The sequence below is a fragment of the Diorhabda sublineata genome, chromosome 8, assembly GCF_026230105.1.
Source record: "Diorhabda sublineata isolate icDioSubl1.1 chromosome 8, icDioSubl1.1, whole genome shotgun sequence".
Taxonomy (NCBI): domain Eukaryota; kingdom Metazoa; phylum Arthropoda; class Insecta; order Coleoptera; family Chrysomelidae; genus Diorhabda; species Diorhabda sublineata.
Genome location: NC_079481.1, coordinates 8242316 through 8485171, shown reverse-complemented (window position 1 = coordinate 8485171; position 242856 = coordinate 8242316). Strand labels below are relative to the sequence as shown.

Sequence of the window (242856 nt, the reverse complement as noted above, 5' to 3'; positions counted from 1 at the left end):
ATGTGGAGTTCTGGATTTTTGTAGGTTTTTGGCAATTTTTCTACATTCATCAAAGATATATATCTCAGGTTCTAATATAGCTACAGAGTTCGTTTTAGTTTAAGAACACTTGCTGAAACACCTTCTTTCTTTTGAGTTTTTGAACACTTAAATCGGTTGAGTTGGAGAGGAGCTAGGCGCGGACATTCAATGTGGAGTTCTGGATTTTTGTAGGTTTTTGGCAATTTTTCTACATTCATCAAAGATCTATATCTCAGGTTCTAATATAGCTACAGAGTTCGTTTTAGTTTAAGAACACTTGCTGAAATATCTTCTTTCTTTTGTGTTTTTGAACACTTAAATCGGTTGAGTTGGAGAGGAGCTAAGCGCGGACATTCAATGTGGAGTTATGGATTTTTGTAGGTTTTTGGCAATTTTTCTACATTCAAAGATCTATATCTCAGGTTCTAATATAGCTACAGAGTTGCGAGTGTAGCGAAGCCGAGTGTAAAAGCTAGTATTTTTATAAATTATGCGTTTTTTACTTTTTAAAAATGAAAATCTAATACCACTCGCCAAATTTCAGTACAGACTAGTCTCTATATAAACAAATAAACAATCCAACTTGAAATAATTGAGTTTATTGAAAATTTGTCCGATTAAATTAACATCATACTACGAAAAATTAATCAAATATTCAAAAATGTTTCAACTAAAAATATTTTATATAATATTCGTTTCCAAAAATGGAACAATCAAACCTACAGAAAACATTGATTATTATTTAATATTTATATTAATTTAAGATTATTATATTATAATTTTAATAGATGGCAGTGTACATGATAACAAATCTAAATAAATAGATCTCTTTATTCTAGTTGGCGCGTACAGAAAACATTCATATTTTAGACTGTAGCTTCGCAATCTCTGAAATAGATGGCGAGGTATGTATTATAAATTTTTTTAAGACAACACGTACATCGATTTCTGAAATAAATATAAGAATTTATTTATATTTTCCTATGACATTACAACTTCTAATAAAAATAATATTTATATTTGGATAGTTTTCTAAATGAGCTTCGTTATATGTATAATAGATGGCACAATAAAACAATGAGAGTGGCTTCTTAATCGTTGTAGTAGATGGCAGCATGTTTGATAATTTATATTTTTAATACATTCATTTCGAATTATATTAAAGCGAAAAATGCCGACGGAATATTTGAGAATACAGTTGGATCTTTTCTAAATTTTCACTTTGATTTATTTTTTCGTTTTCCTAACACAGAATATGCATGGATGTTAATCACGATTTATGAAATGTGATTCTAATCGTTGATCCGATCTCAATTATTATTATATTGTTCTTAGTTTATACTGCATTTTCCCATTTTTAAACATTCATTGATCGATATATTTTCGTGGGTAGCGAAAAAATGGGCAATTCATTGCAGATATGTAGTTACTTATATTCAATATTTATTGGAAGGCTTTTATAGATCATAGGAAATAAAGAAATAAAAATGTTAGACACGTACAAACGTAAGCTTTATTTATTGCTGGCAATGTTCCGTTTGTGCACTCTGCATCGCATCGTCCCAAAAAGAGAAACTATTTTTCACGATCGTCTCGAGCTTTTATTTGAATTCCTTTGGAGTGTATCATATAATTAATTTGTTAACAAACATTCTAAACATTAATATATTCTTTATAATAAAAATACCGAAATAAAAATATTCCAAAATTAATCTTGTTTTGAGGTATTGAAATGGCCTTAATTGACTGGAAAGCATAACCCGATTTTTATATCAGAAGAAGAGAAAAATGGAGTGTGTCAATTATAAAAAAAGCATTGTGTCTGTACCTTGCCACTTTCTCATATTTTCAACAAATAAAAAACAATTTTATGCAGGCCTTCCGCATACAGTGAAAAACGAGGGCATTAAAAACTAATGACCTCGTCACTTTTTGCCCCATAAACGATAAATTCAGACACTCTACGAGATCAGTGGCGTGGTTCAATAAAAAAATAATTATGTGTAAGCATTTTTTAAATAGATATATAGAAGGAAGGTTTTTTATTTCTAAAACCAAACATATTTATTTCAACATTACGTGCTGGTGTCTCTTTATATATTATGCAACCCCTACACACATTAGTTTTTAATTTGTATCAAATAATCGATTAAAAGGGTATAGCGTGCAATCAATCGTTTCTTCGATTAATCGATTTCTTTGAATTATTTATGGAGGGTGGAGACAAGGAGAAAAGTTGGTTTATACGATGAAAAAAACAGTTCAAAACCTCCCTGAATGACGTTAGTCTATAGAAAGGATATGGGGTAATTTTTTTTATATTTTCTGGCTTATAATGTTTGATGATTCCAATATACGTATAAATTCATCGATTCAATTGATTCATTTGAAGGGTATGGCGTTCAATCAATCGTTTCTTCGATTAATCGATTTCCTCGATTCCTTTATGGAGGGTGGAGAGAAGGAGGGAGGAAAGTTGATGTATACGATAAAAAAATAGTTCAAAATCCTCCAAATAGACGTTACTCCAGAGAAAAGACATGGGGTGAATTTTTTTCTGGTATTATCTCGGTAATAATGTTAGGTAATTCCAATATACATATAAATTCATCGATTCAATTGATTCATTTGAAGGGTATGGCGTTCAATCAATCGTTTCTTCGATTAATCGATTTCCTCGATTCCTTTATGGAGGGTGGAGAGAAGGAGGGAGGAAAGTTGATGTATACGATAAAAAAATAGTTCAAAATCCTCCAAATAGACGTTATTCCAGAGAAAAGGCATTGGGTGAATTTTTTTCTGGTATTATCTCGGTAATAATGTTAGGTAATTCCAATATACATATAAATTCATCGATTCAATTGATTCATTTGAAGGGTATGGCGTTCAATCAATCGTTTCTTCGATTAATCGATTTCCTCGATTCCTTTATGGAGGGTGGAGAGAAGGAGGGAGGAAAGTTGATGTATACGATAAAAAAATAGTTCAAAATCCTCCAAATAGACGTTATTCCAGAGAAAAGACATGGGGTGAATTTTTTTCTGGTATTATCTCGGTAATAATGTTAGGTAATTCCAATATACATATAAATTCATCGATTCAATTGATTCATTTGAAGGGTATGGCGTTCAATCAATCGTTTCTTCGATTAATCGATTTCCTCGATTCCTTTATGGAGGGTGGAGAGAAGGAGGGAGGAAAGTTGATGTATACGATAAAAAAATAGTTGAAAATCCTCCAAATAGACGTTATTCCAGAGAAAAGACATGGGGTGAATTTTTTTCTGGTATTATCTCGGTAATAATGTTAGGTAATTCCAATATACATATAAATTCATCGATTCAATTGATTCATTTGAAGGGTATGGCGTTCAATCAATCGTTTCTTCGATTAATCGATTTCCTCGATTCCTTTATGGAGGGTGGAGAGAAGGAGGGAGGAAAATTGATGTATACGATAAAAAATAGTTCAAAATCCTCCAAATAGACGTTATTCCAGAGAAAAGACATGGGGTGAATTTTTTTCTGGTATTATCTCGGTAATAATGTTAGGTAATTCCAATATACATATAAATTCATCGATTCAATTGATTCATTTGAAGGGTATGGCGTTCAATCAATCGTTTCTTCGATTAATCGATTTCCTCGATTCCTTTATGGAGGGTGGAGAGAAGGAGGGAGGAAAGTTGATGTATACGATAAAAAAATAGTTGAAAATCCTCCAAATAGACGTTATTCCAGAGAAAAGGCATGGGGTGAATTTTTTTCTGGTATTATCTCGGTAATAATGTTAGGTAATTCCAATATACATATAAATTCATCGATTCAATTGATTCATTTGAAGGGTATGGCGTTCAATCAATCGTTTCTTCGATTAATCGATTTCCTCGATTCCTTTATGGAGGGTGGAGAGAAGGAGGGAGGAAAGTTGATGTATACGATAAAAAAATAATTCAAAATCCTCCAAATAGACGTTATTCCAGAGAAAAGACATGGGGTGAATTTTTTTCTGGTATTATCTCGGTAATAATGTTAGGTAATTCCAATATACATATAAATTCATCGATTCAATTGATTCATTTGAAGGGTATGGCGTTCAATCAATCGTTTCTTCGATTAATCGATTTCCTCGATTCCTTTATGGAGGGTGGAGAGAAGGAGGGAGGAAAGTTGATGTATACGATAAAAAAATAGTTGAAAATCCTCCAAATAGACGTTATTCCAGAGAAAAGGCATTGGGTGAATTTTTTTCTGGTATTATCTCGGTAATAATGTTAGGTAATTCCAATATACATATAAATTCATCGATTCAATTGATTCATTTGAAGGGTATGGCGTTCAATCAATCGTTTCTTCGATTAATCGATTTCCTCGATTCCTTTATGGAGGGTGGAGAGAAGGAGGGAGGAAAGTTGATGTATACGATAAAAAAATAGTTCAAAATCCTCCAAATAGACGTTATTCCAGAGAAAAGGCATTGGGTGAATTTTTTTTCCGTATTTTCTCAGTAATAATGTTTGGTGATTGCAATATACAAATAAATTCATCGATTCATTTTATTCCTTTGATAATTTTTCTATACAAAATGAACGTTTATTAATATCTTTTATCTACACCACTGTCTACGTGAAAAAACTTTATGGCATTTAGGTCTGCATTTCGCCTTCTCGCTCGAGGGTGAGCAAGTTTTGATTTCTCATATTGGCAGTGCGTTAAAAAACAATTACAGAACGGAAACCGGATACTGGTAAACGGAAGCGATCACTGGGTCGTTTATTGGTTCTTGATTAAGATTTCGTTTTTCGAAATGGCTTACAGAGTTATATTTATTATATATATGATGGGTGTAAAAAATTTCACGTACATGATCGTGTCGTCGAAGAAATAAAGTAGCTATAAAAGCAAAAGCGATTCGATGATACGGTTGATTTCGCAGTTTAATAAATAATAATATAAATTTTACGAGGCGTCCAAGATAAATAATGTTTACGATGATTTATTTGCCGCAATAATAGAACCTTTTTTTATTGCTCACAGAAAAAGGACTATTTCTACAAAATATACTATCAAAATTATAGGAAAATGTCCACAATATTATTGAACAAAATCATTAACTGTAAACAAAACGTATTCAAAAGTATGTGACATTTGACAGGTGTTTTTGACAAGCGGTTTAGAGTGTCATTCTCTCTTTGGTTAGTTAGTTAGCTCCAATAGTATCCATTATCCAGTATCCATTTGGAACCCTGCATTATATATGCGCGAGTAGACTTATATAAACTTTTCTCAGTCCTGTATAAATAAACTTAATTAACTAGTTTCCCAAGAGAAATGATGGAAACGTTTTTGCAGACATCTTGACCTCTCTTAAAGACCTCTAATTTATAGTTTAATCGTTAAAATAACTTCTTTACCACAATCGATTTTCATTTAACGAAATTTTCCATTTGTATTATGAATTAATCAAGTAAAAACCTAAAATGAACGTAATATGGGTCGTTGGAGTTGAGTTAGCAAGCTCGGCGGAATTTGTTTGAGCAATTTCGCAAATTAAAAACAAGTCTCAATAAACGTGAAGTAAAGAAAAGCACAAAAATGAGGGTATTAGCTGAGTTATTCTGAGCTAACTGAAGATTTATATAATTTCGTTAAACTTCACGGAATATCTGTCATAATTAATGAGAAGGGCATAGTTTATTAATTTGTTGCTCGAATAGATTTATGATTTATCCAAATCAACACCTTTCCACTGAGTTAAACAACACCACATTGAAGAATTGGTAGTTTTAGAAGTAATTGAAAGTGCAATTCGTAAGAAACAACTTATTTTAATATTAATCTATGTTATAATTTATATTTCATGATTAATTATTTTAATATCACAGTTCCAATACTACGAAAAACAAAATGGAAAAAATTTATAGAAATTATTTTACGGAGTAATTTCTGCAGATGTCTCTGTTCGAATTTTGTGTAACATAACAGAGTCAATTTTGAAATTTTCTCTATTTTGCACATCGGGTCAAGATTACTAAAAGTTACGATAATGGAAATATCGATTTGGAATTCTAGACTGCAGTATCTACTAAAAATAGAAACGAATCTTAGGTAATAGTGTCATGATTACATTTCACGTCAGATAGATATAAACATAAAATAATAATAAACAAAAAACCCGCCTGCATGGATAACTACAATTAAAAATCAACTGAGAAGAATGAAACAAGATGAAAATTCAATGATAAGGTATTTTAAAAAAATAATGATTAGAAACATAAATTGAAACAATACCAAACCAATGTACCTGCATATTGTACACTTAGAAATATCAGCACGGTTGTTTTTTCACTTTTTTGCAACATTATAAACAGAATTACATTCGGAGGCATGCACAAAGAGATAATAATTTATCATAGCATCAATTTCATGCCTCTGACTGCAATTTTGTTTATAATGTTGCAAAAAAGTGAAAAAACTACTGTGCTGATATTTCTAAGTGTACAATATGCAGGTACATTGGTTTGGTACTTATGTTTCTGGTTTTAAGTACCTAATCATTATTTTTTTAAAATACCTTATCATTGAATTTTCATCTTGTTTCATTCTTCTCAGTTGATTTTTAATTGTAGTTATCCATGCAGGCGGATTTTTTGTTTTTCTTAATTATTATTTTATTTATGTCTTTTTAGTTAAGATTACGTAACCGGTTTAATTCCTTGAATGAGTTTATGTCATGCGGTTGATTAAGCAATTTGTTAGGATCAAGAGAACTAATAGCAAGTCCGGAGAGAGTCTTCACTCTGCTCAAAGCAACGTAAGCTTGACCTTTTGCAAATAAGTTTTTACTTAAATCTACAACTGCTCGGTCTAAAGTTGTGCCCTGTAATTTATGCACCGTCACTGCATATGCACAGCATAAAATTAAGGGAAGCATTCGTTGCTCGATCTTGACTTTACCACGTGAAGCATCAAATTCTGTAGCACAAGGCTCTATCTGGACTCCAATAGCAGGTCGGTTCCCTGTTATATTTGGGTTATCGAACTCCACAAATACTGCTTGTGGCAGTTCTCCCGGCTCCAGCTGCTCTCTGCGTAGTGCTGGCCAATCTATTCGTCAGATAACACCCATAGCACCGTTAACCAGCCCATGGTTAACATTGATGTTCCGTCTTAGTATGGCTCGAGAGCCTACACCTAATTTGAGTTGGTTTGGTATACCACCTGTTTTATTGGGATCTTCAGGTAAGTATTTCTCTCGTGGAATATGTTTTAGGATCCAATGAGATGTCTACAGCACTAACGGTGTATACTTTTGTGAGCTTTTCTAACTTTTCTGTCATAGTCGCGTTTTATGCATCAACCAGTCTGGTTATTGGGAAAATTCTGACAGCTTCTCCATCGTCAAATGGCCCTATCAACGGTACTCTGCGGTTTTCTATGATAGATAACTGCTGCATTGTAAGTTTTCCAACGCGAAGACTGTTTAATATGTCCACAAAAGTTGTATCTCCAGCTTGCCTCATATTTTGGGGAAATTCACAATAATGAAGATATTTAAATCGCACAAGACAATTATAATTATAGTAACAACGTAGGTCCGTCCTCGTAGTAAATATATTAGTCTTAGATAACAAGAAGTAACAACGATACCGCATTTTAAAAACCTAGTGTATTCGCACAGGTCTGAATTATTTTAATTAGCTATTTTTCATCGTTCCATTTAATATTAAAACTGCGAGTTATAAACATATTTACAATCAGTGTTAAAAATCCTTCATTTTGATACCCAACTCGATATGCTTGGTAGTAAAAAAAATTTTTTATCTCAAAATATGGCGTCCAAAATCCGCCATTTTGGTTTTTTTTTGATTGTCTCCTATCTAAGAACACTTGGGCTAATGAAACGAATCTAACGATACCTAAAATGTGAAAATATTACATACATACATACAAGATACGCGTTAAAAACATAACCCTTCCTGGCAGTCCCCTAAAAACGGGGCTCTTATTATTTTATATTACTAATAAATATGTTTTAAATATTTGTTAATAACACTTGAATGTTCACTTTTTAATAACAAAAATAATGCCATTATTCATTTCTTTGTTTTTTTTTTATTTTGCGTCAATGAATTTTCTTATATTGAGAATTTGAATAAAGATACATTATAAGTAGTCCACCCCTGTTTCAATGGGGCTGCCACATAGTGAAACATTGGATAAAATTCTCGTTCATCGACAGCGGAAATTAGAACAAGATTCTGTCTCCGATAACAGTCGGCAAATTTATTTCAAATCTTCCACTTGATTGCTGTTATACATTTCGAGAGTATTCGTGCAAATCCTCCGCGAGATTATGATTTCTGTGCCTCGATTTCCATAATTTTATTCTTTGCAAGAATCTCCGATGGTTCTGGTGAAAGGCGTCAACTATTCGGACACACATAATAGAAATAAGAAATTCGAATAATTTTTAAAAATTGATACTTATTCCCTACAACGAATGAATTCATTTGCGATTTGTAATTTTGTAATTTTGACATTAATAACCTTCAATAACGCAACTAACATTTCCAAAAGAAGGTAACTTGGATTTCCCCTGGGTCAGATATCGGTCAGTCAGGGGTTGAAGGATGATTGAAGGATGATTATTTTATTTGGGACGCGAGGGCACTTGACGTGGTTTTTGGTATATATTTTTTGTATTATTTTCGTGGAGTCCGTCGCTGCTTACATCAATATGTCAGTGGCAACATTCTATAGCCTTTTTTATTACGTCTATACGTTTTAGTAGACATGCCCTTCTTAAGTGATAATTTGTTAGGATTGACGCCTTTTAACCTTTTCATTTGAAATTGATAAAAGCTCCACATAAATTAGAAGTCAATTACTTAATCAGACGCTCATACTTGGGCGTGTTTTATTGAATTTTTTATATAATATAATTGACAGTATAGTAATTTATATAGCGAATCCAGTATGAAACAGTAGAAGCAAGTCAAATCGACCAAATTCTTTGTTTCTAAATACGTAATTGCTAATCTGGATATGAATTAAACAGAGTAATTATTTATCAAAAATTCATGATTCTCTTGGGTATTTTCAAATTGCCGCTTTCTTAATTTAAATTAATCTTACACTTTAAGAAAATTGAAAAATAACACCGACGGATATCTCTTAAATCTCTAAGCTATTAATCATCAATGCACACACTTTTGTTGTTTGTTTCACTTTAATTTTGTATTCGTGAAATGAATTAAAATTAGGAGAATCCCTTCGGAACTAGAAGGGAGATTATGAAAGGCGCAGTTTTTAAAATCCAGATGTTCCTGAATATCCAATGATAAGACGTTAAATTTTAATACGTGGAGGATAATATTTCATCAAAAATTTCATCGAAATATGAAAATTTGTAAGAAAGTAAACGATTGAGGGTAATAACGTCAATAAAATCAATTTTTGATTTTTTTGTCTTTTGTTACATCAATTTTCATAAATGAATTTCCCTATAGAAACATTTCTTTGTTTTTTTATTAAATTGAGTTTCGTTATTAAAAAAGAGGAGACTATTATGACCCTTTGTACGATCTGACCCCGTGACTGGAATTTTTACCCAAATCACGAAGCTGAGAGAAGTAATAGGTTGATAGTAATCTGCAGTATATTAGAGATGTTTTACACTAAGTAAATAATCCTCGAATAGGACAATCTAGAGCTGGTCATAACTTACAAAAGCCATTACAAAAGGAGCTTTTTCCATTAATGTTGATCTACAAATCATTTTCGTTCCTACCTTATTAAAACTCGCTACCGAATTCGCCGGCATATAATGTAGATGAAAATATCAGTTAAGGTCGAGTTTACCTCTAATTTGACGGTGTTTTGATACTCCCACTATTTTTGGGGATTACGAAGAATTATTAAAACATGTATTGAATTATCTTGTAGAAAATAGAAAGATTTTCATGTTTTTAGATTCGAAATATAACGAAGAATAATAGAGCCTTAATTAACTCATTTAAATTAATTACAAAAAACTGTCGTTTACGAAATAATCAAAAGTAACATATTTTGATAAAACACACTTAGAATTATTTAGCTCGGTATACGAGGACGGTGGGCCACAGAAAACACAACAATTTTGGAAAAAAAAATATTTTTATTTTTCAACGTAATCTCCATACACTTTTTCCAGCGATTTAAATGAGTTCAATACACTTTTTATAATAAGAATCGTTAAATAACCATTAAATGACAAAATCGTCATCATTTTTGGAAAATCTTTAACCACGAAGCAATTTTTTCAACTCTGGGAACAATAAATAATCCGAGAGAGCTAAATCTGGTGATTAGGATGCATGAGGTAGCAATTCAAAATCTAATTTATTAATTTAGGCCTTTGCGATAACGGATGTGTGAGCTGGTGTATTATCTTGATGAAACAACATCTTCTTAGCCGTTTTTGCTTGATTTCTTCTCTCAAATGTTGCAATAACAATCGCCGTTGATAGTTTTTTCCTTTTACAAGATATTTAATGAAAATTATCTCACGCGCATACCAAAAAACCGACGCAATCACCTTACTGGCAGATGGAACGGTCTTTACCTTCTTTGGAGCCGGTTCTCCCTATTGTTTTGTTGTTACGTTTCATCTACGGTTATGATACAACACACTCACTTCAGTCGACGATCATTAAGTACAGTTTTGTGGGTTTTCTTCGTCATTTTCGGAGTCACCACCTCATTTGGTCGATTACTGAGTTGTTGGTCTTCGCAGATCGTACGGTCTCGTTTAAACTGTGCTAACCAATATTTTACTGTTGATAACGAAGGAACAGTCTCATCCAGAGTAGAATCTAGTTCAGTTTTTATATTGGTGGGGCTTTTAAATAAAAGTATTGTATCATATAACGTTGTTTATAAATTCATTGTAAACGTTCAATTAAGATGGCTGCCAAACAAATATTAAACAAGGAGGCGTCTTCAAATTTTAAACATATACTGTATGTGGTATTTTTCGAACAACTATCGACATCTTTAGGTCAGTCCAGGTACTTCTGTGACCAATCTCATAGTTAGGTGGAATGATTTAACTTGAGATAACTCATTTTAACTAAGCACGACTTTTAATAACAAAAGCTCTAATATTTGCTTACATTGTGTATGTATATACAAGCTTTTTAAATTCAGGTGAATTTTTTAATATTCCATGAACCAAAGTGGCAGAACGGAGATTAATGAATTATGTATTTATTAAGGGAAAAATGTAATTTTTCGTGTTCATTAGGCACCTATATAAAAGTTGCTGTCGCTGTTATGAAGGATAAATAACAAAATTAATAATTCCCGGACAGTTGTTTTTCTTGCCAAAATTGTACTCATTACTCGTTTTCAGCGGAAAACTCTTGTCCTCGAGCGTACAACAGCTTTTCTTTAATAAATTTTTTAATTTACTTGAGTTTTGCAGAAAATGTTTTATGTATGTTGTAGAAACTTGACTCAAGTAATTGACCCGATGTTTGAAAACACGTTAAAGTTACATTAGGGAAATCAGAAATTAGAAAAATTTCTCGACCGGCTTTCGTAGCTACTTGATGTAATCAAAAGTTGTATTGCTTAATCAATTCGCCAAGAATTAAGCTCCCAAAAAAATTCTTTTAAGTAGTTTTTAATATTTTGCCAGTTACGGAAGATTTTTTATGAAAACTTTTTAATCAATTTAGACCAGAGGAAATAAGAGAAACTTTCCTATTACATAAAACTTTAATTAATACTCATGTCATATTTAATAAGTAAACTTTTCTCTGGTAGTAATTTTAGCTACAAAAAAGGAGATGAATAGATCTAGAAAGGCACTTGTTTTATTAGTTGTTGAACGAATGTACTTTGCTAATTGAAAGGATTATCCAGGAAAATAGGATACTTTCGAAATATACCGTATTATGTACAGCGAATTTAATAAATTCGCATTTAATTAAGAAGTCCCGACACAAAATTAAGCGAAAGAAGTAGTATATTTGCCTCCGACTTTATGCTAATATGTGTAATTCGAAGCCAGCGAATCTAATTAAACTCTATCCAGGCTATATTCGGAGTAAAAGCTGAAGTGGGTAATGATAATTATCACGACTCTTCACTCAATTACACTGTTAGACGAAAACACGAAATTGCCATCAACGTTGTTTCACAAAGACTATTCGAGAGTAATAAAAGTTGCAGTCGCCACTTCAAACTTTCGATGATATGTGATAATACTTATTAGAAATCAATTTCCGAACCACAATGTTAACTTCTATATAAAAATTTTTAATAGAGATGGTCTTAAATATCAACTTTTACTTTTTCGTGATTTTTCGTCCATTATTAGCGACAAATCGTATACATATTACTTTTCTTTCCTTATATTTACCTGTATCTAATCCAATTTTGAGGTTTTTTCTAATAGAAACATCTCTCGTGTATATCAGGGAGTTTAATCGATGGGAAATAACAATTATGAGACTCTTAAATCAACCGTGCAATTGAGACACTTGGATTTTGCGTAAAGATTTCTTGCTGTTTGTTGTAATAACAAAGTTTAAAATTTATAAAGTTTTCATTAGAGCAACGCTGATAATATTATCTTTTAATATATTCACGTTGTCTGCAATATAACGTGGCGTTGTCTGAAACAACAATTTAGAAGTTGAAAAGTACTATAACTTCCAATTAAATTAAAACTCCTTCTCATTCTTCATAACATCGACCCGAAACTAATCTCATCCCTTTGTTTACAAACTAAGTGTATAAGTCAAGTGTTAATTGGCAAAATATGGGGTGACAACTTAGTAGTATGTACCTAAGTCCTTTTGCTTAGAAGTACGTCGGTCCTGGTGGAGCAATTACCAACTTTGCACTCTCTAAACTTTCGGAGTATTTAATTATTTTAATTAGTCTGATGGTTAAGCTCGGACCCAAGACAACGCTTTGGACTATGGCGATTCCATGTTGAAGAGAGTAATTATTGTCATAGGAGAGTTTGTCTTCATAATATCAACGAACTTGAAAGTTTCAAGTTAAAAAACAAAGTTTTAAAAATAGGTAATGGAATAAAAATACGTATAAAAAATTCAGATGTTTATTGAAGCTACTTTATATTTACAACGCTCAACATACAATAAATTATTAGGAAATATTTCATACAACATGAATAGAATAGAATTTATCACAAATAGGTTTTATTATAAACATTAATTTCCATCATACATGACATATTTTTTATAAGAAATGATAAGATATTAATAATATTATTTACAATCATCAATCTCTATAAGGAAACAAATTTTTTTAGGTATATCTTTAAAAATATACATAATAAATTATGATCTGTGAATTAATTCAACAATTATTTTTAATTATCTACACAAAATATTCGTTCTGAAATATAAATAAATGATAATTACATTGGTAATTATACACTTTCACGGTCACCTGGTTTTTTGGCTCTAGAAAATCGAAAAATGGATGGATTTTAATGATCTTGGTCTCAAAAAATTAGTAGAAATAGCTGGAATGAAAATTTCTCATAGTTTTACTGTTTTAAATCGTAAAAAAACGGTTTTGCAAAATAATCCTTTACAAAAAATTATCTCATTATCAGATAAAGTTCTTATATTTTTTTTGTATTCTACATAAATTAATAAACAATTTAAAAAAAAATTCAAAAAGAATGAGTTTTTCAGTTTTTGTAGCTTAAAATGAAATCGATGAAAAACAATCAATTTTCGTGAATGGTTTCGTACTATATTCTTCAATGTTAATAGTTTTTGGTTAGATAGATGGATAAATTTTATAATTTTGGTTAGGTTAGGTTAGGTTAGGTTAGGTTAGGTTAGGTTAGGTTGTTTTCTATCACTGAATATTGGAAGTGCTTCAAATGTATTCAATTCACAATTGTTGCAACTCATTGTCAATATATTTCAATTTATTATTAACAAAATCCCACAACTCACAATTATTCAAAAAAATTAACTTTTTTGAATTTGTTTTTTTCAAAATATTCATTTTTTTATGTAAATTGCGAAAAAAAATATACGAACTTGATTCCACGACGTCAGAAACAGTTACGAAGGATTATATGTAGAAAGTCATTTTTTTTGCATTTAAAGTCATGAAACTGTGAAAAATATTTATTTTTTCTAATTTTCGTATTTTTTTTATAAATCCGCCGTAAAATGGAACATTTTGAGACCAAGATCATTAAAATTCATCCATTTTTCGATTTTCTAGAGCCAAAAAACCAGGTGACCGCGAAAGTGTATAATTACCATTACATTTCCAAAGGTTTTCAATAATAATAATAATAAATAGAGATTGTTGAATAAATTCTTTAATAATTTTAAAAATATAATTAAGAAGCTTTTACAGTATCAACAAAATATTGTTATAAAAATCTGTAATTTCATAATATATACACCCAAATATTTCAAAACTATTTTCAGTTCTGTGCTTTTTCGAACTATCGTATTACGTATATAGTGTTATTAAATAAACTTCCAGAAATAAAATTTGAAGTTGTGGAAGTTGAAGAGGATTTTTGAAACTTGTATACAGCACGAACATACTTATAATAACTAATAGGAAAAGTTTTCTTTAAGTAAATAACTTGTCGACGATCATTTCTACAATTAGTTATAAAGAAAAATTTTCATACTTCATTACAACTAGGAATACTCTAATTGAGGTATCGATCACTAATTTCCAAAAACTTTTTCTGTTTTTTCCGAAACCCAAATTATATGATAAAAATTATATTTTTTTATATTTTTTAATGCAGTCACCTCTTTAAAATAGTTATCTATATAACAAGTAGGTGAAGTAGGCTTTTTTCGACGAATCCGACAATTTATATGAGTCAAAAAAAGGCTTTACACACGAATTGCATACAATCTTTTTATTACGAATAATTAATCCACATAAAAAATTCTGGAATCGGAACTAATCGATTTTCTAAATGGTTTCAGACGAAACAAAAATGATTTTGAGCTCTAAGTGGTTTTCGGAAACTTTAAAACTACGATTATATTTGATAGCTTCGGGAGTTATTTAATAATGGGGTAATACAGATTCGAAAACTTGGAGCAATTTGTTATGAAGATGTTGTTCTTGTATACCTTTAGAAAATCATGTTTACCTGCTTGGAAAATTCGATATAATATCAGATAATAAATATTTAGTTACTACACTATATAGAATGGTAGAAAATTGATACAAAACGAGATAAAAAAAATCTTTTGAGCTAGGAATGGAATGAAATGAATATGAAATATGTTAATTGCAAATAGTAAGATTGTACTTCAAGATAAAACTTTTTTCTTCATATTTTTTGTTGAACTCACAATAATTAACATTCAGTTTATGCCCTGTATTTTTCAGTACTCTTTTTTGGAAATAAATGTATTTATTAGTTGATTTTTTACTACAACTTCAATTTTCCTTCGTGATCGTCAATCATGTTGAATTTGAATTATTTTTGATGAATTTCATCAGCATGGACATATCAGAAAGCCTCTTCAAATTTTTATAAAACTTTTGTACCTAATAAACATATGAGACATTTATTTCTATAAGTTTTTTTTGTCAATATGTGTCCCTTCAAAGATTGCACATTCAAATATTACGAAAATCCCATTGATTTAGTTATTGATCTAGTTTTAGCAGCCTGAAACAAAAGAAATTCATATTTAGAAACTCGACTTTGAATTTTTCTATCCTAATTATCCTAATAAACTTTTGACATTGATTCTTATCAAGTAAATACGACCTTTTACAATATTTGAACTTTAGAAATAATAAATGTCTGTTGATAATCGATATTTTCAATCGATTTCAACTGCGTTCATATTTAAATAATTTAAAAAAATCCTCAAAGTCAATTTTCTCTTGCATTATTTATTGGTAACATCGAAATACCATTAGCGTCGCGCTTAAAGTGTTTAAGAATTCATCAAGACATCTGTTGTTGGGGCGACAAATCTTCATTCGAGCTTCATTAATACCCCATGATTCGATAAACTAAATAAGTTAATATAAAGAAACAAAATTAATTGTGGAACCAAACTCTTAAGTATATTGATTTCTTCTTACGACTTTGAGTCATAATTTGAAGATATATTAAACATTCTATTTCTTTTTTCACAGGTGGCGTGAAAAATTTTCATTTTCGATGTTATTCGGACATAAATTTTAAGCCCGGATCCTCTTAAATAGCAGCTATGCCATTCTGTTCAATCAATAGATAAAATGAAATATAAAATGATTATAGACTTTGATTTAAATCAATAATTATTTTTAATACGAGGTTTGGCTATTAAATAACGAGACTAGTTACGAAGAAGGGTTTTATTATAAAAATTAGTCTAGATTCGAATGCTCCCCTTCAATATACGTACCTCCTCTCGTCACATACCTTTCCATACGTTTTTTCCATTGATCCAAGCAGTTCTGGAAGTCTTCTTTGGTTCCATCGACTCAAATCGAGTCCCTTTCAAAGCAGATCTTTTTCTAAACTTTCAAGGAAATCTGAACAGACCCTTTGACTTGAGCTTGTGGTTAGGAGTCAGATTTATTGGCGTCAACTTGGCAAAGACTTGTTTCAAGTGTAATTCTTCGTGGTAAATTTTTCTTTATCTGCCTTTTCAGCCCCGGTAATCATCCGGATGTTCATTTAAAGAGAAATTGGCATTGATACTGCTCATGTTTTCGTTTTATTTAATAGCCGGACCTCGTATATTCATAATTCGTTGTTCATGCCTCAAAAGCTCCATTCAATACCAAAATAGGTTTAAATACTAATAATAATAATTCCGAAATCTTTTTTTGTATTAAAATAAAATTATTCATCCTTTTTAAGCGGTTATAGAATAATTTTCACTTTATATTATAAATTAAATAGCTGTTTGAAGTCAAAATGATTATTGCAATTTTCAATTTGATGGAAATTTGTTAACAGCTTAATTAATTTGTGGCCATTCGGCGAAAGTATTATTAATTAGGTAAATTATGTTCCACCAAAATACAAATCGAACTAATATTTCATCAATTGCACATCGGCCGGATTTATAAATTTATTCAGGTTATTACTTGCTAAGTCCACACACGAATAATTTTAGTTGTTAATGCCATGAATATATACATTTATTGCTATGAATTTTAGTTATTTAGTTTTTCGTTATTATAATATTTGATATTATTTTTACTTTTAAACAAAAATTTATTAAACTAAGAATATTCGTACCCTTCTGAGATCTCAACTAACTCCTTGAATAATTCATATTTGAAGTGCCGCACTTAAACTCAAGAACGTACATCTCTTAATATAATTTCAAGGTGGATCTATCATAGATTAAGTAGTTCTGTATGTAAGTGTGCGTGTAAGGCAAAACTCGTATTGATTATGTAACGAAATAAGTTTCTAAAATTATTAAAAGGCATGTTCACTGATTACAATTACAAGACGTTTAAAAATTTACCTTTATAAATACAAAATATTTCGAGTTTTTCGAAATATTCGTCTTCAGACAACGGAAACAAACTAAAACTTCCTCAGTTTGTCCTATATTTCATATTTAATCTCGAAATAAACAATGAATTGTTCCATATTAACCTAACCAATTGTCGAAAAATTCCGATTGAGATACCTCCAAAAATGTGATTTGAATTAACCAACAGCTTCTTCAGGTATAAAAAAACGTTAACTTCGCAATTTATTTTCGATTTAGGTGAATAAGAACAAATCTTTGGATGCCTCGTGAGGATTGTATGGAGGAATAACCATCAATTCGATGTTTTGACTGTTCAAAGACGTCTTCGTTTGAACTGGTGTGTGAAAGCACTCATTTCGTGAAATATTCGTCTTCTGCGATTGGTTCATTGGTTCAGAATTGATCGTCCTTCATTGCCCCAATGGAACGGTGATGACATATTGAGTCATTCCAAAAAAACAGGGACCATTTGCTTGGAGATGCTCCGCGCGCGAAAAACTTTTGTTGGATTCGGTTTTTCTTGTTACAGGATGACTACGATTGAATTCGGAAAATAATCGAAACACTGTGTTCAATCACCAAAAATCATCAGCACGCTGCTATAGGTTAACAGACCTTTAAACTCTCTCAACATAAATTTTTTATAAATTTTTTTGTCGCAATTGAGATTGTCTTTTGGCTAAAAATGTTGAAATTATGTAACCAACTGACACAATATTGTTTATTTGATATCATAAATGATTGTGTTCGGCTATTTTGTATTCTGTATCCTTTAATATTCGCATGATTATAATGATAACAAGGTCGTGATTATGTTAATATATCATTAATCATTCGACTGCATATGATTCCGTAATTCCATGCATCCGGCAAAATGTATCAGTCATTTGTTATCTAATATAGGGCCGACAACAAGTAATGCACGTCTCGCTCCCGGTCAATTTAGCTCTAACATTAGAGATTAATAATCAATTACTGTATCTACTAACACATGCTTTACTAATGAGATGAACGTTGCATATGAAGACTGACTATGGGTCAGCTACTATTATTAAGCTTTGAATACAGGACGTACAACAAATCTATATATATATATATATATATATATATATATATATAATAATGAATTTCTGTTCGTTAGTCTCGCAACGGCTGGACCGATTTGGTTAATTTTGGTCTTGAAATATGTTTTTTCCTGATGTTTCGTCACAAATTAAATTTCTGAACGGCAATCATGATATTTGACATTTGACAACCAACTAATACCTCAGAAAAAGAGTGCATCTTCTATTTTTTCTTGTTGATCCTTTGCGATAGTGAAACTTCACTGCTAAAGTGCAACAAGATGAAATTGCAAACGTGTTTGTTAGATATAGTCGACCGGATTCATCACGTTACCTACAGATTTCTGTCACACTCAAAAGATGAGCTTATTCAGCGTATTTTCCCATATATAACAGTTCAATAACCATAATTGACCATTGACCGGGTGAACGAGGGTTTCAATATGACCTTTGGGAATTTTCGTAGTCAACTATCCCACGTTATACCACCTGACAATTTGCAGTTGAAAGTTGAACCAGTTGTCATCATGCTGCGTAACATTAATCAACCTCGACTGTGTAAAAAAATAAGATTTTAAACGTTTACAATTTCCGGTACGTCTGGCTTTTGCGATAACCATAAATAAATCGCAAGGCCAAAATAAAAATATGGGGTTTTCCAATAAGAGGTGTTATTTTGATATTCAAAGAAAAATGCCATTTTTTGAGATAAATGATCGGATGTTTATTTCATTATAAAGAGGAAGGTATGCCGTTAATAATAAACACAACATCAGCCAAATGGCTGTCACGACTGCGCTTACAGGACCATATCCTTTTCATGAAATTTTCCGTAACCAAATTGCAAAATTGATTTTCGTCTTTGAATTTTGTTCTTCCAACAGTTTGTAACACGTCTCCTTGCATATCGCCGAAATCGTAGCCGATAAAATTGTCATTAAGAGTTTCGCGTAATTTTAGTGAAAACATTTGAGTTATAAACGTAACCATTTCTTTTTTCTTGCTATCCACATTGCTGAAATGCTGAAAATACCGTTGAAGACAAAAAGATCCCAATTATTTTCATATAAGGATAAGATTCAAACAGGAAATAAGTAGAGCATCCGATACATGTAAGGGGTCTTCCAATAAGAGGTGTTATTTTGATATGTTGTTAATAATGAACACAACATCAGCCAAATGGCCGCCAGAACTGCGCTTACAGGACCATATCCTTTTCATGAAATTTTCCGTAACCAAATTGCAAAGCGGCTGCCCTATGTCTTCGATAGCCTCACGAATTCCATCTTTGAGGTCTTGAATCGATGCTGGACTGTTGGCGTAGACCTTATCTTTCACGTGGCCCCAAAGGAAAAAGTCGCAAGGTGTTAAATCACAAGATCTCGGTGGCCAATTGTGATCATCTCTTTTTTTCTCGTAAAAGATCGATGGTTTCGTTGCTTGTGTGGCACGTAGCGCCGTCTTGTTGAAAGTAAATGTTGTCCAAATTAATACCATCCAATTCCGGCCATAAAAAATCATTAATCATCTCTCGATAGCGCAATCCATTCACCGTAACTGTTGCTTCAGCCTCATTTTCGAAAAAGTAAGATCCAATGACACCGCCAGACCATAAACCGCACCAAACAGTCACGCGTTGAGGATGGAGACGATTTTCAACAATAGCTCTTGGGTTTTACGAGCTCCAGATTCGACAATTTTGTTTATTGACGTAACGGGCCTCATCAGTTAAGATGATTTTTCGATGAAATTCCGGATCATTTTCATGCATTTCAAGGACCCAATCAGCAAAGACACGACGTTGTTGATGATCGGCCGGCTTGAGTTTTTGTGTTAACTGAACTTTATAGGCCTTAAGACCCAAGTCATTATGCAAAATACGGTGTAATGACGTTAGAGGAATGGCTAATTCCAAAGAACGACGAGGAATGGGGTTTTCTTTAACACTTTGGGCTACAGCAGCAATATTCTCAGTTGTTTTTGAGCGACGTGCACGGGTTTTATTCTTCACATCACTTACTTGTCCCAACAGCTCAAATTTTTCCACCAATTTCTGTATTGCGGTCCGAGAAGGTGCTTCACGTCGACCCAAAAATGTTTTAGTTTTACGAACTTTCACCATTTTTATAGTGAATTTTAATAATTTCAATGCGTTGTTAAAGCGTGTATCGTTCCATTTTCATTAATGACGTAGTTTCTACTTGTCAAATGTCAAAAAATTACAGCTTCAAAAGTGACATTTACCGAAATAGCGGGCTGTTCAAAATAACACCTCTTATTGGAAAACCCTTTATATCGATTGAGACAGTATGAAGTCTGCAGGATAGTATTATTATAAAAGTATGTATAAATGATGTAGTGTAAGAATCTGTAGATGTAAATATAGTCGAAATGTATTAAATTGAATCATTAGAAGCTAAATTAAAGAAAGTTCCATTAAAAGAAAATTCTAGTCACCAAAAGTAGTCGAGAAATTGCAGTAGGATTAGAAATTGAAACAAATCCTTTCTGAAGTTCAGTTTTTTTTACAAAACAAAAGAATTTACGAATTTTTTTCATACATTTAAATATTATATCATTTAAATAATCGCTCCGAGGTGATCGACTCAACGTAATTGAATTATTTAAACGAATATATGATTTAAGTCGTTTGGGATCTGAATATTCCATTAATAAAACTCGGGGTAATTTTTTAAAAATGTTATGTACACATACCATCAATAGTACAATAGTGTGGTAATAGCCTCTATTACTTTGAAAACACCTACAATTTAATCCTCGACATAGATTGATGAGTGTGGAATAACTCAAAACGAACAACCCATTCGACGTGCATGTGCAAATTATGTGTAATATCATATTTCTACTAATAAACACCAGAGTATCGATTTGTAGCTGTTCAAGTCTATCACCAAGGGAATTGTTAACTAGGGCACTATTTAATATATACTGCGTATAGTCCTGCTGCAAATCGTGCATCGTTTTCTTTGTTTAGCACGTTTATATATGAAGGTTTTGTCAGTAAAGATGATTTAACCCACTTTTTCCTTAATATCTATCGAATAGAATTAAAAATATTGGAAAATTTTAATAAAATAAATCAAATCCTTTCATTGAATATTATTTTACTTTTGTCAAAAATTCAGCTGCTTTGTAAAATGTATTTTATCCACACATATTCCAATTCCACCTTATTCAGAAATTCTAATTAATAATCTGATTCTTTTTAAGAAATATCTTCAGTAAATTATATTGAAGAACATTTATTTAGGAGTCGGTAATTTTCTTTTGTACGAGCTCAAATAACAAACGTTCCCCATTCGCGTTTATTGTTTTAAATTGAAATTTATTTCGTTAATTAAACAATATTAAATATATTATTCCATCTGTTCTAATTATAGTTTGTTATTAAATTTATGTATATCAAAGAGAAGATTTTCATAATTCGTGACGTGAAAATCTGACTAATTCATGAAATGTTGGAAGACATCAAAAGTCTCCGATCTAAAATTGAATTTTATTGATGCCGCTAGAGACTTTCTAAGGTGAATCTAGACTTAATTGAGTTGTCCATTGCGGGGGTTCCCACCTGGGAATATTCATATCGTTCAATTAATGGGATTGGTTTCAGATATTATTAGAGAGCATTATTAATAGCCTTGTACAGAGATGGATTTTGTAATCGTGACAGCATTCGGTTCAGAAAGAAACTAAAATTTGTATCATAAAACTAAATTCAACATTACAAGAAGATTTACCATATTTTTTGTAAATTTATTGATGAATTATGAATATTTAGGGTGAAAAATTCCGAGATGCCAGTGGACTTTATAGGTTTGAGTCGTTTTTGATTATACAAAGACAAATACATTAACAGAGGCAATTTTTTAGTTCGAAACTATATCTATCAAAATATTTTATATGTAGTATTTAAGTCAGATATAAACAGGTCTTGATAATTTTAAAAATTCAGTGAAATTTAGATAACCAATTTATTGGAGTTACGTAAAAACTGAACCTCGAAAGGGTAGCTGTATCTTGCATTGAAGTTAATTGATAGAATGCGATCGAAATTGGATAAACGGTAAACATATCCAATAAATCCACTATTATTTTCCAAATTTGTATTCCCTTTGATCGAACACTCATACCGGACGTCGTAATCTATTCGTTTATATCACGTCGAATATTTTTGTTGGATATTGGCCAAACTCACAAAAAAATCCACGTCTCTCTTTCATCTATACCATTCGAATGAACAAGTGTGAGGTATAACAGGACGATAATTTGAATGCATGAAAATGTACGTTCGCAGTTCGATAAATTCCTGAAATGTCCTGAACATATCATCCCGGTTGTAAATAGAATTTAATATATCCTTCCATCAGAAAGATCGGTTTGCTTGCACCTAGATCCGATAATACATAGGAAATAATAAAACATATCTGAAAGAGTGACATGAGATTATTGTGAAAAATTGACGTCTCTTTGAAATTAGAACGTACGTAGTCATATATTTTTTAAATTAATCGATTTCCGTTCATCCAATGTTGTATTTTTATAGCCGATAATTCGACGTCGTTTCATTTAAAATCTGATTTTCTCGTTCAATATTTCCAGTACCTCCCTGCGTGATATTTATTAGTTATTTATAATAACCCAACATATAGTCCTTTCGGTATGGTAACCTTTGTTAAACTTAATAACGTTATAATCCCCCAGATGCAAATCAAACGTACGAATACATGCAATTCGAATTTCCCATAACCTAATCTTACCTATATAGGTGATGGTGAAACCGAGCGTTGTACTTATCAAATAGGCGGCTACGGTGAACCATACTCGATTTGAATTCAGATTGCCGCTGTTGCCTGCAACAAGAACAATTTCAATTAAATCTATGCAAGATTCAATTTGCGCCTCGGGGATGGGAGAACTGATGAAAGACGTTAGTTTGCAGGTGTACGTATTCTGTCTGGATATTTGGGAATTGGAAATTTAAATAGGACGTTTCCAAAGATTATATTTATACAGATGATTAACAATTTTTCATAGATATAGTTTAATATACATTTTCTTAAGCAGATATTATCATCACTGATGATATTATCACTGATATTTGCTTTAATTACTTACGAGGATGATCCCGGAACTACCCGACCTCATCTAGTGGTGGAGGTAGTTGCTTGCGTTAGAAAGTAAAAAAGTTGTTTAATATGTTGTTCGAGAATTATATTCTCGAACCGATGAATGATCATTCGATTTTAGAATCGATGATCTTTCAAAAATGATTAATAAATTTACGACTACCTGATCTCAAAAAAAATGGGAGGCAGTTGTCAGTGCATTTAAAAATGATAAGTAAAATTAATTTCTCTTGATGAATTAACATAGTTCTTTTATTCAATTTACGTTTCAATTATTATTTACTGTATTTGGGCGCAGGACAAGTTTTGTGTTTAACATTTTGTGTAGTGTAGTCATATTTTATTATAACTTTTTAACCTGAAAGTGTCTCAATTTATATCGACAGAAGTCAATAAGGCACCAACTACTGTAGCTTCACGACCTAAAGTGTTGCTAAATAAAAGATTACTCATTGTGCTACCAAAAATCAGCAACTGCTACAGTCTAAGTGCTGTACAGTTAACAAGTACGTGCAGCGCTCCTCACGCTTAGATATAAATAGGCGTGTGGGTAAAGTGGTTGAAGAACACGGTCATTTTCCAACCATATGTGCTTGGCAGCCTTTAATAGTGAACTTTACCAAAGGAAATGATGAATAAAATTCACGAAGCGGTACCGAATAATCGTCGACTGAAAAAATGCGGTATTAACTGTATGTTTCGATCAAGTTTTTGGTAAAGTTTTACAGAAATAAAGCCGTTTCATAACCATAGATGAAGCATGGATCACTTCACATCTGAAATAAGTCAAAACAATGGATTGAAAAAGTTCCAAAGAAGGCAAATACCATTCCATCTGTAGGCAAGGCCCTGGTGTCGGTTTTTTGGGATACACGTGGGATAATTTCACGGCGAGTATTATTGTAACGTTTGAGCGAAGAAATCGAGCCAAAACGATCGCATTTGGTTTAGAATATAGTGTTGTTTTATCAAGATAATACACCAGGTTACACATTCGTTAATGCAATGGCCAAAATCAATTAATTCAAGTTCAAATTGCTACCTCGTGCACCCTAATCGTCAAATTTGGTCTCCTTGGATTATTTTTTGTGTTTTCTTTGTTGGGTCAGGTACTTCAGGAAGCATTCTGGTGTAGTTTCTCGTTTTCGTTCATTTTATTTAGAAATCAAAAGAAATTTTGACAAAAATACGATACTGGATACTTCAAAAATATATTTCTAGATTTGATAGCTTCGAAGTGTATAGATCGCAATAAAAAAACTTTTTTCGACAAATTTTTTAGCGCTAATGTGTATAAAATCAAAATATCAGTTGATTGGCGTTTATAAATGATACAAATCATCCCGTACGGCTGTGTAAATAACCAAATTTTAATTATTCCGTAGAACTAAACGATGAATTTTGATTATAACGAACGCTACTTTCTAAAGCTTCGAGACTGTCAATAAAGCGAATTTTATTGGTTTCAGCTCTAAATAATTGAAAATTACTAATTTGCCGAACAAACCATTTCCACCAATAGGCGGATAGTACATCTTTTCTCTATAAATGTCATTCACGATTTCACGATATTCGTGAAAGCAAATTTCAAATAGACTAGCTAATTATTTTATAAAGCTACAGCAGCTTTAATATTGACAGTGTTGTTACTGAGGGTTGCCGACTAATTTCTATATGCCTGCGTACAGCTGATAACTGTCAAACATCAACACAAAGAGACACTAATAACACACAGAAGGGAAATTTAGAGATAACATACATGTTACTTATGTATTGAAACGATGACGATAATCGTGAGAAATACCATACCGGGTGTTTCATTAAAACAAAATCCAGTAAATCGAATGCGTATTTTTATATATCGATATCTGATTACAGAATCTTAATGATGAGAATTGATGATGAGAAATGAATTTTTGATTATAGGAGTCAACATTTTATAAGTTGGAATGCGAATAATTCCGATGAACGAATAGCTGAATGCAAATTTATGAAGAGAAAACAAAACGGCATATACATATCACCGAATACAAATACAAAACGAAATTTCCGGTTTTAATTATAATTGTCTGACAGGAGAGTACACATACAGACAGTGGCACACATGGAGTTCAGTTCTGTGCAATTTATCTCGAATAACATTAAAATAAATGAGCGAAATAACAAAGGAAGTAAACTAGTTAATTTAATAGTCTCCCGGATCGCATTCAACAATTGTTTTCTCAGTGCAACGACATGAACCGTTGTTTGAATTTTGGAATGCATGTTCTTCTCTCTATACTGACGAACTTTACTCTTAAAACCGAAGGCTTTACCGCAGTTTAAACGATTGTTTTTCCCTCTTAGAGAATTTGCATATATGTTGTTTATAAGTGAGAATTATTGTAATGGGTTGATTGAACGGAAAAAAACTCAAATATAATCATTTATTTATCATTCAGAATTAGTTGAGGGCTCGAGAGTTTACAAGGCAAAAAAATGCACAATCACTTGCCGATTGAAATCATATCGATATCATCTTTTCAAGCATTCCGCAATAATTTGAGGGGATATTTACTGGCAAGTGTCTTCAACTATTTAAACCACTTCTATTTTAATAATAATATCATGGAATGGACCCTTCATGGACCCTTGAAGATACCATGGACTGCCAAAGTGAGGAATGAGGATATTCTCAGGCGTATCAATAAAGACCGCGAACTCTTTAGCATCGTGAAGAAACGAAAAATTGCATATCTTGGCCATATAATGCGAGGCCATAAATATCGATTCCTTCAGCTGATAGTCGAGGGAAAGATTGAAGGTAAGAGAGGATTGGGACGGAAGAGGATGTCATGGTTGCGGAACGCGAGGCAGTGGACGGGTATACAAGATATTCAGACATTGATCCATACAGCTAGAGATAGAGAAGCCATGAAAAATGTGGATATGCATTAAAAGAAGAAGAATAATATTAAATTCCGGACATGTGTATTTTTATTTTGTTTGTTTTTTAATTTTTACAAACTTTTCTCTACAAATTGTAATAATTTTCCTCTGTCTCTCTGTTTCCAAATATTTTTTTTTTAATTGAATAGTATCGAAATATCAATTTTGCAAATTCTCCGTAGATTTCAATACAAAAATTGCGTTACATAAGATATATTTGGATATTTTTACGAGAACAAGATAGATATCGTGGAAGTTCCACTCTTCCTTCGGGTAAGCGAACCAAAAGCATATTTAAATATCCCTAAGGACGTGTCATATTTTGCTTGGAATCAGTAAGAGCGGGATAATATGCTTTGGGAGCCTTTTATATCAATGAATAAGTGAAAAAGTTTCGAGATGGAAATTTTGTATTTTTGTACCATCTAAATCCTATTACATCGACACACTTGAACGAAGATTTATATTGAATCGAAGATTGCAACAAAGCGTATACTGTATATCTGCTACGACATGATCATCTTAGGAGATATTAAACTTTTTTTCATTAAAAAAAAAATGATAATTTGTTCCAGAATCCGTTTCCTCATTTTTGATTCAAATGAAAATAAATTTGAAACAATATCCGAAATTATAACATCAAGTTCTTCGCTAGTGAGAAACCTCAAATTACTAGAATCAATCGATGTAAGAACTTCATAAATTAGAGTGCTTCGAGTGAATAAACTGAATAAATTCTATAAGTTATTGTTATGATCGAAGAGAACATGCTGGTCGGGTCCATTTATCTGTTAATAATGGTTTCGGGCCGACAGATGGTGTGCAAGAGAGAAGCGAAGTTATGTACTTTGAATAGACAGAAGCGGGTGCATGGAAATTGTCTTAGGCCGGTGGTTGTTCGACGTAAATGGTTAGTCAATAACTTTATTGTCTTTCACGAAGCGCACGATTCCCATTGTATGAGTATCGAAATTATTTCAAATAACCAACGAAAACTGATTAAGAAAATACGAAATATCTATCAATTATTGGTAGCAACTAGCCGCAGGAAAAATATATTGAATTCAATTTCAATTTTTTCTTTTGGTCTTGATTATCGGTGTTTTGATCTCAGCCTCGGAACCGCTTAAAAAGTAATTAGTTATCAAGTGGCTGTGCTAAAGCAATGACCAGGATGACATGGGATCCAGAACGTCCACATTCGAGTTAGAAACATTTTTAAACATTACCAATCGTGTGAGAAGGTCTAACATTCCAAAATTAAGAAGGGTAATATTATGGTCTTAATCTTATATCGCCAATAACATAAGAAAAATGGGATGAGTACTTGTCTAAATTGTTTACAGAAACAAGACCAGAGTTCAAAAATCAAAAACAGGACAATATAAACATCATCACATCTCCGCTTAGAATTACAATTAAAGAAGTAAAAGACGTTTGTCAGTCACTAAAGAATCGAAAATCTCCAGGCCCGGGTCAAATAGCACCAGAGTTAATTAAAAATGGCACTGAAAAACTTTTTTCTCATCTGCAAATGCTTTTCCAGAAGTGTATAAATGGCGAAGCGCTACCCCAAGAGTGGAAAACATCTTATATGACTACCGTATATAAAAAAGGGGACAGAGAAAATTGCGACAACTACCGGGGACTTATAGTGCTGTGTACAATATCCAGAATTTATGGAAAAATCGAACAGGAATATTGCAACATGGAGGCAGAAGAACAGGCAGGCTTCAGAGCGGGGAGGTCGACTATTGATCATTTATTTACGATTTCGCAAATAATTGATAAGAAAACCGCCAAAAATCAAGAACTCCACCTTTTGTATGTTGACCTTAAAAAAGCATATGACAGCGTACCGCAAACAAAACTATGGGATGCCTTGGAAAGAACAAATATAAATGCGGCCCTAATAAAAGCAGTACAAAAGCTTTATGAAAAGAGTAAATCATAAGTAAAAATAGGAAACAAGGTCTCAAAAGGATTCTCCATCAATAAGGGGTTAAAACAAGGATGCTGTCTGTCGCCCACACTCTTCAAGGTATACCTGGAACACGCACTAGCACACTGGAAAAGGAAATGTAAGAACATGGGCATTCCACTAATCGATTCCACACTATATACCCTGTGTTTTGCAGATGACCAAATAATCTTGGGACAGGACTACGAAGACTTAGAATATATGACAAGAAAGCTAGTAGAGGAATACAGGAAATGGGGTTTAGAAGTAAACTTTAGTAAAACGGAATATATGTGTATTGGAGGAGAACAACAAAATTTAATACTTGAAGAAACACAACAAAAAATAAGTCATTGTACAAAATACAAATACCTAGGCATGATCATCACTAATGATGGAAGATTAGATGAAGCAATAGCACAAAGAAATAACCAAGCAATAAGACAACTAAAGAGTGTATTGTGGGACAAACAAATATCCAAGGAAAACAAACATCGAATATACAATAGAATAATAAAAAGTATAACAACATATAGTAGCGAAGTCTGGCCTCTAAAAGAAAAAACAGTCAAAATGCTTGAAGCCACAGAAATGGATTATTGGAGACGCGCGGCAGGAATATCAAGGCTGGAAAAAATAAAAAACGACAGAATCAGGGAGATCATGAAGGTGCAACACACGATTACGGAAGACATTAGGGTGAATCAGTTAAGATGGTACGGACATGTCCAAAGAATGTCTGAAAACCGCATACCCAAACAAATTTTAAATTGGACACCACAAGGAAGAAGAAAGAGGGGAAGACCAAGATTAAGTTGGAGAGAAGGTATCGAGAAGGATATTCGAGAGAGAGAGGATTGAAAGAAGATCTTTGGGAAGATCGAGAAAAATGGAAACTGGGAAACGGAAGACGGCGAAGAACGTTTTAACCCGATTAATAAAAAAAAATATTATGGTGGTACATTTATTTTATATTTACGGAGATTATGAGGCTGGTTTTTCGCATAAATTAATGTCTTCGTCATTACAAACCTACGTTTGTATAATATAATTATTACCTTGTTACTGTCTATTTTCTTGATGAATTGGTTTGAATCCTAAATTCCATTTCTGCCGGATGACGTTGCTATTGATTACGTATCCATTTATCAAACTGGTAATCTACTCACGTGTACAACTCGCTACATACATTTTATAACTGTATTAGTGCCGAACTAGACGAGCGTCAGTGGGATATTCCGTTATATAACTCATAAATTTATTTATCTCGTTATCTTGACTGAATATTTTTTCCTTCAATTAATTAAAAATTCATTTCATTCATTTAGATCCTTAAAATCCTTGCCGTTGAATATTTCGAGCAACAAAGACGCACAACCTTTTTTTTTTAATAAAATCTAATTAGGTTGTGCTGGGAATGAAAAATATATTTTGCTTTATTGACGTGGTTGAACAGATCTTTTTATTAACGGTTTTCCGGAGGCGGTATCGTCATTGATACGGAAGTTTTTCGATAAATAACTCGAATAAGATTATAATTAAATATATACTGTTCAACCTCAACAATTGTTAATAATATAATTGAAATACGGAATCTAAATTAAATTGTCGTTGAAAATATAATTCAACTAACTACGCATTCCGAATTATCACTTGGAATTATTTATTGGAACGATTCATGGAAAGTTTCATCCCACAGCTGGATAGGTCCTTGGATAATACTAAAAAGTGAAATAATACGGGTTTGGCAGAAGTTATGCCTTAAAGAAGGAATCGCTGTAGAATTGAGTACGTGTTTAATAATTTAAAGGCTTCTGGTCGGACCCCAAGAGATTTCTGGCTGCTTTTTTTTCGATTCTTTTCCCCGGGATATTTATATCTTTTTCGTGGGATTCGAGAAAATTCCTTCTTCTTTATACCTAACAGAATGTGATGAATAAAATTTCAAAACTCACCTACAAAGAGTTTCACCTTTGGATTTTCGACTTTGTTTATATTTTCATTGGGGATTTTCTTCGGGAAAGTAAATGACAAAGGAAATTTGAACATTTTTATAAGTGACGATGTTTATTATTGTTTCAAGTAAATTAAAGTGAATAGAAAAACTTCACCTGTACTATACTCACGAGAAAAAATACCAAAACTTTTTCCATTAAAATCACATAAATTATATTTATAATACAAACTCAACGAAGATTTTGCAACGGTGGAGTGGATTTATACACACAGTATTTCTAAGTTACTTAATTTATTCATAAACTAAGGTCACTATTCGCTAAACTAAACACTAACACTTATTTCTAAACACTTAACATGATATACATATACCGATGTGTTCGGGTTGATATCAGATTATATACCGACTCCTCGTTGCTAAACAAGGACGTATTAATATCCAAAAGAGCTGTCGAATAGTTCCAGAAGGTAAACAAATAAATAAATATAGAGGCCTTCCTAGAAATTCCGATGATACAAACATGTTAAAAAAAACCGTCGCATTCGCCAAATTTTAGACTCTTCTATCATAACCGAACAGGAGCGGCTTCATGGTCCAGGTCGTGAACAGGTTCTTAACAATACTTTATACTTCAGAAGAATGAAATTGATATTATAATTATTTTAAGAGAAGCTATTCATTGAAAAATGAAATGAATGATTTCGGTTAGTCTAATATGAGTAATTTTGTTTGCTGTTGGATACGAGGCTAAAATAACGTGGAAAACCATGAAAAGAGAAAAGGAATTGCTTTGGAAACAATAAAATCTGCAACGAATTTCAATCAAGGGAAATAAGAAGTATCCGCAATCTGTCCTTTGGTGAATTCCCCAGCTTCAGGCGATCGGAGTTAAATCCCGAGATTTTCACGGATATTAAAAATGTTTGATCTGACAGGGGAATTTACTGGGAGAGTTCCGGGTTTTATGTTATAGAAAATATATTTGTTGTATGAATGAACGTGATTGGGGAAGTGGTTCTAAGAAGTATTGAAATCGATAAACGGAAAAACTGTGTACTAAAATGGAAACATTCATTATGAAAAGCGTTTCCTATCGAATTATATTAAACATAAAAACTCACAGCGTTGAAATAAATATTTAACAGTAATTCCCGAAAATTATTTCACGACATTACACACGATTATTGATGAAAAAGTTTTTGCCACAACTATTCAGACTAAAATTGATTTTCTATAGAAAATTTATTGATTCTTGAAGATCAATCATTTGACGTGCGTTATTTTTATGTTTTTATTTTTTTAGTTAGGAAGATTTATTTCATAATTTTAACACCGTGGAACATTTTTTTTATAAAAACCTTTCAATCACATCTTTTGATGTAACCTCTAATAGCTCATACTAGATCTATTAGCCAATTTTTCTCAATCTTTTCATGTTTCTTGGTCTTAAAAATGCACGATACAGCTAAGTTTACTTTTTTTTATAACTTATAACTCTAATTTTTAGCCACGACACATTATTAGTGACTTGGTCGTATTAAATAACTAATTTTTGACTTTGATTAATATTTTTATATAGTAAAATATCGTTTAAATGAGTTATTGTTGTGTATTTTGAACATCATGAGGTTACACATCAATTTATTGTTATGAAAAAGCTCGCGAAATGGCTCCTTAGACTGTCCCTGTCCAGATACAATGAAATTTCAAAATTCGGCGAATCCGCATGGCTCCTTTAATAATTTTTATAAATAGCCATCGCGCTTTTGAAGACTTTTTATTATAGAAGGCGGTTTATGTGTATTATTCCTTTTAAATAATTTTTAGTAAAGTTTATTTATGTATTTATTTTATTTCTTTTTGTTCTAGAACGAATTCTTCAAGTGATATTTATAAGTTGTGTGTAAATAAATTAAGAATATAAGAGACAGTGTTAATTAATTCACCTCACGAATAGAAAGAGGGCAAATAAATACGAAAAACGTTACATTAAATTATTTAATAGAGACACAGTTTTTGATATATTTCTTTTTGATTTCAATTGATACCCTGTACACGATAATCGATTAATTTAAAGTCGAAATATAACAGGTATTTTCCGTTTGAGTTAATTAAATCTAGAAAATTACTTAAATTAGTAAGTATTTTTTTCAAAAACCCTTTTTCAGAAGGGAAACTTTCGCTATTAATTTCGTTTGATTTCCGACCTTTACTCTACTTCATCTTCGGGGATTATATTACAGTCTTTAATTTACTTATACTTATAATTAACAACTTTCATCAAACTCCATAACCGTCAAATAAAGTTTGTAGCAAGATAAACGTAAATAAACTCCCGTAATCCAAAATACATTCCGAGCTGGTAGTAAATAAAATGCTGCGAATTATTAATTGCTGAAAACGATTTCGTTGCCATAATTTTCATCGGCGGATGAAAAGTTTGGTGAACTAAGTGACAATCTATAATATCGAAGGTATATTAAAGTTTTTCATCAAATTTCGATTCGAAAAATGAGATTTTTCTCAATTAAACTCAAAGTTATGTCACGAAAGATCAACACGTTCAATGATGTGTAGTTTTTGGCAACAAATTGGATTAATATTTGTTTATTTTGATGAAAAACAAAATAGAATCTGCTTATCTTCATTTTGAGTACTCTTGTTGAATTAAATTAACTGTTTGAAAATATAAATTAAACACAAACGTGCTACAAATAGCGAAGATATAATGTAAATTAGACTGTCCCTCGTCCAACTGTTGCAAAATCTAAACATAAATTCTTTATATTGATGAACAAAAAACATTTCGAAATTAAAAATATAAATACAACGGATTTCTATATAGAGTAATTTTTAAAAGCTCTTCGTATCCTAAATTACTTTTCATAATTCCCTAATTCTTTCGGTTTTTTCTTATGTTATTTCAGTGTGACTGATTTTACTGTTTCTTCTGTTTTTCTATGCTTATTAAAATCAGTTTGGATTTAATGTCTTCTTCTACGTATCTTCTAGATAAGAAATTGTGTTGTCGTTCTTGGAAAACAAAGCTATTTACCTTGTTCATTCTTCTATTTTGGAAAATGGAGAATCCTTATCCGTAGAAATAGTTTCGTCGCCGACAATCCCCATACGTAGCTTGCTGGTTTCTATAGTTAACGACATTATGTAATACGTATCGTAAGTAATATTATGTAAAACAGCTAATCCGTAAGCAAACTCCCTACTTAATTTTAAAGGCAATAAACACCGACACCGCAGGCTGGATAAACATGAAATTCATTATTGAATGTAAACATTGAATTAATCACAGATCTTCGCTGACTCCGCTGGAGTATCATAGGAATTTATAATTTAATATGCAGGAACAAACATAGGACGAGAATTAAGTATATTATCTTATTGATTATATACGGACGGTTTAGTCTAGGAGACAACAATCGCCGTACGAGAAAAGTTGTAATTGAATTTTGGAACATTCAGATGGATTTTCGAGTTTCCCCATCGACTAATCATAACCGCTGAACTGATGTCTAATTTATCTGCTAGGAAGAGATGTGGTGAATCTACATCCGACATATGGAAAATCCGACATTAATCATTAAAGGCACAGTTGTATTCAAAATTCGTTTAATTAAAAGTGATAAATCTTTTTCTCGTTAAATTTCATATTCACAAAGTAAGATGCAGTATTCTAAATGTCTGTTGTATATTTGTCTTGAGTAAAATCGTATGTAGTAATGAAGATAGAAGATTGAAATTTAAAGTAAGATAGATACGACGTGTTATGGAGATATGTAGAAACCATAAATAATACTAGAACGTATCACGGGTGATAGATTATAATATAGTGATTCTAAACTACGAAAGAGTGAAGACTAGATTCAATCAAATAATTTCTATTCACCTTCACCTTGTTATACGTATGTATTTTCGTTTAATATAGGAAGAAAATGAGGTCCTTATATCATTTTAGAGCGAACCGCTCTATCTGGGTATTAGAAGATAATACATTAATCCTCTTCAGGCCCTTTATGAAAATTCCTCGGTTTACGTGAAAACAAAATCCTTTTCACGTTCTCTTCGCAATTTCCTTTTTCAATATGAAGACGCATTCGCTAATCTTTCAGGAAATCATCATTTCACAGATATAAGAGTGTTATTTAAAATATGGAGTTGTCGTAAATTGAAAACCAATTTTCGGAAAGAGATTATACTAATTTGACGTTAGACGTAAACACATAGATTCGATAGGATTAGTCGTAATTAATTTTCGAAAAATTGATGAACATCGTTAAATCTATACGAAGTACCAACTCTCAAAAAACTAGGTGTAAAATTTCATTTCGATTAGTCAAAAAAAAGTCATTTAAGTGGAGCTACTTTTTTAATTTCGAAACAACGGATTCCTCACAATTTTGTATGTTAATTTATCATTTTTTCTTGATGTACAAGCTCAGAAATGTTATCCGAACTCTGCTGCATCGAAAAGAACCTTTTGTTAATCGGATTGCTGAATTTAAACGTGGTCGTAGAGACCAGATGATGATGAAGGTTCTGGTCGTCTAATTCAGGTGGTTACTCTAGAAAACATGAATATCTAATCGTAAATTGAAATTGCGAAAGATAACTGAGGCCTTAAAGATATCAGAAGACAGTATGTTTACAATAATGCATGAACATTTGACCACGAGATAACTTTTTTCAAAGTAGGTGCCGCGTTTAATCATAGTAGATCAAAACCAACGTGTTTATGATTCAAAGCAGATATTTACACAATTCATCATTTCACTCTGGAATCAAAGCGATTATGCTCTGAGTGTATTACAATCGGTGAATCACGTTTGAAGCTTTCAAACGCACAACCAAAACCACCAAGTTAATACTTTCTTATCCACCGTATAGTCTAGATCTGGCCTCCACTGATTACTAGTTAGTTAATTGAAGAAGAAATTGTTACAACTGAAGATTTTTTTGAGGAAAAAAACAAATCCGTCTACAAGTACGGCATCGAGAAGCTAGAGAATCCATGGAATGATTGTATTGCTCTCGAAGGAGATTACATTGATAAATAAAATCGATTTTAGTCCAAAAAAGTGTGATATGAGGTAATTTGGACTCGGAAAATTCAGGGTAGTGTTCAAGGATTGAGTTTGTTTCCAAGACTATAGAAAATTTTTAGAGATAATTTAACTTGTCGGATGATATACAGAGAAAACAACACGGAATTTCAGTTATTTTATTAGAATATTTTATCCTTTGCACAATGGTCCTATAAAAGTATTCCCGGTTCATATTTTATTCATATTAAACTCGACTTTTCACCTTTGGAATAAATGGAAAATATGTAGGCGAAACATTGGACATGGAATCTACATGAAAGTTCAAAAATTTTGTGAAAAAATTCCGAAATTGAGAATTGGGCGAAAACAATTTGCATACGACTAAATTTTGCTCAATAAAAAAGTAGCATATGAATTCTAGTCTTGATACACCCTGTATATCACAGAGGGTCAAAATATTTTTCTACTTATGGCGATGAATATCTATCTTTTCAATTTTTATTATGCTTAAGCCTCACTAATTAAAAAGGAGGAATGAGCAGAATGTCTCAAAGGGCATTTGCACCAATAGACTTGGTTTTTAAGATTGAAATATGTAAAGAATATCTCAAGGGGTAGAAAACTTAATATTCATAATGGAGTAGAGTCGTTTGAATACTTTTTGGTTTTGTTTTAGCGTTTCTTAGATGTAGTAGAATACAGACGAGAAAAGGTGGTCGTAAACTTTAGTTAAGGAGCTGGATGACGGCTTTTATAGCTTAAAACAAAAGTTGTGAAAAGGATTGGGTTCACTTCATAAATAAACGTTTCACAACATGAACAAAATGAAGGGAGAAATAATGTTTGCGACAACAATATAAAAAACACAAATCTAGTTCACATTATTTCTTTATTTGTAATAGTTTAAACAATTTTTTATACTGGAAATTTTTAGTTACTGGATAATGTCATGAATGGTTGTGTCCACCAATTTCTGTTTGTTCGTAGTGGATTTGAATAGTCGTTTTCGCACGTAGGGCTCCCGAACTAATCCGTAGGGATGAAAATTTAAGATGAAAGTGATCATTGCATTTCTTAACTGAGAGCAACATTTTGAGATTGGATGAAGGATGATGGGAAAAACTTAACATTTCATATAATAAGAAGTTGCGGTATAGAGAAAGCTTTGAGAATTTTCCATTATAACGAACTTTGAAATGATGAACTTTGAGGAAAGTCAGATAATATTTACTCTAGAAAAATTGTTTTACATACGAGACGTTATTATAAAAAAAATTATCATAGTTTTCATCATTTCAATTGAGTGAATAAAATATTATAAATTTTAAATATCAATCTCGATCGCAGAAAATGTATTAAAACAATATTCACGCACTTCTTACCTATTGAAACATTTGTTTTTGTTTTTAAATTATATTTTACTTCATATCACGGATTTTGACCTACGAAAATAATATAGTAGGTGACAAAAACCAATTGAAAAATGCCAGTAAATCAACTTCAATTGATAAAGATCAACAAATATTGTTTATTAATCGTAGTATCAATATATCCGATTAAAGAATGGAATTAAATAGATTTAATTTGTGATTATCGTCAAAATAGCTTCTCTTGTTATATACAATTGCGAGAATATTTCTAAGAATTTGTTTTTAATTGATAAGTGTATAAATACTCACATGAACAATAGATTGAATTAAAGTAACTGAGAAAATGAAGCTCTTAATATTAATAACAATTATTCTAGCTAAAAGCAGAGGCGACGAAGAAGGTGAAAAATTATTTTATCCATAAAATAATTATTAATTTAACTCGGGAATATCAGAAATAGTTATCACTGAATTGAAAGTTGTATTAACGGTAGAATAGAAAAAATAGTTGTTTATTTTTCATTATTTTATTAAGTTCATTATTTAAAAGTAATTTAATTTTCAGTTTATGAAGAAATTGATGATTATTCTGATGATTTGGATGCTCCTGCGATGCCGACACACCTGAGATCATCAACAGACATAATCTATCACTTCTATTGCCAGTTACATCCTAGTAACACTTTCGATATAAATATAAACAATGTGGATCTTTTAAAATATTCCAACTTTTCTGCAAAAAAAGATACATTATTTATAATCCACGGTAAGCTTTTTAACGTATATCATTGAATTAAGAACCTTAAAAATCCAAAAACGTAACTTTCAATTTAAAAAAATCGCGGGTTTCATATTAAGAAACGTATTTTTTTAATTTATAATTTTTAAGGGTGGAAAAATAACAATGAATCTAGTGTTAACCACAAAATTAGAGAAAAAATTTTGCATTATCACGACATTAACGTAATGGTAGTGGATTGGAGCAAGATGGCTGGCGGAAGTTATTTATCAGCTAAAAATTCAGTTACAAGAGTAGGAAAATACGTATCAGATTTCATACTCAAATTGAAGGAATTGTTTGGACTTAAATTGAGCAAAGTGAAATTTGTTGGACACTCTTTGGGTGCACATATATGTGGAAATGCAGGTAAGGCTAAATAAATTTATATTCATGATACCATACACGTTTTTTAAGCTCCACTTTACAAAAATTTTCTTACAAACTATTAATCAATTTGTTAACAAAGGGAATTGAAATTTAACCCAAAGTTTCAATTTCTTATGATCACATTCATAGGAGCTGCACTTGGTGGAAAAGTAGATAGAATCCTTGGTTTAGATCCTGCAGGACCTTTATTCACAATGAAAAATAAAGATAATAGATTGGATGCTAGTGATGCTCGTTTCGTACAAGTTATTCATACTAGTGAGTTATTATATTTTTCATCTCAATCTAACTTTTCTACAATTTGGTTTCGTCAACTAATACTTTTTCCAAATTATGTAACAGGCACTCCTTTGGGGTTCGGTGTGCCAATAGGGGATGCGGACTATTTTCCGAACGGTGGTTCTTCTCAACCCGGTTGTGGTTGGGATCTTATAGGTACGTGCGCTCATTCTAGAGCATATGCTTTGTACGCCGAAAGTCTGGGCTCCGAAGGATTCATTTCCAGAAGATGTAAAAACTTCGACGAATATAAAAAAGGTCGTTGTGAAAATACCCAGAAATCAGTAATGGGAGGTTTCGAGCTCGATTATAAGTAAGCACCTTTATGAATCATTTGATTATTAATTTTTCATTTCGTTTCAATGATTTTAGAGCGAATGGAACGTATTATCTCCGTACAAACGGGCATTCACCCTATGCTATGTGGTGAATATTGAAATTTATTATTATTATTCACGAAAATTATGATTTGTTACTAAATTTTCATGTTTTATCTAACGCTTTTGTAAAGTGTTGATCAGAACTAAAAGAAACGGCTTTTTATTTTACTTTACCCTTCAATGAATCCTTGTAATCAATTTATGAGTGAATTGAAAGCTATTTATATTGGAGATAATTGGAATTTCAGTAATAGGATAATAAAGAAAATATAACAAACTCTGGATTCCTTTTCAGTAAAGCAAAAAATCGAGTATCTTTTATAGATATTCCTTAAAAGAAAGTTGTTTTGTTTGTAAAAACAATTAAATATCAATAACTGAGTGTTTCAAATTTATACCTATTCATCGACCTTCGAATTCAATGATTACTGAAAGACGTATCATCAATATTCATCTCTTTTGATATAAAAAAATACCCCATATACTGAAAATTGACATTTGCCCCTTAGGGATTTTGTGGCTGCAATCTTGTTGTAATGGTATTGGAAGCTGAATTTAAAATCTCAATAGCCTTTCAAACTCCGATCTAAATGTCAGTGCTCGCGGGATTTTCGTACGGATATATAAAAATAAAATATAGGTAAGATGTAGCAACTTTTGAAAATGTGGTCAGATTCCGCATGTTTCCTTACAAAAGCTATTTGATAAACTTTCGATGTATATTTTTCATTTCAACGTTGATTAAAAACGTTAGCAAAAGAAGAAAAAACAAACATTTTCTATTAAATATTCCTTTATATAAGGAAAACAATGAAATATAGGAATTCAATACGTATTGTTTTATGAAAATTGACTTAACGGATGAGTAAACCTATTCAAATTTGACGAGATATGTACAATAAATGTGATTTTATGTCTGTTGATTGCTCAATAGATTCCTCATCAACCTTCAATGCCATAATTTCCACTTCAGAATGAACATTGATCATTCAAAATCCTAAATCAGCATTGTTTGGGTAAATTCAATTACACAGCTCTCCCTTTGTATATATATTTGGGAAAGATCTAGTTTAATGAATTCGCAAATTAGCGGGTTCCGCTCGAGAGGTGGTTACGCCTCTGTACGGCGAAAAAAAAAAAAACACACCAAGTCGTGCAGACCGTTCCGGAATTGTGGGCGTGCAAGGAATATTTGCATAAATAATTGGGTGGAAGGGACTGTTTGGGAAAAACCGCTACTTCGGTAGAGTCGTAGCAGAGTGTTTTAAATTCAAACTTGTAAAGTCACAAATTCTTGTGCAAAATGTGTAGTGATATCATGACTGTCAGTAATGCAAACGCTGAAATAGTATTCTGCTGAATGCATGAGAATCTCGAAGACAGTGATTTGTTACGACGCTATTTAAATAGAATATGTGACGATCCTTCTAGTATTTGACGAATGCGCATAAATTCAATTTTAGACAAATAAAACACAGAATTCCAATTTATTATTTCCTAAAAGTATGATGTGTCAGTGTATAGTAAAAATTCTTGTTATGAAATTTCGAACGGTATTGTCGTTTGAAGTATTTTCTTAAATACCAAAAGTTTATCTTCCTTCACCTTTGATTTATAACGTACCATATATTTTTAGCCTTGATAAAGATCGAATAAAGGATCGAAACAATTAAATTTAGAAAAACGTCGATATGAACCTTGTTTTAAGCCACTCTAAACAATTGGACGATGTTATGTTTACCTGTACATTCCAGAATGTTCCTTATTCGGGAGATTTTTTACATCCTACGCCCTCGGGGCCCTCTATTTTGACCTTTATTGTGAGTAGTAGAATCCTGTGAAGACATAACCAAGGTATCTTTGTTCGAGATTGATATTTCGGCATTGAACTGTTATAAAAAAAATCCTTTTACTCTATTTTATTTTTTGAAATTTGCATTTTAGTATTGGTCTATGTAACCACATTTCAAATTCTGCAATTGGATTGAATGTGGACGAATTGAGTGACCAGATTTCATGACTAATCCTTGGTGATGTGGCATTGTAGGAATTTAAAAGTAGGAACGTTTTTTCGTAGCTTTTCGTTGAGTTATGACAGTCCCATTTCTTGACCACTTTCTCTCTGATTATTTCTATCTATTGGAACCCCTCAATTTCAACACCTTTCTTTCTTATTTTTTGCATTATTGTTATTAATCAAAAAATTCTCGAAAATGATATTTTATTTCACCTAAAAGAGCAGCCATTTTAATTGAAAGTTTAAAAATAAACTGGACGGTAGAGGAATAGTACAAACTGTCTGTTGAGGTTTTCCCAGACGCCAGCTGTACAATTTTATTATACCGGGTAAACGGAGAGCTTTAGCAGGATTAACTAAAATTCGGTAACACAATGGATTAGAAGTAGAAATTACAAAAAAAAAATAAACAATCAACTCTATTCGCCCTCGTTGTATAGCTTCTCTTTAATGCCTTTAAATTGAGATGGAAGTTCCTAGAAGCAATCGTATTACTACTGATCACAGGATTTCGATGAGAAAATTAACAACGACCAGAACAGAATTTCACGATACAGGATAAAATAAATTCTGATAAATCGATAAAAAAATATTTAGAACCATTATCGGTTGTATAGAGAGCCGAAAAAACTGTTTATAAAAGCTCTAGTCAAGCTTAAGTGTTTTAAGAAGGGTTTGCTTATTTAAGCCTTTGTATATAATTAAAATGTATTATTACCAACGATAATTTTTACGGTGTTTATCGATACTGAAGTAAACGACGAAATACTTGAAGCAACTCCAAATATTTTTTCAAATATTTCAGTCTCCTAAGAGTTTCTGCCACCGCGGAGTTTCATATTTCATAAAGCTTTTTTTTTAAAACTCGTAGGTACGCCGACACACTCTTACTCGAACGATCTCGTTGTATTGCATAATGTTGAAACGGAGATAAGCTGGAAGTGAAGTTTTTAATGGCGCGGCAAAAGTTATATTTATGTTCAATAACGCCAACAGTTACTCAAGTTTGCTTTTAAAGTTACAAAAACCAAAGGAGATGAAAATAACCCCGTAATTTCCATATCCAATCAGTTTATTTTATCGTACCATTTTCAAATTGACTTTCAAGTTGCAGCTATTTGGAATATTTCTTTATTTTATTTGAATTTTTGAGGTCACGTGTCATTTCTATGGTTACAAGCTATTCATTATTTTAGATCTTACTCTTTGGTTTTAATTCTCACCGTTTTGTTCTTTAAAAATGACTCGGAAGCAAAAGTTGCACGAAATAGGGAATTTTCGGCTCACGCAGAGATGAGAAGACAACCTATAAGGCGGTAGGAAAGCTGGTCCTCATCATCCCAATTACTCCTGGCGAACCCTTGATGAAAATACAGGACCTAGTCCTAACGTAAGAAGAAGAAGTGAAACTCCTCTTCAGGCACGAGCTCGATCAGAAAGACAAGCCACGCCGCAGGCAGCTAGGAAAGCGACAGAAACGCCAGAACCAGAAACACAGGATTGCTGGGTATTTAATGGTACTGGATTTCTATATGATCCTTCAATTCAATATTATAATCATATTTTGATTGTTATTGTCTTTCGAACGAAAAGAAAAATAAGAAAGTATAACTGTTGCTTTCATTTATATGGATTCTTTTATTGGAAAAATCTCTTTACCTTCTCTTATGGCTTGAATGAATATATAATTGTTAGGAAAAACAAATTTAGCGTAATCGAGTCAATAGATTCAATTCAAAATAATTAAAATGTCAATACCATTGTAACTATGAATGGGTAGTTAGTAGAGGGACACTTCCAAAAACTGTCAGCAACTTCATTTATTGATATGTAATTGACAAAATATTTCACTCGTTGTTTTTAGAGAAGATAATAGGAGACATGAAAGTTGTTTTTTCATGATACAAAAGAGTTACATCGAATGATTTGACGTAGCTTCGACGCAGTTTTAATTTTCACATCTATTAGCGACTGCTGGTGACAAGTTGACATTTTTTTTCAAATAACTGCCGTTTAAATTGATTTTATTTGTAATAATAGAACTCCGGTAATAAAACACGTGAAGTCGAACACATTTCAAAGTTGCAACGCAAACAAACTGTTCAAAAACAAAACGATTTTTTTTTGTTCGGTATTACACAAGCACAATCTACCGTTAACAATATAAATTTAGCGAATAAATCGTGAATTAAATTCATTGTGTATCAATAGATAATAAATAATTACGTAATATACTGTTTATGACATAAGAGAAATTCGATTGGAAAAGACGCTGATTATGTGAACGGCTTTTAATTGTTGAAAATCAATCGTACACTAATAATATGACAGTGACAGAATGAATGAATGATTGATAAGATTGATTACAATCGGAAATGCCACAACAACAACGCGGTATACAGTACTTGCGACAATAACTGTTAATAATTGAAAAGTGTGTATTGAATCGAATACATTCAATTACGTATCAAATATGATTGCGATTTTGTGATCATCTCTTTTATTTTAATAAATCATCTAATTAAGAAAATTACGGCTCTTGTTAATTACGTACAGATTAATAAAAAAAAAAAAAACAAAAAAAGTTATTGAATCGAAAACGTGCGGATTTGACGAAAAATATTTTGTGTACAATGCTGATGCGACAACAACAGACACTAATGACTCGGTAGAGACGAAAATCGGACACATCGTCCATCAAATCCACTGGAACAGATCACCATTTTTCGAAAGAGATAAATGGCGAATGTGACGCCACCCACGGCGTTAATCAACAGGCCTTCATCCACGACACGAAAATATGTTTCTTCATTATACGTATGTGAAATCGGTGACGATACTTTAATCTACTTCATTAACAAAAACGATGGTTTTAAGTAATCGACAAAATTATCAAAAAAACTATCAAAGAATGGAGGTAATTTATACAAGAAATTTGAAATTGATTGTAGACTAACAACGAATTATGTAAAATATTCAAAATTTCATTGTGACAATATCTTCGTATTTCATTTAATTGTTTACGTGTTTCTTGTTGACGCGAACTGCCTACTTAGTTCCCAAGTTTCTTGTTAGTGGAATATGCTTTCATATTTTCCTTAATTGACAGCAACTCGCACAATTAGGTGTTTAGACGGAAATTACGCTCGCATCTTTGTCTCCTTTCGTTCGCTATTAGAAACGTCAAGGAATTTACAAAACCGCAATCAGTTTATAGCAAGATTTTTGGTTTATATTTTCAAAATAAAAAATTAATCGTACCTATACATATAACAACTTTGCAATGTATCGAAAATGTTCGATCTGTTGTTAAATTAAATTTTAACCGCATGTTCCGTTTAATGTGTCACTACTTGACGTTATTCAGAATCGAGTGAATTTTAAGGAAGTTTTAAAACGGTACAAAAGTCACGTAAGTCGTAAAAGATGCAGCGAATTGCTCAATACACTCCAGGTATACAGCGCCGTTTTAATTTTTAAAGGAAATTGTGAACAAATTGATAATAGTTGAGAACAAGAACCAATTTTTTATGTACACTAAAAGGTATAAAGATAAATCTTTGGTGTGACATATTTTTCAATTGTTTTGAATAAATTATACAGAAATATATAACCTTGAAGTTTCTCACCGTCCATCTTCATACTTCGTCGATTTTTTCGGTCTATTTCGACAGTTCTATAATCTTATTCAAATATATCTTTTGAGGACGAACCCATACGATACAAGTTGAGTCTTTAAGCTCTTGGCCAAATAACACTAATTAGAAAACAATGGAAATGAATCGTAACTTAAATCGTATTTTGTGAAGCTCAAACAAAAATGTGTTTATATATTAATTGGATTTTGAGATTACGGTTATTTATATGACAGATTTCGACACCTATTCGTCTTTATCTAGAATATTTTTGTCTTTCGAAATCGAATTAGCGAAAGAGGATTTATATTCTAACCACTAAATTATTTCGAAACGATTCCCAGTATTATAATTAAATCTATATAGACTTGAATAAGTACGGATCGAATTATAAAAATCGTCGATTCGGCAATGGAATTCTATTTAATCGAATTTATATTTCTTCGTTCTTTTAAATTCAAAAAACTGCAGTAGGTAAACACAAAATTTTCATTTCTGGAATTTCCACAATACGATCCACGATATTTTATCTATTTTCTTTTTAACTCAAATTATTTTCACAGCACTAAAACATTCATTAACTTTATTCTATTGATCTGTTTTCTACCTCCTGTTTCATCTCTTGTACAAATCTTCGTTTTCGTATTAATTACATATAATTAATTGCGATTTTTTAAACGTTTCTTTCCTAAATTTGTTTGTATCGTTCTTTCAGCATCAGCAGTTGTAGTTTCCAATCAGATTAATCTGATATAGGTAACATTCTTGATTGCGTTGTGTTCCAAACAACTAACTTGAAGTTGCCCCATGGGTTCACAAATCCCCCAACCCCGACTTTCAGTTTATTCAGTTTGCCATTCGGCTGTGTCCGCTTCTATTTACATTTTGTATGTGAATGTGCATGTGTGTATTTAAAATTATTTGCGAATGTGGTGACCGTACAACATCGCGGACAATAGGGAAAACCTTTAATTGTACGAGTGGATGAATCCTATTCCGGGATTCCACCGCATTTTCCGCGATTTCAAGTACGTACTTTGTTTGACACTAACGTTTTGTGGTGCTACAGAGCTGTTAGTATTCTTCAAATTCAAACACAACAAAGTGACTACAAATAAGGCTTTTCAGAGCAAAACTAGAAAATTTTACCGACAGAAGATAAATCCTAGTTGAAAGGGCGGTAGAGTTGTGATTTTTTGGCGACGACACAGCTCAAAACTCATCAATCCAGCAATGGTACATTGAAGTATGATATTTGAGGAATATTGTATTAAATTTTTATGAAGAAATATTAAAAATTACGGTAATAATAAAAAAGGAATCAAAAGGATTAGTGGAGTAGTTTTGGAATACCAACTTTGAAATGGTGAGATGTGGAAAAAACGTTTTACATGTCTAGTATGAAGATTAATAAAGCAAAAGAACATTTATTGAAGACTCTAGATACCACATAAGTTGCAATTTCAACAATAGGGGTTCCATTGAAGTGCATTGGTGACATTGCGTGTACCTCGACTCAAAAATAGCAAGCGGTTTGTCCTTGTATTGAAAAATACTCATTTCAATACGCATACCCCTCCTTAAGTCAAACAATTACCAAATTCTTGAACCAAAAATAATTTCCCTCCAGTTTCGTATTTGATATTCCCAATTTCTATCACATTCCAGTAATCGGGCATATATTAGTTTTTTTACTAACTGATGTTGAATATTTTTGTAAAATTCCGATTTTATTTTCATTATTATTCAATCGAAACTCTGGATATCGTGGTGGACTTTAATTGACTTCGAAACAATCATTGTTCTAAATAGAGTAACATTATTATGATTGCCCGGTCTGGTCAGAGTTTTAGTATTTAAGCCCTTCCGATGGGAACAAATTGCTTCGAGACTAACCGTCGAGATAAATGATAATGATTTTGTCAGCTAACGGAATTTATCTCGGCTGCTAGTGATGAATGACCATTACTTTAGATTGAAAGACTTATCAGACAGGATTATCTACAAACTGAAATCAATAAATTTGGAGATGTATGTAATATAATTCCATTACAACTCATCATTAGGGTGGACTGAAAAAATTTAGCGAAAATATCCTCTAAGATGACGATAAAACAAAACTTCTGGTCAAGTTTGTACTCTTAATATTAGTATTTAGAGGTGTCGCATCGTGATTTTTATTTCCCATCTAAATTACAGGAGATTTTTTTTTTAATTTTAACATTAATAGATACTAGCTTTTACCAGCGGCTTTGCTCGCATCGAATCCATTAAATAAGTGTCAGAAATCATTATAATAGAAAAGAACGAACTCTGTAGCTACATTAAAACTTGAGATATAGATCTTTGAATGTAGAAAAATTGCCAAAAACCTACAAAAATCCATAACTCCACATTGAAGTCAGCGCCTAGCTCCTCTTCAACTCAACCGATATAAGTGTTCAAAAACTCAAAAGAAAGAAGGTGTTTCAGTGAGTGTTTTCAAATCAAAACGAACTTTGTAGCTGTATTAGAACCTGAGATATAGATCTTTGAATGTAGAAAAATTGCCATAAACCTAAAAAAATCCATAACTCCACATTGAATGTCCGCGTCTAGCTCCTCTCTAACTCAACCGATATTAGTGTTCAAAAACTCAAAAGAAAGAAGGTATTTCAGCGAGTGCTCTCAAATCAAAACGAACACTGTAGCTATATTAGAACTTGAGATATAGATCTTTGAATGTAGAAAAATTGCCAAAAACCTACAAAAATCCATAACTCCACATTGAAGTCAGCGCCTAGCTCCTCTTCAACTCAACCGATATAAGTGTTCAAAAACTCAAAAGAAAGAAGGTGTTTCAGTGAGTGTTTTCAAATCAAAACGAACTTTGTAGCTGTATTAGAACCTGAGATATAGATCTTTGAATGTAGAAAAATTGCCAAAAACCTAAAAAAATCCATAACTCCACATTGAATGTCCGCGTCTAGCTCCTCTCTAACTCAACCGATATTAGTGTTCAAAAACTCAAAAGAAAGAAGGTATTTCAGCGAGTGCTCTCAAATCAAAACGAACACTGTAGCTATATTAGAACTTGAGATATAGATCTTTGAATGTAGAAAAATTGCCAAAAACCTACAAAAATCCATAACTCCACATTGAAGTCAGCGCCTAGCTCCTCTTCAACTCAACCGATATAAGTGTTCAAAAACTCAAAAGAAAGAAGGTGTTTCAGTGAGTGTTTTCAAATCAAAACGAACTTTGTAGCTGTATTAGAACCTGAGATATAGATCTTTGAATGTAGAAAAATTGCCAAAAACCTAAAAAAATCCATAACTCCACATTGAATGTCCGCGTCTAGCTCCTCTCTAACTCAACCGATATTAGTGTTCAAAAACTCAAAAGAAAGAAGGTATTTCAGCGAGTGCTCTCAAATCAAAACGAACACTGTAGCTATATTAGAACTTGAGATATAGATCTTTGAATGTAGAAAAATTGCCAAAAACCTACAAAAATCCATAACTCCACATTGAAGTCAGCGCCTAGCTCCTCTCTAACTCAACCGATTTAAGTGTTCAAAAACTCAAAAGAAAGAGGATGTTTCAGCGAGAGTTCTTAAATCAAAACGAACTCTGTAGCTATATTAGAACTTGAGATATAGATCTTTGAATGTAGAAAAATTGCCAAAAACCTAAAAAAATCCATAACTCCACATTGAATGTCCGCGCCTAGCTCCTCTCTAACTCAACCGATATAAGTGTTCAAAAACTCAAAAGAAAGAAGGTGTTTCAGCGAGTGCTCTCAAATCAAAACGAACTCTGTAGCTATATTAGAACTTGAGATATAGATCTTTGAATGTAGAAAAATTGCCAAAAACCTAAAAAAATCCATAACTCCACATTGAATGTCCGCGCCTAGCTCCTCTCCAACTCAACCGATTTAAGTGTTCAAAAACTCAAAAGAAAGAGGATGTTTCAGCGAGAGTTCTTAAATCAAAACGAAGTCTCTATCTTGAATAGAACCTGAGATATTGAGGATAGAACGTGTGTTTGTGAAAAACTCCCATAAGTAATGTACAGGGGGAAATCGCATTTAAGTATAACTTGAGAATGGTGAGAATTGGACGAAATGCGATGGTTGGTGGTTAATCTGTGCATCAATACCTTTCATTGAAAACAAAAATTAAGCAAATCGGTTGGATAGAACGCCTGAACGGACTCGGAATGGAAATCATCAATTTTTTTGATATATAAAATTTTTAAATTCAACGTGGTTAAGAGTTATTCGCAATTCAACCTGAAATAATATATGATGACTTTCACAATCTGTTATAGTTTTCTACAAAAAAATGTCTTAAAAACATAAAAAGTTTTTCGTGATTTATGTCATTTGTACTTTCCAAATTTATTGGGAAAAACTTATAGTTATATAGCGTTGAAAACTGATTTTAAATAACAAGTAATTAAACAAAAATCAAAAATTTTTACAGTACATCCATCTATATTGAAATCAATTTTTAACGTGCTATATAAAAATAAATTTGGAAAGAAAAAAATGAGAGAAATCACGAAAAATATGTTGTTTTATGTTTTTAAGACATTGTTTTTTGTAGAAAACTATAACAGATTGTGAAAGAGTTTACCAGAATTTTTTTTCTGCCATTTTTTCGAAGTAGCTAAAACGAAACAAAAATTAAAAGTTTTTTTTTGGCTCACCCTACTCATCATCTACCCAAGTCCGACAGTAACTTCGTTACCACTGACAATTATCGTTATTTATTATGATGACATACATTCTTTGCCAAATAGCGGGAATATTTTCTTGGTCCTTTGTGTTCATTTACCAAAACATATCTTGCCTAATGGTTTACTTTGTTTATTGTCCGGCAAACACGCAATAAAGAAAGTGAATAAAGGATGACAGTAGGGAGGGATGAATTTTAAAACGTGGTTAAATAACGGCGAGAATGTGGTAATCAGGGTAGGCTTTTGCGGAGAAATACAAAATACAGAGAAATTATGAAAAATAAAAATAATTAAGAAATATTAGATGTAGGGAATGGTAAAGTTTTTTGTGGTTTATGTTTCATAGAATTTCTAGAGTCATATTTATATTAAATACTTTGCTCTCTGAAAATAATCGAATCCAGTTTAATTGTATGATTTATATACTCCGTATTTTTTCCAAAAACTTGATCTTCTTCCTCTCTCATTTTGAACCAAACTAATTGTCATGTATTTGCGCATCAAAATTATAGAATTTGTTCTTGATTTAAGATTTAAATCAAATTTTGGCACGTTTGGATATTCATACACATTCTTACAACCCCTGAAAAACTGGTATTATTCAATTTCGATACATTTCTTTATTGTAATTACTGCCCACTTCTCATTCTTTCTTCTGCTTGCTTGTTTTTTCTTTTATAACTCCCTCGTTCATTTCGCTGTTAATATTCATAATGCTCGGTGAATTATTTATTACTTTAGTCTCTTTCTAAAATATTTATCGAAATAATAAGTTAGAGTGTATTTTCATACCGAGTCCAGTACTGTAGACAAATTTCCTCGTAGTTTGGGACCACCGTAAAAGATAATAAGGTCCCGAAAATTACCGAGTGTTAAAATGCGTATGTGGAGATCAAAGGGGATATGTGGTTTATGTGAATAACATTTTCGAAGGGTTAAAATCCAACGGAACTGTAAGACTTACAAAATTGTAACTTTTAAATTCAAAATATTGAAATTTTCTGCTTTGAAAATATGATAATATCTGAATTAATTACCAAACTAAATGGTAATCATATTTGTTCACAAGAGCACCGGTGTGAAAAATATATTCAAGAACAAAAACGTGAAATATGAATAATCGGAGAAGTAAAAACAGAATGAATAATAAGACAAAATGCCTACCGGAACAAGTATAAATGAAAGACTACCAAAATGACGGATAGTCAACAAAAAGACAACGGGTGATAATTTCTAATAATTCGTAAAGAAAAGTAGAAGATAATAAAAAAATAGATCAAGAACAATCGAAATATCCGTGTTTAATTAATGAAAACGTATGAATCTTCAATGACATGCAAGTTATTCTGAATATAAAACTAAACTGGTTGGTTTTAAAAATTAACTTCACTCAAATAGACATATGTCATGTTATACTACAAAACCGCCACAATTTCAACGAAAAAAAGACACATACGATGAATTATTCTACTAATTCACATTGTATCCACACCTCTAAATTCGTACTGACATCAACTGTCCTTCGTTCTTAACACGCAAAGTGAAATCATAGGCGTACGAAAAAAATCTGCAATATATTTATAATAAAAGTCTAAATAATCTACATCGACTTATATTTGTATGAATCCTGCGAAAAATGGTGTATTAAACAAAGAACTAGATATTTACCGTACAAAAATCGACGTAGAATTCCATTCCGAAAAGATATTCGAAAATTAACTGATTCCAACCGACGTATCTATGTCATAGTCACCGAAATGTATTTGAAACCTCGTTAGGGTTCGTTCCGATGTCCCTAGTTGTTTACAAGACCATCACTCCCCTTTTATATAATTCAAACGGACAGGATATCCTGCTGGTCGCTTCACACCTGACGACACATCCGTTGAATCTAGTCTCTCGCCGTGAACGCATATAATAATGAAGGAGGATTCCAACAACTGGCTACCGTAATCTCATTACGACCATGACTTTTGTGCAACAAATAAGACGGCGTGGACGGTGACATTTTCTGAATAAAATTCATTTCTGTGAGTTACGCCACGTGTGAATAAAGAATTGAGAAGAGTCGTTTCTATTGCTACGGCCGTCATTGGGAAGTAATGGTTATACTGAAAAGGACCCTTGGATACGAATAGGAGGATGGAAAGGACGTTTAAAATAGTCTACCGTGAAATGTTGTAATTAAAAATTCATTTTCGTACAAGGGAACGGATTTTATGAAATATTGATCAGTACAATTCTAGATTAATTATGAATTGATAGAACCCGTTTGTAGAGAGTTTTTCCATGATATTTATTTCAGAGGAAAATCGTTATATTATAAATGATTGCAGCAGACTAGACGATTTTCCGATTTCTTCCTTTTGCAATACTTAAAATTTGCAAAAAGTACTCACGATTCAAAGAAAACTCTTCATTGATACTTTCCCGAGATTTTCCGCAAGAAGTGTGTCCTGTCGCTGTTCTCTCATTTTTGTCCAGTTCGAAAAATAGTTCATCATCGATTATATCAACAAAACGATTCTAAAGGATAAATATTTATATGGAAATTTCATTGTTTGGTCCAAAATGATTAGAAACAATTTTAAACTCTTGGTAATTCGTCATTTTTTGTAAAGAAAATTTCATTTTTACATTAAAATATCAATGGAAACCCAAGGATTTTTACCAGGAATCGTAAGTACTTTTTTACATTTTCAATACTGAAAAAGAATACCTCTAGGACAGAAAATAAGCTTAGAAGAAGTTGGTGTGGATTTGAACATCTATTATCATAGGTTATACTGAACTGAAAAAACCATAAATGTAAAGGGTTATGATTAATTGAACAGTACAATTCTAGATTAATTATGAATTAATAGAACCCGTTTGTAGAGAGTTTTTCCATGATATTTATTTCAGAGGAAAATCGTCATATTATAAATGATTGCAGCAGACTAGACGATTTTCCGATTTCTCCCTTTTGCAATACTTAAAATTTGCAAAAAGTACTCACGATTCAAAGAAAACTCTTCATTGATACTTTCCCGAGATTTTCCGCATGAAGTGTGTCCTGTCGCGGTTCTCTAATTTCTGTCATGTTCGAAAAATAGTTCATCATCGATTATATCAACAAAACGATTCTAAAGGATAAATATTTATATGGAAATTTCATTGTTTGGTCCAAAATGATTAGAAACAATTTTAAACTCTTGGTAATTCGTTATTTTTTGTAAAGAAAATTTCATTTTTACATTAAAATATCAATGGAAACCCAAGGATTTTTACCAGGAATCGTAAGTACTTTTTTACATTTTCAATACTGAAAAAGAATACCTCTAGGAGAGGTCAATAAGCTTAGAAGCTTAGAAGAAGTTGGTGTGGATTTGAACATCTATTATCATAGGTTATACTGAACTGAAAAAACCATCAATGTAAAGGGTTATGATTAATTGATCAGTACAAATCTACATTAATTATGAACTAATAGAACCCGTTTGTAGAGAGTTTTTCCATGATATTTATTTCAGAGGAAAATCGTCATATTATAAATGATTGCAGCAGACTAGACGATTTTCCGATTTCTCCCTTTTGCAATACTTAAAATTTGCAAAAAGTACTCACGATTCAAAGAAAACTCTTCATTGATACTTTCCCGAGATTTTCCGCAAGAAGTGTGTCCTGTCGCTGTTCTCTGATTTTTGTCAAGTTCGAAAAATAGTTCATCATCGATTATATCAACAAAACGATTCTAAAGGATAAATATTTATATGGAAATTTCATTGTTTGGTCCAAAATGATTAGAAACAATTTTAAACTCTTGGTAATTCGTCATTTTTTGTAAAGAAAATTTCATTTTTACATTAAAATATCAATGGAAACCCAAGGATTTTTACCAGGAATCGTAAGTACTTTTTTACATTTTCAATACTGAAAAAGAATACCTCTAGGACAGAAAATAAGCTTAGAAGAAGTTGGTGTGGATTTGAACATCTATTATCATAGGTTATACTAAACTGAAAAAACCCATCAATGTAAAGGGTTATGATTAATTGATCAGTACAATTCTAGATTAATTATGAATTAATAGAACCCGTTTGTAGAGAGTTTTTCCATGATATTTATTTCAGAGGAAAATCGTTATATTATAAATGATTGCAGCAGACTAGACGATTTTCCGATTTCTTCCTTTTGCAATACTTAAAATTTGCAAAAAGTACTCACGATTCAAAGAAAACTCTTCATTGATACTTTCCCGAGATTTTCCGCAAGAAGTGTGTCCTGTCGCTGTTCTCTGATTTTTGTCAAGTTCGAAAAATAGTTCATCATCGATTATATCAACAAAACGATTCTAAAGGATAAATATTTATATGGAAATTTCATTGTTTGGTCCAAAATGATTAGAAACAATTTTAAACTCTTGGTAATTCGTCATTTTTTGTAAAGAAAATTCCATTTTTACAGTAAAATATCAATTGAAACCCAAGGATTTTTACTAGGAATCGTAAGTACTTTTTTACATTTTCAATACTGAAAAAGAATACCTCTAGGAGAGGTCAATAAGCTTAGAAGCTTAGAAGAAGTTGGTGTGGATTTGAACATCTATTATCATAGGTTATACTGAACTGAAAAAACCATCAATGTAAAGGGTTATGATTAATTGATCAGTACAATTCTAGATTAATTATGAATTAATAGAACCCGTTTGTAGAGAGTTTTTCCATGATATTTATTTCAGAGGAAAATCGTCATATTATAAATGATTGCAGCAGACTAGACGATTTTCCGATTTCTCCCTTTTGCAATACTTAAAATTTGCAAAAAGTACTCACGATTCAAAGAAAACTCTTCAACTTTCCATTGATACTTTCCCGAGATTTTCCGCAAGAAGTGTGTCCTGTCGCTGTTCTCTCATTTTTGTCAAGTTCGAAAAATAGTTCATCATCGATTATATCAACAAAACGATTCTAAAGGATAAATATTTATATGGAAATTTCATTGTTTGATCCAAAATGATTAGAAACAATTTTAAACTCTTGGTAATTCGTTATTTTTTGTAAAGAAAATTTCATTTTTACATTAAAATATCAATGGAAACCCAAGGATTTTTACCAAGAATCGTAAGTACTTTTTTACACTTTCAATACTCAAAACGAATACCTCTAGGATAGGTCAATAAGCTTAGAAGCTTAGAAGAAGTTGGTGTGGATTTGAACTGAAAAAACCATCAATGTAAAGGGTTATGATTAATTCAAATAACATCAGATTATTATCAAGAAAAAGCTTATTATCAAGAAAACAGTTACAAATATATAGAATATATCGGTCAATTTCAAATTCCTTTATTTATTTTGTCCTTTGGAGAGTTTATTATTTTGGAATTAAGATTCAAGAATTCCTCCGATTTCGATCGATTTGATAGAATGAATTGGTGCCAGTACGTTTTTGGTCATTTTGTGTTTTGTCTTGAGGTCGTGCAGCGCATTTTGCAATTTGGCGAGTTTGATATTCCACTCTGCCCATCTCTACTCTATTCTGTTTACTTTTTGTACGTGTCAGTTGGTCGTATACAACGAAAAGTTATCTATTAGTAGAGGTCGGGCTTTGGCAATACAAACAATACTCGTGATTAAGTTTACTGGGGGGCCCAAGTAACTCATTTAATTCCAATAATAATGAAAATTGATACGTGGATTTAGGTCGTAAAGTAAAAACGAGTCGGAAAGTATAATTATTTATGTTGAAATAGAATTTCTCTATAACTAAATACCTTCAATCTTTGAAACTTGTTATTTACCGCGTTACCTTTTATCGGATAGTATAACTATTAGTTAGTGAATGTGAAATCAATATGAAATCGCATCAGTCAGACAAATGACTACCTTCAACCCTTACAATTTCCACTTTGTCCCTATAACGTTATTCTGTACCACCATAAACTCGAGCAATAATTACAGAGTCATCCATTTTCCAACGTCTAATTATTAGTTACTGTATCAGAATTGTAATTGCTAAAATTTCAATTAAATAATTCTAATCTAGGTTTAATTAAACTTCGGTTTGGGTTTTGTTAAATGCAAGTCGAGAGCCTTGTCTCATGAATAATAAACTAAAACATAGCCTGTCCCGCAAAAACGATCCATGATTACGATTTCAACGCCAGTAATAATTTTAGAATTTAAAATGGCCGACTTCACTTGAATTCTAATTAAGATGAAGGCTGTGGTACAGTCTGCTGACAAGTATTCCAGGGACGACTATTAATATTCATAATTCTAGTTACATCTAATTTTAGATCGACACATTTTTCTTTTTTTTTTTTTTAATCTCGCTTTCCGTTAGATATTTCGAAATCTATTACAAATTCCCATTGAAACATTTCTATGTTACTTGAAACATTATGTCGAATTCCATTCAGTCCTTACATTTTCCAATATGACCGCATTATTTACACACCATTTTCTAACGAACATTTCAGTAATCTCTATGAATAAATATTTTACCAGACTTTTCCCATTTCATTCATCGATTTCCGCAGCATTGTCTCTCATTGTTGGAACGTTATCTCCTATTTCCCGTTGATGAACTCCCAATAAGGATTATATTCTTATATTATTGACTACGTATACGTCACATCATCAAACTGTCTGAAGAACTTATATTCAGTTCATCTACTTTGAAGAGCCAAAGATTGGAAAAATAAAGACTGGGAAACATGATGAGATAATCTTTTGGAATTTAACGAGTCTCTCAATTTGGTGGTTCGGAATTCTCGGTGATGTGACAGCAATTGTGCTTTGTTTTCACATCCCAATATAAATAATATTGTTCATGTATCTAAATCGTCTCGATTTTAGGTCTGTTCTATTTTTTTTTTTCAATAAAAATTTGACGTTTCGACTACTTTCAGTTTTTATCATGATTTAATACAATAAATAAAAATCTGTTTTGACTACTACTACTACCAAATTATTTAGGCATTTTTTATAACTTTTTCGTTATTATAAAAGTGAACTATTATTAAAAATTCTCGTGTATTAAATTCCGAGAAATTTTGAATCTTCATAACTGATTCTATATTTTATGGATATTTCGTGATATTGATGATCTTTTAGTCTATTATATGAATACTGAGTTGTCTGTCCTATATAGACTACGTCACAATCAGTAGTAATATATAACATTAAATATTCTGTTTCTTGGTGCTTAGATTTTAGTTTAGTGAAATATTTTTTGGAAGAATTGAAAAAACGTTTTATTTAATCCGTTTTACATCCACGGTTGCAGTTTCTTGAAGTTATGATTATTGATTTGCTTGATTATAACGCAGAAAATAATGTCATATTAGACAATAGTAAATTTTCTAATATTTCATCGGAAAAATGATTTTTCATAGTCGGCGTGGTGCGTCGATCGATGTTCAGAAAGTCCCTTTTGGATATGTCGATGTTTGCAAATCACAAATTATTATTTCTGTTGCGTGGAAATCAAACATTAAGAAATAACGGAGAATAACCTGAATTTCCACATATATAAGTGAAACGTAATCTATGATAAAACTCGCCGCGGTTTATTATTAAGAGACATTATGTTCATGAATAACCAAAGGTGGGAATATGTCGTAAAATTGTAAATGCATGGAAATTGTTAAATTATCGCTGGTGACTTTTGTAATAAAAAAATATGACACGAAATTGTACTAAATTGAAGTTAGAAGATAAATATTGGAATATTTATTTGAAGGAAACAAAGATCACGATTTCAGTAATTAGAAAGATGATTGGTAAAGTGAGATAAACATTTTTGTTGTTGAATATTTCGAGACAAATTTCGATTCATACTATAAGATAAGAAGCAATTAATCATCGACTAGATCCGAGAGCTTTTTGATCCATTTATACACTTACAAACCCTCATACATTTTACATGTGACATTTCCGTATATTAATATAAGTTTTCATAATTTTATTTTCGGTAAATTCGCTTACGTCTCTAAATATAATCTTTTATTTACGATTACAACAATTGCCAATTATGAGGTTCAAATAGACAGTGTTTTATATTATGAATCAAATATATGGAGTAATAAAAATCATATTTTCCTCGAAGTTTTATGTTTTCCTCGTTTAATCCTCACACAATTTATAGTTTCATATCAATTTCGACGCTATTCCAAGACGCCTTGATAATTGTTAAATAACGATCTTTTCTGCGGATTTAATAATAACGTTCCTCAATTATCCGTAGTTTTAGTCTCTTCATTTAAGGTCATCAAAATCTCAATAATCCTCATGAAAAACTCTTCATAAATTTTGAGGGTTTTATTACAATTTTATTTTGATCGTTCAATCAATTTTATAATGGATATGTTACAGGGAAAGTAGATTGTTAGGGAGAGTTGACTCTGCCTAGAAAGAGTTATCTCTTATTAAAAGTTTCAGTAAAAGTTGGATGAGAATAAACATATCAACTTTACCTAGGAAGAGTTAACAATACCTATTGTGGTTTAGTAAAAGTTTATTCCGAGATGTTGCTTTTGTCATATAATTGCGCACGCATATCTTTGTTTTGTTTATGTTTATTTCAGTTCTAGTTGTTTACTGTCTTTACCGTTGTCTTCCCGTTCACGTGTCTATTTGATGCTATTAACAACAGCGACCAAGGATTCAGTAAGTTCATAGTCATTTCAATAATTAGTTGCAGTTTGTTATAAAACTTCATTAATAGCCCAGTAAATGAAGTAGTTTAAAGTTGTAAAGTTATTTACTTAATGTGTGTCGTGGTTCTCGTAATATAAGGTTAGATAAGGTTAGGTTAGGTTAGTTTAGGTTAGGTTAGGTTAGAAGTTTTTACTTTTTTATTTGTTATTTATTTATTTTTTTTTATTTATTTATTAGGAAGACTGTTTTTCCTTACGGAAAGTTAACTTTTACTAACTCAAGGCAGTAAGAGTATACTTTCTCTAAGTCTAGTCAACTCTGTCTAGTGAATGTTGTTCAAAATTTATCACTGTTTCCATTTAATCAACTTTTCCTGCAAATATCAGTAAGACTCGATTTTACCATGGCCAAATCGGTCTTCCCCTTGCAAAAAGTCAACTTTTACTAACTCAAGGCAGTAAGAGTATACTTTCTCTAAGTCTAGTCAACTCTGTCTGGTGAATGTTGTTCAAAATTTATCACTTCTCCCTTTTAATCAACTTTTACTAAAAAGTCCAGCAAGACTAGACTTTATCAAGGCCAAATTGGTCTTCCCCTTGCAAAAAGTCAACTTTTACTAACTCAAGGCAGTAATTGTATACTTTCCCTAGGTATAGTCAACTCTGTCTAGTAAATGTTGTTCAAAATTTATCACTGTTTCCATTTAATCAACTTTTCCTGAAAATATCAGTAAGAGTCGATTTTACCATGGCCAAATCGGTCTTCCCCTTGCAAAAAGTCAACTTTTACTAACTCAAGGCAGTAAGAGTATACTTTCTTTAGGTCTAGTCAACTCTGTCTAGTGAATGTTGTTTAAAATTTATCACTTCTCCTTTTTAATCAACTTTTACTAAAAAGTCCAGCAAGACTCGACTTTACCAAGGCCTAATGGGTCTTCCACTTGCAAAAAGTCAACTTTTACTAACTCAAGGCAGTAAGAGTATACTTTCTTTAGGTCTAGTCAACTCTGTCTAGTGAATGTTGTTCAAAATTTATCACTTCTCCCTTTTAATCAACTTTTACTAAAAAGTCCAGCAAGACTCGACTTTACCAAGGCCTAATGGGTCTTCCACTTGCAAAAAGTCAACTTTTACTAACTCAAGGCAGTAAGAGTATACTTTCTTTAGGTCTAGTCAACTCTGTCTAGTGAATGTTGTTTAAAATTTATCACTTCTCCTTTTTAATCAACTTTTACTAAAAAGTCCAGCAAGACTAGACTTTATCAAGGCCAAATTGGTCTTCCCCTTGCAAAAAGTCAACTTTTACTAACTCAAGGCAGTAATTGTATACTTTCCCTAGGTATAGTCAACTCTGTCTAGTGAATGTTGTTCAAAATTTATCACTTCTCCCTTTTAATCAACTTTTACTAAAAAGTCCAGCAAGACTCGACTTTACCAAGGCCTAATGGGTCTTCCACTTGCAAAAAGTCAACTTTTACTAACTCAAGGCAGTAAGAGTATACTTTCTTTAGGTCTAGTCAACTCTGTCTAGTGAATGTTGTTCAAAATTTATCACTTCCCCCTTTTAATCAACTTTTACTAAAAAGTCCAGCAAGACTCGACTTTACCAAGGCCTAATGGGTCTTCCACTTGCAAAAAGTCAACTTTTACTAACTCAAGGCAGTAAGAGTATACTTTCTTTAGGTCTAGTCAACTCTGTCTAGTGAATGTTGTTTAAAATTTATCACTTCTCCTTTTTAATCAACTTTTACTAAAAAGTCCAGCAAGACTCGACTTTACCAAGGCCTAATCGGTCTTCCACTTGCAAAAAGTCAACTTTTACTAACTCAAGGCAGTAAGAGTATACTTTCTTTAGGTCTAGTCAACTCTGTCTAGTGAATGTTGTTCAAAATTTATCACTTCTCCCTTTTAATCAACTTTTACTAAAAAGTCCAGCAAGACTCGACTTTACCAAGGCCTAATCGGTCTTCCACTTGCAAAAAGTCAACTTTTACTAACTCAAGGCAGTAATAGTATACTTTCCCTAGGTATAGTCAACTCTGTCTAGTGAATGTTGTTCAAAATTTATTACTTCTCCCTTTTAATCAACTTTTACTAAAAAGTCCAGCAAGACTCGACTTTACCAAGGCCTAATGGGTCTTCCACTTGCAAAAAGTCAACTTTTACTAACTCAAGGCAGTAAGAGTATACTTTCTTTAGGTCTAGTCAACTCTGTCTAGTGAATGTTGTTCAAAATTTATCACTTCCCCCTTTTAATCAACTTTTACTAAAAAGTCCAGCAAGACTCGACTTTACCAAGGCCTAATGGGTCTTCCACTTGCAAAAAGTCAACTTTTACTAACTCAAGGCAGTAAGAGTATACTTTCTTTAGGTCTAGTCAACTCTGTCTAGTGAATGTTGTTCAAAATTTATCACTTCCCCCTTTTAATCAACTTTTACTAAAAAGTCCAGCAAGACTCGACTTTACCAAGGCCTAATGGGTCTTCCACTTGCAAAAAGTCAACTTTTACTAACTCAAGGCAGTAATAGTATACTTTCTTTAGGTCTAGTCAACTCTGTCTAGTGAATGTTGTTCAAAATTTATCACTTCCCCCTTTTAATCAACTTTTACTAAAAAGTCCACCAAGACTCGACTTTACCAAGGCCTAATGGGTCTTCCACTTGCAAAAAGTCAACTTTTACTAACTCAAGGCAGTAATAGTATACTTTCCCTAGGTATAGTCAACTCTGTCTAGTGAATGTTGTTCAAAATTTATCACTTCTCCCTTTTAATCAACTTTTACTAAAAAGTCCAGCAAGACTCGACTTTACCAAGGCCTAATGGGTCTTCCACTTGCAAAAAGTCAACTTTTACTAACTCAAGGCAGTAAGAGTATACTTTCTTTAGGTCTAGTCAACTCTGTCTAGTGAATGTTGTTCAAAATTTATCACTTCTCCCTTTTAATCAACTTTTACTAAAAAGTCCAGCAAGACTCGACTTTACCAAGGCCTAATGGGTCTTCCACTTGCAAAAAGTCAACTTTTACTAACTCAAGGCAGTAAGAGTATACTTTCTTTAGGTCTAGTCAACTCTGTCTAGTGAATGTTGTTCAAAATTTATCACTTCTCCCTTTTAATCAACTTTTACTAAAAAGTTCAGCAAGACTCGACTTTACCAAGGCCAAATCGGTCTTCCACTTGCAAAAAGTCAACTTTTACTAACTCAAGGCAGTAAGAGTATACTTTCTTTAGGTCTAGTCAACTCTGTCTAGTGAATGTTGTTTAAAATTTATCACTTCTCCTTTTTAATCAACTTTTACTAAAAAGTCCAGCAAGACTCGACTTTACCAAGGCCTAATCGGTCTTCCACTTGCAAAAAGTCAACTTTTACTAACTCAAGGCAGTAAGAGTATACTTTCTTTAGGTCTAGTCAACTCTGTCTAGTGAATGTTGTTTAAAATTTATCACTTCTCCTTTTTAATCAACTTTTACTAAAAAGTCCAGCAAGACTCGACTTTACCAAGGCCTAATCGGTCTTCCACTTGCAAAAAGTCAACTTTTACTAACTCAAGGCAGTAAGAGTATACTTTCTTTAGGTCTAGTCAACTCTGTCTAGTGAATGTTGTTTAAAATTTATCACTTCTCCTTTTTAATCAACTTTTACTAAAAAGTCCAGCAAGACTCGACTTTACCAAGGCCTAATCGGTCTTCCACTTGCAAAAAGTCAACTTTTACTAACTCAAGGCAGTAAGAGTATAATTTCCTTAGGTATAGTCAACTCTGTCTAGTGAATGTTGTTCAAAATTTATCACTTCTCCCTTTTAATCAACTTTTACTAAAAAGTTCAGCAAGACTCGACTTTACCAAGGCCTAATCGGTCTTCCACTTGCAAAAAGTCAACTTTTACTAACTCAAGGCAGTAAGAGTATACTTTCTTTAGGTCTAGTCAACTCTGTCTAGTGAATGTTGTTTAAAATTTATCACTTCTCCTTTTTAATCAACTTTTACTAAAAAGTCCAGCAAGACTCGACTTTACCAAGGCCTAATCGGTCTTCCACTTGCAAAAAGTCAACTTTTACTAACTCAAGGCAGTAATAGTATAATTTCCTTAGGTATAGTCAACTCTGTCTAGTGAATGTTGTTCAAAATTTATCACTTCTCCCTTTTAATCAACTTTTACTAAAAAGTTCAGCAAGACTCGACTTTACCAAGGCCAAATCGGTCTTCCACTTGCAAAAAGTCAACTTTTACTAACTCAAGGCAGTAAGAGTATACTTTCTTTAGGTCTAGTCAACTCTGTCTAGTGAATGTTGTTTAAAATTTATCACTTCTCCTTTTTAATCAACTTTTACTAAAAAGTCCAGCAAGACTCGACTTTACCAAGGCCTAATCGGTCTTCCACTTGCAAAAAGTCAACTTTTACTAACTCAAGGCAGTAAGAGTATACTTTCTTTAGGTCTAGTCAACTCTGTCTAGTGAATGTTGTTTAAAATTTATCACTTCTCCTTTTTAATCAACTTTTACTAAAAAGTCCAGCAAGACTCGACTTTACCAAGGCCTAATCGGTCTTCCACTTGCAAAAAGTCAACTTTTACTAACTCAAGGCAGTAAGAGTATACTTTCTTTAGGTCTAGTCAACTCTGTCTAGTGAATGTTGTTTAAAATTTATCACTTCTCCTTTTTAATCAACTTTTACTAAAAAGTCCAGCAAGACTCGACTTTACCAAGGCCTAATCGGTCTTCCACTTGCAAAAAGTCAACTTTTACTAACTCAAGGCAGTAAGAGTATACTTTCTTTAGGTCTAGTCAACTCTGTCTAGTGAATGTTGTTCAAAATTTATCACTTCTCCCTTTTAATCAACTGTTACTAAAAAGTCCAGCAAGACTCGACTTTACCAAGGCCAAATCGGTCTTCCACTTGCAAAAAGTCAACTTTTACTAACTCAAGGCAGTAAGAGTATACTTTCTTTAGGTCTAGTCAACTCTGTCTAGTGAATGTTGTTCAAAATTTATCACTTCTCCCTTTTAATCAACTTTTACTAAAAAGTCCAGCAAGACTCGACTTTACCAAGGCCTAATGGGTCTTCCACTTGCAAAAAGTCAACTTTTACTAACTCAAGGCAGTAATAGTATACTTTCTTTAGGTCTAGTCAACTCTGTCTAGTTGTTCATGTTGTTCAAAATTTATCACTGTTTCCATTTAATCAACTTTTCCTGAAAATATCAGTAAGAGTCGACTCTACCTAGGAAGAGTTAACTTTTACTGGAGAATCCACTTTTCCTATAACAGATATAATAAAATTGAATATATAATTTACAGTTAAATGATTCAATTATAGAACGAAATATGTGAAATTTCCCGAACATTTCCAATTAGTAAGTTTAATGAAGCTTAAGAGCTCGTTAAAACTTGTGCACAATTTACGAGGTATTCCAAGAAAAGTTACAACTAAATTAGAAAATTATAGTTTTATATAGTTTTTGCAATCGATGATTCGAAATATTGTCTGAAACATTAAAAAAGTTCATATGCCACATTGTTTTGAAGTGTATCTTTTCGGCTTCTATCTACACCTCATCTCCCAGTTTTGGTATATGAGACGGCTTCAAAGAGAACACGTCTCCGCTTCTACAAATTTCTAATTAAAATAATTTTCTATATTAGTTTATGATAACAGGATATAATATAACATGTTTTCATGCTTTCCAACTAGTCCTAGTCTAGTTGGGCAAGACAACAAGCTAGAAAATGTAGAGTATTCAGATAATAATTCTCAAATCTAATTATATTGAGATTTTTTCAAATGTAGGTACATTGTATGCTTTCTAATACCACAAAATAATGTCGAAAGGAAATTTCATTTCATCAAACTTTAATATAGAAACTAATTTAACAGTTTGACTAAACCAAATTCGAGCTTGGAATCACAAAAAAGAAATATGCTATTAAAGAATCGAACGAATTTTTTTTGCATACTAAGTAAAATCTCAAATCCATGACACAAACGATGGATACTCTCTTCGTAGGCAAAACCGACCGCAAAGTTGTAGCAGTTATAAATCTAAACGGTCCTCTCTTATTGCTCCTGGGAAACGGCTATTATTTCGAGTTTTGATAGATGGACTCTCACCATTTATTATATTATTATTTATACTAAAAGGGTACGTTGATTTTAGTATCAACTAGGAACGAAATGATGTAATATATTTACATAATTTTAGTATATGTTTACTAAAATTATGCGTAGTAAATTATGAAGGTGAGTACATCGACCACAAACGAAATATTGTGACAAGGGTATTTGACGTACCTCAACTGTCATTTGGACGAATTTTTCTGTCATTTTGTAATCGAGAATTCACCACAGAACATCAGAAATCAAACAGTATTTAAAATAATGAGTTACTTGTAAGAAATTGTCAGCAAACAAAGCCACGGTGGGTTTTAGGATGTTTTCTTATTCAAATATTGTCAAAAGGGTGTAAAAATAGATACCAATTTTGAAAAAAATATTTTTATTCCTTAAACAAATCTCATATTTAAAAAAAAGTGTAGAAACATAAGTCGCATTGTATCAAAGAGATTATTTTAGAAAATTTGCTTTTAAATACTTTGTGTAATCAAAAATTAATGACCCTGTACATTCTTCTTATGAATATCGCGCATATATCATTTTATAACAATCCGGTAATCGAACTGAACGTGGATTACTTGTCAAAATTGTCATTGTCAGATATAAATGACAGCGTCAATTATTCAGACAATGAGTGAAAAATCGAGTGCATCCGATATGGAAATGGAAAATGCTCAACTTGAAATTACGAATATCATAAAGGAAAATTTGACGCCAGAAAAATCGAGACGTGAATAGTATTATACACTATTAAGAGTAACTAAAATTGAATAAAAACGATAAATTTTTAGTTGCCTCATTAAAAAAAACTTTATAACACTTTATCTAAATTTCGTCATTTCCGCATTTATCAATTCCTTCTCCTAATGCGTTGATTTTTTTGTAACAGTATAATTTTCAACACCTAGTAACCCATTCTAAAATTATCCCTTAAAAACTCGAAGAAAAATATAAGTTACCATAGTGAGTATCGTTCTATTGCATCGTAAAAACATTATCTCGTTTTCATCAAAATCCGAGCAACTGTAAATTGCGGAAGATGATAAATACTAAAGTCAATTCAGGCAGTGACCTATTGTAGTCATTATGAAGAACATTTAATATGACATTTGCTCATAATATTCCCATTTAGGATGAATGGGTGTCCATGAATCTTAGCAGAATGTCAATTACTTTTTGTGACGGACCTCTTGACTACGAATTAAGTTTCGTACGAGGATAATCCCAGAAGTCCCCTGGTCGACAAAGAAATCACGAAAATTTTGATATTTCTCAACGTGATTTTAGCTACATATACTTTTCCCAGCGATGTTCAATAAGTTCGATACCCTTTTTATAATAAGAATCGTCAAGCATCTCAAAATAGCCATTAACTGACGAAATCATCTCTTTATTGTTGGAAAATTTTTGACCAATGAACCATTTTGTCAAGTCTGGAAACAGAGAATAATCCGAGGGGGTTAAATCTGCAGAATAGAGTGTACGAGATACTTTAATTCATTAATATACGATGTGCCACACTTTTTGAAATGTCTATTATGTCTGCTTTCAACATATATGGAATCGTCACCTCATTTGGAGGACCGGGACGATGCTGGTTTTCGTTTAAACTCTGTTACAATATTTTACTGTTGATAACGTAGGAGAAGTCTCATCCAGAGTAGAATCTAGTTCTAAAATACTGTATCGGCAATTTTTTCCATGTTTACAAATTCACTGAGAACGTTCACTACTGATGGCTGCACATATAAATTTTTCCAATGACTTTGTACTGAAAATATTATTTCTGTTGTCTTTTATATAATTTAATTAGTATTTGTATTATACCAACTCCATTCTCTTTGAAGTAAAATACATTAATTCATTAAAAATTCCAGAAATATGATTTTTTTTCAAATTTATTTTATGATTAAAAGAATAACATTAGACCTTGTGAAAATATAACAGACAAACGCGAGGTGTGTAAAATTTTGTTCCCTAATTACTTCAAAGAGAATATTCCATAGATACTTCTGTACTTAAACTTTGAGGTTTGAGAGTATTTAATACCAAAAAACATTCCTTTTTACTCTCTTTGAAATTATTAATATCTCCCGTAAAAGTAGAAATGACATTTGTGTCAGTTAAAAATATGAAATAGCAAATTGTTTTTAGACATGATTATTTAATGTATAATTAAATTTTTAAAAGAATTTGAAGCGTTCAAAATTGAACAAATTCAAGCAGAAAAATCTCATCACGAAGATGGTTAAAGCAAAAAATATCGAAAGCCGAAAATAACATTATTACCACATTTTATGTTATTTTTTTTTACCGAGTTTTGCCGTTGTGTATTCCGTGAACATACAAGTGATAATAGGAAATAAATTTGGTCGAATATCCATCGTATTTTGCGGTATTTTCGAAATCCATTTTAAACGAAATGATATCCGTTCGATTATAAATATAACAAATAAAGGATTCAACTGTATCGAATAGAATAACTACTGAAAGTAAATATCTAAATAATCAAGTATTTATTAAACGCTATTTTTTGAACACACTATATAACGGTATCTCAGTTTAAGATCGTATTTATGGGTCCAATTTTCAATATTTATAGTTTCCCTACTGTTCAGAACGAGCTATAATAAAGGTTGTTTCAGCTCTGCGACAGTCACAGTATGTGTTCCAGTTAACGAGAAATTGAGTCGCTCCACTTGGTCATTCTCTTTCTCACAATGTGTAGAGTTGAGCAGTTTTCTTAAATTAAAAATCGGGATACGGGGCAAAATGTTCTATGGGTCATTTTTATAATGAAAAAGATAAAAGTTAATACTCTGGAGATGTTATTAGAAAACATCATTCAATTTAATTGAAAATCTTAACAAGTACAAGAGTTTTCGTTTTATTTTTTTTGTAATACCTCTATGTATTCAATACTATGACTTATTTCTTTTCTTCATCCTTCAATTTCTTATTTTCATTTATTCAATTTCTTAATTATCGATATTTGCATTTATATTTGAATTTTGAATATTTTGAATTCGATTTTTAATTGGATATTAGATACACAAACAAAAGGATTTATCAAATTTCTGTAAACAGACGAAATAACGAGCTACGCTCACAAAACAACAAATATCGATATTTCTACTCATTTTATTTTCAAAAAACAAAATATTCCCAATCCCTCCTTCACCTCTATCTCTTCCGTCTTTTCGTGATCCTCGTGAAATTTGTTTGTTATCGGGCCTCAAAACACTGTCATCTGATATCGCATCTTTTTTAACCGTAAATAAAAAAGACAAATTTTTTCTTTCATTGAGAAGACGCATACATCAATAACTAATTCGACCGACGTGGCGGATACTTTTTTATTTTCGGGTCATTTGTCTCAGAGATACGTAATCCAAAAAGGACAAGGTTAAATAGATTATAGGGTTTAATCAAATCTGGATAGCAGCATCTTTTGGACGAAAATAAGATGGACTGCAAAGAAATCGTCCGAAAACAAATTCTAGATGAAGCGTTAGTAGGATGAAGCTCGATAGTTCAGGACAAAGTAGAGGAAAGTCTTAATTATATTACTTGGTGAATATAATATTTGGTTGTGTACAGAGTATTTGAATAATATTTTTCTCTATTACGCATAATTCGTTTCTGGAACATTAAGAAGTTACCGGAAAGTTTTTAGAATTTTGTACGCGTTACACTTAGGAAGAGTGTGAAAGTTTGAAATAAGCCATTAGGCTCACCTCGCCCAGGTATACATTTAACGTAACTTTTCGAGTATAAGAAGAAGACTGAAGTCGATCATTATAAATCATATTTTCTCTAAGCAACTGAAACTTAAATTGAATTAACTAATTTAGCGACAATGTTTCGCAAGTTTCTCGAAACTCCCCAACAAAAAGACAATGAAATAATAAACGGTGTTCTTATTTCAAAAGTTTTCAAGAGTAGATTTCAGAAAGTTTGTTATCATGGCGGTGCAGACATATTTTACGCAACTTTTGAAATGTCTTCATTTTCCACAAAAAAAACTTAAGAACTGACAATATCACCTTAATGCTATTTTGGCATCCTCTTTAGAATACTTGTGTAAAACTTTGTATTTTACTTTTGTTGGTATTTGACAAAGTTCAGATAACTTTCACGAGATTACAGATCACGAGCTTAAGTACTTCTGTCGACCGAGAAGGCTTACGAACTAATATCGAAAAAGAACTTCATCACATACAAAAATCTCAACTTCAGAAAACGAAAAACTTCGATTTTATCTCAACCAATTTTTGAATATATTTGAAACGTTACTCAACATTCAACATACTATATAATACATACACTGAAGCAAATAAAAGTTTGGAATCTGCATAATTACAACCAATTCTCCAACCAAAAGCTGGTTTCAACTTATCTTAAAGAGAAAAACTTTCAAAAGACTATGTGAAAAACTCAAAACATTTCGATTAGTCAGTCAGTGACAGCCATTTAAGTGAAGCTACTTTTGTTATTTTCGTATGTTAATTTATCATTGTTTCTTAATGAAAATAAATACTATACAAGCCCAGCAAAGGCTTCAAAAATGTTATCTGGTGCATCGAAAAGAACCATTCGTTATTGGTTGGCTGAATTTAAACGTAGTCGTACAGATACCGATGATGGCGAACGTTCTGGTCGTCCAATTGATGTGGTTACTCCAGAAAACATAGCTGAGGCCCTAAGGATATCAGAAGGCAGTATGTTTATGATTATCCATGAACATTGGACTATTAGAAAGCTTTTTTCGAAGCGGGTGCCGCGTTTAGTCACAGTCGATCAAAAACAACAACGTGTTGATGACTCAGAGCAATGTTTGGTCACGTTTACATGTATTAAATCAGATTTTTTGCATCAATAAGTGACAATGGATGAAATATGGATACATCACTTCACTTGGAAATCAAAACGATCATAATCTGAGTGAAATGCATCCGACGAACCACGTACGAAGCGTTCAAAAGCTCAACAATCAGCAGGGAAGGTTATGGCCTCAGTATTTTGGGATGCACATGAAATATTGTTCATAGACTATCTTCAAAAGAGAGAGATAATCGATAGCGAATGCTCCGCCAGGAAAAACGGACTCATTTATCCATGATAAAAGCACTATTTCACCAAGACAATAAAACGATTCACAAGTGGATTAAATTGAACGAATAATACATCAAAATGCTTTCTCATCCACCGTTTAGACAAGATCTGGTCTCTAGTGACTACTGGCTATTTGTTGATCTCAAAAAAATTCGCTGGTAAAAAATTGAGCTCAAATAAAGGAGCAATTGCTGAAACTGAAGCCTATTTTAAGGCAAAAGACAAATCATTCTACAACGTCATCTGGAAGTTATTGGAACGATTGTATTGATGAATAAATCCAATTTTTGGAAAACAAAATGTAATTTTTTTAGTTATGTATCATTTGAATAAAGTATATTATTTATTTAAGAGTTTTAAATCGTTTTCATTATTTTTATTCAAATTTAATTGCCATAGCTTCTACAGAAATATATTTTACAAAGTAAATTGCCCCAACAATTGAATAAAATGAATTATCATCATTTCGTTATATCATTATAATAACTAGGAATCACGAACTAGATTCAGAATTATGCGAAAAGCTCATAGGCGTATTCGAAAGGTTTTCAAAGTTATACTGTACATGTATTATATAAAAATGAGGAAATTTAATATCGATACAAATTTTCCCCGCTACTGATCATAATAAATTCAGTTAGATAACGTGACTGAAATGATTTGCTTCTAGGTCGTATCCATCACAAGTGAAGTAGTCTCCCAAACTCCATTGCCCTTAGTCAGCAAACAGTTAACAAAAAGGGGATGAAATTTTAGTATAAACTTTCCACTACGAATAATTTCCATACTTTATTTTTATAGTTTCTACAGTTTTCCGACTTGAGAGAAAATAATATTGACACAGGACAATTCTAAGGTTAAAATATCTTTTAGAGTTTTTCGAATTGAACTTTTTGTTATCATAAAATTTATCAGTAAAAACATGATAAAATAAACTAATAAAACGTGTATAAATAAATGTTTCCGCAATGATTAATGATATTACCGTTTCAGACAAATACATAGCGGCTGTTATCATCGAAAACAACAACTTAATTTTTGGAGTTTACTCCTTAAGAATCGATTTGCATATATAAGGGGCTGTCATTGTGAAGTTTTATTATCATTGTGTTCCGCTAAAGTGAACTGAAAGTATTTTCAAATAACTATGGCAGAAAGAGGTGTAGATGATATTGCCGGAACATCTAACAAACACGTGGTTGCAAGGTACGTTATAATTCAAGTATTATATGTATGAGCATGTGCAATTTGTATTTATTAAATATTTTATTAGTTATCAATGTAATTCATATAAATATATATTTGAAAACAACACATAAAATTAGATAATCAACCCAATATGAATTATCGAGCGCATCCACATAAAATAGAAAATTTCTAACCTAACCAAAAATTAATTTTTTTGTCGATGTCTATAAATTCTTCCACGTTATTATGATTTATATTATAAATAATTTTTAAATATTAACAACTGTAGTCAATAATTCGATAATATTATCAGAAAAATCGACAATATTTTTTCATTATAATAATGTTTTTATACGATTTTCTTTGGAAAAGTTATTTTTTTAGCTTATTTAAATAATTTTCATGTATTATTGGATGTAAAAGATTTAGTGACATAATTATCGTTTTATAACCATTTTTGTTAATTATTAAGATAATATTATATTTTAAATAAAAAATTAATTATAATAATTTAAAAAAATGTTTATAAAAACCTTTTTTTATCAATTTTCTTAAAGTCGGTTAAAATTTTTATAATAATTATGCATTTATAAATTTTCTAATTTTTTTTTATATTTTTTGACTAGAAAAAAATCTAAACCTCCAAAAACTCCAGCCGAGAGGCAGCGAGCTTACAGATTAAAAAAAAAATTAATGAAGGAAGCCCAAAATATTCTGGCAATCAACGAATCTTCTTTAAGTTAAATAAACTCGTTTTGCGTCTGGTTAGACTATCGAACTTAAGAAATAAACTCCAGTCGTGCGTCGGAGCTGACACACACACACACAATTTTTTTTTATTCACTTTTTATAGTTTGGTTTTTCGACAATGCGACATGCGTATACCAAATGTGTGTTGTGCTTTCGAAAAACAACAAAAAACTAATTTTTCAACGACCGTGCGTTTTAACCCACTTTCCCGCACGCATTTTAGTTTTGAAAGTGTCAATTTCCCGCACTAGTGCGGGAAAGTAAAATTATGGAAATTTTCACTTTATTAGATGGTTTATTACTTCTGAGATTATAACTACAGGTAAATAAATATTTACGAAATAGTCCATAAAATAAAATTTAAACCTTTCCTAGCTTTTTGTGGCATTTTTAAACGTCAAAGTTGTTCAAAACGTCTTGGAAACGACCGAATAAGTGCAATCTTCTTCTAAATTAAACCACATTAAACCGAATCCGATACAATAATATCAATGGATTCATCAGACGAAGAACTTCCCGAAGCCATTTTGAAAGCTGCAAATGAAACTAATTCCGAGCTTAAAACCGTTGCCGTCACCGTCATCGTCATCTTTATGCGACCTGCAACCGATGCCATCCTCATCGACGTCATCTACCTTCCAGTTGAAACCAAATAACTCCACTGGACTGGCAATTCTTACTAGTCTATTATTATGTTTATTGGAATAAATTAATCTTAGAAAAATGGGTTGGTAAACTCGGCGTCGCTCGGGACAACTGCAGTCGCGTGCGGGAAAGTATCACTTTCCGCACTTGTTAGGAAAATAACTATTTATTTAGTGACATTTGTTCAAATAGACCATAACTAAATGTCGTAAGTTGATATTTGATATAGATGGTACTCCATCCAGAGAATCAATCTGTTTAAATTCACTGTTAGAACTCGAACACTACAATTTGAAATTCCGATAATCAAAAACACCAAATTAAGATGTTGCTAGTAATTGAACAAACTTCATCAGTACTAAAATATATGATAATTAAGACATTATATAGGTAATCAAACCTATAATAATACGAGCGTGGTTCAAATATAAACGCGTGAAAAATTTCGTGGCTGCACTGTTCTGAAGCCGGGACCAAAAACCAAGTTCAATAAGAAGGTCAAATTGCATGTAAATTTCGGCAATTACTGTTAATTGTCAAGATAAATATTTTTTTCAATTTCTCTTTCCTGTTCTACGGCCACTCTTTGAAATCCTCAATTTCTGTTTAGTATACAAGAATAAAAAGCAAATTTCATGTTGAATGAGCAAGTGCTGTTCCAAATTAAATATACAACAAAGGGTAAACACAACACAAAGTTGTAGTTCAATGTTATCCAGTCAAAAGTTGGATAATGACGTCTAACTACAAAGACACTTTGTATTCACCGTACTCCAAAACGAGCATCACCAAAGGAAATAATCATACACAACAGTGACAACTCTACTGACAATTACCTGACACTTCGTTTCTCTAGAAATATTTCAATGTATCTAGTATATATTTTGTTTTTCAATTTATATGTTTACGTTAATTATTTTTCCCTTAAAACATTGAATCGATAGAATTAGCGTTTTGGTATAAAAAAATTATCTATCTATCTCTTTAATCTTTTCCCTCTGTAAATACAGTCCGGAATATATATAAAAGACACTGTATAGTTTATTCCGTTTAATAAAGGTTCGGATTCTTTGAATTTCCTTCATTCTGATGCCACGTTGAAAGGACATATGATTTTTTTAAGAATCCACGATCCCTCCTAACGTAATATGTTTCCTACAAAAATACCAGGCTCGGAATTTTTAGACCTGGACATTGTACAAGAGTTATTTACGTAAGGGCCAGGGAGTTTTGCAAATAGGTTTATTTTGGAAATTCAAATAGGCGTCGATTTTGTGGACTACATATTCAATGTTGAGATTTGAACTTATCGCAAAAATATCCAGTAGGATATCATGGGAAAAATTGGAGATTTTGACGAAGGAGTTACATTAATTTTACCAAAAAAGAACAATAACAAAACGATCAATTTTATATTATTTGGATTTATGTCTTTTTGCGGTTTTCATGAAAAGTGTTTCAATGGAATTTGGAGTTTCAAAACTACTATATTTCAATCATAATGTCTCAAAATCAAAAATTTAAGTGTGATATTTAAGGTTTTCTTATCATTTCGGTTTTTTCGACTGGCCTGTTTTTCAAATCTTGAACTATGTATTTGGTGTGTATTTGTAGGTCGACTTGCAATAAACATTTCCATGTAGAAACCACTAGAATCTCTCAAGAAAATATTGACTTTGCCAAAGTAAATAGTGTTTTCTTTAGAAACAGAAAAAAATCCATCGAATTTCTAGTCGTTTCTGAGGTCCTAAAGAAACATTCCAGCTTCCGTCGAAGTATGAAAATTATGCGGGACCAAAGTGACTATAGTTACTGATATTTTTAACGAAACGAAAATATTCAGAGCTTGTTCACAGGGTATGAAAAAAAGTTATTTTTTTCCGCATTATAATGATACATTAATTCATCTTCCTGATTAGAGAATTAACTTTGTTATTGGACTCGACAATTTCTGATTCAAAACAAAATTGATAAAACTCAGCGTTGATGGACGAAAATAATTTTATTAATTCCATCAAGAGTCCTGAAAACAAACCCGGCGTCCTTCGAAAACTCCACCACAAAACAATTTACATGAGAACAAATTTCGAATCAGCCGGGAATTTTCCACATCGAGTCTTTCTGTCGCCGTAATTATTTTCCACGGTTTACGTTTTCACGGTCGAAAAATAAATTAAATTTGACAAATGACTTGTCAACTTTCATACGCATTCTAAAAACCGAACAATTGGTAAATGTGACATTTCTTCAGCTAGTTCGGGATGATTTTAAAGCGATGAACTGAATAAGGGGTTGTTTTGAAAACAAGAGGAAATTAAATTATTTCCCTGAATAAATCTCTCGTTAATCTAATTCTCAGTTGAAATGAGGTTGGTAAGAAGTGTTTGGAATTCAATAGTTTTATTTTTTGATCAAAATGTTCGAAAAGAAACGACAATTTAGATTCGAAACGGCTCTTTCCAATTAAGTAGAAGAAAATCTATTTACCCCTAGAAATACTACACTTTTATATTATTGTTGATAGTAAAAAAACATTCCCTTACCAAACGAATCCATATAAATTGCACCCGAAAAGAAAGCTCGTAAATTATTTAGATACCTTTATATTGCACACCCCTCTCATTTACTGTGGGCATTTTCTCATTACGGTAGGATTTTCCGGCAGATCAAAGCGTTGCGTGTATTATTACGTTGTCTGTTAGAATGAAAAGCGTTTTTCGTCGACGTTTAGGTTCGCATAAATCCGAGATAGAAAATCTAGTTGGACTTTTATAAAATTTTGTTGCTTTTCAAGATTTTCACAAATTATTTAGTTAAAAGATACTGTTTAACTTTTTTCAATTGCTTTAGCTTTGAATGAGGCTTCAATTATGTGTTTATAGTATTCATAGGTTCGATCCAACCCATCAAAAAACCCTACTTGGTACTTGATACCGAGTATAATTACAAGAATCGTGCATTCCCGGAGATTACGCATAAAATATAATCTTGGACTTTTATAAAATTTTGTTGCTTTTCAAGATTTTCACAAATTATTTAGTTAAAAGATACTGTTTAACTTTTTTCAATTGCTTTAGCTTTGAATGAGGCTTCAATTATGTGTTTATAGTATTCATAAGTTCGATCCAACCAATCAAAAAACCCTACTTGGTACTTGGTACCAAGTATAATTACAAGAATCGTGCATTCCCGGAGATTACGCAGAAAATATAATCTTGGACTTTTATTAAATTTTGTTGCTTTTCAAGATTTTCACAAATTATTTAGTTAAAAGATACTGTGTAACTTTTTTCAATTGCTTTAGCTTTGAATGAGGCTTCAATTATGTGTTTATAGTATTCATAGGTTCGATCCAACTCATCAAAAAACCCTACTTGGTACTTGATACCAAGTATAATTACAAGAATCGTGCATTCCCGGAGATTACGCATAAAATATAATCTTGGACTTTTATAAAATTTTGTTGCTTTTCAAGATTTTCACAAATTATTTAGTTAAAAGATACTGTGTAACTTTTTTCAATTGCTTTAGCTTTGAATGAGGCTTCAATTATGTGTTTATAGTATTCATAGGTTCGATCCAACCCATAAAAAAACCCTACTTGGTACTTGATACCAATTATAATTACAAGAATCGTGCATTCCCGGAGATTACGCAGAAAATATAATCTTGGACTTTTATTAAATTTTGTTGCTTTTCAAGATTTTCACAAATTATTTAGTTAAAAGATACTGTGTAACTTTTTTCAATTGCTTTAGCTTTGAATGAGGCTTCAATTATGTGTTTATAGTATTCATAGGTTCGATCCAACTCATCAAAAAACCCTACTTGGTACTTGATACCGAGTATAATTACAAGAATCGTGCATACCCGGAGATTACCCAGAAAATATAATATAAATGCTTTAAAAAACCGTTACAGATTAGCAAATATGTTCTGAGAAATTACAGGTTTCATAAAAAAAGTTATCGATATAAAACTGGAACATATCCAAGTGATTCTCCTTTCCAGAAACATATGATGAGATGGTGGAAAACAAATACTAAACATAAGTTATTTTTTGGTTTCGTACATTTTCGAACAAACATAAATTTTGATTACAAAAATTTACACCTACATATTCATATTTCTAGAACTTTTATAGCTTCTTCAAGCTCGTTTAGGTATACGAAGACATTTACTAAATAATTCATCTCGGTTTACATTTTCGATAAAGGCACCCACCGATATTGCATTGAACAACTTGTTTTCCTTCACATATCGCATAAATTTTCCTTCTTTATTTCCTTTCGAAGAAAACCGATACCACATTTCTTACGATTTTATTTTCAATTCATTCTTATTCTTATTAATAATTTTGCAGTGGTTTTACCAAATCATGAGATCTCAATCTGAATATTATATCTCCAAACAAAATTTCATCAGCTCAAACTATTTCTATCTATATAACGAGACTCAATGAACGTCCACAATGGCCCTGGTTTCGTGAAATAATTTTAATCAGAAAATGGCTTATTGAAACTAAATCTAAAATCGATATTGTACTAAGTGGTTTTGAGCATAATTTTAACGCTATTCAATTCAATTCATATTCTATGTATTGTTTTTCTCGTTTTTTTTCTTAATAATGAATAAATACACTATTAACTTTCAACCTGGCTTTTCTATGGTTTCTTATTTATTTGTTCCAGATTCTTTCTTATGGTGGACCCCATGAAGAAATATTTGAATTCTTCTTATAGTTTTCACACTTTAATTGTTATTGTTATTTTCATGATGGTTTATGAACGTCTATTATACACTGTATATATTGACATTGACCCAATATACATTTATAAATCTCCCCCTGTTATATTTGTACACCTTCAGCCCCGTGACAGCTCGATATAAGGGGGAAATCGTAGATAAAATCGGTCAGGTATTAATGTAAAGAATAACGTGTATCAAGATAAAAAATAAAATATTTAAAATTCTGCATGAGAATATGAAATTCATTCATGTCATGTCGTGGCGACATTATCGGAATAGTTTGTTTTGACCTACTATCACCGCACCTTATCAATATTATAAAAAAAAAAATGTAATTGTTAGTCTCATCGTGCGATCATTCATTTCGAAATGCGAGTATCTAAACTTTGTTCAAAAATAATGAGAATTTTTGTTTAATCAAATAATTTGATTATTATTTTGTAACAATACGTTTACAAATCAATCATATTTTACATTTACTTTGTTGATTGTTTTATATTGATAATTTTCGATTTTTGAAACGTGTTTCCGAAGCTGAGTAACAGAATGAAGTTCTATTCATTTCTAGACGTTTTATTATTCTGAAATTACTCATTTAATTCTTAAGACTTGGTCTAATTTCTTCTACTATTCAGTCTTTTCAAAAATATATGTCGTGCCATCTCTTTGGGAAGTTGATGAGAAGGTCTCCTTGAAGATCTGCAACTAGCCCATAAATTTTCCAAAATTCTATCGACGTGGTCTTACCAATAGCGTCATTTCGATCTCGTGAATCGTACTAAACCATAGAGAAAAGTTCCAATGGCCCTAGCTCGGCCCAGGCTTGGCCCAATCATGTAGAACTCTGAAGTAATAACGATGGACCAAGCTTGGTCGTCAAGACTGGGTCAAGCTTGGTCACCAAGACTGGGCCAAGCTTAAATGCCAGTGCTGGGCCAAGATTAAATAGAAAGTCTTAAAAATAAGCACTCATTAGTTAAATAAAAATATTAAATGCTTGTAGATTGAACAAGTCTGTACCACTATCGTTAACCTCACTGACAAATCTGATGTTCACACTTAAATTATTTAAGCTTTACGCGTTCACAAGTTTTTTTCTCTATACAATGCACGCAATCTTTGAAGTCGAAGATACGTATCTGACATGGTTAGTTTTAGTAGTAATAAATAATAAAAAATGTTATAAGAAACACACACACTGAATAAACTAGAGATCGTATTGATCAGACCGACGGGCTAAAATACTCCACGCCATATGTGATCGAACATCCGAAGCTTGGGTCCCCAATGAATGGCCAAGGCTGGAATATTCAAGCTTGGCGCAAGCTTTGGTAATCATTGGTATGACCAAGGCTGGGTCAATCAACCTTGGCCCGAGACTGGATTGGCAATAAATAGCCAATGCTAGGATACCGAAGCTAGGCTTCCCAGGACTGGTCCGGGCTTGGCCCCTTTGTCAACTCTGGGGTTTCCTGCATGGGTAAATTTTCGCTGCCTATGTAAATATAATTCTTACTAATGGTGTTTTGCGATTCCGCCGCCGCAAACCAAAGTTCGTCGTTCTGCACAGCGCGCTGGTTACCTCCATCTCTTATCTACGCACTGACGCCATTTCAGTCTGATTCTTCATTATGTACGTTGTTTCCTGAGTGTTTAAGATGCCTCCGACAATCGTGAGTCCCGCCGATTGTGAAGTACGGACCGTTTTACAACAAACGAATTCGAATCAATCTGGATCACTCCGAATCAAGTTGAATATGATTCGTCATCTCCACTCTTTCACACCAGCTGAATCAACCTGAATCTATAAAAATCCTTTCACCTTCTTTTTGTTTTCCTTCTTTTTGTTGCTTTTGAGCTATCATCATGGACGCAGTTGTTTTAAATGTAATAGTGTTTCGTAGGCGGAAACAGAAAACAAGAAAAGTGTGGATACATCACATAAATAGGAAAAGGCCGGATTTTGGTATGTTTCATCATTTACATATCCTGACTTATAAAATGACGAGAAGAAATTCTATGACTTCTTCCGAATGAGTGAGGAATTGTTCGTAATACTGATGGATTTGGTGGGACGATAGGAAGATATGAGATTTCTGTTGCTGTGATTTTTATCACTGGCGTCATAAATCAAGACTGACCGGACGAGGAATCTGACAGGTTGAATCAAGTGCGACCTCGAATCAAACCTAATTGAACCAGATTCGTCCGGTCTGAAGGCGGGAAAAGAGTCCCTTCACGTTTAAACGGAGCGCTCGAAGCCGAATCTTGGTCAATCAGTTTCAACTTGATTCGGAGTGATTCTGATTGATTCGGATTCGTTTGGTGTGAAAGAGCTCATACGATTTCTTAGTGCTAAAGGCGTAAAACCTATCGGTATTCATCGTGAGATCTGTGAAGTTTGCGGACAAAACATTATGAGTGATGGAAATGAGGTGAGAGCATTTAAAGATGGCCGCACAAATGTGCATGACCAAAGATCTCATCAAATCTTTTTAATGGGAAACTCTAGATCATCCTCCCTACAGCACTGATCTGGCGCCCAGCGACTACCATTTGTTCCTGCACTTGAAGAAACACCTGGGCGGTCAGCATCTTCAAGGCGATAACGAAGTCAAAAAAGTTGCGATACAGTGGTTAACAAGTCAGGTGGCAGAATTTTATTCAAAAACTGTGCTTCAATATTCACGGAAACTATGTAGAAAAGTACTTTGTACAATTCCTGATAGTATTGGAGACCGTTAACGAAATTTTTAACTACGAATGACTTGATCTAATCGATCACAGCGATCACAAGAAGTACACACAAGAAAAACAACATAAAAATCCAAATATACAAAAAGAGATGGAAAGAAGGAAAAATTACTCATTTTTATCTATAAATATTTCATTATGTGTATAAATTTTTTTTTGATTCGCTCTGTATTAAACAAATAATTCTATAAATTTGACCCTGGTAAATCAGACTTGTACATGTTTAGGTAATTATGTTAATGGACAAATCAACATCCGACCCAAGTTGGAATGTTACACACGCATGAGATATCTTATGTATATATGTTTGAATCGAATACCTAGTTTGATGTGGACAGCATCACGTGCAACTTAATTTAATGAAAAGGACTACAACTTTTGATACAAGATCTTGTATATTGTGAATCAAAAATGTCGTATTTAAGTATTATTTCATACATTTTACATGATATCGATTGGATTGGAACAACCACAACTCATTATTTGAATTTTTTAATTATTAATTCGTATCCATATTTATTTATAGTTAAATTTTACAACGGCTCGTTGGTCTAGGGGTATGATTTCCGCTTAGGGTGCGGGAGGTCCCGGGTTCAAATCCCGGACGAGCCCAATTTATTTTACATTTTTTTTATATACATGTGAAAATTAATCTCCAAATTTAAATAAAAACACAAGCGATAGTAAATTTTTTTATATTTAATAGAGCCGTTAATCTCGTAAAACACTGACATAAAAGTTGATTGAAATTATTTTTTCTCTGAAAACGTCCATCGTTAAGTAGTAAATTCGATATTACTCTTAAAAAATAACTATTACACTGAGAAAAATGATTTTAAATAAATCAAAGAAGCGAAAGTTTCCATTAAAAAATTGATTAGTCTTTCCAACGGATCAAATAGAAAAGATTTTTGAAAACCAAGCAATTCGAATAATATCTACTAGATATTAATGATAGATCTAGAAAGCATCTAACAGGTTATTATGAAGAATTTTTCTCAACCCAGTTTCTCCGATGAATAAATATTTTGTGATTAAACGGAAAATTTAACGACTAATTAAATTGACGGACGCTTATAATGACGAACGCTGTACTAAAAATATATTATAATGGAAATAAGGGCACCTGTTTGTAACAGATAAGTGGAAACGTTGCTTGAGGCACTTCAGAACAGAGTTTTCCAAGTTAGATTAGAACTTCCATGCAGGTAATTTTAAAAGTGAATGTCTTTTTCGACCGTTACTTTTCTGTAGGGACTCACTTATTTTGTTAGGGCAAACTAGAACTTTTAGATAATAAAATTCGTCTTAAAAAGAAATTTTACGGAAAAATCCAATTTTTTTCAGTGAAACTGTATTTATCTACTTTTTTTTTGGAATATTTTATAAAATAATCGAGTTTTCGTGACTGAATAATAAAGTATTCTCGTTTACAGGAGTCTCGTCTTGTTTTCGAGACGAGAGAAGATTTAAAATTGAAATTTAACTGATTGTTTTATTTATAGCGGGTTTTCCAATAAGATGTTATTTTGATGTTTATTTCATTATTTCATTATAAAGAGGAAGGTATGCCGTTAATAATGGAACACAACATCAGCCAAATGGCCGCCACGACTGCGCTTACAGGACCATATCCTTTTCATGAAATTTTCCGTAACCAAATTGCAAAGCGGCTGCCCTATGTCCTCGATAGCCTCACGAATTCCATCTTTGAGGTCTTGAATCGATGCTGGACTGTTGGCGTAGACGTGGCTCCAAAGGAAAAAGTCGCAAGATGTTAAATCACAAGATCTCGGTGGCCAATTGTGATCACCTCTTCGAGAGATAACACGGTCCGGAAATTTTTCCCGTAAAAGATCGATGGTTTCGTTGCTTGTGTGGCACGTAGCGCCACAGTCTTGTTGTAAGTAAACATTGTCCAAATTAATACCATCCAATTCCGGCCATAAAAAATCATTAATCATCTCTCGATAGCGCAATCCATTCACCGTAACTGTTGCTCCAGCCTCATTTTCGAAGGTCCAATGACACCACCAGACCATAAACCGCACCAAACAGTCACGCGTTGAGGGTGGAGAGGAGTTTCAACAATAACTCTTGGATTTTCCGAGCCCCAGATTCGACAATTTTGTTTATTTTTATGCATTTCAAAGACCCAATCAGCAAAGACACGACGTTGTTGATGATCGACCGGCTTGAGCTCTTGTGTTAACTGAATTTTATAGGCTTTAAGACCCAAGTCTTTATGCAAAATACGGTGTGATGACGTTTGTGGAATGGCTAATTCCAAAGAATGACGAGAAATGGACAAACCTGGATTTTTTTCAACACTTTGGGCTACAGCAGCGATATTCTCAGTTGTTCTTGAGCGACGTTCATTGGTTTTATTCTTCACATCACTAAATTGTCCCAACAGCTCAAATTTTTCCACCAATTTCTGTATTGCGGTCCGAGAAGGTACTTCACGTCGACCCAACAATGTTTTAGTTTTACGAACCGTCTCTGCCAAACTTTCACCATTTTTATAGTGAATTTTACTAATTTCAATGCGTTGTTGAAGCGTGTATCGTTCCATTTTCATTAATGGCGTAGTTTCTATTTGTCAAATGTCAAAAAATGACAGCTTCAAAAGTGACATTTACCGAAATAGCGGGCTGTTCAAAATAACACATATTATTGGAAAGCCCTGAATATAAAAAATAGAACAAATACGAGACTTTTGCAAAATATCTGTTAGACTCTCGCGGAAACGTATCCTTTCGTTTTTTGATACTGAAATTCGATATCTAGGAATGGATCAGACAAAATGTGACTCGCAGAATCAGACGTTATAATCTATAATTATCTACAACTCTAATTATCTATCCTACATTTAGTATAACACTTACTCAATATAATTTGTTTTCACCAAAAAAACATTTTCTAATTAGAAAACTACGTGAGCTTCCCTGGAGTTTTACATACAACACGAATAGCAATTTTGACATCACGAGTATGTGTAAAAACTAGATACTAAATTAGATATGCTGAATGTATAAAGGTAATTTAATATTTTGAGAGATAGAGATCACTAATAAAATAAAAATACTATACCAGTACTAACTGTTAATTTTTAACTCGGTTAGTTGAATGGTTATCGTAAATAACCAGTCTACATTTTAATCTGCTTGTCAAGAACATTTATCTTCCGTTTTAAACAAATACACACACAGGAAACGATGAAAAAAAAATAATAAATAAATAGTCGTTACCTGGATAAAATACAATTTCCCTTCGGGTTGTATAATTCGCTTGGGGGATGAGAAGCTTACAGGAAAACACTTCGGGGACTTCTAGAGCGGGCAACGTTACTATTGCCGATACCTCGAACAACTGCCCTTTTCTTCTTGATATTATATCTGTTTCAGTAATATTCCTGCAATATAAATTCATTCTGATATAAAAGTGATCCGAAGAAATAGCAGTCAATTCAAAGTATAAATCAGAATCAATCTAAAGATCGATCTGAAGATGTTGAAGACAGGCGAAGATTTGATGTAGAATCGTCCAATTAAAAATGCGGATAGTCGAAGCAGACGATTTCAAACAATGTTTTAGATAGAATAGAATCAGGTACTATGAAAAAATTGGGTGTAGGAATTTACGAAATATAAATTTTTGTAACCATAAATTGCAGTTAGAGTAATTTCGTTCTTTTCACCGCAACTGCTATAATCGTCTCCGTGTTATTTCATCATACGAGTGGTCCACCAAGTCATAAAGCATTTTAAAATAAAAAAAAATCGAGTGTAAGCGAAGTTGTGAACACTAAATCGGATCAGCAGTTTTTATTCTTATCCTGTTATTACATTCCTCACCAAAACGTGAAGGAAAAGTAATAAAACTTAAATTCCACACACAATGGTGAGGAGTTTCAGTTTACTTTTTTTCGTCGGGATGACTTTGGAAGGTTTATTGTTATGACCTACGTTCATATAGGACACAAATAGAATAAACGTCAACCGGAATGGTTTCCCCTCAAAATAAATACGTAAAAAAATAATACATTCTATAGGATATAAACTTTTATAACCATTATTAACTTCTTATTTGATGGAGGGTGAGGAGTGTAAATTTTAAAGCAAGAAATTCAATAATCCACACGAAAGTTTTGTTTTCTTGGTAAGTGAATTATTTTAGAAGATATATACATAACCCCCCATCCCAATGGGGACAATAAGGACTATAGACTATATTTTGATAATTTTTTACATCGTTGAAGTTGATATTTATTCCCATAAGTGCCCAATGGGTCGTTGACGACTCACGATAAAAATCATAAACATTTTTTTAGGTCATACATTTAGTATAATCATTTCAAAACTATGGAAATGTTATGAACAATAATCAGATATTTCTGAGTGCAAAGTTTTATTCATACAAGTGTTTATTAGTTTTTGTTTGCTTGAAATAATACAAAAAACTCTAGTTCTATCAAATTCTAATGTTTTATTGATGAAAAAAGTAATTTATATGATTATGAACTAATTTCAGATGCGGAAAAAGATTAAATAGCATAAGGCGACAAATCTGTAGATCCGCCACTGTTGTTTATATCACACGTGTGATTTTTCGAATTCATCTTCGATATTATCCGAACGAAAATATTTATTAGAAACTTCTATCGGCGAATTTCGTAAAAAAATATGAAATCAGTGAAATATTACATTTGCTTTGTCTGCGCGCGGAAAAAAGATCTATTGTAAGCGCTTGATTTCATAAAAAAAACTATATTATATGCCTAAATATACCTTTTATTTCATGAATTCCAGTAAATCTATACCAGAACACACATATACAGCGAACAAAAGTTCCATAAAACGAATCGGTCCCGAGAATTTCTCCTCTGACATTTCAGTTAGAAAAGTACTCATAAAAACAGAACCGAACAAAGCTCCGCCGAGTTTGAAACCTCCCGAAAGTTATTTAATTTTTTCCATTCTATAAAGTCAGTAAATTGTGAAATTCTTCCTTCGTCAGTGGTAATATTTTTCTTGAGTGAGATTCTCTCTCGCTTTATGAAACTTCGAATCGGTGGTGTGTGAAAAGATAAGGGTTGCTGTTGGTCATCGAAAGTGCTCTTGCTTGCGTCACGTAATTTAGAGAAAAGGCCATGGGAAACAGGAATTGTTAGAAACACCCTACGACTCACCAAAATGTATTTCCTCGGATAAAAAGAATGATGTTTCTAATAGTATAGTAGCATAATGTATGCTCATCCGAATTTTCCACTAAAGTTATTGATAAGAGCCCAATTTTCAAAACTTAAGAAAGATTCTCTTACACAACATTTCTAAAAATGTTAAAAAATATCACATCACTCAAAAAGTCGTGTGACTAAATAAGAAAACAAACAATTCCATCATTTCAACTCCTCTCTTTTTTCTCGATACGTTCTTGTAGAAGGATAAGTCTTTTTCCTCAAAATCAAGAGTTCCTTCATTATTTGAGCTGAATTTCTTATGGACAAGCATTTTTTGAGATCAAAAATCAGCCATTATTCACTGGTGGTTAGATCTGGATTATACGATAGATGAGGCAGCAATTCTAATGGTAATTGGTTCAATTTAACCATCGTTGCCATAGAATTGTGAATTAGTGCATTGTTTTGGTGAAACAATAGTTTTTTCTTCGACGTTTTTCTTTGATTTTTGCATTCAAACGATCCAACAATAACCATAACCTTTCAAGTTGACTTGGACGCTTCGAACGTTTTCACCGGTTGCAGTTTTGATTCGGTAGTGATGTGATGGATCCATGTTTCATCCATTGTCACATATCGACGCAAAAAATGTTAATATGTCCATTCGAATCATCAAAACGTTGTTGTTTTCGATCGACTGTGTGATTAAACGCGGCACCCACTTTGAAAAAACCTTTCTCATGGTTAAATTTTGATGCATAATTGTGAATACACTGCCCTCTGATATACCTATGGTCTCAGATATGTCACGCAATATCAATTTACGATTAGAAACTACCTCGTTTGGACGACCAGAACGGTCACTATCATCGATGTCTGTACGACCACATTTTAATTCAGCAAATCAATAACAAATTGTCCTTTTCGATGAAACCATTGATAAGCTTGTACAGTATTTTTTTATCAAGGAGCACTGATAAATTATCCCATGAAATTGTTTTAAATCCATTATTTCAAAAATAACGAAAGTAAATTCACTTAAATGATTGTCACTTTTTTGTGAATAATCGAAAGTTGGTACTTGATAAATGTCAAATGGATTTGACACTAGCAGCGTCATCTGTGTGTCAGTCACAGGACTTATTGAGTGATTGTCCTATTCGATGAAGCGTATAACACTTTTGAAACTATTGATAAGCTTGTACAGTATTTTTTTATCAAGGAGCAATGATAAATTAACACATGAAATTGTTTCAAATCCATTATTTGAAAAATAACAAAAGTAAATTCACTTAAATGACTGTCACTATTTTGTGAATAATCGAAAGTTGGTACTTGATAAATGTCAAATGGATTTGACACTAGCAGCGTCATCTGTGTGTCAGTCACAGGACTTATTGAGTGATTGTCCTATTCGATGAAGCGTATAACACTTTTGAAACTATTGATAAGCTTGTACAGTATTTTTTTATCAAGGAGCAATGATAAATTAACACATGAAATTGTTTCAAATCCATTATTTGGAAAATAACAAAAGTAAATTCACTTAAATGACTGTCACTTTTTTGTGAATAATCGAAAGTTGGTACTTGATAAATGTCAAATGGATTTGACACTAGCAGCGTCATCTGTGTGTCAGTCACAGGACTTATTGAGTGATTGTCCTATTCGATGAAGCGTATAACACTTTTGAAACTATTGATAAGCTTGTACAGTATTTTTTTATCAAGGAGCAATGATAAATTAACACATGAAATTGTTTCCAATCCATTATTTGGAAAATAACAAAAGTAAATTCACTTAAATGACTGTCACTATTTTGTGAATAATCGAAAGTTGGTACTTGATAAACGTCAAATGGATTTGACACTAGCAGCGTCATCTGTGTGTCAGTCACAGGACTTATTGAGTGATTGTCCTTTTCGATGAAGCGTATAACACTTTTGAAACTATTGATAAGCTTGTACAGTATTTTTTTATCAAGGAGCAATGATAAATTAACACATGAAATTGTTTCAAATCCATTATTTGGAAAATAACAAAAGTAAATTCACTTAAATGACTGTCACTATTTTGTGAATAATCGAAAGTTGGTACTTGATAAATGTCAAATGGATTTGACACTAGCAGCGTCATCTGTGTGTCAGTCACAGGACTTATTGAGTGATTGTCCTTTTCGATGAAGCGTATAACACTTTTGAAACTATTGATAAGCTTGTACAGTATTTTTTTATCAAGGAGCAATGATAAATTAACACATGAAATTGTTTCAAATCCATTATTTGGAAAATAACAAAAGTAAATTCACTTAAATGACTGTCACTATTTTGTGAATAATCGAAAGTTGGTACTTAATAAACGTCAAATGGATTTGACACTAGCAGCGCCATCTGTGTGTCAGTCACAGGACTTATTGAGTAATCTAATACTCTGAAGTTGATTCATTTATTTTGAGACAAAAAATTGAATAATTTAATCAAGGAATAGTACTAAAAACTGCACAGAGTATAATATTATCATATTCTTTTCTTGATATTATCTATTAGTGGTGAAATTCTTGGGTATAGAGTCGTACTTCAAAGTCTATCTATCTATCTACTTAATCAAGCGTTGCTTTAAAAATGCAGACGTCTTCTGAAATGTATACTAAGTTAAAAACAATTTATGAACACTAGTCGCAGGTTTATGCCCATTTGTTAATGCAGAGATTTTTCAGTTTACAATTCAAGAAAGATAATGCTGTTCATTTTATCTAACTTTTTTTTATTTGTCTCTTAATAATCTGTTAGGTTTAGTGATCTAGTTGTTTTTCAAGTTTCTGGATTCTCATTTTATGTTTTCTCTCTAAATAATCATTCGAGTTGAGTCCCTTTCTAATTTTTTCTATATAAATTTCAATACGATTGTTTCAATTCAGTTAATCCTCAATATTTCGCATGAATACATTCAATGAATTCCTTGGTACTTTCCTGTCAGTTTTAGGAAAAGGAAGGGAACGTATTTTTCCGAAAATAAAGCGAAAGAGAATACCGATGAAGTTATCATAGTCTCTTATTCGAATTTAATCAGTCACTATACCACGCCCATCCAACCTCACTTCTGACATAAAATACCTGACCGACTTCCTGACGCGCGTATTGTTTCGGAAGGAATTAAAACTTCCTCGGACGCGCTCTAAGTAGGCGGTGGAAATGTTAGAGTCATAAATTAGTCGATCACGTGACCTCGACTGTGTATAGGCGAAGGACCATTGGAAGCTTTTTACCCTCCCGCTTCTTTCCCGTCTTCAATCTTCACCTCCATTTTCCGCAATTAACTTCCGAGAATTGTCAGAGGCGGCGTCAAACGCGTTAGAACAAAAAAACAACATAGCAACATTGGAATTTGTACATGTGTTGAAGAATTACAAACTACAAACCTTGTAAACGATTTCTTAGTTATAAAAACTACATATAGTGTTAATAATAATAATAATAATAATAATAATAATAATAATAATACCAATCAAATATAGAGGTGGGAATCTATAAGTTTGTAAATAACAGTTCTTTAGAACAGAATTTTAAATAATACGAACAATTATTGCATGTTATTATTTATTCTCCAAGTTATAAATAATAAAATTAAATAAATAGAAAAATATTTTGAGTTTCTACGAGGATAAATTCAAATTCAGGATCTTAACGTTAACTTTCTTGATATTTTGGTTGTACATCAATTTTTTTCTCTACTGCAAAGCACATATTTAAATTTTCACGCCACTTATTAAATTCCACACCACTGTTAAGAACGTGTTCTGTTTACTGCAGTCGGTGCATAAATCAGTCGTTGCGTTGGTAAGCCGAACGCGGAATGTTCTCTATATTTCGATTTAGAACTCAGATTTTATCTGAGGAATGCGAAAAGCATAAAATTGTACGAAGCACGGCCCCTATTATCACTGCAAATGATTGTTTACTCGGAAATTTATTTCTAGCCGATATTCTGGACAGGTGCTCACATATCATTGCCGATTGTTCGACGTTTCTCCTAAGAACCAACTATTCAACTAAATAGGAAGTAACACGAGAAGTGATTCAATACTTGGGGATTGTTAAGTCACTCTAAGATCTTGTTTAGTAGTCAATTCCATTGATTAAAAACAAAAGCTTCGATTCGTTAGACTATCAGATCTATTTCTATCCGTGTGTTTATTGTGGAAACTACAGCGCTCGACATTGATTAAAATTATTTTTTATTATAGTTAAACTTACCTTACACGTGAATCTAAAATAATTAACGGCATGGGATAAACACCTTCTGCCAAACACTGGACCTTTATCATACCTTCTTCGGCACTTAGTTTTCTCAATATCAGTTCTTTGCCTGAAACTGGAAAAAAAATCCTCATAGTATATAGTATATATATTTTTTTATATAAAATAAGATTGGACGATTTAAATAGTATACAAACATCGTTATGAATCAGGTAACAAATTTATATTAAGAGGAAAAATGATTTTATTAAAACAAATTACAGAAGGGATTTGGAAAAGTGTTCAAATTGATGCCCATGTTGATCAATATATTTAGGTCCGGCGAAGCATGTTAAGCTGCATCCTGCATGAAATGTCAGATATTTGCGAGTGTTATATTAAAAAGGTACGGACCCAGGAGACCTCCCTCATGGATACCCGCCCACACACACTCCAGACAGGTTTAATTCAATGAATTCTGGTCGTTCCGGTACAAGCAGCTACGCCGATCGACCTGCTTCATCCGACCACAAAATGGAATGCTGGAGCTGCATCCGAGGTACCATTCGCAAAATTCCAATCTGCGATCTAAATCTTTCTCTTGGAGTGCGTGGTGTAGACGTGTTTCAGCATTTGACGTGAAGTTGCAAATAACGGTCGCACAGATCGTGACGCGTCGGCAACAGAGCCCTTTTTTAAGAATTTCTGGTATGTTGAAACGATTTGGTGGTATCGACTAGCTCAGAGATAATTTGAGAGTGAAGTTGTATCGGTTATTTATTCTGAAAACTTTTCTAATCGACGATCAAGCGTTATTTTGACATATACTCAACTGTACCATCTACGAACATGTTTCGTTTTGATATTTTTCGACAGCATTGTCAGATTTATGAGCTAATTAGAATTTCAAACAACTATTGTACTGAACTTTAATGATAATAATAATGGAAAAGCTGATCAAATATAATTAACCTTATTATCTTGATTGGACCTACTTGTGTTTTATGATTACAATGTTTTGGTTTGGAAATACATATTTTATGATATTTAGTTATGGAAATGGCCATCTATTATTTTATATTCATGAAAGATTATCAGCATTGACTTTATTCAACATTAATTATCATTGAATTATTCAAAAACTTTTTTCATAGAACAAAAATACAACAATTTGAGTTAAATATGTATAAAGTTTAATGGGAGTTGCATTTGTGACGAAAATATAGTTTCATTGAATTCAATTATTGAGTTTCAGATACTTTAGGTACTAACCTAACCAATTATGACGATTTGAGGGCTAAGTTGCATCCCTGAGGAGTTATAGCTTTAAAGTTAAGCCCCAAATGTGGAATTTCAATTTAAAATTACCTCAAGATTACCTCCCCTCTCACTTAACCTCGATAAATGTGATTACTTTTTTTGGGGGGCATTAAAGGAGACTCTTTATTCTTCTTCAAGTGATTTTAAAAAAAATTTTGAAATCTCATTACAAATAAATGCAATATAATAAGAAATGATCATCAACTACTAGCCAGAGTCTACTTAGACGCAGAATAATTTTGCGTTTGAGAAACAATGGTCATAATTTTCAGCAATTGCTTCAAATATAAATGTTAAATATTATTAATTTGTATTTTCATTGAATTGTTGTTATTACGCCTTCTACTAACATAACTCAATGCATTTAACAGTTTCATAAACTGTACTGAATTTAGTTCAAGTTAAAGTTGAAATGGAACCGACTTTTTTCGAAATTTTGGTTCCTTATTTGACCCTGTATATCAAACTGATTCATTTTGGGTCCAGTTTACCGCCATTTATCATTTTTTTTGTACAAAAATAATTTCGTTCTGGCCTATTTTTGATTTTAATTCCATTTTCTAATAATTCCCAGTGGATTTTCATATAATAGTATATACTTATTATAAAGCCCCTCAGGCATGGAATCCAAGTTAATGCTTAAAACATTTTTCATGTTTTTCCCGACACAGTGACATCGAACAAAGCGAAATGTTCTAAAATGTGTGTGTACGGTTGTTCTGTATGTGTAACGGGCATCAATTGCAGAAACACCAGCCAACAGTTCCAGAATTCCCATGTCCGAATGTAAATTATAGCTTTGCAGCTATCAATTTATCAAAAAACTTTTCTTGTAGTTATTTAAGGCGGCTCTTTTTTTGTTGTTTCGACCGCGGTTTGATTTTTATGGGGAAAAACATAACAACAATAGCACGCAATTCAAAATATGAGAATAATTTATTGACATTGGAAAAATCGTTTATCCGATCGCGTTTGTCAGTATAGTAAATAAATTTTAGTCTATCGAAAAATTCATTTCAATATCGATATGTTTTCAATATAAACATGTTTTTTTTTTGGAAATTTTTGTGTGATATACACGCACCGTTTACCTGGACGAAAATATTGAAGCCCGACCGAATAAACTTCCCTCTTTTCTGTTTTTCATTTAAAACGAGCAATAACAAAAGTTTTATCTGCATAATATGCAAATGGCAAACACTTAAATGCCACATGTGACATCGGAACTCCATTTTGTATAATCATGTAATAACATTTCAGAGAAACGGTTCACTCAAATGGTATTAGATTCCAGAATCAATAGTTCCGTTTGATTCAGCGCTATATCTCGAGAAAAATTACATTCCACTTTTTGAAATATATTATAACAGTTTCATAAGAAGAAATAGTCAAATAATATTATTCGTAGTGAAACATAGCAGCTTTACAATTATGGTAATCACCACGAGTCCCAAGTTTCAAGACTTCCTCTAACTAAAATTGAATGTATAAGAAGCGGATTCTTGGACGTAGTAGCTCAAGGATTGAGGTCATTCCATATCCACCATTTAGTCCTGATCTTGCGAAGAGGAAATGCCTACCTCATAGTTTTATCGAAAATATCTTCAGAAAAATTAATCCAATTATTCGATTAACATAAATTATCGAATTTAGTGAAGTTCTATTTGGAGAAAATCAATACCAAATGAGGTTTTTCTTAAGGTAATACGAATTCGGCTAAAATTGCTTCATGGTCACAGATTATTACTTACTAAGTGATTTAAGTCATGAGGTAAGAATATGTAGTGTAAAACTGAAGATTGAATAATTTAAATTGGTAAATCCACATGCATATTTAACTAAAATGATTCAAAAATATCTACCAGAGCCTTTCGAAAGACACAATCAATTAGTAAAATCAAGCGTTTAATAGTTAGAGCGTCCAGGTTCTCGAAGCAAGAATTTTGGAATTATGGAAAGTTGGCTTAAAAGTTCTATACCTGAAATATTAATATTTTCGTTTTCTATAACTATTCAATGACTATTGTTTATTGGACACGTGAATAATGTTTTAGAAATGCGAGTGTATTTCGAAATTTCTTTCAATTCAAAATATACAAAAGAAATAATATATTTCTGCTTTTACCTAGAGAGGTAATATCTCAAGAACGAAATTCAAAGGTTATAAATGTATAAAACTTAATTTCCGTGAAATAAACCAGTTCTGACTCGTCGTAATTGCTGTTATTAATAACGGCCGCTTATTACTAATTCCCAAAGGGCCTACCGTAAAGATAAAAAAGGTAAATTCCCATTGTATGCTTAGAGAAGATGAATTAACTTTATAACCGCATGAGGGTTACACAAAAAGGTATTAAAAAGTCATACCGTGTAATATGTCAGACAATTCTTGAATTCAGATGAGAGAGAATCCCGTAGTTTCCATATTTCGGTGGAACAAAGGACATTATTTTGTTATTTAACAAAGGTAATCCTGAAAAAATATACGCCATTTAAGTTAAAAACGGCATAAAATAGAGTTGTTAAAAGGTTGATTCAGTCAAAAGATCTGGAAAACGTGTCAGTCACAACCAGAAATTCTAAACCCACCTTATCAAACACAGTAGAAGAGAAAATAACTTTTCATTGAATTAATCTCCGTTATCGTAATTTTCAGTCATACATTTTTCAGTGTCTCTCCCAAAAGAAACCCAATAGGATCAGTAACAATTTATATTTTATACTCATATTGATTTAACAAATTTTTTCCGATATATCTGGACCAATTTCAGACATTAGTGAATTATCAAAATATCTGTACACGAAAAAATATTCGAAAATTGAGTTTTAAATTCATTCGATGATTTTGGTATTAATGTTTTCGCTGTAATTCTGGGGAAAAATCTATTTCGCAGTCAGTCGATTATGTGTTTTGATCAATGGTGTGCATTTGGTTAGATTCCCGTTGAAATAATTTCAATATTCGTTGGAAAACACAAAAAATTTTGTATTTTTCAACGTAATTTCCTTTTAACTCCATACCCATTTTATAATAGGAATATTCAAGCTTCTCGAAATAACTATTAACTATAATAAAATAATCCGAGGGTGCTAAATCTGGCTAATTTACATGTGGTAGCAATTTAAAATTTAATTCTTTGATTCGGTAGATTATCTTGATGAAGCAACGCTTTCTTATTAGCCAATTTTGGCCGTTTTTGTTTGATGTCTTCGCTTAAACGTCGCAATTATATGAAAACGTATAATTATGGGTAGTTATGATTGGTAATATTATATGATGAGAGTTGTAACCAATCTCACGAAAATTATAAAAAAGTTTATAGCTTCTAAGTTTATCAGATTATATAAAAAGTATTACTGATGTATTTAAATTATATGAAACTTCAATATAATGCACCAACGGCACTAGAATATTTAATAGGAAACACTAGTAATTAGCAGTCGGTGTTAAGTGTTTATTTTGCACAATTAGTTTAGATACAACTCCAGAAACTTCTGTATCTAGTATCTGTTTAAACGAATTAAATCACTCTGGAACTTTTAGAACGCGGGAATATCCGTTTCTTGGTAATTGCCAATGAACAATCTACTAATACCCATAGAAACTTTCAACTCGTAGTAAATAAATTGTCACTATAATTTTTCTTCTGGATGTGACGTTTGTGCTTGTATTCCATCGAGTTATTCATTTATTACCGACCGAATTTACTGTTATTATTATATAAATTAGCTTTAAACTAATTATTTTTCTTTCAACAAGTTCAAATTACGGAAGTACCCCAGTTTTGTCGTTGCCTGATCCATATATGCTTAGTGGTCCCCGAAGTCCAAATTAACAGGGACTTTGTCAACGTTGAATGTTTTTTCCTCTATGTGGTAATTAGGTTAATAAGAAAAACAATTACAATCCTAATTGGGAGTGGAGAAAAACATTAATTCCCGAACAAAAACAAAGCTTTATCCCATTCCAGAATGGTCATATGGAGTGAAATATTACTTTTTATAGACCAGGAACAGTGACTAATAACTCAAATCGTTTAATTCATTATTAAACATTATTACCTTGAAAGTCTTAATGGTCCACTGTTTATATAGGCTGAATAGGTTATTTACTTCAAGTTGTGCACGCAAATTTTCTGCTTGCAAAGGCATATTTAAGCTAAAGAGAGAGAGAAAAATAAATTTAATTCATTTAGTTTTGCTTGCCGGAAGGAATAATTGGATGGTTTTGAGTACAGCCAATTAAGATGTGCCTTCTGCAGTTAATTCTCATGAAAAGCAGGAGAAATAACTGAAAATTAAGTCTTAATAATTTATATTAATAATAACTTACATTACACGTGAGATATGGACGTTAATGGATGTTGGGGAACTTTATTATTTCATAATTTTTTGATAAATGAACATCGTTCGTTTTATTTTTTTTACGTGTATGTTTAGTCGCGTCAATGAAGCCTTTGCTTCGGAAGTCCTCAAGAACACCTCCGATTTTTTTCTTTTAAATTTTGTTTTTTTATATTATTTAAAATCAGAAACCTCTTAGAGCGGGAACGGAAATATTTATATTGTTTAAACGATATCAATGACATTTATATAAAAAATTCAGTTTACTCTCTATTTTTTTGTAAAAAAATCTCCATATATTAATCTTATTGTAACAAATAGTTGTTAGAAAGAGGTTTTTAACAAAAATTTAATATTAAAATCGACGGTATGGAAGAGTTTTGTGGAGTTGCCTTTAAATCATCATATCAGCATGTTGACGCTAGTGATAGCAGAATCAATGAAGATTCTGAAGCAATTGATAAAATTGTAGAGTTTTTTAAAATTCACAACCCCTTTCCTGACGTAAAGAAAGCCATGGCAATTTCCACAAGAATTGTAGGTAACGAAACTATTAATTGTTATGAAGCATTTGATGTTGGAATTAAATTAAGAAATAAAATCAGAGGCTTTAACTTCAAAGATATGAAAATGGCAACAAATGTTTATTGATCATGAGCAGTAAAATCAAAGTTAATAATACTGCAGAAGCTATAGATCCAAATTTAATTTTCCAGCGTTTATGCTTTTTAAGAAAAAAAAAATGATGAACTCCGCCAATATTTTGACTGCCTTTGTACAATGCCAAACGGATGTTAGTGATGTTACTAAATTTTTCTGTATTATTGGAGTTTACTCCTTAAGAATGGATTTGCATATATAAGGGTCCCGGTATGAAAAAAATGTGAGGAGTAAAATCTATCGATGAATGACCTCGTTACGTTTTTCGTGCGCACCCTATGATGCGCAATTTTCTAATTTGTCAGTGTCAACATACTTATATTGCTGTCATTGTGAAGTTTTATTATCATTGTGTTCCGCTAAAGTGAACTGAAAGTATTTTCAAATAACTATGGCAGAAAGAGGTGTAGATGATATTGCCGGAACATCTAACAAACACGTGGTTGCAAGGTACGTTATAATTCATGTATTATATGTATGAGCATGTGCAATTTGTATTTATTAAATATTTTAATAATTATCGATGTAGTTCATATAAATATATATTTGAAAACAACACATAAAATTAGATAATCAACCCAATATGATTTATCGAGATTATTGACTATTGTAAAAAGTTTAATGTAAAATATTTCGTCGATTAGTTATAATAAATGTATATGAAATGAATAAATTGAATAAATATATATTTATATATGTATATTATTTTCATTAATTAACAAATTTACCCTTTTATACAGTATCAATATTTTTTAAGTTAAATAAACTCTTTTTGCGTCTGGTAAGACTATCGAACTTAAGGAGTAAACTCCAGTCGTGCGTCGAAGCTGACACACACAATTTTTTGATGGTGGTGTGCTACTTCATAGATTAAAACGGGAAAAAATGAAAAATTTCCAGATATTTGTCAACAGTATATTAGATATTTACGTAATAGTTATGGCACTGATGTTGAAGTTGTATTTGATGGATATAGTAATGATGGAACTAAAGTGTCTGAGAAAAATCGTAGATATATCGGCAATACTTCCAATGATTATTCATTTGAAGAAGACATGCCTTTAAACACAACGAAAGAGAAACTTTTAGGTAACAGCAAAAATAAAAATTGATTTATTAATCTTCTCTGGAAAAAACTAGGCGAGAATAATATTGAGTGGAGTCAAGCCGAAAGTGATGCTGATCGATTAATTCTACAATCTGCTATAGATTGTTCCTGTCTTCAAGTAGTTGTTGTAGCTGAAGATATTGATGTGTTAGTTTTATTGATGGCTTTTGCACCTGATGATAAAGAAATGTTTTTTTAAACCACTAAAAAATAATATCTTGCAGCGAGTTTATTCAACAAAAACAATATTAGAGATATATCCAAATATTAAAAAAAACCATCTGTTTTTTATTCATTCATTCACTGGATGTGATACTACATCCGCTTTCTATAACAAAGGAAAAAATAGTTTTATTAAAGTTTTTGAAGAGCAAAATGAATAAGTGCTTTCTAATGATGGTATTGATTGTATTCTAACAATGTATGGTATTAAAACTGCCAAATGCTTGAATGAACTGCCATATAAACGTTTCATAGCATTAGCTTCAAAAAATAGAAGCGTACAACTTAATTCTTTACCTCCGACAGAAGATGCAGCAAAACAACATATTAAAAGAGTCTACTTACAAGTTTAGCAATGGAAAAATGATTCATCGATACCACCTGAAGAATGGGGTTGACGAAAAGAGAATTATTTAAAACCAATCAAAAAATGACACAACCAGCAGCACCTGACAACGTTTTAAAATTGATATTTTGCTCTTGCAAAACAGGATGCGGTTCAGCGTGTGGCTGCAGAAAAAGTGGTCTTCATTGCTCACCAGCCTGCATAGTTTGCAGTGTAAACGACTGCAGTAACCACCCACCACTTGAAGAGGATGAAGAAGTCTCCGAAACGCGAAACGAGAATCAAAATTAAATGTACTTTTTTTGTATATAAAATAATGAATTTTCTATGGTCAATAAAAAATTTATATTTTGCTCCACAAATTAATTACTACACGGAACAAACTTATAGGTAATTGTTTATTACATTCATTAATATATTTACAAGTTTTTAATGGATATTGTATAGTAGAAATTTTTTTATGCATAAATATCACAGATCTTGTTTGAACAAGATAAATATTTTCGTCCCCGCTCCGAGAGGTTTCTGATTTTGAAGAATATAAAAAAGAAAAAAATCAAAATCGGAGCTGATCTTGAGGACTTCCGAAGTTTGCCTGTTTTATGTATTCATTGACGCGACTAGTTTGAAATAACGAGGTTTAGATTTTTTTATACTTAATACATTTCTCAATGAATAATTCGTAATATAAACTTTCTATAATAATGTCATCGATATTTTCAAATACACGCTTCCATATTTTTCAATTCCATTTTGATATCAGACGTATTAACTTCAAAAATGAGTTAAGGAATACCATTGCAATCTAAAACAAAATTATTCCACAATTTCTTACATAGAAAAATGTCAGGAATTTGTCAAATATTAGATTACGAATTAGATTACGAATATCAGAATTAGTGATTTGAGTCTTGCATGGAGAATAAGTATATTGGTTTTTCTTTTTTATTTATTGTACTAAGTTCTGCCCTAACTCTGTTAATGTATTCCGGAGTGAGATTTGGATCCCTTTAGTTCGATTCTGACCCTCCCACGCCGCTATAATTCTCTTTAGGACAATAAATTTAACATCGATATCCTTCGGTTCCGAAGTTAACTAGGGAGAATTTTATCTTCATTGATTCTAAAGAAATTTTTACGACCTCTGCTTCTATTATGGCTTAAAGAATCGTTTTTTCTGCCTTGCAAAGAAACAACTTTGGTTTTAATCACCGATTAATTGTTATCAGTGGAATAAAGCCGCTACTGAAAAAGTTTTTTGTTTTGTTGATCTACAATTTGTTTTTATTCAAAGTCGTTTAGCGGGAATTTTAAGGAAGATATTCAAATTCGTTCTCCTTAATATTCGGTTTAAATTCTTATAGAAATAATCTACAAAAAAACGAGACGAAAAATTAAATAAAAGTGCAAAATAAGTATGAAGATTTAACGAAAGAAGGATTCTTGGAAGAGGACTCAACGGTTAAAAAAGGTTGTGTCGATCTGCGGGGCTAAACGTCAACCCCAAGTCATTGAGTAGAAATCAGATGGAAAATTTCTGGAAATCACACTATATAGTAAACAAACACGAAAAGGATATAATCACTAAAGCTACAGAAGAAATTGAGGTTGTAGCCCAAAGTTTCTACTGTGAATATGCACGGCAATTGGGAATCCAATCATCAGATATGGAACAATGGTTTGGGGTACTAGAATATCACGAGGAAAAATCTCTCGAAGGTACAAATACTGGCTTGCTTGTTTGAATAAAATCATGTCCAACAGCTACACTAGAAGTGATTCTCAAACAAAAATATCACTTGGAATATTCAGAGACGGAATCATCAAACAAAAATCAGCCCTAAATAATGACCAAACCTAAGACAAGCCTCAGGATGATGCATCGAAAAAGTTTACCTCAATACTTAGCTACTACGGATGTAAAACAGAACTAGAATGGAAGTATATGGGATCAGAACCAAGAATTTTGAAAGCCTGGGCAGCACACCAAAACAATAAAATGTGTCCAGTTCAATCTAGAGAGGAGCTATCGCAAACAGGATTCCAGAAAACACCGGAGCGAAGGGAACTGATGTGGCTGATAAGCTCTCTGAAGCGGGGCAGACAAGTCTTGCATGGGACCTTAACCTCGTTGTATGAAACACTACAGATTACTACATTTGGGAGCAAAGGAAATATAAGACGACAGTCTTTAGCAGCTTACTTTTTAAAAGGAATGGGACTAACAGACATAATAGATCCTTTGGGTTACAATTCACATACATACAATATTGATAGAGAATGCGAAAATATAAAATGAAGATTGGGAATAGCTGGACGTGGTTTTGAAGGATGTGGAAAGGATGGTAGTAGGACAAAACCAAAATATATCAGATGAAGTATAATAAAATATTTGTATAAATACCCATGAAACACAACACAATAGAAGAAATTGAAGAAAATACAATGTGGTGGATGTGGTGGAAGATATTAGAGAAGTAGAGCTGAACTAGAGTGCATGTTTCCAATTCAATTTTCATTATGTATAATTGGTTACAATTTTTACCAGTGTAATTAGAAATTAGGTGAAGGAAATCTTTATAATTGATATAATATTAGACTTCCCGCAGAAAAAGTTTCAACAGTCTGAATTCATAATTTATTTTCAACGCAGAAAGTTCGGTAGAATTTTTTATCGAGACTTTATTAAAAAGTTTGAGACTATCGAACTTCAAAAATAAATCTCTATATAATATTTCGCGCAATTTAAATAATTTGAACAAGTTCACGAGAACAGCACAAACAAAATAATTGAAGAAAATTAAAGGTCGAAAAGGTGATTTTAGTAACTTAATTTATTCATAATACATCCCTTGTAGTAATATGAACCGTAATATCTGATTTCCGATATTGACGTTCATCATAATTTCAAAATATAATGAGAGTTTATAATAAAAATAATGATGAATCCTAAACGGGTTGTTACTATGTATTAAGCGCCGCTGGATTCATCAATTCTACACTTTGTTTGACTTCTTCAGAATATTTATTGTATCCTTTAACTAATTCAATGGGAAGTTGAAGCACGCACTAAAGAAATTGGTAGCAAATGGATCAGGATCAGGGAATAATACATCTAAATATGTACATTAAGAATCGTGAAAGATGTTTGAAGTAATTTCGTATCAAAGAGAAACCTCAAAATCTAGTCAGATGTACTCGATTATTAAGAAGTTCGATCTCATTTCGTATAAATTGTAAAATTTTAGAAAAGTCTAATTAGATTTGTTGAGCTTCCGAAGCAATAAATTCCACAGAAACTTTTTGTAATATGAAACGATCCTGTTTTTATGATAATTAGAATCATTTATTATTAATATAATTTCAAGGGAAATTGGACCCTCATTTTATTTAAAAAAAATAATCTAATGGTTTGAAGATGTTTAAGGGCAAAAAACTAGTTTGTTGTTGGTTGTTTCAAATATTAAATGTTGATTATGACGAAACAGCAATCGATTTGTCAAAGTATAAAAGGTGAAAGGTTAATTATAATCCTGTCTTTCTTAATGATTTCATATATATTTTAGAATTTAATTAATCTCCCTTTGCGAGCTTCACTAACGCTTAATTGCCTTTATTTCTTCTAATCAAATAAAAAAATCGAGGACAAAACTTCGTTTAAATTAAATTCTTATATAACTTGAACTTCTCGAGTGGGAGAAATCTAATTAGAATTTACCGATTTTTTTAGAGAAACTTCTCAAAAAAGTAACGTCTTTCTAATTAGTGTATTGGGAGTATACTTTGAACTGTCGGAATATCTTTTTATGTTCTGACGTTTATATAGATTTAGATTTTTTGTAATATAACTGAAAATACTTGTAGCTCAGCAGCTAGAAAATTGTTGTATCGACACTCTTATCTATAAGTAGACTTAAAAAGAAGCTTTCAGATAAAACATACCCTGCAAAAAAGGAAAAGAAATATTTTATAAAGAACATATTTTATAGAAGGACTCTAAACAGAAACAACTATGCTTGAGGTGCATATTAAGTGAAAATATCACCAGGAAAAGGGACAATAAACTAACGATTTTATGGGGATGTCTGTAAATTCCGGTAGACATAAGTAAACGCTCAAAAGTGGATACACTAATGGATTCTAGTATAAGGATACTTTTCATTTTATAGTCTCTTTTACGGACCCAAAGATACATACTATATCTTTTTGAGTGAAATATTAGTCTAGAATTTATGACGTAATTATTCTTCTTTTTATCTCTAATCTTTTTCCATTGAAGCTCCTTTTGGATATAAAGCAAAATGCTGTGACTTTCATATCTTGATCGGGTATGATATATATTTTATAATCGTGAATAATCATTTGTAGTAAGAACGACAATTCATTTTAATGATTTTCAAATATTGGTTCAACGTAAAATAGAGCAAAGTATAATTATTGATTTACTTTTCTTTATTCAAGCAACTATCTTCGCCGAATTATGAAAAAGTTTCTGTTACTACATAGATGGATTGCTAGTTTCTTCATATATTGATCTCGATGAAAAAATTGAACAACTGTAGATTGTCTCAACTGAAAATTGTGCTGCAAAGTTGCACAGTCAGATCAGCAACCCCAAAACAAAGAATTATCCAACACAAACAAGCCATTTGAAATCGCTGAATTGAGAAAAGTAAAATTTCATGTTACGCAGACCCATAACTCTGAGATCAACAGGGATTTTTATGGTCCTGTGAATATATTATAAATCATTCATTTTAGAAAGTTTGGATTACGAGTTAATTCTTGTTTATCTTTTATTCATAATACTACTCAAATCGTAAATGTAACCACTAGATTTTTTTATAATATGAAGATAGAATCGACGAGGACCAAGCTACAAGATCCCCAGAAAAGTAGTACTAGAATCGAGCGGTTCAGACATAGATTTAATGGAGAAACAAGCATAGGATAATTTTTTTCACCATAGTTTCTACAAACTATTGAAGGACACTGTAAATCGTTTTAGGTAATTGTTAAGTTTGAGTGGCTGTAAGGATGAAACTAAAAGTTTTCTCAATGTTTAAACAGAACTCGTCAGACCAGGACTTAATGGTAATGAGATCTTTACTCATGATGGTAGAATGTAAATTTTGTATATCTGAATCCGCATCACAAAAAACTGAACCTAAAACCGAACCCTGTGGTACACCACTCCAACTGATAAATTACTCGAAATTTTACCATTTTAAAGGAACACCTCGGATGCTGCAATATCTAGTTGTTAATCGGAATATCATTAACAATACAATCGAAGGCATTAGCGAAATCACAGTAAACCGAAGCTGTAAAAAATTTATTATTGAGTGAGGTATATATTTCAGAAAGCATAAAGCATTTATTTTTGAGCCTTCAACATTTTAAAAAGAAAACGCAAAGGACTTTATAAGTCTTTTTATTAGTCTTTCGATTATCTTTAACAAGATTGGTGTTATTTTTTTCACCATTTTTGTGCAGGGGAACAATTATAGCTGTTTTAAACAGCTAGGGAAAAAAGCATAATCATTACTGCTGGAAAAGTTAAAAATAACCTGATAACCCATCGAAGCTGCAGGGAATTTTGTTTTGAATGCTGGTTATTGTTTGAATTAGTTCAAATTTATCTACAGGTCTAAAGAAGAATCTGTGAGTGATTATTTTCGAAAGAGCCAGGAAAAAAACCATCACAACTTTATCTGGGTCGAGATCAATAGAGTAAAGTTTTTTCGAGGAATTTTTAGCTCTAGAGATCCGATTGGTTTGATAGTGAGTTTTTATATTTTTCCGGTACACTGATTTATAGAAAGACAAAGTAAATAATCTATGAAATCGGTTATTTTGTAATCTAATTCTTATTCTCGACGAAATTTTCCATTTGATACCCCGCCCGATTGAAGCTTTGAACCACTAATACTTTAAATTAGATCCGAACTTCACCTGAAATGAAAAAACGATAAGTTGAAAGTAAATTATTAGCCTTTAGATCGAAGTAGTAGATTTGTCCAACATGAACACACTTCTTATTTTCCTCTACAACTTAATCTTGGAGCTGTTCCTTCTACTCCGGTGAACAATTCAATTAATTTTAATGAAAATAGAGAAAGACAGACGCCGGACTTATTTCATTAAAATGTGCTACTGTTTGTTTACTGAGTGGATGTTCGTTTAATTCTTGGAAAGTTGTTTCCTTTCAAAACAAAAGCAGCAGGAAAAAGAGCAAATAGCAATTACTATAGCAATTACAAGTGGAACATATTTTTATTTCATCAATTAACTCGCTAAAGAGGACACATCTCTGTAATTTGTTGTTCACTCAACAATTCGAAAATATTCTCCTTCTCAAATTCATTATTTTCTCAATTCCACTTCCTATTGCTGCAGAATATTTCCTTTCTAAAACCGGTCCACGTCACAGCTTTTTTTAAGGTGAGCCATAAATCGTCGGGTGTGAATTTTGACGAGCAAAGTCTACATAATCTTGATATGGTGCAATACAACGTGCAAAAAATTGAATGCGAGGCAGAAAATTTCATAGATTGATATCGTTTTATATTATACAAGTCTCTTACCACTGCATCATGGTTGACCCACTTTTGGAGCTGGTTGTTGTCATCTACAGACCAAAATTTCTCTTCTGCTAACTATTTTATACCTGATTTTATACCTGAATACTAATAAAGTAATACTAGATTGCGCGATTGATATATTTTGGAAAGGAGCATTGTCTGTTAGAGCTTTCCCATTTCAATTTCTTTGTATATAGTTCTACTATTAAAATATGAATTCAATTGAATGCGGTCTATATTTTGTATATGGTTCCATAAAACCAGTGACCTCTACATGTGGGTTTAATCCCTATTTATCTTTCATGAACAGTTTTTGATGTGTTAAGGAAATTACGCTTGTACAAAAGGCGGTTCAATACAATTCCCAAGCATTTGGGTTCTCAGTGTATCGATATTTAAACAGCTTATGAAATATTCAAATTATCGAAGTCATAAATCAAAAATATACAATCAAAAAGTTGAAATTATTCAGAGTTTACTTTTGGAAACTTTGATATAATAAAGGAATTATTTCATCATAAATTTTACATCAACAGAGTACGCCGAAGTTAAGTAATTTTAACGTAATCGCATATTCATTTAAAATTTTGAGTTGAAGTTTTAGAATTAAATTGCATTCTCAATTTTTTTATGAACTAGAGAATCTGATAAAATAATAAAAAATGTGAGAAAAGTAACATTTGTTCCAAACTATTTTTTCATCGTTGCCAAAGAAATAACGTCCTATTTTTATATCTACACCTTCCTCCGGAATGTTCAATAAAGGAAATAATGATCGAGAAATCTCAATTTATTAAAAGATCCTCTTAATAATGGCGTTTGTTTTGTTTTCTTTTTTGTATCCAAAAGTATATTAGTCGTCAAATTTTAGCTTTATGTGTTTGTTTACTTCGTCACGTCTGATCTTGTTAAATCTCATGGGCTTATTGATCGCATTTATTTGAGGACTTTACAATTTTTCAATCTGATATAAAAATGATAAATCGAAGTAATTTTTAAAAATTGCTTCTTCTTTCAGTACAATCTCCTTCCATTTTTGATCATCAAAAATGAACGTGAAAAACAAAAAATAAATTTTTACTCTATATTTGACAAAATTATTCGTACAAAAATTAGAGAAAAACATTTGTGTTAAAATTAATAAAAAAATCACAATATCTAATGGGGTTGTCAGTAATTTTGTTGCTTATGTAATTCCTTGATTGGTATTTTTTGGCCAATATACTGAGTGTTTCGTTACATGGAAATTATTCGTTTCTATTCGCGCATGATCAAAATATACTTATCGACCTAATTGCATCCCTGGAATAGATTTTTAATCTATATTTGACAAAATTATTCGTACAAGGATTAGAGAAAAACATTTGTGTTAAAATTATTGAAAAAATCACAATACATATTATTTTCTTTCAACAATAGTCCATTTTCAAATCATATCTAATGGAGTTGTCAGTAATTTTGTTGCTTATTTTAATTCCTTGATTGGTATTTTTTGGCCAATATACTGAGTGTTTCGTTACATGGAAATTATTCGTTTCTATTCGCGCATGATCAAAATATACTTATCGACCTAATTGCATCCCTGGAATAGATTTTTAATCTATATTTGACAAAATTATTCGTACAAGGATTAGAGAAAAACATTTGTGTTAAAATTATTGAAAAAATCACAATACATATTATTTTCTTTCAACAATAGTCCATTTTCAAATCATATCTAATGGAGTTGTCAGTAATTTTGTTGCTTATTTTAATTCCTTGATTGGTATTTTTTGGCCAATATACTGAGTGTTTCGTTACATGGAAATTATTCGTTTCTATTCGCGCATGATCAAAATATACTTATCGACCTAATTGCATCCCTGGAATAGATTTTTAATCTATATTTGACAAAATTATTCGTACAAGGATTAGAGAAAAACATTTGTGTTAAAATTAATGGAAAAATCACAATACATATTATTTTCTTCCAACAATAGTCCATTTTCAAATCATATCTAATGGAGTTGTCAGTAATTTTGTTGCTTATTTTAATTCCTTGATTGGTATTTTTTGGCCAATATACTGAGTGTTTCGTTACATGGAAATTATTCGTTTCTATTCGCGCATGATCAAAATATGCTTATCGACCTAATTGCATCCCTGGAATAGATTTTTAATCTATATTTGACAAAATTATTCGTACAAGGATTAGAGAAAAACATTTGTGTTAAAATTAATGGAAAAATCACAATACATATTATTTTCTTCCAACAATAGTCCATTTTCAAATCATATCTAATGGGGTTGTCAGTAATTTTGTTGCTTATTTTAATTCCTTGATTGGTATTTTTCGGCCAATATACTGAGTGTTTCGTTACATGGAAATTATTCGTTTCTATTCGCGCATGATCAAAATATGCTTATCGACCTAATTGCATCCCTGGAATAGATTTTTAATCTATATTTGACAAAATTATTCGTACAAGGATTAGAGAAAAACATTTGTGTTAAAATTATTGAAAAAATCACAATACATATTATTTTCTTTCAACAATAGTCCATTTTCAAATCATATCTAATGGGGTTGTCAGTAATTTTGTTGCTTATTTTAATTCCTTGATTGGTATTTTTCGGCCAATATACTGAGTGTTTCGTTACATGGAAATTATTCGTTTCTATTCGCGCATGATCAAAATATGCTTATCGACCTAATTGCATCCCTGGAATAGATTTTTAATCTATATTTGACAAAATTATTCGTACAAGGATTAGAGAAAAACATTTGTGTTAAAATTATTGAAAAAATCACAATACATATTATTTTCTTTCAACAATAGTCCATTTTCAAATCATATCTAATGGGGTTGTCAGTAATTTTGTTGCTTATTTTAATTCCTTGATTGGTATTTTTCGGCCAATATACTGAGTGTTTCGTTACATGGAAATTATTCGTTTCTATTCGCGCATGATCAAAATATGCTTATCGACCTGGTGTGGTTAGCATAGATTCGAAAAATATTATTAAAGCGTTTCTGTGGAAGTAAAACCACAGAGAGAATTAATTTTGAAATTAGCGGACATGTACAATTACACGAGTGTGATAGAGACGACAATAGTTTCAGCACAGGAAACGTTCAAGTCTGAAACTGATATGAACCCTTTTATTCCCAGAATTCTCTTCCTGGAATGAGATATATAGGGTATATCCTTCCAGTTATGTGATAACTCTTTCGTTTTTTCTTCTTGTTATAAAATCCTAATGGCTATAAATAAAAAAATACAGTGAATGAGTTTTTAAAAAAAAGTTGAAAAAAGTAAAATGGCTGTCGAGTGAAAAGTACAGGAAGTACTCGAACAGAAAGAGTTATAAGTTTGGAAGAAGGGAAATAAAAATTCTTTTTATTAATTTCTGCCTGAGAGAAAAGCTGCAAGTTTTCAGTATCAGGATCATAAAATCCCATTTGGAGTCACGAATCTCCCTGCCTGTTGACTTCAACTTCAACAAACTTTGCATCTAATTATAAAAGAAAGATAAATACAACTCCAGTTTTCAGAACATCACTTTACTTCAAAAATTCAGTGGCGTGGATTTATCGTCGAACATTTGCATTCTCTTCGGCTACTGTTTTTCCCATACAAATGTAAATAAACTTTATCAAGCATACGGAATGGTATACCACGGAAAATTACTATTTTCAACTAGTTAAAGTAACGAAGATATAATTTAAAAAAAAACTCAAATACCATTTGCATTTATAAAAAAGCTGACGACCCAATAAAACCTGTATAAAAATATGAATTTATTAGATTATTCTACATTAATTTACCATCTTAATATTTAAAATGGTATTTTCACATTTTATGGTAGGTACGTCACTGTTTTGAAATTTAAAATTCCCGCTACGACATTCAGATTTAACGCTGCCTTGATTAAAATGAATTAGGGAAAACAATGGAAATTCTGTCAATAATGAATAATTTATGGGAAAACTAAGTTAACAAAAATTGAGTACTGGAGTGTTTCCTTGTAATTTATGTCAAGTGAATTGTTTGATATTCCTTCGTGTACATTTTACTTAGTAAGCATCTTTTAAAGATAGGTACTCAAGATATATTCGCATCAATATTCAAAAGTATTTGTAAATAAACTGCGTTTTTAATAAAATATCCATTTTATAAGATTTTCTTCAATTTATACTGTCGATTTTATACTTTCCGTCAATCTTATGATAATTAACATTTCGAATGTTATTAGTTCTGGATTATTTCTATGGTTTTTTGTAAATATATATATCTATGATTATTATTGCTTTGTGGAACGTAGATGCTAATGTCGATGGTTTTGAAGTAAAGAACGTTCGTAAAGCAGTTCATCGATATTGAAAATCGTACAATTCAAAGTGCAGAAGAAGAAAACGATCATTTGGAAGACAAATTCAGGTTATAATCAACGGGAAGTTATAGGTAATTATAGAAATAATTTGGAAATAATTGAATTGGATTGAAAATAACTGAATTTAGTTAAAAATGGCGTCACTGTCATTCAAATTCAGTTCATACTGATGACAACAGTAAGTCTTCACCTTTAGATTTTCCAGTCAAAATAGTTACCATTATTCATCGTTTTCTTGACTGGGATTCTGATTCCGTTGCAAAGTCGTGGTGGATTTTTGTTTCGGAAAAGATTGATGGGAATGCCAATTTTCGACAGATGGCACCAGCGTCGACAGTTTGAATTGAAACAGCAAACGAATTCACATTGAAAAACAGACATTTTTTTATTTATATATATATAGATTACTTTTAGTAAATTTCGTATTGGTATAAAATCAACATTTCGAGTATTCATTTTAGGTGAATTATCAGTTTTCCATGGTTAAATAATCATGATGTTGTGTCCGGTGTACGAATAATGTTTTACATCATTAATTTGATGCAGTAATTCAGGAAGTGTGTTCAGTTGATAAGGGACATACCAATATGTTTTCAATCGATTCCAATATCCATAACGTGTATGGTAAACATTACTTGAAGTTTCCAAACAAATATAAATGTAATTGCTATACAGTATGTCCATAGATTAACGCATTAATAAATTACTAGTTAAATAAATATATTCCTGATCTAAATTAGCTCAAAGTGGACAGAATTTTACAGTGTATCTAGTTACTTTATATTATTATATGATATTGGTGCAAATTAACCAGCATTCTGAATTATTTTCGTAAAGTTTCGTAGATAAACATATTTTGTACTATTTGTTTTTCAATTTGACTGTATAATTTTATGGAATTTCCTCGCGTTTCTCAATCTACGTCAAGCAAAACAGGAAGGAAATATTATATAGAATTAGAACTCTGAAGTAATGTCGACCCACGCTCATACAGATGTAATTTCAACTTTATGTTTGTTCATACAATTGGTACATTCGGCATAACTAACTAAACAGTATTCTGAAAGATAGAAACTGTAATAGCATTATAATATAGTAAGTTATCAAAGCGAAGATAGGGAAAGTTTTTACATCAAATTATTTATCAAAGTATATATAACATCACTCAATAAGTCGAGTGACTGACACACAGATGGCGCGGCCATCGTCAAAATGTATATGGCGTTTATGAAGTACCAACTTTCAAAAAACTATAGGTTGGAATATTGATTCGAATACGTTTATTTTGGTTAGGTTAGGTTCACAGAAAATTTCTATACAACGTATAATAATTCTTTCAATTCACCTCTTATTTCTTTATTTCCATCGTATTATATAAAATTAGAATTTTATATACCCACATATGTAATTTCAACTTTACGTTTGTTGATAATGAATTCATACATTTGGTATATTCGGCACATACATATTTTGAAAGGTAAGAAACGGTTTTATGAGGTAATATTTTTGAATGTTATGTTGCACATTTATGTTGTAATTTAAGAAAAATATGTACTAGAAAAACAATAAATCTTAATCTTCATAAGTTTTATGTAAGAGAGACGTGGAGAAATAGCAGTTTAGTTTGAAATGTTACATCATTAGATCATTTGTGTTTACTATCATATTTTATGGCCAAACATTTCTGTGAATCATCAAAACGTTGTTGTTTTTGATCGATTGTGAGTAAACGCGACATAAACTTTGAAAAAATCTTTCTCATGGTCAAATATTTATGCATACTGCCTCAGTTATCTCACGGTATTTCAATTTACGATTAGAAATAACCAAGTTGTGGAGTTTTTGGATTAACCACCTCAATTAGACGACCAGGTTCACCATCAGCGTTTAAATTCAACAAATTTTCCTTTTAGATGGACCAGAGTTTGTATGACACTATTTATTATGATGTAAAAATGAAATTATGAAAGTAAATTGGGAATTAGATAAGCTTGAAATCATTATAGTGTAATAAAGACCGATAAATGAATAATTATATTGCATGACCGTTTATCTTTTTGAATATTTCGTATAATAATTTCGAAAACAGGAAAGTATCGTGTTGCGTATTGCAGTGGCGTGTCGGAATTGCTTCTGGTAAAAAAACCCCAGCAAAACCGAGGGTTTTTCTTCAACAAAAAATTCAATGTGCTTTCACATGTATATAAAGAAAAATGAAAATAATCAAAAGTACATATAACTGAAAGATTTATACGTGTTGATTGTTTTATATTTGAAATATGAGCAAATGAATAAAATATTCCAATTAAATAATGAGAAATTGAAGGATTTTTATGAAAAATTAAGAAAATAACAATTTGGAATTGATTTTTAGAAATTGGTGAAGTGATTACTACAAATATCAAATTGTACATTCGAAATGAATTCAATTTTTCAAAGCTTTTATATTCATTCAAATTTTACTCAAAATAAATCAGATTTACTTCAAAATTAAATCAACTATTCATTAATATTATTCAGATAATGACAATATATGCACTCTAGATATATAATTTTTCTCCCTACATCGATATATTGATATATTAATAGGTGTAAACCGATACAGAGCAGCTCTATTTCGAGCTCTAACCAAACAAATTTATAGCTTTACCGATAAAAGCTAACTTATGGTCATATGCGCTGGCTAGATATTAATTTTGGGTCATGCACTCTAAATGCCCAGATGGATTTTATGTGACACAGCTATATCGACTGGTTTCCAAGTTAATTGTTCGAAAAATCTGTGCCATTTGTAACAATCATTCTAATTCGTTGTATTTTTCGTGTTTTCAAACAGAGATTTAGTCGAGTTATCACAAGAATTAATATTTTAATTGTTTTTATAGTTTACATAGAATAAACAAAAAATTTGAATAATGCAAGAACCCGTTAGCTATTGAAAGCTACCGGGTGGGCAACTAAGAAAGCTAATATCTCGAAAATGCCCTCGAAAAATCTCGCGCTCGTCGAGTAACGCGGCTTAACGATGTTCTGCAACAATTCTCTAACTAGCTTCCATCGTGTGTGGAAGACGTACCAGAATTTCTTAAAAACTGGCTTTGTTGTCGACGCGCTGCGTTCTGGACGACCTATATCTGTAATAACTAACGAAAATATGGAAACAGTGGCGGTCAGCACTTCACGAGAACGATGGGTGTGTGTGTGGTCGGATGAAGCAACATTCAAGCTGAACCTACGGTCAATCTACATAGCTACGTGTACTGGAACGATCAGAATCCTGACGTCTTCATTGAAGAAGAGTAAAACCCGCTTGGATGTGTGTGTCTCGGCAGATATATATGCGGGAGGTCTCTTGGATCCATATTTCAACAATTCTCTAACTAGCTTCTATCGTGTGTGGAAGACGTACCAGAATTTCTTAAAAACGGGCTTTGTTGTCGACGCGCTGCGTTCTGGACGACCGATATCTGTAATAACTAACGAAAATATGGAAACAGTGGCGGTCAGCACTTCACGAGAACGATGGGTGTGTGTGTGGTCGGATGAAGCAACATTCAAGCTGAACATACGGTCAATCTACATAGCTACGTGTACTGGAACGATCAGAATCCTGACGTCTTCATTGAAGAAGAGTAAAACCCGCTTGGGTGTGTGTGTCTCGGCAGATATATATGCGGGAGGTCTCTTGGATCCATATTTCAACAATTCTCTAACTAGCTTCTATCGTGTGTGGAAGACGTACCAGAATTTCTTAAAAACGGGCTTTGTTGTCGACGCGCTGCGTTCTGGACGACCGATATCTGTAATAACTAACGAAAATATGGAAACAGTGGCGGTCAGCACCTCACGAGAACGATGGGTGTGTGTGTGGTCGGATGAAGCAACATTCAAGCTGAACCTACGGTCAATCTACATAGCTACGTGTACTGGAACGATCAGAATCCTGACGTCTTCATTGAAGAAGAGTAAAACCCGCTTGGGTGTGTGTGTGTCGGCAGATATATATGCGGGAGGTCTCTTGGATCCATATTTCAACAATTCTCTAACTAGCTTCTATCGTGTGTGGAAGACGTACCAGAATTTCTTAAAAACGGGCTTTGTTGTCGACGCGCTGCGTTCTGGACGACCGATATCTGTAATAACTAACGAAAATATGGAAACAGTGGCGGTCAGCACCTCACGAGAATGATGGGTGTGTGTGTGGTCGGATGAAGCAACATTCAAGCTAAACATACGGTCAATCTACATAGCTACGTGTACTGGAACGATCAGAATCCTGACGTCTTCATTGAAATAGAGTAAAACCCGCTTGGGTGTGTGTGTCTCGGCAGATATATATGCGGGAGGTCTCTTGGATCCATATTTTTTTAAGGATTACGTGATGAGCAGAAATTATCTGGAAATGCTCGAAGATTTCATGCAGGATGGAGCTTCCTCATCACATAGAAATACGAGAAAATCTGTTCAAAGTTTGAATTAGAACATTTGTTGTTAATAAAATGTAATATAATCATCTTTTTTTTGAAGTGTATCATCCCCTGCACTGATCCCACTCATCTACTCAATTTATTATATACACAAATTGAAGTACGCTTATAATAATTGATGACGTTTATGGTAGAGGTAATTAAATTGACCATTATCTGACGCGACTGGCGCTGTCAGAAATTTAAATTGATTGAGACGACTTGTGCACCCCTGATTAGAAAATGACAATCATCAGTTTGAAGAACAATTTGGATTTTGGTGCGTTTGATGAATTGCCGGGTGAGTTTTATGTCAATAGCGGGGAATTTTAATCGATATACCATATTCTTTTTCATTTCTCATTCGAATGGAAAATGAAATTTTGAAGTGATAGATGGAGTCGAGATACTTTTAATAACGAGATCGTGATTTTTCTGTAATTTTTTCGATAAATTTTTTGATGCGAGTTACGTGATATAAAAGTCAATGTGAAGTAAGGTTTCTCAACTCTATTTCAAATTGTATAATGACAGTTACAGCTCCATCAAACCATCAAATGTTTCAATTCGATATATTTAATAATGAAAAAATATTTTTACGATATTAATTTTATATAGAATCGTTGATTCTAACTAGGAATAATGTTGTATTTGATCTTTAAGTATCTCTGAAAAGGAATTACCAATTTATAAATGGTTATATTTAATCTATAAAGAGCCCCATTTCAATCATCTTTTTGAACAAAAGCTAACCATAATTCTCCTTCATATTCTTCAACTATAAAAATCTCTTATATATATTTGTTATCCTGCTGACGTTGAGATTTCTTCGTATATCACATAAATGACCGGTCCTTCTCTCCTACTTTATTATGTAATATGGTTCTCTATTCCTGTCCATTCGGAATCGATATCAATATTACATTTTTACGGTTATGTAGGAAAAGCACAAATACGTGTGGGGTATTCCAGTTTTTACTTTGTGTCTGGACGTGTTTGCTGCTTTCTTAGTCTATTGGGATTCGAACGTGTTGACGATATCGAGATGAAAAGAAATTGTCTGGAGATCATGTTAAAGTTTTCCAGGGAATTTCAAAATTTAAACTAGTTCAGATTTTATTGTATATCGAACGTGAGGCTGATTAAAACACAACGGCAACATTTCTGCATTGGAACGAACGTTGATGTAATCTAAAAGATCACTTTGGAGTGTATGCCTTATAAGTCTAACTTTAATACAGAATTTGGATATATTATCGAGATTCTGCTATTGGAAAAAGGGATTTCACGAGATTATATCCCTACGAATTTCGCTTTTGGGAATTATTTCGGTAATAAAACGACAAACTTTGAATCCAATATTACATTTTCAAGTATAACTGATAAACTAGAAACTGCATGAAAGATTTTTAGTACAGCTTAATGCGATTGTGGAATTATAGGTAAAGAAAAAGCTGATTAGATCGCAAAAGAAGCCTTTTCTCTCACCTCCATCACTAACCTCCAAATATATGGAGATCTATAAGCTTATATGATAAATCTACGTGGCCACATTGCCAAAATTACCACATACGCAACTGATAGTGAAAAATTTGTCCAAATTACATCATGAGACTTTTTCGGCTTGGAACTTTCATTTAAGTTTAAATCCATGCACGTTAAATATAATAAAAAATTGTATTATTCAGTTTTTTATAATTTATAAAAATATCTTAGCGAAATTTCGTTCTTTTTTTTTATAATTTGAGCAATGAAATTAACAAGCATCGCGTCTTTGGAGAGATAATAAAAAAAAATTGAATCGAAATATTACAAGCACCTAAAACTAATTTAGAGGTTTGGGGGATTAAAATTTTCACCTAACACAAATCAGAAATTGATTTTACGTGCCCCACAATAATGAAGTTAATTAATTAATTCCATTTGGTTGCTGAAGAAAGCAGATTCATTATTCGAGAAAAGTGATAAATTCGAAGTTTTTAATTTTAATTTCAATCATAAGATCACACAATGTAACATTTTAGAGGTTTTCGAATATATATCAATCAATGTTTGTTCAAAATCAATCAAAATTCTAGTTAGTATGGAGTTGGTTGAGCGAACAATAAACTAAAAGTGGAAATGGATAATCAGTTCAAAAAGAAAACTATCAAATTATACCTTTAATTGATTTTAATTACGAAACCATGGAAATACCTAATCTAAAAAACGCTTATCATTTGAAACTTTAGTTTAGATTCAGCTTTAAAACAACATATCTGTCTTTTATCACTACACGTTCAGTTCGTGCTAAATCTCTGATCGGTTTCATAAATCTAGCAAAAAATTACTCGCATACCGGTCACACTTAATTGCCGAAACTACTTCCCACTTCACACATAAAATTGAACCTTTTACTGATTAGACAAACTCTGTTAAGTTGCTATAAAATCACGCCGTGCCGTAGAGTCGGTTTGCAGGTCTTGCTCTAACGAAAATCTCTTCCCTTCGGATTTCATACATTCACTAACACACCAGAGGTAATTGCATCGGATCATTTGAGATGGGATTGCTTCCAACAAGTCGCCAAACTCAATTACAACGTTTTACCTTTTATTAGGTTATATAATTTTATACTACGAATTAATTTTTGTTTTAAACTGACAATCCGTTGAAAGAGATCAAGTTTCTATTGAAATAATTTAACATCATCTGCTTTGTTGGTTTCAAAATAAATATATTTTTAAAACGAAATATCTTACTTCTTGTTCTAACAATATTTTGACACACGCCAGCCGCTTAAATGTGTTACGAGAATGGATTTGAGATTTTCCCAGATTTCAATAATCCCATCACTACATAAACGCGACAACCTCATATATATATATGTATACGTTGGCAGGTTCTAACGAGTTCCAACAAATCATCTTTCGGAGACATCTTCGAGGAATTATTGCAACAAAATTGCCATGTCATGGTTATTTCATATGCATTATATTCACGTCAATTTTATTGGAGAGCTCATCAGTAGTAGATCTAAAATAACATTCAATACTAGATTACCCGTACTGCCTCAATTGATGAATAAAAAATAATTTTATATAAAATAAACAAACAAAAGGATAAAAAAATGCTCGGTATGAATGAAATTTCTTATTACTTACAAGTTTTCCTGAAATACTGGATATTTATAAAATTTTTATTCAATATTGACACATAATTATTTTACAGTCTGTTAATCAATCAATCCGATAAATTATGTAAATAAACATCCTTACGCGAAACAGGAAAACTCCAATTTGATTCCGCGAACTTCCAACGATTAGCCTTGCGATTTATTTCTGGTCATCGTAAAGGCCAGACGTACCGGAAAATTCTGAATGGTCGCGTTCACTTAATTAATTTTGGTTATTAAGCTGTTGCGTTATATCTGGAAAAACGCGCTGAATTGGGAAATGGCATATAATTGATATAGCGATTTTGAAGGTATTAAATGTGAATACAAAATTCAATTTGAATTCCCTCTCGCCTGGAAGTGTTTCAATTCTCGTAAGATCACCTCGATAGGAGGCGATCTAACGAAAGAATTTCTCAAATAGCCCAACAACTGAACAAGTGTAAATTTTCTCGTTTCTCTTTTCCATCCATTGCTGACACAAATATGGCCGGAATCTTCGCCGGTTCTACGAGATTCGATAAAATCAATCTGATTACTGTCCGGCACTCACCCTGCCGGGATTAATGTTAGACATTGACACCGAAAACGATGAACATCCACTTCTCTCCTTGTTTCTAGAAAACTTTTGGTTGAGATGATTGTTTTATTCATTCGGAATAATAAAAGCCGGGTAAATGGACGAAAAGGGCGAAAGGGATAATGATCAAATAAATATTTAGGATGTCACAGAATAGAATTAGATTGTACAAAAAAAACACAGATTGATTAATCATTTTCTTCAATATCTTCGAGAATAGAAGATTGAATTGAAAACTGAATTGAAATGAAAATAATATTTCACCGATTAATGCTTATTATTCACTTTGTTAATCCATAAAAACAAGTTAAATGGTGATTAAAATCAAGCTTCAATGTCGACAAGAAGAACCGCAGATAAATTGTAACTAGTCACAACATCTTTTAAGTAAAATGTTCCCTAGTATAATCTAACAACGTCTTGAAATGCAAGACTTGGCGTTTTGTGTTGTTTATTACATAGACGTTGAAAATTAAATGTACCCATTTGAAATATCCCTTCACTTCGGCTTAATTAAAACGAAACCGAAGTAATAAATTTTTCTATTTGTACAATTCCCCTTTAATTGTTAAACTCCAAACTTGGCGTTTACAATCAGACGGCAAATTAACAAATTTGTTCACTGTTAACTGAAACAAATTACTGAAAACTTTATTCTAATTTACTCTAAAATTAATTTAAATATTGCTCGTCAACAATTTATCAGCTTTATCAAGAAGTTAGGGTCAATATACACATTTAGGTCCATGAACCAAAAATTAGTCTAAAGTGGATACCTCAAATTTCAAGTATAAAAACAGCGTCGGGTAAAATGTTGTCAGCGATTTTTAAACTACATGATAATGAAAAACTTTCACAATTTTCCCGGAAACTATATAAAGTATACGTTCAGTGGAAAACTAAACAACATGTTGTCGAATTGGATAAATTAAAATTTCATAAAAGTGAATTTATTTTTCGGAAAACTTTGTAATTTTCCATTGTTAGCCAAGACGTTGGCTTCGTATTATTTAAAAAAAAACAGGAAATAAAACGAATTTGAGTAAACAGGAAAACTAACTTATACAAGTATAGCAGGAGTTTCCTATTCTTTCGATGTTAATAAACTTTTATTTCGCATTTTCAATCTGAATTATAAATTGTTTCGCGACGAGTACAGATCGATATGTCGGAGGCAGAAAAATTTGTATCGAAAAAAGAAAAAAGTTTCATTGTTTCAATAATCTTCGACGGTGGAATCAAAAAATGAATTTCGTTCCTAAACAAGATAATTTAATTGAAATTCGTTCATAAAAATTCAATTCAAAAGCTGCTGGTACAAAAAAAACATGATAAATAAATATCGTTCGGTATTCTGAATGGAAAATTATATAACAATTTGAATATTCGGGATGTTACATAAAAGGCATCTTAGAATTTATTTTCAAATGTATAAAATTTGTAATATATGATATTGGAAATTATTAACGAAAATTTGATGAAAATATCTATTTAAAATCGACAATTCTCAATTAAATAATTAAATTTCTACGATTAAATGAATATTTTAATTATATTTAATTTATTTTATTTAAACTGCATATCTATTACTACAAAATGTTTCAGCTCACATCTACTCAATATTTTATGAATAAATTTCGAAATTCTCAAGTTTGGAGTATTTCCTATTAATAATTCATTATAACTTCGATACGTGCAGTTTACTCTAATTAGATTTGAAGGAAGGAAGGAAGCTTCTAATTACCGATAGTGAAACCATATAAAGTCATGAATTATAAATTCTTAATTATTCATAGAAAAGGATTAATCACTATCATCAATATACCTGTGGGAATATAACTGGAAGATGACAATCTTTGACTGACTAAACAACATCATTTTCCTTATTTTACTGAATATCTGGTTGAATGTGATCAAATGTTTTGGGGTAGTTAAGTTTGTCTATTTGGAGATCGTATTTTTTGAAATATTTCCAAGAATATTTTGTACACATAAATTAAAATGAAAATCGATAATCAATTTCGTTAAATTACAGACTTAATTAGTTTCTGAAGTTCAATTATATGGAAACTTCACTTTCTGATGATAAAAAATTATTCTTCGATAATTTCTTTTTGATCTTTTTCCTCATTTTATATTAATTAGTAAAAGTGAAAATATTGATTTTGTCATTAAAGCTTCAGCTCATCCTCTCTATACATATTTTAGGATTATTTATCAGAATCCTGTCCTCTTGGAAATTGAATTGGAAATTAATTGCCCACTTCTGTTAACCACTGGAAACGTTTTCTGGTAGAATATTGGCTCTCTTCCATCTACTTCACAACACTTTCTAACGTATTTTCGTTAGATTGTCATAGATTGGCAATTATTGCGTTATTGGCTTCATCGGCCATTGCTCTATCGACAATTTCCGACAGTGTAAATAAATTTTCGTTTATGAAATTAATGTAACGCCTACCTCAATTCAATTTTGTCATATTTACGGATTTCAATCTGATAAAACGGAGCTGAATTAGTTAAACTGATTTTAGTCCCCAAGCTCCGTAACATAATAAATACTTTTAACTATTTCTGGAAATTTTCTACCTCGAAAATTATTTTTTAACAACAATCATACAAAAAGTAATCCCACTGAATTTCTAAAAATATCAAACATCTTTGGATATCAAGTTTTCTAAGTCAGAAAGTTCGAATTTGACGATTACCAAAAACTTATCGAATTTTACAAGCAAATGCAGTGGAGTAGTGACAATTATATACAATAAAAATTAATTCTGCGGGTATTCTTCAACAATTTACACTACTACACTTAGGTAGGAATTTGTTAAATACAGTTTCTGAAGCCTCTAAACTATATGAGTTCGTGGACAGCTTGTATTTAGCAGCTAATTCTATATAATACATTTACAGTATATAAGAAAAGGTACGTTGGAGTGTATACAGTCATATTTTGATAAAACACTCTGTATAGTATGAATCATCGCTGAAATTATTAAAACGCGTACTTCAATAGACAACAAATAAATCCTGAAACTATAATGACAACAAATTAATATCACGTAATAAAATTATTACTTCAATCACAAAGCTGTGAATATTTCACAATATGATGATACCTGTGATCATAATCACGGAATATTCACCGATTATGCAGTGGATAAAGTCTCATTAAATATTAGCTAGCAGTTAGAGTGTACAATCCTGCTCAACATATATAATTCATCACGAATTGACACATTTGATAATTATACAAAAAAAAAGTTTCATATTGATATTTATACCGTCGAAAAAATTCTGGAAAACGTAGAATTAATAATAAAGATTTCTCCAATTTCAAAAATATAATTATCCGGAATACACCCGGAATAAGAACTTGATGATGATGATGATAAAGTTTATATTGGAAACGAACCTAATTTATGAGATATCTCTATAGTTTTACAAGCTTTCAATATTAACGTATTTCTTCGTTATTGTAATACAATTTCATTTAAGAAGATTTCTACAGATTTTACTCTGTATCTATCAACTATCATCACACTATTTTATAGTATAGTACTAAGCTAGTTATTTGAAAACCAATTTTCAATCGATTTGATACATTTTTCCCTATTCGATGATGTTTTTATTCATAATTCGTTAAACCAAACTTCTCATTATTCATTTAATATCACACAGTTTTAGTTTAGATAGAATTTTGTCAATATTTCAGGCTACCTAAAAACATCCCTGCATTGACATAACCTCTACATCAAGTTACATGCAAAATTGCAAGAAAAACAACTAAATTCAACATCACATCTAGCATTTAGTTGTATTTTTGATTATTACCGTAGCTATTTATATATTCTCCAAGTGTATTATGTTCCTTTTGTACGAGAGTGTCTCCGAGGCAATTTTCAATGTGTGCATAGTGTATGAATGTACTTATCGTAGTCCATTATCCATTATAATTGTCTAATCCAAGTTTCTTAAGACAACCGATTTCCCATTATCAAAATTCTCTACTTCCTCCGCTATACCGCATCCTCTATCGTTTCCGTACCACTTAAAACAGCTTAAATCCCCAGTTTGATCATACCGGATCCCCGTTTTGACACAACCAGCTTTCGTCGCGTCGCGTTCAATCGGATCCATTACGTTTTACAAAAGACAATACACGTCGCATTCTATTTGTCGATAAATACTAATCAAATGTGATGAAATATAATATAACAACTAATTCAAAGCACAATCGATCAATGAATTGGATTTATAGTATACACCAGTGGTCGCCAACCTGTCGATCACGAGCTAGCGGTAGCTGGCCTAGGCAATTCTGGTAGCTCTCACAACGATTTTAATTCCACAAAAAAATCTAATTGTCATCTTATATATTAAAAAAATCCGTTCCGAGTCCGTTCAGGCGTTCTACCCAACCGATTTGCTTGATTTTTTTTTCAATGAAAGGTATTGATGCACAGATCAGCCATCAACCATCGGATTCCACCTAATTATCACCATTCTCAAGTTATACTCAAATGCGATTTCCCCCTGTACATTGCTTATGGGAGTTTTTCACATACACACGTTCTATCCTCAATATCTCGGGCTCTATTCAAGATAGAGACTTTCGTTTTGGTTTAAGAACACTCGATGAAACACCTTCTTTCTTTTGAGTTTTTGAACACTTAAATCGGTTGAGTTGAGAAGAGCTAGGCGCGGATTTTTGTAGGTTTTTGGCAATTTTTCTACATTCAAAGATCTATATCTCACGTTCTAATATAGCTACAGAGTTCGTTTTGGTTTAAAAACACTCGCTGAAACACCTTCTTTCTTTTGAGTTTTTGAATACCTAAATCGGTTGAGCTGGAGAGGAGCTAGGCGCGGACATTCAATGTGGAGTTATGGATTTTTGTAGGTTTTTGGCAATTTTTCTACATTCAAATATCTATATCTCAGGTTCTAATATAGCTACAGAGTTCGTTTTGGTTTAAGAACACTCGCTGAAACACCTTCTTTCTTTTGAGTTTTTGAACACTTAAATCGGTTGAGCTGGAGAGGAGCTAGGCGCGGACATTCAATGTGGAGTTATGGATTTTTGTAGGTTTTTGGCAATTTTTCTACATTCAAATATCTATATCTCAGGTTCTAATATAGCTACAGAGTTCGTTTTGGTTTAAGAACACTCGCTGAAACACCTTCTTTCTTTTGAGTTTTTGAACACTTAAATCGGTTGAGCTGGAGAGGAGCTAGGCGCGGACATTCAATGTGGAGTTATGGATTTTTGTAGGTTTTTGGCAATTTTTCTACATTCAAATATCTATATCTCAGGTTCTAATATAGCTACAGAGTTCGTTTTGGTTTAAGAACACTCGATGAAACACCTTCTTTCTTTTGAGTTTTTGAACACTTAAATCGGTTGAGCTGGAGAGGAGCTAGGCGCGGACATTCAATGTGGAGTTATGGATTTTTGTAGGTTTTTGGCAATTTTTCTACATTCAAATATCTATATCTCAGGTTCTAATATAGCTACAGAGTTCGTTTTGGTTTAAGAACACTCGATGAAACACCTTCTTTCTTTTGAGTTTTTGAACACTTAAATCGGTTGAGTTGAGAAGAGCTAGGCGCGGATTTTTGTAGGTTTTTGGCAACTTTTCTGCATTCAAAGATCTATATCTCAGGTTCTAATATAGCTACAGAGTTCGTTTTGGTTTAAGAACACTCGCTGAAACACCTTCTTTCTTTTGAGTTTTTGAACACCTAAATCGGTTGAGCTGGAGAGGAGCTAGGCGCGGACATTCAATGTGGAGTTATGGATTTTTGTAGGTTTTTGGCAATTTTTCTACATTCAAAGATCTATATCTCAGGTTCTAATATAGCTACAGAGTTCGTTTTGGTTTAAAAACACTCGCTGAAACACCTTCTTTCTTTTGAGTTTTTGAACACCTAAATCGGTTGAGCTGGAGAGGAGCTAGGCGCGGACATTCAATGTGGAGTTATGGATTTTTGTAGGTTTTTGGCAATTTTTCTACATTCAAATATCTATATCTCAGGTTCTAATATAGCTACATAGTTCGTTTTGATTTAAGAACACTCGATGAAACACCTTCTTTCTTTTGAGTTTTTGAACACTTGAATCGGTTGAGCTGGAGAGGAGCTAGGCGCGGACATTCAATGTGGAGTTATGGATTTTTGTAGGTTTTTGGCAATTTTTCTACATTCAAATATCTATATCTCAGGTTCTAATATAGCTACAGAGTTCGTTTTGGTTTAAGAACACTCGATGAAACACCTTCTTTCTTTTGAGTTTTTGAACACTTAAATCGGTTGAGTTGAGAAGAGCTAGGCGCGGACATTCAATGTGGAGTTATGGATTTTTGTAGGTTTTTGGCAATTTTTCTACATTCAAATATCTATATCTCAGGTTCTAATATAGCTACATAGTTCGTTTTGATTTAAGAACACTCGAAGAAACACCTTCTTTCTTTTGAGTTTTTGAACACTTAAATCGGTTGAGCTGGAGAGGAACTAGGCGCGGACATTCAATGTGGAGTTATGGATTTTTGTAGGTTTTTGGCAATTTTTCTACATTCAAATATCTATATCTCAGGTTCTAATATAGCTACAGAGTTCGTTTTGGTTTAAGAACACTCGCTGGAACACCTTCTTTCTTTTGAGTTTTTGAACACCTAAATCGGTTGAGCTGGAGAGGAGCTAGGCGCGGACATTCAATGTGGAGTTATGGATTTTTGTAGGTTTTTGGCAATTTTTCTACATTCAAATATCTATATCTCAGGTTCTAATATAGCTACAGAGTTCGTTTTGGTTTAAGAACACTCGCTGAAACACCTTCTTTCTTTTGAGTTTTTGAACACTTAAATCGGTTGAGCTGGAGAGGAGCTAGGCGCGGACATTCAATGTGGAGTTATGGATTTTTGTAGGTTTTTGGCAATTTTTCTACATTCAAATATCTATATCTCAGGTTCTAATATAGCTACAGAGTTCGTTTTGGTTTAAGAACACTCGCTGAAACACCTTCTTTCTTTTGAGTTTTTGAACACCTAAATCGGTTGAGCTGGAGAGGAGCTAGGCGCGGACATTCAATGTGGAGTTATGGATTTTTGTAGGTTTTTGGCAATTTTTCCACATTCAAATATCTATATCTCAGGTTCTAATATAGCTACAGTTCTTTTCTATTATAATGATTTTTGATACTTAATTAACGGATTCGATACGAGCGAAGCCGCGGGTAAAAGCTAGTAATATTAAACATAAACAGCGGCAACGTTGCGGTGAGCTATCTGCCGCTGACCCTATCAAGCTAGAATCGGCTAGAACCAACCAGCAGGACTTGCGCGTTAGTATTCTAGTACGATCATGATTGCTTTGAACGGGATAAATACGCACGTCACCGCGACATTTCGCTCAGTTCAAAACTGAACACGTAACCAACGTCCAGCGGTTGGGTTAGTAGAGTACAACAACAAATAATATTATGGCAAGCAGTTTTAAGAAGGTAAAGACATACCACTTTCATTCGGAATGGGAAGAACAATACTTTTTTACAGAAATTGAAGATAAAAATGTGTGTTTGTTATGTAATACTTCGGTCTCCGTTGCTAAAAAAGGAAATATTGAGAGACTAATTTTGAAAAATCATTCCGACTACATTCTGCCGCCAGAAAGAAGAAACTGAAACAGTTAAAAAAGCGGTTAATTGGACAACAATCAATTTTTTAAAAACAGTCGACAAAAATAAGGCTGCAACTGAAGCATTGTACCATGTGTCCCGGATAATTGCACAAAAAAAGAAACCTTATGAAGACGGGGAATGATAAAACTGGCGATTTTAGAAGCTGCTGATTCGTTATTTGCCAACTTTAGAAATGAAAACGAGATAGTTTAAGTTATAAAATCTATGCAACTTTCTGCTAATACAGTGATGAGACGTGTAGAAGTAATGAGCAATGATATTTTTTTACAGTTAAGAACCGACTTAGATAACTGTGTTTATTTTTCACTTCAACTGGATGAATCAACAGATGTCGTTGACACTGGCCATGTTCGTCAGGATGGTTTTCAGTGATTTTACTATTAAAGAAGATCTTTTGTAGTTTATTCCACTGAAAGGACACACTACTGGACAGGAGGTTGTTTTCTCATTTGAAAAATATTATTTCTTCCGAGAAAATTCCAATATCGAAAATGGTAGGCTTGACAACCGATGGCGCTCCAGCTATGATGGTTTGTGATAAGGCGTTATGTCGTAAAGATGAAACTTTTCCGCAATTTCTCTGTTACCACTGCATTATTCATCAGCAAGCATTATGTGGAAATTTCCTGAAGCTAAACAACTGGTGGTAAAAATTGTGAACAAGACTAGAACCCAAGAGTTACAAGGAAGATTATTCAAAACCTTGGCCGATGAAGTTGACTGTCAATACGGGGACCTACTCCTTCACTCTGAAGTCCGATGGTTAAGTAGAGGACGGGTGCTGAAACGTTTTAATGTATCCTATCTGACATAGTTCAATTTTTCAAACAACGCGATGAACCGACTCCGGAACTAGAAAATTCAAACTGGCTTAGAGATTTTGGTTTACTCGTGGACATTAGAGAGAAATTAAACGAACTTAATTTGCAGCTTCAGGGGAGAGACAAAGAACTAGCGGAAATGATTTCTGATATAAAAGCATTTATCCAAAAGCTGGAATTTTAGGAACAAAACCTAATTAACAGCGATGCCAAGAATTTTCCTATTCTTTCGGAAAAAATATCTCAAAATCCATTAGAACCCTAGAACCCCGAAGAATAACTTCAAAAATCGTTTTCAGGATTTCAACGAAATGGCTTTAGTAGCGCAGTTTGTTGTTTCACCCTTTATGGAAATTGATACCCAACTTGTGTTATGCAGAACTTTGGCCAAGACGTCGCTGCAACAGAAATGGAAGTAATTGAGTTTCAAAATGATTTAGCCTTAAAATCGTTAGTCTCAAGTACCAAATGTATCTGGCCTTTTGTAAGTAAAGACAAATATTCAGTTCTATGCCGTGTTGCCTTGAAAGTGAAAGCATTATTCAGTTCAATCTATTTGCGTGAATCTTCTTTCTCCAATATGAAGTTTATTAAGAACAACTTGCAAACATTAAAAAAATTATCGATGAGTCTGAGTGTCAGCCTTCTCATTGAACGTCCTTTTTTATTTTTCAATGTTTATGTTCATGATAGTGCGTTACTTTTTTGTTGTTATTATTAACTAATTTTAAATCTTACGTGTACGTACTAGTAATATTAGTTATTAGTACCTATGTATTAGGTATTACCAGTTAAATAGTGAAACAAATACATATTATGATAAATTAACTGTGGATTATTTAATTTACGTGGCGTTACGTGGCTTCCGTGTGGGTAGCTCGCTGTTTATTCTAAAATTAACAAAGTAGATCAACACATTGAGAGGTTGTCGACCACTGGTATAAACAATCCCTTATAGTAACCTAGGGTGTAATGCAGATGCAATTTCAGTTTCTTACTTCCCGTTTGGAAACTTGTACCGTTCATTTAGTATTATTCACAAGATTAGCCGACTCTGTACCTTGCAGATAAACTAAATTAGAATAAAATGTAAACCCCCAGCTATCAGACCCTTGAATGTACTCTCTAATTAGTTAAAGTGGAAACTAACGTTCGTGCGGCGACTTCTGGTAGTGGTGAAATCGGTTATCTGCGAGCGGTTTCTAGCTTAACCGTTTTCTAAATACTCGCAACTGAAACTATTGTTTGAAAAATGTGGTAACACTTGTTTAATTATATATTAATAATGACGAGAATTGTTTATATAGTGGATCACTTTGTTGAAGACTCGTATGTGAATAATTTTCCAAGTTTAATGTCATATTCAACTTCAAACAATCCAAAATGACTCAAATATAAATACTCTACGTACTTGGAAAGTATAAACAAAACTTTATTCGCGTTTATAAAGGAAAACAAATAAAGTTAAGCCGGTTTTGTATCCGAAACTCTCAATTAATTCCACTAAAACAATTTTAATCACCCACATCTTGAAACGTTGTGATCCTGATCAAAGTTATCCCTCGGATGAAAAGTTCACCACCTACATTAATTGTTCAAAGACTTATTCCAATCAGCAGCCCAGAATTAATTCATTTCCGTATTTGTCACAGGCCCTTCAAATTAAACACAAGAAGATCCAATTAACAAATGTACCAATTGTAGAGGAATTTATCAAAGCCGCTACTAGCTCAGATCCTGAATGGAATTATCTACAAATTAGTTTTGAATCGACTAGATTCGTGTTTAAAGATTGCAGATTCGGATTTGTATTCAAATTTTTCATTTGAGGATTATTTAATTTAGTTTCTTGCGCTTGTTTCTTAATCACTTTAAGAAATACAAATATATAAATACGGCTAGATACGTCTCTGATTCGAACAAATCGAAACTGGAAGTGAATAGAGGAGACATTCTTGGGCAAAGAGATTCGCAACAGGAAGGAAATCGTCAGCGGGATCCGCATTTCGAAATACCAATCTAGTTTATAGTTATTTCTCAAAATATATGTATGTATTCGAAAAAGATACAGCTTTTGATATGGGACAGATATATATAATATTACTTCATACCCAATAGCTGACTGTTATTCAAAGTTAGATTCAAACCTTGCCACAGATGTTGCGAATATATCTATCGGTTTATATGTTCGTTTTCTGATTTTAAATTCAGTACAAATATATTCAGATTATAATCTTGGTGTAATTTCATAGTAACAAACGTCTTTTACACGATGAATATCTTTAAAATATTGCTGCTTGTATCAGAATTCGATCTGAGACTTCAGAACGAGGTTATTTGTTTGATGACTACGGTTTTTTAACTGGATTAATACGAATAACAGAGCCTCTGAATTTATGTAATAAAAATTCATTGTCGTGTCAACGGAATCTAATCTAATTTCAGATCAAAATTCTACAAAGCGAAGGTTATGTTTGAACACAGTTATTTACATAATCCACTACCGTGTTATCCAGAATCCAATTAAGTGTATCATTGTCTGGGTCCTAAGTGGGTGTGTGTGTGTGTTCCTATTCGTGACGAAATGATATAGAGAATAATTAATTTTTGAGCTACACTCACTTCGAGACTTATTGTTCTTTGATTAATGATTTATTTTTCGTTGCCTTAAAACCGACGACAATTTCCATTTTCAGCCTTTCAAACGAACCAAATAGAAATTTTCAGCGTTCGAACTTTCTATGAACACGAACGTTTAATTTGAGTTTTAATTACATCATATTATGACGGGAAATATGACGTTACCTTCTGAAAACTTAAATGAGCTTACGATCTTTGGATTGATTTCAATTTTTGGTGGACGCGCTCTCGAGCGTTCGCCAAAACTTTCGACGCCCAAAACTTTTCATTATAATTTGATTATTTTTTTGGTTATTTGCGTATATATTCAACATCATTCAATAAGTCGTGTGATTAGCATCAGAATAGGCTTCAGTTTCAGCAATTGCTTCTTCGTTTGAGCTGAATTTTTTATCGGCCAGCATTTATTAGAAATCACTGGTGACCAAATCTGGACTATACGGTAAATGAAGAAGCAATTCGAAGTGTGATTCCTTCAATTTAATCGAATCTGTGCATTGTCTTGGTGAAACAATGATTTCCATAGAAAAGAGAGATAACTTTGAAAGCTTGAAGGATGCTGAAGAGTTTACCAAAGTAAACACTACAAGTCAAAGGTAAGCGGAAAGAACTGATGAATTCGTAGTTTGTACTAATTACACAACAGACGCGGATTCAGTTTTGGAGGTATAGAGAACTAGATCGAAGGATTTTTTTATTCAGAATTTCTAGAATTGCTTTTCTACAAGAACTCCAACGGATCCATGTTCATTGGGAACGGAAAGTCAGGTACAAGAAGAGAGGTCAAATATTTTCGTATCTATATCTCTTATATATATTTCCAATTCAAAATTATTGATGAGCTTACGATCTTTGGATTGATTTCAATTTTTGGTGGACGTGCTCTCGAGCGTTCGCCAAAACTTTCGACGCCCAAAACTTTAGGTGAATAAATATACGAAATTTTCATTATAATTTGATTATTTTTTTGGTTATTTGCGTATATAATCAACATCATTCAATAAGTCGTGTGATTAGCATCAAAATAGGGTTCAGTTTCAATAATTGCTTCTTCGTTTGAGCTGAATTTTTTATCGGCCAGCATTTATTAGAAATCAGCGAATAGCCAGTAGTCACTGGTGACCAAATCTGGACTATACGGTAGATGAAGAAGCAATTCGAAGTGTGATTCCTTCAATTTAATCGAATCTGTGCATTGTCTTGGTGAAACAATGATTTCCATAGAAAAGAGAGATAACTTTGAAAGCTTGAAGGATGCTGAATAGTTTACCATTGTAAAGACTACAAGTCAAAGGTAAGCGGAAAAAACCAATGGATTTGTAGTTTGTACTAATTACACAACAGACGCGGATTCAGTTTTGGAGGTATAGAGAACTAGATCGAAGGATTTTTTTATTCAGAATTTCTAGAATTGCTTTTCTACAAGAACTCCAACGGATCCATGTTCATTGGGAACGGAAAGTCAGGTACAAGAAGAGAGGTCAAATATTTTCGTATATATATCTCTTATATATATTTCCAATTCAAAATTATTGATGAGCTTACGATCTTTGGATTGATTTCAATTTTTGGTGGACGTGCTCTCGAGCGTTCGCCAAAACTTTCGACGCCCAAAACTTTAGGTGAATAAATATACGAAATTTTCATTATAATTTGATTATTTTTTTGGTTATTTGCGTATATAATCAACATCATTCAATAAGTCGTGTGATTAGCATCAAAATAGGGTTCAGTTTCAATAATTGCTTCTTCGTTTGAGCTGAATTTTTTATCGGCCAGCATTTATTAGAAATCAGCGAATAGCCAGTAGTCACTGGTGACCAAATCTGGACTATACGGTAGATGAAGAAGCAATTCGAAGTGTGATTCCTTCAATTTAATCGAATCTGTGCATTGTCTTGGTGAAACAATGATTTCCATAGAAAAGAGAGATAACTTTGAAAGCTTGAAGGATGCTGAATAGTTTACCATTGTAAACACTACACGTCAAAGGTAAACGGAAAAAACTGATGAATTCGTAGTTTGTACTAATTACACAACAGACGCGGATTCAGTTTTGGAGGTATAGAGAACTAGATCAAAGGATTTTTTTATTCAGAATTTCTAGAATTGCTTTTCTACAAGAACTCCAACGGATCCATGTTTATTGGGAACGGAAAGTCAGGTACAAGAAGAGAGGTCAAATATTTTCGTATATATATCTCTTATATATATTTCCAATTCAAAATTATTGATGAGCTTACGATCTTTGGATTGATTTCAATTTTTGGTGGACGTGCTCTCGAGCGTTCGCCAAAACTTTCGACGCCCAAAACTTTAAGTGAATAAATATACGAAATTTTCATTATAATTTGATTATTTTTTTGGTTATTTGCGTATATAATCAACATCATTCAATAAGTCGTGTGATTAGCATCAAAATAGGGTTCAGTTTCAATAATTGCTTCTTCGTTTGAGCTGAATTTTTTATCGGCCAGCATTTATTAGAAATCAGCGAATAGCCAGTAGTCACTGGTGACCAAATCTGGACTATACGGTAGATGAAGAAGCAATTCGAAGTGTGATTCCTTCAATTTAATCGAATCTGTGCATTGTCTTGGTGAAACAATGATTTCCATAGAAAAGAGAGATAACTTTGAAAGCTTGAAGGATGCTGAATAGTTTACCATTGTAAAGACTACAAGTCAAAGGTAAGCGGAAAAAACCAATGGATTTGTAGTTTGTACTAATTACACAACAGACGCGGATTCAGTTTTGGAGGTATAGAGAACTAGATCGAAGGATTTTTTTATTCAGAATTCAAGAACTCCAACGGATCCATGTTTATTGGAAACGGTACAAGAAGAGAGGTCAAATATTTTCGTATCTATATCTCTTATATATATTTCCAATTCAAAATTATTAATTAATTAAGACGTGATTCCCAATATTTCGAATTTAATTTGTACCTATGATGAAAATGAACAGTATGAAGTATAGTCACTAAAACTTCATTATAGTTCAAAAACTAATTTCTTAAAACTACTTAATGAACCAAAGATAAAGTCTATGTTGATATGTAAACTTCATAGAACTCAAATTTTGGAAAGAACGGTAGGTTTAGTAGCAAAATTGGGCTCGAGGTGGTTTCACGTCACAAAAATATACCCAGTCAAAGTGAAATATTGAAAACTTTGACCACAAAAGTGTATAATCAATATTTCATACCGTTTAATGGTGATTGAAAACTGATTTATAATGTTCAGAACTTGAATTGAAAATAGAGTAGTTGATGGCTGCAAAATATTTCGAACGATTGGTATACAAGAGATTGTTCTCAATTGTCTTTTATTGTAGACATTTCAGCGATTCAATTTGATATCAAATTTAATGGAACCAACGTTAAACTTGATATAAATTCAAACTCCTAATGAATAAAAGCCATGGAATTACACCATAAACTCATTTTATAGGTTCAATAACACATACCAAAGATAAATATTTTAATTGCGAATAATTTTTGAGATTATGACATTATATTACCGTAATTTCAATAAAACGAATGTGTCATATTGTTTTTCATACAAACTTTTTTCATTACCTCTATTAGTTTCTTTTGATTAACAATTAAACATCATTGCAACGATAATATTTATATTGAAGCTCATAATTGGACATTCTTTGCTCAGCTATCAAATATTTGGATTGCTAGAATAGTACTAAGAAAAGAAGCTGCAAGTTGGATTCATTTAATAACCAGCAAACAAAGTCGAATTTCAAAGGATCAATGTTTTCTTTGATTCATATTTATCACCATATTTTTTATTTTTTTTTAAAAGAGAAAAGTACTGTTTGGCAAAACTCCTGACAATGAGGAGACCTCAAAAAAGTATATAAAAGCTATTAGAAGAAACAAGCAAAAATATTTCTATAAAAGTTTTATTTCACATGTCGTATCATTAAAAACTGGAAAAATATGACGCAATAATACCACAATTAAATTATAAATTCAAGGCGACAAAAAAATACAAGAAATTGTTGGTGAACGTATCACACAAAGAAAAAAATTACCACCAGGAGAATATCAAACGAGAATTTCCATAGATATGACCGGGCCTGTATATATTTATAAATATGCAAATTCCGTCCTCCCCATCATATCTACACGTTTTTCCTCTCAACTTGAACAACTACTCGTGTTATTTCTGTTTATTCTATATTCCCAAATTTTGTTTCATATATATTTTGAGAAATTCATATTCTTTTAGAAAAAAAAAGATATTTAAATTTGAAAGTTTATACTTGTAATTAGATTATTACAAGTTTTTGAAGAAAAGAAAGAAATAAAGTCGAAAATATGGAATAATCACTGTACATTTATTAATTTGAGGTTATGTAGAGATTGAATTGAAAATACAGCTCAAAGTGTCGATTAACAAACACCATCTCAAATCATCCGAACCCAATGAACGTCTAATGAATTTAACAAACAATTGGTAACCGAATACGTAAATTATGATAATATTTACAATACCAATTAGCGTAACGAATATCATGATTGTGCCATTAGTTCATTCTGGAATTGAACGCGTTATAGAACAAGAAGCGGCGAGTTATGGGTTTAGAAATGATGCGGTCGCCAATAGCATTTGCTTTCGATCAATCGCGCATTAGTAGATTTGACCTAATTGAGATATTCAAGGACGACAAACATCAATTTCATTTTTATTTTGTGTACGCCAGGAAACTGAAAATTGTGAGTCCACAATAATAACGAATATTCCCATAAAAATGATTATAAAACAATAATAAATATTTTTACGTATCATCAGGATCCGCTGCACTGCTTGGTATGTCGAACCAGACTGAATACCTCGTCTATCTCTGGCTCCTCTTCTGCTGGACCTCCCTCTAACCCCATTTTATTCCTTTTGTCTTTTATTTCTTCAGCGCGGAGTTTTTTTAACTTCCTAGTCGCTATTCATGCAGTTTCTAATAAGAGGATCCCCTCCTAAAAGTGCTGTTTTCCAGGTACGACGAAGCGCTGTCATATGAAGAATACGTACTCTGCATTTTCCACGTCCGAAGAGCATTTGGATCAGGGGGCCGTATTCCCTTGGTCGAGGCGTCTCACAACATTAACCGATCTACGCTTATTTCTCTTGAGATCTGTCGGGCTCAGGAATCTTCTTTCTTTCGCTAACACTCCAATGGGTAGCATTCCTGCAATGACAGATACTCCTGGGGCACTGTGCGGAATGCGTTGGCAACTCTTAGAGTGAGACCTGGTTTTAAGCTGAATTTGAAACAATGCGAATTGTTCATAATTTAAGTTAAGAGCGCTTTTAATTTTGAAAGAAATCAAATTAACCTTTGACGATATTCTACTATGGATATAATGAAAATCTATATGCTCAAAACGACCTTGACAATATACATGTATGAAGTTGAAGTAAAGTTATAGTTTGGGATATAGTAGACCCATACCTCCGGATTTATCCCGACTCGACCGAATTCTAAAGATGATTAAGGTAACATTATATCCCTAATGATTGAGTTTACTGAACCCTCCAAACGGATAAGACCGACCCTTTGTTTACTATGCCCTACTATATAATGTACTTTACATTAAGTTCAGTGTTTTTGTGTATATGTGGAAACTCGATACCGATATTGGAGCGCTTAAAAGAATCATCTAATCATTTCATACGAACGTTTATCGTGAAAATAAGATTTTCGCGTTGTATATTATTTCATCGATTGTCGTCGTGAAGTTTCCAATCACGAACTTTGAATCCTTAATTAACAAAGATAGGGAAATATAGTCGAAGGGTCAAACTGCTCGATTTTCGGGAATACTAAAGTTGAGTAATCAAGGCTTATCTGCATCATTAAAGATTCCAGATTAACGGATCGTTTTGCCCTTCCTCACTTAAGAATGAAGCTATTGTATAAGTGGAAGGGTTCAGAACAACTGTGGAGCTGCTATTATTATCATTTCGAAGATAACCAAGATAAATGATAAAATTTTAATTACTTACGTGTCTATCAGGAATTTATAATGTTTCAAATATTATTACAAAACAAAAAAATATTCAATTATGAATACAACGAAGCTTTGACTCGAAACAACTACAAGAAGAAACAACATTTATTACCCAAAATGATTCCAATATTCCAAAAGAACAATTTTTGTAATAAATTGAACGTCATTGGTAACGAATTAACCCGTAAAATTCTCAAAAATTTAATGTCATTCATAAGGAAAATTCAAAATAAGAATCATATCATATTTATGACACATGTTGATTTGAATATCAATCTATGAATCCCATGAATATGATAATTTATTTAAAAGAGAATAATATCAGTCCCTGAGGATGACTACTTAATTATTCGAAAGCTATGTATGCAGAGTGTTTCTAAACTCATGCGACAAAATTCAAGATGAAAATAACACGTATCTTTTCTATAACAAATTAAAATTTGATGATTGATTTGCCAGATTCCCACAACTGAAACTTCCACAAACTATTTAGCAAAGTAGCTTCCCTTTTCTCAATCATGTTTTCCCAGTCGCTGCCCTCTAATTCTCGTTGCTCGATCTACATTTTCTCGACAAGATTTTCTGGGTCCTTCTTGCTTCATTTCACTCTAGTTGCTAGATATTTTTAATTAATTTTCGTCGTTATGATTTTGTTGCTATTTATTGTTTACAACGCCATGTTTAACACGGATCTTTTCTATAACAAATTAAAATTTGATGATTGATTTGCCAGATTCCTACAACTGAAACTTCCACAAACTATTTAGCAAAGTAGCTTCCCTTTTCTCAATCATGTTTTCCCAGTCGCTGCCCTCTAATTCTCGTTGCTCAATCTACATTTTCTCGACAAGATTTTCTGGGTCCTTCTTGCTTCATTTCACTCTAGTTGCTAGATATTTTTAATTAATTTTCGTCGTTATGATTTTGTTGCTATTTATTGTTTACAACGCCATGTTTAACACGGATCTTTTCTATAACAAATTAAAATTTGATGATTGATTCGCCACATTCCCACAACTGAAACTTCCACAAACTATTTAGCGAAGTAGCTTCCCTTTTCTCAATCATGTTTTTCCAGTCGCTGCCCTCTAATTCTCGTTGCTCAATCTACATTTTCTCGACAAGATTTTCTGGGTCCTTCTTGCTTCATTTCACTCTAGTTGCTAGATATTTTTAATTAATTTTCGTCGTTTTGATTTTGTTGCTATTTATTGTTTACAACGCCATGTTTAACACGGATCTTTTCTATAACAAATTAAAATTTGATAATTGATTCGCCACATTCCCACAACTGAAACTTCCACAAACTATTTAGCAAAGTAGCTTCCCTTTTCTCAATCATGTTTTTCCAGTCGCTGCCCTCTAAATCTCGTTGCTCAATCTACATTTTCTCGACAAGATTTTCTGGGTCCTTCTTGCTTCATTTCACTCTAGTTGCTAGATATTTTTAATTAATTTTTGTCGTTTTGATTTTGTTGCTATTTATTGTTTACAACGCCATGTTTAACACGGATCTTTTCTATAACAAATTAAAATTTGATAATTGATTCGCCACATTCCCACAACTGAAACTTCCACAAACTATTTAGCGAAGTAGCTTCCTTTTTTTCAATCATGTTTTCCCAGTCGCTGCCCTCTAATTCTCGTTGCTCGATCTACATTTTCTCGACAAGATTTTCTGGGTCCTTCTTGCTTCATTTCACTCTAGTTGCTAGATATTTTTAATTAATTTTCGTCGTTTTGATTTTGTTGCTATTTATTGTTTACAACGCCATGTTTAACACGGATCTTTTCTATAACAAATTAAAATTTGATAATTGATTCGCCACATTCCCACAACTGAAACTTCCACAAACTATTTAGCGAAGTAGCTTCCCTTTTCTCAATCATGTTTTCCCAGTCGCTGCCCTCTAATTCTCGTTGCTCAATCTACATTTTCTCGACAAGATTTTCTGGGTCCTTCTTGCTTCATTTCACTCTAGTTGCTAGATATTTTTAATTAATTTTCGTCGTTATGATTTTGTTGCTATTTATTGTTTACAACGCCATGTTTAACACGGATCTTTTCTATAACAAATTAAAATTTGATAATTGATTCGCCACATTCCCACAACTGAAACTTCCACAAACTATTTAGCGAAGTAGCTTCCCTTTTCTCAATCATGTTTTTCCAGTCGCTGCCCTCTAATTCTCGTTGCTCAATCTACATTTTCTCGACAAGATTTTCTGGGTCCTTCTTGCTTCATTTCACTCTAGTTGCTAGATATTTTTAATTAATTTTCGTCGTTATGATTTTGTTGCTATTTATTGTTTACAACGCCATGTTTAACACGGATCTTTTCTATAACAAATTAAAATTTGATAATTGATTCGCCACATTCCCACAACTGAAACTTCCACAAACTATTTAACAAAGTAGCTTCCCTTTTCTCAATCATGTTTTCCCAGTCGCTGCCCTCTAATTCTCGTTGCTCAATCTACATTTTCTCGACAAGATTTTCTGGGTCCTTCTTGCTTCATTTCACTCTAGTTGCTAGATATTTTTAATTAATTTTCGTCGTTTTGATTTTGTTGCTATTTATTGTTTACAACGCCATGTTTAACACGGATCTTTTCTATAACAAATTAAAATTTGATAATTGATTCGCCACATTCCCACAACTGAAACTTCCACAAACTATTTAGCAAAGTAGCTTCCCTTTTCTCAATCATGTTTTTCCAGTCGCTGCCCTCTAATTCTCGTTGCTCGATCTACATTTTCTCGACAAGATTTTCTGGGTCCTTCTTGCTTCATTTCACTCTAGTTGCTAGATATTTTTAATTAATTTTCATGGTAATGATTTTGTTGTTATTTATTGATCACGACGTTTACAACGCCGTGTATAGTTATATTTTGAATCATTGTGTTTATAAATTCGGTGTGATCAAGGTTAATACGTTTTATTTTGAATTGAAATAGCGTTGAAATGTTCTAACTGTATTCTCCGCATCGATTTCATCTCGTCTACCTGAGTTCTAGTCTTTAGATAAACATCATTTTCCTTGGTGTTAATTCGATCGTAATTTCTGGTGGCCGCGTAAATGGATCGGAAACAGAGAGATGTCTGTTACTTCGGAATAGAAACGCTTCATTGGAAAACCCAAATGGGCAAACAACCAGGGTTATCTGATCGATGGCTATCTCTGAGTTGTAATTTACTGGTAACGAACATTGGACAAGTGATTCTGAATGTAGGTTGTTCGATTTTAATAAACATTTTCAAGTTTCATATTTAGATTTTTTTTCTAACAACTTCTTAGAAATGAAGCCTCATTTTCATAAGAAGGGTGGAAAAACTGTCTGATATAATATAATGGACATTATCATATCTCTCAATTTCAGATTCGGAAGTTGAAATAAAAAAAAAACTTTCATAACTTGCGGACAACTGGCAGAATGATAAATATCTTTTTGATAAAAACGGCATATTCTTGGACAAATTTATGATAATATTGACAACAAAGAAGCCTTATTTGATCAAACATTCTCGTGTAGGAATCGGAAACTTTTGATTTCAATTATATTCTTTTCAAATTATTCGTCAGATCAAAAATAGTAAAATTAATGCGTTAAGCAAGTTACGATTTTTATCATAATATCTCTCCTACGATTAGGCATAGATCTAATCAAGTTAGATACTGTTTCTTTTGAGATATTAATTCACTTTTCTTCTGCAAGGAAGTCTAGCTCGATTTCCTCTTTTTAACTCATCTCATAAATGTTATATCAGGTTTAGATCAGGACTGTATGCTGGCCACTGCATAACCCGACTACTGCAATGTAATCCCACACGATTCTTACTCCATAACCATAAGCATCAATCTACTAATAGCTTTTTTAATCTTCGGTGCATTTACCTTCATGGGTAACTACCATGGAGGCATATTCCCATTGTTCCAACGTCCAATTCAGATAATCCTGTGCAAAACGCAGGCGTGCTTTCCGATGAGTTTTTAACCAATGATGCTTGTTCGTGCTTTCCGATGAGAATGACTAAGTTTTTGACCAATAATGCTTGTTCCAGATCGCTTACGATGCTGGTACATTCTTCATAATCAATTGTTTAGCAACAGCTCGCTGATCAAGTCCATCTTCGATTAAAGTAATAGCTTGGGCAGCTTTTTGTGTTGTAGAATGCATTAAACTAAAACACTGTCTTTCAAACAGCATATTTCTGTTTTAGATTTGACGAATAATTCGAAAAAAATATTGTCAAAATAAAAAATTTACAGTGGATCGATATCCGTGCACGCGAGTTTACATGCGTGATTTAAAGAAATGAGAATAATGATACTAAAATGAAAATTATTCGCACTCCTAGTTACTAACATAAAAGTTGAATTACCGAAAATAAACTTTGATTAAATGACAGATTTAGAATCCTTTAAAAGTAAAATCGTAAACGAGAAGTAATGTAATTCGAAACAGTACTTAAATTTTACTCTGCATATATATATATATATATATATATATATATATATATATATATATAACAACAAATCTCCCAAATAGCCAAGTCTGATACTTGGGCTAATAGGAGAAATTAGCATGGCATACGAACTCCATAACGTTCACCATCTGTATTGAATTAGATTAAAGTTTATTGTGATGAAGTGTTTTAATTAACTTCAGAGTGAATGTTGTTCTTTGCCCCGCTTTAGCATAGTTTTGCGATGAACGGTGTTGCCTTAAATTCAACTGATAATGGAGAATAACAGTTTAGGAATTTTGGGTGTCTTGCCACTAGTGAATTATCGCCATTTAATTCCGTTTGTCTACTGTCTTGATACCTGAATAATTTAACACGATAGATATTTTAGGCAAGGCACTTTATCAAGGGGATACTGAAATTGGAACAATTTAATGTTATGCTATATAATCGATATACGATTATACAATATTATAAATATAAAATTTACTATACAGTTATCGTCTTCACAAATTATTCATAAATGATATTTGTTAGATATGTTATCACATTCCGGTAATAATTTCTGAATATCTATGGGGTATGTTCCATTCTATAGCCTTACAACAGTTATAACGATTGCAGTACCTTTCGCTACAGTAAACAGATCAGTATAACCGAAATCTTAATCGCAATTATTGTCAAATTTCGCTTGAAATGTCGATAAACCTTAAATGTAACTAATTTATCGATAATTTTGGTTTGAGCGATTTTTAAAAAAGACAATATCGATTCCATTGATCGTGTATGGTCAAGTTTAGCATTCCAATGTCAATATCCATCATATTTGTATGAACTTGCATCGTGCGATTTCTATTTACTTCAACGGGAATGCGATTTGAATCGTTTTGGTCAAAAAATGAAAATAACTCCACATTTTCTATGATTGTATGGGTTTTCAAGACGATCCAACTTTTGTTTGCAAGAAAAAAAATTCTCCACAACGACAATCCGAGCTGCCACACATTAGTTCAGAAGTGTATTAATGTTAATGGGGAATATCTTGAAAAAGAATTGAACAATGTTCAATTATTGATATTTGTTTTCATTATTTTATCTTAAAAATTAAGTAGCAACACTCGTATATTATGTCAGTCGGTTATTTCTAACCAAAATAAGTTATTTGGCAACTTCGTTAATATATTTCCGTAATTTGATTTTATTTTGTATAAAATTTTCAAATTTATGTTAATAAAATCAATTTTATACATAAACTTAAAATTATTTTCAAATTCATTTCGTAATTGGGATGGTGAATAGCGAAGAAATTGATAAGTTCGGATGCATAAAAGATTGAGACTATAAAATAATTTATAGCGAAAGTCATTTTACTACAAAAGGATTCAAACTGAAATAGAGGCCAAGATATCAAAGAAGTGTGCCGTTACGAGAATATAAAACTTTTATAAAGTAATCTGCGAGTGGTTATATGAGATTTTCTTGAAAATAAGTCACGTCAATTTCACTAACTTTCTTTCTATTCTTCCACTTTTCCGTGTGATGTCGACCACCACTTGCCACGTAATTTGGTCCTCAGCGAGATCTCTTCTCCGTACCGAATCCTGAGTACGCGAGATTTTCTTTGATTGTAGATTTCTCTTTTATGTTTTTTCCACTTTTTCACACTTTATTTTATCTAGTTACCTCCGCACTCAGAGACACAGTCATTAAAATGAAATTTTACTGGATTATTTAATTACTCCGTGGCAAATAGTAACTAGAAATGTTCCCCCAATCATTTTTTTGAAGAATAGAATAATCAATTGATATAATAAGGAATGATTTTATGATCTTGCTATTAAATTAATAGAAAATCGAATCATTTTTTTTTGGATGCAAACAAAAAATCTCGTACGTTTCACTCGAAATATAAAATAGGGAATCCAACAAATATATCTAGAGACATTATCTGAAATGTTCTGGGTCGACTGTAGGTAATAGAGAAAGGGTTTTAACGAAAAAGCACAAAGAACTTTCAGAAAAGAGAAATAAAAATAACACAGCTATCCTGCACCTACTGCGATGCGACTATAGAGGATATAATCTGAAAATCCTTGTAATCTCAAATCAGCGAACTGGACAGTCGCTCCTGATTGAAACCATAATTCACCTCAAAGGATTATTCCCAAGTAAAATACTTTTAATTTGTCCCTGTTACATCGGTTTGTTCAATGACGCTGATATCATTCTCCAAATTCATATAAATCGAAATAAATTGGTTTTTTCATAGATTATATTCTACTGGAAACAGATTTTACTTTATTATTATCAAAAATCAATTACAATAAAGTGTATACACTCAGAAAACAATAAAATATATTTTCACATTAGGTAGAATCAAATCCATTTTGTGCGAGTAGATAAATTTCAGTGTAATTTTAATACAATAACACAGTAATACGAAACAGTTTTCCCAAGTCGTATAATTTAATAATGAAGCCGGTTGCATAAGAAGCCATTTATTTTAGTTGAAAGCCTCAACTCTCAAGAGGTTCACACCCATGTCGTGTCCTTTTGTAGTGAAATACCGTTGACCTACTTCTATGCAATTTTCTTTTTCAACAAAGGGCAGACGAATATATCTAGATACAGTCAGATTATTATCGGGGACGCAGAATTCCTGCCCTGAGAATAGGAATACCGAGGAAATATATTTTATAAAAAAAAAAATAACTTCTTCCATGTTAAATATATCAATTAATTGAATGCATATAGTGTAATACGAGGATTTATTGATATCTAGTTAGCCTAGACCAGTTCCATATATAAACAAAATATTGCGTTACCATAGCAACGATCAATAAATTATTAGAAGTGTCAGTGTAAAGTTTGACGCTAAAAAAGTGAACCAGAATTACGTAATAAATTAAAAGATGTGCACCGCAATTGTGAAAACTGAAAAAATATTTAAAAGGGTTAAGAGGTAAGCAGATTTACGAAGATGTGCTTAATACCCTTGGTGATCAATGTCCTTCGTATGCGACCGTGAAAATTTGGACTTCCAGCTTCAAAAGAGGTAAATTTTCCATTGAAGATAATGACCAATCGGGAAGGCCAGTTTCTGTGTCACGACATAATTTTATAAGACCGTCGAATTGGGCTAAAAAGGGATGGATATCTGAAGCACTGAATATTTCATACGAACGCTTCGTTCATCATATAGTTCACGTAAATTTGGACATGAGAAAAATCGCTGCAAAATGGATCCCCAAATGTTGACCAAAAGCGTGTAAGGGTAGGACCATCGCGTTCGATCTGTGCTCGAATTGAAAACCGAATTGTTACTGTGGATGAGACTTGAGTACATTTCTACGATCCAGAAACTAAGCAACAATCGATGGAATGGCGACACTCTGCTTCTCCAAGACCTAAGAAGTTTTTCGTGTCCAAAAATCTGCTTGAAATGTTCTTGCTTCAGTTTTTCGGGATTGCCATGGATTAATCATGATTGATTTTTTAGATGAGGATAGAACAATAACTGGAGATTATTATTCGACATTACTGACCACTCTACGGGTAAAAACTGAAGAGAAAAGACGTGAAAAGCTATCCAAATGTGTTTTGTTTTTGCAGGACAACGCCCCTGCACACAAATATCATGTTTCCATGCAAAAAATTCGTGATTTTGGGTTTGAATTACTAGAACACCCCCCTTATTCGCCAGATTTGACTTTGTCCAGCTATCATCTCTTTCCTCAACTGGAAACAAGTTCAAAAGGTCGTGAAATTTCTTCCAACGAGGAGGTAATGAAAGCTGTGGAGGTCTGGCTTGCAGAGCAAGAAGAAACAATTTTTTTGAAAGGTCTAGAGACGTTGGAGGTTCGCTGTAATGATTGTGCCGAATTAAGAGGAGAATATGATGAGTAATAAAATATTTTGACATTGAAATTTTGTTTGGTTCTATAGTAGGCTAAGAATTTTTCAATATATCCTCGTAGTTTGGTTTTAAGCATATATAATGTCTTGAATATAAGCAATTCTGGTCCAAACTTCTTGATCTAGGATCTAAGGAGAGTATTATAACATGCCGCGGTTACTCAACCTCAAGTTTGGAATATCAAGGGACGTCGACGGCGACGCTTATCCCTATTGTAAATAGTTTCCATGTCTAGGTTCTTCGATCTGATATTAACGTTAATTTTGGCTTCTTACTCGTGCTATTAGAAGTTAAGTTCATATTTCTCATCGATATTTTCCAATTGATGATTTATCATTGTTTACAGTGGATTAGAATCAAAATATTCAATTTTACCGACTAGTACAGCTATAATAACTCGTGAAAAAATTTTTATAATACCAAAAAAAAAGCCGGTCCTGCTTGGATATAGTGGAATTCTAAAATCTAGCGAAGACGAAATACCCGGAATTTCGTTTGATCTTTGTTTTTATATAACTTTTTATAGCAAGCGGTTAATTTACATTGTTTCTTATGAATAACTTCTAAGAAGGTTTATTTATTCATTAGTTTTGTTCCTTTATTTTTCAAGATCTTTGGAGAATTATTTTAAAAATAGTTTTATGTTAAGCAGTTTAGTTCAATTCACAATAAATAGTCGTCGAGTAAATTCTCAATGTAATCGAAAAATTTAAATGAATTATTTAATTTAGTTAAGTGATAGTGAAAAGTGAATGATTATAAGTTAGTGAAGTTTATAGTATTTAAGTAAATTAGGAACGTAAGAGACAGTGTTTACGAATATAAACAGTATAAATAAAAACGAAACATCGTTTTTTTTATTATAAGTATTCATTAGCCTAGTTTCTATAAAATACGCAGCGGAATTCCAAAAATGTGAGAATGAGAATCGATATTATCATATTTGTAGCGTCTTATTTCCGGGTAAATGGAGTATTTTAATGCATCGCATCTGCTAGAGAACATTTATGTGAAATGTGTTTTGTTGAATTTTCGAGAGGATTCTCTGAACATTCAGAGAACGTTCGTTAACAGAAGCAACCGTGCATAATTCCTGCCTCCTTTGCAATTGTGTCGCAGTCTTATCGTATCTTGTAAACTTCGATTAATGCCGCACTCTATTTTCGTATCTTACAATCGAAGTAGGCGAATTAAGACCGCCAAATTGAATTGTGTGATGTGGCGTGATTTGTTTGTTGTATGTTTGTTCGTTTGGTTCGATAGTAGTTGTGTAGTGGTGTTGAGGAAGAAAGAAATAGCGGCTGAGATTACGACAGCGATAAAAGTCTAGAGGTAGATTTGGGATTACCCCAGTTTCCGTATCTTTGTCTAACTGTTTCCCTTACTAAAGAAGTCGTTTATTCGGTCCTTAACTGCCGAATTGCTCTATACCAGGATAAACGTTGTTTATTGAGCTGTTTGGTTCACACCGAATTGAATTCTTATGTCAATCTATGATCCAATTTTATCATGTGGATTCTATACATACAAGATCCAACAAAAACAAAGTTACATCGCTATCATCAACAGTAATTACCCAAGGACACTGAAAAATTTGAATAACTTGATAATCTGTTGATTTTTAGAGAGGTCGAACGTCGATGTCGTTACTTACTAAGAATAATTTGTTTTCAGTACACATTCTTGTTTCGATTTGTTACAGAACCATCGTTATTTGATTCGATACCAAAAAATCACTCAAGCAAGCGGCAATTTCCCCAACTTTCCAAGCTAATTCTACCGCGGCTATGTGATAGAATTTTAATTTCAGCCCTTCAGAAGTATTTTCATTCCATAAATCAAACATTTTCTTTATTTCTACGAAAATTAATGCTGTCGATTTTCCTTTTACGGCAATTTTCGTCGTATTGAATCGCGGGCAGCATAGTTTTTCTTTGAACTCTGTACCATCTCTCCTTTTCATGTTCACAGTCCAATCCTTTGAAATCAACGCCAAATCTTCCGCCATCCAATTTATAATTTCTGTCATTCCTAAGTCAATAAATGCTTTCCATACAAATTTTCTACTGTAAACGCTATTTTTTTAAATATATCATTATTATTGTTTCAAACAAGTACGCTATATGGATCCTAGAACCGGTCCTGTAAGATTGCAGTAGAATTCTAAAATTCGGCGAAAGCGCGGCGCTTTTGATATCTTTGGAAGTACCCGGAATCCGTTTAATAGTTGAAACTTCAAAATCGAGATGAATCGATATGTATCCACGGTAACGTGTTCAAGTGAGATCTGTTTTCAGTATAATGTGACTTCAAATCTATTTTCATTGGATTTCTACTAGCTATTCAGCAATAAAATATGTCAAAGAAATATGTTATGAAAGTTAAACAATTAAATGTATGTTTAGAATTGGCAAAATAAATGCTAGAAAACTATTTTTGTTTACCAAGCGTACAAATTGGACTTTTCTGAGCAGAAAAACTCTATTTCAGAGCAAGATATAAAATAGAACAGAGACCGGATATAAATTGGTCCACTAGTGTACAAGTTTTAGTTCCTTTAAAAAAGAACCAATGTCGGAAAGTTAAAGTACGAGAATAAACTTCGAGCTTGTTTTATATTTATTATACATTAGAATTTTAATAGAATTTTAGGATTAAATTAATACAAAAAAAAACAATATTTTCAATTAGATTACGTCAATGCGTATATAGAAATTCAAAACTCCCTCGTGATTAAATTATATCTCTTCTTGGTCTGTTATCTCGTGTAGTAGTTCATCCGGTTTCCCGCAAATTGCAACAGGTCAAAAAAGGAAATAGAGGGAGGTGCGCTTTTGATTAGAAAGGGAAATGAACAAGTTCAAGCAGTGTCCATTGATTACATCCCTTTTACTTGGTGGTTTTGCTCGCAGCGACCCGAAACTGTAGAGAATGGAGGAAAGAGTTATTAGATGTGGGAGATAATTGCGTTACCACTATATACTGGGTATCAGTTGAAACTTTGATAGAAAAGATAATACCCGAAGATAATAATTCTTTATATTCCCGAGAAATCAGTTTTTCTATAACAACAATCGTTTTTATATCTAATTTATTTGATTATTTATACAACAAGTCAGAAGTAATTACTCGAAATGTCTTCAGATACCGAATCCATTTGAAGTAACATAGTCTGCTAATCTGAATCTTGTTGACCTCTTAAAAAAGTATGGAAATATTAGACCTCCTGCTGTAAAGCACGATACTATATACATCCTGGTAACCTGAGGAGCGGACATTCCAAATTGAAGCAGTACGGAGGATGGAAATCCAACCGTGTAGTCGAAGGCTATGTTCAGAGAGATAGATTTCAGAAAAGATTCCGGGGAATCCCATGGGATACAAGTAGATTTCACAGCTTCAAATGAAATTAACATTAGACAAGAAGCTTAAGAGAATATCCACCCAGAAAATGGACTTATCTTAAATAACTGTTTCCAATGTTTATAAATCTTAAAATAGTGAGTGAGTTTAAATAATGAAATAATTGTTAGTTTTTACATAAACTAGCTTTTACCCGCGGCTTCGCTCGCATCGAATCCATTAAATAAGTATCAGAAATCATTATAATAGAAAAGAACGAACTCAGTAGCTATATTTGAACCTGAGATATAGATGTTTGAATGTAGAAAAATTTCCAAAAACCTACAAAAATCCGCGCCTAGCTCCTCTCCAACTCAACCGATTTAAGTGTTGAAAAACTCAAAAGAAAGAAGGTGTTTCAGCGAGTGTTTCTCAAAACAAAGCGAAGTCTCTATCTTGAATAGAACCTGAGATATAGATGTTTGAATGTAGAAAAATTGCCAAAAACCTACAAAAATCCATAACTCCACATTGAATGTCCGCGCCTAGCTCATCTCCAACTGAACCGATTTAAGTGTTCAAAAACTCAAAAGAAAGAAGGTGTTTCAGCGAGTGTTTCTCAAAACAAAACGAAGTCTCTATCTTGAATAGAACCTGAGATATAGATGTTTGAATGTAGAAAAATTGCCAAAAACCTACAAAAATCCAAAACTCCACATTGAATGTCCGCACCTAGCTCCTCTCCAATTCAACCGATTTAAGTGTTCAAAAACTCAAAAGAAAGAAGGTGTTTCAGCGAGTGTTTCTCAAAACAAAACGAAGTCTCTATCTTGAATAGAACCTAAGATATAGATGTTTGAATCTAGAAAAATTGCCAAAAACCTACAAAAATCCATAACTCCACATTGAATGTCCGCACCTAGCTCCTCTCCAACTCAACCGATTTAAGTGTTCAAAAACTCAAAAGAAAGAAGGTATTTCAGCGAGTGTTTCTCAAAACAAAACGAAGTCTCTATCTTGAATAGAATCTGAGATATAGATGTTTGAATGTAGAAAAATTGCCAAAAACCTACAAAAATCCATAACTCCACATTGAATGTCCGCGCCTAGCTCATCTCCAACTGAACCGTTTCAAGTGTTCAAAAACTCAAAAGAAAGAAGGTATTTCAGCGAGTGTTTCTCAAAACAAAACGAAGTCTCTATCTTGAATAGAACCTGAGATATAGATGTTTGAATGAAGAAAAATTGCCAAAAACCTACAAAAATCCATAACTCCACATTGAATGTCCGCGCCTAGCTCATCTCCAACTGAACCGTTTTAAGTGTTCAAAAACTCAAAAGAAAGAAGGTGTTTCAGCGAGTGTTCTTAAATAAAAACGAACTCTGTAGCTATATTAGAACCTGAGATATAGATCTTTGAATGTAGAAAAATCGCCAAAAACCTACAAAAATCCATAACTCCACATTGAATGTCCGCACCTAGCTCCTCTCCAACTCAACCGATTTAAGTGTTCAAAAACTCAAAAGAAAGAAGGTGTTCCAGCGAGTGTTTTTAAACCAAAACAAAGTCTCTATCTTGAATAGAACCTGAGATATTGAGGATATAACGTGTGTATGTGAAAAACTCCCATAAGTAATATACAGGGGGAAATCGCATTTGAGTATAATTGAGAATGATGATAATTAGATGAAATCCGATGGTTGATGGCTGATCTGTGCATCAATACCTTTCATTTAAAAAAAAATTAAGCATATCGGTTGGGTAGAACGCCTGAACGGACTCAAAATGGAAATCATCAATTTCATATAAGATAATTTTCATAACTGATTTTTGAAAGTTATAGAAAATATGACGTTTCCTAATGTCAAGGAGTGACAGCTGAAAGATGCTTAAACAAAATGGAGTGGATCTTATTCGAGATAAGGAACTGAAAAATGTGTAGGACATTTGAAAGGCACGAAAACTCAACAAAAAATGTTTGTAATAGAATGAACGGTCGCTTTTATTAATTAAATTCGTTTCTGTAGGTAAATTACGAACCTTTATATTCTTGTTATTTCGTAAAAAGCTTTTAAACAGTCGAATGAATTTTTTTTCTGGTCTGTAATTTGAAATGTAGCTTTTACTTTCAACGACTCGAATAGGTGGAATACCGAAACGATGTTTACGCGGCCTAAGCGTATAGAGTTGATTAGCAGCTAAAAGAAATTTCATGAATAATACAATTTTTTGGCGGCGGTAATAATGTAAGATATCATGAAAGGTATTAAAACGTTTGGTAGACTTGAAACGTTTTAAAATTTTACGAGTATGGAACACGATTATTTTTTTTATCGGGATCACGCTTTTATACTTATTTTTTATCGTTTTATCTATGCATGGTGAGCGTGATGAATACTTTATATTCTACACTTTTTAAGTGAAAATTATTGCGCGAAAACAACCAGCAATAGGTTATTTTGATCCCCAAAAAACAATATCAAAAACACGTCTTTAAAAATGTTTATTTATTCAAAAGAATAAAGTCAATAAATGTCTAGAATCCCAAATTCAGACATTTGGTTTCAAATTAAAAAAAGTAGTTCTGAAATTAGCTGGTAATCAAAATTGAAAAAAAAATGTTTCATATTAAAATTAAATTAGTTTTATTTGATGAAAATGTATCGACGTCGTTTTGCACGTTTGAATTTTGGATAAGCTTTTTATAATTTTTTAAACCGATGGTCCGAAATGATAAATTCACGAAACGTTTTAAACTGGGGGTTTCCAAAGGGCAATTACGACCTCTTCTCCACACAATATGTTTAGAAAGTACATAATTTCCAAATAAATCACGTTATTGGAAAGTTCTATTCGATTTAAAGTCATTCTATAATTAATATAAAGGTTTTAATTTTGTATTTCAGGAAAAATTTCTTATTATGAATTCACGAGAAAGTACATATTCGAATTTTAATAATTTCTAGTAGCATTCCCGAGTTCAGACCACACGTATTGTTTAAAAAGGGTAACATCCTATTACGAAAAAGGTTGTTTCATAATTTACCTTTGGCGAAGCGAACATAAATGATATACGGTCCTTTCTCGACACGTTCCAGACAAATATACGCTTGGTTTGACAAAATAAAATATATATTCGAAGAATGGGATACGACGGAAATCCTTTTAGTTGAAAGAACAACACATCCCTAGATAAAATGCAAAAATTTTCATTGACTCAGCCGTACGACAACTTGACAGTTTTTATTTATATAAAATACATCAAGCGATAAGTCCTTCGAAAAATACGAATGAAACATCTCAATTATGATATTGAGGGTCCACAGAAAGCTCTACAATAGGAGTGTACTTGAATTTCCATAATTAGATCTGTTTTTTTTTGACGAGTTGGTCAAACATCCTGTTTATTCACTACGACAATCATAGTTCAATCATTCGGAAGGATGTTGAAGTGTAGTAAATCTTCACAATCCCACAGGACACGTAACAAAACTTGTAACTTCAATATCCTGGTAGACGACCAGAGACGTTCAAACGTCAAGTCTCCATTATCAAAAAGGTTAAACTTATTAACTTTATTATAATGAACAATTAATGATTAAAATGGAAGTAAAAAATTGGAAATTAGCCTTAAAAAGTTACGTCATGCTTAAATTAAGGCATTTTCTCATGTGAAAATTGTCGTAGAAAAGTATAAGTGTCAAATTTTATATTTCAAGGTAACTTCGAGTTATAATTGCATAGTTTTATCACTGATTTTGTCACGCAAATTTCAAAAGATTAATGAATTTCATTAGCAGTTTCCCGAAACTAACTTTACCCATAAATATTTCGTGTGGTCTTGGAAAATCTGGTTGTTTAACCAAATTTAATTGCTCTTCTATCGTATCAAACCGACATTCTAATAATTGAATATTAAATCAATTCGATAGGAACCGTCATATTGTAAAATAATTGTTGATTTGTAAAATATCGTTCAATGCACAGATTATTGAATATCAAATAATTCAACATACACTTACGTACGGTTCATTTGAATGGAACTAACATCGAAATGAAATATTCCTCTAATTATTGAATGGAATTTTCCTCATATTGTTCATTCGAAACTAAGACTCATTAATACTTGTTTTTCAACCCCCGGTTAACGAGGCATTGTCAATATTATGAACACGATAGAAAAACAGAATTTTCGATTTTTATTAATAATTCAATGGGAAAAAAATTCAATGATTCTTAGTGTAATTACAGCCCGCTATTGAATATTTATAACGCATTAATCTTTTTATTCCGAGTTGATCGTATCAATGAATCGTTTGTTAGCTTGTATATTTTGAAATAAGTTCATGTCGAAATATAACACGCGATTACACTTATTATTATTTCAAATTTATTTATTATCAACGACGAATATGTATTTGTTTGAATTATTGTAGCAATTCCATTTGGAAAGTGACAGTTATAAATTTTACGGATCAACTTGTATTATCATTATTGTGAATTTATGTTATATTTTCAAAAAGGCCGCAGTTAATAATCATCGATAGCATATCGGTAGTATTCAATTTCGATCATTATTTGATCGATTTTGATTAGTTTAAATAAAACTTGACCATATATACCTTATCATTATCTCCAAAAAACTTTCTTTTGGTCTACTTGGAGCCCGGTTTATATCCCACTGGACCCTTATTATTTTTTTCGCCCACATAAACCCTTTGTAGATCCTTATTGATTCTTGGAGATCTTAGGATCATAACAACAGTGGCATTTCATTTTATATCGTTTGTCTGACTTTTTATAAGAACTATGATAAGGATAAGGATTTGATTCGACATGTTTTGAACAGTTTCAGCATATATGTTCATAAATACTAGGATTGTCTCAGAAGTAACTGGCCTAACAAAGAAAACACTGAAATTTTGAAAAAAAAAATATATGGTAGTGAATTTCTCCTATTGCTCGACTTTCAGTTTATATAATACAACTAACTCGTTTCCTTTGCTGCAATTTTGAGCCTCACTCAAATTTCCTCACCAATAATATCAGTATAATTAGAAACTGCTCGATTTTGTAGTTGAAATAACATGATATACTACCCACTAAATCTTATCTCTTGGTTTCAAAATAATGAAATATTCATAAAGACATTAAACGATTATAAAATCCGTCGTTTTACTCACCTAAAACTAGCATACTTTTAGTCTCGATATCTTCGCTCTGAAGCGTCGACACCGAACAAGTGTAGTCTCCAGAGAGATCAGGTCCGGCTTTCAAAATATGTAACGCCCTATGAATACTGTTGGCGTCTACACTGGCGGCATATTCAAGATTCAACCGATCTTTAAGTATTCCCAAGCCTTGTGGTCGTTTCTTTGTACCTGCAAAACCCCATTTTGGCGTTTCACTTGGACCCGTCTATTCATGCAACTGAGCACAGACATAGTTATAAAAGCTTATATATTATGGATGTTTGAAGGACTGAAGCAAAAAATTAATTATTAATTATTTGATCATTCACAAAAGGAAACTCGATGTAAAAAATTATATGATACATTCTGAAATATATGGAAAAGTATTTTTGTAGACTGGTTAAGTTTCTTGTAAGTTAATAAATTGATTTATCATTATTAGTGTCTACCTCTAATGATTTAACAAATTTGTAAGTCTCAAAATAGCAACAGAGATTGGAAAATTACATTAATATAATTTAATATAATTCAAGGATACTTAATATCAAAAGTTTTTCCATAATACAATGTGACTTTTATTAAAAACGATAAATTCTTTAATGTGGAATGATTACTTGAGACCTGGGACAACTTAATCCAGTTGAGAGGAATTTGATGGATTAATTTTTTATTATTATCTTTCGCGATACTTTATCTTGTTTGAATCAGCTCTAATGATGGGAATAATACGAAGAAAGGCGTTTTAAATGTATAGTAACCCACCTGGAATCCACTGGTATACTAAAGTCTTGTTGAAGAACCATTTTACTACTAAGTCCTGGTCATTGGCTTCTAATGAAAAATCACAATCTAATATCACCGGACTACCATGTCTAGTAACTTCTGGCACTTCTAGTCGATTTATTCTAACTCCGATGCCAACATTCACTGAAACTGAAATGAAAGTACTTATATTAGAAATTATTTTGGTCTAAATCAATGACAATACAGTTCAGAAACGGTCATTTCTACGTTCAACCCTTCATCAAATCGGCTTAGTTTTCACGGGTGCTATAATTCTGTTTTAACTCGGTATTGGATAGGATTAACACCAATGACAGCGGACACTGAAAACTGACTCACTAATCTCACTTCGTTCTCTTGGCGGCTACGAACAGTTAAAAAAAGTTATGTTAGTTTTATATTCAAAAATCAAAGTGTAATTTTTCAACGAAATAAACAGCTACCAGTGTCGTTACTCAAGTTTTGAGATGGACAAACAAAAATAATTATTTATAGTTGGATAGGACTTCATTATTATTCGAAATTATCCGCTAAAACATATGATTTCTAAGCATATTTTTGATCCGCGAGAATAAGAAGGAACCAAACAAGCACTGTACGACAGATGATTTATAAATTCGATGTTTTTATTGTACAAAAACGTTTTTGTTTGAACTGATGTTTGATATCTCGGATTGTCGTGTTGGAGAAGATTGTGGAAAACAAATGTTGATGTTTTATTATTCAAAATTGATCGTCCTACGTTGCTCTAATAGAGTGTTGGTGACAGGTCCAGTTATTGCGAAAAAACAGGCCATTTGCTTGTCTTGAAAGATTCATACAGTCGATTGTTGTTAAGCTCTGGGTTCAATACATAGATCCATGATTCGTCGCCTGTCACGATACCATTTGAAGCATCTTGATTAAATTTTGTCAGCCTTTATTCGCCCCACGAGTTTTGTGTCAAATTTTGCGGCGTCTAATGCGAATAAATCTTATTGACAGCCGAATATTTGGGTGTAGTTTCTGCCTCAATCTCGTGGTATATCTCACGTTGATCAGTTTACGTACATCATCGATGTTTTCTGTCACAACAGCTGATTTTGAACGACCTTAACTCACATAGTATTCTCACGACAATACTTTCTGAGAACGTTCGTCATTAAAAATATCAGATTTCATGATGGCAATGTCAGATATATCAAAACTTAAGAGCGAACCTCGTATAAATCGTAATGATGGTGGGCTTATATAGAAATAAAAATATTTTTGGAGTAACAAACAAATGAAGTAGCAAATATTTTATGAGATGTCTTTCGGTTTTGAAACCTGAACTCTGTACTCTATCTTCCATGTAGTAATTTTATTTTATAAAGCCGCTTTTATGGCACATCAAGAGGCTGTAAATTTCAATAACCCGTCTCTTCTACAACATTATAAAGCCTTCTAACCTCATAAATATAAATAAGTATTCAATTTTTACCAGCTATAATGCTTATAATTATCGCCTCGAGAGAATGTACTTAGAAAGTTGGTTTTTTCAGGCTATAAGCAACAAAATGAATTTTTAAAAACAAATTCTGATTTGATGATTCTTAAACAATCGATTCCTTTTATCAGAAAATAGACACGTTCACTAATAATCGTGGAGAAAAATTGTTTTCTGTCGCTTTGAATTGCGTCAAACTTTGTCGCAACTATTCTATTTGAAGTTCGATAGTTTGATAGTTTCTCAATTGAAAATTCCAATTCTGAACAAATTGTTCACATTATATACTATCCTTCGAGATTTATTTGTTCAATAAATAACATCTGCGACATATTGGTACTAAAATTTATATAATAAAAATCAAAATAAATCCTCAGTTGGTCATATTAATAACCATTTTCATAGTTGTACAGAACAAACAACACGCTGATAATAATAAATATGAAACGAAGTTTGTGATCTAACCACATCTACCGCAATGAATCATGATAAAATTGATCTGGATAGAGAATTGATAAAAGTAAATCAGAATGCTGGGAAAAATCGAATTCAATCTGAGCTAGATAATAAGAAAAGGTACAAGCACTGCGGCAATGAAAGATGATGATGAAGAACTAATTGAAAAAGATGTGGACGATTCTGAACCCACAGATAAACAATTTCCTAATAATGACTTGATTGAAGCAGCTCTTTCTATTTTAAAAAACGGATTGATTATCAATAAAGTCAATCGTTTCCTCGACGATTTCATAAACTCAGAACAACAGCTTGTCTATAAGTTTAAAACTACGGATGACATGGAGACTAAAAGACTGAATAAATAATATGAAATTGTGACAATTCCAAATCACCAATTTACCAATTTCAACTCTAGTTTCAATCTACTTTTACTAAACGAAGAAATAACTAAAAACAAAATATCTGATAAGAAAATTTCAAATGGTCAAGGCATATAGTGTCTATTTTGATAGCTTAATTCGATCTGGTGAAAAATTTTTGACTTGGTGCATGATATATAGTTCACGTTTATGTTAATTCACTTAAATCTTCGTATTATCAAAATATTCTGATGGTATGAATCGATTTTGAAGGATTCGGTTGATCAGTTGCGTGTGGAAATCGGTTTTTAATTTTTGTTAACACGAATCTGATTTCCCAACAACATTAAATGGAATTACAATGCGGCAACGGCCCTTATTTCTACTCTACTGTTAATACCAAGTATATAACATGTATTCGCCACGTGTTCCATCGGCTAAATGTTCAGTAAACCTGGAAATAATGGCGGTGATATTTCGAACCCGGGAAGTAGCCCGAAACCATTTATAAATTTACTTAATCCATTTGCAGAATATATTGAAAGGCTTTAGTACTTGGCATGTTCTAAGCGTTCAGTTTTGTTAAAAAATTCGAAGATGGAAAATATTTAGAAAGCAATATTAACTTTCAGCTCGTATTCTTGAGAAAATCTGTTTCAGTTTTACTGGAATATTCATTTTGAAAGAGATTTATTGGAAAATGTTACTGCAAAAAATGAAAATTCAACATATTAAACTAGTCTTTTAAATATAAAAAGCTTTTAGTAAATTCATACAGCATAAAACTTCTCAACCATTTAACTCTTTATCTACCATAAATTCCGCAAATCCGTCCGCAAAACAAATTAAGATATTAAGCAATTTTCACAACAAACTGCAGTTAAAAGAAACAAAACAAAACGACTTTACTGCATAAAAGTAATAAAAGAGAATGTCAGAATAGCATATAAAACCTAAATTAAATAAAACCTAATTGCCTTCTCCACGCAGAGCAGGGTTTTGCGCATTTTAATGAAACAGAATATAAAAAACATTATCAATAAAAAACTACCCATTAAAAGGTATTAACCTATCCACTGAGTGGATTGTAAATATGTAATAAAGGATATAAAAAGACTACTTCAAATAAAAACGAGTGGTAAATATCCTTATCCAAACTGAACCATATGAAACCGGAAACGCACTCGGCGAAAGATTTAAATAACTGAAAATTTCTAAATTTCCAAAGACGTGTTTGGTAGCTAATTTCACAAACTTTTACTTCTCCAAAGAAAGGATAAAGTCCCGATAAATCGATGCTCTGGACGTCTGTAGACGAACTCAGTACTCAATAGCTACATCTGACTGTCGAGTAGGTCTTTCAGATACTACTCTAGGTAGAATTATGTTGGACAGCTTCTGCCTACGGATTTAAATAGTATCCTAGTTTATTGGGGCGATTGATCTCAAAGTTATAGATGAGGTTTGTAGTTGTGTCGAGTCGATCGTCGATTTACAGTACAAAGCATCATTGAGGAGCACCAGCGTTGACCCCAAACCTGTCTGAGGTGTGATCATCGATGGATGGATCGGACTTTGGAGAAGCTACTAAGTCGATATTTAAGAATGGTAAACCGTATGAACTTAATTTGCTTATAAGATTGGCACGATGGATATAATAAATTAGCCCATTGATTCAAATCGGATTCTTGGGCTATAATTCAATTATTTTGATAAATAGAGGACAGTACCCGATATATATATGAACCAAAGCATCTCATACATCTCATCCAAAAATGACCAGGAGCCTTTAGATGTCATTCATGTTTTCTGCTATTTATTATTGACCTTTGAAGGCTTCTTAGAAGATGTTTTCCGAATAAATTTTTAACAGGAGTGGGAAGAATACACATCCCTACTACCTCTTAGGATTTTTTGGTCCTTTGAAATATCGTTGTCAACTCGAATTGCAACTGATTGATTATAGTTTTCAATACAACGTATATCTTTCTGTTCTATATCAATTTCTTCTGTGTTTTTGTGAGGAATTGTTTAATAAATATATTGAACCTCGTATACTTGCAGAAAGAAGTTCGTAATGTTTTAAACTACAGAACAGATGTATATATCATTTTTTTTTCAACGACAAAAAGACCGTCGAGGGAACATTTAAGCTAATTCTTCGTATCCCCTAACATTGTGAAATCGTTTATCTACTTTTTATATTTCATACTTTATACTTTTAAAATACTTAAATCTTATTTGTATCTGTTTTGTCTTTTGCTCGTGTTTCATTTAAATTTTCTTGGAAAAGATATTAAAGTTTTATGAAGTTGTTAACCGGACTGAGACGGCTTTTTACCATTTCTTTAATGCTGGATGAAAACTTGGCTGCGGTAATAATTAGAGATGAATAAACTGAGCTTAATTTATCAAATAAAATAAGAGAGAAATTTTTATTAACCAGGCATATCCATTTCGAAGTTAGTTGACCCGCTTATTTTTCTAATATAAATTCACCAAAATGCTAAACTCCAGTTGACACTTGTGTTACTTTTTAATGAACCATTACCGAGTTAGTGAAACTCAGTTTACGTAATTCCAGGTCAACACCCTTCGTATTTCTGTTGACACTATCACGGACTAAATAGAACAAATACGTGAGTGAATAAAAATCATCTACTAAAAGAACTCTGTGTAATTACTGAACTTTTTATACTACTACAAGGATGGTCCTAGAAGTACCAGGCTTAATTTAGAGATGGCGGTAGTTGCTTGTATTAGAAAGTACACAATCTATACAGTAAATGATTCGAGATTAAAGGCTCCACGTTATTTAGTATTTGATTGACAGCTACTACATGTATTATATAGATAATCAATTATATATTTATTTCATAGCTATGCCGAAACCTTTGTACAAGTCAATTAAAAGTTACAATTAATTGGCTCAATAGGCATAGGGGGTCGAGGCCAGTTTTTTGTACTTCAAAAAAGACGATTCTAATAGAGAGCTTTGGTTAACATTTTTTAATAAATACACTTGGATTAGTTTTATTTTAATAAAATAGCAAGGATCCTGGAATCATACATGGTGTCAGGTGTAAAAACTATAAAAGTTTGAGTAAATTTCGTACATTCGTACTTAGATATTAGTAAGCTGGACTCTGCTGTAATATAAGTAGAAGCCAACAGCAATGGAATCATACTTTAAACCTCCAGATCCTTTATCCATTGAAGGAAGCCTAGCTGATAACTGGCAAAAATTTGAACAAAAATTCGAAAATTTTCTGAATGCTACAAGTTTAAGCAATGAAAATGATGAAAAAAAGGTTGCAATTCTATTGAACTTAGTTAGTGATGATGGTTATAATTTATTTAACTCTTTTGATCCGTTACCGGAGACCCAGAAAACTCTTGATAATGTCTTGAAAAAATTTATAGATCACTGTGAACCAAATAGAAATGTTATATATGAAAGGTTCTTATTTAACAGTTTAACGCAACAAGAGGGACAAAGTTTTGATAGTTTTCTGACAGAATTAAGAAAAGCAGGAAAAACAACTGGTTATGGTAATTTACTAAAAGAATTCATAAGAAATAGGATAGTGATGGGCATCTACAACCAAAGCACTAGAGAAAAATTGTCAAGAAAATCTGATCTAAAGTAGACACAAGCAATAGACATCTGTAGAACAAGAGAAGTTCGTCAAAAACAGCTGAAGGATTCGCAGAATGAAGCTAGTGTTAGTTCTGTAAAATCTAAGCATTTTTTGAAAGAAAAAAAAGAAGGGAAATGTGAATTCTATGGCTATGTACATCAAGAGAAAAATTCATGTCCTGCTTGGAATAAAACATGTGCAAAATGTCAGGGACGCAGTAATTTTGCGAATGTGTGTAAAAAAGAGCATAATATTAACCAGTCCAAATGTTTTAGATCATGATACCAAAACCAGATATGGTCGCGTGATAAGAAAAACCGGCCAAACTAAACTTATAGGAGGAGATGTATTATATAGGTAATCAATTATATATTTATTTCATAGATATGCCGCCACCTTTGTACGAGTCAATTAAAAGTTACAATTAATTGGCTCAATAGACACGGAGGGTCGAGGCCAGTGTTTTGTACTTTCTAATAGAGAGCTTTGGTTAACATGTTTTAGTAAATACTTGGAGCGAAAGTTTGTTTATTGTTTGAGGCTACGTAAATTGACATTCCAGCAGTTTTTTTTTCATACTTCTACATAAATACGTGCATATACAGTATTGTATATTTATAAGAATACTCCCAAATATCCAGAAAAATATTTAGTAATTGCTCGTTCTTTGAAAGAGATCCTCAAAATAATTACAAAAAAAATCCTAACCTAACCGATATTGAATTCTCGGGAAATAATTATTTTTCCAAAAATTAAAGTATACAAAAGCTTTTTTTCCTTTTATTTGAAACGATGATCGAAAAAATATATTCTGGTTAAAGATAAAATTCGTTTTGAATTTAAATATTCCATTTATAAATAATTGAAGACGAATATTCTCGCGATTCTTCTTGCTGCTCATTCACTCTAAATTAATAATGAGAAAACATCCGACCATTCTAAGATCTCCAATAAAATCCATTGTAAATTATTTTTTTCTCATTTCCTTTATGGAATCCCTACAGGAGATTCTGATTGAATTATTTTTCTCTTCCACGGGTTTTCAAAAAAATTATTTTCTTAATTTGAATTGTTCGAAGACGCGAGAAAAATTAACTATCTCAATTCGAAACACGAATAGATTATTTAATGTATAAAATCTATGGAAACAACACTGAAGCTTCAATCTAGTGCGATACACAGAAAATCAGGTATGCTACAAAATGTTCAAAGTGATTTTTTAGTGGTCGATTGAGAAGAATTTGAATATTCTTTAATGAAATCATTCAGATTCGAATATCAATTTTTATAAGTTCAAATCCTTCAAAGAAAATGTAAATTATTGAAATTTGAGCTACTTTGATATTCATACAATGTTAAATAACGTTTCAGTAGGAACATTGCAATCTTGCAATTCATCAAACATTCATTATAGTGAGCATTTACATTCGCCAACAACGATAGAGCATTTTCAAGAGCTCATATCAATTTTATATGTTATTGTTCCCTCGTTTCGCTTTTCTCTTAAAAGGTCTGATTACCTGTCCAGAAATTCAACATTGAATTTATTCGAAATTTTAGTCAGACGTTCGGTTATACGATAGAATATAAGAAAGGATGTCACTCAAGATGACCTGATTTTCATGAAAAAATTAAATAAAACATTTATTCTTTTTATTACCGAGTAAGTTTGAGGTAAATTGAATTATAAGCACGTTCTTTGGATAGAAATATTTCTAAATATATTGGCTCTAATACCCTGAGTAATATCGACACAATATTTCTTAAGATTTTTGAGATTTTCTCTATGATATAAACGGAATACCTCTTCAATTTAATCTCCGAAGCAAAAATGGTAAAGAAAACATCATTTAATATGAAAAAGTCACATAATTGGAAAGTCAATACTAAATCATACAATCTCAAAGAATATGAAAAACATAATTCCGATTGATTCATTTCAAACAACGTAACAAGGATAAAATTGACTTATGTTACATTTATTTTATTCGATTCTTTCCTATAAAAGCCGTTTCTATTAGTTATATGAACCAATAAAAAGTTTTATAGCTCATAATATTTCGATATAATGAAAGAACCAATATTAAATAGCAAATAAAGTAACAAATCGATTATAAATCATTCGATTAACACGGAAAATTCTTCTTTCATATCTCCAAATAATAATAATGAATAGCCTATCGTTTCGGGAGATAATTCGACCGACACTAATTCACATTCGGCATTCTGCCAACTAACATTGTTTTATAATTCTTTAATCGGAACAAGAAGTTATCAAATTATCGTGGTTAACAGAAAATTCTTTTATTTAACTTCTATAATAGAGATAAATAGTGATTTATTAATTCTAGTTTCTTATAAACCAATCGAAATTAATATTGAATCGAATACTGAATCGATTTTCTCGAATACGATAATGTGTTCTATGAGCATCACAGAAATAATAATGCAATATGACAGTTTATCGTATTATATCGTCAGGCCTGACTTGACACCATTTGCCACTATCAGCGACTTCATGTTTTTGTAATTCCACACTTCCGCCGACGATAGCGAGGACCTAATGAACACATACATTATCGACCGGAGGGTAAGTTCCGTTTACACTACAAAAGTTTTTGTCTGACGTACAAAAATACTAAAACAGATAAATTAGAATGTAGTTGATACAAGTTTAATGTAAAAATTTGTTGATATTTCTGATAATTTGATCATATAATATTAATACACTTAAGTTATCTATGGTCTTGTCTAATTTGAAATAAGTATCTGTGTTCGACAGTTGACAGATTAGCGATCTTGTGCACGTCTGTAAAACATTGTCAGGCTGTAATTTCTAGAACTATAACCTGAGATAATGGAAAATCGGTTTTGCTTTTCACCACCTATACCAGAAGATAATATTTTGTGCATATTTCCAAAGTACCTGAGACTTTTGCTTTGCATTGCTTCCAATAATCGCTATTAATGCATCCCTTGCTACGCCTATCGTTTAAGGTGATCTATTAGAGCACCAACCACCAATTTGGTGACTCATTCGGATCGTTTTTATTGTGATTTTTCATAAGGCTCTAGTCCAAAATATGTTCTTGCCCCTTTTCTCATTACCTTGTCTACTATAATGGCCTGGTAACTACATTAAGGTTAGTTTAGTACTTTTGAGAGTTCATTCACACTTTCCACGCTAGTCTTCATTACCTTCAAGGCTATTTTACTATCGGAGAGAATTATTCAACCGTTCACGTGCAAATTTCTTTATTGCTATCAACTCTACCTGGAAAATAGTATTGAGAGTTGATTTTATTTGTAAGTTCGTACTGAGTGAGTAACCTAACTTTTTAAAGTGTACTTTCTCAAAGAAATATAGTAGATAGGCGACTGCATTAGTTTTACAACGAGACGCCTTACTTTACCCGGAACGTTCCATTTGACTTTGACGTTGAAGTCGAGAAGCCCGTCAAGTAAGAATAATAAGATTGTACGTGGATATGAGGTAGTTTTGAGGTGAGGCGGTTCTTTAAATTTAAGAAGATGTAGAAACATTTTTACACCGAACTGAAAATATTATCATTCGTTAATAGAAGAGTGTCTGCAAGACATGAAACATTTCGTGCTCAAATCTCAAATTTTCCATCATGGAAAAGGTGGGTATTTCATACTAGCAAGTATCAACAAAAGAAAAATATTTTGAGGTTATTTTTCTAAAATGATATAATCAAATATTCGGTAACCTATATAACTAATTAAGTGAAGAAATCAAAGGTTGATATTTAGTAGATAAATCTCCAATGAATTAACAACGTACCGTTTTCCAACAAAAGATTATACACATTTATATAGATAATCAAGCATTGTTTGTATAATACCGGGCCAGAGATAATGTCGCTACATATAAAGGAACAAGGGTCCGTATCTATTATCCTTTTTAGAGGTGAAAGGACTTACTTTGTTTTGTTTCGGAGCTTTGTTACGGCGGAAAGATATTTCGAATTTAGTTTCACCTTAATTTTTGTCCATATTTATGAGGCTACAAAGATAAAAATTGCAATTTAATAACTAAACTACTATTATAATGAGGGAAGTTTAAATTTCATGAAAAGTGAGCTTCCCTGTATACGAAAATAATATTTTCAAAGTTCGCTATTTAATTACGTTGTTGTTAAAAATGGTCGGTTGCACTTAACGATTCAAATAAGTCCCATGCATCCGAAGCATGAATTAATATAAAACAATTACTCCAAGACTTGTATAAAATGAGTCCTCAAGTGCAGACGGGAGACTCATGGAACGTGAAAGAGCAGAACGAAATTAATTAAGGTATAGCTGACATGGGCAGAAGCAGAAAAAGAAGTTTTGTTTTATATAGCCTCACATCTGGCACATTATTTATTCTAGCAGGCCATGAAACGATTCAGAACGACCCTTTAGCGGTGTTTTCCGAGTCGCGCTCGCCATCTTGAACAAATTCTGAGGATTGCCGTTCACTGGCTGAATACTTATTTGGGACAAGTTTTATCGTTTCGTCTAAATAAACCAAGAAATGACTTTTTCCGGAAGTATCGTCGAGCTCTGACCTCTATATCGATAAATTTTAGGATGTTTCACGTTATTTTGTTTTGCTCTCAATAATTCAAACTCGAACTGACTCTATAAATATCTATTTCCTTCTAAAGGACGTGTGCTAAAAGAGGGATCCTGTCAAATCTCTCGGGTAAATTATTTTCAATTAAGCGTTTCGTTTGTAGTAGCACCAAATAAAACCTACAGGAAATTTTTGTGAAAGTTTGATTTTAAATGAAATATATTCAGCTTAGCTTAAAATTTACCTTCGAAAAGTTTGTCAAAGATACTTGTTCATTCAATACAAACATATTTTGATTTACCATCGGAAGCATCAAATTTTATCGTATCAATAGCCAGATACCAAAGTGATTTAGGAAAAATTTACGGTAAATTCAAAGAAAAATCAAAAACTTTCGGGCTTGGGGTAAATAGCGACAAAACTAAATATATGGAAATAAACAAACCTTACAGGACAGAAAACGACGAATATCATTTTGCAAAAGAGTATCTAGGAATGTTGGTAACGAGTACGGAAGTTTAGACTAAAAATCTGGAAAATCGAATAGAAAAGGATTGTAGAGCAATAAATAATATCCTAAGAGGAGAAAGAAGATCCGGATCAGTAAATATACGATTGATCAAAACAATTATTAGGCCATTTAAGGATGTATATAATTACTAGGTACTAAACTAGAAGGGTACTGAAAAAATAGAGATATATAATAAAAAGAGTAAAGAAAGAAAAACAAAACAGAGTTTAGATGAATCAATTATACTCAGAAATTTAAAATATATATTTTGAATGGTAAAAATTTTGCCTTCAATGTCTGTATATGTACTTAAACCCCCAGCTAATTTTACATCCTTCTGATGGAAATAATTGACGAGGGGTTGAATTACATATTTTAAATTGAATAAAATGATTCTATTCTTGTTTTTTGGGTAATAATGATGTAAAGACTTGAATCGTATCAGAAATTGATTTTTTTATATCATCGATGTCGTTCCGCATTTTATTGTCGATATTACTAAAGTGAATTTTAGTATTATCTATTGTAGTCGTTTCAATAGCATCAACGTCTTCGTGGACTTTGTTTTCGATGTTTTTAAAATACTTTGAAGATTGATCTTGAATTCCTCGAATTTTCTCATTTCCATTTGGTACTTTATAAAACTCCTGTACTTTCCCATCAACGTCTTTATAAATTTCTTCTATGTTGTTGTTAATATTTTCTTTGATGTTTTCAATTTGTACCAGCATATCATCGTTAGTTTCATTGAATTTTTCGATTTGTTTCGTTTTAATATCATTCAAAATTCCGTTAATATCAATATTTGATGATATAGAAGTTACTTTTTTCATTTTTGATTGCGCGCTTGACAAATTGTCTTCAATTTTCAAATTTTGTAAAATATCTTTCTTAGTTTTTTCTATTTTTTGATCAGAATCGGCTTTAACGGTACCGAAATCTCTTTTAAATTTCTCGACTAACTCTAATAAATGCGTTTGTATAAATTCTTGTGACATTTTTTCTTCGGGAGTTATTTTACCTAAAGGATTAACGAACACGTTAACTTGGTTAAAAATATTTTTTTTCGTTATTTCTACTTTTTGTTGTACTTCGTTAGTCACTTCATCGATCGGTTCGATTTCTTCTACCACCGTTTCATTCAATGTCGATTTTATACCATCCACTGCGATTTCGGTATCTTCGTTTATTCTATTAAAATCTTCGTGAATTGTATTTTCAATCAACTTAAAGTATTTCGATATGTCCTCTAATCGTACTGAATTATCTACTTGGTACTTATCGTATAATTGAATGAATTGTACATCAACATTCGCTTTTTCCTGTAACTGCGCTATACCTGAAGCTATAAATTGAGCACCTGTAATTTGAGTTGATTTATTTTGAATGTGAGAATAATCATCCGATTCTTCTCTATTCGGACCGTACGCTATACAATTTTTAATATCTTCTTGGATAATTCTAACCAAATTTTTAGATTTTGCATCGACATTGTGGAAATCTTTCTTTATCGCTTCTTTCAAATTCGTTAAACTAATTTCTATTTCATCGGCTTCTGATTCTACGATTCCGTTATGTTTCATACGACTTAAAATTTAAACTGTGAATGAATGAAAAATCAAATGAAAGACAGCTGTCAAATGGAGGTTAGACAATAATATACTCATACTTCTTTGAAGAGTATTCAACTGTTCCATCGAATTTCATCATTCGAGGATTTATTAAAATTTTGAAAGGTACAGTGTTTCCTGATGAAATAATTTGCATGCATTTAGAATTCGCACTTTCCGTTTAATCGCTTGACCCATCTCATATCGATGAACGACACCCTTTCAAGTTTATTTCCATATATTCCATTCGAAGTGCTCTTTCCGGACGGCTAAATCCTTTGAACTGTCCCAATGACTAATTAGAATACGTTTTGGACGGTCTGAGAAAATTTGTTTTCGGGGTTACAGCATACAGCTCGAACGGAATGCTTTTAGACAGTTATTTTAATTATTTATTGACTCCGATTTGTAGTTCGAGGATAATGCAAAATTTTCGAGACTTAATACCCCTGAATATATTTTTTTATCTTATCTACCATAATATATATCACCGGCCGACAAATGAAGATTTTTTAAAAGTTGTTTGTATTTGAGCCACAAATGTCACCAATTTATACTATTTTAAACACAAAAACATCTACATATTTGCCCTATCACATCAGATTTTTTTTTTAAAAGAAAAAATCAACAATCATATTACAAAAACATATATTTGAACATTTACAAAGGAAACATTGAGTCTAAACAATGCTACAGGACTATTTAGAGTGACATCTTTTACGTTTTGTGACAAAATTACGTCTGGATGTAGTTTTTTTGTGAGTAACTTCAATAATAAGACGTGTCAGTGACCAGCAGTAATCAGCCATCATATTCACATTCCATCGACCTTGGTACCTTGTCTCCATGGTTTTTATGTCCTGATGAAACCTTTCTCCCTGCTCTTCACTGTAATCACCAAGATTATCAGGAAAAAAGTCCACATGTGAATCTAGAAAGTGGAGTTTTATGCCCATATTATACCCCAATTTTTGATACTTATCCAATAAGTTTGCAACTTCATTTTTATAGTCGGGATGTTTATTATTTCCTAGAAAATTGTTGACAACATCTTTGAACGCCAAGCATCTGATTCAATGTTATTCATTGTGCCTTTTTCATCAGCCATGAAAGATCTGATTTGCAGTCCATCGAACACTCCTTCTTTAATTTTTGCTTCAGATAATCTTGGAAATTTTCTACACAGGTATTCAAAACTAGCATTGTTTTTATCCAATGCTTTAACGAACTGTTTCATCATACTGAGTTTGATATGAAGCGGAGGTAGTAAAATTTTTTCGTATAACGTTTTTGTTCCTACTTAGAGATTTTTACGAGGTTTCCATTGTTTTTGTACGTAATGCTTGTCTCGTGGTCTACTGTCCCACTCGCACAAGAAGCATGGAAATTTTGTATATCCTGACTGCTGGCCTAATATCATGATTATAATTTTTAGATCTCCACAAAGCTGCCAACCGTGTTTTTCATATACAATTTTATCAAACAATGTTTCTAAATTTTCATAAGTCTCTTTCAAATAAACAGAATGAGCGCCTGGAACAGAAGCATACTGATTGGTGTTGTGTTAGACTCCGCTTCGAAGAATCTATAAAAAGTCTCCAATCTCCAGAATTATATTTTGCTCCCAACTTTTCAATAAGATCGGGGATATTCTTATAATAAACTAATGATTCTTCTTGACTAAAAAATAAGGACAAATTCTTCTTTGCGTTTTCTATACCATGCAAAATATGTATTTGGAGCTAGAAGATGTTTTGCATGAAGTCTAGATCCAAGAAGTTGAGCAGATTCTTTAGAAAGATTTAGATCTCTAACTAAATCATTCAATTCGCCTTGAGTAAATTTCTGTGGTTGATTTAAAATTGGTTCATAAATTTCCATCGACTCTTGACGCTGTAAATTTTGTTCTGATGATATTGAATGATGATATTGAACTAAGATCAGATATTGAGCTTGGAAGGGGCACTGGCATGTCTGGACCATGTGGAATCGGCCGTGTAACTGAAGATACATTTGCGTAGATTATTTTATTTTTAGCATTGGAATCATCAATATGATTTGTCTGCTCTCTCCATATCATAGGTCTACCGAAATGTAAAGATTGTCTTTTGCGGTCCACTGTCGTAATTGTTCAACACAAATAGTACAAACTACTTGCGGAGTCCACGGTTTTAGTTGTATTTTGAAGGCAAAATAAGCATTATACGAATTTTCAACAAATTCACTGATTTTCTGTTTTTGCTTTAAAGTCATAAAGTTTCCACAAATATAACAAAATGTATCCGCATTATTATGACACTTTCTTGAAGATATTCTGTTGTTTTAACGGTTTTTTAACAACAAATCATACATAAAATTTATTGAATACTAAATGTAAAACGTAAGAAATTTTCTTAAATACTAACACACTAATTTCAGTAAAAAGTTTATAAACAAAGTACCTGTAGAGGTTTATTTGCATGTAACCTGTTTCGAATGGACGGGTCGTTGTTGCAACTAATATATTTTCTCACGAGAGGTCGCACGATACGAGAAAAGAGCGCCAAAATCTAAAATTTGATTTATTTTAATCAAAAAATTTAAAATATCCAATGTCTTAACTTTTTTAAAAACCTGATGTGATACGATAAAATAGGGTATAATTTCGTGATCAGCACTACCAAATTGAAGGCTTAGTAACTAATAATTGAATCGAGATCTTGAACGAACCTATTTCGCATATTTTTAACCAAAAACCCCAACTCTATCTTCTGCTATTCTAACAAGTCCCTCAACTCTATCTAGAGTACAGATTCTTGGTTTTTCACTTTGTATTTGTGATCTGTACAACTAAATTATGAATACTTTTTTTATTTTCAAATTATAACCCAACTACATACAACTGAAATGCAGAAGGACTCTATCTAATGTTGAGACAACCAAAATTTATTTTCAAACTACCAAATTTTGTGCCCAAATTATTTCGAGATACGTTTCAAAACCCCCCAAGCTTTTACTTTTATAATAGTAACATTATTTTCTTCATGATGTCAAGAATTATTATTCACTAGCTTCCATATTCCGAGTAAACAATTTTAAAAAAATAAAATGTATCTTTTCAAAATATGAAATTGTTGTTATTAAATGTTAAATTATAGGGGTGTTCACAGTCCATTACAACAGATTTGTGGATTATTTCTTAATAGATAAATCAGCTTCGGAAATATCCAGATCTAACAAGCTCAAATTTAATTCTCTGGGTACTGAGCACACAAAAACTTTTCAAAAATTTCACAAGGGTCAAGTACAAATATCACGTCAATTGGAAATTGTATTACATTTGAAAAAAAAAAACAATTTTATGTCACACTATATATTCATCGTTTAATCATTAATTCGAGCTGGATACGTTTTATTTTGAGATCTTTCGCTGAAAATACGGTAACTACCTATAGAAAAAAAGTGATAATGATTCACTGGAATGGCTACGAGACGATTAGGAGTGAAAATAGATATCAAAGACAAAAAACGTCGAATGAGAAAAAGTTTCATTTCGCACAGGTACACTTGGAGCTTTTGGGTTCATAGAAATAGAAGGGCCTTATTGTTTGATGAGCCGGCTTATTCATGGATAAGGAAAGTCGATTAATCACACAAAAAGATTGAATTACATCGATTCTTATCAAATTGAAAATCACTCGTGTAAAGCTGAAACTTCTACGTCTTCTTATTTCATTTAAAACGTAATCAGCTTACTTTCAATTTATCGACGATTTCATCTTCGGTTCTAATGAAAAATAATTGTAATATCCAATGCCGGATAAGGGCTTAAATCAGTAGCGTATCATATAAAAATAAATAAATAAATACTCCCTTTATACCCTTTTTTCTCAAATAAGCTTCAAGAACAATAAGAAAATTCGATAAAAGCATAAAGAGGAAGACAAACCAGTGTAGCCGTAGTCTTCTGTTTTTTGTTTGCCGTAAAAATTACATGAACATCGTCTCTAGCCACCCACTTTATTCGCCGGATCTTGCACTGCGTTATTTCTACCTCTTTCCAGAGAAACAAGATTTGAGACTGCTGAGGCTGGGAATGAAAAAGCGTCAGGCGCCTTGAAGAAACTAACAGAAAAAGACTTCATACACTGTTTCTAACAAAGGAAAATTCACATGGAGCGATGTAGCGATATAAAATATAAGGAAAGACAGTCCCAGAAGTACCTGGCCTGATATAGAGATGGCGTTAGTTGCTCTATACAGCATATGTTTCAAGCTTAAAGAGGCCATGTTGTTTAGTATTTGTTTGGCAGCCACGTTTTCAGTAAATTTGTAAATAAGGAAAAAATTGGTCATCGATATGTGATTCAATACTTTTATTTTAAAATAACGTCGAGCCAAATATAAAAGCTGAACTATATTTTACTCTAGGTGGGATTTCTTCTTTGTTATCGACATATTGAGAAGCGGAGCTTAAAGGATCTGCGAAGAATAGCATGTTGATGATGAAGATGTTGATGAAAATCCACAAATCGTTACTGGATGGTCGTCGACTGGAAGTGCTTGAGCTACCAGACGTAGTAGGCATTTCAAAAAGTGTGGTATTAACTGAAAATTTGGACATTAGAAAGTTGGATGGCGGGTTTGTTCACAATGGAACAAAAATAGCGTCGTGAAGATGTTTGACGATGTTTCACAGAAATTTTTACGACGTTTTTTAACTATGGATGAAACGTGTGTCCATCACTTCACATCCGAAGCAAAAGAACTATCGAAACAATGGACTGTAAAGGAAGAACCAGCTCCAAATACCTTTTCATCTGCAAGCAAAGTCAGGTCGTCGGTTTTTTAGGATACTGTGGGATAATTTTCATTGACTAAGGAGATTACGTTGAGAATTAAATATATTTTCCATTCTATAACATCTTATATATTGAAAAAATTGATGACTTCCATTCCGAGTCCATTCAGGCGTTCTACCCAACCGATTTACTTAATTTTTTTTTCAATGAAAGGTATTGATGCACAGATTAGCCACCAACCATCGGATTTCATCTAATTTTCACCATTCTCAAGTTATACTCAAATGCGATTTCCCCCTGTACATTACTTATGGGAGCTTTTCACATACACACGTTCTATCCTCAATATCTCAGGTTCTATTCAAGATAGAGACTTCGTTTTGGTTTAAAAACACTCGCTGGAATACCTTCTTTCTTTTGAGTTCTTGAACACTTAAATCGGTTGAGTCGGAGAGGAGCTAAGCGCGGACATTCAATGTAGAGTTATAGATTTTTGTAGGTTTTTGCAATTTTTCTACATTCAAAGATCTATATCTCAGTTTCTATTCAAGATAGAGACTTCGTTTTGTTTTGAGAACACTTGCTGAAACACCCTCTTTTCATTGAGTTTTTGAACACTTGAATCGGTTGAGATGGAGAGGAGCTAGGCGCGGACATTCAATGTGGAGTTATGGATTTTTGTAGGTTTTTGGCAATTTTTCTACATTCAAAGATCTATATCTCAGGTTCTAATATAGCTACAGTTCGATTTGGTTTGAGAACACTCGCTGAAACACCTTCTTTCTTTTGAGTTCTTGAACACTTAAATCGGTTGAGTCGGAGAGGAGCTAAGCGCGGATATTTAATGTGGAGTTATGGATTTTTGTAGGTTTTTGGCAATTTTTCTACATTCAAAGATCTATATCTCAGGTTCTATTCAAGATAGAGACTCCGTTTTATTTTGAGAACACTCGCTGAAACACCTTTTTTCTGTTGAGTTTTTGAACACTTGAATCGGTTGAGTTGGAGAGGAGCTAAGCGCGAACATTCAATTATAATATGAAATATTCTTCCTCCAAAACCATCTTTGTTAAGAAAATATCAATTCCTGATTGAAATATCATAACAAACCTATAACATTCAAATTAATTAATTCAGCATTGTTTCTACTATCCGAAAAACTTTTCTATACGATTTTACTTTATTAGTTTATGTAACATCTCGTGTATATTTTGAGTAAAACTTCTCCTTTCAGTTAGGAAGTTAATTTCAGGCGTATTTTACTGGTATTTTCCAGCATTCACAGTGAAATTTTTGAATAAAAGCTAGACTAACAATGTTAAATGAATTCAAAGATAACTCATATGCTTCGATTGCGTTGAATAAATAATTAAATTTATCTAGAACCAACTAATTAAACCGAATCCCGACTTCATATGTTGTACAAAATGATTCTGTGGTGATGCTTTGTTTACATTCAGTACATGTCTTTCTACAACACACGTCAGTTATAAGCAAATTTTCTCGAATCCAACGAGAGGTGTATTTTAATTAACTGCTAGGACGACCAAAGGGATTTTGCAATAGTTGCGTGTGTGAAATTCGTTTACAGATTCTCTAATTTCCAGTCGTGCGTATACGTAAATTTTTGTTGATTCTGTGTAGACTGACATAGTTCAATATTGTCGTTGTTGATGAAATATTTTAATTAATTAGTTTCACAACATCGTAAAGGGAATAGTTGGACATTGATGGTGAATTTCGATGTCGTGATATAATTTAGAATGCACGTTGCAGCAGACACGTTACGCAGAAACCATAAGGTCCTATTACCATATGTAAATATGTAAATTAATTGTTGTTTAATAAGTTGAAGTTATCGTGATTTGCATTGTCAATAAACACATCCTGAAGACATAATATTGATACATAGATTTTGCAATCCATAGAGCTAGTATAAGGAAAATAATAATAAGTTTAATTTCGTGGTATCAATTAGTTTTGGGTCTACTTTTCACCTTGCGGCAAGACGCTGTTTCGAGCATTAATACTATCAAACATAATATTGACAAATGAATGTTCGGATATCCGTTTTCCCGTACGATGAATAAACATCCAGTCATCCTGGTTGACAGAAAATTATCGAAAAATGGAGAGAAGCTCGAGGACGTCTCGCAATACTTGTGACAAATGTAGATTTTTTGGAAACGACTATATGTTCGGGAAGGTTCTATTAACATAATGTTATCAAACTCGAAGTTTATAAATTTGAAAATGTGAATGAAAAAAAAAATAAATTTGATATACAGTATTAGATCAGTGGCGGGTAATGATTAAATCAAATTATAATACTGAAGTAAAAAATATTTTAAAATTCATGAATCAGTCTTATTACTTTTCTTTCTATCAACATTTATTTCTCTTTCTCTTAATTCTCTCTTCATTTATCAAATTAAAGCCACTTGGTCTTATCCATCATTTTCTATATTAGTTTTTCTTTATCTTATTTTATTTTTTCTCTTTTAGTTTTAATATTTCGAATATTTGATTATTGAACTCCCATTTTCTTTTCTCCTACGTAATTCTTAGATTTTGAATCTATTTTTTGAAAATCTTCCTTCCATTCTTGTATTTCAAACTGAGATTAGAGATAAGCAGTTATGGTGTAGTACTTTAGTTATTAGAGAAGAATTAGGTGTTGTATCATGCCAATAAGACTGTCACTTCAATTTGAACTATAATTTTTTCAAGAAATTAACTAATCCATTTGAAGAATCCAATAAAATCCCGGTATCTATTCTAAATCGTCCTCTATCTACATTCAGCTACAAATTAAAGTGAATTTAATAAATGATAATCGCCGGGATATTCGCTGGTGAATTTTTTAAATATCTTTTAAGTTTTGCTTTTTATACACAGAGTTTGGTATACAAATTTGCATTGAGAAAAAAAATACACCCTCAAAATTTATTTATTTGAACATGGGTTACTGCAAATGTTCAAATCGATGCCCAACTTGATCAATGGATTGCGACAAAGCATGACAAGAGTTTCAAATTCGTTTTTCTATTAACAAATAGATTAGAACAAATATCGGTTATGGTAAAAAATATATAAATTCAGTTTTTCTATATGTTAGAACATAAGTTCCTTTTTATTCAAATCTATTCTACCTACTCGTTTCTTCTGTAGTTATTTCTATCTGTGTCTCATTTTTTTTTTCGCGATGCACCATCATAAACATTCCAAATTTGATTCTACTAATTGGGAATTCAGATGCGGGCTGCAATTATCCATTATGAGGCCAAATACCACTTCCCAATGAAGAGTCTCCAGTCGAGATACAATGCAAGACAAAAAACTATGATGAATAAATTATGAAAATTTGTTTCCATTTGTATCCGTTTGAAGAATCCAATAAAATCCCGGTATCCATTCTAAATCGTCCTCTATCTACATTCAGCTACAAATTAAAGTGAATTTAATAAATGATAATCGCCGGGATATTCACTGATGAATTTTTTAAATATATTTTAAGTTTTGCTTTTTATACACAGAGTTTGGTATACAAATTTGCATTGAGAAAAAAAATACACCCTCAAAATTTATTTATTTGAACATGGGTTACTGCAAATGTTCAAATCGATGCCCAACTTGATCAATGGATTGCGGCAAAGCATGACAAGAGTTTCAAATTCGTAGTTCGGAAAGAGTGTACGGTCCTCTTGCAAAAACACGGTTTTTGAGAAGGCCTCATAGGAAGAAATCACAGGGTGTCTGGTCACATGACCTCAACGAATCCTCCTCTGTCTAGACATTCTCCAAAACGAGCATTAAGCTCCAGTGTTGGATTTTTGTCTATTTCTTTGAGTATTTTAAGCAAATTTGTATAATTATTCCCGTGTGATTTGTATTTTCTATTAACAAATAGATTAGAACAAATATCGGTTATGGTAAAAAATATATAAATTCAGTTTTTCTATATGTTAGAACATAAGTTCCTTTTTATTCAAATCTATTCTACCTACTCGTTTCTTCTGTAGTTATTTCTATCTGTGTCTCATTTTTTTTTTCGCGATGCACCATCATAAACATTCCAAATTTGATTCTACTAATTGGGAATTCAGTTGCGGGCTGCAATTATCCATTATGAGGCCGAATACCACTTCCCAATGAAGAGTCTCCAGTCGAGATACAATGCAAGACAAAAAACTATGATGAATAAATTATGAAAATTTGTTTCCATTTGTATCCGTTTGAAGAATCCAATAAAATCCCGGTATCTATTCTAAATCGTCCTCTATCTACATTCAGCTACAAATTAAAGTGAATTTAATAAATGATAATCGCCGGGATATTCGCTGGTGAATTTTTTAAATATCTTTTAAGTTTTGCTTTTTATACACAGAGTTTGGTATACAAATTTGCATTGAGAAAAAAAATACACCCTCAAAATTTATTTATTTGAACATGGGTTACTGCAAATGTTCAAATCGATGCCCAACTTGATCAATGGATTGCCACAAAGCATGACAAGAGTTTCAAATTCGTTTTTCTATTAACAAATAGATTAGAACAAATATCGGTTATGGTAAAAAATATATAAATTCAGTTTTTCTATATGTTAGAACATAAGTTCCTTTTTATTCAAATCTATTCTACCTACTCGTTTCTTCTGTAGTTATTTCTATCTGTGTCTCATTTTTTTTTTCGCGATGCACCATCATAAACATTCCAAATTTGATTCTACTAATTGGGAATTCAGTTGCGGGCTGCAATTATCCATTATGAGGCCGAATACCACTTCCCAATGAAGAGTCTCCAGTCGAGATACAATGCAAGACAAAAAACTATGATGAATAAATTATGAAAATTTGTTTCCATTTGTATCCGTTTGAAGAATCCAATAAAATCCCGGTATCTATTCTAAATCGTCCTCTATCTACATTCAGCTACAAATTAAAGTGAATTTAATAAATGATAATCGCCGGGATATTCGCTGGTGAATTTTTTAAATATCTTTTAAGTTTTGCTTTTTATACACAGAGTTTGGTATACAAATTTGCATTGAGAAAAAAAATACACCCTCAAAATTTATTTATTTGAACATGGGTTACTGCAAATGTTCAAATCGATGCCCAACTTGATCAATGGATTGCCACAAAGCATGACAAGAGTTTCAAATTCGTTTTTCTATTAACAAATAGATTAGAACAAATATCGGTTATGGTAAAAAATATATAAATTCAGTTTTTCTATATGTTAGAACATAAGTTCCTTTTTATTCAAATCCATTCTACCTACTCGTTTCTTCTGTAGTTATTTCTATCTGTGTCTCATTTTTTTTTTTTCGCGATGCACCATCATAAACATTCCAAATTTGATTCTACTAATTGGGAATTCAGATGCGGGCTGAAATTATCCATTATGAGGCCGAATACCACTTCCCAATGAAGAGTCTCCAGTCGAGATACAATGCAAGACAAAAAACTATGATGAATAAATTATGAAAATTTGTTTCCATTTGTATCCGTTTGAAGAATCCAATAAAATCCCGGTATCTATTCTAAATCGTCCTCTATCTACATTCAGCTACAAATTAAAGTGAATTTAATAAATGATAATCGCCGGGATATTCACTGGTGAATTTTTTAAATATATTTTAAGTTTTGCTTTTTATACACAGAGTTTGGTATACAAATTTGCATTGAGAAAAAAAATACACCCTCAAAATTTATTTATTTGAACATGGGTTACTGCAAATGTTCAAATCGATGCCCAACTTGATCAATGCATTGCGGCAAAGCATGACAAGAGTTTCAAATTCGTAGTTCGGAAAGAGTGTACGGTCCTCTTGCAAAAACACGGTTTTTGAGAAGGCCTCATAGGAAGAAATCACAGGGTGTCTGGTCACATGACCTCAACGAATCCTCCTCTGTCTAGACATTCTCCAAAACGAGCATTAAGCTCCAGTGTTGGATTTTTGTCTATTTCTTTGAGTATTTTAAGCAAATTTGTATAATTATTCCCGTGTAATTTGTATTTTCTATTAACAAATAGATTAGAACAAATATCGGTTATGGTAAAAAATATATAAATTCAGTTTTTCAATATGTTAGAACATAAGTTCCTTTTTATTCAAATCTATTCTACCTACTCGTTTCTTCTGTAGTTATTTCTATCTGTGTCTCATTTTTTTTTTCGCGATGCACCATCATAAACATTCCAAATTTGATTCTACTAATTGGGAATTCAGATGCGGGCTGCAATTATCCATTATGAGGCCGAATACCACTTCCCAATGAAGAGTCTCCAGTCGAGATACAATGCAAGACAAAAAACTATGATGAATAAATTATGAAAATTTGTTTCCATTTGTATCCGTTTGAAGAATCCAATAAAATCCCGGTATCTATTCTAAATCGTCCTCTATCTACATTCAGCTACAAATTAAAGTGAATTTAATAAATGATAATCGCCGGGATATTCGCTGGTGAATTTTTTAAATATCTTTTAAGTTTTGCTTTTTATACACAGAGTTTGGTATACAAATTTGCATTGAGAAAAAAAATACACCCTCAAAATTTATTTATTTGAACATGGGTTACTGCAAATGTTCAAATCGATGCCCAACTTGATCAATGGATTGCGACAAAGCATGACAAGAGTTTCAAATTCGTTTTTCTATTAACAAATAGATTAGAACAAATATCGGTTATGGTAAAAAATATATAAATTCAGTTTTTCTATATGTTAGAACATAAGTTCCTTTTTATTCAAATCTATTCTACCTACTCGTTTCTTCTGTAGTTATTTCTATCTGTGTCTCATTTTTTTTTTCGCGATGCACCATCATAAACATTCCAAATTTGATTCTACTAATTGGGAATTCAGATGCGGGCTGCAATTATCCATTATGAGGCCAAATACCACTTCCCAATGAAGAGTCTCCAGTCGAGATACAATGCAAGACAAAAAACTATGATGAATAAATTATGAAAATTTGTTTCCATTTGTATCCGTTTGAAGAATCCAATAAAATCCCGGTATCCATTCTAAATCGTCCTCTATCTACATTCAGCTACAAATTAAAGTGAATTTAATAAATGATAATCGCCGGGATATTCACTGATGAATTTTTTAAATATCTTTTAAGTTTTGCTTTTTATACACAGAGTTTGGTATACAAATTTGCATTGAGAAAAAAAATACACCCTCAAAATTTATTTATTTGAACATGGGTTACTGCAAATGTTCAAATCGATGCCCAACTTGATCAATGCATTGCGGCAAAGCATGACAAGAGTTTCAAATTCGTAGTTCGGAAAGAGTGTACGGTCCTCTTGCAAAAACACGGTTTTTGAGAAGGCCTCATAGGAAGAAATCACAGGGTGTCTGGTCACATGACCTCAACGAATCCTCCTCTGTCTAGACATTCTCCAAAACGAGCATTAAGCTCCAGTGTTGGATTTTTGTCTATTTCTTTGAGTATTTTAAGCAAATTTGTATAATTATTCCCGTGTAATTTGTATTTTCTATTAACAAATAGATTAGAACAAATATCGGTTATGGTAAAAAATATATAAATTCAGTTTTTCAATATGTTAGAACATAAGTTCCTTTTTATTCAAATCTATTCTACCTACTCGTTTCTTCTGTAGTTATTTCTATCTGTGTCTCATTTTTTTTTTCGCGATGCACCATCATAAACATTCCAAATTTGATTCTACTAATTGGGAATTCAGATGCGGGCTGCAATTATCCATTATGAGGCCGAATACCACTTCCCAATGAAGAGTCTCCAGTCGAGATACAATGCAAGACAAAAAACTATGATGAATAAATTATGAAAATTTGTTTCCATTTGTATCCGTTTGAAGAATCCAATAAAATCCCGGTATCTATTCTAAATCGTCCTCTATCTACATTCAGCTACAAATTAAAGTGAATTTAATAAATGATAATCGCCGGGATATTCGCTGGTGAATTTTTTAAATATCTTTTAAGTTTTGCTTTTTATACACAGAGTTTGGTATACAAATTTGCATTGAGAAAAAAAATACACCCTCAAAATTTATTTATTTGAACATGGGTTACTGCAAATGTTCAAATCGATGCCCAACTTGATCAATGGATTGCGACAAAGCATGACAAGAGTTTCAAATTCGTTTTTCTATTAACAAATAGATTAGAACAAATATCGGTTATGGTAAAAAATATATAAATTCAGTTTTTCTATATGTTAGAACATAAGTTCCTTTTTATTCAAATCTATTCTACCTACTCGTTTCTTCTGTAGTTATTTCTATCTGTGTCTCATTTTTTTTTTCGCGATGCACCATCATAAACATTCCAAATTTGATTCTACTAATTGGGAATTCAGATGCGGGCTGCAATTATCCATTATGAGGCCAAATACCACTTCCCAATGAAGAGTCTCCAGTCGAGATACAATGCAAGACAAAAAACTATGATGAATAAATTATGAAAATTTGTTTCCATTTGTATCCGTTTGAAGAATCCAATAAAATCCCGGTATCCATTCTAAATCGTCCTCTATCTACATTCAGCTACAAATTAAAGTGAATTTAATAAATGATAATCGCCGGGATATTCACTGATGAATTTTTTAAATATATTTTAAGTTTTGCTTTTTATACACAGAGTTTGGTATACAAATTTGCATTGAGAAAAAAAATACACCCTCAAAATTTATTTATTTGAACATGGGTTACTGCAAATGTTCAAATCGATGCCCAACTTGATCAATGGATTGCGGCAAAGCATGACAAGAGTTTCAAATTCGTAGTTCGGAAAGAGTGTACGGTCCTCTTGCAAAAACACGGTTTTTGAGAAGGCCTCATAGGAAGAAATCACAGGGTGTCTGGTCACATGACCTCAACGAATCCTCCTCTGTCTAGACATTCTCCAAAACGAGCATTAAGCTCCAGTGTTGGATTTTTGTCTATTTCTTTGAGTATTTTAAGCAAATTTGTATAATTATTCCCGTGTGATTTGTATTTTCTATTAACAAATAGATTAGAACAAATATCGGTTATGGTAAAAAATATATAAATTCAGTTTTTCTATATGTTAGAACATAAGTTCCTTTTTATTCAAATCTATTCTACCTACTCGTTTCTTCTGTAGTTATTTCTATCTGTGTCTCATTTTTTTTTCGCGATAAACATTCCAAATTTGATTCTACTAATTGGGAATTCAGATGCGGGCTGCAATTATCCATTATGAGGCCGAATACCACTTCCCAATGAAGAGTCTCCAGTCGAGATACAATGCAAGACAAAAAACTATGATGAATAAATTATGAAAATTTGTTTGAGTTTCGTGTATCAGTCACGAAAACTCTTTAATCTGGAATTATTTCTACTTTGTGATTTATAAAATCAATAGTATGATAATAATAACGCAAATGTTGGGTTTCTTGACGAGACAGGAAAGAGATTGTGACGTATCGGATTTTATTTGAACACGAAAAGTTGCTTTGAAGCTATATAACGTGCATCTGTTCTTGAAAGTCTCGAGATATTTCGGAATAGATATAATATTATGAAAGCAGTGAGCGAGTTAAACAGGAAACAAAACGATTGAGGCATAGCTATTGAAACTTTATATCGTAAATGGTAAATCTTGAAACTACCTCAAGCTTTAAACAAATAAATTTGTACAACTGACGATTAAATTTACCTCTTAATATAGGTTTGAAACGTTGCTACGAATATCGAGTTTATTGGTGGTAATCCAAACCACGTTATTATCGCTGGAGACGGTGCAGGTTCTCTATCAGTGGTATATGATATAATAAGTTAAACACCAGAAGATATTGGTCGATATTTTGATATCAATACGAGATTCATGGAAGCTATAAGTCAATTTAAGATCGCCAAAAAATGACAAAACCATTAACTGTATTCATAATAATAATAAACAACTTTTAACTATTATATTGAAACGAATCATTGAAGTATTTTATTTCATGGCGAATTTTACAATATTTATACTCAAAGGAATTCAACTGTGAATGCGATGGTTTTATGGAATATTTTAGGACACAAATATACATTTAGTGACACTAAATACCTTCTACATTTACTGCAAAATGTTAATGCAAATGATATACTCAACATAGGTACTCTCGAAATATGATGTATGCTAATTATTCATTTATTTACATTTTGATATGAAGTGGTTTGTTATTTTGAATATATCTTTCTTTCAGACCGGTATATATAGTAGTATATCAGTATTTTCATTTCATGCAAAGTACAAGAAACTTCATGTTATAATTGGATATTTGCTATCCTTTTGAAAGTAAATATTTTTATTTCTATTTTGTGTAATCTATCTTTATACGTAGAAGCCCTCGTAAAATATAATAATCATTTTATAATCATCATTTGAGACTGTTTACATAATTTTCGAACTAATCAAAACCAAACACACAAACAAAAACTGCAATACAACGAGTATCTAAATTGTGGATCAACTTTATGAAAAAATACTGAAGTATTTGGATTTTGATAATTTCAAAAATGAAATACAAACCAAAAGAATGCTCGCGAATTTTTTAGAAGAAACAATTCTATCTTCTTTTTGTCTATTATAATAAAATTCGAATGTTAAGTCGTGAAAATACGAATATTACAATTTCATCTATCGAATCCTGTATTATTACAACTTTTTAGAAATCTCCAACAAAAACAGAAAACTTCTGAAAATAAATAAAAACTGGGAATCCCACCGAGTAATTCGAACGGGGATTCTCAACTTTTTCCCTCCAACTTTGGTATAAACAAGCTTAAAGCTTAGCAAACTTTCAAAAGGAAAAGAAAAATACTACAATAATAAAAATTAATCAATATTTCACTTTCTGTTGTTATTAGATAAATGCTGTTTTAAAGTTCGTTTACTTGACCCTTTTTTGATTCACCCTCTGCGTATATATACGCATACAAAAGAATTGCCTTGATTTCGATTTTATTCAACAATAGAATGAATAAATTCGTTTAAATTTGACTATGTTATGCACCAGAGATCTGTCTGTTACAGCCCTCGAACAATAAGAAAATATTCTGACTGTTCCCGACATTTTAAGGACAAAATACTCGTGCAGCTCGTTTCATTGTTTCGACTCAAACACAAATACTTTCACGTACAACTGATATTAATTTCATAAAATAATATCTAAGTCGATTTAATGAGAAAAACAAAAATTTCAATAAAGGACAAACTTACCAAAAAATTCTAAAGAAATATGAGCGAAAATTTGGACTCGGACAAGGATTTGGTTGACGAGAGCAATAGTCAACAAGCATTTATTAGTTCATGACTAAATAAAAGATATTCATTGACTACGAGAAGGCATTCAACAACATACGAAACTACAACCTAATGAGGCTCCTCATAAGATTCGACATAGATCATAAGGACATTCTTTCTGAAGACTGAACATCAGACAGGAATTTCATCAAATGTTACGTGTGATTGGTGCCCTCTAGAGCTAGACTAACAGATGAAAAGGTACTTAGACGTGTTTAATTAATAATAAGAAATATAATGCAATTCCTGTAACTGTTTATCGAGGACAAGATCGAAAGCCAAAGAGGGATCAAAAAAAGGAAATCCTATTCACAAATATGAATTAAAGAAGAAGAAGAAGGTACTGGTGTGTTATCATACTGTAAAAGGTTTATAAAAAGGGCAGCAGCTCTAAAATCTCTCTGTAAGCCATCAAACATATTACACCCTACAACATGTTAGACAATCTGCTAAAATTTATTATGCTGTAAGGAAAATTCCTCTCAACATCTCTTCACGAAAACATTTCTCAGGATTTGTAAAGTTAATTTTAAATTTCGAGCTACAGCTAACTCTTATAGAAGCTGTCTTCTTCGAAAAGCTCGCAGTTTCGAAAATCTATTATCTGCAGGTGTAGTTGCTGACTACTGTCCCTTCACAGGCCATTTGCTGCCTTATTAAACTCAAATTTCTATTTACACTCAGTTGGCATTTTTTTTTTAACAAACTTATCTCCATTTTTGTTATTTTCTTTTTGTATTTTTTCAATTTCTAGTACTTTGATGGTTATAAAAATTCACTAATCCCGATTTTTTAAGCAATGTTGCCAGTTTAGTGAATGATTAGATACTATTTTGACGAAGTGTGATCAAAATTTGTATTATATGATATAATTCAATGAATACTGTGATTTTGTTGACTGAATAATAATGTAAAAAAACGAAAAAAATGGGAGTTTTGAAAAACAATATTACAATCAATTCACGAATCTATTATCTAGTGGAACAAAAGACCTTTTCACGTTCGGAAGAGACGTTAGAATTCAAATCAAAAGTTTTCAAGAATTGTAACATGACTAATTCAATACGTTTAACAATGCTCCGGTGTCTTTGTTGGATCTCATAATGGAATCTACGACACGGTATCAGAAGGAAATGAAATTACACGGTGGGGGTCCCGAGTCATGAAACGTTGATACAAACGTGCCACATTAATCAACACTACAAATTAATATTAATAACAACCGCAGACGTCTCATCAAGAAGAAGAAAAACGCCACGTTTTCAACCGATTGAAACGCGAAAAAAAAGCAATCTACACAAAAACCCCGAGGTATGTATATAAAACGAACCTGTTTTAAGTGATAAATAAGTTTTAATCACGTGATGAATGGATAAAGTTTGCGTGAAGGGTCGTATTATTTATTTCTTGTATACTAAAACAATATTAATACAAATATTGATAACAGAGGTTTCGTGGTAACCAAACTTAAATACGACTCAAGATAATAAAATATTCTTTCAACCACTTTTATCAGATACTGATATTATATTTATGAACGTAAATCTTTCAGTTCGAGAACTGTTGTTTTTAGAAGGACAAAATTATGGGGATCACAACAAAATTACTAAACTACAACAGGAACTTGTTATTAAACAGGCAAGTCAACTCCACGTTTCTTTGTAGACACGTCAACTAGACTCATGGAAGACAATAGAATTCAAACTTGTGGACATTTGGTACCTCAGATAAATCCTGCAGGAATCAATTTTGAATACTTGTAAATTTTGTGAACTCCAAAAGTTTCGTTACGTGGAGTATTTATTGAAATTTTTGAAAAAAAAAAACAATAAAAACTCAATTTTAGTAACCGCTTCGAAAAGGGGTGCAGTGAAGACATTTTGTTGAAGGAAAGACCCATCTCAACCGATATTTTTGTGATATAATGGAGTATACCATTTTGTACAAACTACGCGAATAAAATAATAAAATGTCCTCCATTGAAATACGATTCTACAAGTATTCAAAAAGTTTTTCTTGTAATTATATTTGTACAAACCAAAACTGCATTTCGTTATTGGTTTTAGGAATATTCAATTTTCGTTTATAACTTTTTTTCGTTGGAAAATTTGTTTTTATAATATTCCAATTAATATTCAGAACATAAAGTCACTGGACAATCGACCCCTATTGTGAACCCTGCAATAGATGCCCATTAAAATGCGGATATCTCAGCTACAAAATTATCAGAATCGTACTTGGTAATTGTTGTAGACTAATACTATTCGAAATTGATTTTTTTTAAATTCTTGAAATGTTATTTCTTTACCAATTCTTGAGAAAGAGAGAAAGAAGTTAAATATCGATTGAAATCTTATAAAAAAATTATAAAAAAGAAGATATTTTTTCATAGATTATCCTCCGGGAAATCGTAATTTTCTTTAAGTACTTCAATGATTTTTAAGCAGTCATTGAAGACGATAACTTGGTTTCCGAAAGGCAGTGGTAGTGTGACCAGTAAATATTTATACGTAGATTCGATTTTTCTTATTGATAAAGCCGGTACTGAAATTCATAATTGGGTAAAAGCGACGGCGTAGCAGCGGTTCCAAAGAGGCGGCACGAAAAATTGGCATAATTTCGTTTGGAGTATACACAATCCTGAATATGGAAATTACGAAACGGAGATTAGGCAAATGGTCGAACTTGTCGTTAATACCCTGCATTGTGTCGAAAACTAATTACCATTGATCTTATATTACGTCCGAAAGGCTTATTCTCGATAGAAAAGTGTGAAAATATATATTTTTTAGTACTATTATAGTGTAATTAACTTGGAATTAGATTATTTCCGATTTTTAAGTTGAAACGAGATAATAGAATACGAGGGTTGTCATGAAAGAATGGAATCAAAATATTTTCACGAAAAGAACACATTTTCTATGAATTTCCATTTTTCATAGATCGAAAATTAAATTCGTGCGTTCATAATTCGTAAACGAATGTATCAATACATTTTCTCTACAAATCTAAAATGAATTTGGAATTGTTAATTGAATATTCCGATATTTAATACCTCAATAATTGTTTAGCGAAATTAAATTTTATTAATTTCGGTTTTCCTTTGATTGAAATAAAACTGGGAATTTAAATGACTAGTACCAATGGTATTGACTATTGATTGTACAAAAAGCGTATTTATAAATTATTCATAGCCAAAATTTAATTTATATTCACTATTTGTTCTGAATAGTTGTAAATATCAACAACCCCGTTTTATTTTTCATTATTCGCCACCGAGCTTTCCCATCCAAACCTGGCGACACAAGACAAAGTAGACAGATCCAAAACAGATAAAAAAGAAGAAGCAGAACTAACCTATCAAATAAAATGTTTAAGAAAATTGATCTAGATGCTGTTTGACAATATCTGGAAAGAGGGACCAAGTATGAGCAATATTTTGTTCAAAACACAAAAAAGAAGAAGTAATATGAAGCAAAAAACAAAATACTTAAAAAATTTTCAAAAAATGTTTACATAATATTTTAATCGAAGCTTTAGAGATTTCATTTCAAAATGGAACAGTACCACACGGTATATTTCTTGTTATACTCAATTAGGGTATCCCATAATATGAAAAAATGTTAATCAAGAAAATCGTAGAGCAGATCTAACTATAAATATCCCATAAAAAATTAATAAAAGCAACCAATTAGCTGCTAGACCATACAAGTACTCAAGAAGATCTTTTATTTTACATGAATTCCTTAATTATTTCTCCGGAGTACAGGTAATGCAAAAAAAAAACCAGTGGCGTATATTATGAGCAAACAGAAACTTTCGGAGATGCTTACCACGCTTTTACCGAGTTCTACAATTTCAAAAAATGTTTACATAATATTTTAATCGAAGCTTTAGAGATTTCATTTCAAAATGGAACAGTACCACACGGTATATTTCTTGTTATACTCAATTAGGGTATCCCATAATATGAAAAAATGTTAATCAAGAAAATCGTAGAGCAGCTCTAACTATAAATATCCCATAAAAAATTAATAATAGCGACTAATTAGTACTCCAAGTACTCTAGAAGATCTTTTATTTTACATGAATTCCTTAATTATTTCTCCGGAGTACAGGTAATGCAAAAAAAAACCAGTGGCGTATATTATGAGCAAACAGAAACTTTCGCAGATGCTTACCACGCTTTTACCGAGTTCTACAATTTCAAAAAATGTTTACATAATATTTTAATCGAAGCTTTAGAGATTTCATTTCAAAATGGAACAGTACCACACGGTATATTTCTTGTTATACTCAATTAGGGTATCCCATAATATGAAAAAATGTTAATCAAGAAAATCGTAGATCAGCTCTAACTATAAATATCCCATAAAAAATTAATAATAGCGACTAATTAGTACTCCAAGTACTCTAGAAGATCTTTTATTTTAAATGAATTCCTTAATTATTTCTCCGGAGTACAGGTAATGCCAAAAAAAAACCAGTGGCGTATATTATGAGCAAACAGAAACTTTCGCAGATGCTTACCACGCTTTTACCGAGTTCTACAATTTCAAAAAATGTTTACATAATATTTTAATCGAAGCTTTAGAGATTTCATTTCAAAATGGAACAGTACCACACGGTATATTTCTTGTTATACTCAATTAGGGTATCCCATAATATGAAAAAATGTTAATCAAGAAAATCGTAGAGCAGCTCTAACTATAAATATCCCATAAAAAATTAATAATAGCGACTAATTAGTACTCCAAGTACTCTAGAAGATCTTTTATTTTAAATGAATTCCTTAATTATTTCTCCGGAGTACAGGTAATGCCAAAAAAAACCAGTGGCGTATATTATGAGCAAACAGAAACTTTCGCAGATGCTTACCACGCTTTTACCGAGTTCTACAATTTCAAAAAATGTTTACATAATATTTTAATCGAAGCTTTAGAGATTTCATTTCAAAATGGAACAGTACCACACGGTATATTTCTTGTTATACTCAATTAGGGTATCCCATAATATGAAAAAATGTTAATCAAGAAAATCGTAGATCAGCTCTAACTATAAATATCCCATAAAAAATTAATAATAGCGACTAATTAGTACTCCAAGTACTCTAGAAGATCTTTTATTTTAAATGAATTCCTTAATTATTTCTCCGGAGTACAGGTAATGCCAAAAAAAACCAGTGGCGTATATTATGAGCAAACAGAAACTTTCGCAGATGCTTACCACGCTTTTACCGAGTTCTACAATTTCAAAAAATGTTTACATAATATTTTAATCGAAGCTTTAGAGATTTCATTTCAAAATGGAACTGTACCACACGGTATATTTCTTGTTATACTCAATTAGAGTATCCCATAATATGAAAAAATGTTAATCAAGAAAATCGTAGAGCAGCTCTAACTATAAATATCCCATAAAAAATTAATAATAGCGACTAATTAGTACTCCAAGTACTCTAGAAGATCTTTTATTTTAAATGAATTCCTTAATTATTTCTCCGGAGTACAGGTAATGCCAAAAAAAACCAGTGGCGTATATTATGAGCAAACAGAAACTTTCGCAGATGCTTACCACGCTTTTACCGAGTTCTACAATTTCAAAAAATGTTTACATAATATTTTAATCGAAGCTTTAGAGATTTCATTTCAAAATGGAACAGTACCACACGGTATATTTCTTGTTATACTCAATTAGGGTATCCCATAATATGAAAAAATGTTAATCAAGAAAATCGTAGATCAGCTCTAACTATAAATATCCCATAAAAAATTAATAATAGCGACTAATTAGTACTCCAAGTACTCTAGAAGATCTTTTATTTTACATGAATTCCTTAATTATTTCTCCGGAGTACAGGTAATGCAAAAAAAAACCAGTGGCGTATATTATGAGCAAACAGAAACTTTCACAGATGCTTACCACGCTTTTACCGAGTTCTACAATTCAACTTATGTCAAGAATTAACTCGAATAGGGGCAAAAATCAAGGCATTACAAACCTGAAACTTTTGATCATTCTAACATAACTCCGAAGTATCAAGATTCATACGTTGGTTGAGAGTTAACTTAACAGTTTGATGAAGAGATTGTATTTGGTTATATTCTATTTTCATTCGTTTGTAGGGGCTTAATATCTCATTTTTTGTAACAGTAATTTCAGTTTAATGGTTTTACAATATATATTGAGAATAAAGCCTGAATTTTAACCAGTACAACTGTCAAAAAGAATCCCCAGAATATTTGTATCATATTAGTAACTTTTACTGAGTGATTGGAAATAATATTTAGTCCTGTTATTAGGATTTTTTCTCTTATAATCAAAGATTGTCAAATCTATATAGAATTCTCCATAAGTTGTTTTTAAATTCATAAAAAACAAGATTCAAACATCGCTTTAATAAAAAATTTATATAAAAACTTCGAATGACACTATTCACCGATAAAACAATCATTTAATCATTTATTTTAGTTCTCTTTTTAACTAGTTTCGTAGAAAATCGGTATTTCAATGGTAACACATAATTTCCTTTATACTTACATAAAATAATGTTACCGTTATTATAATAATGATAACATGTAATTTCCTGTACTTATATATCGATTTAAAACGTTTTATTCGAAACTAAACCTTTAATTATGGTACATTAAATTCCGTTCAATTGAAATATTCGGAAAAAATCTTTCCAATAGGTACTTAATCTATTGAACTTTATTGACGCTCGTATGCATTATTCCAATTATAAATTGAATTATGTGGATTACTTAATCTTTATTATTTGAAACGAATCCTACCGATGAAGATAAACCCACTTACCAATTGAATTTTTAACATGCCTGTATCAGCTTTGTTCACCACTATACAATGCAGATCTGGAAGATGATTCGTACTATAAAAAACTTTGTATTGGAAGACGTTCAGTTATAGAAAAAACTGATTTAACCAAGTAGAAATCTTCTCCATTCAAATGAATCCCGTTTTTAGTTTGATTATCAGTAAACTTGTACTTGACATTTTTGCATACGTTGGAACCAAATGCCACAACTCCCATTCCGATTAAGGTACCTCCAAAATATGTGATTTAAATACATCAATCGCTTTTCTAGATGTTGAAAAACGTTGGATGGAAAAGCCCTAAAAGATTTGACCAATTCATCTATGAGAACTACCAATGAAGTGATTCTTCAAACAAAGCGATACATGGGTATGATGATGGTAAACGAACAGATGAGGTTAATAAAGAAGAAATTTCAATTATTGTTAGGTAAACAGCATTTTTAATTCCATCAAATCCTTTCTAAATTAGAGTCTCAAATGAAACCATTTTCTAATCAATTCAAAAATGTGAGTATCTTTTTTTTTAATAAAACACGTTTTCCATTACTGAGAATAATACGGAATCTTGATACAAAAATCATCATACGAATGTGAAAACTCCATCGATGAAATATCTACCTACTCTTCTAATTTTATGGGTGTAATTTTCTGTAGATGCCCGAATGATCTTTTGACATTCTGTGATTTGAACTGATTTGTCAGACTCGTCGAACAAAATCAATATCCATTAGGAAAGAAACTCGGTGTATATATAAAATAGGAAACAATATTCCTGAAAATTCGAATGGAATTAATCTTACCTTTAGTAGAAAGCACTCAAGAAAGAAAAATAATCGCTCTACTAAGTAACTTTCCATTTCTAATTGAATGAATTGAAAACACGCTCTTAGCAAAAATCAAACAAGAAAATAATTTTTTACACAAGAATAAAATTATTGATGAGAAAATGTCTGAAAGCTTATAATGTTTCGTATGAAAATTTTAAACTAATTTTGCGTGTTTTAATCCTGTTAAAATGGACTGACTGAAGTAGATTTTGTTTCGATTCGTATTCCAAGTCTTCTAAAATATTTTTTCGTTACCGAAAATTACTCGGTGAGTAGTTCTTTCTTTTCTTTCAATCCCCATTCATTTAACTAATTTTTTATTGGTTTCATTGCTAAGCACAGAGTCAATAAAAATATTTCAAAATACCTCCTAGAGTTTTATAATAGTGAAATTTAGTCAGGATAATCTGTTGTTTTAATAGAATCATCACATTGTTGCTGATCTCAAGTAAGACAAAATCGAGACCAAATTTTATTGGGTTAAGCAACGAGCAAATATTGAAACCTCATTTTATCTAAGAAGATTGTTTGGATCCACCAACGTTTTTAGTAATTCCAAGCTCATAAACTCAACTTGTTACAGCAGCTTGATTCTTATAGAATATTTCTTCATACCTCTCCGCAATTTTGCTTTATTTTCTATATTCTGAAAGAATCTTCTAAAGATCATCAAAAATTTAAGCATCTCTGACGAGTTGATATATTTTAAGCTCGATATCATCTCGATGTTAACGTCACTTCAGTTAAATGATATTTCCTTTATATCTTATTCCAGTTTGTTTTTGACTGGCACATTTTAATAACCCTCTTTAAATTGCGAACTAGTAAGATTTGAGAACACCACGTCGCTGTCAGATTCAGATAAAAGGATTTACTGTTAAATTGCCAGTCTTCCACTTTTCTTGCTTGTTATTATACAAAAGACTATAATAAATAAAATTATGATGAAGATATCGCTAATTACTGCGGAATTATGAAAAAAATCCATTCTTTAACTTTTAACTTATTCGTAGAAGAAACAACATAAGAAAATAAAGATAAGATATGAATTAACACTTGAAATCAAATAAAATAAATCGAAAGAAGCGAAAAGCGTGAAAGCTTTCTGGCTTTTTTCAAGGTCGACGTTGTTAAATTTAACAACAGCTTGAAAGTGAAAAACATCCTTTAATAAAATGCGAAAAAGAAATTTCACAAAAGAACGAGTCCTTTATAAGAATCAAACAAGACATTCTACCAGAAAATCATCTTCTTTCTAAAACCAACTTTTGTCGTATATAAAAAGATATCCATGCCTCTTAATTTTCATGTTTGAAATAAATCAAATAGTTGTAACACCTTGTATGCTATAGTGGAATTACAGAGAAATGCCGTGAATTAATTCCATTGTTCTAAAGAGGGTCTCATTGACAACAAACCTCCTCTAAGACATTCCTACATAGTAGGAATCTAAAATAAACTCTTAGATTATCACATTCGGTATGCATTAAATGCCTCCATTGTTTTGGTGAACAATTTCGTAGCTACATGTTTTATAATATGTACTATACTCTAACAAAAATATTAAACCGTGTCTTTGAATAAATTTAACTAAATTATTGTTTGATTTTTGAAAATATTCACTAAATTTCTGCTTCTAATTATACTACTACCGATACATCGATGGTCATACCTCAGAAAGGTTCAAGGTGTACCACAAGGATATATCTTGTCACCGGTTGAGCTAACCCGATCTAGAGCTTCGCCGAGGGTATCGTCGTTGAGATCAACCGCCCCAATAAATTAATTTCACACCCAAATCCGTAGACATCAACAGATTACCACCCTCAATAACCGAGGATGCTCGAAATATATCAAAAAAAGCAATTCGACTTGTAGATGATACAGAGTTGTCCAGAAACTTAGAGCATAGAAGAAACATCGCTATGCTAATGAACTCTAGGTTCACCTGAAGATGCTCAGAATGTCAAATTATCAGGATTCATTTCTTTGGAGTCTAGTCCTATGGAATCAGCTAGGAATTTAGGGAGATGCACGAAGATATATGAACCATCTGGTGTTGAAAATCGAAAAAAAATTTCACGTTTTGAAAAACATATAAGTTTTGATCAACATATATTGCCTTTTATTACAGTGAGAACAAAATTACTTCGTTTTAGGTTGATCCTGAGCTGGAGTTGGAGCTGGAGCTGGAGCTGGAGGTTGAGGTGGTGGTTGGACTTTAGTTTCTCCCTTCTTGACGTCTTCTATTTTACTTTTAACTTTAGCAGTTGCCCCGGATATAATTTGTTGAACTTTTGGATGAGTCTTCTGATAATCGACGTATTGCTTAACGATTTCATCTTTACCTACAACGACCATTTTGATGGCTGTATTCGCTGTAATTATTAAAACCATCTTCGTTATTTCGAATGCCTGACTGGCGAAATTTATTATTCTATCTTTATTTACTTTGTTCATTATTAAATTGAATTATTGTTTGGGCTGCATTTGAAATGTCAAAATAGTTGTCAAAAATGATTTATTATAGGTTCGTTCCAATATTACTATACAGGTTTTTAAGGGAAGTTCAAATGACTGTTAGATATATTATAAAACTGTAAAATAAACAAAATGAAATATTAGAATTATTAATAATCGAGAAAAAGAATATTTAATTTTTTATAAGAATAATTGGAAATTTATTGAAATCAAAAATTTTTCATAGTTTTTTTTCTTGTATTGGAAAATATTCTACCACAAGCTTAATATTCGTGAATGCCACTGAAAACGTTTTATTTGTTCATTGGAGAGGCAATTTGATTGATTGATTTATCCATATTATAGTTCATATGTCACAAATTGTGTATTTATACAAAAAAATACAAAACAAAAACGTATTGTGGTTTAAATAAATATAAAACAAATCGCATATTCAAAACACGGGAAACGAACTGATGGAATTATGTGCGATTGAAATAGCAGCACATTAATGAAAAAACAAAGGATATTGAAGCTTCAAAAATATCATTTAATCTATAAAAATCATTTTTTAACAAATATATGTATAGAAGACGTTTTTTTTAAATTAAAACGTATATCTACACAAACGTAATTTAACAAAAATCTACTACATAATTAAACAACTTTATGGTGAGCAAAACACATAAACGATGATGAAAAATAACAAAAAACAGTGTTTTAATGAAAGCCTAGTGGGGCTAGCAACTAACTAAGAAAATAAGGAGTGAAGAAGGTCAATAAATTTAAAATAGAGACTAAAAAATATAAATTCATAACTTATACGTATACAGGATACTAGGAAACCAAACATGAAGCAATTTCCTTAAAAAATTCATTCTTTGATAGTACAAAGAAACAATTATACCCCAAGTGAAATTAATCGACGATGTGCAAATTATAGAAGCAAATTCTAGGATATAGAAAAAATACAGAAGAATCAAGATCTAACCTCATTATAATATGTATTGTATAATTCCTCTTCTTTTTCTTATTCTTCATCGTACGTTGGACTTAGTCCTGCATTTGCATCAATGGTTGCCTAGCGGCAGCTGGGATAATGAAGACCAGCTTTCATATTATCTTGTAGGTGGTCCGGATCATTTCGATTTTTCTTTTTTTTTTGAAATCTTTGCCAACCTGTCATCTAACATTCTGTCCACGTGGACTCTCCATTCCCTTCGACGATTTCTCACCCATCTCACATCCTGGATGTCACATATCTCCCTGGATGAGATTATAAACGAGGTGAAGCAAACTGGAAGATGATACCGGATTGGAAACAAATAAATAAAAATAGGTTTGAACAAATAGCGAAAGCTTTTAACATGCAAATATCCCTGAAGAAAACTAAATCTTTTACAATATCTAGAGAACCGAGAAGATGTAAAATCGCAATATTAGATCAGAGACAAGTGATTCAAATATCTAGGAACGATCGTAAAAAGTAATAGATAATAATGAAGAATGAAGTGAAAGCCTACTGCATTTGTAGTTTGTGCTTTCTCGGGACTTCTTCGATGGTACTATCACTCGGTTATTATTATCATTATTCGAATCCTTTTCTATGAAAAAACTTCGTAAAACGCTGGTTTCTAAGTGATATCATTCGATTTTGCGTGGGTCTTTTATTGGGTATCATAAATTTCGATATACGCATGCCTATGGCAATCACGATCTTTTATTCAGATTTTAAAAATGCCAATCATTGGGAAATAAGAGGATAAATATTTATATCTCTTTCCGTCGAATGAAAAACTTGTTTCCAATTTGGTTTATCGTTCAAAAAAGTGGTTGTTTGACAATAAAATATCGAATATCACTAAAAAGACAAAAAGTGCTCATTTGGAAGGATTTTTGATTGACGGTATATTTGATAGTGAACTAGGATGTTTGTCTCTGTGATAAAATCAAAATAAAAACAGCCTCGCCGAACAACATGTTAAAAAATATTAATATTCCTATTGAGATGATATAGAATTTTGTTTTGAACTGTGAGTACTTAATGTTAATAAATCTTTAAATATCTTATGACCCAAGTGCAGCTGGTTTACCTAACAAATTCTTTAGTGTATATTTGTTACGTAATTTCTAAGCCCTAAAGACTCTTAATATTTTTTTTCACAAGTACTTAGTGTTTAAAACAAACGGAATTCATCAAGTATGAAGTGCTTCAATTTTTTCACTCTTCAGACCTCTATTATATGGTTTACTCGATAAATTATCTTCATTTTAGTTCTGTTTCGTTAAAAAACTAGTTTCAAAAATAGATTTGAATTTCAATTTTTATACATATGTACCTCAGCTATCACAATAGATTCATTTATCAATAAACCTCTATGATTTACGTTTATTTGGAAATTTGATTAATATTAATAGAACACTGATTCATTTCCTCTACGTTATGCATATATTTGAACCAGAGTTCATTTAAATTTATTATTAACATGTTAAATTATTTCAAATAAAAAAAAATAACAATCACATGTTCAGGTTGAACTGCATTGGACGCATTCAACTAGATTCTCTAAAATTATCAATTTATTATTGATTTAAATGTGTAGGAAGTAAATAAAATAAATTACAGTGATTTAACGGTTGAATTATGAGGTTGGGAAAATTATTTCCAAACAATACGGTTACGATTAAAACGAAAATTTTTAATCATCTGTAATATCACATCTTTGGTTGCACATTTCATCAGTTTTTATTTGAATGTGTGAATAAATAATTTAGATTTAGGAAAGAATGTTTAAAAATTGTTATAATAATCGAATCAAAACAATATTATCAACTGATTTTAGCAAATTGTACTGAAAGTCTACGAAATAATCGAAAATATTTCTTATGTATCTTTGTTTTTATTCTTTTATCGATAAAAAGAGAGAAAATAGACATTCCCATGGTATGGCTTAGGTGTAATCGACATCTGGACCTCTAAATTGAGTTATACCGGACGGATGTGACGTAGACCGGAGACCAGAGACTGTCCCACGAGGATAAGTAATACGACTCGACTGGAGAGGGTCCATCGAGAATTTCACAGAGTCTGATTTATTGTGTCCTGCCTATACACGATACGAACGAAACTTATGATACAGGCAGTAACTGAAAAACATTAAAAAACCGTTGATTATGATACGTTTGACCTAATTTTTTTCCAATACAAATATAACATCAATATTATTATTGTAGATAGAAACTACAATACAAACTAAAACTGTTTTTAACGATATATCCACATACTCAGTTGATGATATTGACTTTAGACTTAAATACATTGAATATTAGTTTCTTTGAAAGGTATAATAACAATTTTCTTGTTTGAGATACTAGAATGGTTCCGAAAGTATCTGACCCAACATAGAAAACACCAAAAATTTTGGAAAAACCTTCAACTCTATTTACTTTATATAGCCATTACCTTATAACGGTGATATTGTGGACATAAGAAAACATCTCAATATTTGGGATAATCCATTTCTGTGGAACATTACCAAACATTCTATGAAAACATCTTCACAACGCTGTTTGTGTTCCATTGTGTGCGAACGCAGCACCCATCTTGTCAAGCCTTATATTCCAGTTAATATACAATAAATTGCAATTTTTGAAATGTCTACTATGTCTGGTAGTTCATACCCTTTGAGTCAACGATAATTCAGTACTGTTTTATGGATTTTTCAATTCCTGATCTCATTTGGTCGACCACTGAGACGTACGGCCTCGCTTAAACTCTGCCATCCAATATTTCACTGTTGATAACGAAGAACCAGTTTAAACCAAAGTAGAATCTAGTTCAGTTTTTATATTAGTTGTGCTAGTACCTTCCAAGCATTCGTCAAGTACTTCTCAATGTTTGCAAATAGAAATGTAAGCCTCCACGTCAGAATAGGATACATGGAATGTTATGTGTGGTCAGTACTGTTGGAAACTTGGACCTTGAAAGCTCAAATGATCAAAAAACTTGAAGCGTTTGAGATGTAGCGTCTTCAAACTTGAAACATTTGGTGTATACATTGACATTTTTGAGGCAACTAGGTCAGGTCAAGTACTTCTGGAACCATCCTCTATAAGCCCTTTTTCAACAATTTCAGATTATTTACTGATTGTCGCTGTTCCGTATCCGATAGAAAACTATATCTGGCATTGATGTGTATATTTTACTAGGCTTCATAAATCGACTCGAAATAAATAGTGAAATATTATCCAACCCAACGTATTTACGAGCTCATTTTTCATCAACGTATGAGAACAGTAAGTAATCAATATGGATTTTCGAACGGAAAAAGCTAGATTATGACAAATGTTGAAGACTTCCTTGTCGTTTCCCCTTTTTCATGATATTTTAATGTATTACTACGAAATCCTATAATAAATAAGGATTAAGACTATCTCACATTTTATTAGCTGTTCGATTATTGGTAATATACATCAATTTCTGGTATAGATGGTTATTTATTTTGACAGTTATGACACGATTGTACGTTGAATTATTGGACTCACGTGTATATTATATTGTTAAAACGACCGTGGCTAATTTTACGATACAACAAAAAATTCCATCGTTTACTGTTGTAATTTCAATAATCCTTGTAGTAATTATAATCATCCCTCACACATTTTCCAAGAGTATTTAACTGATTTTTGGGAAAACAGATAATTGTAGAGATAATTAATTAAACTAGTATCAATTCTACATCAATCAAAGGACGTAGAATAGAAGTTGTTAAATTTCAAACGTGATATACTATTAAATAAACAAAAAATGGAAACTGCATTCAATTTTTAATCATAATTTATTATAAAAATTGGTATATGTTTAACAAACTTTTCCTCACGATTCTGTTAATGAACGAATAAAACCTAGCACTCCAAAAAACTTTTAAGACCTTCAAAATACACTCTCTGAAGCTTTAATGATCAACGAATAGTCTTTGAAGGACTATAAAAACAACAATCTTGAATTACTTTATTTGTGTTTTGCTTCGCTCTATTTATAAACCTATAATTAGTATACCCAAATATGCTCTAATTATACTATACTACGAAAATATAATTGAAAATTTGAATGGCATCATATTAAAATAGTTTTGGAACAAAATTTTAATGAAAAATGAGACAAATATAAAAGCTTTTCGCTGTTACTACCGTCTCTTTTTTCTTTTCTCTCCTCTTCAGAAATTTCAAATTAGTTATATATATGAAAATCAAATTTTGATGAAATTTCAAATCATCGTAACATACGAGGAATGATTACACTGTTTTTGTCACACAAACCTTGTGATTATTTTCATTTATTTTGAAGTATCCTCATTAGAAAAAAAAATATTTCGTTTCAGTCACATCCAGGATTTTCATGACAGCTATATACTCGTTCCTGAACTAATTTACCTGTTTTTGTTTGAATAACTCAATTTAGGCGATTGCATCTAACTAAGTTACGTTTATAGCATTATAAATATGTCACGAAACTGTTCTAAAAACCCTGACAGTTTTTGATAAGTGTGTAGAGAATTAACTTCTATATCTCAGCGTCGTGAATTAACGTCTTTAATTGAAAAGTGCTATTCAGACTATTTTTTTTCCTCCTGTACGCCATCAATATAAACAAATCATCACAACCAAGTTCAAACACACTCTCCAGTACCCAAACTTGTCTTGGTCCACAGACCAATCCTACATAGTGCCGAACTGCTTGTGCCAAAGTTTCCAAATCAAGCACAAAGTCAGGATTCTGTTTTTAGTCCTGAGTGATCCAAGTTATAAACTTTAACTGAGCTTTTAGGGTCTAGATTAAACGACTGGAATTTACTTTAAAATGAAACATCACTTTTTCAAAGCAGATGATTTGGTCTATTGTTATAACATTTCTGTAGTGAGGAAATTTTTGAATTTTTGATATTATCCAAGTCAGTGGTACTGTTGATCGACTATTTATAAAACTAGCGGAAAAAAATGTTTTTCAATGTCGGTTGCCCACGATTTTAATATGACTTACGGAAAAATTGAACATGTTTGGAAAATTTGTGGATATTTTGAAGTCATTGCTCTTTTGTTTGGGCTGCAATCCAACTAAATAGTCCTTACATGAAAAAATATGAATCCTGATGACATACTTTCCCCACCGTTGCATTTAAAGCTCGGATAATGAAAAGTTTTATGGAAACTATGCCTAAAAATGGCACTAGATTCTTATAACTGGAAGAGAAATTTCTTAAACTCAGCCAAGCAAAAATTAAAAACAGAATATTTGGAAAAATGTTTTTTGAATATTGGTCAAAATTTTGTAGGAAACAATAAAGCAGAAAATTACAAATATTCCATAATACAAACATTTAGGATATAGTATGTCTTTGAAAATAAATTTCTTGTCTTCTCATCTGGATCTCTTCTGATTAGGACCTAAACCACCAATTTTTGAATGAATATTAGATAATAATAATAAGGAAACAATTATTTTTCTAGCACGTAGAAAACAATAAATTATTTTATACGCAAAAAGAAACAACTGCTAGAGACGTGTTTATAATAACCCGCAAGAGTTTCAGATTTCATAAACAACCCGCAACATTCATTTACATTTCTAAGGAATACTTTGATTAAAAAGGGTGAAACATCAAAAATACCACATCAAATACGAAATATACCCAGGTTAATATTTAGGGATGTCGAGAATCCCTGTTGCCATTACCACAACAAAAGGAAATTTCTTCAATAAAACCGAGCAAATATTATTTAAACAACAAAGACTCCATTCCTTTCCAACGCTCTTAAAATAATATTTCAAGTGCCTGAAAGATAATTAAGGCTTCGATTTATTATTAATTGCAATGCCCCTCAAGAACGTTAAATCAAGCGAATGATTCGTAAATTAAAAAGCAATATTTCATCAATTTAAAATAACATTGAATCAGTTACACAATTTCTTCAGTGACACAGACCTTTATGCTTTACGAAAAGTTACTCAAGCAATAACAGAAGTGGTGGATGCAACCTACGCAATTAAAATCACTTCTCGAGGGACCTGTGTATGGCTATTACTCTGATTACTTATCCTGGTATTCGACAATTAGGAAGAAATAAGAAGATCACTTCAAGAGCAGCTTGAGATTCGGTCCTGGCAGAAAATACGATGGAATTCTGCAGTCCTGGATGCCAATACGATGTTTTCTTTGTGAGGTCAATTGATAATTCAGTAAACCAAGATTGTTCTATTCACCACTAAGCGAATCCAACACTTTCTTAGACTGCTATCGTAAGGTACAAATGAAAGAGATAGTTGCTTTCAAGCTATCAAGGTAATGCTTCATCGAGAATATTTGGAATTAGTAGCCTGGAAGTGCCAGGAAGAGACAAGGTTCATGATTGGTCCCGACGTAATATAATAGAAAGAAGTTCTAGGGTAATCATCAAGATTTTAGAGGAAAGGATTCTAGAGCTTCGTTTCCTAGACTCGTCGGAATTTCGAATAGCTCTATTCGTATGTAAACATTTTCCTCTTTTCTGTTTTCTTAAATAATTCAGGTTCCCAATATGTAGAATACACAGTTACCCAAAAATAATGTGTTAAATTGCAAATGAAATCGTGATATCGATCACCGATAGATAATATTTATTAGATATCCTATTGAAAAATGATTTTAGGACGATAATATATTAAATTTTAAACTTTAAATTCAAATCTTCAAATCAACAAAGATACAGCACAGTTAAAAGTTTACAGTTCTGTTATCAAATTCATAACATATGTAAGTCAAAATTCGCGTAGTTTGGATTCCTGTTAATTTGAGAGCAAGGTAATATAGGAGAATTAAACCATTTCCAAGTTTCAACTGATATAGGACACTAGAAATTTCGACGTTATGGACAACGTTCTTGGTATTTGAAGTTATGCAGTGATATTGAGATTACCTTTGTGTAAGTTAGATGTTCCTAATAACAATTAAAGCAAATTAAATTATAGAGTATAAAACAAAATTGTATATTACCGTGGAATGATGTACATACATGCCTCGTGGTAACACAAACTTGTGTTTTATTCAATTTACAGTACTACGTTTAAAACAAATATTCACAAAATTTAATTATAGCGAAACGTTTTCAAATAGGATTTACTGAACATCACCAATTTACTAAGACATCTTAATTGAGCTTATAAGGATGTAGGAGTCAATAATTTTTATATCATACGGAAGTTGTAATACAAAATCGGTCAAATTTTAAATATAAACGTCCAACCAAACTACTGATAACATAACAAAAAGTAGATATGAACAAATTATTGGAAAATCACATTGCTAAAATGAATCAGATCGACATTTCATGCTCAATTGTCATAATTATGTTTCCTAAAGCTTGAAAAAATCACTTAGAATCGCGAAAGTAGAATTAGCATATATAAAATCATCAGTTAAATATTTAAATATATTCCAATCGAAATCTATACATGAGAATTTGAAAATATGGTGGAGGACTTTGGAAAATTTGGTGGGCGCGTCTAAAGAAATTTAATGGAGGCCAATAAAACGCAAGTACAAATATTTGTAAAATGGAATTATATAAAATAGAACCAACAAACATTCCTAGCTGTATATCTTTAATTAATTTTGTCGATTTATAGCTTTTAATAAGGTCGGGTTATTAGGTGCTGAAATTAATAAAATGTCATTGTAGACAATAGTCGCGAAATAATAAAAATCACCATGTGGCTACCACATCTTAAACCTTCTTTGTTCTTCCTTGTCACGTTCGCAATCTTGTAACACTTTGTAGTTTCGCCAAACCACAGCCGTACATTCAGCGAAAAGATGAAAACTAATATGGTGTCTTTTTCTACGTCTAATTTTTTTTATTTTTTGAGAATTTCTATTCCACCCCCAAGGTATTATATTCTCTCGGGGACATGATTGTGAGAAAATTGGATGTTCTTCTTCCATCTCGGACGACTTTTTAAAATGTTATTTATAGTTATTGAAAAAGGTTGAATTTCTATGCGTTTACATGAGAATATTTGTTATTGATACAAATAAATACTTTTCCAATAGGGAATATTGATGTGAACATGTTTCGATTGTTAGTTTCGAATAAAAAGCATATGTACCATAAATTTTCAAATGAGAACTAAGGAATATATGGAAAAATTCCTACGAATGGTCTTCTCATAAATTCCTGATTTAAGATGACTACGATTTTATCCTAAAAACTACTATTCACTCAATAGAATATGTGTATGAAAAAAATAACAATCAAAATTTGGATTGGAAAGCTGGACCTTAACAAAAAACCAAAAAGACAAAATTCAAAGTGTAGATGAGGAATATCCAAGAGTTATAAGAAGAGATGGAAAGGAGAATTAATGAAATAGAAATACAACCGAGAACAAGAGACGAAAATGTGTGTAAAATCCGCACAAGAAGAGGCCGAACAAAAAGTTGGAAGATTTAGTATAGAAAAACCTGAAGACCAGAAATAAGACATAAAATAAATCAAGATTATGACACAAAATATAAAGCAATAGACAACATTTATAGGAGTAATCCTCTGAAGTTATATAGTTACTTGAAGAGAATATGGGTAGAGATTTCGTCCTCTATGTAGCATCTTCAGGTTTCTATTGAAGTTGATTTTGGTAGATTGTTTCCACTTAAGTTAATACATTCTTCCTTAGCTGTAAATTCTCAGGATTATTTCTCTCTTTCTTGACCCCTGTTGATGTTTTAAAAGAATTCGAAAGATTCACTAGTTATCTATGCATATTTAAAAACATTTTAAAACTCAAAATTTCACTCAATTAGTTTTAAAAAGCTTCAAAGTTGATGTATATCATAAAAAATCTTATATAACTAGTTTCTTATTACAGAATCCGAATTTTTAGATACTCCCAAGTTGTTAGATAGTTTATTAAATTGGTTGATGATAATTTTACAATAATTATGGATTCACCATTCGCAAAACGTTCGAGAACAAACGACATACTTATAATTTCCAATCAAATCTCATCAAACACGTACCTTCCATTATATTTTAACATTTAATCTCATTCCGCATTTATATTTCCAGAAATATGATTAGGGTTTCGTTTTAGGGTGCGAAATCCAAGAATAGAAAGTCAAACAGGCATGTAATTGATATTCTGGATAATCCACTACGCGATTTCGATTTCTGATATGCTCGTTACTTGGAACCCATACAAATGAGTGTCATAATAAGTTCCATTTCTATTAAGAAACGAATGGAAAAGTTCCTAATAACATATTATGGAAATAATATATATTCAAATGAAAAGCAAGAACTATTACAAGAAAAAATGATTATCCTGATAGGATAATACATTATACAAGGACTATCATAACAGATATCAAAATATTTCAGTAAACTGTAATACGAAAAATCTAGAACTATGAATATAAGACAAACATCTCAATATTTGGGATAATCAGCTTTTTAATGTCCAAATTTTCAGTTAATATACTCAGTATTTTTTCGATTATGTGCATCATGGCGGTTGTTGATTATCAAACTTCAAAGATCATTCTTTTATCAAAATTCATCAACAGAATCCTTTTTACAGTAAAACCTATCTCAGATAATCCCTAAAAAGGCGAGTTCTCATTGAATGTAAGTAAATTCTACTATTCTAAAAAAGAAAATGAACAAGTAAAAAAAATATTATCGTGTGGCGTCATACATTAATGTTCATAACAAAAAAATCTGAGAATAAAGGTGAAAATAACGAAGGTATTTTGTATCCCTTTGTCCAATTTACAAGAAGAACGCGTGGTTGGGACCCTTTTACTCAATCATCCTCATTAGGAAGTAACGATGGTGGCAGTCATATATCAACATGTAATAACGTGCTACGAAAATGCTCTTTTCAATTCATAGACGCGTTACAAGCTGAGAGGTATTTTATTGAATTTAAACTTCATCCCTCGTTGATAACACAATGATGTGATGTTTTGAATAATTGTTAAAATTGTCCCTGGAAATGATCACTTGGAAAGTCTCTTACGCCACCAATTACATTTCATTTCAACCATTGAAATTCCGTTTAATTATTTTATCCTGCTATGCGATATCAAAGATCAATAGAGAATTATTATTTATTAGTGTAACCACAACCACTAATAGGAAGTGACCTACAAAGAGACCATAACAACCTCCAAATTGAATTTAATGGATATCGATTGCATTTCTAGAAAATAATGACACCTACGCAAACAATAATGAACAAATGATTTATTAGATGTCACCTCTGCTTAATGATTATTTGTTATCAAACAAATATTAAACAATATCTTGTGTGTAAGTACCTGACTTACCTAGAAATGTCGGTATTTGTTTGAAAACTACGACTGTATTAGAAAGTGTACAATCTACACAGCATATGTTTCGGGTTTGAAGACTCCACGTTTGTAAACATGGAAAAAATTGGTTTCAAAGAAGGCAAAAACCATTCCATGGCGTCGAATTTTTGGGATGCGCGTGTGATAATTTTCATTTACTATCTAAACTAAGAATAAGTGTTGTTTCCGTTATTCCAACGACCAAAATTAGTTTTGAATTGCTACCCCATACAATCTATTCGCCAGATTTAGCACCCTCAGATAATTATCTGTTTCCAAACTTGAAAAAATGCCTCGGTTGTTAAAAGATTTTTCAACAATGGACAGGTGATGTGAAAAAATGATTATTTTGAGGAGCTTCGCGATTCTTATTATAAAATGGACTCATTGAAGTGAATTTTTGTGTTTCCTTTAATGGGTCAGGTACTTTTGGAACCATCTTCGTATATTATATCATTAAACGAGTTTTTTAATCATCCATTTAATTGTTTTTGAAAAAATTTGCTTCTAGTAATATCTTGGTTTAGCTTGGGAAATAAATAATAAATCAATGAAAAATAAGTTCATTTTCTTGACTGAATAACTAACCAAATCCTCTTGGGAATATCCAGGAAGATCTAGGAAATGACACTTTTTTATTCCTCACTCAATTTTCAATAAAATTTTGATGTTTAGAATGTATCTTGGTATCAGCTCAGTTTTTTTTTATCATTTTATCACAATCAACTGGTATAGCTCACTTTTATCGTGGAAAATGAAAATGAAAAAGTGTTTTCTCAAAATAGAAGTTTTTAGTTGTTAAATGTACTGCAGAAATTGATTGTAGTGTCTCAGATAAATGTTATAATAGTACACTGTCCATCATTGTTAGGAAATTAAAATATTAAATATTTTCAAGTATTGAATATATTTGTTCTTTGAGAAAATCCTGTCGAATCTAAATCCGTGTATAGGAACGGATAGTTGTTATAAAATTGTTGGAGTAATTGGATTTCTTTGGTTCAAAGAGAAAGTTTCCGAAATAGGAGGTTTAGACGTGGAAGGAAAATCATTTTTTGTACATAGTTTGATAAAAAATATTCTCTACAATTCAAAAAGTATGGAAACTATCTATTTATCAATATATAATTCACAACAATTTCAATTATTAACATAAAAACATACAGAAAACAGAATTTTTTACAATGGTATCATAGATATGTTATAAACAATATTACTTTCTGTTTTTAAATAATAAATGATCAATTTTTGAGATCTTTATTGACGCTATTATGTATTTGTACTAACAATAACGCCCCTTTTGAGGGATAATGATTCCAAAACATGTTTATAGTACTGAAATAATGGAATATTAGAAATATGAAACTCGATTATAATGAAACATTCTCACAAAAAAAAAGTTGAATCGATTTTCTGTCGTGTTTTCAAACGGCTTCGAGTTTCCTTTGTTCTTTTATTCTATTCTCACTTCGTTGAATATACAAATTTTCATTGAAATAGTTAATCATACAATATATGGCATAAGTATGCTAATTTTTGTAATTCCATTCGTTTGAATTTCACCATCTTAGTCTTTAAAAAAAATAAAAACCAGTGATTCCTAGAGACTTGTCTGTTGAGATAATTTCTGCATATTTTCCACGCCCATGACTTTTCCTTGCTTATATATTTTTATAATTATGTCATTTCCAGTTATTGCTTGGAATAATGAGATGAAATTTGTATCCATATGATGAAATTTCTAGTAAGCAAATACGGAGATGTAAAGTGAAACTGATGATAAATAATGTGATAACAACAAAATTTGAATAAATTAAATCAAATCGAAATCAGGAATAAATGATTTACAAATATATCAGAAGAGATAAATGATTATTTTTATTATATAATATTATAATCAATTTTTATCACGAGTTTGATAGTAATTTTTTCATGGATCACTTACCAATCAAAATAATGAAAATTGTGATATTTAGAGACCTGTCCAGCTTCATAGTATATAAAGGAAATGCACTCACATAACACTTTTTGAATCGAAACATCCTATAACGAAATCGACACAAAATTTTGACACTCCCTCGTATCAAAATTTCACTTCGAATACCAAACGATATTTGGCAATATATCGAAAAAAAAATCGCTTGTCACGTGTTTTTCCGTCTGCCAGATCAAGCGTCTAAATAGAACCGGCGTGAGCGTCGTCGAGCGTCGAACTGAAATACGAAAACTGAAAGTTTATTGAGGCGCTCTAGTAAAATCGCACGTCATGCGCAGCGCCGACTAGTTTTTCATTTTTAGTTAAATTTTAAAGAAAACTCCGCACCGCACTATATTAACGCCTTTTAAGTTGTTTCTTTGAAATAATCTCTATGGAGAAATCAGCACTATCCTTGTAAAGAGAGCGTTTTCAATCTGGTTTTGATGTACATACGTGTCAGCAAAAACCTTTTGACGAAAATCTCAAAGGGAGCTCGAAAAAAGTACGTTTTGTTATACTATTCATACTGTACTGTGCCGAATTACAAGCATTAGTTTATTAGAAGTTTTTTTTTTTTTCAAATCTGGCTATTCTGTAGAAGATCAAAGAAGTGATTTGTTCACGAATACGTTTGATCTTTCGAATATGAAATAGCAAACAAACTGCGATATGGTAGGTATTTATACGTCTGCAATAAAAATATAAAACTCTTATTAAAAACGCAATAAACTCCTCACATTTTCATATCGTATCGATGGAAAATCGTTGTTTTCCAGAAAAGAACAACGTTCCGAAGTCACGATTTAACGTATCAGAATTATTTGACCCGTGAAAAGAATTACGTGCCGACAACTATAAAATCAGACCGCGTAACAAAAACCTTCAGCTTCGATGTAAAAAAAACATACAACACAAACAAAAATCAGTCAACGAGTTTGAATAACTCATTCTTAATAGAAAAAAAGGTCAGCCAAGGAATATTAGTGATGGAGGTTGTCAACAGCATTCTCAACCGGTCAGTTGCAACATTCTAATGAATCTCCAATATAAAAAAGTTTTTACGAGGTGAATTTCAAAATTTGGCGAAGATATTTCCATTTACAATGGATGGATGGAAAACAATGGATCAAAATTAAGTGCTGTGATGATAGAAATTGCTGCAAAACGTGGAACCAAAACCGAAACGATTCTTAGTCACAAATCTATCTATCTACACTCGCTGGTAAGCTTTTTCTTGCTTTTTGTTATCATTGTGCTCAAAAAAATTCCAGTTCTTTCCACTCGTTCCTTCCGTAACTTCCTATATACCTGTTTCCATTCTCAATTTTTTTTCGCAATTATACAGCTGCCAAGTTGAGAGTTTCAGCCACCAAAGATCCAGTCACCAGACAACAAACTCAACCTCAACTCCAATATCTGGGAATCCAGTTGAGGGCTGCAACCATCCTGGATTTCCATAGATAAATCCCAGCCTTATCTTCTAAAAAACACGCCGAATGGTATGTTACAAACTGTTCCATAAATGTTACTATTAAACGTTTATAAAAACTTTAAAGGAAATTACATCGAAAGGAGTTTTTGTTTTTACTTTATTTAATATAAAATAATTTGCCGTACTTTTTTAGCACGCCTCGTATATTGAAAATATTCATTCTCCCGTGAACTTCCTTCTTGATTTATTATTATATGAGTTCGCATTAAGAAAATTCGTTAGACGGCGTCATTAAGATGTAGTTTCCAAATCACTCACAGCGACAAGCAACTCTGACAGATGACAGTGACAAGCGACAATATCGCTTCCGGTGTAAATCATTGAGAAAATCCAATCGTCGATGATTCAACGTTGCGATAATCAAATAATGAACCGAAACCTTAAAGAAAATTACATCTAGTTGAGTTTGTGTTATCTTTTTATTTTATTTCAAATAAAATAATTTGCCGTACTTTTTCAACACGCCTTGTATATCAAAAATATTCATGCTCCCATAAACTTCCTTCTTGATTTATTATTATATGAATTAGGGAGTTCGCAGTAAGAAAATTCGTTAAGCGACGTCTTTAAGATGTGGTTTCTAAGTCACCGACAGCGACAACCAACTCTGACAGATGACACTGACAAGTGACAGTGTCACCTTTATTTAATGATATGTTATTGTTGATAGTGGTAACAATATGAGCAGCTTTGTAGAAAAATGATTAAAACATTAATTACGATAAAAATTTTTATAGCATAATCATAACCTAAAACATATTAATGGTATGATATGATAAATTTCGATTCGGTGAATATTCTACCGATGAGACTGAAAAACCGACGAATCTCCTTGTTCTCAACGATGTTAATTCAATTGTATCTAGGAAGAATAGATCCGGAAAGCTCTTCCTTTAAAAGGAAACAATAGAGAAAAACATTTTCTATTTCCCGAAAATGAGAAAGGATGATTTTAGATCGAACGCAGCAATTGGATTTGTTTGATTTTCAAAGTGTTTCGCTTTAAAATTTGCACTCTATAAGATATATATCATGGTGTTTATTGTGATATAAATGTTATTGGGTTTAAATTCGACGGTATTTTTAATAATTCGAGGATTTTTCGCCAAAAAAACAAAATGGACGTAAGTAATCATCCATCGCAACTTTAAAGGACTATAACTCAGAAACGATTGGTCGAATTAGTTATTTTTTATTATTTTTACATCACTCAATCGCGACTTGTGGAACTCAGCCTTTGAAATGGTAGAATTTTTACTCTGAAACAGCTCAATAAAAATGATCTAAATATAAAATCAGTTTACCATTCCTAGATTTTTACATATTTATATTTCTTATTTCATCTTATTATATTATAGTGAAAAATATAAACCACGACAAAATGGTGGTTAATGGTAAATTGGATGGAATTAGTTTAGGCGCTGGAAAAAAAATGAACTTTCGCACTATATATTAAAACCATAAATTCAGTTAGTCCTATCATGATTCTATATTCGTATCAGCCGACTATAGGCAATAAATCCATCAAAAATCCGCCGAAAGGAGGACGTGAGAGAAGAAGACGATTAGTTATGAATGCTTATCTTTCTTCCCGGAATGTATATACGCGACGTAGGACTTTACTAAAACCGGAAGTCGTAATATTATGGATGGAAGCTCGCATAAAACAGTGAGTTGCGGTAATCCATGCCTAAAATCACTGGTATACTAAAGAAAATTCTTTAAAGGAAATATATAATATGCAAAATTTATATGTTAAATTTGAATATGTAAGTTTCAGGTGAGGGGCTACAAAAATTCTATGGAAAACACTAGATTTTTATTAAAATTTTTTTGTAATATGGTGAATAAACATCAAGTTATTCGATAAATTCAAAATTGGTATATATCATTATTCGTCACTAGCCTCAAACTATACACAAGTGTACAAGAAATAATTCGAATTCAATTAATTCTTCTTCCTATTTATATCATTTGCACTTTTTTCATCTCGGGTTTATATTCTTTTCTCTAGTTCTTCAATAGTGTTGTTTCACATATGTTTCTTTCAGAATATATTTTAGAGCAAATTTTTCCAATATTCGAACTGAACTGAACAGATAAATTTCAACTTTGATAATGTTTCATTACTCAACTTTGGTTTTACAGACTTTTGTGACGATTTGTCAATTTAAACGCCCTTTATATGCCATTTTTTGAGATAAATGATCGGATGTTTATTTCATTATAAAGAGAAAGGTATGCCGTTAATAATGGAACACAACATCAGCCAAATGGCTGCTACGACTGCGCTTACAGGACCATATCCTTTTCATGAAATTTTCCGTAACCAAATTGCAAAGCGGCTGCCCTATGTCTTCGATAGCCTCACGAATTCCCCCTTTGAGGTCTTGAATCGATGCTGGACTGTTGGCGTAGACCTTATCTTTCACGTGGCCCCAAAGGAAAAAGTCGCAAGGTGTTAAATCACAAGATCTCGGTGGCCAATTGTGATCATCTCTTTTTTTCTCGTAAAAGATCGATGGTTTCGTTGCTTGTGTGGCACGTAGCGCCGTCTTGTTGAAAGTAAATGTTGTCCAAATTAATACCATCCAATTCCGGCCATAAAAAATCATTAATCATCTCTCGATAGCGCAATCCATTCACCGTAATTGTTGCTACAGCCTCATTTTCGAAAAAGTAGGGTCCAATGACACCGCCAGACCATAAACTGCACCAAACAGTCACGCGTTGAGGATGGAGAGGATTTTCAACAATAACTCTTGGGTTTTCCGAGCCCCAGATTCGACAATTTTGTTTATTGACGTAACCACCAAGGTGAAAATGGGCCTCATCAGTTAAGATGATTTTTCGATGAAATTCCGGATCATTTTCATGCATTTCAAGGACGCAATCAGCAAAGACACGACGTTGTTGATGATCGACCGGCTTGAGTTCTTGTGTTAACTGAACTTTATAGGCCTTAAGACCCAAGTCTTTATGCAAAATACGGTGTAATGACGTTTGTGTAATGGCTAATTCCAAAGAACGACGAGGAATGTACAAACCTAGGTTTTCTTGAGCGACGTGCATGGGTTTTATTCTTCACATCACTAACTTGTCCCAACAGCTCAAATTTTTCCACCAAATTCTGTATTGCGGTCCGAGAAGGTGCTTCACGTCGACCCAAAAATGTTTCAGTTTTACGAACCGTCTCTGCCAAACTTCAAACTTTCACCATTTTTATAGTGAATTTTAATAATTTCAATGCGTTGTTGAAGCGTGTATCGTTCCATTAATGGCGTAGTTTCTACTTGTCAAATGTCAAAAAATGACAGCTTCAAAAGTGACATTTACCGAAATAGCGGGCTGTTCAAAATAACACCTCTTATTGGAAAACCCGCTATGTTAGATGATAAGAACTTTTCTTTTCTGTGCGACTCAAATCAATTCTTCTTTCTATTTATATCATTTACACTTTTTTCATCTCTCTATATTCTTTTCTCTAGTTCTTGAATAGTTTTGTTTGACATAAGTTTCTTTCAGAATATATTTTAAAGCAAATAGAGCTATTTTTCCAATATTCAAACTGAGCTGAACCAAATAATTTCAACATTGATAATGTTTCATTACTCAACTTTGGTTTTACAGACTTTTGTGACGATTTATCAATCATATGCTGTACGAAAATGATTCGGGGATTCCAAATTGCGTCAATAATAAATAATACAAAATATGAATACCAATAATGTTGTATCTGAGTACGGCACTTGCGATATTAAGTCTAGTAGAAGGGCCATAACTAAAACAATACTATTCACGGAAGGATCCTTTATAAAACCTAACTGTCATCAATTCAGCGGGTCTCCCTTTGCGTACTTTCCTTTTGTGATGACGGCACGATTTAGTATTTCCCTGAAATCCCCCTTCTTCTACGCCAAACATATAACATAACATTTTTCTCGTCCGTTTCCACTGTCGCCATGACACTTCCTTGGAATTACGAAACGTGACCCAAGAAAAAACGAGGACTAATATCGGGACAGTTCTGGTGTATTGAAAATATTACAGTGGCGACATAACTTTCCCTTGATATTTGTAGCACGCGTTTGCTACTGTGAGATGAGAAGAAACTTTTTATGTTTGTTGCGAATATTAAACGAGAAAACGTGATAGGGTATTTGGTTTTCATTTATAGTCCGAAGACAGCTATCCGGATGACACTTTTGACTTTTTATTTATCGTTTCTAGTGATAAATGGAAATTGAGAAACGCGTATCTATCTTTCTCCATCACAAATTCACTTGTATGAAAAATTGTTTCCTATCATTTCAATCATATCAAGAATGTTTCAATCTAACTTTCAAACAACTCCAAAAATCGATACTCAATTTTATTTATACCATAACATTATAGTAAAACGAATCTGCAGATCGCCATGACGAAGAATCATCCACAAATCCTTTTTAACTACTAATTCAGTTTGCCGATTATCTTAAGACTAAATTCGTCCAAGAATCTTGGAGAGTACTACAACATTACATTTTCATCCGCCTCTAAAGTTTTTGAGTAGTAGAGAAACTGTGACAATAAGAAGACTCCGCCACAATCACACGAAATATTATACGGATATTTGATATCAAAATCGTCCTGTTTATCAAAGTTCTGTCCTGTGACTGTTAAGCGCATCCTCACAGACAATACTCTAACTAACCTCAATCATGGAGCTTCCACAAAATATAGTTTTGCTTCTAAATGTTCTTGATTTTAGGTTTCTTTAGTTTTTTCGTCGATAATTTTTGAAAGACGGATGAAAATTGACGTTTCGATTTATTTAACTATTTATCAAAACATTTAATATCAAAAAAACTAATTTTAAAACAGAAAAGTCCTAAAAGTCGAAGCATAAACATATCAAAAAGTTTGAGAAATAAAAAAAAATCGTCAATCAAAACAATCAAAAAATATTTTGATTATTTTTGTGCGCCAATAACTCGAGGCACGTTAAACTGAATTAGAAAAAGAAATTTAATATTACAAAGTATGTATTACATTCTGAGAAAAACGAAACGGACAGAAATTGAATCATCAAATCAATTATCACGAAAATATAACTGTTGTAGAAGAAATTGAAGGAGCGAAAGAAAATGATGGAATTGATTTGAGTTCAGATGAAATAAAAATTTACTCAACGCCTCCTCGGTAACTGAAATTCAGAAAGCTGCTAATATTCCCAAAATGGAATATCTCTGATCTATCAGAATAATCATCTAGGTCTTAATGCGAGTACCGTAGCCACAGTGAAGAAGCGATGGGTGAAAAACGGGACCTTGATTGGCTGTGGAGAAAGGAGAATTCCAAAATGACGCTCTCTGTCGGGATTTAGACGAATCAAAGTTTCCAGAGCTATATTTGCACTTATTTATATGAATCTGGACACACAAAGACAATAACACGCATACTTGGATGGTAAGAATAAATAGAGCAAAAGATAAATCGAAAACATGAGGAAAATATAAACAGCAATGGATCCTCCTAGATTTTAAGATGATTTTTATTATTTAAACAGTAAAATTCTCACTACGAAAAAACTTTGAGCATTCATAAAGTTACTGGTCGATCTATATACCAATCGATTGAAACTGAGCTCATTTCTAGCATCGGTTCGTATTGCAAACACTAAGAAATGTATGTCAAGGGAATCACTATCTCGAATTGTTATTTAATACAGCCAAGGGGTTAAATCTCGTATTCTCGTTTCAATTTCGTTGTTTAAATATCCATAAACAGACAAATAACCTACAACACGTCGAAACTTGTATTAAATTTTTTTTGTGGTATAAAACAAACCCAATTAACTCCAGTTATACGTTATATAATTCCCTAAACTGATTAAATATTAACTGGAAACAAATAATCACAGTAAGCGTTCTTAATATTACCTGGAGCCTAATGAAATACAAATATAAAGAATAAGAGACGTTCTCAGTATGGATTGGAGATTGGAGAAGAAAAATTCATATTTTTATAATTGAATATGGCGTTTGAACCAAAACAATTCCGATTGAAATACCTCGAAAATCATTTGGTACCAAACAAGGACTGTACGCCGAATGACCCTCCATCGATTCGATGTTTTGACTGTTCAAAAACGTCTTCGTTTGATGTGATGTGTGAGAGCTCGAATTCTCGGAAAATATTCCTTGCAAACAAATCCTAATGTACCATGCATCGATTTTCCTTGTGCCAATAGAAGGGAGAATTTGCTTCGAAATGCTTGGTGCTAGATTTGGATCGTTTTGGATTCCTATGCATAGATCCACGATTTATGCATAGACGATTGTTGATTTCATTCTATTTTTTGACCAAGATAAATGTTTCGAATATCTGTAAGCAATTCAAATAGCACTCGTTCTAAAAATGTCAAACTTTATGAATGCAATGTCAAATTTGACATATTCTCATCAGTTTTGCATTATCTCAGAACTTTGGTAGTAATTTTCGTATTCAAATTATGATATTTAATGCTTGGATGATGAGAAAAATAGTCTCAACCTGTTGAAATTTCTCAATTTATAGCACAAGTTTGAAATATTGAAGTTTAATTATGATTCGCGGAGCTTCAGATAGTTTATTGGGTATCGAAACCAAAACACGATAAAGTTGTATAAAAGCAAGTAGATCGTAATTTGCTGTCTGTATTTCATTACGTGGAATAAAAAGTATGAAAATATAAATCATATCTTAATAAGGGAAGAGAGTTTAAGAACGGCTGTGAGATGAATAATTGCTTTTTCCAAGTTTAATTGAAATCACTTTTTGTCTCCCTTTTCGGCCGCCTTTTGCTCAGATTAATTATCATTTCGAGAAATTTTCCTCATTATTTTATAGCAATGTCACTATCAATTCCCTTTTAAATTCAAACATATTTAATTAATATCCTGAGGAAATTTCAGTGTCATCGGTGGATTTAACTTTAAAACCGCTAAGTAGTACTAAAGTCTAATTAATTTTCAATTTTTGAATTATTATCACGATTTGGAATCGGACATAAGATTTATAAGAAACTTTCATAAGCCGACGCTGGAAGGACCTTACAGAGAAAGCTCCGACGAAAAAAAGATAAATATCAAGATAAAGCGGATAAAGTTTTTAACTAACACAGAAAGCAATCTACTTATTTTACCAGAGGGGACATTTTTTCATTTCTGCGTCGATGTTTTTGTAAACAATTAACTATTCAACATCTACACTAAGATACGTATAATTATAAATAATAATTATTCCAAATTGGATGAATATTTTTATAAATATAATGCATCATATCGTGAATATTTTGTCCATACAATTCTGAAGTTTTGTTAAAAATTTTTCCGCTGCAATGATAATGAAGTCACAATTTTTGACATAACTTACCCGAGGCCAATTATCCTCTATTTCCCAGATAAAGATGTTTCTTGGAAATGAGGTTATATCTCGAAGGCAAGAAAATATACATATTTAAGGATACCCAAAGAAAGTGCAATTAAGGTATGTATCAAAGACGTCGTTTATTTATTAAAAGAAATTCGCTTTGAATAGCCGGAATAGGATATTTCGAATTGATATTTTTCCATTTTTCTCTCATAATATATAAGTACCAATATCATGCTACAGGCATAGTAGGAATAATAACGAAAATAAAATTATCAGTATTCATTATCAACTGAAATATTATTCGGAAAATTATAAAACTCCTTACAATCTATATAAGAAACAAATAAAACCATGATAAAACATAATAATATTAAAAAGGTACAACAGAGATTGAAAAAATTGGTTTATTGTCAAAAAATTATTACAATTTGTAGATAAAAGCTTGTAAAAACTAAAAATAACTAAATAAAGATACAAGAAAAGTCCATAGCCATGTCCGGAATTAATTAATTACTATTAGAATAGAAGTCGTTCACAAAGAAGGCACTTTCCAGTAAAAAATATCGGTTTGATATCAATTGGTGAGTGATTGTGCATTTTTTTGCATTATAACTTCTCGAGCCGTTAACTAGAGTATATAGGTAGGTGAAGGTCGTGGTCCGTGTTCCTAAGATGAATAAGTGAGAAATTTTAATCTTTTAAAGAAGTCCCTGCAGTTAGCCCTGCTGTTTGTTCGGAGTAAATATCTAACAGCTTTTGTAGTTTGAGTTTATATTGGCTCAAATTGAGTACTTACCCCAGAAGGGTAGGGTATATCGCAGATGCGACTCAATAATAGACTGTTAAAGAGGTGGAATACGTAACAAAATTTTCGTTAAACACCTGAAAAGGTAGGAGGAAATGAGAAGTGAATTCTTGAAATTAAATTCCAGTTATTTAAACTTCATATTGAAAAATATTGCCTCATTATGGAATTTCACTATTGTACTCAAAAATTGAAGCTTATTATTTAAAATAAAATTTATTTTCAGTATCAATAAAACTTTTGTCATGGTTAAATCGTATCTGCGAAAACGACTTCGATTTCTATCAATGATTCATCTGATATGATTATAGTCGAGGAAAACGTTATTAATTGATGTATATATATATTAGATTTAGTCACGGTTCTGCCGCAATTTCATCAACATATCGAGTGGCATGTCAATTAGTCGCACACAACTACTCTTAGCGGTCAAGTTTGCTTGTTAGTAAAATAACACGTTAATTATAATATGCAATTTGTCGAATATCGTGCCGTATTATAAGGTAATAACGAGCGAATTTGACTTTAAATTTTGAATTGCAAAATTTCTAATAGAGTGATTGATATTTTGATCGCGTTGTACCAACTGTTTTCTATTCTCGTTCGACCCAGTGGCGTTCAAATTCAAATAGCAAGGCTGTATATAAACGTAAATTAACATACAGTAGACTCGGAGACTCACACTTGGTTTTTCCTCAATAGTTAAATAAGTTTTCCAATATATCTAAAGGAGCTGTAGCATATTCGGGACACTGCTGGTAATTTGGAACAAACATAACGTACAAACATAACAAGGCCATCGAGTGTTCATAAAGGGACGCTATTTTGAGACCTGCTTCACAAACTTTGCCGCTGTTAGAGAAAAGAGAATACTTAAAAGGAGGTAAACAGTTCATCGCCCTTATTTCAAGGCTTTTTTAAATTAAAAACCTGTTGGTGGAGTATAAACTATGGAAAATAAGTTTTATGGATTGACCAAAATGGATTGGCAGCATTTGGCATATCTACTAGCCATAAAAAATACCTTTAAGAGTGGATTTGTTGGCAGATATACGCTAAAAACAATTTGGTTCATAAAACAACCTATTGGATCTTCTTAAGTACAAGCTATTGGGTTTATCAAAGAAAGAATAGACGAATTTCACGAGAATATTGGATGAATTCATGCTACTGCAATTATATTTAACGTTAATGAGAGTAGTCTCTTCATAATCCAAATAAGATGGAGTGTTTTAGTTTGATAAACATTTTGGTTTTTTGAGTTTGGTTATATTTGATTATTTTTATTGATAAAGTTCAGTTGTTGTAAATTTTATGTAGTCAATTTTTTTAGCAAAAATAACCGTGTCAAAATGTTCGAAAACCCAAGCAAATTTAACGATATAAATTTGTTTTTATAGCTGGTGGGAAAGTTTTGTTTTTTCTTTTGAACTTTACATAATACGTGATTATTTTTATCTTATTTCAGCGCTTCACCTTCAGATATCAAATTGAAAACTGTCTACGCAGATTGTATCAAACGGGAAATTATTAAAATTTACCTGATTTTTTACAAAATATTTTCTATTCTTTTGTATACTATTTTTTTCAAAAAATGGTGACAGCGCATACGTTTTGCTAAATCACTTAAAAAGTTTATTAATTATCATATTGAAAATGATGAAAAAAAATGATAATTATTTCTTGTTTTGAGTATTTTTTTTTAATTCTTGTGCAGAATATTTATATTCCATCACATTTTCTTTCTCCGTCTGTGACTGAAATGACCCTAGAAATTTTTTCAAAAAATGGCGAGCGCGCTTTATTTATGTGAGTTTTTTGTTAACAGACATGAGTCGTTTTCTCTTTGTATATGTCTAAATCATCTTTGCATCTTCACTTCTCCGTAATTTTGATATCTTCTTATTCCATCTGGTTATATATATTCTAAAATTTCGTTTGAAATTAACACTATTTGCTATTTTTCAAAATATGGTTATAGCGTAAGAGTTTATTGATTATCATATTAAAAACGATGAAAAAAATGATAATTATTCCTTGTTTTGAGTATTTGTTTTAATTCTTGTGCAGAATATTTATATTCCATCACATTCTCTTTCTCCGTCTGTGACTGAAATGACCCTAGAAATTTTTTTCAAAAAATGGCGAGCGCGCTTCGTATATGTGAGTTTTTTGTTAACAGACATGAGTCGTTTTCTCTTTGTATATGTCTAAATCATCTTTGCACCTTCACTTTTCCGTAATTTTGATATCTTCTTGTTCCATCTGGTTATATATATTCTAAAATTTCGTTTGAAATTAACACTACTTGCTATTTTTTAAAATGTGATGATAGCGCATGAGTTTATTGATTATCATATTAAAAACGATGAAAAAAATGATAATTATTTCTTGTTTTGAGTATTTTTTTTTAATTCTTGTGCAGAATATTTATATTCCATCACATTTTCTTTCTCCGTCTGTGACTGAAATGACCCTAGAAATTTTTTCAAAAAATGGCGAGCGCGCTTTATTTATGTGAGTTTTTTGTTAACAGACATGAGTCGTTTTCTCTTTGTATATGTCTAAATCATCTTTGCATCTTCACTTCTCCGTAATTTTGATATCTTCTTATTCCATCTGGTTATATATATTCTAAAATTTCGTTTGAAATTAACACTATTTGCTATTTTTCAAAATATGGTTATAGCGTAAGAGTTTATTGATTATCATATTAAAAACGATGAAAAAAATGATAATTATTCCTTGTTTTGAGTATTTGTTTTAATTCTTGTGCAGAATATTTATATTCCATCACATTCTCTTTCTCCGTCTGTGACTGAAATGACCCTAGAAATTTTTTTCAAAAAATGGCGAGCGCGCTTCGTATATGTGAGTTTTTTGTTAACAGACATGAGTCGTTTTCTCTTTGTATATGTCTAAATCATCTTTGCACCTTCACTTTTCCGTAATTTTGATATCTTCTTGTTCCATCTGGTTATATATATTCTAAAATTTCGTTTGAAATTAACACTACTTGCTATTTTTTAAAATGTGATGATAGCGCATGAGTTTATTGATTATCATATTAAAAACGATGAAAAAAATGATAATTATTCCTTGTTTTGAGTATTTTTTTTAATTCTTGTGCAGAATATTTATATTCCATGATATTTTCTTTCTCCATCTGCGACTGAGATGACTCTAGAATTTTTTTTTTTAAATGGCGAGTGCGCTTAGTATATTTAAGTTTTTTGTTAACAGACATGAGTCTTCTCCTTTCATCTGGTTATATATATTCTTTTCAAAGTTTTTTATAAATTTGGATTGAATTTAACACATTGAAATTAACACTAAATGCTATTTTTTTTTTAAATGGTGCGAGCGCATACGTTTCAGTCAATAAAGTTAATTGATATTGAGAACTATAAAAAAATGATAATTTCTCACGCCATCAATCAAATAATATTCCGTTAATTGTGTATGAAGAATCTTTATATTTCATTATTTATAACTGAAATAGGTATATAGTTTTTTCAAAAAAAAATGGTGAATGCGTTTTTTAGTATAAACCTTGATTATTGCCTTTTATTGTGAATCCTATCTAATAAATTTTGAAATTATGTTACATAATTTCTTCATCCACCCTTTACTGTCTATTTTCTTATAATTCACGGTTTTCTTCTAAGTCTATTTTCTATTAGTGACCACTTTATTATTATTTTAAATAGACACTAGTTTCTTTATAAACGTCTGAACCATCTTAGTCGCTTTACCTTTCCATAGTTTTATCATGTCTTCTCCTCCAATCCTGTACCTTATTTCGTAATTCATAATTGTTAAATTTCCATTTTCTAGTGATTTTTTTATCCTACTAATTTCTTTCCACTATAAGTTATCAATTCCTTCCAAATTCTCATCCTAATATTCTTACTGCGATTTGTAATATCTGATATTTTCAATATTTTCGTAATTAAACTAGCACTCAAAACCCAATAATAATATTTGTGATCTGGTACATCTATTTTTGTTCCAGATAATAGATTTCTTTCTGCTTTCAAACGGCAAATCCTTTGTGTCGAAAGCAACAAATTTTTCGAATAAAACTAGCGAATTGTATAAAGAATGAACGTAATCGAATTTCATCATCAACTGCAGGGATTATTTCTTGGCGCTAACATAAATAATACGATCAAACATTCTTTTATATGTTTAAGTAAGTTGATGATGTTCTATTTACTTTATCCATCCCATCGGAAATGGGGAAAATGGAATCGAGAAATGTATTCCGAATGGAAGTATAATAATACTTATAAATTGTTTTTTTTTATTTGGTTTTTTAATCAGTAATCGTTCTTTTATAAATCAATTAACAAAACGTGTATTATAATTAAATGTCTATCTGTAATTTACCAAATCAAAACAATTTATTTGAGCTGAACTTTTTTCCATACAAACATAAAATAGGGTGGATATTTTTTTTGTAAAACTGATTCTAGGTAGTCGGCGTATAATGTGGAATATTTGAAATTCCGCATGTTCATGTAAGCGGAAATTGTTATAGCGCCGAGGAATTGAGTTAAATCGGAGCAAAGTTTAGGAATTTGATCGTCTTATAACATTATGCATTTAGAATTTCCAACTTTCCAAAGGATGCTGTAGATCAAAAAATATGGAACTAACACGAAGTAGGGGTTGGAACTAATTTAAATTTTCATTCAAAATCAAAAGATATATATGATTACAACAGACATATTGAAAGTAATCTAGTAGAAATAGAGACAGAATAAATGACAAATAGTAAATAGTAATAGTGAAAAAAATGTTAAATACTTGTAAACATAAAGAAAAAATCTTTTGTTTTGAATATCTAAAATCTATCAGATACGAGTAGAAGTTATAGGAATGAAATCCAAAAAAACACTCCACGTTTTTCACAGAGTATATAGTGCGATTTCTCAAAGTAGATCAAAGTTTGAAAAACCAAAACTGACAAATTACACCACGCTGAATGTGAAAATTTCTTTACAGATCATTCATTGAAAATATCCGTTTATGAAATGTCTTTTATGCTGATTCTATATCTGTTTTCCGTTTTTATCTAACGCGTCTAGATTTTAAACAATTTAATAATCCAATTTCACTCGACTATGATACGTATTTTATAAAAAGAGGACGTTTTTTAACACATCAAACATCAACAATACAGAGATGTTTGAATAAAAATTAATAAATGACTTTACTCTTCAATGTAAACCTCTAGGTTCTCAGAGAAGTAGTCAATCTTTATTATTGCCCAGAAGAACTTTTCTGAAGCTCATTTTAATTTTGATTCAAACTTTTCTCAAAATTTGCGTCTTCTATCAAAATTCGGATTTATAACCTACGAAAATTCCCGCGTGATTTGCTCGCTGGTGATGGAGGAAGGAAATTTTTCTGAAAGATAGTTGAAGCAGTCGCTTTCCTTTGATAAAGCGGTCACAAATTGCTCCATGATTAGAGTCAATCAACGGATTTCAATACACAGTGAAAATTTTTTCGGTTAGGCCACAATTTTTGTTGCCTAAGGTTCCTTAACTCTTCCTTCAAGTGAACGAAATGGGCAACTGGAATGATGGCCTAGTTGTTGCCATTATGTAGAAAAACTCATTTTAAACTCTTAATGAGAGGAATCAGACAGAATTTTTCTCTCCAAAGAAAGGTAGTTAAGCTCGTTCTTTACAGAGATGCCATGAAAAGTATGTGCCAGAGATTTTGAGTCTAGAACTTCAAATTCCTTTCTAGGTAGATTCAAATCTTGATGAGTGGATATGAAATCGATAGATTTGGTCCTTGTGTTATAGATCATATTGCTGTATCTGCACCTGACTATACAAAAATCAGTCGTTTCCATGATTTTTCAGTTATGTCCATACCAAAGACGCAATATTTCGATACAGGTACGACACATTTCATGGAAAGTCCATGATTTATCTTGATCTCCAAGTGTTAGGTTCATTGTCTGATTATTTAGTGGACGATAATGATTCCTCATAGTAAAAATGATCGATTTATAAGGTAAACCAGATATATTTAGATAAATAAACTGAGAATTTCTATTGAAATCATAAACTAGCATGTATTATCTAATTTATCTACTCATATACACAATTTTATGATCAGAATGTTTTTCTGAATATCTGTCGTAGTTTTCTGGTTAAATACTACATCTTCCAATGATACATTGTATACCAGAACTGATGCAATTATTGGAATTCTCTGTAAAAGGTGTAGGGGCATCACTTTGGTAAGAAAATACTGCACCATTCCGAAAAGGATGTTTCCTTCGTCGGAAAATATAAAATTTCATTCGGTTAGGAGACAGCAGCGAGCAAGTATTCGAATTACATTGAGAAAATACAAAAACGGAGACAATTAAATTTATATAGAGTAACACCATTAGAATAAAGGGCAACATCAAAGTCTCACAAAGAAAAATTTAACACAAGGGATATCGAATTGTGTTCTATGCACTACACCAACGTGCTTGCAATAAGATACTTTTTAGTGTAACAAGAACTTTTCACTAGTCTTTTGACTCAAATAATTCTTTTGTTTTTCCATTATCGATGACTATTAGACACGTTTCATTCGAAACAATATTATATTATACTATAAGGATTAAAAGTGCGAGCAATATACAGTGCTTTTCAGATAAAAGTATCCACCTTTAATAACTTTTGTAATACTGGTATTTAGAAAAAATCCAAAAACACGTCAATTTATGTTGGAAGGGACAAGCATTATGGCTTATTTAAACTTACTGGAAAAGCCACCCCCTAACCCCTAGCAGCATCCCCTTTATTTTTTTAAATTACTTTTCATATTTTTTATGTAAAATTTGGATACTCCTCTTTGAGCTGATTTCAAAAATGTATAATACTTGTAGGTTAAAGTGGTTAGTTTATGATATAAACAATTTTTCTTTCAAGAGCACAAATTTTACTTATTATTTACTTTCACCTTATTTGCCTGTACTAAAATGGGTTGTACAACAGTTCAAACTCTTTAATCTTTTTAACTGTGCTATTTATTATGAAGTTACAATAAGTGTTCAAAATGAGTACCATTCACTTCCATACAATGGTATAATCTATTTTGAAATGCCTCTCTGACATTGCTTAATACGACTGGATTTAATTGTCGACATTCATTTTCTATCCTCTCTCGTAAATCATCCAGAGATTCTGGTTGGGTAGCATAAACTTTTGTTTTTAAATACCCCCATAAAAAGAAGTCTAGAGGTGTTAAATTCGGTGACCTAGGTGGCCACTCCATCATCTGCCCCCTTCTACCTATCCAACGAGCGGGGAATGTTTCGTTTAAAAATTGTCGGACAGGCATAGCATAGTGTGGGGGAGCTCCGTCTTGTTGAAATACCAGTAAATCTTCGGAAAGGTTATCATCATTTTCTATTATTGTTGTAATACGTGGGTCAACCCCTTCCCTGAGTAACTCAAGATATGATTCACCATTTAAATTTCCTTTGATGAAGAAAGGTCCGACAATGTGGTCACCTAGGATACCACACCAAACGTTTAACTTTTGGGGATGTTGTGTATGGAATTCACGCATAATATGTGGATCACTTTCTGCCCAATATCTACAATTATGCCTACTTACTAAGCCATTTAATGACCATGAGCATTCATCAGAAAAGCAAATATTGTTTAACAATTGTGGATTGTTATTGATAATTTGCGTCATTGATTCGCATACCTCTAGACGACGATAAAAATCATCTTCATTCAACTCGTGCACCAACTTAACTTTGTATGGGTGGTACTTGAATTTATGTAGAACTCGGAAAACTGTAGAAGATGAAACACCGATCGCTCTACTTATTGTTGACAACGATTGGGGTTGTTGAGCCTCTAAGCTGACTTACCCTAAAATTGCCACTTGGATTGCTTCGTTATTTACGAGTCCCTCTCGCTTATGCACTTTATTGCAAACAGACCCTGTTGTGGTAAATTTCTCCATCAGTTGAATTACATACTTATGAGTTGCATGTCTTCCGTCATGTAATTCGTTAAATATTCTAGCAGCAGCTCTTGCACAATTATTATTTTGGTAGTATAAACCTACAATTTCAATTCTTTCTTGCAAAGAGTAAACCATTTCAGAGAAACAAAATAAATAATGTATCAAATTACACTATCAATAGTGACTACAAATTCTAGTTGACAATGTCAAACTTTAATAAAAAGTAGAGTTTTTTGTTGTTTGGATTTTTTAAGTAGAATAAATAGCACAGTTAGAAAGATTAAAGAGTTTGAACTGTTGTACAACCCATTTTAGTACAGGCAAATAAGGTGAAACTAAATAATAAGTAAAATAAAGGGGATGCTGCTAGGGGTGAGGGGGTGGCTTTTCCAGTAAGTTTAAATAAACCATAATGCTTGCCCCTTCCAACATAAATTGACGTGTTTTTGGATTTTTTCTAAATACCAGTATTACAAAAGTTATTAAAGGTGGATACTTTTGTCTGAAAAGCACTGTATACAAAAATTGCTAGTAAAAATAGGCAGTTTTAGTCCAAGTCAAAATTAAACTAAAGTTAGTTTTATTCAAAAATCGTTAATAATTTGGTAATAAATTTGAGCACCTATTAATTATAACAGCGATAGCAAGTCATGGGTATTATTGGTAAATATCGATTGTCAAGTAGACGTCAGTAGACGTACTAATCATATAATTTTTGTAGTAGATTTTACGCTGCTTTCAAAATGAGTCCCGAACACGATGAAAATAAACCCACGGATATATTGGAAAGTGCCGAAGCAGTATATCTAAATCTTTTGCCAGCCAAATCTCGCCAAGTTCATGAACTTGCATATCAGCGATTCATGGATTGGTCTAAAGAAAAAAATGTGCAAAACTACGCGGAGAGTGTTCTTATGGTGTAGTTCTCAAATTTAACGAAGACCGTTAAGCCATCCACTCTTTGGTCACAGTATTCAATGTTGCGATCCACACTGGATATCAAAAATGGTGTGGATATTAGTAAATATTCAAAATTACGAGTGATGGATATATACCTAAAAAGTCTAGGGTTTTTACAAAGGAGGATTCCTGGACATGGCACCTGATAATTTATATTTGATGATAAAGGTTGTTCCAGTATCAGGAATTGCAAGGGCTATGCGTTGTGACGAACTAGTTCATTTGAAAATTGATGACATTGAGGATATGGACTCGATCTTGGTCGTAAAAATTTTGCAGACAACAAACAAGGAACCTCGTTTGTTTACCATTATAGACGCACTACGGCCATCAAAGATACAGGAACGTCGTTTATTTTTGAAGTATGTTAATGGGAAGTGTCAAAGAATGGTTGTTGGTATTCACAAAATTAGTGCCGTGCCGCAAGAAATTGCAAAATTTTTCAAGAACATCTGCTACACTTCTTATTGATGGTGACTGAAGTTGGAAATCGAGTACAGTAGCAGAAGGATACATTGAAGAATCACGTATCAACAAAGAGAATTCTGCCAAAAAATATTGCAACCTGACAAAGAAGGTACAAGTGCCTGTTTAGATATTTCCTCGAATGTTTCATCAACAGTTACGGAGAATATTTTGAGTTGTTCTAACATTAATGAAAATCTTTTGAATTGCTCGAAAATTGTTAGTGATAATTGGTGCTTCAAATTTTGGCAATAATTGTTCCAATTGTACATTCAATATCAAATAAATACCTATATATAGTTGCCCAAATTTCAATTAGAGAGTTCAAATGCAATTACTTTTAGTCCTAGGATTAAAAGTTGCGTTTTTAATTCTAGGATTGAAGGAGTTGCTAAGCAACGAGCAAATTTTTGTACGGTAAGGGAATTGACGGCTTTTGCGCCTGAAAATAGTACAAAAATTTCAACGTTTTTTGATGGTCGGAGAAAAAATTTTTTTGGTAGAAGTATTATCATAAACGTGTTATAATTACATAGAATGAATTACGTTAGAAACGACTCCATATACCGAAACGATTTATCAATTTCCACGGAAACAAAACTAAATAAATAGCTAAAATTATTCAAGACCACATAATTAGTATACCCACACTCAACAATAAGCTTTTGAAAATTGTGTGAGGCCAGACAAAATTAATTGATTAATTTCAGTCGTTAGTATGACTATTGTCATTTTCGTGGATACACAATTGCTCTAATCGTTGTAATCATTAGTCGTAGAACAAAGCCATTTAAGATATTAGAACAATCTATAAAGGAACGTCCGGTTTTGTTTGTCATAGACAAATTAAATTTATTAATAGAGTACTTGAGTTGAGCGTTGAGGTTCCTGAAATTCATTAATTCAAACCGAGATATTTCATATACTTCATATATTTCACTTGAAAGTTTCATTTATTTTTTGTTTCTATTCCGTAAAATATACCAGAACCCTAGCGAGTCGTAATGACGCCATATTGTATAAATAACTTTGACATAGAATCGTAGAGGCCGATGCATAATTGCCGTCACATCCGTTTGTGTTTGTCATCTGATTTTGACGTATGACGTTAGGTCGTGATGTTGAGGTTATTCCACTTTCTGTTTGTTTCCTTATGGTAGTTTTTTGGGATTGCTCGTTTTCTCTTCGTTATTTTGAAATTTATTTATTCTAATTATGATTTGGACATCTTATTACTAAATATTCAACAGTGAGTTGTGTTTTGTGTAATTAAATTCAACTTGAAATGATTTTCCACTGATCTGTCACATCCATTAATTTGTTTGGTTTTAAATTCTTGGTAATTATACACTTTCACGGTCACCTGGTTTTTTGGCTCTAGAAAATCGAAAAATGGATGGATTTTAATGATTTTGGTCTCAAAATGTTCCATTTTACGGCGGATTTATAAAAAAATTAGTAGAAATAGCTGGAATGAAAATTTCTCATAGTTTTACTGTTTTAAATCGTAAAAAAAACGGTTTTGCGAAATAATCCTTTACAAAAAATTATCCCATTATCAGATAAAGTTCTTATATTTTTTTGTATTCTACATAAATTAATAAACAATTTGAAAAGAATCCAAAAAAATGATTTTTTCAGTTTTTATAGCTTAAAATGAAATCGATGAAAAACAATCAATTTTCATGAATAGTTTCGTACTATATTCTTCAATGTTAATAGTTTTTGGACCATTAAAAATCGAAAAATAGATAAATTTTATAATTTTGGTCTCAAAATGTTCCATTTTACGACGAATTTATGAAAAACACGGGGGTAGTGGCAGAATTTGGGGTGTTTAATAGTTTTAAACCTTAAATAGTAGAAAAAAATTTTTTTTAATATTCATTTTTTTTATGTAAATTGCGAAAAAAATATACGAACTTGATTCCACGACGTCAGAAACAGTTACGAAGGATTATATGTAGAAAGTCATTTTTTTGCATTTAAAGTCATGAAACTGTAAAAAATATTTATTTTTTTCAATTTTCGTATTTTTTTTTATAAATTCGCCGTAAAATGGAACATTTTGAGAACAAGATCATTAAAATCCATCCATTTTTCGATTTTCTAGAGCCAAAAAACCAGGTGACCGTGAAAGTGAATCAGAACGATTGCTGAAGTCTGGTCTTCTTCTGTTCTTTTTATTTTAAAGTACTGATGTAAATTTTGAGAAAACAAGCCTAATGACCTAGATTTACCATAAATTTTATATAATTTATCTATTAATAGAAAAATCGTAGTATGATAGACATCGTTCCTGGTGATGAAATGTGTTTATCTGACATGATAAAAAAATCTGTATTAAAAATTAATTAACTCATGCAAGCACGTAATAATTTACATACACATTTTATCCAAAATACAAAAACAGACAATCTCAGCTGTGAAACATGATATACTCCGAAATATAACGTTCATGAAAAACATATATATATACAGCATAAAAACCTTTATTTTATTAATCAGTTCACGTATACGAGCAAATGTAATCGGTTAGTTGGTAAATCCCTGCGTGTTATATAAAACATATTATACAAGAGGTGTACGAAAAGAACTACAATGAATACCATTAAAATAATCATACTATACGAGAGATGCTACGGAAATTTTAAAATAGGCAAATACAAACCAATATTTATAATTGGATATGGTTTGATTATTTTTTAAAATATTCTCCATTAAGATTAATTGTTTGCACTAATTGACACAAGCTTTTTTTAAGGTATTATCAAATTATGCGGTGGCAAATGCTAACAATTCTTTTTGAAAACTAAATACGAGTGGAGTTGATGCCTCAATCTCATTGTATGTCACTCGACGATCTTGCAATGTCAGTTTACGCACGGCATCCATTTTGATAAACTTTACGAAATTCATCAAGTGCGACCACGATTGAATTCGAATAACCAGCGAACACGATAGCCCGACATAGTGCTTTATCATCAAACTCGAGTTAATCGGCGAAATGCTGTTGGTTTAATTCACGTCGAAATCATAAAAACCGAAATGACAATACGACAATACGTTCTGAGTACGTTAACTATTAATAATGTCAAATTTTATGACATTGACAGATTTGACATATTCGAATCAGTGTTGCCATATGTCAAAACTTAAGTAGCAACCTTCGTAATACAAAAAACAAAGATGAGTTTCATAGTAATTGATAAGATTAATCAAAACTTTCTCTTCAAAGCTTTCCATAACTTTTTTCAAAGTATTATTCGATACATCAGCAACTTCCTCAAATTTTACTAATTTTTGAAATTCATTTAGAATTTAAAAAAATTTATACGATCTGTGAAATGAGATTTTAAACGTTTTAAATTTAAGTGAGTATTGCTTTTTTAATAATTAGAAATATTGTCAAATTTCAGAAATAAGAACAAATACCGATTCTATAGTACTTTCAGCAGCAGATACTAGAAAAAAAAATGATATCAATGACAAAAACCGATATGAATGTTTCAACTAAAAAAGCACTCGTACGACAATACGTTCTGAGTACGTTCACTATTAATAATGTCAAACTTTATGACATTGACAGATTTGACATATTCGTATCAGTGTTGCCATATGTCAAAACTTAAGTAGCAACCTTGGTAATACAAAAAACAAAGATAAGTTTCATAGTAATTGATAAGATTAATCAAAACTTTCTCTTCAAAGCTTTCCATAACTTTTTTCAAAGTATTATTCGATACATCAGCAACTTTCTCAAATTTTACTAATTTTTGAAATTCATTTAGAATTTAAAAAAATTTATACGATCTGTGAAATGAGATTTTAAACGTTTGAAATTTAAGTGAGTATTGCTTTTTTAATAATTAGAAATATTGTCAAATTTCAGAAATAAGAACAAATACCGATTCTATAGTACTTTCAGCAGCAGATACTAGAAAAAAAAATGATATCAATGACAAAAACCGATATGAATGTTTCAACTAAAAAAGCACTCGTACGACAATACGTTCTGAGTACGTTCACTATTAATAATGTCAAACTTTATGACATTGACAGATTTGACATATTCGTATCAGTGTTGCCATATGTCAAAACTTAAGTAGCAACCTTGGTAATACAAAAAACAAAGATAAGTTTCATAGTAATTGATAAGATTAATCAAAACTTTCTCTTCAAAGCTTTCCATAACTTTTTTCAAAGTATTATTCGATACATCAGCAACTTCCTCAAATTTTACTAATTTTTGAAATTTATTTAGAATTTAAAAAAATTTATACGATCTGTGAAATGAGATTTTAAACGTTTGAAATTTAAGTGAGTATTGCTTTTTTAATAATTAGAAATATTGTCAAATTTCAGAAATAAGAACAAATACCGATTCTATAGTACTTTCAGCAGCAGATACTAGAAAAAAAAATGATATCAATGACAAAAACCGATATGAATGTTTCAACTAAAAAAGCACTCGTACGACAATACGTTCTGAGTACGTTCACTATTAATAATGTCAAACTTTATGACATCGACAGATTTGACATATTCGTATCAGTGTTGCCATATGTCAAAACTTAAGTAGCAACCTTGGTAATACAAAAAACAAAGATAAGTTTCATAGTAATTGATAAGATTAATCAAAACTTTCTCTTCAAAGCTTTCCATAACTTTTTTCAAAGTATTATTCGATACATCAGCAACTTCCTCAAATTTTACTAATTTTTGAAATTTATTTAGAATTTAAAAAAATTTATACGATCTGTGAAATGAGATTTTAAACGTTTGAAATTTAAGTGAGTATTGCTTTTTTAATAATTAGAAATATTGTCAAATTTCAGAAATAAGAACAAATACCGATTCTATAGTACTTTCAGCAGCAGATACTAGAAAAAAAAATGATATCAATGACAAAAACCGATATGAATGTTTCAACTAAAAAAGCACTCGTACGACAATACGTTCTGAGTACGTTCACTATTAATAATGTCAAATTTTATGACATTGACAGATTTGACATATTCGAATCAGTGTTGCCATATGTCAAAACTTAAGTAGCAACCTTCGTAATACAAAAAACAAAGATAAGTTTCATAGTAATTTATAAGATTAATTTAGTTTTCGGAAAATTAATACTGAAAAATAATTCGGCATTAAAAGTTTCACTACATTATTGTTGATACACATCAAAACTTTCTCTTCAAAGCTTTCCATAACTTTTTTCAAAGTATTATTCGATACATCAGCAACTGCCTCAAATATTACTAATTTTTGAACTTCATTTGACCTTAAAAGAATTTACACGATCTGTGAAATGAGATTTTGAACTATCACGTTTGAAATTTAAGTGAGTACTGCTTTTTTAATAATTAGAAATATTGTCAAATTTCAGAAATAAGAACAAATACCGATTCTATAGTACTTTCAGCAGCAGATACTAGAAAAAAATGATATCAATGACAAATAGTATCTAATCTAAAATACATCGAGGCATTAATTGTTTTAGAATCTAATATCCAATAAAATTATAAATATTTTGAATATTTATTTAGTAGGTTAACCGATGGTACACTGATATGAGTTCGTTATTTCAGTAACCGAATCATATTGACAAACGATTCTCATTTTAAAATCCTCCTCCTATCGATTCTATGATACAGTGTCGTTTTAATTGGAAAAGATTAAATTACATCAATAGCCTTTTTAATTAAAACTAATGAATTATTCGTTCAATGGCGTTCGTTGAGGCATACATATTATCATTTAATGTCCTGCACCAAATACAGCGTTTACGTTTATAAAACAAAAAATATATAACACGAACAAAGAGATATATTATATGTTTGTTGTTGATTGGTGTTGATATCAGTACCAGTTCGTGAGTTTTTGGATCTTCAATTTCAAATCCAAAAGCATATGAATCAAACCAAAGCAATTATCTTAAATATACAAATTGATGTCTTAGTTTACGTAAAGTAAAAACTTTTCTTGGAAAATCTGTAGTGATAGTTTGCTAGATGGACTACAAAAAGTTGAACAAATATTTTTGTTTTTAAAATAGTCCTCAAACAATCCCAATCTATTTCCTATCGAATTGGAGATTCAAATTTTGTCACAAGATTATATTGCAACATTATTAGGTACTATGAAAAAGGAAATTGATTTATTTTAAGCGCTAATATTGTAGTGAACACACTGTTTACACTACACCAGTACTCATAATTACAGTGTGATCAGAATAAATATCCAGAAAATCCAACTTAATGAATATCGTAGAATAAAATATCGTATGCGTCTAGGGTTGTATTTTTGTTGAAATTTTTCGAATCAATACCTTTAATAATTATATTATAACATACATTTGATTTTATGAACAGTGTTTTAACCCTCGTATACAACGAAAGTTATTGGGATGTTTCGAAACCACGTTCCTGTACATATATACGCTTGCTCAGGTTTTGGTAATATTTTCGTTCGTATCATAGCTTTAGTTTTATACACACGCTATTGGTCAGGTTTTCCCCATCTATATTTCACACAGTAATATTATTTTGAAATATTTCTTATATAATGCAATGCATCTTATGAACTATCGATTGCATAATTTAGAAAATTGGAGTGGATTTGTTACTTCGGAATAATGATTTGAATTTTAAAATAGAAATGAATATTTCATTGTTTGTTCCGTTATAAAAGATAATGTAATTTTGGAAATGTTATCGAGAATACAGGAAAAACCATAAAAACGTGAAGATTAACAAGAAATAATGCAAAAATAAAGTGCAGAGAAATTTTTATTTATATAACAACTACTGAAAGGTGGAAGCTTGGAAAATATACTAGGAAATTAACATAATGTGGATTCAAAATACATAATGTGATGATTTAAGCCATTTGGATGCTCTAGAAAGGTCCAATGAAAAAAAAACAAGCAGAAAAGATGGCTACAAAAAGGGTAGAACGATTCAAAACAGATAAACATAAGTGATTGAAGTAACAAGAAAAACTTAAGGCGATATTCTGGTCTAAAGATTTGAAAAAATCGATTTTTTCGAAGCTTAGACCCTTAAGATTATATCCTTGAACGGATTTTTGAAAATTCGTAATATTTCTGGAGATACAGTAGATTTTGTGGCGTAGCGTCTAAGCCGACCGAGTGCGATTATTTTTCAAACTTCAAACTACTTTTTTTGAAGTGGTTGACATGATACCTCAAGCTCTACCCGACCGATTCCTTTTAAATTTGATGGAAATCTTTGTTTTTTAAATATATATCTATGGCGTCTACCTTGAATTATGAAAAATTTCAGTTTGGAGAATTTTTAAAAATTCGAAAAGGTCAAAAAAAATTGTCGTCGACATTTGATGAATTTTTTTTTGAATAAGGTCAATGCCAGAGCGACATCTTTACAAATTAAGAGTTTTCCAAATTTTTTTGTTCCAGATCACTACAAGTTCTGGAATCGTGTCAATCAGGGTGCGTCGTTTTTTGTAGCCTCCACTTTACCGGCCTGTAATTTATTAAAATTCTGATCTTTGTTACCTTTTTTTATTTAAAAGACAATAAATATTTTGAAAAATGGATAGTAAAACTTTTTTTACGTTAATTTCAAAAATGCCTAAAATTTTTAGGCTTCTAGAACAGAATACCCCCTAGATTTCTCACCATATTAATATCCAATCTACTTCGATTAAAATTTTATATAAATCTTTCTTATAATTAATAGATTTGTCATTTCCAGCTTTTCAATTTGGTTCTTTATCGAGAATTCTATAATTAAAATTATGTTGTTTCTATTCATGTATGTATGTATTAAGATGTTTGTCCTATATTAAAAGCAACAGTTGTTGTGAAATATTTCGATAATTTTTGCTTTATACTTATTTCAAGTATGTTATTCATCATTATTTAATCATAATTGAGTATCAAATATACAGTTAGTCATTTTTACATTAACTGATCTTTATATGAAGAACAAAACAAGATGATTCATTTAATACAGACAACGATGATTGTTTTCGGTTGAAGAGGTGCGTATTATATGAAAAATACGGTATTTTTTAAAACAAAGAAAATATACAATACGTACGAGAAATCTGTTTTCCCAATAGTCAAGTTTGATTAATAGATTCTTGGGAAGCTCTATAAATGGTGCAACGAACGTTTCCTCGTGCACTTATGTGACAGTTCGGTCCATTACACTTAAAATATGTCTCGGAGAGAACATTTATATGTTTTGTATAGAAACCGATCGACCATCGACTTTCGAAGTAACCATTTATAAACGCAGACGTGGAAATATATATTTTTCTAAATTTATATATAATCAAAAAGCTTTAAAGCATTTCATCAAATTTCATATAAAACAATTCGTGGAGAAAATAAGAAATAAACGTCGAAAATATTAAATTTTTAACACAATTAAGCCAACTGTAACACAATCAGTCAATAGCTTTTGTTGTCGTAATAACCACCCGCAATACCATTTAGCTAAAGCGTACAAAGTCACTAATCACAAAGGTTATTTTCAAAAATGTATTTTCGGTGAAAATATAAGCTCTACCAAACATAAATTGGTATTGTGATTAAAAATTACAGCCGTTTATTTTGACGGGTTAGTTCAGTATTAAATTCAGTTCAAGAGAAATATTTTTTATTTCATTTACATTGTTCGAAGTAGCAATAAAATATTAGAATCAATTTACACTACTCAAAAAAAAGTATCTGATCATCACAATACAATTCAAATTAATAACAAAAATCCAATCATATACTACAAAATCATTATTTTAAAACTAAATACATGAAATTTAGTAATTATGATTTTTCAACGCCGTATCATATTTCTGATTAAGTCCTTCAAGTAATTTTATTAAAAATTTTTTCATTCAATCTTTAAAACCTCTGCAGTTATTGAAGGGCAGCTGGTTTTAAATCTAATATTCATTCATCCATTCATTAAGAATGGTGATTTTTTTTTTCAAAAAAAGATTTTTAAATCGATTAAAATCGCAGCCTGATGAATCGATTGTATTTACAATGTAAATACAATTCCTTTTTCTGAAAAACAAAAAATATACCTTGATAAACAATATCTGGGATCTTTTATCGGTAAAATCTGAGACTTTATAGTTCAAAGAACTCGTTAATAATAAGTCAATTGCTTTTTTAACTTTGTTTTTGAATAATCAACCTTATAACCGGCACCATTCAACTAATTGTTTGTACTAAAAGATGAAATCGAATATCGATTCGCCGAATCGATTTAGTACAACCGATTTATTTGGTCTCCGAGGAATCGATTTCAGATATATGCTTAGAAATTTCATCATCTAATTGAATATCCCTCGTAAATAATTTGAAATCTCATACGCGTTTCGAATATATGATGAATTTAATTTATTGTATAGACCATTTCACTTAAGTTGACATCAGTACCTCTGTGAAGGACATTAATGAACTATACATATGTATATATATATATATAAGGAGATCGAGTAGAAGCAATTTGTTAACACCTAACCCTACACTAATTACTGATTCTGATAGAGGCCTTTCGGGACACACATGCTAGTCAAATCAGTTAATATTGTTAAATGGAATCAACTCGATCGTACCTGAATGTATATTTCGAATTTGAAACGGTGAAAGGATCAGTGGGAGGCTTCCGAACCGAAATGCAATAATGAAATTTTGGTCAAATACACAGTTATATCTTCACGAAATTATAAATCTAAATAGAATAAAATAAAAATTTGTTTTCGACGAATATTTTGATACAACTTTCAAAACGGATTCATTAGTAGTCGTGTAGAAATAAAACTTTGGTTTGGTTACCAACGAATTAGTTATTTACGAAACTAATTTTTTGGTTACTTGAAGATCCTGAAAGAAAATCGGATCAAAGTAAATATGATTTAATCATCCAAATAATTAGCTTCGGTTGAAAATATTTAAAACAACTTGGTAGATTATAGATGGTATTAATATTGTATTGATTGGGTCCTTATTTCATGGAATTCATCAATATTTACAGCTAATCTATTAATTCCATTCTTCTTTGATATATCGAACTTATTGAACATCGTTGAGAAAAATATATGGAGCTAAAAGGCGATAAATATATTTCTTTCTAAAATTTTAGCGTTTTCTTTGTTGGACCAGGTACTTCTGGGACAATTTTCTTCGCGTTAATTGTGTTATTCAAGATTTCTAACGCCTTTTTTTAAACTTTTAAACTTTCATAAACAAAATAAAATAATTAATTAGTACAATTGAAATTATCTTTTAATAAGAAATATGAGGCGATATTTTGATAATTTTGAGCAATTGAGAAGGATTTATCAGAATGTATCCCATCCTTCCGATATATCTATCCTAATCAACAAATTCTATCAATTCAAATGAAACTTGGACAGTAGGGAAGATAAATAAACAGACGTTTCCTTGATAGGTTCGATCGTACAATTTAGAAAGTTCGAAAGCTATATATCAAGCAACAAGAAACTCGGAGTAAACATAAACAGGTGGTCAGACTCACACCGACTCAGAAAAATAGTTCTGAGATGTAAACAAACGACTAGTTGTCTACCGAACGTCAAAATAAGTCTTCGTGATAAGACTAATGCGTTTGTAGAGTAAAGGTCTGAATAAATAAATGATGAACAATTTTGCTAGTAGAACTGCGAGTTGCATCGCAAATCAGATCGGTATTTTCCAGTTTATTCGATTATTATTAATCTTCTGAAATGTTGTTGCTTGAACTGTCTGATGTAATGTTTTCTCGAGCAATGGAATCGCATAGACGGGCCGTAAATAATATCATGAGAAATTCAGAAGTTGGACCATTACAAATTATAAGTTTCTTGAGTGTTTTTGAAAGTTGGAAAAGAATGCAAATTTCTCAGTTTGTTTTATCACCCGTGATGATTAATTGTTAGTTTTATGAATAATTAACTAAGCTGTCTTATTAGGTACTATACAGATATCGAGGTTACATACGGTGGGACTCGAAATTTTATTTTCCATTACATATTTTGGTATTTTTATAATATTTCTAAGACAAAATTTTGAAAAAACAGAATGTACTTTTTCTTGAACTCCAGAAAACCGTATTTTTATAAAGAAAAACGGAATTCAGTCATGAGTTATTTTTAATCTAAAAGAGAATGTCGCTATATCTCGTCATAAAATGTCAAAAATATTTTTTTTACTTCATTGAATTCAATATTCAAATGAATATAGTGTTAGAAAGTTAAGCATCGTCGTCATGAAGCTTTTTGCATCATTCTTGGTTCCCTCTAAATCTATTTCAGAGGGCTCTCCATTTCCTTCTTTTTCTAACAATTTCTGTAGCATTTTTCCACATTAGGTATTATCTGCTGCAGCTCTGTCTCCATGTTCGTACAATTTTTTTTCTTTTGTATTATAATTCAATATTTCTCAGGTTATGTTTGTTGCTGGTATATCTTCATCTTCGCTCCGTAATGATCGTAATGACGAGGAAAGAACTTATCAAGTTACATGTATATTATGCTAGTTATCGTCTTCAGAGACAAATCCATAACTCCGCATTGAATGTCCGTGCCTAGCTCCTCTCCAGCTCAATCGATTTAAATGTTCAAAAACTCAAAAGAAAGAAGGTGTTTCAGCGAGTGTTCCTAAATAAAAACGAACTCTGTAGCTGTATTAGAACCTGAGATATAGATCTTTGAATGTAGAAAAATTGCCAAAAACCTACAAAAATCCATAACTCCACATTGAATGTCCGCGGCTAGCTCATCTCCAGCTCAACCGATTTAAATGTTCAAAAACTCAAAAGAAAGAAGGTGCTTCAGTGAGTGTTCTTAAACCAAAACGAACTCTGTAGCTGGATCAAAACCAGAGATATAGATCTTTGAATGTAGAAAAATTGCTAAAAACCTACAAAAATCCAAAACTCCACATTGAATGTCCGCGCCTAGCTCCTCTCCAGCTCAACCGAATTAAATGTTCAAAAACTCAAAAGAAAGAAGGTGTTTCAGCAAGTGTTCTTAAACTAAAACGAAGTCTGTAGCTATATTGGAACCTGAGATATAGAACTTTGAATGTAGAAAAATTGCCAAAAACCTACAAAAATCCATAACTCCACTATGAATGTCCGCGCCTAGCTCATCTCCAGCTCAACCGATTTAAATGTTCAAAAACTCAAAAGAAAGAAAGTGCTTCAGTGAGTGTTCTTAAATCAAAACGAACTCTGTAGCTTGATCAAAACCAGAGATATAGATCTTTGAATGTAGGAAAATTGCTAAAAACCTACAAAAATCCAAAACTCCACATTGAATGTCCGCGCCTCGCTCCTCTCCAGCTCAACCGATTTAAATGTTCAAAAACTCAAAAGAAAGAAGGTGTTTCAGCGAGTGTTCTTAAACCAAAACGAACTCTGTAACTATATTAGAACCTGAGATATAGATCTTTGAATGTAGGAAAATTGCCAAAAACCTACAAAAATCCATAACTCCACTATGAATGTCCGCGCCTAGCTCCTCTCCAGCTCAACCGATTTAAGTGTTCAAAAACTCAAAAAAAAAAAGGTGTTTAAGCGAGTGTTCTTAAACTAAAACGAAGTCTCTATCTTGAATAGAACCCGAGATATTGAGGATAGAACATGTGTATGTGAAAAGCTCCCATAAGTAATGTACAGGGGGAAATCGCATTTGAGTATAACTTGAGAATGGTGGAAATTAGATGAAATCCGATGGTTGATGACTGATCTGTGCATCAATACCTTTCATTGAAAAAAAAAATTAAGCAAATCGGTTAGGTAGAACGCCTAAACCGACTCGGAGTGGAAATCATCGATTTTTTTAATATAAAAGATTGAGACCAAGCAGCACTGATTGTTCAGATTTGTACATAGTTTGTTATATATCTGTATTTTTCCATTATCAAGTAGATCTGCAACTCTGATCAACATTATTTTTATGAAAAATTACTGTTTTATTGATAAAACTTTCACAAAAACTTTGCTAATTACTTCATTTTTCCAATTACAATCAATAACTTAGTGGAAGGAAAAAAAAATAAATTGAAACAGTTTTCAATTTCGGCATTTCCATAAAGCAAAGTAGTTATGTGTAGTATATAGACACGAAACTTCTAAGTAGCTGCCATTCATATTGGTTTTAGTAATTCCTTGATTACATCGCGTGACGGACTCTTCGAACAATCATGGCAAATTGAATAATGAAAAAAAAATAATTCACGATGCCCTTATACTTTGAATACCGAACCATCTGAAATCAGAGATTCGAAATTAGTTTACGTATATCATTAATACAGCGCTGAAATAAAATATTTTGCTACTAATTTCTATATTTTCAATTCCATTCTCAAAAAGAAAATTTCCACAATAAAACTACTGACACAAGCTTAGAATCTTGTAATACACATAATAAATAAGGATTATTGAATCAAAAGAATAGAATTTAACAATTATATAAAAAAAGAAAAGAAATCGAATAGCTCAATATTTCAGGACATAAGAAAAGGAATCAGTTTCAAGTGGCTGAAACAATAGGAGGATTAAGGATCGATAACGATCATTAAAAGTCGTAGAATATAATCTAATAACTACATACTTCAAATTTAATGATGAAATATATAAATAAAATTGATTACATCTCACTATAATACTTTCGTTTCCTTTGTTTTTGGTTTACAGGGTTGAATCTCGTCTGATAGAAACTATATTTCTTTGTTTCTCCTGTGTAAATACATCAACGACCGTGCATTGATTGAGAACCATTTATCTTATTTTAGGAAAGTCTCCATTCGTATTATATCGAGCGACTGCTCTGAGTCAATCAATGAAGTGCCTTTTACCCCAGTGAATATCACCTTCATAAATTCACTTCTACCTTCGACCCTGTTTATAGCTGAAACTGGAACTGGATATTACTTTTTTCAGCAATTCATATTTACCGGAAAATTTCGAAATTACTTCTAGACAAACTGTCGGAAGGATAAAAAATATAAACAATTCCATTTATAGGAGAAAATTGATTATATAATTCCAATTGTCTATAAAATGAAATTCCCAATGAATTTTCACAATAAAAAACATGTTTAATATCATTTACTAGATTTCCCTCTATTTTTTGACATAATCGCCGTTCACATCAACGCATTTTTGCATGCGGTGTACCATCTTTTCTATGCATTCGATGATACCTTAAAATCTTTTCTTTCAGCTTTTTATTAATTGTGAAATGCGTCCCACTATTGTCGTTTATTGACATTCGTCAGCATTTTCGGGACCCACAACTTGAGCACTCTCTTAAAATGTTGTGCATGCAAAATTTATCAACATCGCCTACAGCGTTCTTAGTATCCGGAGCTCCTTATTTTATGAACAATCCTCGTACATTGAACAATGTTCCCGTTTTGAAAATTATAAATACATACATTCGCCTAACAATTGCAAACTTGATAGTAATTTGACTTTAAAGCAAACTTTCCGAATATAATTCATAATTAGTAGTAAATTAAGTCCGCCTCTGTCTAAATTGATTTAGTAATAGCTCAATCAATTGTTATTTAATTTGATAGATGATTATCAAGTGAGGTGGATATCAAGTGACAATTATTTCGGTAATATGATAGCAGGTAATAATTTGAAGAGACTAGACCAGACAAAATTACCGTCAATTTAATATTTTGATATCCTGAAGATTCGGATTTCAGGTGGAAATTAGATCGTTCCGTTTGTAATATTAGAAGGGTAGAACTTGAATCTAACAATATAATAATAGCAAATCAAATATTTATTTTGAAGTATCAATTAATCCCGTATACTGCGCCAATTTTTAGGCTGACCCACGATGTAATAAAGAAACAAAAAGAAAATTTCAGTACGAATCGCGTTTGAACTTTATTTATTCTGTCATGTACACATTTTTTGTGGAACTTATCTACCGATATGAATAATAATATTTTTGAAAAATGCACGCACTAGAATGATTTAAATGTAGAGTATAAGTAATAACGGTTTGGGTGAAACCGCTACGACAGGTGACAACTTATTTCTCAGTCACGTTTTTATGTAAGTCACGACATTTCTTCATTGGAAAGTGTAATACTTAATTTTTTGTTCAATGAAATATACGTATCCGTATATGAAAAGTGAATATAAAATTTGAATCGATACTACTATCATTTTATAGAGTCCAATTTATTAATAATCTCTACGGAAACCTAGCAGAAGAAAAGCTAAGACATACACAGGGTGTTTTTTCATCAGTGACGTTAAATAGTTCAAGTCTAGCTACCGGAATAGCTTTATCAATTCGTCTAGAGCGTTTGACGTCGTTTGGGATTTATTGATTACAATCAAAGTTAGCTTTCAACTATACTTGATAGAGTACAGTATAAATAACAAGTAAATGCAAAATTGTATGATTCAAGAATTGTAGTTTTCATTTGAATTAATTTACACGGTTTTTCATGAGACTATATTTTTATAAGAATCATTGTATTTTGATTAACTGCATTTTTTTCGATGTAATAGAAAATTTCTAAACTTAATTCATTAAAAAGTATCCATATTTTATAATTTTCAAAGTTAATCAACTACTTTTTCAACTATTTCAATAAAAAGTATGTTGAAATATTCAAAATTTCGAAACTTTTTTAGTCAGAAAGATGAAAGACATATTAAAAGTGACTCTTACGTCTACCATAAGAGCTTATTTGCGCAATACTGAATTTTGATTGTGTACACCAAGCATAGAAAATTAGTCTCCCTTTGAGTTTTTCGCTTATCCTTTGTGAGGACTGTCATACATTTCCACTTATGCTTTTTTCTTTGATGATCTCCCATGCTTTACATTTTTTTTTCCATCAGCCTCAACGCCACACAAGTAGCGACGATATTTATATTACCTCTTTTTTTTTCCTTCACTCTAATTGAAGATGGCCGATCCTTTGAAGTCACTTTTTTAATTAAAGATGAGAACTTTAAGTGATTATTAGCCAAATGTAATAAGAGGGTCTCGCAATTTTCCCTCAATTATTTTCTAAGGAAGAAAGTCCTTTGAAAACGGGAACATTCACATTCAATACGCATTTCAGGATCGTAACAGATTTTACGGGAAATGTATATATTTCATTTTTAATAAATATAGACCATATAGACGAAATTTCTAATCAGTACTTTGGAATAGTAAACAAATATCATTTATTAACTTCACGAAAATTTTAATATGTATATTAATTGCGTCTATAGTGGTAGTAGTTCTTTTAGTACCGCCATCTACTGTAAATATCTAAAAATACGTTACATAACCTTTCTTTATAAACCCACTTCATTTGTTAACCTCACATTAGCCATTTACTGCCGACAGCTGACATCACCTCGTCATTGTTGGAAAATCTTTGACAACCGAGCAATTTTTTCAAGTCTGGGAATTGATAATAATCCAAGGGGACTGAATCTCGCCAATAGGATACTTGAAGTACCAATTCAAACTTTAATTCATCAATTTTGACCATTACAATAACGGTGCATGTCTTGATGAAACAAAACTTTATTCTTAACCAAATGCGGTCGTTTTTACTTGATTTCTTCACTCTATTAGTTCGTATAATATTAACCGATGACAGTTTATCTTTTTTCGAGATAGTCGATGAAAGTTATTCCAAAAAACCGGCGCCTTTTCAGTCCATTGTTTGTATCGCACTTTTTGGAATGTCTACTATGTCTGTTAGCTCGCGCACTATCATCCAAACAACATGGCGTCTTCAAATTTGAAGCATTTGCTCTCTAAATCAGTCCAGGTACTTCTGGGACCATTCTCGTACTGAAATTACGGTTTACTGTACCGAATCATTCATCTTCAGAGACTGTTTATCTTTGAAGTAATAATTGTCGTAATAAAATATTTGGTTACGCCTCTGCGTATGTTTTTTTCCTTCTAACAAAATTCCGCATCTGTTGATGTGGTGCTTGCATCAATTCATTGCCTTTTAGTCGAAACAGAATATCAAAGGATTGCGTGGTTGACAAAGAGCGTCTAATTTGGTAAATGAGAAACTTTTTATGGTATCGCGGCAAACGATGGCGATACGATGAAGAGGTTGTAAATCAATTTAAATACGGTAACATTCGTTCAATCCACAATAAAATCTAAGAAGAGTTTGTCATAATAAATGGCTGGTTAAAGTTAGAAAACAAAAATTTTCAGCTCACCAACAGAAGATGTCAATTTTCTTCAACTTTTTATTTTGCAGAGATTTTTCTATGTTTTTCGTGATTAATTGTCTTGATTTTAGATCATTTTTGACAGAAAATATACCTACCAAACATTTAATTAAATGTTATACTGTTTTGGGAAACATAACGAATCTTTTTGGAGTTTACTCCTTAAGAATCGATTTGCATATATAAGGGGCCCGGTATGAGAAAAATGTGAGGAGTAAAATCTATCGATGAATGACCTCGTTACGTTTTTGGTGCGCACCCTATGATGCGCAACTTTCTAATTGTCAGTGTCAACATACTTATATTGCTGTCATTGTGAAGTTTTAATTTTTATCATTGTGTTCCGCTAAAGTGAACTGAAAGTGTTTTCAAATAACTATGGCAGAAAGAGGTGTAGATGATATTGCCGGAACATCTAACAAACACGTGGTTGAAAGGTACGTTATAATTCATGTATTATATGTATGAGCATGTGCAATTTGTATTTATTAAATATTTTAATAATTATCGATGTAGTTCATATAAATATATATTTGAAAACAACACATAAAATTAGATAATCAACCCAATATGAATTATCGAGATTATTGACTATTGTAAAAAGTTTAATGTAAAATATTTCGTCGATTAGTTATAATAAAGGTATATGAAATGAATAAATTGAATAAATATATATGTATATATGTATATTATTTTCATTAATTAACAAATTTACCCTTTTATACAGTATCAATATTTTTTAAGTTAAATAAACTCTTTTTGCGTCTGGTTAGACTATCGAACTTAAGGAGTAAACTCCAGTCGTGCGTCGGAGCTGACACACAGACAATTTTTTTTTTCTATTTCAAATTATAATGCGTTCGATTCTAAGATATTTTCGCTAAGTCTTTGATTGGAGGTTAGTTCGCTTGGTAGTTTTTATTTCAGAAGAAATTTCTACTAAAGCTTTGGTAACTTCTAAAGAACTTTCACCATAATAAATTTTCTCTACGGAATCAAAAAATGGTATACTCAAACAACAAGTTTCATATTCTTTAATTAATACTTAACCATTACATCTTTTTCATTTCGCTATTCAGTGAGTTTTTCAGGAAATCATGTCCCAAATTTATTCAGCATACCAACAAACTAAATCAGTAAAAGTATTTCAAAAATCTATTTTTGTGCGTTTTCGCTGTCACCGCTTTAACAACCACGAATTAGAAAGAATAACCTCGAATTCCACGCCACGGAAATGTACAGTTCTAAGCAATAAATTTACATTAACGTGTTAACATCGGTATCCGGGCAATGGTCAAAACAATATAATGTTATCAACGTGGATGTGGATGAACATAGTGCGGTTTACCTCTTTACAGGATAATTATAGTCCAGCTGTAGCGGTCAGTCCTGCGACCATCAGATTTACATTTCATTTCGGCTCGAATGCTATTTGAATCTACGAAGTTTTATTATTAAATTAAAACTAAATCTGGAAAATAGAATGGATGTGGAAACCTTTCTTTCTTTAGGAACATTCAGACCAAAAGGTGTACAGAATACGAAATCCATAAGCAATCTGTGAGAGATTGGATATTTCAAATTTGTCACACGCAGAACTTTCATAGAAACACCAAATTTATGAAAAATAAGGACTGAAAGGATATGTATTTATAATAAATGTACAAAGCTGATGGAACGAAGCTAAAAATAGTGATTAAATTCGAAGAATATAACGAAATTGACAAAACTACATCTTTATAAATTAAGAAAACGATTAACATCCTGATGGTATTTTTTTACCACATAAAGCACGGCTTGGTGGAAATTTTTGCTCTTTATTAAAATGACAGTGGATTTGTATATCTGTAAAAAATTTTCCCAAAATATTTGTAGGCCAATTATAGCAGTTGATAATGGATAAGAGCTATGAAGAAATCAATCATCAAAAAAACCCTCTTATGAACTTTAAATACTATATAGAGCTTTGGGATGTGATGTATCGTATCCTCAAAAATACAGATTCAGGACTCTGACCTGGATCAGGACATTTCCTTAATGAAGAAGCTTATTACTAGAGACTTCAGACCTTTCAAAAATCAATTATTCTCAAAGGTTTTATACTAATCAATAATATCTTTAGACGTTTATACTTTTTATGTCACAAGAATATCTGACAATTTTTGTTTTTCAATCACATATTAATTTTTTGTAGTACATTGGAAACTAGTGTAATTATCATAGAGAAAATAGATCAAAATGTCATTTAGAGACGTAAATTGTATGTATAGATATTTCACACAAAATATTGTGTCCTGAAGCCGGTTCTGCTTGGATATAGTAGAATTCTAAAATTCGGCGAAATACCCGAAATTAGTTTGATTTTTGTTTTTATATAACTTTTTATAGCAATCGGTTTAATCACATGGTTTCTTTTGAATAATTTCTAGAGAGATCTATTTGTTTTATTTCTTTATTTTTCTATATTTTTTGGGACATATATATGTATATATATATATATATATATATATATATATATAAAGTGTTTGTGTAGTGCAGTTTAGCTCAGTTTATAATAAATAGTCATAGTGAACAGAAAGAATTATAAAAATAATCGAATAGTTTGAAAAAATTAGTTAAGTGATAGTGAATTATTATAAATTAGTATAGTGTATAGTGCTTAAATAAATTAAGAATAGAAGAGACAGTGTTTATTAATTAATACCATGGATATAAACAATGTAAATTACTACTATAAGTACACTATATTTTGATTACGACGTGTCGAATTATACGTTTGGCAGTTTGAAGTAAAAGCTTAAGCTTTATTATTATAGAAGTACTTCAAAGTTGAATTCCATCTTGGTAACCATAATATTACGTAAATATGCCTTACTGCTATGAAATTCAGTAAACTGTAACATCAAATGTGAATTATATAATCTATCACTCTCTGAGGATTTGTTGAATCAGAATTAATTAGGTGACTGCGCGATTATTGTGCGGGTTTATCATTATACAGGGTTAGATATATACAGTGCGATTATAAATGAACTCGTACATTCATTATTAGGTGGATAAACACCAAGGATTTCCATAGGAATAATCTATTATTATCTATAAGCTCGAAAGCTATAAAGCTGAAAAGGAACTAAATATATATTTTAATTTACTTTAAAGTCATACATTTACCTAATGTCATTGTCATTGAAAATGACAATGACAATGACAATGACAATGACAATGACAATGACATGACAATGACAATGACAATGACAATGACAATGACAATGACAAGTGTAATTGATGACTTCGCTGTAAACTGAAATTCGGAAAGCTGCCTTATTGCCAAATTGGAAGATGGCTGGTTTTTTACTTTGTTAAACAAAAATTTTCTAAATAAATGAATAAAAACGATCGAAACTTCTATACGAAAAAACTATTATTTACACGAACGTAAATGCTGTTGTAATTGGGATTCGACTACACTATAAGGGAATATGTTTTTAGTTCATGTTATTGTTTTAAAACATTGCAGAGTATCAGTAATGCGCTGCATAATTAATGAACTGAAATTCACCTACAGCAATTATAATTAAAGTTAAATTAATGCAGAATTCAACAAGTATAAACATAAGACATAAGCTTCACGA

The 242856-nt window shown here is 31.8% G+C and overlaps 2 protein-coding genes and 1 non-coding gene across 4 annotated transcripts; 2 read left to right on the top strand and 1 right to left on the bottom strand.

Moving 5' to 3' along the window:
* Nucleotides 1–13123: 13123 nt before the first annotated feature.
* LOC130447969 (butyrophilin subfamily 2 member A2-like) lies at nt 13124–203103 on the bottom strand. 2 transcript variants are annotated; one of them, XR_008910291.1, is made up of 8 exons: nt 202834–203103; nt 150630–150800; nt 149859–150056; nt 88622–88739; nt 82438–82601; nt 23385–23477; nt 14333–15720; nt 13124–13477 (listed from the first exon to the last, which is right to left on the bottom strand). XR_008910291.1 is itself a non-coding variant. In XM_056785054.1 (7 exons), the coding sequence occupies exons 1-7, from the start codon at nt 202928–202930 to the stop codon at nt 15713–15715; spliced, it is 849 nt and encodes a 282-aa protein (XP_056641032.1). In that variant the 5' UTR covers nt 202931–203103; the 3' UTR covers nt 13124–15712. The 2 variants fall into 2 exon arrangements, 1 of the variants encoding a protein (XP_056641032.1); XM_056785054.1 differs by having other exon boundaries at nt 13124–15720.
* On the top strand, nt 37293–39006 carry LOC130447968 (pancreatic lipase-related protein 2-like). The gene is made up of 6 exons (XM_056785053.1): nt 37293–37429; nt 37594–37794; nt 37918–38175; nt 38326–38454; nt 38539–38788; nt 38848–39006. The coding sequence occupies exons 1-6, from the start codon at nt 37372–37374 to the stop codon at nt 38903–38905; spliced, it is 954 nt and encodes a 317-aa protein (XP_056641031.1). The 5' UTR covers nt 37293–37371; the 3' UTR covers nt 38906–39006.
* On the top strand, nt 79727–79798 carry Trnap-agg (transfer RNA proline (anticodon AGG)). The gene has a single exon. It is a non-coding gene; the product is annotated as a tRNA-Pro (tRNA).
* Nucleotides 203104–242856: the final 39753 nt, after the last annotated feature.

Coding starts and splice junctions, on each gene's coding strand:
- LOC130447968 (XM_056785053.1), top strand. CDS start 37,372: ATGAAGCTCTTAATATTAATAACAATTATTCTAGCTAAAAGCAGAGGC. Junction 37,430..37,593: donor AAGCAGAGGCGACGAAGAAG/GTGAAAAATTAT, acceptor TTTAATTTTCAG/TTTATGAAGAAATTGATGAT. Junction 37,795..37,917: donor TACATTATTTATAATCCACG/GTAAGCTTTTTA, acceptor ATAATTTTTAAG/GGTGGAAAAATAACAATGAA.
- LOC130447969 (XM_056785054.1), bottom strand. CDS start 202,930: ATGTTTCGATTCAAAAAGTGTTATGTGAGTGCATTTCCTTTATATACT. Junction 150,801..202,833: donor AATTTTCATTATTTTGATTG/GTAAGTGATCCA, acceptor CTTTCATTTCAG/TTTCAGTGAATGTTGGCATC. Junction 88,740..149,858: donor TAAAAGTATGCTAGTTTTAG/GTGAGTAAAACG, acceptor TTTTTTTTCCAG/TTTCAGGCAAAGAACTGATA.